General features: G+C 47.4%; 2 protein-coding genes across 5 annotated transcripts; one reads left to right on the plus strand and one right to left on the minus strand.

Moving 5' to 3' along the window:
• The first annotated feature begins 15,019 nt into the window (after positions 1 to 15,019).
• Positions 15,020 to 23,478, plus strand: TAS1R2 (taste 1 receptor member 2). Its single transcript, XM_067566664.1, has 6 exons — positions 15,020 to 15,201; positions 17,280 to 17,580; positions 18,058 to 18,816; positions 19,967 to 20,179; positions 21,068 to 21,188; positions 22,550 to 23,478. The coding sequence occupies exons 1-6, from the start codon at positions 15,020 to 15,022 to the stop codon at positions 23,476 to 23,478; spliced, it is 2,505 nt and encodes an 834-aa protein (XP_067422765.1).
• A 60,939-nt stretch (positions 23,479 to 84,417) lies between these two features.
• On the minus strand, positions 84,418 to 212,989 carry PAX7 (paired box 7). 4 transcript variants are annotated; one of them, XM_067566909.1, is made up of 11 exons: positions 212,905 to 212,989; positions 210,720 to 210,955; positions 209,614 to 209,743; positions 207,879 to 208,007; positions 151,725 to 151,924; positions 131,757 to 131,922; positions 130,708 to 130,914; positions 94,658 to 94,687; positions 93,311 to 93,336; positions 90,469 to 90,715; positions 84,418 to 84,533 (listed from the first exon to the last, which is right to left on the minus strand). In XM_067566909.1, the coding sequence occupies exons 1-11, from the start codon at positions 212,987 to 212,989 to the stop codon at positions 84,418 to 84,420; spliced, it is 1,572 nt and encodes a 523-aa protein (XP_067423010.1). The 4 variants fall into 4 exon arrangements, with proteins under 4 accessions (XP_067423010.1, XP_067423011.1, XP_067423012.1 ...); XM_067566910.1 differs by lacking the exons at positions 93,311 to 93,336; positions 94,658 to 94,687 and having other exon boundaries at positions 130,715 to 130,914; XM_067566911.1 differs by lacking the exons at positions 93,311 to 93,336; positions 94,658 to 94,687 and having other exon boundaries at positions 130,715 to 130,914; positions 207,879 to 208,013.
• Positions 212,990 to 288,358: the final 75,369 nt, after the last annotated feature.

Genomic DNA, 288,358 nt, shown 5'->3' on the forward strand with positions numbered 1-288,358 from the left:
ACTTGGCTTTGTACCTCCTAATAAAAACCCGTGAGCTTTAAAAGACCAAAAGCTTTTAAGCATGGAATGACTCTTGGAATAATAGGTTTTTCCTAGCATAAGGATGATATAAGCAGGACCAATGAGTCCAAAAGAAAGCACTTGGGTTTACTTTTAATTGCAAACTTAGTCTTGTTTCAAGCAACCCTGCCCCATGTTGGAAGCCTGATGAAACTCCTCAGCTTAGCTCGAGTTCCACTTTGCCTTTTTTGGGTTCAAAAGAACCTGCACTCTCAGACTAAAGTGGTGCAAATCCACTGGATCAAAACCAAAGAGGTTGCATGCATAAAATCGTGTGGATGCAAACTGAGCCGTTGCCATCTGCTGTAACAAGCAGCCTGGCTGGGGTGAACAGAGAGCAAGTGTGAAAAATCATGATCCTTTTTTCCCCCCAGGGGGAGGAGGGTATAGTTGTAAACATAAGACAAAGCTCCTAATATCGGGATGGTGCCAATAATCTCGGGACATCTGGTCCCCCCCAAGCCTGTGCTCTGTGTTACTAACTTTGCTACCCAGGGTATTGCTATGGAAGCTAAGTGTGCCAAGAACCATTGTTTTGCTCCTTCCCATCTATAAAAGAACGTCTCTTTCTAATATTAGAAACTGTGGATGAGAGTCCTTTGCCATGTAGTTGTGGAAACTCCTTCACTGGAGGTTTTAAAAAGGAGGCTGGATAGTCTTAGATGGTTTAGCCAGAACAAATCCTGCAGCTTGGCAGAGGATTAGACTAGATGACCCATTCCAAACCTTGTGATTCTATGTCTGCCAGACAACCTGGGAACGTAATAGTTTGTGGGTAAAATCTTGTTTAATCCTACCCTCCAGTTTGCACATTAACTCTTCCTTCCCTCAACAAACACTGGGCTTGCATGACCTGTAATGGCAAATATCCACCTCCAAAAGCTGCAAAGGGAACCAGCATTTTCATACTCTTACTATAAAGGAGCTGGGGCTCTGGTTGATTGATTTCTTCTTACTAATAATTTGACTGCAGCTGTCTATACAAGAATGTGGTGTGTATCCTGTTATTGGCTTGTTAGCAAAATGAGGCTTATCTGAAATGCACTGTACAGACAGCAATGTTAATGGGGCAGAAAGCTGGGGAGGGGGAAGACTACCTTGTTCATAGTGGAAGGACTTCAGTTTTCTAGGTCATTGGTCTGGCTGATCCAAAAAGCTGCGTGTTTGCAAATGATTCATTGGTTGTGAGTGAGTTGGATCAATATTTGCTGCAAATCAACTCAGATTGAACACTGCAAGGTATTTTCAATGTGAAAGGTCACTGCTCCTGTTGTCTCACCTGACTGGGAGAATGTCTAGTATTGATGGATGAGAATACTACTCAGGAGAGGGGAGTTACGGCTAATAAAAAGGGTTCACAAAGCATGGCTGTGTTCTGGAGAATGCTTTCCCTCACTACAAATCTAAGTTCAGCCGGAGGGTTTGGGATTATTTCTGCCTGACCAAACAGATGAAGGGCCATCTTTTCAAACGGGGTTTCAGCAACTAAAGAGGCAGGTGGATTGAAAATCCACCAGGTGCCTCTCTAGATGCTGAAATACCTATGAAAAATCTAGTCCTAAGGGACTGATCCTGTGAAGTACTGAGCTGCCCTCACCCCCAAGTGCTCCCTGAGTTCAAGTGGATTTTGAAAAGGTAATAGGACACCACCCAAATGCTGTAAACCAATAAGCAGTGCACTAACAGATCCGTACGTAGGCTGTGGATGTGGGATGGAATCCCCAATAAGTACTAGTAGGTTCAATTAAACAGCTCCTCACAGCAATCCACCACTTCCCAAAGTGAAGGAAACAGCAGCCTTGATAAATTGCCATGGTTACTTTTGATGACATCATCTGTTGTTTCAGAAGGTTTGAAATCACAGGGAGAAAATCCTAGTGTTATTTACTGGGCGAACACAAGAGGAGATGTATCAGGCCATGCTAATGCTGGATGTTAGCCAAGAACCATCAGGGAGCATCTAACAGCTCCTTCTGGTTTTCATGCTCCTGTCAAATCCTTTCAAGTAGTATCTCACCCTTTTAATTCACACATTAGGATGATCGACATTAATGGCAGTGCAATCTCTGCTAACACCTTCGCGGGATCCGGCAGCGGGTTGCTCCGTACTTACTTACGAGAGAAGCTGATCTGCATACTGACACGTTTCTCATCTGGAGGGCAAATGAAGGCGCAAGGAGAGTGGGGCTAATAAGAGATTTTTTTGATTCACAGGCAAGTCTGAAAGCAGGTCAAAGCAAAAAACCAGAAGCTTTCTGAAATTTTCAGCAAATCAAAAAGTTAAAAAAAGTGTTTTGGCTGGACCAAATGCTTCATATTTATTTTGACCATTTAAAATGTGTGTCAAAATTTCCTTTAATTTTTGTACAAAAAAGTATGACATTTTCAAAACAAAATGTTTTGAAAGTTTGAATTACTCTGGAATTTAAGGCTTTTTTTTAACTGAAACAATTTGGTGGAACTGACAAAAAACACTTTGGGGTTGCTGGATCTAGATTTTTTTGCCAATTTTTTAGTTTAAAAAAAAAAGTCACCCATTTCTAAGTACATGCAGTAATTAGTCTCCCCTTCCCCCACATAGACATCACAATAGATTGGCCTCTTTCTCCTAAAATGAATTTCACTCCTGGTTTAACTCCCCCGGAAGTCTTGTCATCAAAGCAGAGAATTTACACTAGATTTCTAGATATACCATGTGTGCATAGACTGCCTTCTGTCCACCCACATTCCAGATGCTACCTAATTAGATCCCAACACCCCTAGGAGGCAGGTGTATATCAGCACATTTTATAGATGGCAAAATAGGCCCATGTTTTCAAAACGTCTCCAAGTTTGGGGGACTAACTTGCGATACCAAGGGCTTGATTTTCAGAGCTGCTGAGCGCCTGCAGCTCCTGTAGACTTTATTTGGAGTTGAGTGCTCAGTGCTTCTGAAAATCAGATGCAGGGTGCCTCAGAAGGACACCTAAAAAAAACTTCTCAAAGCCATTTTTGAAAATTTTTGGACTAAGTAACTTTCAGGGTCCCATGGCATGTCAGTGCCAGAGCTAGGAGAAGGAACCAGATATTGAGTCCCAATCCAGTGCTTCAATTCCAAGACCACTCTTCCCTTTAAGAACTGAAGGGTATTAATTACATTTAATTTAACCATACAAGAATCTTCCACTGCCCCAGCTCTGCTGTATGGTTAAATTTGAGGTCTCTCCTCAAAGGACTTTTAGGACATGCTTCTTCTTTACAGTACATTTGTTCACATTCACACTGGAATTGTAGTTTATCTGAAAAACAGAACGGCCTTACTTCAGTTTGTGGTGCAAATGTGCCCCCAGCCCAATGACATGTAGGATTTCCTGTCCTGCTGGCAGTCATAGGGGCAGAGCAAGGACTAAACTGTTTTTTTTTGTTGTGTACAGCACCTAGCACAATGGAGTCTTGGTGCAGACTAGGGCTGTAATTCTAATACAACAATGAACTGACAAGATACCGAACTGTCTTTCTTAGCCCTAGAACAGTAGTTCCCAAACTTCTCTGCCATGGTGCACCTTGATACCTCTAATTATTTTGCGGCACACCACCATATAGTTGCTAAATGGCTCATGAATATTCATGAGCCAATTCAGAACTCAAGTAAAAAAAAAAAAAAAAAACCATGGCACACCTGCTCAGGCCTAACAGCACACCAGTCTGCCATGGCACCCCAGTTGGGAAATGCTGCCCTAGAGGTACCTCATCTAGAATAGTGAAGCACTTTAGCAGCGGAGGGTGGGAAAGCTTGCAGAGCTGGCCTGGATGCTGCCCGTGCTCTGCCTGTTCTGCTAGCCAACGGCCTTTGGTCTCCATGGCTGGCGAGCTGGTTTTCTTTCACCTTTCAGAGGAAAAAAGGTTGCATCCGTTTCACGCTCACAGACTCCTTCCAAGCGAGCGTAGGCGAGATGACCCACCACTGGAGCTGCAACACATGGGATGGCAGGGTTACAACTGTGCAGGTAAACCAAAACGGAATGAGATTGCTGGCAGGTAAAATGAGAGGGTGTAGGGGAGTTTTGAAACTAAGGGCTGGGGGAAAGCCGACAGGAGCAGAGAAGCACACGTTCCAGTCAGTGGCATCCTGTGGGGAGGAATTATTAAAGGGGCTACTCTATATTCTAATACAGAGGAGAGGATAGAAGTTGAGCAAAACAATCAAATGAAAGAGTCCCATTCAATTACATCACATGAAAGCAGACAACTAAATATTGACTGATTTTTAAGTGCTTGCATACAAATATTAGGAGCCTAAATATTAAGATGGGTGTATGTGAGGGTCTGGTACTAAATGAGGATGTTGATCTAACAGGTATCACAGAAACTTGGTGGCACAATGATAGTCAATGGGACACGGTAATACCCCAGCACAACATATATAGGAATGACAGTAAGTTTTGCATGTGGGGGTGTGGCACTATGTGAAAGAGCATACAGTCGAATACAATAAAAATCTTAAATGAATCCAACTGTACCATAGAATCTCTATGGATATAAATTCCATGCCAGCGTGATAAAGAGGATAGCACTCGGAGTATATTACCGCCCACCTGAGCAGGAAGGTGAGGGTGACTGTGAAATGCTCAAGGAGACTGGGGAGGCTACAAAAACAGAAAATGCAACAAGAACAGGGGATTTCAACTAGCCCTCTACTGAGTGGGTACTTCATCTCCGGAAGATATGCAGAGATAAAATTTCTAGGTGCATTGAAGGACTATTTCTTGGAGCAGCTAGTCCTGGAACCCACAAATGGCAAGGCAATGCTGGATTTAGTCCAAAGTAGTGCACAACATCTGGTCCAAGAGGTTAATAGAGCTGATTGAATAGGGCACATAATGTAATTTGATTTAACATCCTCACAGGGAGGAATAGCCAAGAAGCCCACCACCGTAAGTAACTTCAAAAAGGGGAACTATACAAAAATAAGGAAACTACTTAAATGGAAATTAAAAGGAACAGTCACAAGAGTGAAATGCCTGGAAGCTGCATGGAAACTATTTAAAAACACAAGACAGGTTCAAACTAAATGATCTCCCAAAGAAAAGAAAAAAACCAACCCCAAAATGCAAAACAAGGAGAGGCCTGAAAAAATACCACTGTGGCTAAACAGCAGAGTAAGCAAGGTGGTCAGAGGCAAAAAGGCAGCTAGTAAAACTGGAAGTCAGAGCCTACTGAGGAAAGTAGAAAGGAGAACAAACTCTGGCAAGCCAAGGCAGAAGTATAATTAGGCCGGCCAATTTGAAGAGCAACTAGCAAGAGTGACAAAAACAAAGAGCAAATTGAAAAAGAAACAGCAAATGTAGGAAGCCTGCCAAACAATCGGGGGGGGGGGGGAGGCTGGACGATTGAAGTGCTAAGGGAGCACTTAAGGAAGACAGTGCTGTTGCAGAGAAGCTAAATGAATTCTTTGCATCTGTCTTCACTGAAGCAGAAGTGAGGGAGATTCCCATACCTGAGCCAGGCTCTTTAGGTGACAAATCTGACAACCTCTCCCAAACTGAGGTGCTATAGAGGAGGTTTTGGAAGCAGTTGATAAGTTAAACAGGACTAGGTCGCCAGGGCCAGATGGGATTCACCCAAGCGTTCTGAAGGCCCACAAATATGAAATTGCAGCACTAACAACTTTGGGATGTGCCTGTCGCTTAAATCAGCCTCTGTACCGCATGACTGGAGGACAGCAAATATAACGCTGGATTTTTAAAATGGCTCCAAAGGCGAGCTTGGCAATTACAGGCTGGTAATCCTAACATCAGTACCAGGCAAACTGGTTATAATTCTAGTAAAGAAGGGAATTATCAGCCATGCAGATGAACGTATGTTGGGGAACCATCAATATGGGTTTTGGTAAAGGGCTATTATGCCTCGCTAATGGATTTGAATTCTGTGTGGGTGTCAACACGCATGTGGCCAGGGTGAGCCAATCAATTCAGTGCATGTGAATTTCAGCAAGTCCTTGGCAAAGGCCCACACCGAAGGCGGTTCAGCAAAGCAGGCATGAGCTAAGGTGGGGCTGCTCATGGCCCAGTAACTAGTTAACAGCTAGGCAGCACCGGTTAAGAAGAAATGGTCAGTTTTCACATGGAGCAAAAATAGCACCTCCCCCCCCCCGCCCACCCTCTCCAGGCTCTGTACGGGGACCAGTGCTGGCCAACGTAGTCATAAGTGAGCTGGAGAAGTGGCTGACCCATGAGGTGGCAGAAATTGCAGATGATAAAAATTACTCAAGTTCGTTAAGTCCAAAGCTGGCTATGATTGGGCAAGAAAATGACAGATGAACTTCAGTGTTGCTAAGAGCATTGACAGACATAATCCCAGCTATAGCCACAAACTGATGGGGGGAGGCACGCTATATTAGTGGTTGTTATGCAAGAAAGAGCTCTTGGCATCAGGGCTAGCGCTCTGCAAACACCTGCTCAATGTGCAGTGGCAGTCAAAAAAAGCTAACAGTGACAGGAACAATTAGTCAATGGTTAGCAAAGCGCCTAGGACAGAAAATATCATCGTGCCTGTGGCTGTGCCACTAGGAGCAGGGGGCAGCATCCAGGCTTCTCCCTCTGGGTCCTTCTCAGAGGGGGACCACCCCGCCCGGCTATCCCCTGCTGGGAGCAGTCTCAAGCCCCTTTTCCTGGGCAGGCAAGCAATCTTTCACCCAGCCCTCAGGCAGGGCTGGCAGAGGAGCAGTATGGAGGGTGAGGCTCTCTCAGGGATGTTGGGGAAGAGGGATGCAGGCCCACCCATCCCTACTGCATCCCAGCCCAGGGCCCTTGCAGTGGCAAAAGGTGTTTGCCACAGGGTCGGTGGGGCTCCTGCCGCAACACACCACCCACATTGCCCCAGACTCAGCCACACACTCATGGCTGCCCCTGGGCTTCTTCCTCCCCAAACCCCCCCATACCTGCCTCCTTCAGGTTTCTGGGGTGTGGTAGTCCTACTAGGCCCTTCTCATCCACAGGTGGCAGCTCTGGCAACTCCATGGGCTCCTCCACAGAGGGCAGCTCATACAGGTCCTCCAGCCCCCAGGTAGGGCCAGTAGGTTCTCCAGGTCCTAGGCCCTGTACTGCTCAGGTCAGCCCTCCTTCAACTCCCAGGTTGGGGATAAGACCAGTCACTCCCTGTCAGCATAGATCATGGGCCTGGCCGGGGGGGGGGGGGGGGGAATCCTTCTCTCTCAGCCATCCTCCCCTGACTGGGCTCACAGGCCTGGGCTTTAAAGACCTGGCTCCGCCCCCCCTGCTTCCAGTCAGGTGGTGTCCCTGGGGCTTTTAAAGGCCTGGACCCACCCACTTGCTTCCAGTTAGAGGGTTTCTTTTGGAGCTCTACCAGCCAGGGTGGATCGGGCTCCCTCTCTAGGTCCCTCTCAGAGGGGAACTACCCTTCCTGGCTACAATGCCATTATAGAAATCTATGCTATGCCTACGCTTTGACTACTGTGCGCAGTTCTGGCTGCCCCAGCTCAAAAAAGCAATCTTAGAATTAGAAAAAGTACAGCAGACCAAAACTATAAAAAAAAGAAAAGTGTTGAGGTATGGAACAGCTTCCCTAGGGAGAGAGATTAAAGAGTCTGAGCCTGTTCAGTTTAGAAAAGAGATACCTAACAGGGGCTGTGAGAGAGGTCTATACAAATCATATCTGGTGTGGAGAACGTGAATAGGGAAATGTTATTTACCCCTTCACATAACACAAGAACTGGGGGTCACCCAGTAAAATTACTAGGCAGCAGGTTTAAAACAAACTGAAGGCAGTATTTCACCACATAATGCACAGTCAACTTGTGGAACTTGTTGCCAAAAGTACAACTGGGTTAAAAAAAGAATTAGCTAATAAGTTCATGGATGACAAGTCCATCAATGGCTATTAGCCAGCATGGTCAGCGATACAGCCCCATGTCCAGGTGGCCCTTATCACTGACTGCCAGCAGCTGGGCCTGGGCGACAGGGACTGGATCACTCAATAGCTGTCCAGTTCTGTTCATTCCCTCTGAATCATCCCAGGTAATTCAGCCACCGCAGGGTTGTGAGCAGTAAATATGCAATCCTAGCTATGTGTGGCTCTGAAGAGGGCTAGTGACTGTTATATAGCCAATGGAGACTTCCCATTTTTCACTGCCTCTGTGCTTGTGGTAACTTGGGAGGAGGGATTCAGAAGCAAAACAACCTGAAGCATTCAGTCATTCTAGTGCAGGGCCATTCACGCAAGCAATTATTCTCTACTGTGGAAGCCCCAGCCTACTCCACTAGATGCAGACTAGTTATCAGTTAATTCAAATCCCTGTCCAAAGGGGTAAAAGACAAGTTTTGGGAGTTGCTTGGTGGATGCATGAAGTCAGTCTCCCAGTTTTAAGGCCTTCTCCGTAAAGAACAGGCGATGCTATAGCAGCAGAGGACTCAGAAATTGCAGTAGTGAGAAGCCAGGAACATTTATGTTCTTCTCAAAATTCTTGGTTCTGTGCCAATGATCAGACCCTGCTGATCAGGAAAATGTATGCAAATAACCCTCATCAGCTGATGTTTATTTCTGGGCTAGCAGAAAATTCTGGTAACACTGGAATAATCTTTGGCTCTTTAGCGTCTGTAGTAAGAGGCTTTTGGTTAAGAACTCCCGCCTCACAAACCAGCACAGGCACTTATTACGTTGATCTTTTTCATAGCAATGCTGTACTTGCTGCCAGCCCGGACTGGGCATGGCAATGTATGTTATGATGCACGTCGTACGTTTCCCAGCCCTGAAGAAGAGCGTGGTGTAGCTCAAAAGCGTCTCTTTCTCAGCTATAGAAGTTGGTCCCTCACCCACCTTGGCGCTCTCATGGTACATGTAGCAATGTGCCTGGGCCTCATGGCAGTTTAAGCCAGGCTGGATTTTGTATGAACCAACCAACCTATACACACATCAGTTCTGCCTGCATTTGAGGGCTGTGACTAGCCACACTGGGAGAGGGGATAAAAGGATAGAGGCAACATAACTGAATGACAATTGGGCCACAAAACACTTCCTTATGGGTATCATACTTCAGTACTGAGTAGATACCAAGCACTGTATTGGTGCAAACAGCCAAACCTACAGCCAGATGGGGAAGCTCTGTGGTTGGGAACATGGATAACATGGCCTCCTGGGGATCGTCCTCCCTAGCGCTGACAAAGTCTTTGGCCCAACCAAAAGAGGAGAAACAGAGCCCCCTTCTCATCCAACCCAGGTTTTACACTGAGCCTGAGGGCTTTACGTTGAACACTGCAGGGCTTTGGAAGGCTGGTCATGGCTACGTGGTTACCAACACTGCCAACTCTTCAGGATTGTCAGGAATTAAAGCTGTCTCTTTAATTAAAGCTTATGTCACGACGAAACCTCCAGGCGTACGTCCAACCAAAACTGACAACCGTAGCGCAGATGTGATCGACGAAACTCCTGGTCATGTACCTCGCTCCTGAGGCTCACGGCCTCGATTTAAGGAGCTCCGCATTAGGTGCAACTACTGGCTGGGGGTTGGGGATGGATGGTGCCACTCTCCCCCCCCCCCCCCAAACACTTCATTTGATCTCCCTCCCTCACACAACGACATTTCACTGCTTGTCCCCATCTCCCACCACGAGAGAGCGAGAGAGAGCGTGTGTGTGTGTGTGTGAGAGAGATAGCACATGCATGCTTGTGTGCACAGACACAGCTGCACAACTCCCAGGCTCTGGCTGGGCCACAGCAGGTCCACATACATCTAGAGCAGCAATCCTGCAACAAGCACGGCAGCATGGCCTGAGCAAACCAAGAGAGCCTTCATTTAGTCCTTGCTCTGCTACGGGCCTCAAACAAGTGGCTTCACTGCTCTGTGACTCTGCAGCCCCTGTCTGTAAGAGAGGAGGGTGTAATACTTCACCATAGCAAGCTGCTGCAAGATGGTGTTCCACATTCCTGAAGTCCTTTTCACCCCTCCGCCACAGGGGTCAGCAAGCTGATCACGTCATTGACTTTCAAATTTCCAGTTACCATAAACAAGCTGTTAGAAATAATGTAACATGGCTCCACCATTTTGGCAGATGCCAGGGATTGCACACTAGGCCTCTGGAGCTAAAAACACACGTCTCTGCAGTTTGACCTAAGATCCAGGCTCTGATGTTGGAAGTGGTAGCCAAGTTGCATCCTTTCTAGATTGGGCACAGTGGTAAAGACACAGAACAATAGGTTACAATCAATCTTGATCTGGGTGAGACCATAGATCCAGGGTCCAATTCTGCCACCCTCCATTACATAGGGTTACTTGTGGAGTAAAGTACTTCTCAGCATGCGTTGGGGTTGCAAAATCAGGTTCTAAATTAGCATCTCCCACTGTTTTAGGACCAGATGTTCAGAAGCTAGCCTCCATTTTGTTTGCCCCTATAATTTAGGACACTTAGAGGCCGAAATTCTTGGTTGCAGTAACAAAGTGGACAGTTTATTATTATTTATCTGTATTATGGTAGCATCTGCAGGCATTAGGTACTGTATAAACTCATACCAAGAGACAAGCGCCTACAATCTAAACAGCCAAGATAAGGAGCGTTAGGGGAAACGGATGCATAAAGAAGCAGCAATTTGCCCAAGATCAGAGGCAGAGCTGGGAATTGAATCCAGGTGTGGTAGCTCCTAGTCCTCTAGTGCCCTATCAGGCAGATCATGCTGCCTCTCTAAACTGAGGGCACAAAACAGTACCCCAACAAAGGACGGTCTGGTTATGTCTGCACTTAAAATGTAGGCTTTAAAACACAACTACTTCCCTGTCCTCATGTCGCTTTCTACCAACAGCAACCGATCCCTTATGGATGTCCCTACATTCAGTCTGTTCCCAGCCTTTGAATTAAAGAACAAATTTTTACCAGCCCGTGTGCCTGTTTAACATGCACACAAACAAAATCGCATGCAAATGTGAGCTTCAAATACATTTCCATGGCGAAGGAAGGCACTGGTGATTTGCATGCAATGGGTAAAAAGGACACAGTTGGGTCAATGTAGGCTGAAGACATTCGATTTTATTATTATTTGTCTTACCGTCGTGTCGAGGAACACCAGGCATGGCCCAGGACCATATCTGTACAAACACAGTACAAAAAGACAGGCCCTAAAGAATTAAAAAAAAAAAACACCCCTAAAAACAAGTGTGTTAAAAAGCATTCTGCCTCAAACCATGCAATTTTGTGTTTGTCTTAGTTTCACTTTTTCCTATTTGGAGGGGGGAAACGAGATCAGGATTTGGGTTTATGTACAGTGGTTTGGGGTAATGGCTTCTACTTATTTGTATTACAATAGCACCCGGAAGTTGCATGGGTCAGAAAACAAATATTTTGTCCTGCAATAAAAAAATCCAAATATTGGCGTTGGGGGGGAAGAAAACATCTTGATGAACAGGGCTGAAACAAAACAACATTTCAACAGTTTCAGTTTTTTGTTCCAAAACAAATGTTTGTCAAAATTGAAAGGATTGTGTGTGGGGGAAAATTGGTTTAATCAAAACAGCTTTTTCTGACCGAAAATTGTTTCAGTGAAAACTTTCTGCCCAGTTCTGCCCAGAAGCCCCAACAGAGATCAGAGCCTCTGGTGCCAGGTACCGTACAGACAGTCCGTGTCCTGAGGAGTCTACAATTTAAATAGCCAGGAAAGACAAAGGGCAGAAGGGGAAAACAGCAGCACAGAGAGGGGAAGTGACTTGCTCACATTCACAGGCACGGCAGTGGTAGAGCCAGGAACAGAAGCCTGCTCTCCTGACGCCCATTGCTGTGTCCTATTCACTAGCCCCACTGCCTTTCTTGGGCTAAATACTAAACTAGATAGAAAGGAACCTCTTCTGTGTTGTAGCTCTTGTTCGTCCAGACTTACAATTGAACAAAAATAAAATGTTTCCAATGCTCTCTTTTTGTGCGTGTTAATTTCAAAGGCGACGCTTTTTAGTTTTAAAAACAATAACCTTCCCCAGCAGCGCTTCCAACCCAAAAGCATCGCAGCAACCTCCTAGTGTTTAAAGCCTCTCCCAACCCTGCAATAAGATCCCCACATCTGAACGAGCCCCACTGGGGTCATTGGGGCACAGCAAGGAGCTCAGTGCAGGGTTGAGGCCTTGGAACCAGAAAGTGATACTCACTTTGGGACAGAGCCCGTCTTTTGGTCTGTGTTTATACACAATGGGGGGCCTGGTCTGTGGCTGGCACTCTGAGGTGCTACGATAACACAAATAACAACGTTGGAGAGGGGTCACATTTTCAAAAGTGTCTCAGTGAAACTCAGTGGGCGTATCATGGGAAAGATTTTTCCAGGCATACTAGTATAATTACATACGGCTACAATGCTCCATGTGGACACCCTTATTCTGGAACAAGGGTGGCTTTTTTTCAGCTCAATTTCAACCGCTGTGGAAGCAACATGCCCTGGAAAAAGGCACTCTTAAGAGTGTCCCCACAGGCAGTTATACAGGTAGAACTACAGTGATTTACATTTACACCACACCAGTATAACTTTCACATCCAGAGAAGCCTGTAGGCCCAGCTCCTGAAAGGTATTTAGGCTCCTAACTTCCCTTGATTTCAAGTGCCTGCGTTACTTGAAAAGGGGACTTGGGTTGCTAAGTTCCATAGACACTTTTGAAACTTTTTACCCAAACTGACTGGTTTATTTTCATTGCCCACGCTGGGAAAATCTGCAGAGAGACTAAACAAACAAAGCATTAGAGGTAGAACATCAATTTGTTTTTTAAAATGCCCTTTTAATTGCCTAAATTGCTCTTAGTAACACAGGCAGTGAATTTAAACCTGATCGTGTCCCTTTAAAATCTCCAGAAAACTTGGCTGTTGCTAAACATAGGTCACCTGCTTATTTCAGGGATTGATTGAAGCCAATGATAGGTGCAGGTATGCAGATAGACAGGCCCTGCAGAACTCAGAGGTGACCCCCTAGCTCATGCTGGAGGGACAGCTTGGATAGAAATGCTTATAATTCCTTGTTGCTGGAAAGGTGCTTGCACCTTTAGCAGTGGGAAGCGATACTGAAGACTTTGTGATAATACGTAGGCGTTTGTGTCTCAAAGCACTGTAGAAAGAAGGTCAGTGTCATCATTATCCTCATTTTACAGGTGGGGGAAACTGAGACAAAGAAAGGGGAAGTGATTTGCCCAAAGTCATACAGCAAGCCAAGGACAGATCTAGGGACAGAATCCTGATCAGGCCCCCCAGGCCCACACTGTGTCCGCTAGACCACACTGCTGCCCATTTCTATCAGGCTAGGTCCCAGGCCCTATTCCCTAGAACATAGGAAATCGCATGCTTTACATAATTATATCCTCACATGTATTTGTCCCAGACCTAGCACAATGGGGCCCTGATCTTAACTGGAGGCCGCTGGGCTCTACCAGCAACACACACTCAGAGACATCACTCTATGGCAGGTGCACAATTATAGAAGTGCCACGGGGGCTTTCTAGTTAAGTGCAAATCTCAACCCAACCTTCCAGCAGGGATTAAGCCTCACCTCTTACTCTTTATGTGCAGGATGAATTTGAATCAATTCCTTTCCACAGAGAATGGGTGGTACAATGTCTATTTCCAGGATGAGTCACCTGTGGGAAGCTGGCAGAGCAAACACTGAGGTTGGCTGGCGCGGTGCCTGTGGAGAGGAAGGATTGGTGTGGGGTGGAGGTGAGAGGACCAGAGAATGGCAAGCTATTGCAGCCTTGGGAAGCCAGATTAGGGAAGGAGAAAAATCATGCCCACCCCCCTTTTTTTTTTGGCTCAGAGAATTCTGCTTTCAGGGAAGAAAAAGAAATCCAGCCCTTGTCCATGTGCCAGATGACCCCAGCCCCACCAGCAATCCCCTGGCATGTTGGCCTGCCGAGAGGCGCCTCTGGCCATTGCTCACAAGTGCAGCTTTCAGGTGCTGTGGTTGACCTGCCCACCCGTTAGTGCTACATATCGGCCTGCGTTTAGAGCAGGATATCATGCGCGCGCACAGGGTCCAGTATGGAGCCACTGAGACCAGAGAACCTCATTTTCAACCAGCCCCACCTGCAGATGGTGCAGGAGAAGCCCCTCCAACAGCGATTTTTAAAGTGATACCATCACAACTCAGCACAAAGCTTTTGAAAATGATTTCAGGTGCCCAAAACAGAGAGCCACCTTTAAGATTTTCGAGAGGCCAGCGCTCAGCACTTTCTGAAAATCAGGCCCCTTTAAACAGTGCTTCTGGTTGTGGTGCCCAGACGTTAAGACACCCAAAAATCACTACTCACTACTGAAAACATAGACCTTAAATAAATAAATGTCATTTTTGGATCCTATGCCTGCTCCTGAAGCTCACTGTAAATTGCGGGGGCTTTGCAACCATGTTTTCCTATTCTAAATTATATATATATTTCTTGAGCACAGAGGAAACTGCCTACACGGGGACAGGGAAAATGACTATAAACGCCGACTTTTTCCAATTTACAAGTCCTAGCCTGTACAGATGTACAGGGGAGTGAAGAGACTTGCCCTGGGTCATAGAGCAGGCCAGTGGCTAAATGAAGATCAGACCCCAGCTCTCCAGACTGCCAGGCCAGTAACCCAATCAACTAGGCCATGCTGCTTCCCACTTGCTCAGGGACTGAAGGATTTCTGCAGAGCACTGGCAAATGCACAGGCAGAGCAGTCCCTTGACAAACATGAGCAATATAATCATTGCCTTCTCAAAGGCATTTCCTTTTCCACGCAAGGAGTGTCCCATCTGATGCACAGCTCTGTTGGCTTTAACTGTCCATCGCAATGCAACAGTCCATGAAAAATGTAAACACACACAAATCCATTCGGGCCGGCTCTTAAAATATATGTAAATACATCAGCAGAAAATTGCGAAAACAAGCACCAGATTGGCAGATCTAGCAACTGGCAGAGCCTGGGCAAGAAACCTACTCTGGATGCTTACCAGCAGCTGGTTCTGGAGGCACCATAGCGCCATGGGGCATGCAGGGGTGTTAGCTGTGTGCGTTTGTGTCTTGCTGACTACAGGAAGCTTGGAGACGCAATCTTCCGATTTCCATCTGGCCGGGGATTACCTCCTTGGGGGACTTTTCTCGCTACACGCTGGAGCTATGGGCAGCCCCAATCTCAGCCACCCAGTGATGCCCACATGTCAAGCGTAAGTAGCAAACAGGGGGTCTCCGCTGCGCGGGGCAATGAAATAGTTTGAGCCTACCTGGGATCCTGGGTACTTCGACAGCTAGCTGAGCGTCACTGCTCTTGGAGATCGTGCTAGCTAGATCATATGCCTACCTATGCTGCAATCAGACCTTCCATGGCAGTGTAGACGTACCTTTAGCATGCAGCCTACTCAGGTGTGCACCTTCCCCTCCGCGGGCTGGTTGCTGATGGCCAGCATTCCTGACTCAGACACGCCTGAAGTTGTTCACCTGGACTTTTGCCCCCTAGGACAAGCAGCACCGCTGAACCGCTGATGTTCTGGGGATGCTTCCTAAGGTCTTTGCTCAGGCCGATGCGATTGCTCTTCCAACTCCAAAGTTTTACCCTTGCACATCATGCCAATGGGGAGCCCCCACCCACCACTGAAATAACTTCAAGGGAAGTTTTGCCTGAGGAAGGGAACCAGGCCAGGCTGTGCTGTTAAGTCACAGGTCCATGCTGGAGGCAGTGGGCAGCTGCTCGGCCCCAGGAAGGGCCCGCACAATGCTTCCCAGAGCTCCGCAAGGTACAGCGGGAGCACACCACCTGTCCCGCTCCTTGGATGGGAGCAGCACGTATCCTTCTCGCAGCCAGCCAGCTCCATTCAGAATCCTTTGCACTCAGTCTTACAGGGTGAAATGCAAGCACAAGTGCTATGCACTGCTACAGGGGGCTGAGCCTGTGTACGGGGCTGTATTTCATTCACATCACACAGTGCCTTTCATCCAAAGGTCTCAGAGCCCTTCCCAGTATTAATAAACCTTCATGAGCCTCCTATGAGAGACCCCTTTTTAGAAGGCGGTGGGAATGAAGGTTAAGTTCTCAGAGTCACACAGTTGCAAAGTCAGCAGCAGGGCCCACCCTAGAATTCAGAAGTCCTGGCGCTCAGTCATGTGATCTTAACCAGAGGATAATCTTGGCCCGGCTGGTGGAAGAAAACACTAGTAGAATCCTGTCTAGCACAGTGTGTGTCATGTTTCACCACTGGTGGGTGGATCACCAGCAGACAACAGCCTGTTACACTAATGAAGGAAGTTACTCCTGTCCTTCCTCGGCTAGAGGCCTGTGCTGAGGGGTAAGGGTTCACACCCTGATCATAACACTCTGTAGCTCTGACAGAGCTTTTCACCAGTGGATCCCACAGCGCTTTCCAAAGGGCTGCAATTCTCATACCCCCGTGTTACAAACAGAGACCTGAGCCACAGAGAGGGGAAGGACTCAGCTAAGGTCACCCAGCAGGCCAGTGCTTGGAATAGAAGAGCGGTTCCCAAACTCTACCACGTTGCATACCACCAGCATAAAACGCCACCACCTGTAGTACCACTGTCCATTTTTTATATGCAGCCTATGTACGAAAACCGTCTTAAAACCTGTGTTGTTAAAACACACTGTATCAAGAGCATAGCTATGCATATAAAAACTGTAGTCTTGCAAAATAGTAATAAAGGCATGATACACTTCCCCCAGCTGAGATTTGCTACTTGGGAGCAGGGCCGGTTGTGGCTCCTGGCCAGCTGCTGTGTGTCTGGGGGAAAGGGGGCAGAATGGCCAGGCCATCCTGGGCACTGGGCTCTGCTGTGCTCTGCCCCTGCATGGCCAAGCGCCACTGGAGGCTCTGCGGCTGGCCCCCCAGCAGCAGGTGGACGCCTACCATTGGGAGGTGGCCTGCGTAGCACAGTTTGGGAAGCACTGGACTAGAACCCGGCTCCCTGAGTCTCACTCCAGGGCGCTGTCCAACAGACCTCATAGCTTCCCACGATGATGGCCCATTGTGCACCTGGCTCCAATCGACTCTGATAGGAGTGCGACCTCGCAGAGCAGAATTGGGGCCCAATCTTGAAGCTACTGAAAGTTATGAGCACTCAGCACAAAGCAGCGTTGGGCCCAGGGTCCTAAGACTGTAGTGCTATGCAACACGAAGGGAGGGGAGGGCCTTTCGGTCCTCTTTGAGATTCACTGCGAAAGCCCAAAGCCAGACGTGTTGTTGCACTGGCTGGGCTCCCGCGCCCACTGCTCATCATCTTACACCCCGCCTAGGTACGGGCTGAAGATTGTCGGTTACAGCTACCTCCGAGCCATGAGGTTCGCCGTGGAGGAGATCAACAATTCCAGTGCCCTGCTCCCTGGTGTCTCCCTGGGCTATGAGATGGTCGACGTCTGTTACCTTGCCAACTCCATCCACCCCGTCTTGTATTTCCTCTCCAACAAGCACTCCGTGGTGCAGCTGCACAAGAACTACACGCACTACCAGCCGCGGGTGCTGGCTGTCATTGGCCCAGACTCCTCAGAAGCGACTGTTATCGTGGCCCACATATTGAGTCTGTTCCTCATTCCACAGGTATGTTGGCGCCCCTATTAGGGCAGGGCAAACCTTCCTGGGCTGGCCTCACTAACGACTTAATGAACGGATCCCCTGTGCTTTGGTTTGAAGTGAATCAGCCCCTGTAGCTTCAGCAGGTTCAAACTTCCTTGTGTAACAGGCTCCCCATGGGGTGGGGAGCAACAGGCGTCCCATGTTTTCATTGGGATAAACGGGGCACTTTATACGTAAACCACACCAGATGTGCAGCGTGCTGCTGCTGGACTCCTCTCTTGAACATCTGGCTTTCTGGAACTCGGATCAACTCAAGTTCTGTAGCGTAAACCAGCCTCTCATTTATGCAGACTTAATGCTGTCATAATGCAATCCATAGAAAGCCAACCCCTAAGTCAACCCACTCTGTACAACTCCAGTGAAGCCAAAGCAGGATGTAAGCCTGGGCTGTATATTCCTTTTCTCTAACTGATTCCTTTCCCTGTTACTCTCTGCCCCTAGGTCTCCTACAGGGCAACCACTGATGCTCTGAACAACCGGGAACACTTCCCCGCTGCTTTCCGCACCATCTCCAGCATGGAGCAGCAGATCGTGGCCATGCTGCTCCTGCTGAAGGAGTTCCAATGGACCTGGGTCAATGTTATGTACAGCGACGATGATTACGGGCGGCAAAACCTGAAGTTTCTGCGGGCCCAAGCAACAGAGATCTGCATGGCATTCCAGGAGATCCTCCCCGTGCCCCGCAGCAGCCAGCTGCTCTCACTCGAGTTTCAGGGGCAGATCGAGGCCATCGTCAGCAAGACCATCCGCAGCACGGCCAAGGTGGTCATCGTCCTGTCCTTGGAGCTGACGCTGCAGTTCTTCTTCCAAGAAGCTGTCCGCCAGAATGCCACGGACTTAGTGTGGATTGCTGCCGAAGCCTGGGCCATTGACCACACCCTGTACAACATCACTGACCTCCGGAGAGTGGGCACCATACTGGGGGTGGCAGCAAAGGAAATCACCATCCCTGGTTTCGATGACTTCAGGACCAGCCTGTCAGGAGGAGCCAATGGGCCGGCGAGTGACCAAAATACATGCAACCAAGTGTGCGACCAGTGCCACAGAGCGGCCCGAGACATTGACCAGGATCTGAGAGTCCAAGGGGAGCGCATAGATTTCAACGTCTACTCTTCTGTCTACATCGTGGCTCACGCTTTGCACAGGCTACTGGACTGCAATGCCACGGGATGCCGCAAGCAGATGGTTTACCCCTGGCAGGTTGGCCACATGTTTGCATTGAGAAATCCAAGCCGTGTTGTAGGGCATGGGACCAGATGGCTTGGGGCATTGGAAAGTGCTGTCGAGCCTTTTGCCTCCAGCCCATGTGGCTAGGAACAGAGGGTTGTTAGTTTCTGATAGCTGCTTGGGGGTCTGCATCAGATGAGTCAGAGGACTCCAGCCCAGTTCCTAGTGGACAGTTGTCGATGCTGCGGAATAGCTTGCCCACATTTCTATATGACTGTCCCAGAAGCACAGTCTCCTTGTTTAGCAGGGACAGAGAGATGGCACCTGCCCTCAGTTCACTTAGTCAAATGAGCTTTTGCAGAATGACAGCAGGTACCGAAACCCAAACCCCCGCTAGGGCTCAGACACAGCAGCATAGAGTCCACCTCCATGCAGGTGTACGTGTTGTTACCCTAGTCTAATCTTAGCCCCCATCCACAAGCCGGCATCTCTATGAGAACAGCGCTTACCTCGTACAAACACTACACTCAGAGGTGTGGCTCAGAGGACTGAGAGGAAGAGCGCCACTACTGCATTTACCATGACCACTTCCTACATCACCTTCTGGAGCACAGCTTTGTTCTGCAAAGTGGGGGTCAAAACGGCACCTTCTTGCTCAACAGACCTGCTCCGTGGTCTTCCGTGAGTCAGATCCACTTCCCACTGACCAGAGCGAGGATGGCAGAATCTGCCACTCTCTCTCCTTACTCAGCCAGCAGTCCCTCTTGTGATCAACAGGATGCAAGATACTGCTCAGCATGAAGAAGGGTAGCAGGATATAGCCCTCAGGGTTTTTAGACCTCTTGCAAAGCCAACCATAGTTCCAGGGGAGCAAGCTGGACCCTCTTCTGACTCACACATCAGACTGGTGGATTGAGTCGCAGTTGCAGACTCTTTGAGGATATGTAAGCCAGAGGAGCCCAGCTTGGCATTCTGATCCCAGGGCAAGTTTGCCATGCTGACTCTTAGAATAATCTGTCTGTTGACCGAGAGCATTTAACCTGGAATAAAAAATCCACGGCTGCTTTTTAGGCAGCCTCACTTTTCAGAGCAGAGCTGCACTTTCAGGAAGCGACCCCCAATCTATAACTCCAGCGCCTAGCAGTACGTGTGCATTGATCCTCTCATCCTTCTCCATTTGCAGCTCGTGCCAGAGGTGAGCCGCGTGAACTTCTCTCTGCTCAATAGGAGGATCGCGTTCAGAGAGAAAGGCAACACTCCAAACAGCTTTGAGATCATCCAGTGGCAGTGGGACCAACCCCATTACCCTTTTAAGAAAATTGCCTCCTACAGTGCCAAGGGCCAGAAGCTGTTGTTCATCACACACAACATCTCTTGGCACACCCCAAACAACACGGCAAGTTTCTTTCACCCATTATCACACACGTAGACAAGTCATAGAACAAAACCCAAGGCGGTACGGCTTAGTGGATAAGGCACAGGGTTAAAATTCAGAAGATCTGGATTCTATTGCCTGTTGTGTGACCTCGGGCAAGTCACTTCCCCTCTTTGTACCTCAGTTTCCCCATCTGTAAAACTGAGATGCTGATAATCAAGTGCTTTGAGCTCTAACGCAAAGCGCTATGTAGGAGCTAGGGTTTACGGTGCCAGATTTACACACACAAATGGGTCTCAATCATGTAAACCCTATTACTTGGGCAGAAAATGGACAGGCGACGGGAAAAGTGGTCAGCGTGGGTTGCTCATGCAAGGTTTGTGCCTAAATAAACGAAGCATGAAAGCCTGACCCTTTGCTTTAAAATTCTGAATTGCCAACTGCCAGAAGAATGTTCCTCCAGCTCTTCGTCTGGTACAACAGTGACATCCAGCGGCCGGTTAGATTATTTCCAGTACATGTTGCCTTTGTGGCTGTGGCTAGCCGCCTTCTCTATTTAAAGGTGATGCAGTGGCTAGATTGATCCCGGGAATACTTTGCTTATGGCCATCCCAAGAAAGCAATTCTTGGTTCTTTGCCATCGGAACACGGTACACTTGCTGGTTAGGTTATAGCAAGTATGTATAACTGACGGCTAAATCCCAAGAGGCGCATAGTCGAAATCCTGTTCCCTGTTTAAAGGTAAAGCATATTATCTGGTTGGCTTTATCCTAGCTGTGTATCCCCTTTCCTGTCTATGCTGTGGCTGAATTGGATAGCAACTATTATGGAGTATTTACAAGTTCTTTTGGCTTACCTTGAAGATGCTTTGAGATCATCATTGTTTTCCTCTAATTCCTTTTTACCTAGGTCCCCATTTCAGTCTGTTCTCAGCAGTGCGAGCCCGGGCAGCGGAGGAAGCCCATGGATTTTTACAGCTGCTGTTTTGAGTGTATCGATTGTGAATCAGGGACTTTCCTCAACAACAGCGGTAAGGAAAATGCAACATGCAAGCCTAAACGCACCTTGTTTTCATATCAGCCTACAGTGTTTGTTCCCAGCAGAACTCAAAGGTCTGTAGTTAAGTTAATGGGCTCTCTACAGGGGTAGCTGAGTGAGACTCTCTGGCCTGTGTTATGTAGGAGGTCATGATCTAATGGCCCCATCTGGCCTTAGAATCTATTAAAGGAATGGACCTCTTACTTGGAAGAGGTGGGTTCAGTTCCTGGCCCTGCCACTTTTCCTGTGTGACCTTGGGCAAGTCACTTAGGTCTCTGTGGGCCTCAGTCCCATGTCTATAATGGGGACAATATATCTTTCCTTTGTCTTTTCCATTGAGATAGTAAACTCTTTGGGGGCAGGGACTGCTTCTCACTATGTGTTTTTACACCCGCTGGCACAATGGGGCCCCAGTCTCATCTGAGATCTCTAGATAATAATCCCAAGGCCATGCTTTCTCTCACTGATTCAAATTCTCTGTGTGTGGTGTGCATGTAGAGAGGGGATGAAGTCAGAAAACCTGACTTCCAGTCTCCACTCTAACAGTGAGTCACCATTTGACTGTAGGCAAGTTACATTTTCTCGCTGTGGCTTAGTTTGGCCTTCATATCGGCGTACCTTATCAGGGAGTTGTGGAGCTTAAATGAATGCTTGCAATGTTCTATGAGATCCTCAAATAGAAGACCTTAGGTCTTCTTTATATCTTAAATGTGCATAGTGCCTTCTATCCTGAAGGATCCCAGGAAGCTTGAAAAACTATATAGTCTGAGAAAAGTTGGCCATCATTGAAGTGCAGTCACTCAAGCATGGAACACAATAGGGTAACAGTCCACAACAAAACGACTCCAGCAGGAAGGGAAAAGGAACTCTGACTCCAGCTCCGAGTGTAGGGGGAATTTTGGGAGGCAGAATGGAATTCCTCAGATTGGAATTTAGCCAAGACACTAGAATTAAAATCCCTACACTTGCAAAACAAAACATTAAACCCATGGAGTCACCAAGGACCATAAGTAGCTTTACCTCTCATGTGAATGACTTCACCTCCAGCAGCACAGTGTACCCCGAAGACCAAGCTTATGGGAGTGGTTCACATATTAAGCAGAAAGAAGAGTTTTAGCTACTTTATAACCCCCACTACTTTGGGTCTCCCAATGGAGGTCTCCCAATCCAACACTGATCAGGGGTGACTCTGCTTAGTTAGCGACAGATGACAAGACTGCAGCCTGGGCTAGTATGGTTGCATAACCTTTAGCATCACTCTCATCAGTTCTACTCTTACCAGACATACTGACTATTTGCAGAAAAGACAGCCCTTGCCAGGGTCTTTCAGAAACACCACATTTTGTTTTGCAGACCTGTACAACTGCCAGCCTTGTCCAGCTGACCAGTGGTCCAGTACCAGAAGTCAAGCTTGCTACCCGAGGCTTGTGAAATATCTGGAATGGCAGCAAGGCACTACTGTGGTATTACTACTAGTCTCAGTGCTGGGCTTCATAGCTGTTCTAGTCATGGCCGTCACATTTGCCATTCATTCTCACACCCCTGTGGTGAAGTCTGCAGGAGGCAGGATGTGCTTCTTCATGATGGCATCTCTGGTCATCGGTTTTCTCAGTGTCCCCATGTACGTCGGAATCCCGACGGAGTTCAAGTGCATGTGCCGGCAAACAGTATTCAGCCTCTGCTTTACTGTGTGCATCTCCTGCATCACCGTCAGGTCCTTCCAGATCATCAGCATTTTCAAGATGGCCACCAGGCTGCCCAAAGCCTACAACTACTGGACGAAGTACAACGGGCAGTACGTTTTCATAGCTGCAGTCTTAACTCTGAAAGTCGCCATCACTGTGGCCAACGTTATCATAAACTTTCCTGCTCCGGTCCAGTTAGAGGTGGAGGATGACCCCTCGATAATGGTGCTGGAATGCAATGACAACTACAAGTTGACCTGGGTGATTAACAGCAGCCTAGATATGTTTCTCTGCATTCTATGCTTCTGTTTTGCCTACATGGGCAAGGAGCTGCCCAAGAACTATAACGAAGCCAAGAATATCACACTATGCATGACCAGCTACTTCATTTCCTGTCTTGCCCTTTTCCTGATCATGTCTACCTACAGCGGGGAGCTGGTGACCATCTTTGACGCTACAGTTGTGGTAACCAATTTGCTTGGGCTCTCCATGGGTTACTTTGGTCCCAAGTGTTATCTGATATTTTTCCGTCCGGAACGCAACACAACTGCTTACTTCCAAACTGTGATCCAGAGCTACACCATGCGGCAGGACTAACCGGGCACCTCATATTTGTATGGAGACAGTCCCCAGCGTGAAAGCAGCCCCAATTCCAGCGCATCTGTGTTGGAGGCCAGTCTTTATCTCCTCAAGAAGTGGATCAGTGCTTTGCAGATTGTGCAACTGTCTGAATCTTGCAAATTTCCCTCCTACCCCTCAAACAAGGCAACGTGTACCACAAGCAGGGTTGGCTGGAAAACAAGAGTTGCACTTGGTGAAAAAACTTGAGGTTTTGACATTTATTTTTATTCTGCATCAGAACAAGAACTGGACCAGATACAAAGAGACTAACTCCATGGTCAGTCTGACTGGACTGACTGGTCGTTATGGCACTGACCTGGGATATAGGACCTAAATTCCAACCTGGACCTGAGAAACCTTCCCGGTGAAACTTTCATCCAGAGCAATACATACCTACAAAGGGTTTTGCTTTGGATGAACTGGCAACGAAAAAGATGTCATGAAGGTCACCCCAGGACAAGACATGAAGGCCCAGAGTTTCCAGAAGTGGCAGGTAATTCTGGGTGCCCCAAGTAGAGACGTGTGGGGCCTTGTGTTCAAAGTTGCTGAGCACCATCAGTTACCACCGACTCTATAGACTTGTGGGTGCTCAGCATTCCTAAAATAAAGCAGCCCCCTAAGAGGTGCTGAACCAAGCACCCAAACTCAATAGCCATGAGTGAAAATTTTGCCTTAAACAACCAAAGCTGGATAGCTGTGTCCACATTTTGAAGAAGTTTCTTCTGGCTGACGAGGCCCAAGTGCATTGCTGCATGATCCTATGCAATTAGAGAGGATATTGTTAGTTGGGAGCTGGTATAAAAGGTTTTTGAAGGCAACCTGGCAAGGTGTAAGAGTAGCAGCTAATTCAAACCAACAAACATAGCTGGAACTTAATGGACACCCTTGTTCCAGGTGCATGAACCTGATGCTGTTGTTTTTTTCTGCTTGTTCCTCTACCATAATAAAGGTTTTAAAAACAGACTTGATTTGCTCTGATAACGCTGAGATTTGGCGGAGGGGCTAATGCTCCCAGATTTAGGATTATGATGGCATTTAAAGCTCCCATCTGAGACTGGAGTGCCATCGTGCTAGGAACTGTGCAGTCCTGGTAAGAGAGAGTCCCCTCTCCAACAATCTGAATAGGTAAGGCAAGCAAGAGGAGAAACTGAGGCACAGAGAGGGGACGTGACTTGCCTATGGTCATCCAGCAGACCAGCCAGATCTCCTAATTCGCAGCCTGATGTCCTACCCATTAAACCACGCTGCCTCTCCTCTTATAACCCTGCAGTCTCCAGCTCTAAGAGAGAGGAGTACACATCACAAACAACCTGGGTCCTGGACCACTGATGCTCCTGTGCTCGCAGAGCTCCTAGACTGGCAGGAGTGCCGGTGCTCAGCACCTCTCAGGACTAGCCCCTGGGGAGAGGAGAACACACTTTCCAGCCCAATTGCCAGACAAAAGCGGTTCAGAAGCAGTCAGGAGAACATCTCAATGTCTGATCAGAACATTGGAAATTCCTACCCCGCCCATTGCAACCCTCCTTCTCTTCTCCCCACCTTCCCCAAACACATGCAGCAGCATTTATCAGCTTCAAAAAGAGACCTGTTTAAATAGCATTAAGGGCCTGATTTAAAGTCACAAAAGCCATGAAATTCAGAGTTAAGGCTAAAAATCCACTTGACACTCTGGCCTTAAGTCATAAAAGGCATGAGTCAAAGGCAGCAGCTGAGTGCTCAGGATTGCCTGGCTTCGGAGCAGGCTGGGGGTGTGTGTCAGATACCTTAATGAGATTTAAACGAGCTGATAGGCCAACCTTAGAAGGTTCAGAGATGCCATTCGGATTAGCTTGGGGATGCTGATCTGAACCGCTTTGGTCTGGCAATTGGGCTTCTAACATTCTGCCCGAGATGGGGGACCAGAAATTCTTATACCCCAGGGAAGGGGAGGGTGCAGGAGAAGGCCAGCAGGGGCTAGTGGTGCTGCTTTACATAATCCCAGTGTATAACACGCACAAAATAAAGAGGAAACAGGTTAAGGCCATCTCCTTAGCACGTGTTCAACGCCACACCTGTATGAAGCAACAGTGGCCACCAGCCCTCCACCAACCTGGGTACTTACTCATGTCCCCGCTTCCCTCCCCAACACCTTTGCATCGGAGCATCTTTAGTTGCTCATCCTCACCCCTGCATATCTACGACCCGCTGCTGTCTGGTGATTTTAGGAAGGGGCATTCAGTCCGGGAAAATGGCAAGTGGCAGATTTTTTCATATGATAAAGTATAGATCCATCTGCTTTTGGTTAGCAGCTTTGACTGCGGCTAATTGGCAGATCAAACTATCTGATGTACCATGCTAGATAAGTAGTTATAAGAGCCCAGATTGAGTATGACACTTCTTGGATAGATCCCAAAGTCATTTCCTCCCAACCACAGATTGCTCAGGGTGCTAATGCAACCCAGATTGAATGCACAGAAGCGGCAGGAATATTAACAAGTGTCAAAACGCTTTGAACTGCTCCTGGCAGAGGGCCATGCTACATTCTTTACACTGAATGGGCCTTCGTGTTAGGTCCCGAGACAAGCAAGTGAAATTTAAAATTCTTCTTCGCGTGATTGCTCGTGTCCATTCCATTCTAGGTGAGTGCACGCCACCGGGCACGGTTCCCGGAACGTTTCTCCCCTTAGCAGATCCCGTAGGGCTGGTTCTGGTGCCCCCTGGAATCCCGCACACATCCCGCGGTATATGAGGTGCTGCCGGCCCTATGCCCTCCGTCCCTTCTTTCCACCCGTGAGGGTTGCTGGAACTAGCCTTGCTCTCTGCGAGTGCCATTCCCCTTGTTTGAACTCTTTGTTATTCAAAGTACTTTAGTTTTAAGTAGGTGTTAAGTGTAGTTAGATAAGAAGTCCCTGAGGGACTTACAGTGGCTGGGCCATGCCCTGGTTGCCCGGATTTAAGCCATGTGCCTCCTGTGGGAAGGCCTTCCCGCTCAGTGACCCCCACGATTGGTGCCTTAAGTGCCTGGGGGAAGGGCACAGGCAAGATAAATGTAAGATCTGCAGGGCTTTTAAACCGCAGACTCAGCAGGACCAAGAGATCCGGTTAAAAGCCCTGCTCATGGAGGCAGCGCTACGCCCAGCGTCCGAGCCGTCCTGCTCCACCTCGGCAGAGATGCACTGGCCAGGGCCCATCAAGTCTTCTCTGGTGCCTGCATCTCCGAGCAGGGAGCCTCCCCCGACTCCTGGGAGTGGCAGAGTGCCCCCGCCAATGCCGTCAACACTGGAGGCTTTTCAGGTGGCAAGAGCCTTGTTGGCCTTGCCCACACCGACTCCGCCAAGGGAGAAGGGGCCGGTGTCCTGGGGCAAGCCTGCGTTGGGTCCCCTCTGAAGGGCGGTGGAGATCCCCGGTATGGGGAGGAAGATCTCCCGCCAGATGGCCATTAGAGATAGAGCGAGGATGCTCCCCCAGCAGTTGCTCCAGGTCGGCGTTGTTGAGCCGGCCTGCTTCGAGTCGGCAGAAAGGAGGGACTGAGGGGGAATGGGGCCGGCGGTGCCTCATATACCACGGCACGTACGTGGGACTCCACGGGGCACCAGAGCCGGCCCTACGGGATCTGCTAAGGGGAAAAAAGTTCTGGGAACTGTGCATGGTGGCATGCACTCACCTATAATGGGATGGACATGAGCAGCACATCTCGAAGAACATCAGTTACTTGCTCAGAAATAGTCTGGAGATCCACGTCCAGGAAACCTCTCAGACCATGTGCAGCTGAATCGGTTCTGCAGGCTATTGCATTGCATTGCACCCACTCCTGCCTTCGGGCCGTAAGCCATAGTGGACAGGGACGCTGTTCTTTTCTGGGCACATTTACCCTCTGCAGGGCCCCACGTACATGTGTCCCAGTATATAAATAACCACAGGCTGTGTGCAGACATATGCTGGACCACGTGCTCTGACCCACTAGAGATGAAGCGTAGCAATTTGCTCCCTTCCCCCTACAGGCAGGGGTAATGGGATCTGCTGTGTCCTTGAGACGCCCTTTTTTCTACAGCGTCCATTGTTGTCACAGAGTGACGTCCCCAATGGCTGCTCTCCCAGGGCCAGGAAGAAGGAGTTCTCCAGTTCCCATGTAGGACAAGGGACCCTTTGCACTCACCCTCCCTACATGCCCCAAACACTTTGGAGCCGGACGTGAATGTGGGTGTGTGGAACTGTTTCTAGATGCACACCAGCCCTTCTGGAGCTGCTGTTCAGTGGTTTCTCCTGGCAGCCAAGACTGGGGGGAACTGCCCATCCCTGGGGTCCTGATGTACTGAGCCCCTTCCCACAGGGAAGCGATGGAGCTAAGTAGGCCCGATGCACTGGTGCATGGTGCTTCCAACTTCGGCACAAGGCATTTGGACACACCCAGCTGTCCCCAGGTGGGTCGTGACACAGCCCCAGGTGGTCCGCCAGCAGGGGCCGAGATTGGGGGGTCAATGTGGGGGCGTTGCCCCCCCCCCAAACTATATACATTGGCAGAGTAGTGGCTGGCGATGCGTGCTGCCCAGGGGTGGAGGAGCCCAGCACCTCCCAGCGAGCGGCAGAGGGCGAAGTGGAGGTGCCGGGGGGCGAGTGGAGGGCGAGGAGAAGGGGCTGGCTCTGTGAGGCAGCGGCTCTCAGGGTGGCTGGAGGGTTTGCGGCTGTTCCTGCTCTGAGCCACCGCATCCCTCGATGATCCGTGGTTGTCAGGCCGCCCGGAATATTGGCCTCCTGGTGGGACCTGGGCTCGGTGGTGCTGCTCTGGGGAGGGGAAGGGGCCTCAGGGAAGGGGCATGGCAGGGGGCAGGACCTTGGGGAAGAGGAGTGGCAGAGGCATCTGCTTTTCAGCAGTTAGAGAGTAGGCAAGTCTACCCTTCATGCTCCCGCCGTCCCTGGATGCTGAGGCTGTGCACGCCCGCGGTGCCCCTCTTCCTGCTGGATGCGTGTGAACAGGGGGCCGCAGCGCCGATGGCAGCTGCACAGCTGGGCCTCAGGGAAGAAAGTCTGGGAACCCCTGTCCCAGCTAAACACTCAGTCTGACTGGCTGAGCCCATGCACAGCGTGGCTTTTCCAGGCGACTCGGGCCAGCCCCCACCTTGAAAACGCACAGGGGAGGGGCACGTATGGGTCCTGCCCTAGCCTGGCTGTCAGGCAGAAGCAATCCGCTGTTGAGGAAGCCTCCTTGGCTGTGCCTACAAGTAATGGGGGGAGGGCAGGGGCCAGGACGAAATCCGTGAACGGAAAGGGAAGCAGGACTGGAAAAGTTTGCACACCACTGCTCTATGGGCATTTAGCACAGCTCAGCTGTGCACCTGCACCGGCTCATGAACACACACTGCTCGCCGCTGGATGGGAGAGGCCAGGCTTGTTCACGTGCAACCAGTTCCTTCTAACAGCCAAACTCTGGGGGCTTAATCTCCTGCTCTCCAAACTGCGCTGTCTCTTCAGTCCTCAACACCTGGACACCTAAATGTGGGGAAGTGTTTTGACACTCAGTGTGGGGAATTGTCAAGGACTCCGGCGCACACGGTGCTAGGATCAGCCAGCAGATGGTGCTCTTTATCCCATTCTCCACCAGATCTGAATCCACCTCTCATTCAGATGGAAACTCGGACACTGGACCTTTACCAGAGAGAGGCTCAAGGTGCAGAATTCGGATCAACTATCCCGAGTCTGAAGGGATTGGGATCTGGGAGTGGCCAGGCGCATTGGACCAGCCCATTAGAGAGAGTTAAGGCAGCCACAAAGGTCTGCTCAGGATCCAAACTTCTGCACAGTTCCCAGGTGTAACAGGGACTGAGGCTGTGACCTGTGGATGCACAAGCTCTGTGAGCAGAAAACTAAGGACCCAGGGTAAGAAAAAGCAAGAAGGGGACAGCGTTTTACTGAGCCAGCCCCACTCCGCCAACAAACAGTGATTCTAATTGCCTGCAGCCCTGACTCTTTCTAAAACGTGTGTCCTGGAGATTGGAGTCTCCTCCTTTATCCACAGGACGGGTATATCCAGAGTAGCAGGTCAGCTTCTTGCACATATCGCCCTGCCAAGACGCCTCTTTGTGACCTAGAGGGAGAGTGTCAGTGGGGGCGGTTTTGGGGATGCAGACACTTGGCGGGAAGAACATTCAGTCCCAACTCGCCTGTGCCGCATTAAAACCCGAGGCAAAAGTCAGCACAACCAGTTAGCAGAGCTCCCAGTCCCCTGCACGCCTAGAACGTTGCTGTCAGAAAGAGTCCTGCTCCCCTTGCCAAGTTGGGTCTCTGCTTGCAAAGATCTTGCTAGATGCTACTGCTGAGCCGCATGGGATAGAGGTGGGGAGAGAGAGCCAGAGACTAACCCCAGAGTGGACTTAGGGAAAGCAGCATGGCAGACACCGGCTATGGGCTCACAGAAACATGGGCTAATTCTGGTCCGACAGACGGGCAGAAGGTACCTAAAGCATATTACATGTGTGCACATCTCCCCCTACTCCAAAGCTGTTTTTGATGGCCCTAGAAATAGAGGGCCAAATTCTCTGCTGGTGTCAACGGGCAAGCTCCATTAAATCCGTGCCACTGATTACACCAGCGGGGTATTGGCCCCCCAGGTTGCATGTTGAGGGGCTGAGTGACTCAAAGGATTGTCTGGGGAGGAACAGCACTTTTCAGCTCCCACTTGAAAGGTTAAATCCAGCGCAGGCTGGTAATGGCTGAATATTGTTAGCATCTGATGGCTTGTTGGTGGCTACCATGAAATAGCTGCAGGGCGTGTGCGTGTCTGTCGGGGTCCGGTTCCCAGATGGCACAATTGATACTAAACTCTTTGTTGACCATGTGTACAGAAAGGCTGGGGGCAAAATGGGCCATGGAGATGGAACATCCCGCTCACGCCTAGGGGAAGCCCCTCCAGATTAGGGTCAAGGAGCACAAGTGGTGACGCTTGAATTACATTGTGGTACCTGTTCCGGGGACAGTCTCCAGGCCTTCCACTAGTGCTAAATTCACTTGGTATTTGCATCAAGGGATTTCTCTTTGGGGATCCGCTGCGCCTTTGTTTGAACATCCGTGGTCTCTAGTCGGAAAGTTCCAGCTTCCCAATCAGCAAGCAGAAAAACGATCAAGTGACTCAGGGCTCCAACCACGCAGCACGAATACTTTGCCCAGCACGTGGTTGAAGTGGCTGGTTTGCAAAGAGCTGCTCAGGCTAAGGTTTGTTCGCACAAATGGCTGTCGCTCGAGTAATTACAAAGACCGACTAGATTTCACAGAGTCAGTGTCTCTTTGCAACACACCCCATCCCTGTTTGCAACCCCAGGGCATCTGATTTCTTGATCACTAGGGAATCCAGAGCATGTGCACAAGGACGTGCAACGTGCAGAACCTGGGCATCTGCTTCCACCGATGCTTAGAGCTCTGAAAAGCTCTGAGTGCCATGGAGAGGCGGGTACTGCTGGCTGGGAACCACCCTCCAGACCAGAGAGCTGAATTTCTCAGAGGCGGCTGCTCTTTGAGCACATAGGTGGGAAGTCTCTGGGTGTGGATTGGGAAAGGGAGCGGGAGAGGAACATACCTACCCCCGTGGTTCTCAGCATGCCCCAGGGAGGCCTGTCTGGATTTCTGATGCCTTGGAGCCAGCCTGCTTGAAAAGAATAACAGGTGAACGCGGTCGGCTCCACGGCCAGCGGCTTCTGTCTCGGAGCCTCTCCTTTTACGGCTCTCTGGGGAAACCCCCCTTGAGATAAATTATTCGTTGTTGTCTAAAGACCTCAAGATTGGTTCACATGGCAAATAAAAAGGCTTCTGACAGCCCGGGAAACCACAGCAAAGTTGGCCCAGGCCGGCTTGGGATTAAGAGCAAACTTCTCCATCTGCCAAGCCTCTGAATTCCCCTCAGTGCCTTCATCTATGCCTTTCCTGCGCCAGCTGCGCAGTGTGTATGGTAGATGGGGCTCCCGGGGTGGGGGGCAGCCAAGGCAAACACTAGGCCAAGCCAAAAGTCTGTAGAAGTGAAGAGTGTTTACTTGGCGCTTCGGAGGCAGCTGTAGAGGAGAGCAGAGCCACGTGGGGCGAGTGTCTTTGGTCATTGAGGGGAAGTGACAGAGTCGGTCGTGGCAGCCGTGAGAAGACGAGGAGCAGTTGAAGTGAAATGCTGAAGAGGCCTAGCTGTCTCCTGCACCCAGTTCTGGGCTGGTAAAAGGTCAAAGCTTAACCACGGGGGAGAAAGAAGTCCTCTGTTAACTCCCAGGATGAGCACAGCCTGGGCAATGGCAGGAAATCGCCCTGTCATGCTGCTCCGACAACGCGCCTCCATCCTGAGTGAGAGGGGCCATGTCGCCATGTACCCTTGGCCTCTGCTATGGTGAAGGCAACATTTGTGACGTGCACGCTGCCCTCTGGGAACTCGACTGAGACCCACCAAATAGTCAACAGATGGCAAATAGCTTTAAGTTCCTCCTAGCCTGGTTACGCACCGGTGACAGGAGGCGTATCCAGGCCTCTTTCTATAAAACCTCCTGAAATGCCCAATGTGAAGCCTTCGCTACGCCTGGGAACAGACCTGTCTCAGCTATCGGTGGAGCTGTGCCGTTGCTCACGTCTACGTGTAAACATGGGAAGAGGAGGATTTGCACTGATTGCAGCAATAGGGATATACCCCAATGACTGGGAGGCGCTCCCTGTAACTCATCCTCCTCCTTCAAACCGCTCCTCACACCTTGCATTTTTGCTGACAAAACTTGACAACAGTTAAGCTGCTGGTGTGCTGAAACCACTGCCTGTACTGTTGTCTCCTCATACTGCTGTCTGTCTGTAGCCCTCTTGGCTTATGTCTAGATTGTAAGATAGTTGGGGCAGGGACTGTCTTTTTGTTCTGGGTTCGTACAGCCCCTAGCACAAAGGTGTCTTGGACCATGACTAGGGCATCTAGGTGCTATGGTAATAATAATTATAAGTTGACCTTGAGTAACTCGGTGCAAGGCTGTGTAAGTCCCTACAACACTTTGATGTAAGCTTCGGTGCAGCTACGCGGATTGCTGGCCACAGATGAGAGCACTGGGGCTTTTCCCAAGTGCACGTGTGGCCTTAGATTAACGGCCTGGCATCAACACCGGCCTTTTATCCCAGCAGCTGGAAGAAACAGCTACTAGCCAAGTTGGAGGGGCGTTTTCATGCCATCTCACACGTAGCGCTGCTGTTTTCACAGCATCCCGTGGGTGGTTCTGGTGTTCTTAATGCTGGCACTGGGGTAGCTTGGCACCCGGCTGGCACTGGCGTCCGGATGTTGGTTTGCACCAGTAAATGAGACTAGCGCAGAGGAGCTTCATTCATAAGGGCCTCGCTCCAGCACCTGCCAGCCTAGCACTGCAGTCACCCCTACCGCACGCACATGCTGGAAGACACAGAACCCTTCTGCCCATCAAGCGCCTGCCACAGTGCTGCTGTTTAACCTAGAGGTGGTCATGTGGCGATCCACGTAGCCATGCTCTCCAGAAGAATCAGGCAGACTATTAGCTCCAAGAGGAAGGATGGCCAGCGGTCAGGATGCCACTCTAGGATTTTGGAGACTTGGGTGCCATTTCCTGCTCCACCCAAGAATGACTCAGGGCTAACTCCCAGGGGAGTTAGGTGCCTAGATATCATCAACAATCTGACCCTTAGTCTCTTTAGGCTTCAGGTTCCCACTGGTAAAATGGAGGTAACAGCACTGACCTGGCTCCTGGGGGTGTTGCAAGGATACACCATTAAAGATTATGAGGTGCTCAGGTATTTGTAAGTACCTTAGTTAAAACAGACAGATAGTTCCTTAGATTGCAAGGGCAGGGATCATCTTTTCATAATGTGTGTACACAGCCCCTAGCGCAATGTGCCCTGATCCTGAACTGGAGCCCCTGGGTGCCACTGTAATAAGAAGAAATGCCGATGATCTTGTTTTCCGAAGGGAATCAGAGGGACCATTCATTCACTCACTTGTTAATCACCGGCCCCTGGCTCTGAGTGGCAAATTATTCATAAATAAACGTAAGGTGAATTGTTCTTTGTGTACCTGATGGTCAGACCGTTCCATAGCCCTTCATGACAAGCTGACCTTTCGCAGTCTCTCTCACTTCTGGCTCCCCTGTGTAGATGATACAGTAACAGTGTTTGAATCATTGAACACAATGATTAGAATGAAAAATACTGACACCTGCATATGCTGCCTCTGGGACAATCTGGGTTCACACTGCAGCTAGGTTCGGAAGTGATGTGAGTTTGATGGTCTCAGGCTAGTTGCTCCATTTCTAAACCACCATGTCATTTGCTGTGACTGGCATCCTTTGGTAATAGCAGGGGACGTTACTGGGCAGGGGCATTGGCTGGGTTGTGTGGAGAACCCAGGATCAGAACAGTAAGGGGATCTTGAGGGCAATACATGGCTAGAATGGAAGGCTTGCCCAGTGGTTAGGGCGCTATTCTAAATCGTGGGGAAAGCCGGGTTCAATTCCCTGCTCTGCCTGTGACTTTGGGAGAGTCATTTAGGGAACGTCTACATTGCAGCTGGGGTGCGTGACTGCCTCAATACCACTGGTCAGTGCAGGCTAGTGCCCTGAGTCATTAGCCAGGGTCCTGGGCAGGCTGGTGCAGCCCACGCTGCTGCAGCGTCGTTGCCGTTGATACCCACGCTAGCTCAGGTACGGTTACGCATGCTGCAGTCACACTGCCCCACGGCGGTGTGGGGATACCCGTAATCTCCTGGCTTCAGTCCCCCCCATCTGTAAAATGGGGATGAGAACTTCCCTGCCTGGCTGAGGTGTTGTGAGGATAAGGAGATGAAAGACAGCGAAGTGCTCCGATACTGCAGAAACAGGGGCGGTAGAAGTACCTAGACTAGATAGAGAAGTGTGGGTGTAGGGAGCCCAGAGCTAGAATAACAGGGGCTCAGCTGGTAAAACCGAGGGTCTGTAGCACAGCTTGGAGAGCGAGGATCTGCAAACCTAGTGCCAGACAGAAGCCAATTCTTTTAATCCCTCACCAGCTCCAAAATGAACTGTTTTTTCCCCAAATTAAAAAAAAAAAACCCCCAACCTTCCCCCTTTCTCTAACCCACCATCCTTAAACTCCCCCTTTGCATGGCTTTGCTGCCTTCACTCCTGGGCCCGAGGCAGCATGACTATCGGCTACAATCTAATGCTTAGTCTCGGTATCCAAATGGAAAAGTGCTTTGCAATACAAACTCTCCCCCCCCCCCCCATCGCTCCTTGCTCCCTCCGCCACCCCCACCTTCATCTGAGTGTTTAAAATGTATCTAAAGTTTCATCTCGGCTGCTATTTTCCATCCTTCAGTGATAAGGCATCTGTATGTGTACACAGCACCCAGAAAATTACTTACAACCGTCCGTCTCCTCCATGGCACTTCTTTTTTTGGTATCAATTATTAATATTATCATCACAGTTTCAAACCTGCTCCAGTGTTGTTTTCATTTAAGAGTTTACCCCCTTCCTTCCTTCCCTCCCCACCAATTTAATTTTTTTTTCCCCTGTGTTGTGGTTGCTGATTTAAGATCACAAACCTGACATTTCAGTGCTTGCTTCACAATGCCAGGAGGGCAATGCTGCCTTGAACAATTGATTCTCTCTGCATAATCTATCAGTACCATCCAAAACATTTAATCAACGCAAGATCAACCCTTCCGGCATCTCTCTCTCCGCTCTTTTTTTCTAGCCCATGAAAATACAAACCAAAAGATACCCCAAAATGAGGCCTGTTGCACAGGATTGAATCGCAGGGCTCCGCATTTTGTGGTTTAAAGGCTGAGAAGGGGACACAGCTGACATATTTCAGAAACTCTGCTGAGGGTTACAGGTCAAATGGATCAACTGATGGGGCCTCATGGGGTCCCCTTAACATCAGTTTGTGGTTTCTTTACCTGGAGCCACTTCCCCTACCACACCCTTCTGTGCAGGAAAGTGGTTCTGTGGATAAATCCAAGCCGTGCTATTGGCCTTAATCTGTCTCAGGTTGGGCTGCCCTGTTTGTGTCAGGAGTGAGAACTGGACTAGGGCAGGATCCAGCTCCTGCAACACTCAGTGGCCACACTCCCATTGACTTCAGTCGGGCAGAATTGAGAGCTTGGTGAGTCTGGTCTGGAGAGCACATCCTCTATCTAAGGTGTTTATCTTAACCCATTACCATAATATCTGAGTACCTCACAATCTTTAATGGATTTATCCTCATAACCCTGTGAGGTGGTGTTCTACCTAAAAGCTGAGTGCTATGATCTCTATTGTACAGATGGGGAACTGAGGCATAGAGAAGCTAAGTGACTTGCCCAAGGTCACACAGGAAGTCTGTGGCAGAGCAGAGACTTAAAGCCAGGTCTCCCAAATCCTTGGTTGGTGCCCTCACCACAAGGAGCATCCTTCCTCATCCTGCGCTGAGCTGGCCATTCCAACCCCTAAAATCAGGACGTGGTTTTTAGTAGAGCTCAACCTTCCTTTTCCTAACCCCAGAACTGAAGTGCACTCACGTGCAGATTTCTCAGCTGCACCCCTCCAAAGATAGCACCGTGCTCTTCCCCCCCTTTGCTGGTCAAATCACCCCAGCCTGCACCCCCAGTTCTCATGCACAGCAGCTCCTCAGGGTGCAGACACAGGTTCTCAGCCAAGGCTGGCTAAGCTCATTTCACAAGTGGCCCCAACCCTCTTTTTTATCTTGGCCGATCCAAACGGGATTGTTTCCTGCACCGCACAGGCTGTTCAGTTAAGAAGCTCCACTGACATGTTTGTCACTTTCAGTCTTTAGTGTACACCTTTTTCTTTAAATGGATAGTAATGAATCAGCAGGGTCTGGTTTACGCTCATCTCAAGTGGCTGATGCTTTTGCAGAACTCACAGCTAAGAGAAGGTGAATACAGGATTTTATTTCTTAGCTGTGGTTGAGTTTCCAGACTTTCATGTGGACAGCTCTGAGCTGCAAGTCTGATGGCTGGTTCAGAAGCGCTGTGGTTACCTGGCTTCCCGTCCAGGCGCCCTATTGATCCTCCACACTCCATGTGAAACTAATTTGAAACATACGCCTCTAAATAAAAACCTGAACTGGATATAGGCTGATCCAGTTATTGTGCCATGATACTCTCAACCTAGACTACCCTTTTCGGCACAAGAGTAATGGGGAGTGCTATTCTAGAGATGCTACATGTCATGCAACATGCAGAGGACATGTGTGTGTCCATGTTTAAAACATAATAAAGCTATTAAAGTCAGCCCATTTCCATTCCCAGCCCATCCCCATGATTCTTAAAATCTATACAGATATGACATGACCGTAATGAATCCATGACTCTGTAGGACATGCTGATTGTCAATATGCAGCACATTATGGCAGGTATGAAATTCTCAGCACTAAAAGGCTCAGTCCCCAACTACTTGTACTAAAGGAGAATCTTCATTAGCCATATAGGGGCTATGACACACAGCAGAGTAGTCTGATTCTACTGCACAGTGACACACACACATACAAGTTCATTACAAATGATATTCCTACTCACTTCCCCACCCCTGGTGGAAGCTGGCAACATCTGAAAGTGGGCAGGTAAAACTGACACAGACTTGGTGCTTTCTGGCACAGGGAACGTCTGTTTGACTATGTCAGTACATGGCCTTGCACAGCGGGGCCCAATCCTTGGCCGAAGGGATTTCTGCAATACAGATGATAAAGGCTCTCAGAGGCAGCTCACAGCAGCAGGTGACAAGCAGATGGTATCTGGCTGCAAACTGAGGAAGAAGAGCCTTGCCTTGCCTGTTCTGAAAAACTTGGGGCTCTTTGCTCCTGATTTTGGTTAGGGACAAGGGTCCAGGAATTAAGACCTGTTGGATCTGCTGCTCAGCCTTCAAGGAGCTCCAGACAATCAGCAATGCAGCCATCGCAGGGCTCTGGAGGAGACAGCTATTTTCCAATTGGAGCTAGCTCTCAAAAGAGATGCCAAATGCCTGCCACGCTGGATTGACGGGGGATTTCCGGAGAGAAGCAAGGGAAAGATGCATTTTATGACGCTTCCAGCCCAGCCTGTGTCTGCCCCTGCTACAACTGCTCTATGAGCGGTCCTGTGAGGGCACTACCCTGTCTGCTCCCTTGTGAGTTTCCACTGAGGGGAAAAGGAGACATTCCTCAGGATGTTTTGCTTCCAGCAAAGCTTGAAGAATAAGACCAGCCCCTTGAGATCTGAGGCTCTGGGTGCCTGGGGGGATGGTGGATGGGCCTTTCCCCACTTGTGGGCTGGTGGCTGGTATGACTCTGGTCCATCTCAGCAGTGCTTGGCGGTTGTTTGGCAGGCTACGTGGCATGAGTTCGGGGGGGGTCTCAGGCTGGTTCCCAGTGCACAAATCTCCATCTACAGAAAATGTCACCATCACAGGTGGCTTCTCGTCTGCAGCGGCTGGGCCAAGGAAACGACGAGGCCAGAGAAACCAAATGAGTCTCTCAGTCCCGGAGGTGGTCCTTGTGAATGCAGTTGGTGATGCAGTAGAGGGGAAACCTCCTGTCTCTGTGCCTGAGCTGCACACAGAGGACTTCAGGGCCTGTCTCGCCACTGAGGGTATGTCCGCACGGCAGCTAGAGGTCCAATTCCCAACTTGAGCAGAGGGACCTGCGCCAGCTCTGAGTGAGCTAGCCTGCTAAAAACACGTGTGTAACCACGCTTGCATAAAATCTGTGATTGGCACCCGTGTAAACAAGGGGAGCACGGGGCCTGCAGCTCCTGGGTTGTCAGGCTGCACCTTTTGCCAGCATTAAATTCTCATGCACGCACCCCCTGTAACCTTCGAATGGGCAAGTCCATGGGCTTGATTTTCCACTGCCTTGCACCTGGTGTCATCATTTACCCCCCAGGCCAAATAAATGCTAGAGGGGTACCGGACACCGCTCAGGAGGGTGGAGCTTTACACCCATTTGGTACACACTGGGCTTGGATCTCCATTGTCTTGCACCTTGCGGAGTCACTGTGCAGAGGAGTGAATGACTACACACCATACAAGGCAGGGGAGGATCAGGCCCCTTGTCCCTTAACACATGTCGCCTTGCCTGATAGCTGGGTCACAAACCCCTCTGCTCTCTGTCTAAGCATGCCTGGCCTTCTGGGGGTCTAACCACCTCCTTCCTTATTTCTGAGGGTTGAAACCAGTTCTGAGCATCTGAGGTCTTTCGGGTTTTTGGCTCTTGATGGGGTTCTCTCAGTAAGAGTTACCTATTTCATATTAGGCAGTGAACCACAGTCCAGAATCTCTCTATCCTGCTTTGATCCTCTGCTGCTTGTTCCAGTGAAGAATCCCATCATGGAGTCACTGGGGGGATTCTAGAAAATAAGGCCTATGGAACACTGGACACCCGAGGACCACTGGATTTTGTGGGCTAGGATGGGTGCCACTCTCACGGAAAGATGGAAAACGTAAGTGATGGTGAAATTTCCGTTTCATGAAGGGAAGCCAGCTTTTGAGATGCCTGACTGCACCAACCCACATTTAAAACTGCTTCTCCGCACCGCCGGGCTGCAGGGTTTCCTGCCCACCTGCAGAGTGCGCTGCTGGCAGGCTAAATGCTCTGCCAGGCGGGGTTCAGCCAGAGAAGGAGCTTGTAAAACAAGAACGATCGATCAGGACTTTGTGATTAGTTACAAATGCATGATTTTGGGAGACATTTACAAAGTGAAATAAGATACAAATAGTGGGAGCATGACATTCCCCCCAGGATACTGATCTCAGGATCAGCACTGTATGTCATGGTAGAATGCACCCCAAAACTCACCCGGCCAGAGTCTGAGATCAAGCTTCCCCAGCATAGCCACTCAGAGAGCCACAAAGCCTCTAGAGGTAAGAATCTAGCCCACTTATACAGCTCCCATTACCACAGTATCTGAGCACCTCAGAGTCTTTAATGCATTCGCAACCTCCCGTGTGGTAGGGAAGTGCTATTTTGTACAGATGAGAAACAGACGCACAGAGAGATTAAGTCCCAGACCTAAAATTGACTTACCTAGCATCACAGGGGAAGTCTGTGTCAGAGCAGGGAACCGAACCAGATCTTGTGGCTAGCACTCTAACCACTAGACCATCCTCCCTCAGGTGGGTCAACCCCTGTATTGCCACTTCTCCCTGGCTGTCTGACCCTAAGGACAAATGCGTATGTTCCAGCATTGCAATGCTTGCCTTGAAATGTCACGATGCTTCCTCAGCGAGTGACATGGTAATGGCGCATGGTGACCACATGGGGGAATGGTACAGCTCCCCAAAAGGGTGTTCTGGGATTTCCTTAATAAGGTATTAGGGGCAGAACTCTCAGGACATGCACTTGGCTTAGCAAAGTGAGGGTGATCCTAGAAATAACAGGGGTAAACCCTGAGCACATCCCCACTGCAGTCAATGGGACTTGGTCTGAGTTAGAGCAGAGTACAATCTGAATAAAGATTTGAACCAAAGTGGTCAGCTTCTGCTAGACCAGGTCTTCAGAGCACTCACAAACTCCACTGCAGTTATTAGGAGCTGTGGCTGCTCAATGCCCTTGAACATCAGACCTTAAAAAAAAAACAGAGGAGAAACTTTAATGACAAGTAGACCAGAGAAGCGACTATACACAAGACATGGGCTGGCACTTGGACTGCCAGTGGTATGGGATGAGACTGAAGAAGGTGGAGGAGGCAGGTTCCTTCTGTTCCCCTTCAGAATGACTCAGTCCCAGAAACTGAGGTACAGTTACATGTCCCTGGATTATTTGTTCACCAATGAGTTACAGTTTGACAGTGCACTCTAGCTACTTAACAAAGCAATAAATGGTGATAGGTGCTAGAGAAGGGCAAAGTACTTTCACGTGAGCATGTCAAAGTGCTTTGCAAACACCGACCTATTAAGCCTCATAATACCTCCCTAAAATAGGTGAGGGGTATATAGTGATTGGTTCCCCCAAGGCAGCCCCCTCTGGGTGAGCTGTTGCACATGTTTAATAGTGCACAGCAATGCTTACTACTACTACTTTGCACTTACTGTATGTAACCCCTTTTCAGTGAAAGATAGCAAAGTGCCTTACAAAGATGGACAAGTGTCGTCAATCCCATTTGACAGATAGGGAAACTGAGGCATAGAGGGGTAGAGTCACGGGCTCAAGGTCACACAGTGAGTCGGTGGGAATAGAAACCAGCCATCTGGATTCCCACTCCCCCGCTCTAACCATTGGACAGTGACACCTTCATACTTCACATAGTCTAAGGCAGGAAGTGAGCAACAATATTTGCAGAGCGAATTCAGGAAGGCAGGATGTGATTAGCTGAGTTGGAATTTGGCCAGGATACCCCTAACTCTTTCATTAATAATTTATGCAGTACATAAAAGCCACAGAACCTACTGAAAGCACCAGGAGTTTTTTAGTGCCCACATGCAGTCAGGATCTGAGTTCTAAGCCTCAGCCGTAAGACCTCACTGCCATTGGCACAACTCTCTCTCAACACCGTGGTGAGTCTCTCAACACAGCATGGTGGTTGAAGGTGGAGGCGGGTTTGGACTCTGGATCTGCACTTCTGCTCCCAGGTGAGCGCTCTCCTGCCTGGACAGATGGCTGCAGGGATTGGGGTATCCAGAGCCATCTGCCCACTTGCATCAGTGCTCCCCCATCAGTGAGGGATACAGGGCTTGAGTCACCTGTTTCTCTGCCTGGGAATAAACTCCTTTCTGCCCTGTTCATGTCTCCGTGCAGAAGCGTGGGATTCTGGAGCATGTGGGGGTGGGGTGGGGAGTGGACAGGAGTTTCGGGGCCAGGTCACATGACTGAATAAAAAACACACCCGCAAATCCCAAGGAAAGGGAAAAAAGTGTCAAAGTGACGTACGTCCCCGAAGAATGTATTCCTAACCCTCCCCTCGGAGCCTCCCCCCCTTTCTCTTAATCCTGCGGTGGCAACAGGATGGCTGGAGACAGCTGTGCTTGTTCCCGTCAGCCCCCTGACATCACTAACCTGCTATGAAGGCTACACTGGCAGAGGGTGCATGTCTCCTATTTTTCCATGGAAGCAGGAGGCCGAGGGGGGATATCGCACACAACAACCCTCTCTGGCCCGCTGGAGTTTCTGTTAGCAAGGCACGTTAACCCCGTGTTTGCCGCTCATGCCCACCAGATGGTATTTAAGCCAAGAGGCTGGAGAATAAAGAAACCCCCCAGCTGGTTTGAAATGTACAAGTCAGGCTGATTCCTGCATGGTAGCCTATTGCAGCTGGAGAGAAAGGCCTCGCTTCGGGTGTGTGTTTGTGTGTATAACAATGGGCCGTGATGCATGCTTGGGGCGTGATGTTTCTAAAATATGGACGTGACTATTCAGGAACATGCACAAGGGATGTTATGGAGAGGCCTGAAATTCCCCAAGGTGTCTGCCCGAGACCAGTGTGGTGATGTCTGTTATGGGAAAACCAGCTCCTGGTGCTCTCTGTCAACCCCAGGGACCGCTGGGTGATGCCTGGAAGCAGTGCTTCATTCTCTGTGGCTAAGTCAGATGGCTTCACAGGGTTCCTCCTGCAAGCCTTAGTGCTAAACTGGTTCAGGAACAAACAAAAAGGGGCACACGACATTTTCTCAGCTGAGTAGTTGCACCAGTTCAACCCCTTAGGGATACATGCTGCCCCTTCCTCTGGCTTCTATATGCCACGCTGGTCGTGTACAGGGGCCTACGGGCAATGTGGCCAGCATAGACTCTAGTACATACTGCTATGGAGATTCTGGGCTGCCCGAGACGGCTGAGCAGCCCATAGGCATCCCTCAGGAGGTTGCCATATATTAGATCCTGGTGACAGCAGTCCTGGGGCTGCTCTAGTTTACACAGCAATCGTATTTGGCCCTGGGCGCAGTCCAGAATCCTGAGCTGGAAAGGTGGCGTACACCTTCTGGAGCTGCAGCACAGAATGTCAGCCCTTGCGTGGATGCGCTGCACTAGTGTAAACAGTGTCTTGAACTAGTACGTCTTACCCTGGTTTCAAAGAGTGCAGCACGGCTGCTGTAGCAACGTGCACCAGTGCAGCTGTATCAGTGCAAAAAACCAAAATCAATCCAGTGTTGATCAACTCAAAGCCTCACACTTCAGGAGGTAAGTAGGAAAATATTGCACCGCTTGGTGAATCCACTGCAAACAGGACCATGATTTAGCTGAGGAGAGAAGAAATCAGAACTCCTGGGTTCTAGTCCCATCGCTGTTGTTGACCTGATATGTGCCATTGGGCAAGTGAGTAATAAATGGCAATAATAGTATTAGGAACATAACATGGGTCTCACCAGCAGTCAGCACTAGATACTTCACAGGAAGGTGGAATAAACCCTCTGATGGATGATTATGGCATAACTTGCTCCTGGGGAAAGTTTCTTTAATCTGTTAGACGTTGATCAACTAATTTATATTTTATACAGTCCCATTTGTACCCGTGCATTGCAAAATGCTTTCGAGATCACATGATAGTTTCATAATTAAATCAGTGATTCATAGACTCCAAGGCCAGGTGGGACCATTCTGATCATCTCCTCTGTCCCCCTGTATAACACAGGCCATAGAACTGCCTCAGAATAATTCCTACAATAGAGCTCTTAAAAAAATAATCATTCTTGATTTTCAAATTGCCAGTGATGGAGAATTGGGACATCACAGAGACATCCACTGGAGTTCAAATGGAATGTCACTCACGGGGAAGGTTAATGACACTCCTGCTTTGTCCAGTCACCTGGAAAAGGGTATTTTAGATGAGCTGTTTCTTCTAGTGAAGGTCACCAATGGCATTTCTTCCCACCCTAGTTAGCATTGTATCACTGACCCCTCCCTTTAATGAAGCAGCCCCGGATATACAATGCACCAGGGAGTTAAAGGAACAATACTTCTATTTTAAGAAAGAAGCTGGAGTTCCTGCTGGTGCTAGTCACACGCATGGGCATTTCTGAAGAGTCCTGGTACATCTGTAAGTCTGGGCTGGAATGCCGCACATTCTGTATTGGTGGGTTATGCAATGCTACATCCAATTGTACGACTGGAAAAATGAAAAGAGGAGCTTGCTGCTCTAACTGGTAAAATAAAAATGCCTGTCATATTGATGGGTCATCTGAAAGCTCCCTGGTAGGAGGTGGTACTGTTGAAATGATTGGAAGCAGGGTGGGGAGTAGAGTTTGGGTTAGACCTGTTCATATTGCCTTCCCCGGATAGCCCCGTAACACAGCGGTTTCTCCTCTGTGGTAACGAACACGCTGGTCGAAGCATGCCCGTACTATAAGCCGAACGGACCGTTTACCCTTTCTGACTCTGTGAGCTGCTCTCCAAGATCTCAATGTGCCTTTGCATTGCTCCTCGGGCCCCTGCCCAAAGCCAGACAGAGCAAGCTAACGGTTTGGATGCGTTGGCGTCATTTCCACCAAAGAGATGATCCTACTGCAGGGGAAGTTTTTCCCCTCCTCTCTTGACCTCCATCCACTCCTGATTCGTTAGTGGTGCAGTGGTGACAAATCCCGGGTTGCCACTGGGCTGCAAGGGGGATAGGATGTCAGCCGTCTGAGCCCTTGAAAATCTGATCTTTCTGGGTCTATCTGCCTGATGTTTACATTGGACCCATCAATCAGTGCATGAGACATGATCATGTTTTATAGCCAGAGTTGCTTGTGAAACCCAACCCTTGCGGTAGCCACAGGTTCTGCTGGCTTGGCAGAGAAAGGCAAAACCTGGACGCTTCTTTAACCCTTTGCGATGGTCCTTCCAGCTGGGATTCTTTGTCAGCCTCAGCTGTTTTCTTTGCATCATTCCTGCCCTCTCCCAACCTCAGCTTTTTCTGAGGGAGGCTGTCTGACGTGAGACAGAGGCATAACATGTATTTGGAAGATGTGGCCTGGAGTATAGCCACACCCGTCCAATGGGCCCACCTGAGACAAAGCCAGAGTATTCCACGCCAGCTGAGATCATTCCGTGTAGAGACTTCACCCTGAGTGCTTCGCTTCATCCTTTCCAGGATATTTAGATTAACTGCTGGAAGCCGTTGCCTGCCTCGGCCACCTCATCTCGATTTCCAGGGGAGCTCTGCTGCCATACAGAGGATTGCAAGCCAGAAGAGGATTCATCTTCTGAAGAAGGAAGTTCTCCTTGTGTCCCCTGTGAACAGACACTTCTTCAGAGTTTCTAATGTGTAACCCTCTGGTGAGTGTGTGGCAGGTCCCCTTTGTGCCTGATGCACAGAGGCCAGAAGTCTGTCACAGACCCAGCTAGGGAGTCTTGGCTCTTTAGCTCTAACAACTCAGTCTTTTAGCACGGGAAGTCCCCCGATCAGTCCCCACTAGATCAGCCATGGTGGCGGCTGTCACACAGGCAGCAGTGCACCCTCCCCAGGCTGCTCAACTACCCAGACACCCACAGTGAAATGCAGAAACTGGTACTAAGATCCACGCTGCCACCCACGGACATACACATGCATGCGGAGACAGACTGCTACGTACAAACATTCAGTTCTGCACACAACTCCCGACGCCATAGGTTGAACTAACACCTAGATTTACACTGCTACCCAGTCAAACGTAGGCGCATATATCGGTTCATTATATACAACAGGGAGGCAGTGTTGGACAGGCACTGGATTGGACTTCAGGAGACCTGCTGTGTGACCTTGGCCAGCTCATTTCCTGTGTGTGTTTCCCTCCTGTCCTTTGTTTGTCTTGTCTATTTGGATGGCAAGATCTTTGGAGAAAGGTCTCTCTGCACCGTAGCTTGAGGTATAGTTTCCGTCTTGGGTAGATGTACACATGCTAGCTTTGCACTAAAAAATAGCAGTGTAGACACAGCGGCATGGGGTACAATCCTGCCCGAGACCCTAGGTATATACTTGGGCAGCTATAGCCCACGACACCACCACTACGTTGCTATTTTTAGCATACTCACTCAATCAGAGCTAGCACATGTATGTATTTGCTAGCGTCAGTATAGATATACCCTATGCTTTTGTAACGCAACAGACACCGTGGGGTCCCAATCTTGATACAGATAATAAATCAAGCAAATAGTCCAACATTGCACAGGATTAGCCTGCACCATCACATGCACCTACGCATCTCCAAATACACATCCTAGAGATGGGATTTGTCTTTGTGAAACGTACATTCAGGATTGATCATTATTCAGCTTCTTTCATGGAAAACCTTTAACAGCCCTGGCCATTTGACCCAGCTCTGGATTCGGAAAGTTTATCCTGATGCTTTCATCGAGTTGTTTTCATTCTCCCCAAGACGCTTGTGCAGTCCAGCCTTTCCCGTACAGGGATAGCGCTCACCCCACTGCGAGATGGCCGTCTCTGGAAATTGTTCTGGTGTCTCTCGTTACAGTTGTCCAGGAACAAAGTGGCGCTCTCCAAGGGGAAAGACTCTTCCTGGCAGGGGGAAGGAGGGCACGTCTTTGAGATGAGGGACACTCAGGAGGCGCCGGTGACATTTTTACAGCCCAGCTGTGCCAGGCTGATGGATTGCTGCTGGGAAATCAATTTTCTGAGGCTTGATACAGCTGTAAGTGTTACTGAGCGAGCACAGTTCATGCAGGGCAATGTACTCCTGGCTGGGAAGGAGTCCGTAGGTGTGGAAAGGGCATGGCAGGGAAGGGAGAATTTTCCAAGGTGTTGGATGTGGGTGCAGTTTGTTTGTTCTTTTTTATACATTTTTTTTGTACATTTCCCAGCTGAGCCTATAGTCAGAGTGTGACTAAACGCAGTGGGTGTGTTGTGGGCACGGTGCACAAACACGGCGCAAACATGTGTGACTAAAAGCGGCGGGTATGTTGCACAAGCATGGGATTTCTGCTCCTCACAGGGGAACACAGCTGGGAGTCAACAATAAGTAACTATGTTGTTTTCACCCACCTCCTCATTTCCAGCAGCTGGCAGGCTCGTGAATCCTCTGCTGGCTGAACATCAGGCTGGGCATCTGCCCCCAGGGATGCCCTCCAGCTGAGCTACCAAACAACTGGGCTGAGAAACCCCTCGTTCCTTCTCATGACTATAACTCTCGGCGACACACGCTCAGGCCCCACCTAGAACTAGCATAAACCCGTGGCCCCGGAAGCCACCTGGTTCATCACTCAGGATTCTAAGCCTGGGAAGGGTCTAACATACCTGAACAGTCTGGAATTTGGTCCTGCCTAATCAGCAAAAAAACCCTTCTATGGCTCAGATTATTGAGGGCTAGATTGTGCCCCAAGGACAAAGCCCATAGAAAGGGGTGGCACAAAGCCACCTGGAGAGAACAATGGGACACAGTTCCACCCCTGCATGGCCGTGGGGGGTGTGTGCTAATTTACTGCAGCAAATTGTGCACCTGCCCTTCCCTTTAACAGTGGAGTTTTTTTCTCTTATTGCAGCCATCTAATGTACTGGCTCTGGGTAGGCTTGTGTGATGCTATCCTCCAGTGGCCCAGGAAGAATAAAGGACCTGCTGATTCCACCAGCCATGGAGGACCAGTTTGGTGGGCTGGGAGACCAGGAATCTATGCCCAGAGTTCCAGCCGTGTGTAATTGTCGGTTGATTCCAGCTCATGGCGTTATTACAGCATGAGATGGTGACTTGGGCAGAAAGTCAGGCGTTCAGAACCCTGCGGCCAAATTGTGTTCGCCTTTACACTGGTGTAAATCTGCAGCAACTCTATTAAAGACAATAGTTATTCTGCATTTACACCAGCATAAATGAACCAAGAACGTGGCCCCCCACGGGCCTCAGTTTCTGCACGTGTGAAATGGGGTAAAGCAATTGTTACCAGCCTGTGGTGAGGATTAAAGAATCATTGATTTGCAGAATTAGTTAATTACTTACAAAGCAGATTGCTGGTGCTGTGGGGTGCCCAGGTGTGCTGCATAATTCTATCCACATGTCTCAAGGGGCTGAAGGTATCAGCTTCCTGCTTCCAGCTTCACAAACTAGCCCACAGAGCACAAGTGCTTTTGTAGACAATCTGTGTATGCCAATCCGTATGACTTCTGTAGTCACAATGAGACCTAGCTGGCAAACGGTAGATTATAAATGAATACATCTATTGAAGGAATAAATTCAATGCATACCAAGGAGATGAGCTGAAGTGGTTTCCATGCTATCAAAAATAGGAACCTGATGATTAAATCAGGCCTGATTTCCACTGGCTTTGCACGAAGCTGACTCTGGCACCTTGTTGAACATTTTGTTTGAAGGTTCTGGGGACTGCAAGAATACAGCTTACCATCCTTTAAGGCCCCCCAGACATGCAATCCCAGAGGCAAAAAAAATCAGCAGAATGTGCCAGGTGAAAAGCATCGTCTAAGATGAAACATGGTCCAAACAACAGCACCAGATTGGCAGTCAGGGACCTGGGTTCTCTTCTTGGCCCCGCCACTTACCTGCTGTGTGACCTCGGGGCACTTATACTTGCTTAAAACCAGTGTAACTCCAATGGAGTTACTCCTGGGGTACCTCACTAAAGTGAGACTTACATGAACTCTGGGTGACTATCATCATTTGGCAGAGAATCTGATCTGAGTTCCTGTACTTACCAAGAATGGATTTAGGACACATCATCCAGGAAGAGATGAATTTTAATGGAGCAGCTAAGGGCTTTAGGGAGTGTTATTAGTGGTTAGCGTAGGAAACTCGGGGTTTCACTCTCCTCTCTTACCCCAGTGAAGTTACTCCCAGTTTACACCAATGTGAGGAGAATGAGTCAGCACTGCTGGCCTCTGCTGCTCTCTCCCAGTGGATAAACGATTTAACCTGTCTCTGTCTCCCTTTACACACCTGGGAGCTGCAGATTGATCTCCCAGGTGTGTTGGGAAGATTTGGGGCCAGATTCTCAGCTGCTGTAAATTAGCAAATTTCCACTACAAGTTGATGGAGCTGTGTTGATTGACACCGGTGAAGATCTGGCCCATGGAGATCAGTGAAGTTGCACTCTTTTGCGTCAGCTAAAGATTTGACCTCTAAACTGCGTCTGGCCACACCGGCTTCTAAGCCTGTTTTTTAACCAGAAATCTCTGCCAGCCTACAATGTCCTTTGCACCAAATGTGGCATCTTAGCAGTACTGATTTACTACCATTCATGCTCCAGGGATGGCGATAATTCCTTGGTAACACCTGTGTTTATGGGCCTTGCGGTAGCTCGGCCTCCCCCGTTCGTCAACTCCTTTTAAGTGCAGCCGATAACTTGTTGGGGCTATGATTCCCCCCCCGCCCCCAGGCTTGGCAATGTGGTGAGCAGCTGCACATGTAGAAAGTCTCATCTTTCTAGTCAAGCCAGGGAGAATCCTTCCCTAGCCTCTCAACCTCTCGTTTTCATTACAAACACTAAGACTTTGGCAGCACTTCAGACTTTCTCTCCTTTCCCGGGCTGGGATGGGAGCCAGCTGCAATGCCTTCTCACAGCCTGGGAAAATACTTCAGGACTCAACTTTTCCCTGAGACCCCTGAAATCTGAGTGGCTGGCTCCTTCTCTCTACCCCCACCCCTACCCCAAACAGTCCCCCCCCTTGTCTCAGATCTTCTCTCTTTCATTTTCCCTTCCTTTTTCTCACCCAATTCTCATCTTGCTTTTCTCTCTCTCTCTCTCTCTTTTTTTTTTAAATTAAGCACCTTGATTTACTCACAGGGGGCCAGATTGTGCCATTCTTACCCATTTCAGACCATGCCATATTCTGCAACTACCCCATCGGTTTCAATGAGGAGTCAGGAACTAAGGTGCATTCTAGCCCAAAGTGTGTGTGAGGTTGCCTAGGGTGTCATTAGAAAATATTAACCCTATCCCCTACACCTAAGACAGTCATTCTCAACTTAACCTGTTCTAGGGACACCCTTTTATTTAGCAAGAGAGGAAAGGCAGGGTGGCCACAACCCTCTGACACCTGTTTGTGATCCCCTTTGAGATGGCAATCCCCAGATCCCTTTCCAAGTTCTGCACAAACTTTAATGACTCAAGTCTATGTAGCTATATTAGGCCTATATCTACATGGCTCCCATCCCTGTAGTAACTGAGCACCTCACACTCTTTTAAGTATTTATCCTCAACACCCCTGTGAAGTAGGACTGTGCTATCATCCTATTGTACAGACAGGGAACTGAGGCACAGAGAGGCTAAGTGACTTGCCCAAGAACACACAGGAAGGCTATGGCAGACCTGAAGCGAAGTCTCCTAAGTGCTAGGTGAGTGCCCTAACCCGTGAACCATCCTTCCAAGCCCTCCTCCAACCGATAGGAAGTATTGTTATTCCTATTTTATTGATGAGGAAACAGAGTCACAGAGCGGTCCCAGTGCATCAGTGGTAGAGAGAGGAAAAGAACCCAGATGTCCTGACCCCCAGTCCTCTGCTGCAGCCACTAGACCATCCAACTTGAAACAAATAGTGAAAAGACACCCAATGATGTCTCACAAAACTTTTTCTCCCGGTGTGTGATTTGTACTGCGCAGTTGCTCCTTGATTGAACTGCCATGACTGCGAGCACAAGTAGAACACAGAGCTTTTGCAACGCACCTTCTGAAAACCATGTGAAACGTGGCCCTTTTGGTGGGGGCTGTATGTGAGAATGGCCCCACCTGAATTTCTGTGACCTATTTCTCAACTCAGATCAAAATGTTTTGCTGCCTCTGGATGGGCAGACATAGTTTGAAACTGAGTTTTGTGGTTTCATGATGAACATCTGGTCACACTCACACGATAGGTATTTTTGAATGAGCAAACCCTTGAATGAGCAAACCTTTGGGAGCCTATACGCCTTGTAAAGCCCTTCGAAGCAGCTGTCCTCAGCTTCATTTGGAGCTTTGCCATCCCCACACTGTGTTAGAAGAGAATGCGGATGCTGTTTAGAAAGCGCTGGGCCTGATTCGCCATTGCCCTGCACAGTGTGTGGTTATTTGCACCAGTGCAAAATGCTACCAGATTGGATCAGCAGAATTTTAACACCCACTTTCCACTGGTGTAAATGCCAACGTGAGGTGAGATGAACTGGAGATTCAGGCCTTCAGGTAGAGAACTCAGATGTCTTGACTCTCTGTCCTCTGCAGCAGCCACTAGACCAAACTTGAAATAAATAGTGAAAAGACACCCAGTTGTGTCTCACAAAGTTCTTCCCCCGGTGCTTGATTTGTCCTGCTCCTTGGTTAAACTGCCATGACTGTGAGCAAAGGTGGAGGGCAAGCACCTTGGTAATAGCTCATTTGAGCAGGCACTCGGATTCCAAGGAGAGGAGCACAGAATAAATGTCTACATTAGCGGTTCTCAATTTTTTCCGTACAGTGACCTCATGCTACAACAGAATTGTAGAAATGTAGGACTGGAAGGGACCTCAGTAGGTCATCTAGTTCAGTCCCCTGCACAGCGGTAGGACTAAATATTATCTAGACCATCCCTGCCAGGTGTTTGTCATTGGAGGTTTTTCAGAACAGGTTAGACAAAGATTCCACAATCTCCCTAGGTAATTTGTTCCAGTGTTTAACTCCCTAATAGTGAGGAAGTTTTTCCTAATGTCTAACCTAAATCTCCCTGGCTGCCATTTAAGCCCATTATTTCTTGGCCTATGCTTAGTGGTTAAAGAGTCCTCTTCCTTCTCCTCTTTATGTACCTGAAGACTAGTATCATGTGTTCCTTCAGTCTTCTCTTCTCCAGTCTGAACAAACACAATTTTTTCAATCCCTCCTCATAGGTCATATTTTCTAGTCCTCTAAATCATTTTTGCTGCTCTTCTCTGGACTTTCTCCATGTAGTGAAGTGACACTGCATTGTCTTATGTGACAGGACAGAAAAATGTTTTGGGAACCACCTTGCCATAAAGAAAGGGGGTCTAGACAGAAGCTATGTGGAGCAGTTTGTGCAAGGATTAAACCCAATCATTAAGCTAGCATCTACCAAGGTAATGGTTTGCCTTCGTTTGCACTGTAGATTCATGATTTTTCACAAATGTTTTTCAGTTTTCCTGCCAAAAGTTTCCCAGATTGCAAGTAGTTCTCTCATTTCCATGTTTCGCAAGCAGCCAAAGTTTAGCCCAACAACTCTGAACAGATCTGTTTCCACCTCTAAGTTGCTACCTTGGAGGTCCTGTCTTCACTGAAATTCCTACCAGAATGGGGAAATTGATTTACAGCATGGTAGTCCCTCAAAATAGTTATGATGCAGTCTGGTAGGGTAGCTGGGACTGGACTGTATTTTAACCATGGCCCTGAACAGTACAACTTTGAACAGGCTAAGGATGCAACAGTTCGAATGCTCTGCAAGACGAAACCATATTTCAGCTGGATCCAGAAACTACTGTTTGTAATTATGATGGGCATCTTACAGATTGAGATCTATCCATATAGAACCATCCTCTTCCCTGTTATCCCCTGTCTGTTCAAAAATATCCTCCTTCCTCCTGGTTTCTCTCTCTCTATCTCTTCTTCCAGCTGAGAAAAATGACTGTTTTAGCCACAGGGAGTTTCAGTGGTAGATGTTTTGAAGGCCCATCTGTGATTTGCATCAAAGTAATAGATGTTGCATGATTTAGATGAGAGAGAGAGAGGCCAAGCCAGCATCTTCAACTTTTAATGGTGGTAAGGCAGCTCAGATGTGAGTCCTTGGACCCTAACCTACCGTTATGGTTTTAATGCCAGGTCTGATCTAAAACCAGAAGGACCTTGATTTTTGATTCTGGTTCAAAAGCAGGACAATAGCCATTATCACAAGATTGTGGCTCAGTATGACAGCTGTCTGGCAAGAAGAACAAATCTGGTGGGGTTTCCAACATTTGGAATCAAAATCTTGTAGGAAGAGCTTGGACATTTTTGGAAGCAATAAATCCAATTCGCAAGGTTCAGCTAAAACTGACTCACTTTTCAGTGAACCTGGTCTGATTTTTCCCTCTTCAGTGAAATCGGATAAGCTTCATGTGGTTTCACATTTTGTACGTCTCTATGTAAAGGAAGGCTGATTTCTTTCCTATTGTACCAAGGACTGTTGAGTTTCCAAAACATACAAGAGCCCTGCGTAGGCATTTATCTTTCCACAGCTGATATGGCCCAACAGGGATTTTCACCTAGTGCGGGCCATTTTTTCTAGGGTACAAGACTCCAAAGAACCTCACCATTCAATGGCCAGCAGCAAATGGAATGCCAAGGGCCAACAAACATGGAACATGTATAAGAATCTCAGCTGGACAAGAGTTAGTTGGTTGAATCTGTTGTATCTCACTCCTACCCCACTTCTTGCTGTTTTCCGTTACTCCGGAACCCTCTTTCTCTTTAATCTCCCTCTGAATATCTTCCAGCATGATCTTTAGCAGGACTGCCGGGGCGCTGAGGAAGGGTGGAGGTGGTACAGCTTTTGTGAGGTTGGCATTCCTCCCTGCCGACCTCCCCCTCACTGTTGGGCCAGAGGAAGTCTCCCCCATGTTCTTGGCAAAGGATGTCGCTCTGATCTAAGCTCCCTCGCATGGGAAAGGCACATCTGGCTGTTGAGAGGAATCCTAACTCCTGGACTCTCTCCGATGACCCCAGCTGGCAGGGCTCAATGGAGTCCTGGCATTGAGACACCAGGGGGATTTACTGTAATGTTTCCTTCCATTCCACTTCTTGCCCCAGCCAGTTGTTTGCCAAGAAGATATCTCAGGAAAGGCGGGGGGAGGGAGGTGAGCAATGGAGACTATATATATATATATATAAACTATATTGTGACCTCAAGGGGCTCCCTCCCTCGGTTCCTGGGAGGGGAGGGTGAATGAGCTGAATGAAGAGAGGAAGAGATGGCAAGGAAAGCTGAGCCCATTTCTGGAGAACACCCTTTGAAAACTAATTCTCTGTCCAGGTAGAGGGACGACATGGGGGGACAGATCCAGCTGCTTGGTCTTGCTGGACTTTGGTGTCCCCAGGTGGGACTACAGAGAGACACCCCCCTTCGCAGGGAGGCAGAGGAGAGCTCCCATCTACTCCGTGACCCTGGCGAGAACTGCCCTGTTCCCAGGGAGGCAGAGGGAAAATGGGTCCCCTGTAGAGCCCAAGAGAGGTTTCTTTCACAGAGGGGAAATGGGGTAGACGAGCGTGGTTTTGGGCTGGTTTTGTGCACCATGGCAGCCCAGCTCGGAGCTATCACACTGGGAAGTGGCAGCAGGGCATGGAAAATGCCACTTTGCCATGTCACGATAGAGCGGTCCCTGGCTGTGCAAACGAATTCCCTCCAACAGGTGGGGTGTCCCTCTGGCCTCTGCCCGCCCTTGGCAAGCTCAGGTGAACGGCAGAGATGGGATCAAGCAACTCCGTCAGATTCAGCTCAGTTCTGAATGCCTCTCTCAGAGCTCTCGGTGTCGGGTTGGCTCATTATAAAGAGAAGGCCAGATGGGTGCTTCGATTTCGACCCCGGCCACCAACAGCATGGGGGCTTGGGATTGTGCTTTGGACCCCCTCTAACAAGTAGAATCTTCTCTTTAAAGAGAACGGTAACAAAGAAACAAAGGATGGGGGGGAAAAAAATAAAAGAAAACCTGTGGGCCCAGTGGAGAGAGAGACAAGACAGCAGTCTCCTCGGACCCCGCCCCGTCCGGCCCAGGCAAGCCCCTGACCCTCTGTAAGGCATCAGGGCCCTGAACCGTCTTGAAAGCTGACAGCGATAATGAAGGCTGATGGCTGAAAGGCCCTTTGTTAATTTGGACCTAATCACAGCAATAGGAGGAGGCAGCTTCTAACAGCTGTGAAATGCTAGAGGGATCAGAGCGGTGGCTCTCTTGCCAGCTTCCGCCTTCATTCCCAGTTTGATTCGTTCACTCCCACAGTCTTTCTGATCCTGGATTTGTGTGTGTGTGTGGGGAGAGGGGTGTAACTTTGTCACTCGAGAGAGCTGCCATGGGGTGTCCTACACCTTGCACAAAAATCCAGCCGGTCCAGTTCATTTCCCCAGCCTCCTGCCCTCCTTTCCCAGCCTTCCTGTTAAGGAGGTGTGAAAAATGTAGCAGGAAGCTGTGCAGGCCAGAGGCCTGGTCTCTGCTCGGGAAAGGTGATTTGGAGAAGGTTTATGTTCCTCTTCACACATGCAGGCTAATTGAATTTACACCCGGGCAGCAGCAGTCGATAACCGGCAGCACGGATGTTTCTCGTGTGCTACTGAACATGACAAGAGCTTCTGAAAAAGTATTACATTTCCCTGGGGTGGGTGGAGAAGAGGAAGGCAGGGCCCGTGGTTTGGGAGTGCAAGGGGAAGGTCAACGGTCGTGAGGCTGCATTCAGAACATACAAAACCACAAAGGGCCCATTTTACGCTGCAGGTTTAGGCCTTGTCTACACTAGGGCCAAGCTTTTCAAAAGTGATTAGTGATTCTGGGTGCCTCCATTTTTCGGCTACACAGCTTGAGACACCTTAAAGGAGTGTGACATTCAGAGAGTGGGTGCTTAGTAAGGAGGGCACCCCAAAATCCCTACCCAGTTTCGAAAATCACGATCCAGACTTATCACCGGTTCATGACACACTCACCACTCAAGACAGAGATCTTGGCGTCGTCCTGGATTGTTCTCTGGAAACATCTGCTCAATTTACAGCGACAGTCATAAAAACGAACAGAATATTAGGAAAGTGATAGATGATAAAGCAGAAAATAGCATAATGCTGCTATGTAAATCCATGGTACACCCACACCTTGAATACTGCATGCTGTTCTGGTCACCCCAGCTCAAAAAAGATATATTAGAATTAGAAAAGGTAAAGGGAAGGGGAACAAAAATGATTAGGGGTATGGAACAACTTCCAGATGAGAGATTAAAAAGACCGAGACTGTTTACCTTAGAAAACAGATGCTGAAGCAGGGATATGGGAGAGGGCTATAAAATCATGACTGGTGTGGAGAAAGTGAATAGTGAAGTGTTATTTACCTCTCCACAGAACACAAAATGAGGGGTCACCCAATGAAATTACGAGGCAGCAAGTTTAAAACAAACATAAGGCAGTATTTCTTCACGCAACGAACAGTCAACCCGTGTAACTCGTTGCCATGGGACCTTGTGAAGGGCAAAAGTATAACTGGGTTAAAAAAAACAACTAGGTAAGTCCATGGAGGATAGGTCCATCAATGGCTATTGGCCAAGATGGCCAGGGATGCAATAGTCAACCCCATGCTCTGGGTGTTCCTCACCCTCTGACTGCCAGAATCTGGTACTGGACAACAGGGGATGGAGCACTAGATAATTGCTCTTTTTTGTTCCTTCCCTCTGATGCATCTGGCACTAGTCACTGTGGGAAGGCAAGATACTGGGCTAAATGGCCCATTGGTCTGATTCAGTATGGCCATTCTTATGACATGGTTGGCTCTGATCACGTTTATGTCCACATGCAACCAGATTAATACTAGGTTAGTAACCACGGCAGCCAGCCGTGTGTCACCACAGCTTAGCACAGGGCTGTCTTCCTGCACCCAAGAACATAGTTGTTTTGCCATGTAGATAGGACCCACCCCCTTAACTGTCCCAGTGTAATCTCTCTGGCTGATATAAACCTTCTTCAACCTGAAATGGGCATCAGGTCAACAATTTCTCTGGAATGCAAGCCCACAGACATCACCCACGTCCACAGGTGTTGAATGAGTTGTATGGCATTGAGGCACATGACCTCATTAATGCCAGTGGGGTTATGGGCTAATGTTATGTGTGACTATCTCCCTTGAAACTTTAGGGACTCTGTTCCTTATTGGGGCAGTCAAGGATCCTGATTTTCCCCTCACTTATTCACATTGGTGTACTCCATTGGCTAGGGTGAAGTCATTCCTGATTTGCACTAGTGTAATAGTATAAAAAAAAGCTTCGAATCAGGTCTTCGATCTGCTCTATTCCCAAGCACAGGGTTTTTGCTATCTTTACATCTTCCTTCAGATAGGGCTGTTATCTAGGCGCTTTCAAAGCTCTGTGCACCTGGTGTGTAGAATATGGACTAGGATGTGATGGGGGAAGATGACAAACAAAGCAGAACAGTGCATCTGACGTCCTGTGAATTAATCAGAGAGCAGGGCCCGCGTGCCGGGCAAACAAGCACTGGAATGGTGTCTCTAACCTTGATTAAATTAGAAAGCTCTCCAACTAAATACAAACACCCCTCAACAAACAACTAGGAACAGGGCTAATGAAGTGGATAACAAGCAGGTTGACAAGTGACGGGGCTTGGCTAGAGAAAGGGAGGAAGGTAGCGGCCGGCACTTAGATTTAAAGGGAGGTACCCAAGAAGGTGGTACACAGAGAAAGGGAGAGAAACACATAGGGATGGGGAGGGAAGTGACAGAGGCAAACGGAGGGGGCGTAAGTGATGAAATATAAACAGAACCTTTCAGAACCTTCCTCCGAATAACCACCACAAATTCACATGTGCCTTTATAGACCCAGGTCTAAGCCACATGCTAAGTTATACATGAATGCATCAGGCAGCTTTAAAATAGCCATAAAAACGTTAGTTGAAAAGGTTTCCCACAGCATTAAAAAGGACACTGGACACTTTCAATTCACCAGTGAAATCCCGGCTAAGACAGTGGACAGCATAATTCAATCCCTTACTGTGCAAGCGTGCATCTAAGGTCAGATAACAGCAACCGAGTTGGAGTCCACTCTCACCCATCTAATTCCATTAACTCCTGATTTACACTAGTTTTAGTGGGATCAGAATCAGGCCCAATATACTACACTTAGCAAAAAGCGCAATAGAGACCTAGCTGCCTACAGTTTTGCATACAAATGTTATGTGTACGCAAGAAGTCTCTGAACACTGGCTGCAGTGAACAATGGAAATTCCTTCTGCTGATCACCATGTAAAAGGAGTAATCCATTTCTGGTACCATCTCAATCAAAGCAACATGCACTCCATCCACCCACAAGGACCAAATTCTGCCCTGATGTTCCTATTTCCATTTCCATTGGCTTCACTGGAGTTGAACCAGTATGGCAACCGAAAGAGAGATCTGGCAGGCACACACTCTGATGTAAACATCACTTCCTGGTTTCAACCGCATTAACATCCTATTTCCCTTGATCCAATCCCCACCTCTTACTGTGTCTCTCTGAGGTATCCTCTGAGATGGTTTGTGCTCAGCTTACACTTCACACAGCCAAAACTGAGCTTCTACTCTTCTCTCCCACCTAGAACACTTGAAAAATGCTAACGATTTTGCATGGGTTTTGGGGTTTTTTTTATACTTTCCTCTGAAAAATTTTCATTTTTCTCCCCATTGAAAGATTGAACCAAATCCCAACATTTTAAATTAAAAAAAAAAAACACTCTCGGTTTGGTAAAGTAATGGTTTAAACAAACAAAAACAAACAGTAAACATTGATCCACAAAATGAAAATTTTATCTAAAAGGTGTGTGTCTTTTTTTGTTTTTGTTTTAAACACTGAAACTCAGACTTTTTTTTTCCTGTAATTATTTTGCTTCCCCCTCACCCCACCCCACCCCGCCACCTCATGGAGAACTGGAAAATTTCAGCTAAAATCTAAAATACAACCAAACAAAAACAAAAACTGTCCAAAAATTCATTTTGGTCAAAAAGTAATTTATCTTTACAAAACAATAAGTTTTTATGAAAATTTTTTTGATCAGCTCCATTGCCAAGCCCTGTCCATTTCCCCATTCTCTGTCTGACACTCTCCGCACTCTCTCTGTCACTCAGACCCATAGCCCAGGAATCATCTTCAGCTCCTCCATCCCCTTCGTACGTCACATCCAAGATCATGTCCAAATCCTACCACTTTTTCTTCCACACCGTCTCCCAGACCGGATCTTTGCTGTGTGCACAGATAGCAGAACCTCTCATCCAGGATCTCATCATCTCCTTTAACTTCTCTGTACCTTCCCTGAAGCCCACATACCTCCCATCCATCAGGCAGAACCCCATCACATGTCAGAATAGCTGGAAACTGACATGCCATCTTTATTAAAATGTGAACCAGTTGAGATTGGAGTACCAGATCCTCAGCTGGTGTAGATCAGTGTCAACAGAACTGTCCTGAATTACACCAATTGATGACGTGGCCTGGAGTTTCCTCTTCTTTCCCACCCATGCTTCTTATTCTCCTCTTCAAACTATTGTCAGCTTTGGGTGACTCTCTGTCTGGAGACCAAGTAGAGCTTCAGTGATCTGGACAATAGAAGTATCGACTGCTCCTGACCTTTGGCACATGGGTCTCATTGTGGTAGCAAGTCACAATTCCACCACCACCACCACCACCTCCTTTCCGTAACTTGTCCACTTCCAAATCTAGGTATCGAATGGGACTGGAAGACTCAAAGGAATGATCATAGAGAGACTGGGGGGATCTCAGCTGTAGGCCACCCCCATCATTACAATTTTATGGCTGCCTGTGTGAAATAAGATGGTGGGTCTCAGCTCACTTCTTGGAGAAATGGTGTCCTCCCTCACCACCTCCAGATCTGGCCCTGTTATTGACAATCTCAGCCCAGGGACCAAGGACATGGAAACTGCTTTATCTGTTCACACTAAATGTCTCTCTGTGGGAGGCACATTGGCAGGGCACTGCTGTGTGCGGGAAACTTACCCCGACATCTGTGCTTTACCCTTTCTCCTGCATGAAAAACGAACTGCGTTTCTCTTTTTGTCCATCTTTTCAGAGGCAGCTTCCGATGTTTAATGACCCAAGCTTCCTGACTGACCTGAGAAAGAGAAGGGGGTTAAAAACAGAAACAAAAACTCCATGTGGCCAAAGGCTCAGAAGCAGATCTCTTGCAGAACCGGATTGGCCCGGTGTCTGCTGCCCCACTTTCCCACCAGCTGGCATTGATGGAAATGTGACCACCAACATTCTTCTGGCCTCCAGATGGTGTCTACTCTAATGGCAGAAGAATATTGCCTGGTCACCAATTGATTCCAACCACTGCCGCTAGAACTACCAGGTTAGTTTCAAGTTGTAGACCTTTTCAGACCGTCCTGCTGCTGCATCAGAAAAAGTAGGAGTTTTCTCTTTCTCTCTTTCTTTCTTTCTTTCGCCAGTGCAAGGCAAACCAGAAGGCAAAGCAAGTAGGTTAACATCCCTCCCCACCTTTGCTATACCAGTGAATTTCCAATTTTCAGCTAATATCAAGGTCATGACTGAAAGCGCAGAGGCCCTGGTAGGACATAATGGCAGAAGAATTGTAAATGTTGCTTTTAGTGAATGCAGAATGAGGAAGGGCCAGGGAGGGGAAATTTTCCATTCAGCTCTGGCCTCTGAATAAGCGAATACATTTTCTCTTCTAGTGTGTCGCATTAGATTTCCAGAGGTGCTCGGCACCAGGTACATGTCATTAGTAACAGTTTGCGTGGTAATGAATCCTTTTATTTCTCTTCCACACAGCTCATGAATACATAAAGAGGCTGGTTTCAGTCGCATCTGGTTCAGCTGCAGGAGCCTCACATAACTTAATTTGGTGTCTTCTCTAATACTGTAGCAGCCCCAGCTGGGGCCAGCATTAAAGGGACAGTGTGGTTTTTTAAATCTAAGTAGAGCGATAGTCAAACACTACATTTTCTTTGAGTTCAGTCTTTAATTTGCTACGCTCCTTTGTGAAGGATCAAACTAGAGATGGGACATGGTGCATTTCAACTCAGAGGAATGGAATACTTTTTGGTTCAACCACAAACGGTTGGTCTGAATGCAAGAATCGATGGGTTAAGTCCTATGACCGGGTCAAGTTGGAGGTCACACTAGATGATCATAATAGTCCCTTCTGGAATCCCTTACCGTGTAGACATGCTACAGCTCAAACAGAAGTTATGGGCTTCTGTATGGGGTCTCACTCGCTTTGAGTGAACTCCCTTGTGGCTAGGTCTGGGAATTAGCTCTCACCGTGTCTGGTGCCTCTTGCCTTTGGTTGCTCATACTGTGGCTAATCCTCTCTCCCTGGGACTCGGGGGTACTCCCTCTGTGACTTGGCCCGCCGGCCAGGTCACTATATAGTCCTCCCCTTCCGGAGTATCCAAGTCTGACCGGACAAGCTATCTGGACAGCATCTCCATTCCATTTCTAGGTCCCTTGCCATTTCCCAGGCCCACCCACTCCTCCATGTTCCAGGCCAGGGACCCAATGACTAGCAATCCAGGTCTGCTCAGTCCCTGTTGCTGTTTCCATGGGCTCCTTCCTACTCTACCTTCCATCTCCAAGTTTACCACTGGAGCTTCCTTCGCTTCCTATGGCTACTTCACCCATCTCGGTCTCTTGATGATCTCCCTAGACCAGGACAGGGCTTACTTTCCCCCTGGACTTCCTCCTTGTCCCTGATCAACTCTCTTCCCTTCTAGAGAGGGACTGCAGGCCCCTTCCCTGCAGCCTCCATCTGCTTTCACTTCCTGGCTTTATACTCCTCTCCTGGCTTCTCTCCCCAGCTAGGCTTCATCTGCCAATAGGCCTTATCAATCCCTTGGTCCCCTCCAGGTGCAGCATATCAGATTAACTGCCCCCTTCTAGCATACATTAACTCTCTCAGGGCTTGTGTGGGCTGGACAACCCAGCACAGCTTGATACAGGAATTACTGGGTGAGGTTCTATGGCCTATGGAAAGCAAGAGGTCAAACTAGATGATCTTAGTGGTCCTTTTGGCCATAAATCCATGAAAACCAAAAGAGGGAATTGATCAAATGAGTTCCAGGCGGAGGAGGTCACTAGGGCCCATTTAAAGGGATGTTGAAAGAACCCTTTTTAGATCCTTCCCTGAGCAAGACATGTAGAGTGGTGTACATTGGTGTGGCTCCACTGGCTTCAGCTGGAACTACGTGGATTTACACCAGCTCAGGATCTGGCCCATGGCTGTGAAACAAAAAGCTAAAGGCATCCCACCTCAGTGACTAGCCCAGGGAAGAGCTAACTTCATGATGCCCCTTTTAAAATAATGTGCGCCGACTTTGAGAAATAGAATACATGGACCCTGGTAAAAGTCAACCAATCAATGGAACATAAACCAGACAATAAATACTATCTTACATGTATACATGCAGTCTTTCTCCTTGGAGGATCCCAGAGAGCTTCAAAAACTCTTCAGCCTGCACTGCAATACAGCCGCTTCAGAGGTCGAATGTAGAGAAACGTTATTTAACAGTTCAGGATGCGTAGGGAAGAAGAATCCCACAGCCAAATGGAACTTCATGGGGAACATATGATAGGGTGAGTTAGGCCCAGATTTTCAGAAGTCCTCAGCACCTACAATCAAGGGCAGATTGACAAAATCAGCTCCAGTTTAAGCACCTAAATAAATGGACATTGGAGCTAACAATCTTTTAAGGAAAAGTGCCATGGGATTTTTAGTGAGCATAAGTGCTCAGGAGTGTGGGTTTTCATCTCATCTGGAAGCCAAGATTTAGGACCACCAAAAAGTGTGATTTGGTACAGAGGGAAGACCATTGCTTCCTGGATGATCACGACCATTTGCAGTAGCACTTGGGCTTCATAGAGGCTTCCTATTCAAGAACTGACCAAGCGCAGCCCTGTTTAGATTGGGAGCAGTGGTAGAATCGCAGATGGGGATGGCATGGCTGCAAGATACACACCCACTGTTCTTGATGCTGCTACTTGGGACTGACACTTTATTCTGTGTAACATAAAATGAGCTTTCAAAAAAACCCCTCTTCTTCCTGTCCTGAGAAGAATAAAAGAGAGAGCTCAGCATCATTATGGCAAATCCCAAAAGGATGTGGTCTCCTTGCGGATTGATCTCTGGCAAGGTGTGGGAGGGGAGCTGATTGTACATTCAGTTTATATCAATCACTGGCAATCTTGTCATGCCACCACAGCTTTAAGTAGCTGTCAACTGCTGGCAAGGAAGCATTTTTTTTTTAAGTAAGTCTTTGATCTGCTGAGTCCCTTATCCTCTATGGCTAGGGTAGGGAAGAAATGAGCGGAGAAGGTGCAGAAGTTCTAACAGGTTCTCATATGCCCGTCTCTTTTCAGCCTACTCCCACCCCCAGTTCTCCTTGTAATGACCTTGGACCACCCTCTAAGGGCTCAGTCCTACTCTCATGGAGACAAGTGGGCATTTTGCCATTGCATTAAATGAGAAAGAATCGTTGTTTAAGCTTTACAGGGAGCTTTCGTACTGTCTGGGTGCTTCAATCCTATTTCCTTCCCTGCCAAGCAGGTGAATTTACAAGCTTGGAACCCTTTACAGTTCTGAAGTGATAAGGGTTACTGTGCACCATTTTGGGTGCTTCTGATGTATCTTTCGAGAACTATCCCCAAGACCTGCTGTTCTGGCCCATTTCTGCAGTACTAGAATTACTGGTTCCTGTCCTCTCCATAAGCCTCTTATGTATTCCTGGGGAACTGCAACATTTAAAACACTCTCCCGATACTTAAGCAAACTGATGCATGACATTTCCATGACACCATTCCATTTGTGTGTGTGTGTGGGAGCATGTTTAATCCTCCCTGTCCATTTCTTTAAAAAGAAAAAAAAAATCACGTGAATTTTGTGCTGATGAAATGTAGGTAGCAGATTGACAGCTCCTGAGAAGGGAAGGCCTCTCTCTTCTCCTCTTCCATCTGCAACATAGCTCCCAGTTAGCCATTACAAAAGCCACATTAGCTGCTGCAACCACCGTGGACATCAAGATCACGGATGCAGTTTGGTCCATTTTCCTTTATTGTTTACTGTCAATCGTATATTGGGGGGCAACCATTTTATTCAAGGTTGCGGCAACTTCCCAGCCTGCTGCACCCATCCAATCAATGCTACCAGGATCGCATTATACACTGGAGACCACTCTGTGATCTGGAGACTGTTCTCCGCTTGGTTGCCGATTTTCCATTCCTGTCCTTGTGCTGTTCCAGTGTTCCACCGAGGCTTCATCACTGCATGTGAAATTACTGTGTCAGATCATGGCTAGCACTGAGTGCAAGGAGGTGCCCAGTGCCCATGGCTATGATAGGTCGCAGCAAAGTGGATACTTTACACTGTAAATTAGATTTTTCCTGTTCAGCAGGAAATCCCATTTCACAATTTTCCTTTTGAATCTGTCAAATTTTTCAAATTTCTCATGGAATGGAAATTCCAAAAAAATTTCCTTTCGGAACCATCTAAAATGTTTTGTTTTCATAAAGCTGAAATGTTACATTACATTTAACATCTACAAATATTGTACAATATTAAATGCAGTATGTATAATTCTATCATCAGCATGTTACAATATTTTAATATAAACACTGAAATGTTAAAGCTGGAACTTAACTTTTACCATATCGAAATGAACCAGAGATGAATCAATTTGTTTAGATAATTTTCCAATGAAAATTTTCTTGAAACTGACACACTCCTTCAAAATGTTGCGATTTTGATCAAACTATATTTTCCAATGGAAAACTGTTCCATCAACTTTTTTTTTTTTTGATCAGCTCTACTGTAAATCCTGAACTGTGGTGAACAGTGACCTTAGTGGGAGGGGTGGCTATTTAGTATTTGTCAGGATCAGACCCTTCCAGAGTATTTGTGACAGGCATAAACTTTTCAGCTGAGTTTTATTTGTCTCCTGTGAAAAGAAGAGATGGGCCAGAATTGGATGATCAGATCTAAGTACCCTGAACCTTTAGGGCTGTGTTCAAAAATCTGACTTTGTGCCTTGGGTACAGTTATCTGTGAATGTGGAGCTTGCTCTGCTGGTCAGATATTCAAATACGGGGATGGTTCTGCAATTTTCAGGAAGGCTGATATGAGATACCTACCCCTTCAGGCCAAGAAGCAGGAGCTTGGTGCATTGCTGCCTTCACAGAATTTCCATTGATGTGAAATATGGCTGTTGGCTGCCACCATCCTCCCCAGCAGTGGCTGCATTTCTTTCTCTATGTAGTTCGCAAAGTATTTTGGCACACTTTAGGATGAAAGGCAAGTGCAAATACATATGTAAACTCTTCTTATGCTTCTTATTACAGGCTCAGGAGATTTGTAGCTTTTGATTCGCCAAGAACTCAACACTCAGGCGACCCATTCATTTGCAGCTTTAGTTAAAAGAATAAACTTCCAGTGCACAAGGCAGGTAAAATGCAGGACTGTGCAAAGCTGATAAAGGAACAAATCTGAGCACTAAGCCAACCCATATTCCATAAAAGGGTTGAACTCTCTTACAGGAATACTTACTCATTCAGGGAATAGAGCCATCAAGAGGAACCATTTGCTTTGTGTGCTAAATAGGCTTCTGCTGGAGATTTTCCTATAACTAATTTCATAATTCCACTCTCTGATAAGAACAGGAAGAGTTCATCTAGCCTTGAATGGCTGATCTTAATCCCACCTTCCTGCTTTTTACATTTTTCCTCTAGACTCCTTCAATCCTCTCCTTCAGGAGAAAAATTGTGTCTCTTGAACTCATTTATGCTCTTTGCTTCAATTGCCTTCTCCGGTAACTTATGCCATATGTTTATTACCTTTTGCATGAAATAGTTTTGCTCAAGTTCCCTCGTTTACTCCTGGCTGATGTTAATCAGTTACAGTCACAGAAACGGGTCAGCAGCAGTGGGTCTGGGCGCAGCAGAATTGGGATAGGAACTGTCCAACATACTCAGTACTGAGGACAGTGGGAATAGATGCTGCTAAGATATAAACTGCACCCCTGCGCTATCCAAACGGAGGCTCAAAAACCTGATGAAGTTGTGAGTATTGACAAGTTTTCCCTCATTTACACCCAGGCAACCTCACTGCAGGCAATGGGATTGCACATGAATAACTGAAGGTTGAATTTTACCATTTGGGTCAGATTGTCATCGGGTATGCCTGTATAAATCCATGGTGTCTCCATTGAGATCACTTGAATTACTCCTGATTTATACTTGTGCACTTTAACTGAGCTCAAAACCTGCTCCTTTCTGTTTTGGCAACAGGTATTCCAGATGACAGTGGAAGTGGCTGATTAAATCAGGTGCAGCTGAGGTATACCAGCTCCTCTGATAAGCTAATTCTGAAGGGTGAAATGAGACCCAGACCCAAGTCTGGATAAATTGGAGATTTCCAATGCAATTCAATTCTGTCTGGTATGGGGAGGTGGGAAGAGAGACTGAGCTGAGGCCATACAAATTTACTTCAATTGTGACCTCAGCGTGAACTCATACTGCATCCAGAGAGGAAACAGTCTAAAGCAGCAGAAAATCAGTTCAAACCTTTGCCCCTTCTGGAAGACCTTATCCAAATGCTACCTCCAGCGCAATTGGTGGCACCATAACGGATTGTACGCCTATGAGTCCCACAGACATTCACATCCTTGAGAGCTGGTCAGATTTGTTTTTTTAAGAACTTTTTTCCTGACAAAAAATGGTTGCTCAACAAAACAATTAAAAAATAAGTCCATTTCCATCAACATTTTGGGCGGTTTCCATAAAAAAACCTCAACCCCCTTTTATTTAAAAAAAACCCATTTTCATCAGCTGAAAAGCAAATCTTTTCAGTAATAAACCTAAAAATTTTGGCTTTGGGGTTTTTGATGAAAAGCTGAAACATTTCAAAGAAAGTTTGGTGAAAATGAAAAAATTTTTTGTAGGGAGGAAAAAAAAATCCTGACCAGTTCTAGTATTCTTTGCTCTAGTAACCATCTGGCAGAGAAGTCAAAATTGAGAATTCTGCACCAAGAAACTAACATTACTCCCCAACACACAGAATGATCATATTGTGCTTTTCTATGGCAGCTTTCCGCTAAAGATCTCAAAGTACTTGATCAAGTTTAACTAATTGAGCTTCACAGAAGCCTACTGAGAGAGGTAAAAGACATAGGGAACACTTAATCTATTGCTGAAATGCAGCCACTTCTGGAGTGGAGTAAGAATACTTCTCCCTCCCCAGTACTCAATTATTTAGAGCAGGAATTGAATAAGACTATTGCATCCAACAGAAACTGCCACAGGAATTTAGATGGGCAAAATGCAGTTCCCCATCTTTCATGGAAGGGCCATTAAATCTTCAATGACCGTTGGTCTGAGCCTCCATTTTACTCATCTGAAAGACAGCACCTCCTAGCAGCACAGAAGGACATGGTTTCTACGCTGACTTAGAAGCATGCCATCCTGCTGAATCACTGTCATTTCTTCCGTCAGCATCACAGTTGTGTTTGAAGGTCTCACATTCACCACCACCCCCCACATGATCCAGCCTACCCCAGCTTAGCGTGTGAGACCTGCTAGAACAGATGCACAAGTGGTTCAGTTTAATATCGAAGACAAACCACCCAAGTGCTAGAGACTAATGCTGCCCGGTCTAACTAGTTCTGTGCCTTTATGCCCCTGGGCAGACCTTAAATACTCACATCCAAGATACGGTCTAGCTCGGATGGGCAACCCGTCAGGATTGTCCTGGAGTCTCCAGGAATGAAAGATTATGTCATGTGATGAAACCTCCAGGAATATGTCCAACCAAAACTGGCAGCCCTCGGTCTAGCCCAATCTCTGTGTAGCTGAGCTCAGCATAGCTAAGGGTGGGTACACATGCAGAGTTCATTTGAGTGATTGGCACTTGGGTTGGAGTGCACAGGTTAGTCTCACCCAGGTGTGAACGGCTACGGTGCAGAGCCCTGCCTGAGTTACTGTGTCCTCACTGGTGCTGCACTTACCTCTGTGTGTTTCTAGGACTTCTGGGGGCACATCCCATCGGTTCTTAGCTCTGTAGGAAGTTGAGCCACTCTACGATTCTTTCCCAGTGAATTGCGGGAGAACTTGTCTGTCCTTCTGGGCACACAGGGGGGAATTGTGGGGCACTGGAGGGTACTTGAGTGATTCAGCCTGCATCCTCACTGCAAAGTGGGTGGATCACCGGCCATACTCAGGTGCTAGCCTATATCCTAGGACTGGCCAGCGAGCCTGGGTGTAAAGCATCACCCCACTTAAGAGGGTTTTTTTATGTGGATGGGAGAGGGTTGGGGGTAACACCCGAGTAAGAGCAATGGTTAACTCTGCAGTAAAGACAAGACGTAGAGGTGTGTGTGTGTGTGTATGAACAGGTATCCACTTCTGAGACACTTGGATCCCAGCTCATCCCTAGTGCAACTCGTCTTCCCTGCAGAATGAATTCCTGTGCACACACAAAACCCTCTCACCCAAGTAAAGTGGTGCTTTGCACCCAGCCTTGCTGGCCCATCCTGGGCTATAAGCTAAAGCCCAAATGCTGTTTACACTCAGGCCTGTAACATGCCCGCTTTGCAGAGAGGATGCAGGCGAAACCACCTGAAAGCAGATAGTCTTCCAGTGCCTTCCCACAATCCACCTTCGTGTGACCAGAAGGACAGACAAGTTCTCCCGCAATTCACTGCAAAAGAATCAAAGCAGCTCAAAGAACCATGGGATGTGCCCTCAGGCCCCCTAGCAACACACACGTGTGAGTGCGGCACCAGTGAGGACCTGGTGTGTCTTTGCAGTGGGGCTGCTGACATCCTGGCGCTGATCTGGTTAACTCCACAGTGAAAACGTACCCTCACAGCAGCCTGCCGGCTAATGTTGGCAGTTCGGGGTTGTTGGTGTACAGTAGCGCTTTGGCCAGATGGGGAGTGATGTGAGGTCACTGCAGCAGCTCTGCATCACCTGGGGATTCCCCTTCCACTGGGGGAATCATCAAACGGGTGGTTAATTGGCTTTCCAGCCACTGTGCACCGATGGAGTGGTGCAAATTAGCCACAGTGTGAGGGCAGATCAAAGGCCATCGTGTTAATACATTAAATATAATAAATCCATAAAATACCTACACTTTAAAAGTAGTTTGTACTACAGATTTTGCTCTACTCTGGAAGTAATTCAGTGCTAATTTGCCTACACTTCTGTTGAAGGGTTTCGTTAACTCTCAGCACTTCTCCTGCTGGCACTCAAAGCTTTTCCTGCTTCCTTTTAGGGTTCGTTTGTAAAGTTCTGAGAGCCAGACAAAGGAAGTTGAAGCTTTCTCTGCTGAGCAGTCCACATTTGAAAAGGTTGAGATTTGGTTAACTAACTGGCTTCACAACCCCACTCCCTGGTTATCCCTTCTTTTCAATTTGTCAGGGGGATCATAGTTCCCACTCTTATATCCAAAGACTTTGTTAGGTTAGAGTTAAAGTTGTTCAATCTCTTTCCCCACAAAACAAACCCTAAAAAGCAGGGAAATCATAATTTACGGCACACTCAATATGAGACCAATGTTCAGGCATTATTCCGCCACCCTCGTGACTCTGCCATTTTACACACTAGCACCTTCTCTAACACACACAGTTTCAATTCAGCAATACTATCACCATCAGTGCATGCACCAAACAACTGAAAAAATCATAGTGCAGGCCACAACCTGACCTCTGACCTGTCAATTTGGTCTTTTGGTGTAGAACACATTGCAAATGTACATATTATAATTATTATTCGATTGTTAAATAGCAGCATTAAAAGTTTGGTGGTAAGGGTGGTTTTTGCAGTGTGATTTTCACTTTGAAACTAAAATGACATGCAGAAAACTTTTACTGTAAGATCCTTTGCATCTGTCATCTAATGATCTCCCGATACTTCACAGGCAACAATTAGACCTCAGCCAAACACCTGTGATGTGGAGAAAGGATTGCTACAAGCCAGCTATAAAATGGATTAATTGAGGAGCAGAGATAAGGCTTGATTCTGTTTGGTGCTGAGCGCTCGAATCCTCACCTAGCAAAGCACTGAAGTCAGTGGGTTTAAATGTTTTCAAGCTTGTGCAGCTAAAATTAGGCACCTAAATCCATAGTTCGGCACCTACTGGTAATCGTTTTCAGACTAGATGAGGAGATTGATTGGGTTTTGGGGAATACTGAACATCAGACTACTTAGATGTCTAAATACAGATTCAGGTGTCTAACTTTAGACATCCAAGTTTGAAAATTTGGCTGAAGTAACTTGCCTAATGTTATACACTGGCAGTGCTGGGAGGCCCAGGCTCCCAGACCCTTGCTCTGACCACTAAACAATGTTTCCTCCAATAAAGAGCATCATCCATAGCTCAGAATAGGTAGGCCAGGTTTAGACAGAATGCAGACAGGCCAGGGAGCAGGCTCAGCTGGCTGCAATCTTCAGTGCTGCTCCCCTCTTGGGATACCCAAACTTGTCACTTTCACATTGCAGAGAGGCAGCAAGTGCTTCTTTCACATTCCTTTCCCCTCCCTGCTCCTCCACCTACTTCTGCAAAGTTTAATTTCTCTTCTTTTTTCTCATGTGCGTGCGTGGATAATAATTTCTCCGATTCGCCTTGTATCACCAGCCATAGAAAGAGGACATAATGGAAAAATAATTAAAAAATAAAAGAGGGAAATAAAAAAAAAATCATTTTAAGGGAGGAGGGGGGCGGGAGGAAAATCTGCAAAGTTAGTAGATAACCAGCAGATGTGATTTTTGCAGATAAGCGTAGTAATTTAGATAAATCTGGAGGCTTTAGAGACTTTCGCTTGCGTTCTCTCTTTCTTTCTGTAAGATTTTTTTTCTTCCAATTTTATCTCACAAGTCAAGGGGAGGGAGAATGAGGAGGAGGGTGGGGGGAAAGCTTAATCTTTGGGTAGTTTTTCTTTTCTGTTTAATGTGTTTTTCCCCAGAAGGTGGGATAATGCGAGCAGCGCTCACACACATACACACACACAGAAGCCGGGGCTATGTTTTTTAAAAGCGGCGGACAAAAATCAAAATATTTGAAAATGTATTTCATGGTAATTATGTCATATTTCATGGACTGATGCCACTACTGAAAGAGAGCCTGAATGCCTTAATTTGTATAGAAATTGTAATCATTTGTTCATTTCAAGGTGAAAATTGCATTTTTTAATTTAAATTGTATCCTGCATGATAGTCTATTATCTAGTAAAATTGTCTCCATGTCTGAATGCCTTATATGCAGCTGCAATGCTTGTTACAAATCCAGTTATATTCATAAAAGCTTGGTTGACGTCTCGGGAAATGTGAACAGTTTCTTGTGGGTTGTTTCTTCTTCTTCTTCTTTTTTTTTTTTTTTCCTTTTTCCCTCCCATCGCTCTCCTCTCCTCTTCCTGTTCCTTCTCCCCCTTATTTTTTATATTTGATTGAAATAAACCCATATTTGCTATTAATGCCAATTGGCCTGAATGGATATGAGAGACAATCAGAAGGGGAAGAGGGTGGGGAACAAGTCAAAAGCTTTCACTGTTTCTGCTTATTATTATTTTTTGTAAGTGAACCATTTTGAGGTTGCGTTGTGTGGGAACAAAAGGCCAAAGAAAAGCAAAAAAAAAAAGGGAAGGCCCCGATTCTGCAGTGAGTTAATGGGCAAAATTCTGTGGAGTGCCTCTTGGGAATAGAACACACACCGTCCCATTTGGATTAGAAGGAAACTGAGCCGAGAAGTTAAGTGTCTTATCCAAGATCCCAAAGTGAGATGGGAACAGCAATGAAAACCAGGTCTCCTGACTCCTTACTCCTTATGTTCTGCTCTAAGCTCTAGACACACTGGCTTGCTGAACCCTGGCTGTTTAGAAGAGAAGTCGAATATAACACCTACGCCAGCAGTTGAGCTTTCGTACTTATTCTCAACAGAGAACCAGTCAGGTCTCCATAGAAAATGGTCCACCTCTTCCTCCTCCTCCTCCTCTTGCACATGGACCTTTCTGAAGCAAGGAGAGATGGGTGGGTCTCTCCTCCTTCTCACACCGCGCATGTCCATAGGGTCACCGTCACAGAGATGCCAGGAAATTCCACCTCTCCAAAAGGCTGTACTCTGCCTCAGCCAGTTCCCAGCCCCACCCTGTCCTGGGAGGTGAGAGACAGTGTCTGGAAACCAAATCAGATTCTCATGTGATTAACCAGGGGGCTACATACTATGGCCTTACTAACAGGGTCCTGTTCCCCTGCTCCACCTTTGTGACCTTGGACAATTCACCCTTCCCGTGTGTGAGTTCAGTAAAGTGGAGCCGAATACCTATATCACGGGAGTGTTGTGGGGATTAAGATTTGCATACTGCTTCGCATTCCTCAGACGGGAATATAGGAATTGCCACACTGGATCAGACCCAAGTATCCAATCTCTGATGGTGACCAGCCCCAGCTGCATTAAAGGAAGTTGCAAGAAATCCTGCACCAACAGCTAAGGGATAAAATGCCTCCAGGAGGCTTTCTCCCTAACCCCCACTAGTTCAAAGTTGGCTTAAGGCTGTTATGAGTTAGAGATAACAGAGTTAGATTCTCCACTGGTGTAAGCTCAACACAGCAAATTGACTTCTTTGGAGCTAAGCTGATTTATACCAGCCAAGAATCTGGTCCATAAAGTACAGAATATTAATTACATTAAACTTCAGAAAATGAGACTCACATGAAAATCCTTTTAAAGTCATTTAATTCTTTTTTCATGTACCTCGCCCTGCTTAGAATGCCCTTATTTTATGCAGGCCCACAGCCTATTGTAATAAACTTTTTATACCTATTCAGAAGAGAAATTGATCATGACATGCTGTAATGTTAGGGACTTCCAAGCGAAATTTGACAGCACAGTGATTGTATGAGATCAGTGACAATAGGACTAAAATACAGGTCATGTGACTGACCTGTTGGGCCAGTGAATGTACCCTGATAGTTAAATTATTGAATGGGGTGTACCAGTCTAGTGTAGTTCATATAGGCAATGCTACAAGATGCATTAAGATTCACTCCAGACATACTTGGATTTTTGTGTGTTAGGAATTCTATTATATGCTCTATGTGGCAATATCTGTCAACTTCCAGGTTCATCAGAGAGGCTCAGCAGATAATAGACAGATAAAATACACATACCTAAACCTACAAACCAAATCCTATATTTAAGAGAAAATTATGGAAGTGATATGCATTGCTCCTGAAAGGGACGTGGTGGAACTGGCTAGAACCAGGTATCATGCAGACAGGCTCTGAGTTAGTTCTCCCATAGCTTTGTCATCACATCTCAATCCTGACCTCCACGCGCCCTGCTGTCCCAGACATAGTTTACTACCTTGTGGTGCTGTGTCCAGCCATCTAAGCTCCCTACTTGTGTGATTTAAGTAGCACTTGAACTCAGCTGTGCTGTGAGGAAAAGGTTCACATTTTCAAAAGTGGCTAGTGATTCTGAATGTCCAGCATGAGACCCTCGAAGGGGCCTGGTTGTCGGAGAGTGGGTGCACAACACTTCCTGGAAAGTCAGGGCCTTTCAGGGTGTCTTAAGTTGGCCACCCCAAAAACCAAAATACTCACAATCACTACTATCACAGATCTGGTCAGGTTCCCCCTGCTGGCACCCCACCAGATTGCTGTGGGGGAATCCCAGCCTCTGGATCCCCATGTGTTTTAAGCCTCGGGAGTCAAAATAGAGTCCATGAACTGTCCTAGTCTTCAGGTCCCTAGGCACACTGTGGTAGTGCAGACCCTCTATCTAATACTCCCTCCTGAGAGTTGCAACACATCCCAGCTCCCAATACCCTCCCAGCCCTAGTACCGACTCCTCAGACTCCTCCTCTCACTTAAACACACCCTCTCCAAGAATCCCACCATAGACCCCCCTTTTGGGTCACAGTTTAACTTTCTCTGGAGGCGGGTGGTATGTAACACAACGCTTACAGACACTTTGCACAGAGTTCTACACAGCTATGGCTCTTTACTTAGTCACATGAGAAACACACAGATCCATGCAAAAATAACAAACCCTACGTATATTTCCCCTCACTCTAACTCGCCCTTCCTTTGGCAGGCCAGTTGTGTACTTCAGGCAGGCTCATTTGGCTCCTGCAGCAGCTTTCCTCATCTTAAGATAGTGGCCAGAGAAGAAAGAATGCAGGAAGAGCATCATCTGCCCTTTCTAACCTCCTGGCTTCCCTGTCAGGTCAAGTGACTGACTCCATATTTAGCCTTAACAGGTGACCACAAATCCTCCCAGGTGATTTCATTGAGAGGCTACTGCTCCAATGACAAACCAGTTCTCCTGGCTGGGAGCCAGTCTATCATCTAGGGTGATTAAATTTCAATGGTCCAGCCCTTAAATCAACTATTCTCTTTTGTTAGTCCTTTGCCACGTCCTTTGGAATTTGAGTCCAACATGGAGGCAAAAAGCACACAAAGCAGGCAAGTAGCTTTCACATTCAAAATGGAGTTTGCTGCTGGGTAAAGCTACATACAGACTGCTTATAATCTCACACAAAACTCATACATTATACAAGGCAAAATCACCACAATGAGTCACTTCCAAAAATCTTGGTGTAATGGTTGTCTAAAATTTATAGCAATGGACTCACAGCAAGACTCCTTTTAAATGTCCCCCTTTGGGGCTTAATCTCAAAATCAGCTATATGCCCATACATTTGGTATCCCCTGAACTTTGTTCTTCAAAATTATACACACATCAGAAATAAAGAATCATGGGATTCACGTTATAGAAAGAGCAATTTAAATAATTTTGGGTCCTGCATGAATAATTTTTGCATTCCTCATTTTGGGTTACTTGAAAGACGTGAACATTTTCATGGGTATATTTCCAATCTTTCTGAATGCTCTTTTAAAAAAAACGAAACAAAAAGAAAATGTTCTTTTTGTTTTGTTTCAGTTGAAAAATGTTTAATTTTCAAAAAGTGAAATATTTTTGGTTTTGGGGTGTTTTTTTCTGTCTCCCCTTCTTCCTCTGCCCCTTACAGTGAGGGACAAAAGGAACAAAACACAAAGCAAGAACCCCTGAAAACATTTCATTTTTCGTTTCATTTTTTCATGAGCAATTTTGCAAAAAAATATTTTCCCTACATTTCTCCCAGCATAGATGTGTGCTACATTTCTGCTTGTTTTGGGCTGTAATCTGCTTTCCTTACTCACATTGCATAATAACGTGTTCCATGAGAAGTTCAGCTGAAATATAATGGGGCATGAAGAGGGCAGATGGCAATAGCCAGGCCAGGAGATAGATTAATATGTACACAGGCTCCCCAATGCACTAAAACTTTAATTGCTAGCCTCTGCCAGCACCTCTACACTGAAGTTGTTGCTCATGCTAGCTACATTAAAGGTATCACAGGTATGCCTACATCTGCTACAATCACACCTTTCCTTGCAGTATAGACCCATCCTCAATAGATTGCAATCACCAACTATTTTATAACCCAGGGTGGTGCTTTTTAGCAATTAAGAAAATGGGGAAGACAAAAAAAAATTGGCTGGAATTATATCTCAGTGAAATATATGGACTGCTCCCCATGTGTAGTGTGTGCGCGTGCGTGTGTGTGTGTGCATGCGTGCGTGTGCGGGGGGGCAATGAGATGATGTTGTGACTATAAAGTGATCCTTGACATGGATCAAAACCCAGTTCCTCCACTGCAGGTACAGTATATTTGCAAAAGTTGGCAGCTGGTGTCAAATTGACTCAAATTTGATTTAGCAAGGGCTTATCAGCAGATGATAGCCAATGGCAGCTCAGAGCCATAATTGACCATTGATACTTGTATAAGGAGCTGTATCAGTCAGAGCAGCTCCCTCATGGGATGGCGTGTGCCCTTGATGTCTTTCAGAGGGTAATGGATCGAACCTCGCACGGTCTGGCAAATATCCTGTTCCACTTAGATAACGGTTTGAATCGTTAGGGGAAAGGAAGAGAAGCACTTGGAACGGTGGGGGGCAGTGTTGAAACACTAGCAACTGCAGGGCCCCAGGCAACAAACGATTCAGTGTGATCATCGTCAGAGCCAAGACTCATCTGCAAGGGGCTGTGTGAAGGCACAAGGACTTCACCTTTCTGCAGCAACACGGGGCAAAGTCTTTGTACTGAAAAAGGGGATGCAATCGGAAGTCATTTTCTCCACTTCTACAATTGCTGTGTACTAATGATCAGCTCCTCGTGTTTATATGGAGCCTTTCACGCAAATGTAGACTCTTAAAGGGCAATCACTTAACTCACCGCTGAAGTGCAGCCAACTCTGGGGTGAAACACAACAGCTGTTAAACAGCACACAGCAGCATCATGTCCCACGTTAGGGCAGGAAGAGAAGACTAATAATGGAAAATTTGCTGAGGCAGGATGTAATTTACCCTGAAACTTGGCAAGGAGGACAAGGGTAATTCCCCTGCTCGTGCATAAACTTCTGGGGGTCGGAAGCTCAATTTTACATCTCATCACAAAACCAGCAGGTCTGACACACAGCACAATGCCCCTGACATTATGGCTGGCCATTGATTTAGAGGGAATTGTGTCGCCGATTAGACCACCACCATTATTTACTGCAGTGCCTGGGTTTCTCTCGGAGATCTCTCATCCAAGCACTGTCTGAGTCCCACCCTGGAGCCAACGGGAATGCAAGATGGCATAGCTGCAACATGTCAGAGCCTCCTGAAAGCTGCCTACCATCGCAAGGCATCTGATCAGGCCGTTAGTGAAAAATTGCACTGTACGGAACGTCGTTTAGAAAAGGCCAAACTCCTCTTGATTCTGCCATTCATCGTAGGAGGTTTTGGAGTATTCTGACCCCAGTGCTCGGTGCCTTCCAATCATCTGATTTATCCTGGTGGGCTGAGGGTGAAACCCTTCATGCAATGTCTGCAGCAGAATGACTTCTGCTGAACTCTCCCCAAGCATGTGATGAATGCAGCAAAAGGCACAACAGGAAGTGAGGTGCCCAACTCCAATTGCCTGTCACCTAACTCCCATTTGTACCTTTGAAACTCTCTCCCTGCGTACCGAGATAGGTGACGGAGAGGTAAAAAGAGTATTCGAATGCTCTCCGCTACGAAGCCCTGCAAATCAGGCTGCTGCGCACCTGGGAAGCTGAGCGACTTAACAAAGTCCAGCTCAGAATGTCAGACAGGAGCTGGACAGTGGATGCCAAGATACGTACTGACGAAAGCTGCTCGCCTGTTAAAGTGAAGCCCCTCTGTAGTGGGTTAGTGGTCACCCCTTCCCCCCTGTCGCAGCGGGAGGCCGCTCTGCCTCTCCACGTCACTGGCGCACTGCACTAATACTGTAGGGGAATTAGCGAATCATGGGCCGGAGGCTGCAATCAGTCTGAACTGCACACGGATGAAAACCAGGAAATGCACTCTTAAAGGTGCTGCTTCCCACACCACAGCCACACAACCTTAACTCTGTCCTCTTTGGGATGCCAGGCAACCCAGCCTACTTAAAGCCTAGTTCACAACAGAAATGCATATTTTTTTGCTGCATATCTGAGCCTGGCGCACCTATAGATGTCAGTAAAGGATTGACTTTGCGTGTTGTGAATGTACAGAATTTCCAAACTGATCAAAATGAAAGTGTGGAAAACAGTAATTTAAAACACACACTTTTTAAAAAAAAACAAACAACCCTTGCTCCTTCTGCTGTGGTTCAGAGGAGATTTTTCTGACTCAGACTAGAAATGCTGGTGGATCTTTCTGAGATGCATCCAGTTTGGGTATCCACGTGATTTGGTTTGGTAGCCAAACACTCCTTCGTGTCAGGACATTGCACCATAAATTAGTCAGCCTGGCATTTACATGTCTGACTCTGACACAGAAAAAATGTTAATTAGTGATTTATTCCAAATGAATGGCTGCCTGGGGGGAACCTTTACCCAGCAAATACTAAGGCCAGTGCCATCAACTAACATTCTTCATCTGGGATGGGACAGTAAGAGAGAAATCGCAGCTTGAGGCAGCTGTCAGAAATGGAGGCTGATTTTGTTGGCAAAACACATTCCCTTGGGGAGATTAGATGGAAATCCCAGGCTGAAGTCTCTGGACCCTAAGCCACCTGGAAGGAATTTTGCCCTGCTCTAAGAATGGGTATAAAATACTAGTGTGTGTAGAGACCAGGTTAAAAATATAGATGATGAAGCACAATTTCTCTATCGCATTGTCTTACTACACCTTCACAAGGGCACGATCAAGTGAGGAGTAATATTTGTAGGATGGGATTTCAAAAAGTGCTTAGTTTTGGCCTAACTCAGCTTCCATTGAAGCCAATGGTCACCATCAATTTCAGTGGGCGCAGAGTTAGGCCAGCACTGAATGGTTTTGAAAAGCCCATCCATATCCCACCATTGTTTCCTGTCTTAAACGTTGTGGGGGTGAAAAGTGCTAGATTGACATAACATTGTCTTCAATCGGTTTACAAAACAGATGCAGATGCCCATCAATGCGTCTTAACCGTGTTGAGACAGGGCCCATCCCATCAGGGCATTTGGAAGCGGCCAACCACAATGCACCAGGTGAGTCTGCCTCAGTTTCCCCTTTGCTATCTCCGGGGCCAATGGAGTTTCCCATTCTTTCCACTGCAGATCTGACCAGCAGCCATCTCACCCACCCAGGTAAGGAATTGGTGTCCTCCTCCAAGTCTAGTTCAAGGCTCGCCTCTGGGCATAGTTTATTAGTACAGCTCTGAAGCGAGACAACTCATAAAACCCCAATTAAAACTAGTTAAAAGGCAGCAGTTCTCCAGTTCCTCTGCCCTTATTCCAGGGCCCATTCTCCAGGCCATCTACCTGAGAGTCAACGAATCCCTGCACCGCTATTCTAGGCCTTCCAAACTGCTGAATGGCTACACAACCCTCACCCCAGGGCTCCTGCGAGTGGGCTCCCCCAGTATTCCACTCCCCAGGCATCTCCACCTGCAAGATCTACCCCTTCTGAGTTCCTCCAGGATCACCCTCTTGGGTTTGGCCTGTGTCTGGATGAGCTGGTTCTTCCCCTTGAACGGAAGGCCTCTGCATGAGCCTTCTTCCTGGCGGGTTCCCCAGTTCTGGTCAATTCTGTCACATCTTGGCTGCACCAATTCTTCTCCCTCAAGTGGCTTCCAACTACTGCTCTCACAGGGTTCTGCTACTACTTCCTGCTGTCCCTTTCTTCTTTCTCTCCCCTGATTGCCACCTGGCTCTTTATAGTGGCCAGATACCCTCCAGTTGGGAGGCATCTAATGAGTCATAGGTGAACTAGACTGGTTCCCTCTTATAGGGGCCAGTCACCCTCTGAAGGACAATTGTCCAAAAGGGACCTCCTCTAGGAATGAGAAGTTAGTTCACCACCCTTTGCACCCATTCACAAACCGTCCTTTCTGCTGAGAGACAACCAACAAAGATGACAATTGTTGTGGTAATTTTTTGATGTTGGCTGGTAGAAATTGGACTAAGATAATCTCATTTCATAGTCATAGCCTAAGAGTCATTGGATGGTAATGATTTTTGACCTCTGTCTTCTGTACTTGATTTTAGAGGTGAAATGCTCCATTCCCAATCCCACGAGCCACTTATTCCATCCTTTGTGATTCTCTCTTAGAAACTTGACAATATTTTTCCTCCCATTGATTTTGTACTTTTCCATTTGGCAAACTCCAGCTGCTCGAATGGCATTGAAATTAAAATGGTGGCTTTTGTTCAACAACATATTCAACTTACATACCACCTCGCCAAGCCAAAACACGTGTGTTTGTGCACAAAACTCATTGATTATGTCTAGAGCTGGTTGGGAAATGATTCTTTTCCTCCCTGTGAAAATTTCAATGAAAATTGTTGATGAAACTTTTCATCTTTTAGATGAAACTTTTAAAATGTGTCAGGTTTGTGCTGAATAACAAACAAACCACCAACCTTGAAAATCAAAATTTAGCTTGTCAACAAAAAATGTATAATTTTCAACAAAAACAATTTTTGGTGAACATTTCTGATTAATCAAAAAGCCATTTTCCATGAAAAAACAAAACAAAACAAAAGACAAAAAAAAAAATCCAAAAAAACCCCCCAAACAAACAACAAAAAACAACTTCCAAAGGAAAATTTGGAAGTGGAAAATCTCCCCCACTTGTTAACTACTTAGGGTCTTATGCTGTGCCCACCACCATGATATCTGAGCACCCGCCGACTAGGGGAAGTGCTTGAGTTAGTGAACCCACTGCTGCAGAGAAGAGTTTAAATCAGTGTGTTGTCGGTCCTATGAAAATAACTACTTTGTGAAAATGCATTTCTTAATGTGTGTCAGTCTGTCAATGTGTGTCATTAGGTATTTAGGGTCTGATACACCCCTCACTTTCAAATGACCCTATTATTAGACTGAGGACCATATAATCCCATGATCTTTGTCATGCAGCTCCCATTTTGTTGTATGTGACACATTGTGAAGTGAATTAAATAAATAATTCCTCCAAAGACACTTTTCATTCTTGTTTTTTTCTCTTTTTAATGTATAACAGTTATGCCTGAGTTACAGAGAGACACCTACAGGCAGCAGGTAGTTAAAGCAAATACCAGTTTCTCTTTCTACTCTACTACTCCATATAGCTGAATAAATTATGGTGCGATTATATATATACACACACACACACGCACGCACGCGCACACACACACACACACGCATACACATGGAGCAAAATGGCTATGAGTCAAACACAGAAGCAACATATCTGCAGTTACTAGGAATAAGGATTGTTCTATAGTGCTATGTAGATATTCCCCAGATGGGTATATGGAGGTGTTAGGATGATGGGTTAGAAGCATTAAATACACAAAGTCTCTGAGCAACAAGAGCTAATCTGCTGAGCTGCAGAACATGGCGAGAGAATGTCCAGCATGGTCTCGGAATGGTGCTGGCGGGTGGGGAGATAAAGGAAATCCATTACTTCTTTTCCCACAAGGATCTTGTTCACAGGCATGGAAAAAAGTCAACTTGAGAGAACGTCCATTGAGTGTGCCCTTCAGTTGGTTTGTTTTGAAGCGCAGAATTTGTTCGGGTTCCCAGGTATCCCTGCGTCCCCGAGATCGGAATGTCTGCTCACGGCCAGTTTAATTTGCTTCAAGTGACTCTGGCCAGGCGTTCTCCAGGCTCCTGCAAGTCTGATGCCTGCCCGTTACCAAGAGCCGCACTTCCACTCTTCCTAGCGCTTCTCCCTGTTTGGCTCCCCCACCCCATTCCCCAAGTTTGTCCTTTTTTCAGCAGAATTGAGGTTGGCAATCCATAAAACAAAACAAAACAAAATCTTTTGACTTTCAGACATTAATGTACCTTAAAAAATTTAAAAAAACAAAAAACACCCCTCCCTCCCCCCCGAAAACAAGCCCATCCCACCCCAAAGATTCTGGAATGTATTTTGAAAACACACGATATGCACATTTTCTACAGTTTGCCCCATTTTTTTTTTAAACTAGCACGGCACTCACTGTTGTTTTTAATATATAAAAAAACTCAACTTTCTATAAACATACAGCACATGACCAAATTTCCAACTAATGTACATAAGTGCGACCTCAGGGAGAGGGTCAGAGAATAGCTATTTGCGCTAGCATGGGGCATTTTTCATATTCCTCTAAGAACTCTATTTACAGCAGCAGCCAGGATGTTTGTGGACTTTCTGGTGAAGTTAATTGGTAAACAGATTTCTATAGTGCTCCCGCTTTTTAAGACTCTTTATCCTGCACGCGGGCTCTTAGCTTAACTGAAGTTGTCTGTTAACAGCATAACCGTTACTAGAACCAGTTGTATGCTGTTGAGGGCCACCTTACACACGGGGTGTTGTTGTGTGTCTGTTGCTTTTGTAGATATCTGCACACTCAAGTGTACAAGAAAACAAGGTGGGGAAAGAGGAAGTACACCTTTTTGTGGGCGGGATCAGTGGCCAAACAACAGTCAGTGTTACCAGCTGGGCCTGTCCTGCTAGGTGTATCATGTAGCAGGTGACAAGAAATCAGTTTGGTCAAAAATGGATGTAATTAGTTGAAGTATAAAATGGCTTTTAGGACTTGGGATATGACTAGAGCTTTTTGATTGGCTGTCAGTGGTAACAATGCTCAGTAAATGCAGGGGACTAACATTTTCCCTCTATACATTCCATTTTATAATAGCACTAAGACATGCCAGGCTGCACGTTTCTAGGGCACCACAGCACTTTTTGGGCGCTTACAGTCACTCAGCCCTCCATATTTTTTGCTGATTAACGCAGCTAATGGCACTCCGTAAAATCATTCCAAAACGCACATTCTATTGCTGCAGCAGTCTGTTCAAAACCCCAGGTAACTATGAGGTACTAGAACAGGTTCAAATGGCTATTTCAGTCACTGACCCCACGGGCTATTTCATGGAAACACCCTAGCATTTGCTCTGAGTTTCCAGATGTTCCCTTGAGTCTCCCATTTAGACGTGGTTGGGGGTTATTATGGTTATGGGAGCAACTTTTAAGACAGCAGTGGGATTCAAACGTTGCTCTTCCTCATTTCAGATCCAAACCAAAATTATGTAACTCTTCATTTTCCTTTTCTATCACACTAGCTTCAGGCAACACCTCCTGTCTATCATATCTCAGCTCTCTAGTAACCTCAAAGAAACAAGTATTCTTGTCCTCATCAAGTCCTGCTCTGAGTGCTATATTTAGTCTTGGAAATAGTATTGTTAATGCAAGTTTCTAGTGCCAGCCTCTATGAAGTTCTGTGATCCAGGGAAATTCTCCCAGAGTCCAAGTGGAGGCTCTGGAATCACAGTTTTATTTGTTGCAGAGTTGGACAAGCAAAGAAGGGATTTGGATTCTCAGTACAAATCATTGCAGAGGATTCTGTGAGTGCAATTGTCAGCATTTCAGTTACTAAATAGCAGTGTGTGTGTGTATAAATAAGAGAGATGAATCTTGTATATTAAAATGCTTTCAGGAGTTCAGAACAACAAATCCCAGTAAAACAGTGTGGGCTGGATGAAAGCCAGGGATGGTGTCTGATGAAATACAGAGCAACACATGAAGCAAAAATCTGCTTTGACTAAGAACTGACAACTTGCCCACGTGGCCTGTCACGTCCACAGGAGCTGGCCACTTTGTGGTTAACAACAAAATGCAGCCAAGGGCAAAGCATCAGAAAGCCTGAAAGTGCCCAGAAGATGGTGCTTCAGCTGTAAAGACAAGGACTGATGTTTGAGAGAAATGCAAAAAGAAGAAGCTGAAGGATGCAGGAACGAAGTCTGCCCTCACACCCTCCCTTTAATCATTTGCCACTGGGAGGCAGAAACTAGGTCCCCCCACTTCTCTCAACTCCACTGAAAGTACATCTAATATAGACACCAGAAAATTACATATGACTGACTTGGCATGCAGCATTTGCTGTCAATCCAGTGAACTTTGGACTTTACAAATTAGTCACTGGCTGGCAAAAGATCTGTGCATCATTTAAAGGAAAGAAGCAGGATGGGTTGTTTCAAAGGCAGCTTTCCCTATCCTCTTCAGAGTGTTGAGTAAACAGTAAATGTGTTTTTGGAGGTGAGCCATTTAAATGCAGTAAGAGGGTGAAGAAAGTCTAAATGGATAGGGACCTGCTGCAGCATTTCATCAGGACCGGTGAGGATTGATAGCATACCATATGTATAAATTGTATAAACCCCATGTGGTTCATGATTCAGATATAACCTGCTATTCCCAGCTGGGTATCTCTGAACATTGAGCTGAGCAGGGTACTGAGGAAAGAGTGCTGTATGCTACAGAAAAGAGGGAGGCGAATCTGGAAAAAAAAAAAAAAATAAAATAAATCTGAGGCCTAGAGAGAATCCACCTCCAAAAAACAACAACTACACCACGGAAATATGAAGCGAAGGGACCAAGAGATCAAGCTGTCTGGAAAAAGATCAGATGATGGTGAAAAGGAAGAGTTACTTAACGTAAGGGACGAGGACTTCTCCTGGTAGGCTGGGAAACAAAGAGTTGTGTGGATAGGTGCACAAGAGTCTTTGCCCCACTGTACAGCACAGCACAAGTAGGTGCATTATGTGGGTTTGTGCCGCCCTCTCTCTCTGGCCAGCTGGAGACAGACTGTCGTGGTCAGACTGTTCCTACAGCCCTCTGTCTTCCCAGTGTGAGGTGCACACTCCAGTTTCACGTGGCACTGTGCAGTAGCTAACGCGCCTCCTCCAGTCCAGTGAGAACTTGTCAGTCAGCCATTCACTTGAGGGGAGACATCCCTGACAGGCGCCTTCAGAACAAGTCTCATTTCATTTCAATCACGTTCTAGCAGCAGAAAGACCCAGTTTTGAAAGCTGAAGTGTATCCAGCTAGGCCAGACGCAGGCTCAGCTACAGTACCGCTGGGCCCTGCGCTTCCCTCCCACGGCATTGCTGACAAACTCAGCCACTCTCCCTCACCACCGGGATCAATCTCACTGAGTGAAAGATGGTCGTTGTTCAGTTCTCACCTGGCCCGGTCAGACAACCCTTGGCCTAAAGACTGTCCGTGCTAGCCCTCCACAAGCAGACGTGCCAACATTTCCTACCGAATCTCCTGCCGATATTGGATGCAAGTGGTTTTCAGTCACCCCCACACCACCCGGTCAGGATCTAGTTGGTCCCTAAGAAGAAAACTGAGCGTTGCTCAGACCTGCCCCCAATGTCTCCCAACCCTGCTCGGCAATTTACATTTACACTTTCCAAAGGTCCCAGGTTGGAAGCATTTATAGCATCCATCGAATCCCACCCATGAAGAGCAACATCCCTGCCTGTTCCTTCCTTACTATGGGATCCCATCAGCAGGGTGGGAGCTGGAGAGGTTTGCTGTAACTTTCTTTTTTTTTTTTTTTAAATGCCTTCTGAAATTTGGTCCAAAGGTCTTTTGGTCCCGAATTATATCACCCTTAGTGATCAGCTTGGTTACTCCTTCCTATACAACGTTCACCAATTTACTACAATAAAAAAGAGGAGGGGGGGAGGAAATTAAAAAAAAATATTTTACAAAGGAAAAAAAATTCAGCTTTGACTGTGCCAACTACCTAGGTCAATGGAAAGTCATTAAGTGTAGGCAGTATGCCAAGCTGACCAGCTGGGCTGGAGGGAGGGCATGAGCAGTAGGGTTAATAAATGTATCCAACCCAATGTCTCTGGCCACAGGAGGAGTCACGGTTAAGGAGGCTGGGTTGGCATCTTAAAAGAGTGCTCAGTGAGGAACTGGATGCATGGAGAGCCCTCCCCCTCTTTCCCATCTCCTTCACGTCTTGAGGTGGTGCAGAGTGGAGGGGATTTGGAAAGGAGCGGGGTCCAGGCAGAGGTGGAACCCGGGAAGGCTGCTGGTGGTGTTTTCTCCGGTGGTACCAGGTTGCTAGAATAGGTTGTTGGCACAGAAGGATTCTTCAGTACGCCTGGCCTGTTTCTACCGGTAGGAGGCCCAGCACAGCTGAATGTTCTCCCAGCTTCATCCTGCGCTGTGTAGACAGGCTCACATTCTTGGCCAAATAGTCAACAGCAGCTGGGGGGAAAAGGGAGGGGAAAAAAAACACAGCATGAGGATTGGGATTTCGGGGGGAATGAGGCATTTTACAGCCAGTTAAAAGAGGATAATAAAGAAGCCCTGCCACAGGGGGAATCGCCAACAGACAGGCCCAGCGTGGAGGGAGTCAGAGACCCATGAGTCTTGGCACACGGGGGGGGAGTTGCAGACAGCTGGGTCCCACTGTGGGGTGGAGGGGGTCGCAGACAGACAGACCCCTGCCATGTGGGGGGCAGTTGCAGACACACATGGCCCGCCACAGGGAGGAGTCACAGACAGACAGACAGACAGACCCCTGCCACGGGGGGAGTCACAGATTCATGGGTAGCATCTCAGAGGGAGTTGGAGATGTGTGCGCCTTGCCACGGAGAAGGCCAAGTTGCAGAGACAAAGCGGTCTTCTATGGTAGGGGGTGGGGAGAGAGACAGGCCCCACCATTAGGTTAGCCACCGACAGACAGGCCCAGCCATTGGGGGAGTCGCAGACAGACGGGCCCTGCCATGGGGAGGAGTCACTGATAGACTGGTCCCACCACAGAGAGAGTTGCAGACAGGCTGGCCCCAGTGCGGGGGGAGGAATCACAGACCCAGGCCATACTAGAGCTGCCTGACACAAGAGAAGGCTGGGCTGGAGCTAAATGCAGCTGTTGCATTCACAGAACTTTGCACTCGTTGCCATAGATTCACTCGTCTTCCCCAAACCGACTGAAAATGTCTGGAAAGCCAAGAATGCCCCTTCTCCCGGAGACAATGGAGTCTCCTGGGCAGCTAGCTAAGGATGAAGGCTGAAGAGGCTGACAGCTGGTAAGAACGCTGGGTGAGCACAGAGATCTCCATGCCCGGCTCCCTGTTACCTCACAGGCACAGAGCCCACTACTGATCCGAGTTATGCTGGCGTAGATTATTCCACTGGTTCCAATGGGGCTAGCCCAGTGCGAGTGAGATTAGAATCTGACCCATACACCGTATGCTGCTACATCTCTGATAGTTTCACTCTCTGCCTCCTTCCTCCCTTTCTGGGAGAAGCCTACGTTGATCATCGTCATCATGGAAGACACACTGGCAACTCCCGAGGTAATCCGGGGACTCCATATCCCAAGTTGTGACCAAGTTCCAGTTCGACAGACTGCCCCACGGACTGAAGGGGAGGAGAGACGGGGCAGGATGGCGACACTGCTCATTAGCACAGCTTCAGTCAGAGTCTCTCCCTCTCACTAGCTATAATGTCTCAAATTAGATTAATAAGGAGCTGGCATGAGATGCACCATCGGTGCCAATGAGTAAACAAATTTCAGCCATCAACTTCTTGTCAGATGCCTGCCCCAAAGGGGGTCCCTTCCAGACACAAATTCTTATTAGACTTGTCATATCTATTAGAATTCCTTTCACGCTTCTGCGTTCCATCACCGGCATCATTAGTGTGGCTCTGGCCTCTGGGAACCGTAAGGACCACGTTAATCTGGCACCCCTGCTCCACACCGGCTGGGACAGAACATGCTGTGCTCTGCCTCTGTGTGAGTGCTCATGGCTTGGTACACATGCAGGGCAAATGGACTCAGACACAAGGTAATGTTACATTGAGGTGTGAAGGGAAGCATGAGGCCTATTAAAGAGTTCAGTCCCTGAGGTGGCCTACCAGCACTGGAGTTTGATGGGACCACAGACAGGGAAATGGGGGGCGGACTGGGGTGTGTGGAAGGACCTGGAAGAATGAGATTCCCATGTCCCTGGTTTGCTTGGTTCTAAGGCTTAGCCCTGTATATTTGTGCTGGGGTGCGTATGTACTAGGTGGGTGTGCACGTGTGAGATGGGCCCGTAGATCACATTCATTCCTGACATATGGCCATATTGCTCATACAGTTAGCAGTACTGTGGGGCGGGGTTATGTGGATATTTGTATCTCTGCCTGTGCTGTTTTTGTGCATCCATCTTTATGTATATCCCCCCCACACACTGGCATTTGTGCCATGCATGGATTCATACTGATACATCCTTGAGAAGGGAGGAAAAGTGGGGCGAGCTGGGAACTTTACTTCTCTTTGGGAATTAGTAGGTTCTGAAGGTTGGTCAAAAATTGCTCTTCCTACTCCGGCATCACTTAGTGATAGAAAAGTGATGGTTTTATTATTAAAAACCAACCAACCAACAAAAGCCACCTTAAAACCCCAGTAACACCTTTCTGTTCCTCTGGGGAGGGATCACGGGAACTGGGACATCCCTTGCCAGAAATCAGAGTTGTGTTATGTTGGTTTAATACAGAGTGGAAATCAAAACAAAAAAATATACAGGTGTGTGTACAGGTGTGTGTGTGGGCGTGTGCCTGGTGCTGAATACCCACAGTTCTCATTGACTGTACCAGGTATTGCATGTGCTCAGCATCTCTTAGGCTATGTCTTCCCTGACGGCAGCAAATTCGCTGCCGTCAGATTGATTTTTCAGGATCGATTGAGTGGAAGTGGAGACCCGCTCAGTTGATCCAGAAATCGACTTAATAAATCCACCCCTGGAAAAAGAATGATGCTGCATTGATGGGAAGGCATTTCCTGTTAGCGCAGCATAGCGGGGACACCGTGCTATTTAGAATTTAGGAAGTCAATGGGAGATCCGCAAGATACTCTATGTAGCTTGTGTATCTCCCATCAACTGCCACCGAATTTCACGGCAAGTGTAGACCAGGCCTTAGACAGACAGATAGATGATGTTCTCTATGGGCCTGATCCAAAATCCATTGAAGTCAATGGGCTTTTGAGCAGGCCCTGTACAGGGCATCATATATACAAGGATTTTGCAGCTTCAGATGCATCCCATCTTAACACACATAACATAGGTTTGCACAGGTGCCATCCAGTATCCCACTGAAAGGCAGGAGTGTCACATGGGAAAGAGTTGGGCTTAGCTGGCCCTTATCTGCAAGATTGTTCATCTCAATGGGCGAGACACCAATTCCCAACAATGGGAAGAAGCGGTGGAGGTTGTGTGTGTGTGTGTTAAAAGCTTCTCACCCTACCTTCACCTCGGCAACAGGAAGGGACCCTTAGTGGCTGGCTACCTGAATGTCTCTGGGGAGCGCGGCACATCTGGTCTAACTCTGTCAATCATACGAGATTTGCTGCTGGGCACAGAACGTTTGGGAGCCCGGGTTCTGATTGAAATAAACCGGAAAACGTTCCCACTGCAAACCGAGCCCAGTGGGTTGAACTGTAAGCTCAAAACCAGACTTTGAAATTGGATGAAAGTCTAAACACTCTGCAGAAAAGAGGGAGACACGAGACAGAAACAAAAAAAGGGGAGACAAATAAAAGAATATCAAGGGATTTGAGCAGATGGTTTCATAAACACAGAGAGCCTCGAATAAGAATCCCTGCAGCAAAACAAGACAAACATTTCTTTCTCTTTTTCTCTCCTTTTTGATCTTTCTCTTGTCTTTTTTCCACTCCTTTTTATTTTAAAATGTTATCCCCCCCCCCTTTTTATTTACACACATGGGGTGTGACTAACGTCCTGCCCGAGGGGATCTTTATTGGAAATACATGGTATTGGAATTTGTTTAAGATTTTTATCAATAGCACGTGTGTCCAGCCGTGCATCCAGAAGTGAGGGGAAGGTCAAAGGGTCACAGATCAAGCTCCCTAAAAACAAAAAAAGGAGCGGCGAGGGGGAAGCTGCTATTGATCCCGTCTGCCGCCACAGCCGGTTCTCATTTAGCTGTAGAAGTTAAAGACATTAAAGGGCTGTGACGGAGGGGGGAATAAAAAGCCATAGCTGAATGGAAGGAAAGGTCACGGAGGACAGGCCATGGGCAAGCTGGAGAGCTAGAGGAGGAAGAGGATGCACCTTTAACCCATTGCAGGTCACTCTCTCACAACACACACTTATTATTAGTTTAACACCGGCAGGTGAGCCTACTGCCAGGGTCTCTAGTATTTCTGTGACCCAGCCATTCCAGAGGCAAAACAGACCCTCCCAACCACTGTTTTCTGGGCCTGATCCAAAGCCCACTGGAAGAGCCCGCTTGATTTCAGTGAGCCTTGACTCAGGTAGAAGACTCTTCACACCAGCCTCACCCCAGAGGCAGGCTAGGATGCTCACAATGTCCTACACAGGCTTTATTGCAGAGAGGAGCCATTTCCCCCAACCCTCAAATATTAGGGACTCAAATAAGTCACAGCTGGGTTTAGCTCCAGATCTAAAGTTCACAGAAGTTTGAGTGTGTTCACACCCAGGATTCTGACGCTGGCCCATCTCTAAGTTTCCTAGAACCAAAACCGGGCTGACGAGGTTTTGCCAAACTAACCAGTCCCCAGAGTCACAGACTCCCATACTAAACCTTCGTGATGGCACCCCTTTGCTCCACACACACACACAAACACACACACACACACACACACACACACCCCTTCCGCATTTTTCTTGACTGAAGCAACAAGTGAGATTTGATGGAGCGGGCACACCTTGTTATGGCTGTCTCAAGGAAAATGGTGGGCTGGAGGCATACAGTGGCTGTGAGGCACTAAAGTTTGGGACTGGCACCAAGCTTGGAATGACCACTTCAATTCCACGAGAGCTGGGACTCCTGGATATGATGTTGCCTATGAAACACACACAGGCCTGGCAATTTTGCCTGGTCAGCATGGATTTCAAAAGTCCTCTGTATCAGCCATTGGGTGGCAATTTCCTATGCTATGCTGAGTCACTATTTCAGGAAGGAGTTCCACAAAGGAGAATCCCAGAAGGGACGTGTCAGCAGCATCTGGGGATGGATAGTGTGGTAGTAACATCAGAACCCTTCTTCCACAGTCAGCAATTTCTGAATGTTGGGAAAGGCATATTCCATCCATTCATCCAATCATCCATCCATGTCCTTGATGTCAAGTTGAGACAATAGCAACAATAATTCCTATGCAAAATTTAAAGGACGTAGTTGCATTCAAAGCCCCCTAGATTCCAGAACCCATCCCCACGACCTGGACCTTCTGACATGATGTGGAATTGATAATGTAAAGGCTAGAGAAGATCTCTGTTTTGTTTGTGTTTCTTTGCTGACTGGATTCTGTTCCCAAGGGGTCTGCAAAGTGGACATGTATTCCCCTTCCGTGTGTTTGGCATGAATCTCCTCTGGTGGAGGAAGCCCCAAAGCTGATTGGATTTGTCACCTGAAGCATCTGTCTGGTGGAACTCTTGATGGTTTAAAGAGATGGTGAAGCTGAAGGATGGTGGTGGCAGCTGGGTCAGGGCAGAATGAAGAGGACTGTGAATTGTTTGAATGGGATGGGTTTGGCCACTTAGGATCTGTGTGCGTGCGTCCACCATTTTTTTCTAATGATGGATTTAAGCTGTGTTGATATCCGCCATATATTTTTACTGACAGGTTGGACTAGTGGCTAATGGCTGTGCAACTGAGCTTGGCCCCTTGGTCAGCCTGACCCCCAGGCCAGCGGCGACTTAAGAGCACACTACACGGAGGGCAGGCGAGAAAGTACAATACATTGTTTTCCATGCCTGAAGGGTGGTGCTGATAGGCCCTAGAGGGAGCCACGTCTAACTCTCCCTGGACAGAAGCAGGGTCTCCATGATGTAGGGCTTTGAGGGTGCAGGACTAGGAGATGGGGAAGCAAAGAGATGCTGGAGGTTCCCCTCCTTCTCCCACCATATAAATATTTCTACTTAAAATCTTTCATTCAGACTTTTCCAATAGATGGCAAGTAAGTGGGGGACCCTGTGGAGAGCACGGATAGAGCAGGATGGTATCTATTTGGTCAGTGCCCAGACAATAATTCTCCGTATAGACGTCCGTGGGAATCCATTCCTGAGAGTAGAGCCAACGCCCCATCTGACAACTGATTCCTCTGCCCCAACTCCCCCAGCGCCTAACTCAGCTTAGCTTCAGCAGACTCTCTGGTGGGATCAATACTCACTTTGGCCGTACTGTCCGTACTGGTAGCTGGCTACGGGGTCCACACTGTAACCGGTGGTGCTGTAGGTGGGAGGGCAGTAGGACTGGGAGGTGGGGAGGCTGTCAACAGACTTGATGGAGTCGCTTCGCTGGCTGCAGCTGGCGGAGATGGAGTTGGTGGTGTCCAAACCGCCGTGGAGGGGCGAGATGGAGAAGTCGGCCTGGGGCTGTGGCGGGACCCCGCTCGGGTTACTCAGGATGCTCATCACCTGGGAAAGTAAAGGAGGAAAACATGTCAATGGACTCACGAAGAGAGCACGCTTAGGTACAGCGAGATCTGCCTCCAAGTCATCTAGCGACAGCCAATATATATGGTGGCTTTTAAGTCAATTTATGTTTGCCAAATGGTGCCAGATTGAAGACCCTGGAGAATAAAGTCAAGTAAAGATAGAATAAAGATCAGTTGTTCTCATGAGATTTCTGCCATCTTGGGCTCCCGTCTGACCCAGATCTGAATCATAGCCTCCTTCTGGGTTTGGATCCAACCTGGAAGAGCAGGTTTTGATCTGAGGATTTGAACTCGACCACCCCTTACCTAAAAGCGGAGGTAAGGGGAAAGGGGTCAAATTGCAGATACCAGTTCAGCCCATCTCAATATTATATTATATTTGGTTGTAAAACATAATTAAGGCTGCACCTAAATGATCTTACCACTTGGGAACCGGAAACACAGTTGGCTCATTTTATAGAGAAAATGCCTGTTAGAAGAGAGCTGTTCGTAAGGCATACAGGACAAGGATGGAGTGAGCCACTTTGCCTACAGGACTGGGAACTGGGGCCCTGATTTTGCAAACACCTGCGCACGTCCTTAACTTTACTACCGCCTGCAGTCCTGTTGAACTCAATGAGGTTACTCGTGGTTGTAAAGTTAAGCATGGGCGTAAGTGTTTGCTGGACGGGAGCCCTGACAAGGAGCAGAAAGGAGGAGAGGCATCTTTGACGCATCTGGGCTGATAACGTCATCTGTCAGAGGGTAAGCGCAGGCTCGCGGTGTTTATGCTGGCAGCGCGCCGGGGGGCCGGCGGTCACCTCAGAAAGCCAGCATGGCGCTCGAAAGCAGAAACGCTGAAAATCTCCACATTTAGCATAACCTTATTGACATCAATTAAAGTGGCAAATTGAAAATATTTGCAACCTGGCAAGTGGCAGAATGAGCCCTTTATCCCCTGCCGATGGCCTGGTGAGCTATTGTGTGCAGGGCTCATTCTTCGGCATGACACAAGAGGGGATTGTATAGACCAGTTATTTCTCTCTCTACTCAACCCCATCGACCTCCTCCCTTTCCCTCCCCCCCTCCTCCCTCACTTTCCTAGCTAAATCGGGAGCTTATCCTGAATGATTGGGGTCGGATTGACATTTGCTTTCTAACCCTCCCCCTCCCCCGGAAGGACTCAGGAGTCCAGCAAAGACCTTTTCCCTTGACGTAGCATCACCTCCTGACTCGGGCAGGCTGAGTCCCTTCTTGGGGATTTGTCTGAGTGTTGGAGTCACAAATCGGCAATGGCTGGACCCCTGTGGAGAAGGAGGTGATGGGGGATTGGAGAGGGTATCAGCTAATCAGCTGGGAAACCAGTGTAACTCCAATCCCTGGAGTCTACTGGGCTGGGAGTTCAGAATACCTCCTCTTCCTCACACCTGAATTCAGCCCCAGGCTGTGTGAGCCAGGGAACTCTCCAGCATCACAAAGCCAGCAGCACTAAGTGCTGTATACACGAAAGCCCTGCATATACTATATGGAGCTGTCCACAATTTAGCCCCAGCTGTGATACGTATCATGGAGATCTTCATCGCCTTTTCCACAACATTTTCTGAAAGGGATGTGAACCCTTCTGCTTCATGGCTTACACCAGCCTCTAACCTTTGGGAGTTAGCAGGGAAATTTCTCTGGTAGCAGGTTATCCAATAACTGCCTACTGCCGAGTTTCTTGCACCTTCCTCTGAACCACTGGTACTGGGGACAGGCTGCTGGACTAGACAGATCACTAATTTAACCCAGGATAGCAATTCCTATATTCGTAGGCCGAGGCGTTCCATCCATCTGCTCCAGACACACACTGCAGTCTCTGATTCCAGGTACGATATAGAAACTGGGGTTCTTCATCCTGGCCTTTAAATGCTAACTAAACTTTTACTTACTATTGGATCCCTCAGGAGAAAAATATGACCCTTTCGGGCCACTACTATTTCTGCCCTTCATTTCTCTTCTTTCCCCACTCTCCTTTCTCTGTTTCTCTCTGTCTTCCTTGTCTTTGTGTCTCTCCTCTGCTCTTCCCTCTACATTTCCTTCTTTGTAGCATCACCTGTTTCCAACCTCCCTGGATTTCTCTCCCAACCCCTTCCACATTCCATCTGCTAAAATGATCGGCTATGCAATAGTTCGTCTTGAGATTAAAGTGACATTAAAGACATTAAACAGTTGATGATCTAATGAGATTAACACAGGACTAGGGAGTTCACACCTCTCTGAGCCATTGTTTCAATCTCTCTGAAGACTCAGGAAGGCAACACTGGTTGGTTTTCCTTCCGTTCACATTTGGAAGTTTTCTTCACAATCATGAGGGTCAGAAACCTGCATTTTTCCTTTAAACAGATGCTGAGATTCTGCTCTAAATGGAATCTGAATAGGTCATGCAAGCTACATAGATACATCAGGTGGGCTGGATCTGGCTGACGGGCTGTCTGTCTGGCGGGCTGTCTGTCTGACACTCCTGGTCCAGTGTAACCTGATTTCATATTGTGCAGCGGGAGCTTCTTGACTAGGTAAATCGGCTCAGAAGGAACTGACCATCAGTGAGGCAAGGGGCTTGGCTGTTTATTATTATACATAGATCTAGCGCACCGGTCCCAACTATATGTGTGGGCCAGACTGAGTTATTTAATTCAATTAATGACTAGGATCAGATGCTTTAAAACTACAAATACCTTACGCAAACTGCTGCTGTTAATTGTTTTTGGAAAGCAACCACTCAGCTAACTGGAGGCTAAGATATCACCTCCTCTCCCTTCTTACATGCCCTAGTGAGCTGTCCAGACCTAGCATGCTGTACGAGTGAAGATTTGGTCAGAGTATAAGGTCAGAGACGTTTCATTGGAAATCCGGTGGAACTGAGTGGTTTTGTTTCACTGTGAGTTTGAGGGATTTTATTAGCCTTCAAAAACTTAAGGTGAAACTCAGGGGCTGATTCTCCACTTGCACTCTGGCAGTGGGCCTCAAAGTGGGTGCCAGTTACATCTATGCTCCCTTCCAGGCGCTGTGACGGAGTGAGGTGAAGTGGCTTTAGTGTGAATGAGAGTCAGGTCCACAGTATCCCAACCTGTGAGAGCTGAAACTGGAGAAAAGCCTGCATGAATCTCTACAAAGAAAAACAGTCAGGTTTTGTGCAGCTTTGGACAGGAGTCCTGCACTCTGTTCCCAGCGCTGCTACCGACTATGAGCCCTTGGGAAAGCCACTTAACTTCTCTAAAGTTTCCCCATTGCAAAATGGGGTTGATACTATCTCACAAGAGTGTTGAGATCCTGGATTAATATATGTCTGTAAAGAGCTTTGAGATCCTAGCACACAAGATGCTATGGTACAGAAGGGCAATTACCGTGTTATTATATTAGAAGCCAAGAGGGTCCTAGAGGAGACAGCAGCATAATTCTACAGCTCTGTGCCTTGTATCACGATGGGGATTCTTGTTCTAGATCCTCATACTCTACATACACAGATACTCTCAGGCAAAAAACATCAGCCAAGAAGACAGCAACGTATTCCAAATGATGCTCCAACATGGATCAAAGGGAAGAAGGGTGCTGGTGAGTTTCAGGTCCTGGCCTGGTGCTCCCTGCTCTATGAGAGACTCACTGAGTGAGCTTGGATAGGTCTCCTGAGCTCTCTGTCCCATGGTTCCCCAACTGCTTTTTTGGTCCGGCTTGTCTACTGAGACTAGGAGCTTGCTGGGGCAGGGATTGTCCCGTATGACGTGTTTGTACAACTGGGGATCCTTAGCTCACCTTTAGATGCTATTGTCATAGAAATAGCAAGAATGGACCCTGGACTCTTAAACCCAGCTGACATCGACCCCCCCAGTGTTGACAACTCTACACAAGAGGGGATGAAGAAGAGGTCTCCAGCTGGGGTGCAGGCTAGCACTATCTGGCATTTCACTCCAACGGGTGCAACTCATTTTCCAGCAACCTTCTGAACTTGGGGAAGTCGAGGTCAGATGGAGTAATCCCCTGCTTAAGAATGCAAAGTCCTTTTACCTTTCCTTTTTTGACCTTGCTTTCCTATAATTTATTACTTCTTGGTGCATTACCATCACTAACTAAAAATCAATACCCACTCCACATCTGTAAGGTTTTATCTGGAGGGAAATCTGTTACCTGTCAATCATGGCAATGGACAGCTTTCCTTTCCCCTCCCTCTCCTCAATTCCCCCCTCCCCCTCTTCTTTTGCTGCTGCCCCAAATCAGTCACAGGCTTGGCGTGAGCTTGCACTTAAGGATAAGTCAATAACAGCCATGGTGCTATGAGCTCTTGGCCTCATTTCCACCCTTTTAGGAGCCTGCTTGTCATGGGGGAGAGAGGGATCTCAGTGTGTTGGGGGGTGGGGGGGAAATGGAGCCTCCTGGATGAAATAATAGGCCCCTCCTTTCCTGCCACTGCCCCCCCATCATCTCTGCCGTCCCCCAGTTCCCCCCCAGGACGTCTCATCACACTCTCCCGTACTTTAAAAGAAGGGGAGTTAAAAAAAAATGTAATTAATTCCCTCCATTTCTGAGCTGGGCCTCGGGGCCTCTGGCCATGGAAACGGTAGCAGGGGAAATGTGCACCCTTTATGATAAACGAATGCGGCTTTGGAAAGTGAAGTGCAATTAGGAGCCTCAATCTCTGCAATCAGGGCTTCAGATTTTTAGGGTTGGAGGTTGTGTCTGGTGGGGGGGGGGGGTGTTGAGTGTGGTGGGGGAGGCGTTTGAGTGGCAGTGGAATGGTGGAGTGATATTTTTTTATACACGAAAGGAAGCGGAGGGAGGGGAGAGAATTTATGTAAGTTTCATGATCAGTAGAAGTGTGAGGAAAGGCAACCCCAAATATCCACTCACTGAACTTAACTTTGGAGGCCCCTGTAGAACCCCGAAGCTGGAGTCACTGTTTTTGGCCCTGTCTTATTTTCAATCACCTGACTCCAGCTGCTCATTTCCAGGATGGGGAAGGGCCAGGTTAACAGGGCCAGAATACTTAGCAATCTACAAATATTTGAAGAGTGCAAACTCCAAAGAAGCAGAAATCTTACATAGGATTGTACGAGAGAGAGAGTAACTTGGCGTAATGGGAAGACATGAAAAAGAGGAAATTTTAGGAAGAACATCCTGTCAGGGAGATGTATTTATTGGGCAGTGGAATCATCTACCAAAAGATGAAGGGGAAAGCCCATCACTTGGAATGGAAACCCTACCACTTGGAACATTTAAACTAGGTTGGCTAAACATTTCCAATTTTGACTTCAATAGTGACAGCTCTAAACCTCTTTCCCTTTAGCTTCACTTATCTCAGCATTTGCAAAAATTGTTTGAAGAGGAAAAGGTTGACAGAGCCCTAGATGTGTTCTGGGAAACATCAGTTTCTCCAGTCCCAGTACCTGCATGGAGCAGGTTCCTCCTCTGTTCTAAATCCCAAGCTGAGGAGTTGATCTTCACCATCATTACAGCTGCCTCAGCTCCTGCATTTGGAAATTCATTCTCTGCTCTCCAAGTCATTTCAGAGATGTTTTATTTGTACCTAACTTAATATTTCCCATTTGTACTTTGAGACCCTTTCACCTCGTATCATCCCTCTCATCTTTGAACAAGCCACTAGTCCTTCTCATAGCAATATCTTTTAGATATCTGTAGTGTCGTAGGAACAAAAGTATAATTGGGTTCAAAAAAGAATTAAATAAGTTTATGGAGGATAGGTCCATAAATGACTAGTAGCCGAGATGGTCAGGTATATAACCCCATGTTCTGGGTGTCCCTGAGCCTCGGACTGCCAGATACTGGGACTGCTCAACAGGGAATAGATAACTCAATGATTGCCCTGGTCTGTTGATTCCCTCTGGAGCATCTGGCATTGGCCACTGTTGGAAGACAGGATACTGGGCTAGATAGACCATTGGCATGACCCAGTATGGTCATTCTTATCTTCTCAGGGGTAGAACAGATTATTTTAAACCTACGTTAAACAGTTGCAGAGCGGAAAGGTACTGGAGGACTGATGAACGACTTGGGAGGAGACAAATAACATTACAAATAATAAATACGATGGAGACCCAAAGGTCTTTGCTTTAGAGGAAGTTCACTATAACCAAATACGCCCATGGGTAGGGAAGTAAGATGCCTATATTGGAATCACTAACACTATACTTACAAAATTAAGCCCTTCATTTTGAACTTCTAAAAATCACTAGACCCAGATGAGTTGTATCCCAGCATGCTGAAGGAACGCTGTGAAGGGTATGGTAACCCATCAGGTGTACAAATTAAATATATCCTTGTAGTCAGGAACAATAGTAGAGAACTGGATATGGGTTTATATTCCTCACAACTTGAGAAAAGTCTGATCAAAGTGATCATAGGCCATTTAGGCTAACTTCAGCACCATGTGAAATTAAGGTGTCTACAGATCTAATTCTCTTTCTTACACTGGATTTTCAACAGTATAACCCCACTGACTTTCAACAGAATTACTCTGGGTCTAGAATCATGAGTCTCTAGCAGTAGCAGACTCAACAACTTTTGTACATGGTGAGACAAAGAGCCATGCTATGTTAGCACAGGTCACCTAAGGGTGATCTCAGTTATGGATTTATTATAACTATTGAGCAAATCAGGAGAAGATGTGGACACACTTTTCCAGGAGATGGAAGAAACCCAGGCTAAGAGATCCAAAAGTGACTAGTGATTTTGGGCACATCAGCTGTTTGTGAAGTATTCTTTTTGACTATTAGTTATTTCTGTTGTGTGGTTGGTTACCTAAGTCACATGGTACATTTTGGGCTCCTTGATTGGATGGCTAAAACATTTTAAACAGCGGAGTAACAAATAAGTAAGGTGAATGGTTCCCAAACTGTGGCTGAGGGAGAACTGACTGGTCACATGGGGCTGGCTCCTCCTCCCCCCCCATTTCCAGCTACTAGATTGCATTGAAAGAAGCTAAACATACCTTAAATGCTTTCCTGATGTTATTTTCCCCCCAAAACAATTTCCATGTAAAATGCCACATGGGTGGAGTGGGAGGGGAGTTGTCCATTGGACAATCTCTTTGTCAAGATATGGTGCAACTCTGAAAAAGTTTGAGGTCCTCTGAGTTAGGCGAATGGGTTAGGCTGTATCTAGAATGCCTGTGTGGCACTTTAGCTACAAAATGATTAGTTATGAATTTAATTATTTCCAGGTTCTGATTGGGAGACAGCTGTCTGGTGAACAGTCTTGCTGACGGGATCGTCTGGGATTCAAAAGCAGAGAGGAGCAACAATGAAAAGCAAAAACTCCCCAACATTTCAGAACCTTCAAAAGGGTTCAGTTTGGGTTTGGCTTTAGAAATGGGCAAAGGTTTGGAAATCTTATTTTTTGCACCTGTTTGTCCATGCTGGAGTGATCTCAGAAATGTTGGTGGGAGAAGGGGCTGGAAAGAAAGGGGTTGGCAAGAGATTTACAATACCAAGAAACAAAAAAGGCTTACCGCTAAATCTGTGGCGGGGCATCTGCCTGATGTGAATAATGGCTGGACGTGGAGCTCAAACAGCATGGCTAAGTCCTAGCAAATTACACCTGTTTTGTAAACTTCTTCCATCATTCAACCCCCAGTACTCTCTCCTATCATCAGCTCCACACCAGAGATTAACAAAACCAAACCAAAATTCACAGAGGTGTCTCCTCTCTCCTTGTCATTTTCTCTCTCTCTCTCTATTTATTTATTTTTTCAATTCTCAGCTAAGCTGATATGTGCTCACTCACTATCACAACCCCCTGCGGACACTGGTAATGGAGTGTGGGTGCTGACTTATTGCTTCCAAACAAGATTTTCTGAGATTCTCTGAGTCCCCTCCCCTCCTCCCCTCTCTGCTTCTCTCTCTCTCTTTTTTTAGGAGTGTGGAGGGAAGCATCTATAAATGTGAAAGGAAGCTGCACTACAAAGAGTCCCCCGAGTGGCATATCCCAGCCTCAGGCAAAGCTGCCTGGTGCACAGATAGTCCTGCGTATCTGCTCTAGAACTCCTCTTTCTCTCCCCTCTGATCAATCAAGGACTGTAATCAGTTAAGGCCCGGCTTAACTGCAGTGTAAGATACACCAGTTAAGTTAAGCCAATGCCTTCAGGGTCCCCATCATAAATACGGAGAGGTCATGGGGAGATGAAATAACCCCGATAAGTTCAGCAACTGCAATGCTAGCTAGACGCAAACCAAACATTTAATAACTCAGACTGGCAAAAGAATGAAAGAAAGGGAAAATTAGCAGCATCTCACATCACTGCCTCTTTGCCTGTCTATTACTTGCTCTCTTGATTTCCAGCTTTCCCAGGGCGTTGGGCCTTTTAAAGCTCTTTTACAGCTCATTCACCCTAATGAACTTATAGCAACTTGAAATTATCGTAGGTTCTTGGGAACCTGAAGTAAGGATGCATGTTAAAGACAAGTGTCTTCCCTCCGCTCCCGCAGCCCCACTATCCCGGGTGTTGTTTTCTATGGTCCTTTCTGCTCCTTGAGACTGAAACAAAGATTTCAGGGAGAGATTTCCAAAGGCATGAAGATGATCTACACCCGCTATCCAAGTCTAAATCAAAAAACACTCTCCGAGCTTGAACATGTTCTCGGAATATTTAAGGCCGGGGAGCTCTGTTGCACCAGCTGCGGATCTGAACCTAGAGTTTCACTGGGATGGAGAAATCACTGCAGGTAAATGGGAGAGAAAAAGCACAAGAGGAGAGTGTTGATTTTAACTGAGATCTTAGTCTTGTATGTCTAGGTTTTTTTTTATCTCATAGTCCCTCTCCCCACCCAATTCCAGTTAAAAAGTGTTTTTCCTTCTCTCTGGCTGGGTGTAGAGTTATTAGAGATAGGCCAGAGAAAAGAACCTTGAAACTGAGTTCCTGTGGATTTATTTATTATTATTTAAGGTGCTCAGCATTGTACCAGGCAGCAAATACAGACAGCTCCAGATCTGAAGAGCTTAAAATCTAATGATGCTTTACATTTTAGGTGGGTTTGGATTCAGCTTTGGATCTTAATCTACCCTTATGGTTTTGGCTCTATGCTAGAAATGGGGGAAGAACTGTTTTTCAGTTCCAGTTCTGATGCGACTGACATCTCATGGGATTTCAGCCCAAGATGGCAGAAATCTAGTAAGAACAGCTGATTTCCACCCTTCAAGATATCAAAAATCTAAAGGGATTTTGACACAGCGGAGTCCAAACTCTACCCAGGACTGGATCTTAATTTCAAATTGCAGTCTAAATGTAATTCAGATCTGGATCGAAACACCATTGCATTGGCTTGTTTCTAATATTTATATTGCAAGATAGGAATGAACATCTACAATATACTAAAATTCCCACGGATTCACAGGCAACACCACAGAGTCCTATTAGCACTTACGATGCGAAAACTCAAAAAGGTTCCAGAGGTTCAGTTTAGATAAGCATCCACAGATTCTCTGAACCATCCGAACCACATGCGTCTAGCTGGGCTGGAAATCTCATGAGAACAGGGTTTGTTTGTTTATTTTTTTAAAAATACGATTACAGTACTAGCTCTTTTTGCCTCAGCCTGAGGTGAGAATACCATAGGGAACTGCCTTCCCTTGGTATTTTGGCCGTTTCACCTGCTGGTGCCCGCTAGGAAAAGGAAGCACAAAATGAAAAGGAGGAGAAATAATAAAATAACACAAGAGTTGAGCAAAGTCTTACAAAATAAAATTCAAACCCAGTTCATTTCGTGTTTTAGGAGAAGCTGAAGCTCAGCTGGCTTTTTATCTGAATTAGTCAGATTTCCCTAATTAGTCCTAAAAATATCACCATAGAATAACAATGCTGTCAGTGGAACAAATCCTGGAGTCCTCACGCAAGTCTTTGGTAATAAAGACTTCATCCCCTACAGCAGCTCGTCCCCATTCAGGAAAGCACTGAAGCACGTGCTTCACTTTAGGCACATTGACGTCAATGGGTTTAAGCCTGTGCTTAAAGTGAAGCACGTGCTTAAATGTTTTTTTTGCTGAATAGAGATGGCCATAAGCATGTGCTGAAATGTTTGGCTGAACTGGAGCTTTGGTTCCATACTATGAAAAAGAGATGCTCAGTTTATCAAAATCACAGTGCCAAATTCTCTAATGGTGCAAATGTGCGTTAACAGAGCTGAGCCAGTTGACACCAGCAAAGCATATAGTCCACACACAGTGAAAACCTCACTAATTTGCACTGATGACCGGCACAGCTGTTGGAAATAGCTGAATTTTGTGAATTAGCAAGTAAAAGAATGAGCACAATAAAAAAAAAAGCCAGGGTAAGACATCACAAAACATACTCTTCTCATTTTTGTCAACTGTGGTTCAGTTTTGATTATTTCAGATGATATTCCATAGTCTATTAGTATTTTAAATGATAATACTGATAGTTCTCCATAGTATCCTGCATTATTTTAAATCTTGAGATCATAGTAATATGAGATCTCACAACTGCAGCTGTTATTAAATCTTTGCAGAGGGATAGGCAGAGACCAGCAATGTTTGTGTGAAGATTATAAAGTGTACATTTAAGAGAATTTCAGACTAGTGAAGCACATTTTTTTTTTTTTTAATTCCCTACCTTTCTCACTAACTTCTCAGATTGTTAAAAATTGAATGATTGGAAGAATTTAATTTGCTGTTTGCCTTTTAGGTGGGTTGCTTACTTTGTGTTTCACTCAGTGTGGATAATGAGTAGCACCCTCATCAGTTTAATTACCTCGGTAGTTTCATCTTCTGGTTTTCATGCACTTAAACCTAGTCTAGCTTGGAGAATTTTACAAAAAAATTCCTATTTGTGTCACCAGTAAATCATTAATCAGAGGTGGTGCTAGCCCCATTGTTGGCCCTAAGTAGGAATATCTCCCCCACACACAACACAACACATACTAAAAAAAGTGATTGGCGGGGAGGCCCTAATTAATTGCTTAGTCTGGTTATGCCTAGCACCAACTCTGTCAGAAATAGCGGTGGTCAGAACCCTAGCACGAAAACACCAGAAGCCCCCTGAAGCCTTGCTGACAGCAGGACTCCCACTGGGGATTTTTTGTTCCTGGAGGCACAGCCTAAAAGTGTTGGGTTGTAAACAGTGCAAGGAATTCAAACAAAACAAAACAAAACCCAGCAACCCAAAACCCCATTTTCATTAAAATGTCTATTTCATTTCTGTGCACCCTTTTCTGTTGTGATTGCTATTATTGCAGCATGTTGAAGTCCCAACCGATCCCACAGCCCAACTAACTGAGTGCCAAAGTTATAGCAGTACAACGCCCCTAGCAGAGATGCAGTTATACCTGTATCAAGGTGCTTATGCTGGTATAGCTAGTCCCATATGGGAGAGGGAATTAACCACAAGACACCTTAATACTGATATACCTGTGTCTACACTGGAGGACTGATACAGCTATTTCACTGAAAAAAAAATCACCTCCCCAAACACTTATATTTGTACAAAATGTGTGTATAAACCAGGCCTTAGTCTGACTTGGATGACACAAACCAAAGCCCCTCACCCAATAAACTCAGCATCAAGGCCATAACTTCTGTCTGAGCTTTTAGAAAGACATCTTGATTTAAAGACCTCAAGGGATGGTGAATCCATCATGTCCCTACATCAGATTGGGGATTGGGCCCACTACCTTTCATCCCCATTCTACTGAGAAGTGAGCTGACTGATATATCACGCCCTGCGTTGCTCCAGCGGAGTTTAAGGCTCCTGGCGCAATGCAGAAGTTTGAAAGCACACAAACCTCTGCTGATCCAGAGATAAATGGAGGAAAGGGGATTAGAGCTACTTAGTGGAGGAGAGGGAAGATTCAGGAAGGGATGATTATTTTAAAGATAAGACTATTTAAAGATAATGATTGCATAAATTTAATTAATGCATTTTCATGCTGCAAATGGCCGTTTTGTAATTAATGTATCTGGCCTCGCTAAGCATGGGAGATCACATCTTCCAATTCCCCCTCCCTTCCGATTCCCTCCTCTGCCTCCCGTTTAATGAAAGACAGAAAGCAGATGACAGAAACAATTTGTCAGCCAGTGCGGGTGTCAGATGCCTAATTGGCCGCGCTGAGTTAGTGGAAAGTAAGGGAGGGGGGTTGTTTCTTCTTGACGACTCTTATGCTTTGGGGTGGGTGCGTGTGTTGGCGGAGGAGAGGGGAGAGTGTTCCTCATTAATTGACGGAGATTAGGACACAGATTGGCTGTGGCAGGGACTGGGCAGTGACAAGCAGGGGACAGGAAAGGCTGATTAACACCCGTGCAAACAAGCTGCCATATCTCACAATACGTTAAGTCCCAGCAACATTGATGTTGATCATCCGTTCTCTTTCTGGTTCCCTCTCACCCACCTGAGCTCTTGTGCCCCTCGTTGCTGCTGTGTGGGGCTGGATGAGGTGGAGGTTGGTGAATGGATAGGGGCTGCGCTGTAGCCAGTGGAGAGTGAGCCAGATTCTGACATCTTATTCAGGGCCAGTCTGCACCCTCTGGGGCTGGGAGTGGCGGCGGCCCTGGCTGTGTAGCAGAGGGGTCAGCTGCCTCTACAGACCACCCCATCCTGCTCTGGATCCCATGGAGGGAGACTTGATTGTGCAGGAGAAAACAGCTGAGGACACGCCAAAGGGCAGAGGTATTGGCCATGTCCCACAGGAATCTGAGGGGAAATCACGATGGCAGCTGTCCTCACTACCCCGAGGGTCACCCCGATTTCTGACCAGCCCCCCCACACAATTCTTGATCCTCCACTTTGCTATGTTTCATTCCCAAATGTTCTTCAAGACCCTTCAATGGAGGCACATCGGGGTTCTCTTACTTGCCTTTTAAACACATTGCAGCCGTACTGTCAACCCCAAGCACTCAACAACCATGTCAGCCCCGTCCCCTGCCCAAATCATGAGACTGGCTTTAAAAATCCTGAGGTTTCTTTTTAAAATAAAAACCCTTGGGATTAATTTTATTTGCTTCCTGGTTTCTGAGCCTCGAGGGTGTCACTAGCCATAAAGCCTTCAGCCGACCACATTAACCCTCACCCTGCTATTACATGGTGAGGAAAGCCATCTCCTGTAGTCTGCCACATTCAAACCAACTGCTTTGAGTGCTTGAAATCTTTCTGAATTACGCCAGAGATTTTTCCAAAGACTCTGAGGGTCTCTAAATCAGATAAATTCATGGAGGATAGGTCCATCAATGGCTATTAGCCAGATGGCAGGGATTGCTGTTTGCCAGAAGCTGGGAATGGGCGACGGGATGGCTCACTTGATGATTACCTCTTCTGTTCATTCCCTCTGAAGCACCTGGCATTGGCCACTCTCGGAAGACAGGCTACTGGGCTAGATGGACCATTGGTCTGACCCAGTATGTCTGTTCTTATACTCTTCTGTATGTTCTAGATGAGTAAGTCCCTCTGGAATTCAATGGGATCTGAGCATCAGAATCCCTTAGACACCATGAAAACTCCACTGACTTCCTTCCAGTCCAAGAATGCCCTTGCATAACAAAGTGCAGTGCACATACACAAACACCACTGCTGTCAGCATGGATAGAAGTCAGAGCTGCAGCACCAAGTACAACTGCCCCTACCACTTGAGGTAAAGATTAACAATTCTGGCTGTAAATGGCCGGTCGTTTTCCTCACCGGAGGCTAGCCTCTGAAATCGATTTACTGACAGAAAAGGGTTTTACTCTGGCCAGTCCACTGGGCACTGCAGCATTTAGGGGACTGATTGCATAACCCACCCAGAATACTAACTCCTAATCTCACAGCTTAGCCTGCATCACAACCAGAACACGTCACAATTCTGCAGTACTTTTCCAGTGGTCCCCATCACCGTGGTATCTGAGCACTTCACAAACTTTAATGGATTTATCCTCACAGCACCCTGTGAAGTAGGGACGTACTAACATGCCCACTTTACAGATGAGGCACAGAGGACTTACCTAAGGTCACACAGGAAATTTGTGGTGCAGCAGGGACTTGATCCTAAGCCCTATCTTAGTGATCTAACCACTGGACCATCCTGCCATTCACCTTTTAAAGAGCATTAAAAAAGCAATGAGGTGAGCCTCACAACAAGCTGTCATATAATAATAAATAAACAAACAAGTAAACAAATAATAATAAATATACTCTTATATAGAGTTTAATAAAGGCTGAGACAGTTTTATTAACTGCCTTTGATAGATGGACAAACTAAAGAACAGAAAGTGGATGGCCATGAGGAAGAATACACCAGGAATAGAAGAGTCCAAGTTTCTGGTTCCCATTCCCTTGCTCTTATCACAGTTAAACATGCACTCAGTGAAAACTAACATGTTACTAAGGTCCAATTTTATATTAAGCGTCCATTTATACATGGTTTATAAGGGGTTAATATGTGATGAATAGATGTTATAAACAGAGATGGTCAACGTTTTCTTTTATATGAAAAAAGGACTTTAAAATGATTTTTTGTGATATATTTTAGTTTCCTTTGAAAGGTTCCATCTTTTTAATGAAACAAAATGAAATGACTGTCGGATTAATTGGTGGGGATTTTTAAAAAGGGAAAAGAGAAGAGAAAAGCAGAGAAAATTAAAATAACAAAGGGAAACGTTTTTGGTTTCTGAAAGCTGAAAGAAAATTACAATTTTCAATTTGAAATGAAACAAAAGCTTTTGATTGGAAACCAAATGAAAAATTTTGTTTCACTAAAGGACAAAAATTGGAAAATTCCTGAAAAACTTCAAATGAAATGAAACTTTTTCATTTTTCTCAAAATTTGTAATGGAAAATAGCTACTTCTTTCAAACCCAGAACAAAAAGATGGTCTCTATTTCAAGGAGTTTACAATCTAAGTTCATCAGCAGAAGGTGTTCTAAGGTTATAAGTCATGGTTATAAACAACCTACTGCTCTAAATCATCTGCTCAACGTTCATTAAAGGAGTGGATCTGAAAATGGATTTTTTCACTGTAAAAAATTTCAGTTTTTAAAAAAGAAATTAAAAATGTGCCACAGAAATCAGACAGTTTCAATACAAATTTTCATTTAATTGAAAACCACCTTTTCTGTTGAAAAAGTTTAGATGGAAATTTTTCAGCTGTCCCTATTTATTAACTCTTTACAAACAATTTATAAATGGAGACTCAATATAAAGTGTGACTGTTATGAATAAGTAGGCTTGGCAGAATTCAATTTTTATTTTATAATTTCAGCAAACAATATCAATGCTTATTTTTAAGCATTTTAATTTATCAATTTTAAATTTCATAGTTGTGCAAAATTATGGGTATTAAGAATTTTTTATTTTTGTTGATTTAAATTTCCATAAAATATGGGGAGATCAGACAATGGGGTGGGGGAATCAGATAATTATTTAATGACAGTAGATGTTGGGATTCAACAAGTTAAAGCTTTATAACCATTAGAACACAAATTTTCAACATCACATGTCAAAATATACGAAGTAAATATCTTTAAATCAATAACTCTAATAATGTTTCAGGCAGCATTTCTCTTACTTTGCCTATCTATAAATTTTGATTATTATTGATGGAAATATATTTTCGACAGTTGGTATGTATACAGTGAAATTGACACTTACCAACATTTAGGGATACAAATCTAATCCTTTAAAGAGGACCGATAACACTTGAAAAACACTTTCAACTTGTCAATTTCACTTTCTGTCTCTTCAATCATGTGGTTTAGTAAGTACCCTTTTCAGATGTTCCTGGGTTTGAGAGACATTGCTCATTCTAGTCCCAAAATCCCCAACATTCCACCCAAATTTGTGGGGTCACTTCAGTTTACTATTGAAAATTATTTCTAGGAGAAATAATCAAACCTCTGAAGCTACAGAAAGAGTTATTTACTCTAGAAGAATGAATCCTACAGCATTTGAAGTTTTCTGGATGAATCTTTTTTTGTGTGCGTGTCCCTTATTTTGGGTCTTCACTATTGTCTCCACCACTTCCATCAAATGAAGGCCCTGGGAGCACAGCTCCAAGAGAACCCAGTCACCTTGGAGGGAAGGGGGCACTAGTGGAAATCTCATTTGAATCCTTCCACTGCTCTCTCTTGGTGTCTGTGGGAAGACCAGCAGCCCAGGAGCCAGCAGGCTGATAGTCTCTGTTACTGTTCCCAAACTGAACGGCCGATGGGAATAAAGTAAGAATCAGTTGAAAATGTATATCTGGAATTTCCATGGTGGGAGTGATTGCCCTTGCCTGTCACGTGTGCCTGAGACACGTAGATCTGGGGAATTTGCCTGTTCCAGTGAAAACCCTCCTCCCCTGCCCTGAGAGTTCAAACCCAGAGGAAACAGAACAGGGGAAAACCCATCAAGTTCCTGTGTCCATCCCTCTGCCAGGGCAAAATAGTCAGAGATAGGAAATCAAACGGATGCTACACTCAGGGCCCAATCCTGCCTTCCTTGCGCACTACTGAGTTCAGTGCAGGTTCAGGGCCAATAAAGCAGAAGAAACCCTCCAAGCCAAGAGTTAAGTTGGGCCCAAATTTTCAAAAGTGGCCTCTGATTTGGAGATCCTCAATTTGTCAACTCCCAGCCCTGAGACGCTGGGAGCTGCTGGTACTTAGGGCCACTGAAAATCAGCCCCACGGTGCCTGAGATAAAAAACGGTTGCACCCAGAATTAGTGGCCGCTTTTAAAAATTTGGGCCCAATTATATAGTTCTATAATAAACACCGATCAAATGCTTCATACATAGACTAAATAAGAATGCAGCAGAACTCTTCCAACACAGATGCTTCAGCAGTGGTATATGCATAAAACACTTCCTTTCCATCTAGCTTATAAACCGTCCCAAAAAGCTATGGGTCAGGCCTGGCTGCAGCTGAATCATGCCAGGGAGGGATATGGCTTGTGTATATAAAATAAATAAGCAGTTGATGACAAGCACTACATTGGCTGAGAACGAAGAAGCCTGTATCTGTCACGTCACTGCTAAGTAAGTTTTAGTGCACAATTGATAGTTATTAGATGGTATACAATAACTGTCTCATTAAATCAGGGTTTGAGTGTGGGTTGGAAGTCTTAATTTTAGGTGCCACTGGTTGCAAGTTATTGAAATCAGACGGACTGGGCTGGGAGGAGGGGAAGGAAATAGGGCATATGGAGGGGTAGGATAGCTACAGGTTATAACCCACACTTCTGAGGATTTTCTTATTTCCATGCCGCCATGGAGCCTGGTGAAAATATTCATTCTCCAACTGCAGTTGCTTTCTGTCTCTTTCTGACCCCTCTCCGCACGCACTTTACATTGCTATCTAATAAATGGCTGGGCACCTTTCTCTGTGTTTTAAATGCAGCGTCGAAAGCAAAGGTTAATGCTGGAGATTGCATTCCAATTGAAAACGCGGCAAGCGGTAAATTTGGTTTGTTTATAGTGGAAATGCTTGAACTGCTGTGGACGGGTGGCGGGGGGCAAGAGCATGGGAGAAAGGGGGCATGGCGCTCTCCAGGCCCGGTGTCTCTCCTGGACAAAATTTAATTCCAAAGTTTAATGAGTTGCGAAGGGCGCTGAATTAGAAAGGCCGACCTGCGTGCTGTCAAAACCGAAGCGCTGTGTTAGCGGCTGCTGCAGCAGAAAAAAAAAAGGGGGGGGCGGGGGGGAGGGAGAGAAAGAAACCAACAACTCTGAAAACGTCAGGGAACAGAGCAAGTGAAAAATGTCAGGGCAAATTGCTCTTGACAGTGTTAATATCTGCACCTCATAGCAATAATTACATGTAAATAAATAGTGAAATAGCTCTCAGCTGGAGTCTGCACTCCCAGTGCAGATGCCGCTAACAGCCAGCTGGGGACCTTTCGCTCTTTGGCTGCTTTTTTTTTTTCTTCTCTTCTTCCCTCCCCCAATCTCATCCATGCTGGAGCTGAGAGTGCAACTGCCTTCAGCCGAAGGATTCTCTTTGCTGCCTCTTTCTCTCCTGCACTAAATTGACCTCATCTTTGTGCTGTCCTCTGCCAGTCTAGAGATGCTTGTTGGTCACCGGGGGGATGGGGGTTACGGTGTTGTTTTCAGTGTTACCGAGTCACAGAGTCCAAGGCCAGCAGAAGGGACCAGCAGATCATCTAGTCCAGTGGTTCTTAACCTTTCCAAACTACTGTATCCCTGAAGCCTGAGTCCCACCCCCACGGGGCTGAGGCATGTAACTTAGTTTCATGGCGCCCCTGTGGCTCCAGGCAATTACCTTTCTTGCCACCCCCAATACCAGCTCTGCACTTGCGACCCCTCTAAAACTCCAGGTTAAGAAACACTGATCTAGTCTGACCTCCTGTATATCACAGGCCACCAACCTCATCCAGCACCCACACATGAAACCCAAACTGAAATGAGACAAAAGTATTACAGCCCATAGGATGCTAAACTATAACATGCCACAGGCAGAGAACAGGAGGGACCGAGATGCACCACTATCAGAGACTGGCAAGTGACCGCACCCATGTGCTGCGGAGGAAAGCGAAAACACTCCAAGGTCGCTGCCAATTTGACCTGCATGCAAATTCCTTCCTGACCCCACCTATGGTGATCGGTTAGATCCTGAGCATGTGAGCAAGAACCAGCCAGCCAAGCATCTGAATGCTCAGTGCAACCTCACAGCCCTCATCCTCCCTGTCCAGTGTCCCGCCCTGGTCACCCCTTCCTTCAATACAAGCTAAGAGAGGGAAGCCCACCTGTGAATGGACCCGAGGGGCAGTTAACTCACTGCCTGGATCTTCCCTTCAGCATTGTGGGACTCTGCAAATTCTAAAGATGCTCCTGATTTCTTCCTGTTGCTGGGTAGAGATGGGAGGTATCTTCACCAAGGATTGGGATTATACCCTTCCTACTACTGAAGTTGCCCATCTTTCAAAAGGGTGCAGGAAAGTGTCCATCTGTGAGGGAGAAGATGCCGCAGCAGGGGATGACTGGGAGAGGGAATTCTCCAGGCTGGTTGTCTAAGCCAACAAAGGCAGGGTTTTTTTCCTGGCTTCCACTGTTCTCAGTAGCGTCATAGTGACTGAGAAACCACACTGCCCGATAAGCCACATTGCCTGTTGCTGCTCTGAGTCAGACTGAGTTTAGGGCTAAACATAGGCAAAACACAGCTCTGCGCAATTCCTTCCACTGGCACCGCTCGGTCTAATGCCAGGTTGGGAGGCAGAAATGCCCGTGGGCAAGGGGGGGACAATTGACATCATACCAGCAGCCTCACAGTTGGTGGATGGCTGGAATCTCTCAGCATCACTCCTTCCCCCTGTTCTGCAGATTTCGGGGAATCCCTTCTCTTTTCAAACCAGTTCCTGCGGCACCCCTCAGCCCTGTACCCTCAGCAGGTCCCGGGACACACAGCTTCCTTCCCGTCCAGACAGGAAGCCTGGGAATTCCAAAGCTACAGCACCGAGTACTCTGCATCAGCCTTAACAAGGAGAATTCAGCTTGCAAGTGGGAGACTAAAATAAAACTAGAGGAATTTCATCTCCTCCCTTAAGCAAGTGGAAGTGGTGGGGGCAGCATCTCCAAGACGTGGGTGCAAGCCTTTCATTTTCCCACTTTACGCCCAACCCACCGTCACCTGTGAAATCCATCATTTCAACAGCAGATGGCTGGACCTGACTGCCCTCGCTGTGTCCCGTAAGTGCTGCATTCTAGAGGCATAGGGGTCACAGCAGAAAGGTACAGAGGTCTCCATGCCCAGAAAGCAACCAGCTCTCCATCGCCAACAAAGGCATCATCTCTGAGACATGGTCTCTCTTGAGTGGCCCATATGAACTGACAGAGATTATATGTTAGGGGTCAGCCCTAAAGGGATGTTGGATGGTGCAGTGGTTCACACACTCGCCTGGGACACAGAAAACCTGGTTTCGACTCCTTGGGTGCAGGACTGCCTGTGTGACCTTGGGCAAGTGTTTCTGTGTAGCAGAATAGGGACACTGAACATTTCTATGTCACCAGGGCTGTTGTGAGGGGACATACATGAAGGATGGTGAGGTGCTCAGATAATGCAGTGATGAGGCCATGTCAGTGCCTTAGACAGAGAGGCATGCTCCAGTTTAGCTTCAACCTACTCCCACTTAGCCACTTTAGCACCATATCCCCTAGGCCAGGGGAGGCAAATATCATACCACTGAGGGCCCGACTGGCAGGTGTCCAGGAGTCCAAGAGCTGCTTGGAACATGCCACAAAGAAATAAACAGGCTTGACCATGATATTTGCTTGTATCTTGCTGGGTGAATAGAATTTGCATGTGGACTGGCACAACCGACGATATGGCCTGCAATTGATATTATTAGCCTGCACAAGGAGCTGTTTAGGTCACCCTCCCCCATATTTAAATTAACAGGGTCTTTCTGAACTACGTCTCCTCCTTCAAATCCAGGAAATGGTCCACACAGCAAAGCATGGCTGCACATGCAGAGATTCCTCACCCTGGCCCTGGAGCAGGGAAAACACAAGCCCTAACCCTTCAGCGAAATGAGCAACACCAGTGGCTGCTGAGTGACGCGCTTATCCTTGCTGGGCTGAGCCACCAGAAGAAGACATGATCTCGCCCACTAGGCCAGTGTATGACACAGACACAGCTCATTAGCTACTTCCTAATCACCATCGCCTCTGGGCTAAACCAGTAGGCTGGGGCGAATAAAAAACCGCAAACCTCTGTGGCAGACAGAAGGAGAGGTTCCTATTGAACTACTGCCTTATGTGAAGGGAAAAGCTGTGAGGCCTTTCCTTTTGGCTAATGAAATTCACAACAACTTCCCACACTGCACCGAGCAGCAAACACAGCTCCATTATTTGGAAAACAAATATGTTCTTTAGAGCTTCCTGGTTGTCAAACACGTTTTTGTTTAGCTCAACAACTAATCCACTTATCAGAGGATAAAGCTGCCAGTGAATCACCAGAATGATAAAAGCATGCACAAAATTAGCAAAAATTTGCCTGTGGCTCCTGCACATTTAACAAACACCAGCTCAGAGAAAAATGATGCCTATTTTTTTTTATAACTGAGATCCCCAGGAGAGATTCTGTCAGATAGTGGCTTTTTATTTTGCTTGCAGATTTTCTCTCTTTCTCTCCATATAACCCAAACATTGACGCTGGAAGATGATGGGAGATATTATCAGATCCACAGTGAAACTGACAGCATTTGAATAAGCAAGAAAATGCAACCAGGGCAAAATTTTAATAAGGGGAAAAAAACCCCCCAAAAAAAGCTCTCACACAAACCAGAAAGAACTAAATGCACTGGGGTGTTGCCTGAGATGCTCAGCTTGCTGGATGTGTCCCTATTTGTGAGGTCACCACACATGCAGGGGTCAGGATATGTCCTTGTCTGTTACCTTTCATCTGAGGATCTCAGAATGTTTTATAAACAGTCATGATTTCAACCTTGCACTGCTCTTGTGAGATAGCTCAGTACTGTTACCCCCATTTTACAGATGGGGAAACTGAGGCACGGATATTTTAAGTGGCTTGCCCAAGGTCATGCAGCCAAGTCAGTGGCGGAGGAGACAGCGCTCATGGCTCTCAGTTCTACGCTACAACCACTAAACTGTATTTCCTCTTTAACTAATCTTGAGTCCATCTACTTAAACCCCCAAAAGGATCTTGCTTCTTTCTAGTGGGTGAATTGGGGTGGGATGCTCTCTGACGCTTATCCAGCTCTGCAAATAGGTTGGCTGGAAATCCTCTGAGAAAAGACTTTTTCATGAGATTTCCAGCATTTCTGGTCCCAGCTAGAAACCCATAGAGAGGGAAAACTCCTCAGAAAGGAGCCCAGGCTACCATGGAGTCCGGATCCAGATCTAGACACCCCAAATGCTGGGAGTGTTAAGAACATAAGAGCTGCCATAGGGGTCAGACCAATGGGCCATCTAGCCCAGTATCCTGTCTCTGCCAATGGTCCAAACCAGAGCTTCAGGGGGAAGGTACAGAAGAGGACAATTATGGAATGATCCACCCCCCCCCCCAGTCTTCCACTCCCAGCCTCTGGTAGTCAGAGGTTTAGAGTTGCCCTGAGCACAGAGTAACCTCCCTGTGGCTAATAGCCATAGATAGACCTGTCCTCCATGAACTTATCCAGTTCTTTTCTGAACCTAGTGCGTTCAGATTTGTGGTTTTGGGTTAGGTTTATTTGCAGAGACAGCTTCTGACCCTGCGACTGGCTATTCATGGATGAGGCCTGTGTCTCTAAGGAGCCCCACTGGTGTCAATGGGACCATGCACTGGCATTAGCATCCCTCAGAAGGGATCCATGATCCATTAGCAGGATCAGGGCCATAGGCCTGGATCTGGAGTCTGGATCTGGTTTTTCTGTCTAACTTTCTCCACATTCATGGGGACTCAGATCACTAAAAGAACCTCTCCACACATTTCAGAATTTGAAAAAAGTTCAGTTGCCGTATAGTTGTAGAAATGGGAAAAGGCTCGAGTTGGGGGGGGTCGAGTGGTGGTGGGGGGAAGGCAAAGCGTACTCAGCAATCCATTCTGTGACTGTTTGGTCCAGGCCAGGGCTTAGGATGGTCCTGTGAGGTGATAACAGGCAGCACAGATTGTGTTAGTTTGGGAGTCAGAGAGAACCAAGGAGTCTGTCTGTGTCCTGCAACCTCATTAAAAAAATCCCCATCACAATCGTTCTATCACAGTCCAGTTTCTTCTCGATCACAAGAGACATGACATGGGGACGGTTATTCTTGCCAGGCTGGTTCTCACCCATCGCTAACAGGCAACCAAGAGAATCCCTCTTCGAACCCTAGCATCAGAGGACAGAAGAAAGGACTCACCAGCAAAGTACGACCCTGTCTTAAAGGTCAATGAATTCATCAGAAGCTTTTTGAACACCTCTCTGTGTCCCATTACTGCAAAGCAATGGTGGTTTACAATGATTCTTTATCGACTGCCAACCGGGGGCCCAGAGGACCATGCACACATAGGAGAAGACACGGTCCCTGTCTTAAGGAGCTTATAAGCCACTGCAGATTCCCATCTCAGAAAAACTTAGCACAGGCTCCTACCAGCCCAAGCAGACAGGATGATTTCTTGATAAAACTGCTGCCCATAGATGATGAGAATCTGGGTTCAAGCCTCAACTGGATGCCTGCACAGCCAGTGGATGGGGAGACTTGATAAAGCCACACCAGTGTCTGGGTGACTAATAAGATAATGGTGTTCCTTTGTCATCTGTTCCACCCCTCACTGATGGGGACGGGTGGGAGGGGCAGACAGGTCAGAGTGGAGACATCTTCACAGGGATGACCTTTGGGGCTTTAAATCCCAGTTTGGACCCATCTCTTTATTGAAATGTAGCCTGAATGGAAGGAGCTCTGTAGGGGAGAATCTGACACTATTTCATTAGTCCAGTGCATTAAGTAGGTGCCATTCCAGGAAGTCAGCTGGATAAAGTCCAGTGCATTCAAATACCACGTCTTTTCTTTCTTTCTTTTTTTTTTTTTTTTTGCCGTGGCTAGGACAGGGCTGGAGCACATGACGATGGGAACATTTAGGGGAGCTGAGAATTAATCAAGAGGCACACACCTGTCAGGCTGGAATCTGGAACTAAAGAGAAACACTTGCTAGTGGGTGACCTTTCGCCCCCCAGACAAGCCTGCAGCTCTTGAGCTGTTTTAGAAGCTATCTGGCCGTGGCTGCGGCTCTGAGACCCCGGATGAAATACAGCGAGAAGGGAAAGCAAGGAAACAGCAGGGAGAGGGGCTGAAACCACTTTCTAAGCAGCAGGATAGGGGGAAAGAGGCCGGGGGCTGGGGAGGTACGAGGGCAGTTCCTCAGGGAGGGCTGGGAGAACCTAGTCTGGAAACTGACCTAATGACATAGAGATGTTGGGGAAAACCACAGCAGACATTTGGTCAGCCAGCCGGGTAAAAGCAAGATGGAGCTGAAGGCTGTAGGTAACGCTGGTTGGGTTTTCAAAAGCACCTACGTGATTTAGGATCCCAAGTCCCATTGACTTTTTATAGTTGTCCTAGGTCACTTAGATCGAAACTCCGCAGCGCCTGAGGTTCAAATGGCAACTGCAAAGGTCATGCTAACCGTGCCCGCCAGCAAGGCCGACCCTGAGGCACTCTAAGGTCTAAATGCCAAGATTAGATGTGGGACACTGGCCCTTTAAAAAGTACGGGATCTATTCTCATTGGGTGTGAATTGCCATAGCCGCGCTGTGGTGCTGACCCCGACTCCGGGCACCCTGGGGACTAGGATGTCACAACGCCCGGGATCGTCAGGTTTTTCAGCTTGGGATTCTTTCAAAGGCTGCCTGAGAGCCTATGAGGGAGGGATGGACAAACGTGTCAGGAGAGGCCAGCACTCATCGACTTCCCCAACAATCAAGGTAGCATACAGGTGCCCACCCATGGAACTAGATCCAGCCAGCAGTACCGTGCATAGAGGCCTGAGTTCCCCAAAAGCTGGTGTCTTTCCCCTACCTGCACCTGGGCGGGAACTCACTGTCTCTTTAAATGAATCAAGAGGTTGTGGGGCTCAGCTTGGCACATGCTGTAAAACTGGGTGGGGGGAAATCAAGTGACCTGATTCTGACTTATTAATGATGGTTTATTATTTGATTATGGGGCACCTGCCACCCCAGACCCGACCGCCTTGCAAACAGATGAAACAAGCTTTGCAAACCTCCGACCCCAGCACGATAAGTGTTTGCTGCTATCACACACAGGAAATCTGAGACATGCAGAGATTAAGGGCATCAGACAAAGATTTCAGATGTGTCTGGTGATTTAGGACCCCAAATCCCATTGACTTTCAACTGGGCTTAGGCTCCTGAGTCAGTTAGATTTTCAGAGGTGCTTAGCAGCCAAGTCTCCCCCAGGCGTCAGTGGGAGTTTGAGTGGTCTCCGTGACTTGCTGAAGGTTGCAGAGACCAGAGTCCAGATCTCCTCATTTCAAGGCTCAGATCCTGAGCTGGTGTAAATGGGTGTAACTCCATGAACTTCAATGGAGCCAGGCCAATTTACACACGCTGGGGCTCTGGCCCTGCAGTACCCAGTGCTTTGTCCATTGGAAACCTTTCAAACTTGGCTATGAACCTGGATTGACTACTATTTGGAGGTTGGATGAATATATGTTCCCATTATTATGCTGCTTCTGGGTCCCATCTGGAAGTGGATGTGACAACATCCCATAATAGAAGCTGAGATGTCCAGCCCAGTTTTGCTAATCCAAGAGATTCAGGGGTTTCGAATAAGCCTCTGGACTCCTGGGTAACTCATCCAAAATCAATCTCTCCATTTTCTGAGGTTCAATCTGGCTTCGAAGGAAGTTGAGGGCATCAAAGACCTACATTCCTTAGGAAACTAAATCCCATTGACTTCCAATGAGATTTAGGTTTCTAAAGTGCTTATGTCATTTTTTAAATGGACTAGATTTTTAAAAGCTAGTGGGATTTTCAACAGCAGCTAGGTAACTAGGCCCAGATTTTTAAGGGATTTAGGGGTTGCTGCACTCAATGCTGCAATGCCTAACTGATTTAGGAGCCTAAATCTAATTTTCAAAAGAGATTTAGGCACTTACTTGTCTAAATGTCACTGACAGTCAATGGCTTCCTGTGTCCCTCTGTGCCTAGTAACCTGACTTCTCAAATGCTCATGGAAAGTGGGTACAAAAGACGTGTGAAGTGGGATGGAGCAAATTTCTTTAAAAACATGATTGTTTGCAGCACTTTTTTTTTTTTTTTTGGCCATATTCACCCAGCTCTAAATAGAACCCAGGTGTCCTGGCTCCTGACCACTTGACCACAGCTGCCCATTGTTGTATTTGTTTCAAGTGAACCAACCCATTCAGGGTAATCTCCTCTACTTGCGAGAGCTTTATAGACACCCTGTGCTGGCTGGCTAGACAGATTTCATTAGCTCTCACTTTTTGCCTATGGCAGTTGCAGGTAAGCTGTGGAGTGGATTTCTTTGTGCCCACCTGGACCAGATCCTGCCACTTCCCCTGGCAAACGCACCAGTTTCGATCAGGGTGTGAAGTTCCTCAGTCAAAGATGCCATCTAATCCTCCTTAGCACAAGCAGTGGCGTGAAAGCGCTATTATCGGCACGCAACGCCGAGAGAGTCATTATAGCCAATGGCCCTGCACTCCCGACTGAGCCGCTGAATCCGTCATTGGCTTTTAGGGTCAGGGAGACCCCATGTGGCTCCTAATTCGGGCCTGGAGTTGTGCTCAGCTGCGCACTTTCATCACTAATTAAAGGTTTGCCATCATCTTCAAGCAGCTGTTAGAGTCCTACAGGTCCATCCCCAAGCACCACTTGGCTGATCCGTAGCAGCATATTGGGAAGTTCCTTGGATGGGCTGCCTCAAACAGGAGCCCCTTCTCATCCCCCCAACACACAAGCTTACTGCTTCCCATCAGAAAGAGTTTGTAAATTCAGGTATTGCTGGCTGACTCTCACTTCTTTTCCCTCCTTTCCCCCCTTCCCGCAATTTAGCCAAAGAAATCTTTCTTTCTTTCTTTCTTTCCTTTTTCTCATTCTTCCCCCTCCCCCCCCCTTTTTTTTTTTGAACGAAAAATGTTATTTTGTGCCTACTGAGCCTCTCTAGCTGGGCTCGGCGTCCGTATCAGCTGGAGGAGCTTAGAGCCTCGTCTCCTCGGATTTAGACTGAAATTTTGATTTTCTGCCGCTCTCAGATAATGTGGAAATCCTGTTCCCCGATATTTACTGTTTATCAGCCAAGTGCAGTGCGGTTCTGGGGGGGAAGGGAAGCTTTCTCTCCCTTTCTGCCGCGCTACCTCCGTGCCCCCTCTCGTGTCCCCTTGCTTCCCTTCTCTCCAGTCACCCCTGCTATTCCCGCATATTAATGGAGTTTGACTTCAGAGCCGCCAGGACAACAATAGCCTAATTATTTCAACCAGAGAAAAAAAGGAGACACTCTTTCCAGAGGCTCCACACCTCCCTCAGTGAGCTCTGATTTCCAGCGCCCATTGTCACCTGCCTCAGCAAACCAGAAGACCACCATCCCTTGCTGTCTAGGCTACCTTCCCATGGCCACGGAGGATGCTCAAAGGAGCACGGCCTCTTCGGGCCCATGGGCCGTGAGATCTCCTCTCTGTTTCGTGGGGTTTACTGCCTGGCTCGCGCAGCCCCAGCTGCAGCGTGGGCCAGCGTAAACCAGCATAATCTGCCCAGGCCAAATAAACAAAGGATTGCCTCTTCTCCCTCCGCCACCCATTATCCTCTCCCCATTTTGTAGCCACAGTAAATTTCTCCTCTGTCCAAGTCAGAGCTGACCGACCTCCAGCCTGGCAACGTCCCATTGTGAAGGTCCAGCTCAGTTCCATCGCACATGGGCCATACCATCTCCTAAAGCCCATTGCTCTGAGTTGCAGGATTGTCGTCACTGGCAGTGAAATTGGATCTGCTCCCACATGCGGGCCTGATCCTGAGAGGAACCGAGCACCTGCCACTCCCATCAGCAGCTTTGGCTGCTTGCTGCTTTGCGAGGCCAGGCCCTGCCTTTGCGTTGGCGCTTGCCTGCACCCTGAATCTGATCAAATTCCCTCCCACGTACCCTGCGGCTTCCTCAACCACGCACAGAGATGGTGGCGTGGCCTCGAAATGCAGATGAGCATCAGCTATGAGCTGAGCTGAGTCCTGCCAAACTCATTGCACTGAGCAGCCTGGAGGAGAGGGAAAAAAGGCTCTTTGGCCTCCTGGGTGAGAAGCATCAACTGTGCCTACAAACACCCGGGACGCCTCAGCAGCAGGGGAACGGCTCTGAGGGCCACTTAGTGCCTGGCAGGGCATCATGCCCTGCTAATAATGTGCAGGCCTGTTGCTTATCCCTAAAAGGATTGGTTATTGTCAGATAATGTAAAGGTTTCCCCCCCTTCCCTTTGAATGCAGGCATTTCCCTGTGGTGAGGATTGAGCAGAATAACCCACTGATGTTATTGCCACCTGCAAATTCGCGGGGCTTTTTTCAGCAGCACGTAATTAAACTCAGCACTGGGGTAACCAACAGCATCCAGAGCAGTGTATTAGAAAGGAAGGGAAGAAAATGGGGGGGGGGGGGGAGGAGGGAGGGAGACGGGAAACATGATAAACCCCAGCCAGGCTCTCTCTGTATCGCTGTTCTCTGTGCAGCTTGGCTACTGCCTGGCTCTTCTGGTTTAAAGTGACTCCGCTTCTTATGGAAACGGAGAAGAGGTATTAAAAAAAAAAAAAAAACCCCACAAGACACAGAGAGCTTCCTTATCTCAGGGAGACAGTTGTCAGGAATCACTTTGACTGAGTCGTTTTGTCTCCATGCTTTTTTTGCTGTCAAGCAGGCCTCAGGACATGGATCAAAGGAGAGGCGCCGAGCGCTCGCTGAAACTTCTGATCCCTTCTCGGTACAGACGCTGGAGTGGCAGACAGCTCTCCTCGACATCAAATGGAAGCGGAGGAGAGGGAGGAAAGAGAGAAGGGAGAGGGAGAATAAAAGCGGGGAGAGAGAGAAGGGCAGAAAGAGGGGCAGGCGGAAAGGAAGGAGAGGAGAAGGGCCGTGTGGGGTTCTCAGTGCTGCAGCAGATCCCCCGGGTGGGGAAGCATCGGCCTGCAACGTCCCCCGGCTGAGCGGCTGGGCTTCCACTCTCTCCATCTCCCCCAACACTGTCTCACTGGGGGCCGGGGCACGTCCGCATGGTTCCTCTGGGAAGCGCTATTGAAAGCCGCCTTGGCAGCCCAGGCCCTTGCAGTGTTAAAGAGGCAGGAGGGGCTTTTTTAACGGAGCTGGAACAAGCCTGACGGTTGGCAGGGAGAGGGGGCAAGCAGAGCTCCTGCCACCTTTGTGGGGCCGATTTCCAGCCAGTGCGGAGGGGGAGCTGTTAGTTCTCGGGGACACGCTGCTTGAGGAGGACTGACAGTGGGAGATAGAGGGTTGTGCTCCCCCCCTCGCGCCCTTTTCCCTGCTCTGAACTGCACCAAGGGGCTGCCACCCTGCCCGGATGGGGGCATATGGTCCATAAGGACCATCTTTTTGTTCTGGGGTTGTACAGCGCCTAGCACAATGGGGCCCTGGTCCGTGACTTGGGCTCTGAGGTGCTACGGGAATACCAAGAATAAATAATAATAGCCATAAAGACGTTTCCGCTTGAGAATCTGGAGGCGAGATTCCCAACCCGACGAGACCTGAACCCTTCTGAGCTTTGCTTCCATTGCTGCATTGCACCAGCTTTCTTATCACTGCACGGGCGTTATCCCAGGCGGTCCTAGAAACACCAGACGCAGGGGGAGCAGGGAGGAGGGTTGCGGACGCCGCTCTGCCTAGGTCACCCCTGGCCACTGAAACGGACTCTGTGGGGAGGGGCGAGCCCCACTCAGGGGAGCCAGCTGTCCACAATCAGGGTGCCAGGATGTCTCAGGAGGGGATTGCCACCGACAGCCAAAGGGGGACCACCTTCTTCACAGCAAACAACAGCTAATCCCTTTGGGCTCCAAGCTGTTCTCTATTTGTTCTCTGGTCTGGGCTTGCCCAGTCTTTCTGGAGCAAACTTTGGCTATGGCCACTCCATGCCAGGAATCAGCCCCTGGCGTCAACCTTGTTTATTTCCTTTCAAATTCCCAGGAGTATCCTGTGAATTTTCCATAGCTGCTGCCGAGTGAGATTAGATCCTCCCTCCACCACTCCTTCCCCACATGGCTTCTGATCCCCTTTCAGGTACTTATTCCCTGCAATAAGATCCCCCTCATCTCCCAACTGGATAGGCTTAAGGACTAACTCCAGCTTATCACGGGAGCTAAGACCAGCCACACCTTTGATCAATTTACTAGTTGCCCACCCCAGGCCCTGCTAGAATTTCTGATCTTCAGCCCCCGCTGTAAATGGATCTCCCGCATGCCGTTCGGGGGAGGAGGGGAGGGGTGGGAGAAAGCATCTTTTAGGAGGCGGCCCCGCCGCCCGCATGCTGCTTCCCGTAGGGCCATCTCTGTGCCAATGTCTACGCAAGGTGGCAAGGTACCGCCCAACCCCCTACCTCCCAATGTACTACAGGGCCAGAAAAGGCTGGTAAAACTGGCCCACAGTGCAGCACCACCTTGCGTAGATCCTGTCTTGTGCGTGTTACAGAGCGGAGGGCACAACACCCCCATCTAATGCTCAAAGAGCTGCCCCGGCACAGCCTCCCTCTAACACGCTCACCCACTGCCCCTCCCATAACGCTCAAAGGGCTGGCGCAACCCTGCCCTTTTATCCCCCCACCCCCAGGGGATGCAGGGCAGGCAACACCCACGCCCCTCTGTAACACTACAAAGGCTGATGACACCCTCAGCCCCTCTGCCCTAGCATCCCCCCACCTGCCCTGCCTCTGCAACTCACTAAACCATCATCCCAAGAGGAGGCGCCCAACAACTAAGAGAGCAGGAAGTTTGAGTGCACGTGGGGTGGGGGGACCTTTCCTGGGAGCTGTTTGCAACCTCTGCTCAAAGACTTTGCATCCCTGGGGCTGGTAATTCCCAGGACTACGCAGCTGCAGGCTGGCAAGGGCTGGGAGGAAGGGGAAGCTGGGACTCACATCAATGACAGATGGACAAAGGATGGACAGTTGTGATGTTCCCAAATGCAGTATGTGTGTGTGGGGGGGGAGGAGGGGCTGGTGCTGCAGCAGAGGGATCCTCTTCCATTATCACCCCTCCCCAAATGCCCTGATTAACTCCGCCAAGGCTGGGCCTTGGTGACACAGCACCCCACTGTGGAAAGCGAAGCTCCGAACCCATTGCACAGCGCGGTTTGTTGCCTGCCTGGGGACAGGAAAGCAGCAGAGCCAGCGCTTTATGAGGCGGGGGAGGTTTGGGGTTGGAGGGAAAGCTACTGACTCACTAACACTTGCAATAAACGGCATAAGCTGCGCCCACCTCTCCTGCCCAACAGGATCACCTCCGGGCCCGGTCTCTTGCCAAAGCAAGAAGGCTGCACCATAGGATTTAGGGCCTGATCCCGAAAGGCGCTGAGCATCTGCAGCACCCACTGAAATTAATGCCCAGTGCAAACACATCTGTGTGTAATCACTCAGCGTCAGGCCCTGTGTGTGCAAATGTAAGGGGCAGAGCTGGGCTTAGGACTGAATCCCCTGGAGGCAAGCTGCCAAGAGATCCTCTCTGTTTTCTCAAGGACTATTGAGAAAGTAGGCAAGCTGCAGCCAGCTTTAAATGTGCACACACGAACGCACGTGTATATGCATGCGTGCCCCCATGTGTGCATACCCTTGCACATGTGCATATGGATGCATGCGTTTGCAACTGAATACATGGACACACCCATGCTCCTCCACACACACACACGTGCACACACACAACAAACACATGGATGCACGCACATATACATGAGCACACTTGCACTACAGCATTTATATTCTAATTATTTATCTCATTGCATTCTTTCTGTTTAAGCTTCTCAGTCTAGGAGTCCTCCTTCCTGGGCAACCTTCTTCGACACTGTGGCCACTGATTCCTTTCACAGCTCAGCACCAGCTCCCAAGTCTCTGGGTTATTGCAGCCCTGCTGTAAAACACTCGCCTCTGAATTCCAAAGGTCGCTTGGCAATGCCTGTCACCCGTCTGAATTCTGTATTAATTGCTAATCTCTCATTTTCTCTCCCTCTATCTGCCCTGCCTGCCTTGTCTCGAGTTCCCTTAATAATCATAAAGAAGGGCAAATCCGGCATTTGAATTCTCCAAGTCCATGTCTACCAGCCAAGTCAGGGGCTCAATCACTCTTAACCACCCCCGTGCAGAGAAGAGACAAAACCCAGAGGACCTGATGAAAAGCTCTGTGCAGCTCGAAAGCTTGTCTCTCTCACCAACAGAAGTTGGTCCAATAATAGATATTCCCTCACCCGCCTTGTCTCTCTGTAACCCAGAGGAGACAGACTTCGAACAAGACAACCTGCAGGGAAAAAAACACAGCTCATGCCTAGATTTAGGCAACTCCAGACCATATAAATGCAATTCTAGCTTTACATATGTGATCATTACTATCTTGGCCCGGCTTCATGTCATACCCAAGATCTACTAGAGGGAGTTATAGTTGAAATGTACTGGGCAGGTCATAGATCTGTATGAGTCAGACATTTGGATATTAAGAACTAGGCTGAGGTATATGATTAAAAGGATCTACAGGAACTAGGAGTAATCATGGGTCGTATGAAGACTGTAATGGGGCCTTTTTCTCTTCTCCCCTTCATCTCTTTTTTCTTCTTCCGTTGTTCCCCTTCCTTTATTTCCTCCCTCTTTCTCTTCTCCTTTTCTCTCTCTCTCTCCTTTTCTTTTGCCTTTTTCTTGCTACTTAGATTTACGTGTGACATGGAAATGATGGGCCTGATCCTGTGCCCATCAAAGTCAATGGCAAAGCACCCATTGCATTCAATGCCTGAGGATCAAGCCTATTTTCTCTGAAACAGTTTGGCGTTCCTAATGCTTGTGTGTCTCAATAGTACCTCAAAACTCTCTCTCTCACTCTGTGTACACATGCACCCCTGTGTGTGTGTGTGTGTGTGTGTGTATACCTGTTCCTCATTTACACTAAGGCATCTTTACTCTGCCAGCGTAACATAACAGAGAATCAGGACATATATATGTATGTGCATAAGTTATATCTATATAATGTTATAGGTCACATTATTCTGAATATATTTAAAGTAATATTTTAGGGTGAGCTTATCAAAGCTATCTACAGGATTTGGGCACGCTGTTTCCAGGTGTTTTTTTTGCATCTAAATCCTTTAGGCAGCTTTTGAAATCTTGGCTGTAGTTTCACACCTAATAATTCTTGGGTATGATAGGAGATGCAGGGCCAGCCTCTGCAAATGCTTTCGCATGCTTCTACTCACACGGTGTCACTTTACTCTTGTTTGGAAGCTTTTTGCAGAATCGGGGCCGCCGTTTGCATGGGTCACATACATAATATATACAGGGGCACTGGAACAATTTTTATAGTGAGAGTGCTGACAGCCATTGAACCAAACTGTAAACCCTGTCTATGATGGAAACCACCTCAAGCCAGGGGTGCGACAGCACCCCTCACACCCCTAGCTCCAGCACCTATGACTATATAGAGAGGCAATAACACTGAATGGATCTATGGGGAATATATCTGGTTTGATCATATGGGAAACATTGAAAGAAAACATGTAAGAGTTGCAACAGCATCTCAGACTCCCCCCACATATGACTCCTTCCCCCACTCCTTTGCCCCTATAAACAAAGTAATTAGAAAGCAGTCAAATAAATATGTGTCTATTTTCACATGAGAAAAATGTTCCGTTCTCCCCTTTTCTCATTGCCTGCAGCTGAGGCGTCTAATTGACAAGAGCAGATGGCTTTGTTTGGTAAAAAACTTTAGTAGAGGGGGGGAAAAAGGCTTTGCAGGGCCACGTAGGTTAAAAATGTACAGAGACAGAGCAGCATTTGATACTGAGCAATGGAAAACGCCAAAGAGATCAGTAAAGCCAGCCTCTCCAAGGGGGCGAAAAGAGGGTTTCAGTTCCCCCCAATCAAAAGGACATTGATTTGATCACACTCACACACTCCACAACATGCAGGGTCCTGATGGGACGTGCACATGCTCCCAGCTCCCACATAAAAAAACCCACAGGACTGGCAGCCGCTTTTGAAGGGGTCTGGTGGATGGTGCCAGGCATGTGATGGCCTGTGCATCAGAGAATCCTCAGCTAGTCCAGGAGAATAATGTTCCCCCAGAGACACAGGAGATAAATACCAGGCATAATAGCTGAGCGGGGGGGCGGGGGCTGCAGCATGAATTCAAAGCTGGATAATGGACAGGAGGGAAGGGAAAGTAGGGGAAAGGAAGAATGGGACAGCGGGTTAAAAGAAAGAAAAGACAGAAAAGGGATGTAGAAGAAACCAGGAGAAAAGTGGGAAAGAAAGAAAAAAGCCTGTGTGGGATGGCACCGAAGAGCATCAGAGGTTAAAGACTATTAAAAGAACATGTTTCTACACTAAGATAAGCCAGAGAAATGAATCCTTATCCTTCCAAAACCAACCCTTTAAAATTCGAGTGAGAGAAGGGTCTCCTTTCAGGGAAACGGGAAATCCTTAATGCTTCCTCCCTCAGCAACTGTAATGCCAGGATGTTCCCAATCTGCTTTGAGGGATGGAAAGATTAAGAATAATAAAAAAATTGCAATAAAATATGTGTGAACGAGGGGGTAATTGTGGACAAATGCAGCATTCAAATTCATTTTTCAGCTCTTTTACACACCATTTCAATCTTATTTTCTGCTTGTTAATGAGATCTTGTTGGTTGGGGTGGGCAAGGCTGCCCAGTAGCGCTTGGGTAATTGCACATAATTTTCTCTCTACTAGTGATTTGCATCAGATTTTTTTTCTAATTCTTTGCTATTTAACCCCCCACCATCCAAATCTTGCCCCCTCCCCTCTTCTCCTCCCCCAGCCCAGCAAGACTAATTTTAAATGCTTATTATAGGCACAGTGTCTCCGACAAAAAGAAAGAAAGAAAGAAAAGGAACCAGACAGAAAGGTTTCATGTCACTGAACGAGCGAGGACTGTCTCTCCGGAGCCAGTCGCTGTGCTGCTAACTCCCCTCGCCAGCCGGCACCATGTCCCTCCCAACCGCCAGGCTTCCCAAAAAGGACTCAGTCAGCTAAACCCATCCTTCCACCAGCATCAGCCCACTTATGGACTGGATGCTTTTGGTCCATGCCTGAGCTGGATTCTGCACCATGGAAACCAATAGAAATGGCATGGTGGACTGCCGTGGGAGCAGGATTGGGCCCTAGATTGGCTCCTCGGGTGATGTAGACAAGAGATCATGATGCCCAGACCTCAAATGCCCCCAAGGATGATGGAGGGCAGGTGGGGGTCAGAGGATCTCAGTCACCTGTCCACTGCCCCCTTCCCTCTCCGCCCACCCACTCCTTGTGCTGGCGGGAGGCTCTGCAGGAGATGGTTATTCTAGCAAACAGGGAGCCTTGACAAAGGCAGGGAATGGAAGAGAAAGTCCTTCCCGTCTGGCTTCTGCTTCTCTTCTCCTTTTCAGGACAGGATGCTGAGTCCATCCTTCAGCAGGCAGTGCAGCGCAGTGGGTGGTGGCGAGGGGCTCGAGGGTGTCTCTCCACCCCCACCCCCCATTCTATGTATTGAAAATGACGGTGCATCTGGGGGAAAACATGCTTAAAAAATGGAGGCTGCTTCTAGAGGGAGGTGGCCACAGGCAGCAGCAGGCAACCCATAGGGGTATGGGTCAGGAGGGCAGAAACCAGAGCCCGGCTTGCTGCCTTCCTAAACGGTGTCAGGGAGATCTCAGGGAGCAGCGCCAGTCCACAGACCGGTCATGGAGAAACCCTGAATTAGGTGTCAGGCCGTCGGACAGATTCAGGCAGGGTACCAGGAGGGGTGTGCGTTTGGGGCTGGGGACAGCACCATGGACTCAGCTGTTTGCAAGGCCTCCCCGTGCTGCTGGGAATGGAGGGCCACGGTAAGTTGGCAGACCTGCTCGGGTTCCCTCCCGGCCTGTACGTGCCATGCTGTGCCCCTTCGAGCTTTCAGCCTGTGGGCTGTCACAGGAGAACCCTTGCACCGGGAGGCCAAAAGAAGGGTCAGCTTCACGAACAGGAAAACAACGTGAAGGAAATACAACTGGCAGGTTGAATTAGCTACATGGCCTGGCGTGATCAGCAAAGGTCACCTTCAGGAACCATGCACTCAAATGCAACGTGGAAAGCCAGACACCTGAGGTGAAATAAGGAGCAGAAGCAGCCCATGCATGAGGGCGACCCTGCCCCCTGCTCGCCCCCTCAGAAAGGGAAGGTGCATGAACCTCAAAATCACTGACAAATGCAACTTCGGTGCGTGAGATCTGGGGCTCAAACCTCTCTCCAGAAACGCCATTAAGGCAGCGCTACACTTCTGCTATGCTGGCCACGGGTGGATCTCAAAGCACATCGGAGATGTTAAGCCCCTCAGAGATTGCTTCCTGGCGTTATCCTCATTTTACTGATGGGGAAACCGAGGCACAAAGTGCTGATGTCACTTTCCCAAGAAATGGTGGCAGAGCCAGGGGGAAACCCGAGTCCCAAGCTTAGCCACGTGAGCACTCTGTGCTGAAGTCAGTGGAGTTCAGTGGCGTACCGAGGGTCTCCAACGCCCGAGGACCAAGCACCCCCCAGGTCTCATGTGCCGCCCCCCCTGCAGGATAGAAAGGTTCCCATCGCCTCCCCCCAGAAGCCCTGGGAAGGGGGGGTCTGTACCTGGGGGTGTGTGTGAGGCCTGGGGGGTGTAAATGCAGGCGTGGCTCCACCCCCCCCCTTCCCCACACTTACTCACTGCGGGGTGCCCACCTCCTGCTCCAGCCCCACAGCTCGGCGCCAGCTTGGACAGGGGTGGCCTCACCCCTGACCTTGGGGGGGGGGTTGAGCTGGCCCTTCACAACACGTGGGGGAGAGGCGCCCCCTCAGAGCCTCCTGTGTCCCCCACCTCCTGTGTGTCATGAAGGGCCAGCCCGGCGGCCCTCCGCAGACCGGTGCCCGGGGCCTGGCCCCCCATACCTCCCTCGGTACACCACTGGTGGAATTGCGCTGGGGATGAATGTGACACACAGAGTGAAAGCCACCCAAAGCCCTGAGAAAACAAAACCAACAAACACAAGGGGGGCGGTGTCTGAGATTCCCCACTACTCCTGATATTTCTGGAGTCGTCTTGATCTCTGCAGGTGGACTTGATGGGTTTGCAGAACACTTCGAAGGACTCAGAAAGAACATTTAGGGCCTCCACAATATCATTACAGGACATGTAAGTTGCCAAGTGCTCAAATGAAACCAATCTAAAGTATCCCCTCGCTCCATATTACACTGGTGAGCACCACTACAAAGAGATAGGTAGGTAGATAGATAGAGCAATTGTCTTGTAAAGGAAAATTAGAGGAGAGGGGTTTTGCTGCGGAAACAATACAAACATTTTAGTTTCATATTTCTGTGAAACAATTAAACATGTCCATTTAGCTGAGTGTCGAATACTTCATATAGCCTTATTCCCTAGATAACCAAGAGATGCTGGCCAAGATCATCACCAAGCTAGGTTGGCCATCTCCCCTGTTTCCCCAGCCTGGCCCCTTTAGCTAGACCAATACAATGACAGATCATTTTCTACCTGCATCATCCAGAGCTAGTTGCGTTGTATCAGAGACAGATAGATGGGAAAGGAAAATGCCCCACTATCCTTACAGACACGATTCCCTAGGAGCTAACAAGCCATCTTGATTATCATTCTTATTGTTCATTCATTGTGGACATAGCAAATAGATATACACTGATCAGAAACATTTGCAATAAATCCAGAATCTCTTATATTTTAATAGCTGCTTCCATCCTAAAAGATCCCAAGTTGCTACACAGGGATGTCTTCACACATCATTGCATAGCACCTACATCTGGGGTGGAAGCCCACCAATGACAGGTTAGAAGGGACATCTAATTAAAACTACAGGGGTATGTAATCAGACAGAATGTAATTACTCGAGTTGCAGTTCAGCTAGTATGCAACATGGCCAAAGCACCACGGGGACTCTTCCATGGTCATGAGTGGTTGGATACTCAGTTTTATGTCTTGTCAAGAAGGCGGAAACATTGTGCTTAGTCATGGACTTCCCTAGGAGCTCTGTCAACCAAGCACTGATCAGACCTCAAATGTAATTGTAATGAACTAGCTAGTGTATATGTGCACTGCTTTCCTGTACTGGGTAGATTCAGAGTTGTGTGTCATAGGCCTTGTACTGGTGACCACTAATGGAGATTCTCAAGTGGCAGAGGTCTGGGTTTCGGAGCAGAAGGATCTGAGTTCTATCCTGAACATTTCAAAATTCTCCATGATGGAAAATTTGGAAAAAAAATATTGTTTTGGATCAATTGAAATATTTTCATTTAGATTTTGGCTTTTTATAAATACATTCTAATATATAATATAATTTAAAAAATGTGAAATGAAAGATTGTTTCAAAACAAAACACCAAGACATTCTGAACAAAAAAAATCAAAACATTTAGTTCCAAAAATGTTGAAAAAGGGGGAAGTTTGCTGATCTGTGTAACACAGAAGGTCAGACTAGATCATCACAGTGGTTCCTTCTGACTTTGGAATCTTGGACTCTAGGAACTGGGACATTTTAGCATTGTTGGAACTTTGTTGTTGTTGCTGTTTTTCTCTTAAATTAAATTTCAGTGAAATCAACAAAATTTTGACAGAGCTGCATTATCCAATGGAAAAGGGTTCAGTCAAAGTTTTTCCAACCAGCCCTATTAATTATGCATTGTGTTAAAAGCTTTTTCCTGTATCAGTTTTAATCGTGTTGCACTGTTTCACTGAACAACCCCTTATTCTTGTACTATATTTACTTTCTCTAGACCAGTAACTGTTTTATAGACCTCTATTATGTCCCTTTTTATTGGCCTCTTCTCTAAACTAAACAGTTCCAGCCTTTTCATTTCAAATGCCTACCAAAAATCTCCCAGTAGTTTCAATTACATTATTCTGCACTTCCTGTCTTAAACAATGTGGCTGAACCCCCTTTTACTGTATGACACGGTACTATGTTAAAACACACTTGGGAGCTTTTAGTGTTCCTCAGCAGGGTCTACACGGACTAGTTAATATGCAACACATTGGTGCATTTTAGACATCACACCTGTAGTGTGTGTTACTCCACTGTGTAGACAAGCTCTTAAATAGCCACATTTTAGCTCCCAGGTCACTGTATTTTAATGGCGGGCAAAAGCAAGACCGCAAAGCGCTTTGGGATCCTTCAGGATAATAGATGCTGCAGGAGTACAAGTCATTATTGTTACCCATTAACATATGATAATTACATATGAACTTATTACAGCGAAAAGTAAATGTGCATTTGGAAGCCAAAGTATGACCAGCAAGAGAAGGAGAGAATTAAATGGTCCACGTGACAAGGCTGAGGGTATGTTGGATTGACAGAAAATTAGAGTTAATATCCCAGGTGATCCAATGTTAGAGGTTGGAGACACTATGAGGGCCAAATTCTCAGCTGGTGTAAATCCTTACAACTCCATTGACGTCAATGGAGCTCACCAGCTGTGGCTCCAGCCCTATGAATTTTTGAACCTTACCACACACTTACTTCCTGCCTTCTGCTGTCTGGGTCCCACAAGCCTGCTGCTGATGCAGCACTTAGTGGCTACACATTGCCCAGGGCTGCTTCTCCATTAGCCACTGCCCTTGAAAGCTGTGTGTGCACACTAACATCCAGGGAGAACCCATGACCGCTGCTTTTAGGAAGGCGGCTTAGTCTAGACTCTCGTGGTCCTAACTGGTTGTCAGGAATCCTACATTGTAGACTGAGCTCAGGCAGGGAGTTTGAAATTGCTGGTGTTGCACCAGGTGTGTGTTTGGCCTGGGAAGTTCAGTACAGATGTGCGCTGTTCTTTTATCTGAACAAATATATGGGGACGGTGTGTTTTCTCTTGTGCGGTTCATGAGGCTCTTCTTATTTATGATGGGGATGGGGTCATAAACAAAACCAATTACATCACGATTAGTTCCTGGTAGAGACTGAACCAAAAGCCCAGGTCCAGACATCCCTAACTTTAAAGGAAGTTCAGACCCTGGTCAGCATGGGAACGTCAGCGCCGGGCCCCCCTCCGTAATGGGTTGGAACAACCTCCCCTGTCTTGTTCCAGCCAACCCTTAACTCAGCGGCTCAAACGAGACTCCCGATATTTGGGAACAGACTGTGACATCTCAAACCCAGGGTCTGAGCCTCGTTACGGGATGCAGATGCTCAGATGCTACGGCAATGAGCTCAAGATGGATGGATGGACAGATAGACAGACAGACAGATCTGGGCTCCCCGAAGCATGCGACAATGACTCTTTCAGTAACAGTGACAGACAGCAATAGCCTAGAACCTGCCCTTTCCCATCGGAGCTGAGCTGGCCCCAGGCTCCTGGCTTGGAGAAGAAGAACGGAAGAGCACCGTGTACCTGTGGAGAGAGGCCGTTGCTGACGGGGTTCATGTGATTGGCGGGAGCTGCCGGGTTCATGAAACTGTCCGAGTAGCTGGAGAAACTGTGTCGGGCCCCATAGGCAGAACTGGTATCAGCGGCGGCGGCAGCTGCCAGCCCTCCCTGGTGCATGGTGGATGGCGGCAGGGGCTGGGGTCTGTGCACGGTGCTGCCCCCGTCTGTGAAGAAAGCATGCACAGGGAAACATTACTGAGAGCTGACCACAGGCCCCATCTGTATCCCCAGCCAGTGGGGCTCAGGATAACAGCCAGGAGAGAGGGAGCTGGCACAAACTAAAGAGGCATTTCAGTATTGTTTCCTCTGTTCCTTATTTTACCCCAAACTGTGACTGAACGTAATGTTCACTGACCAATGAGGATCTGAGAATCCTGGCCAGCACCCGACGTTATGCCAGCGTTCCCTCACCCAGCTCCGGCGATGCACCTCTGTCCTGTCCCACAGCTCCCTCTGCCTTCAGCACTGCCTTTCTACCTCTGCCAAAGCACCTGAGTCCCGCCCGGCACCTCTGCTAATCCAGTCCTTGGCTCCCCACCCAGCTCTGCCGATGCACCTCTGTCCTGCCCCGCCACCAACCCTGCTGTCCCAGGCCTGGGTCACACATGAGCACAAATGGGGAAATTATCTGGCAGGTTTTGAACTTCTCAGAATGCTGTGTGTGCGTCTGAGATGCAACCAGTATAAACTCATTCCCTGCAGTTATGCCAAGCTGGAGCTCTGTTCTCCACCAGGCCCCCTGGCTCCTGATCTCAGGACTGCTCTCTTTTTTACAGTACCAGCCTCCCTCCTGCAGGTAGGTCTCTAGGCCAGATGATTATAGATTTTTCTCCATTTGGATTTCTCAGTCTCCCTAGTTCTGCAGATCGAGTCGCCTGAATAAGCTCCAATAGGAAGATAGTGATGGGAACCCAGAATGTAGGGAGGTCTGGGGGAGGGGATGGAATAACAGATGAGACCAGACCAAGAAATAACTAACCCGTTTACTCTGGTAGTTGGTGCTCACCTTGGGAAATGGTCGTGGTTGGGTAGGTGGAATCTGGCAGCTGATAGGGGGGGAGAGTCGGCATTCCAGTCGGCGGAAAGCCCCCTGGCAACAGGTGATTAAAAGCTGCCAGCTGATTGGCTCCTGCTTGCTTGCGCCACCTGGCTCTTCGGTTACTGAACCACACCTATGATTGCAGAGAGGAAAGAGAAAGGGTGAATTGCACCGAGTTCCATCCTTTGCAGAGACTGGCGTGTTTCACCTTGATTTCCCACGCATTTCCCGGTCAGTATCGATCATAAAACCAGAGGAAGCATAGTGGGAGAGAGAGAGAGAGAGAGAATGGTCCAGTGGCTAATGCTTCCTGTGTGATCTTGGGCAAGTCTGTCTGTGCCTCAGTTCCCCATCTCTAAAATGGGGATAATAGCAGAAGGGTGAGGTGAGAATAAGTACCTTAAACATTGTGACGTGCTCAGATACTATGGTGGGGGGGCCCATACAAGTATCAACGTGAGCGAAAGAATAATTACTAAGCCTGTGTGTTCCAAGAGGCCCCTATAAAGTAGCCGCCCTGCTGCCATCTGCCTCATTATCTGGCACCTATGATTATGCTGTAGGATTAAGTTACCATCATGGCAACATGGCTGCGCTGGAAGAGAGGATAAATAGATGGACTAGCGTCACAGCTCCTATGTTTGACAAGCTAAAAAGACAAAACCAGACCAGAAGGAATACAGAGTTCTCCTAGCTTCTCTGAACTGCAACACATCAGCATGGTCAGCGTCCCAGCACACGGACTCACTGCGACATGCGCTGCAGCCAGTCTAAGTCACTGTGCATTAAAACAAGGCCAGTATTTTTGCATGTGCAAACCTGGGCTTCCAGCGCCCTATCGTCCTGTTTTACCTGTGAGACTCAAGAGAGATTTTCTAAATGCATACATCTGCCCTAAGGTGTTTTATCACACGCAATCTCCCTCCACGACAGTGTGAAGGGCTGCCCGAGCCGTTTCTAGGGGTTGGTTTATTTTATTTAATCGGCAAGGCTCTGAGGACCGATCCCTGTTTGGGGTTGAGAAGTATGTGGATAAGCTTTCAAGCCAGATGAGAATGCAGCTGCTGGACTCTGTGAGGCCTAAAGGGCTAGAAAACATGATTAAATTTCACAGCAACGAGAAAAAATGGAGCAAAAATCAAGAGTGAAAAGCATTCAGGGGGAAAAAAATCTCCTCCATCAGGCTTTCAGGCTGCTCAGTGACAGATTAGGAGCTGGGGTGATGAGGGGAGGGGAGATAGTTCCCAAGAGCACCCTCTGTTTTGGTGAACCAAAGCAAACCTCTCTTTTGTGCCTGTAGTGAAGACTCTGGGTCTGATTCTCCTTTAACGTAGGGCCCGAGTTAGCCCTTTGAAATCAACCGGGGGGGTTTTCCATGAGTTTTGGAACAAGCCCCTGATGAGTACAGTTCCTCATGGGCTACTTTGTGTCACCTCCGATCAGTTGAATTCCTGGGGGGAGGCGGGAAACAAGTTGTCTTTATGCTTTTCCCGTTTTAAGCGTTGCTGGATATCTCCAAGTGCCTGCGCTCTGCTAATGACTGGGGTGTATGCCAGGCCACAGTGGCTTCGGGAGGTTATGGTGACCGTGCAAGATTTTCAACGAAGGCAAGCATATGGACTCATATCTGGGGAGCAAGGCTGAGGCCCAAGGGCAGGGGAGAATTGCTGGCTGCAAAAGGAAGGATATGGGCTTGTTGCAGGAATCCCTGTGGAGATTCCCTGTCCTGTTATGCAGGAGGTCAGTCTAGATGGTCATAATGGACTTTCTGGCTTTAAAATCTATGACTCTGTGAAGGGATGGGGAGGTCCAATGGATGTACAATCAATATGAGCAGTCAAGACAAAGGGAAAAAACTCAGGGGTGTATATGTTTGTAACACGCTGGCAAGCTGTCTATCACATACTCTAGTGGATAACAGCCTACTATTGCTATCCTCTAACAAATCCTGTCGCTCAAGTGGTGTGGCACTGAAGGTTTCAGATTCAAGCCCTGCTGCTGACATATATGGAGGAAAGGTCAGTACAGGTGCACCCTGGATCATCACTGTGAAAAAGAAGGTGTGCCGATCCTCCATCGCCCTGTTCTTCACGCAGTCTTTTGCATCCGTGTAAAGTGGGTGTGCCAAATTATAAATATTTTGCACTTCTGTACACAGCTGGAGGGAAAGCAGTTCCCTGTCCCGCAAACATTTCTGAGATGAAGAAGAGCTGAACAGTCAAAATGTCAAACATTTTCACAAATTGTAAATCCCACACACACTTTGGGTTGGGCCAATCCAAACATTTCATTTCAATCATTTGGAAAGATTTCATTTCAGTTTTGACCGTTTTGTATTTTTGAAACAAAAAGCCATTTTGAGCTAGAAAACTGGAATTTTTCATTTTGAAAATGTCAGACTGCTTTGACGAATTTTAAACTTTATTTTCCAATTTTTTTTTTAGTAAAATAATTCAGAGAAACCCACCCCTTTCGCGCCCACAGCTTCAGTTTTGACCAACTGTCATTTACCAATGAAAATACGTTTTGTCAGAAAATACCCAACCCGCCCTACTCCCAGAGCACCTTTCATCTGAGGATCTCAAAGCACTTTACAAACAATTCAGCTACAACTAACGCTAAGGGCGTATCTCCATGGGGAAGTGTTACCAGTTATACTACAGTCATACTGGTATAAATCTCCATGTTGACACACTTATTCTGGAATAAGAGTGACTTTTTCCAGTTTAGCATAAATGCCTTCCAAAGAGACAAACTAAACTGAAAAAAGGCACTTTTATTCTGGAATAAGAGTGCCCACATGGGAGTTACACTGGTATAACTATAGCTGTTTAAATTCACGCCTTAGTTGATACTGGTATAACTTACCTGTGTAGACAAGCCCCAAGTGACCAACTAAGATTCAGTGTGGTCTAATGGCTAAGGCATTGGACTAGAGCCAGGCAATCTGGGTCTGCTATTCACCTACTGCATGGCACTGGGTAAATGATGTGCCTCCTCCCACCCGTTGTCTGCCTTGTTTAATTAGAGCACAGGTTCTCTATGGCAAAGATTGTCTTTTACTATGTCTGTTCTGTGAGTAGCGGGGAGGCCTGGCTCTCCCTTTGTGGCCGCTAAGTGCTATTGAAATACAAATAATAATAACCCACACTCTGTCATTTATCAAAAGAATTTAATTTCTTTTTCTCTTTGTGGGACATTCATGCGAGCTCGTGATTTTTTGGGCAGTTATTTGTTATTTTAAAATAATCAATGAATTCCCCCCCCCCCCCCCCCATCTCATTTACGGCATGGCTTGCGCTGCTTTGTTGTGATCGGTTATATAAATCAGGTTGTATTTTTTCTGCTTCTTGACTGGATGAGCGTAACTCCGACAGCCAAGGATGCTTGCAGAAAGTGAACTTTAAGTTTGCTTTCTTTGGATGTTGGAGCGTGGAAGATTAACATTAATTTTTGGTGCATATTCACGCTAGTGAGACTTGACTGCAAAGCAGACACAAATGGGGTGCAAACATGGATGAAATTAATTGATTGAGCAACATAGGAATTGCAATAGTGGAACATGGGTCCATCTAGTACAGTATGCTAATTCCAGCAGTGGCCAGCACCAACCTCAGAGGAAGAATCTTTGCAATTGTAGTTAGGAGATAATCTTCTCCCAGTGCAAATTTCTTCCTATATTTAGAGACTGCCTTATGCCCTGAAGCTTGAGGTTTTATAGCTCCTCTAAAGGTCTTGTTTTAAAAAAATATTTACTATTCTAAATCTGGTTATTCTTGTTAGCCATACACATATCTCATTCTTTTCTGAATCCTGCTTCTGAGTGAAATCTTGTGGCAATGAGTTCCACAGTCAGTTGTGCATTGAGTGTTTAATTCATGGGCAAATTTCTGCATTACTTACAACTCCACTATGATATTGTTATTATACCCATATTATAGATCGGTAAACTGAGACACAGAGCTATTATGTGATTTATCCAGTGCAACGCAGTAAGTCAGTGATGGAGCTGAAAACACAACCCAGGAATCTTGACTTCCAATTCCTTGCTTTAATCACAATAATCCACTCTACTTAGATTCCCCATGTACAGTTTTTTGCATCCATTCCCAAGCATGACCTGGTAAATCAAGGACCAAGTTGAGGGTCATGGAGATGAGTTTATAACAAGATTCATAACACTTTGTAAGCTCTTTGGAGCAGGGATTGTCCTTTTTTTCTGTGTTTGTACAGCACCTAGCACAGTGGGGTCCTGGCCCATGACTATGGTAATGCAAATAATAAATAATACTAATAATTTAACATTTAATTTTCCACTGGTCGTACCAAGTAGATGCTCCTATTCTTTTCCCTGGTTGTACTCTCCTCTCCCTCCCTCCCCCCACAAAATCCTAATCATTCATGCTAACAGGGCATCTTTCCTCTGCTTTTGACATCACCTGCTCCTACTGCAACAGTTGATGATGAGCCAAGAAAATTCAGAGTAATTGGTTAGCTGTGTTAGGGGGCAGACAAAGAAGAAGACAAGGTCCCTGACTGGAAGTGCTTCAGTTCAAACCCAGAGCTGGAGCCGGTGAAGAGATGAAGATGATGCAGGAGGAAAGCTGTCTTGGTAAAAATCTAGTCAATCGCTCAAGAACTCAGAATCAGAAGAGAAAGCGAGTTTGCACTCCAAGGGAGCAAAAAGCCACTTCATTGAATTCTGACACTTTTCTGAAGTTGGACAGGGTGGGAAAGTTCCTTTTTATCACTAAGAGCCAGATGCCGGCAAATCCACTCTGGATTAGGAGTTTTAGGAGAAACACATGGAGTGGGATGCGTAAGCAACCTACCCACAAATACTCCGGTTCCCCCTCGGGTGATTTTGTCTGGGGGACTGGCTAACATATGATCAAAATGCAATTTTGGAGAGATTTGCATTGTATTATGTTACATCACGTAAGGTTATTGTCTTCACTCTCATACGCACATGCGTGTGCACACACACACAAGATCAAAATTGAAACACAAGACTCCCTGCTGCAGCAGTGTCGGCGAGTCAACCAGAGAGCTTACAACTGTGCAAATATTGTGAGGGCTTGGGAATCCCATTCAAGTCCTCCCCACCCCCAACCCTTCAAGGCTCTGTTGGCCTAATACTGTACAATCATTGGAAATTCAACCCCTGACGTCAATGCTAGAAGGATCAGGTCTTACCTAAGCGCGCACCTGCTTATGTTTCTACTCTTACTGCTCCTTCCCCCGCTCTCATCTTTGCACATTTCATTCATCTCACCCACCCACACTTGGAAGAATCACTAACCTCCTATCTTGTCACCAAAGACCCTTCCTTTTCTCCCTAAGATCCCTCCTTAGAATCATAGAAGATTAGGGTTGGAAGGGACCTCAGGAGATCATCTAGTCCAACCCTTAGAAGCCTTAAAAACCTCCTCTTCCTCCAGTCCATCCCACACTGATCTGCTCCCCAGTGTTGTCTCTCAACACCCTCTTGCACCCCGTGTTTTGTTTCTGCTGATTTCTGAACAGACCTTGTCTTCTTGATATGGAGACCTGACATAGCCCTTTGCAGTGCAATACAATTGATCAGGGTGGCCAAAGGTTATTTTTTGTTTACTCTGTCTGCTGCATTGTACAGATGCATTTCACATTTCAAACTAGCAAGTGCACGTAGTTGGAGAGGAAGGACAGTCTTGTAGCTAAGGTACTAGACGAGCACTCAAGAGATCAGCTCCGTCCTAGGCTCCCTGTGTGACCTGGGGGAAATCACTTAGCATCTGATCTGCAGTCAGTGGGAGTCTTTAAAATGAGGGTAATATGACTTCCTTTGCCCTGCTCTTTGTTTCATTTATTTAGACTGTAAGCTCTTTGGGGCAGGGGCTGTCTCTTACTGTGTGTATGTACAGCACCTAGCACAATGAGATCCCAGTAGCTGGGGTCTTTAGGCCCTGATGGAAACCAAATAATAAATAGTAATTATAACAAGAAACACATGCGCACCAAAGAAGCTTCACAACTGCACACTGGTGATTCCTAGCTGAGGCTGGCTAGTGAATGATATTAAAGTCTTTAAAACAAAAACAAACAAACAAAACAGCTGAAACCATCCACAAAGGAATTTGTAGGGTTTATCTTCCTTTGCAGAGGAAAGGACATTTCATGGCTGAAACAGGTTGATTCTGCCCTTTATTTATAAGCCACGGAAAAAAAAAAGAAGATACATTCCAGCTAATGACGTTAGCAACTCTTTCCCTCCCCCTCTTAAAGGTGGCTCAAGGCTTTATGCTTAAAAATCATTTTATTGGTAGTTAAAATATACAGGCTGAAGCATCTAACACTTCAAAGGGAACCTGCTTTCACTTCACAACAGTTGAGGTTTTATCAGCCACTAAAGATTCTCCTGCCAGAAGATCCTGTTACCACCATGTTAAGCCCAGGGTGAAGGCCATAGCTGCTAAAATCAGACCATGGTTGGGGGAAAAGAGGAAGCAGTCTTGAAGCTGTCGGTCTGCCTGCTGTGGCATTGTTCCCATCCATAGGTCATCGGGATGGGCTTGGACAGAACTGCTTAACTAGTATCTTCCTTTAGGACAAGCTGTCTGGCACTTAGAAAAGGGGCTGCGCAATGTGCCTGGAAGCAGATGGACATGCATGTCCAGAGTCTGCCTCTTTTATAAAGAGGTAAAAGGTCCCTTGGGTTCATTCATCCATCCACTGCCGGAGGATCCCACACAGTGAATTCCCTTATTTCACTGAAGATGCATAGGACCTGGGAGCAAAATTGAGATCACTGCAGGCAGTATTTTGCATCCGATAAAGACATTTAGGATCTCTACCCTAACACAATGTCATCAGTGTGATATAGAGAAGTGAAAGGTTACAAGGAGTTGATTACTGTTCCAATATCCCTGCATGACGTTTCTTACTCCAAAAATGTATTTAATTTTGGGCAGGGCCTGAGCAGGGTGTTGTCACTTTTCATTTTACAGACAACGCTGATAGGGACTTTGCCTCTTGTATTATTCCGCATTGCCTCTCTTGGATTTATAGTCAGAAAAGCGAGTGGAAATACAGCAGCTCCAACTGGAAAGAAGATTCTTTTAACTGTCTGCAGTACAGGCATCACAAGGAAACCGAGAATCAACCCAACTTCTTTCTTCCTCTTGTATCCCTAACGATACTAGAGATTCCACAACTGCGACTTGGTGGCCAATTTCACTGAATGTGCATGGGACAGATTAGAACCCAGCTTGCTCTCCCATAGCTGCGCTATCTTTGCAGGGATCACCGGTAAGGAAAATAGGCTTGTTTCAATAAAGATAGTTGGTGTGACTTGCAGAGAGCAGATATGTGGAACGAGGAGGTGCCATTTTTACACCGTCCCTTTCTGGTCTAGCAAGCACAAAGAAAACCCACCTCACTGCTCCCCTTCCCGTTTGCCCTCATGGCAGTGATCTTCACGGCCTGTCAGGGAGAACAAGGAGACAGAGTCCCAATGACTCTACGTGAATCACGCCATGGAGCATGTGCTTACACAGGAGCAGGTGGCATGGCATTCCACCCCAGAATGCCCAGCCAATCGCTGTGCGGGAAACTCACAGCTGTGCAGAAAGTCCATGCACAAAGCCTGTGCACCAGGAAGCCTTTACGCCATTCACATCCAACACCTATGGGCCTAATATTTGTGAGGCACTTTGTGAATTACGGTGCTGGGGCCCACATAGCTAGATAGACACAGGGGACCTGCGAAGTGGAAAGTAACTTGAAAAAAAGTTATTATTTGTGTTCCCGTAGCGTCTAGAGGCTGCAGCCAGGATCAGGGCCCCGCTGCACTGGGCAGGTATGTATATATAGTCAGAGACAGTTCCTGCTCTAGGGATATTTCGTTCTAATTAAACAAAGGGTGGGAGAAACAAAGTGTTCTCCTTCTCCTCCCCACTATACAGATGGGGAAATGAGGTACAGAGAAACTAAGAAGCCTCCCCCAGTCATTCAGGGAGGCTGTTGCAGAACCAGGAATTGAATCCAGATTTCCTGCATCCCAGTCCAGCTCCCTACTCCAAAACCACTCACCCCCCATCTTAGCAGTTCGGACAGATTTGGTTTGAGTTTTGGACAAAGGTTAGAGCTGGTTCTTATTTAAACTCATCCCACGCACCCGATCCTGCCAATGCTTGCACTAGATGTTCTAGCCACTTGTTCCCACCCGGTTACAGCAACACTGCAGAGACAGCTGCCTGCCGGGGAGGCTGGACTGAATTATCCCAACAGACATAGAGATCTGGGTCAGCTCCCACAATTTGTCAGACAAGGAGAAGGAAGGGAGGTCAGGAAGAGCCCCTCGTGGGAAAGAAAGGCCGCTGTGTTCCTCCTCAGCATAATGAGGACTTGATGTTGGAGGAAGATGGATAGGAGGAATGAGCGGATAAATGAAAACAGGGATGGAACAGTCAACTCCAGCGCTCATCCTCAGGCAGAAGGGAAAAGGTGCAACATGCGTTTGCTTCCACATGTTCATAGAGTTGCAGGAATCAGGGATGGGAAAGACCTAGTTAGCCATCTCTGGCTGAATCACACGAAGAGTCCACTGAAGTCAACGTGGTGACTTGCAGGCATAACTAGGGGGGGCCAACCCCCCAGGAGTGTCCTGGAGTCTCCGGGAATGAAAGATTAATCTTTACTTAAAGATTATGTCATGCGATGAAACTGCCAGGAATACGTCCACCCCAGGCTCAATAATTGCTCATGTGACTAAGGTTTTGCATGGTCGCGTCCTTAACTCCTAGGGACCAGGGCAGGATTGTATCCTATGGGGCATTTTTGTGTGTATGCTTTGTCCAGTCTAGCTGTAACTGTCCCAAAGGATGGGACTCCCATCACCATCTAGTCAGCTGAGAGGGTTTGAGGGTAGGTTTCCAGAATGGTGGGGACCTGGGGGTGGAAAAGGGCTTTTATAGAGCTGGCTGAGCTGAGTTATTATTCCTGTCTAAATGTTTGCTTTTTAAGGTGGGTGAGAGGAGTACTGTATTGGGAATGTAACTGTCAGGTCTCCTAGAGCCTTTGTATAATTGTCTTTAGTATTATTTACAATCTAATGAACTAACAAATAAATAAATCACCATGGGCCCTTTCCCTGATCACCCATCTAGAGCACTAATTTTGAACTCATACGTCTGAGGAAGGCTTGTCTAGTGGTTAGAGCACTAATTTGGGATCCTGGTTCAAGTCCCTGCTCTGACACAGGCCTTGGGCAAGTCACTTGATCTCTCTGTGCCTCAGTTCCCCATCTGTAAAATGGGGATAAGGCACTGTACTACCTCACAAGGGAGTTGTGGGCATACATGCAGTAAAGCTAGTGAGGTGCACAGATGACGGTGCTGGGGCCATATAACTACCTAGGACAGCTAAATAAAGCTACCCATATGCTTCCTCGGTCAGAAGATGAGAAACGCAGGGAAGACAACAGAGAGGTACAGGCACCAGTCACATTATCATCATCATCACATATTAGATTTTGACAATTCTCTACAGATTTAACAAGTGGTTTATAAATATGTTTAGATATTAAGCATCTACGTTTTAAACAAAGGATTGTATCTACCTGTACAGGTGTTGCTACAGAGCAAAAACTGTGCACGGGCTAGCCTCTGTGAACTAGACTGAATCCAGGAGTAACAATACCAGTAAATACAGCACAGTGCGGGCTTCAGTGCAGGAAGTACATGCCCGCCATAGACCCTGGGTATATACTTGTCTCACTAGCCATTCTGAAGCCATTGTTCCCTGCTACTGTTCCCTGTGCTAGCTGGATTCAAGTTAGCTTGAATGGGCTAGCTATGTCTGTGCAGCACCTAGCACAATAGGGTCCTACCACTTCTGGGCGCCTACACAAGATAAATATGAAATATTCCTATTAGAGCTGATTGAAAGATTCTTTACAAACAAAAGTATGCAGTTAATTTAGCCTATTTTTCTCTCTGAACATCCTAGCATCTTAGCTATTTGTATCTACTGAATGGGTTGGACTGAATAGTATGGACTGTTTGTCGACTGTTTACTTCAGCTAATCATTGTTTCGGATCTTTCACTGGATGCCTGAAATGGTCTTTAAACAAGAGGATAATGAATAGCAAAGAATGAACAACAGATAATAAATACTCTTGTCCATTCATAAATACACTCATTCACATGTAAGTACAAATGCTAATACAACGAATAACCAATTTCCCAAGCACTTATGCAGCCAAAGATTCATCCATCTGCTTATATGGTCCCAATCACCAGTATCTGAGCTTCTTACACTCACTGATGGATTTTATCATCAACACACCTGTGTGGTAGAAAAATATCCCTTCCATTTTAACAGAGGGGAACTGAGGCACAGGAGAAATTAAAAAAATGTGCCTAAGGCAATACAGAGATCTTCCGTCTGAGCCAGGAATTGAACCCTTGGCACTGGAATCCTAGGTCTGAGCACTGCATATTGGTGCATCTTTCCTATGCATCTGATGAAGGATGTTACTAATATTTGTATCTAGCAAATAAAAATGACTATAACAATGGTTGGAATGAACAGCTATTTGGAATATGAATGAATGTCTGCAAACACTGTTTTTGCAGGGTCTTCCAGCTCTAGAATGTATATACAGAACTGCTTAAGGATCATTTCAGAGGTCAAAAGAAATGCTGTTAAATAAATAAAATGAAGAATAAAATCACTATTTTCAGTTATCTATTTATCTCCCGTGCAAACTGTATGTCCTGGGGATAAATGGGGAAGCTGAAAGACACTAGAATAAATTCACTGATGGCATAAAGCAGTTGCATGGCAGCATGGTTGTTTTTTTTTAAAGTGCTTGATCTCCGCCTGAATGCCTGGCCCAATCTTAACAGTGCTACTGTTGCATTTAAGCCTTCCAAAACAGGCTTTGATGTTCACACCTTACCAAGGTGAATACAGTGTTGGAGAGTAGATTTCCCACTGCTATTGTTTGGCTGGAGATAGGCTTTAACAACAGAACAGCAGCACATTGATTTATATTGTGGAGATTTCCTTTGCAACAGGGAAAGCTATGAATCTTTTAGAAAAATAGCTTAGGTGCTGTGGAAAATAGATAAAAGATTAAAATACCTTGGCAAACGCCAGGCTCGATTCTAATAAACATTTTTCATTTTTAACCACAATAAAGTCTACTAAATTGGTGCCCTAATAAATAGTAGGCCTGCTTAATTTGGGCAATTGCCAGGGGAAACAGATTGAATGCCATTCATTTCACTGGCTCTAGGCGATGGATAAATGGCCCACTTATTTGCTTTAAAATGGCACACGGGGTAGTGGCTGAGTTGGAACCAGAGGTTCAGTTTAGAGAAAGTGTATCTCCAAAGCTCACCTGAACCTTTCTGGTCTGATAGTTGGGCTGGAAATCGTGGGATTAAAGTGCTATCTCTTGAGGCCTCTACAATGTCCTTTTTCTTAATACAAAGAGCCAATACCTCAGCTGGGTGTAAATTGGCATAACTTCCCTTACTTTAATGGAAGCAAGGCAGTTTATATCAGCTGAGGATCAGGCCTGATGCTCATCCACCACCCGTTCATCTGGGCATCTATACCATGCTCATGACTGTGGCATCTGAATTCCTCGTAAGAAAATAAAATAAGTAGCACGTTGTTCAGTGGTTTCTTCTCATGCCCCGATGACCATGAAGTTGGTAGCTCTGGGTTCTGACTCAAACCAAAAAATGCAGAAGGGTCTGTGAGACTGAAACAAGCAACCTGAAAGTTTAAACAAACTTTCCTGAACCTCAAAAAAGTTGCCAGGTGGAATTTGAGGTAAAAGCCTGTTCCAGTGCTTATTTCATCTGAACTGGTTCTGCACGCTTACGCTCAGTAGTTAACAAGTGTGAAATGGATCACCCCTTGCTGCTGTAAATTACCTCCTATGTTCATTTCATATGGATCCCCCCGCACTATGAAAACTTCTTATTCAGTTCTGGCTCGCGCTGATTTCAGTAGGGGTTTTGCCTAACCTAGGACTGCAGGATAGGGCCTGTGATGGGCTTTAAAAAGAGGAACCTGCCGTGCACAAGTGGGGAAGCCATGAGAAAGGAGTGACTAGAGTGGCTCCTGAAACTGCAGGAGGAACTTTCATGCCAGAAACTTCCCATTTGCCCTGTGGAGGCCAGCAAACCCCAGGGGTAACCCCGATAGGGAGGGGCTGATTGGGCTACCCAGCCATGAGGTCTCCAATAAAGCTGCTACCAAGCACCTCTGAAGTAAGGCGGCGCCTCGGACATTTTCTTGCCCTGTTGTTGACCCTAGATAAGGGCTTGGTTTCTGTAGAGCTGAACTTTTGCTTTCCCTCCACCCAGAAGCAAAGTCAACAGGTTTACAAAGATAGGGCCACTACCAGGACTAAGAGTCTGCGGCCTATGCTGTGGTGGAAACTTGGGTATGACAAGGGACCCCAGCCCAGCTAGGGAGACACCCTAGAGAGACTTTTTCTACAGGGCCCGCTACGTTTTTTTGGAATGGTTAATACACTTCATGAAATCGGAGTGACTCTCTCCAGTAAAATGCCCTTAACTGGCATGTTTCTGTTTCCATTTGGGGCCGCACCAGTTGCGAGGACTCGACAGTGTATTCCAAAGAGCATGTGCGCAATTCAAAGCCCATCCGCGGGTCTGTGCACAGCCGGGCGGGACAACCTCGCAATTCTTAGACATGATCTTTAACTTTGCAGAATCCAGGTGGAGAAGAATTGCCTCTGTGGTTTGGGTGCCGTGGAGAGCAGAAGCATTTAGCGATAGAGTCAACCTGGAGAGCTGGAGTGTTTTGCTACGTGGTTTATTAAGTGGCTAAGGGACAGATGTGGGGCTTATTTGGAGGGCATGGTTTGGGGCAGGGGAGTTGTGGGCTTTCCTTTTATTTTACCCATATCCATTTCTATTTCAACTCCGTCTGGGGAGGTGGGAATGAACCGCAACAATCCGGTGAGTAATGCAGAGCAGTCCTTACTGCTTTTAGCTCGTGGAAGGCTCTTTTCAACTTGGCTGGGTTAGTGTTCTAACCTCACCCCGACCTCTCCCGGGCAGCTGACTGTTGACTGGCATGCCTGTCTATCTATTTCTTTGTCAGCCTCTCGCAGTGCATGGGCGCACACAGGAAACGCCACTGAATGCCTGCCATAGTGCCAGGGGCTACGCTCTCTGAGTGCCCCCCCCCGCATGTGTGTGAGAGCCATTTAGCGGGCAGCGTGCCACAGAGAATGAGCACGCCAACCTGGCCTCTGCCAGCAAGCGTCCCTGATCCTGAGCACAGTCTCTCACTGCCCCCCGGCCGCTGCCAAAGACACAGGGCAGCTGTTGTGTCATAACCTCATCGCGGCCCCCATGCAAGAAATGCAAACTAGTCGAACCCTGTGGAAGAAAGAAAACATTCTCCACTGGCCTTTGAGAGTGAAGGGATTGCATTAACAGAGGCCGTTTGGAAAAGACTGAAAGAGCTTTGCAATCCAATAGTCAGGCAGGTTGAATTAGATTCAAGCAGCCTCAGATTAACACCCAGATCTGGGGAAGATATTGACCGTCCCCATACAACGCCTCCAAGTGCAGAAGGGCCTCAGACTGACCACTAGCGAGCTCTGCGAGACAAAGGGGGTGAGGGAATATCTTTTATTGGACCAGCTTCTGTTGGTGAGAGAGATGAGCTTTCGAGCTGATGCGGAGCTTTTCTTCAGGTCTGGGAAACTCGCAGCACCTTGCATTTAGCAATGACTCTCTGAGTTAAAACAACCAGAGTCCTGTAGCACTTTAAAGACGAACACATTTAGTTTCTGCAGGCGTAAGCTTTCGTGGGCTGCGACCCACTTCGTCAGATGTCTCTGAGTTCGTTTCCCAGACCTGAAGAAGAGCTCTGCATAAACTCGAAAACTTATTTCTCTCACCATAGAAGTTGGGCCACTAAAAGATATGACCTCCCCCCACCTTGTCTCTCGAATACCCTGGGACTGAGATGATACAACAACACTGCATACAACAGACTCTGCCACAGAGAGACATACAAGCCCCTGACCACAGTGGTTCTTGTCGGACAGACCATTTGGCTCCCCAGCACCCTGACACATCACAGGCTGCTGGCATCCTCTTTTACCTGCTGGGAACTGGACCTCAGCTTAGAGGTCTTTCTATAGCTGGAACGGGAGGGGACCTGGATTCTATGGTCCAGAACCTTAGCTGCTGGAAATTATTATTGTTCCACTGAAGTCAGTGGACACCATTGCAATCAATGAGCTATACCGATTTGAATCACCTTGAGGCACTTGCCCTGCGCTCCTGCATTACTGAATTATGCAGAACATCATCCTGTAGTAAAACTAGTCAACATCTTTTAACCAAAAACAACATTTCCAAGAAAAATGTTGTTTGGAAAATGTTCAATGGAACCGGTGTGATTTCTTTGAATTGTTTTGTTTTTCCAGAATTATCAGAGTATTTCAAACGTTTTTGGCGTTTCTTTTTCAATGGGGCGGAAAAAACCTCCGCTTTCTCTCACTGTCCAACATTTTTCTTACTGAAAAAAGGTGGAATTTTTTAAAGCAAGACAAAGCGAGAGACTACATCCATTTCGTCTCACTTTTCTTTTTTAACGTTCTCCTGGTTAAAAAAGCCAAAAATGTTGTAAAAAATGAGAGTGCATGCGAGAGGGCTTTTCCAAAAAACGGTAAATGAAGAAATCTGAGTTTTGAAACTTTTTCACTGAAAAATGAAAATTTTTGTGAAAAATTTCAAACCAAATTAAATGACAAATTTTTTTTTTTTTGCAACACCCCATTGGCGTTGTTGACCAACTCTAGTGCATAGGTCACTTTATGGCTATTGGTTCAGTACAATATGAAACCACACATAAAATACATGCTTTTACGTGAGCATCCTAGCTGAGTGCAATCTAGGATTATAAACTGCATGGAATACTGAGCTGATCTGAGCTCTCTTTCTATACAGGGCACCCATTTTCTACTGTACAGACCAAATGCAACTGCATCATCCATTAAAAAAAATAAATCCGTAGATTTCCCGCATCGCCCCCTAGTTTTATGTTGTAAGAGAATTAAAGATCTCTTGGGGCATGAAAATTCCTGGGAATTAATAACAGTCATCAGCACCTCTGGGCATCAGCTCCTTCTACTTCCTCTTTCATTCCCAGGAAGTGCCCACTGCTTCAGTTGTTGGGACTAGGATTGATTTACTCACTACGCCCAGCTGGTTGCGGTATGTCAATCTGATTCACTCACAAGCAATGGTGAGTAACAAAGGTTGCTGTGTGTTTTTTAGAATGCTTCCAGCAGGGTTCTGGGAAGGCCTGGTGTGATGATAGTTTGGGACCTCGGGAAACTTAATTGACTTGTTTTAATGGCAGGAGAAATGGAGCCCAGTTGTTTACACTGGGCCCTTTGCATCATTGCCCACTTTTGAAAACGTTTTAATTGCACAAATCTCCAAGTCAACTGAGAGGCCGACGGCCACTGATTCCCCACTTGCTGGAAGGATTTTTGGTACTTTCTGGTGAATTTTAGCTTATTTTCTCTGTCATTTTCTTCAGTTATCAACTAAGAAATCAAGAGTAGCACTTAGACACCACAATGATGTGCGCTTTAGAAATACTGTTAGCTAGATCAGCAAGCAGCAGCATATCAGGGAGGAACCATGGTTCAATGGATTGGGCACAGGACAGAAACTCAGGACAGCTGGGTTCTGTTCTGGGCCCTGCCATGCGTTTCCTGTGTCGCCCTGGGCAAGTCGCTACAAGAGCCGGTCTATTTTTCATGCACTAGGCTGGATCAGAGCTAGCACGGTCTATCTTCTTGAGCATGGAATTACATCCCCATCTTGAAGTGCAGACGTGCTCCAATGAGCAACCCGCACGGCAGTGGCCCCATCTGAATGCCTGACATCTTGCTACAATGATCTTAACTGGAATGGAGATTGAATGCAAACACTTGGTAGGAAGGGTCCCACTTGACACCCAGGGGTTTGCTTGTTTGGGGTGGAAATGGAGCAAACGAGACAAGAGTTACCCAGAAAAAGGAAACCCCCAATGTGTAGAGTTGCTGTAGGAACGCAAATAAGGACATTGTCCTGTTCCCATTCAAGTCAATGGGGATTTTGCTGTTGGTTTCACCGGCAGTAGGAACAGGCCCTAAGAATCTGAGTCAAAGCCCACGGAAGTCAATGGCAGCCCTTCCACTGACTTAACACACCTCTGAATGACTTGTATCTTTGACACTGTTGGTCCCTACGTGCGGGACCCTTGTGGCCTGATTGCATGGATGTTACTATGGCCCTATCGAAAATATTGCTCGCTCTTCAATGATCTTCTTAGCAGATGAGAAATAGGATCTCACCACGGGCCCCGCCTCCCCCGCCCCTCCTTCTTCAGCTTGTAAATTTTATTAGCTGTCAACGTGTCAAACTTCCACTTAGCTGGACAGCTGCATGACCGGCCAAGCTCCAAAGCCCTGTCAGTAAGTTTAACAGACCTACAGGCTTTTCAGGTGGAGGGGAGTGTGTGAGGAAGGGCTCAAGGATCAGAGACAAGGAAGGGAGCTCAAGGAAGGGAGACAGATGAGGGACTGTGTTTGTTCTTTGTTTGTACAGCACCTAGCACAATGCAATCTTGGCCCAGGGCTGGGGCCCCTAGGTGCCACCGTGATACAAACAACAATAATAAGCAGATCCAAAGGATATGCGTTAGCTCCGCCACAAGGCATTGTGCTTGGTGCTGGAATGATTGGGTGAAATTCCACAGCCTTTCTTATGCAGGAGACCAGACTAGCAGCTTTGGGAGGTAAGTGGCCCAACGCATAAGGCACTAGACAGGACTCGGGAGACCTTGGGTCAGCCATGTGACATGGGGCAAATCACTTCACCTCTCCGTACCTCTGTTTTTCCTCCCGCCCTTTGTCTGTTTTGCCTTGTAAGCTCCTAGGGGCACGGACTGTCTCTTACTCTGAGTGTGTGCACACAGCGTCCAGCACAATGAGGCCCCAATCTTGGCTGAGGCCTCTAGGCGTTACTGTAATTACTCATAAACCTCCATTTCTGGCCATCGAATCTGGGAAGAGAGGGGGGGAAAGGGCTGCCGGACTCTTCCGGTTGTGTGTGTGTTTTCCACCAGAACTTGATTGACTACTGTTGGTGGGTCCTGAGAGCCAGTGAAAGATCCGCTCTGATATCCAGAAAATTTTACAAGGGGCGGCAGGCTTAAAAGCGGTGGGAAGAAGCCGAGCCTGCCAGGATATCGGAATGAAAAAGCCATCAGGAATGTGCCTCGGAGAACAGCTGCTGCTAGAACTCTGGCAGGAGCCTCCCCGCCAAGCTGCCTGGGAGCCAGGAGCGGGATTCAGAGATCACAGCTTGAGACGAGGGAAGGGGCTTATTTATTTTTTTGGCTTTGCTTCCCTCCACCCCCTTGTCGCTCTGAGGTCGGAACTCCTCGGAAGGAAGGAACCTGCCACTGGTTCACAGAGCAGCTATTCCAGCTGTGTGGGTGCCTGGATTAGAAGGCTTGGCAGGGGCTGTGGGGAGGATTTTGAGCTCTTTGGCACCACAATACACTGAATGCAGATACAGTTTTCACCCCCCAAAATCCATGCTTAGAGGTCTTTGCCCAAGTGGAATTCCCCCTCTGAGCACCATTCTCTGTGTGGGTTTGGGCCACATGAGCCTTCTTACTTCTCCTTGTTTCTCCACTGGGGTCTTTGCATGTCCGCATCGAGCAAAGTAAATCGGGATGGGGCATGCAAACCCCCTGGGCACAAGTCTCTGTCGTCCATACCGCCCGCACCTGAGCTGGGTAAAGCAGAGCCCGCTGCAGGAGCAGGAGTGGAGAATTTTCTGGAGGGCAGAAGAAGGTCTTGTGGCACAAAGACAACCCCTTCCCTGCTCCTGTATCGTGAAGATGCCTTCTCCTTGCTGGCAAGCAGCTTTCACGGATACTTTTCCCAGCCCACCCCTGACCCAGGGACATGTCTCCATCTCTGCCCCGTGCTTCCTGGCCACTCAGACCACAGCACCCTGGGATCCCAGCAGGGTGCTTTCGCTGGCCTTGCCCAGAAGGAAATAAAGTGGCATTTCAGTGACACAGCTTCTGCGTTTCTGCTCTAGACCAGTTAACTCAGACGGGCTTTCACCACCAAGGTGCTGTAAACCGAGAGGATAAGCAACCCAGTGGAATGCAGAGAGAAAAATAAATTCTTGGAGCAGCGCAGGGCCTGATCCAATGCTCACTGGAGGCAATGGGGTTTTTTCCTGGGTTTCAGTGGGAGTTGGATTGGGCTCATCATGCACAAATGACATTATTATTGCTAAAATCTCAGGAAGACCCTCTTGGCTAAGTTCAAATCTAGTATCGGTCTAATGGCCACGACATGCCCTCTCTGGGGGCACCACAGCCTATATCTGCGGGGAGAAGGATTCCCTCAGACACAGGGCATCTTTTCTAGCTCAAGGGATGATGGGTCAGATCTTCCCTCCACAGGAAAATAATAATGATCCCTAGCTCTTACACAGAGATTTTCATCGGTAGATCTCAAAGCGTTTTACAAAGGAGGTCAATAACATCAACCCCGTTAAATAAAAGGGGAAACTGAAGCACAGAGAGAGACTGGGGGGCTCAAGGAGACACGCTGCAGGCACCGAACCTGCGCTATCCTCAGGTGCTAGGAGTTTGAGCTTTCAAAGAAGGTGCCTTGTGCAGGAAAAGCCAGTGGGAGGCAAAAAAAAAACACCCCCCAGGAAACACTCTGAGCTGTCATGTGGCCAGCTGTAGCATTACCAGAATATCATCTCTTTTGACGAGAGGGGTAGCAGGGACAAGACCACGGACCAGATGGATGTCCTAGATGTGTGAGGCAATGCCCTCCCCTGGCCAATTTGGGGAGGATGCAGCCCTTTGGCTGGGCTGGCCTGTGAGTGATTAGGCTCAGGCCTATTATTATTCTCCCAGACAGAAAAATGCCTGTTTTGCTTCCAAACGACCATTTAACTGAAGAACTATTCCCCTGTCATGAGACCGGGTTGCTTTTTCCCTCTCTCCCGCGTCTGCAATTCAACTCCAGGCTCGGCATACAGAGACCCCGATGCTTAGCCTGAAATCTAATAGCGCTGCCCACACTGACTGCTGGTGTCTCCATTTCACTTCTTTAACCCAGCACAAGCCTCAGCCCCCTCCCTTCTCTTTCCCCAGGGGACTCTATTATATCTACTGATCTGTTCACACTCCTTATCCCTCTGCATGTTTGCACACACTGCTGACCCAGCCTTTATCTGGAAGACATAAGGGTCTGTGTGTGGAGTTCCCACAAGGGCTATTAATTGTGTCGATGTCATAGCTCCCCCACTTCCTCCTCCTCTCCTCTCCCCTTCCCTCCCCCCACTTCACGAACTCTCAGGAGATTTGCAAAAAGGAGGAAAAAAAATGCACATGCAGAATTTGCAACCTTTGCAAAATATGATCCAAAGCCCTGGGCGGGGAGAGGGGAGGCTGGGGTATGGTAGAAACGGCCCCCGCCACTCCTAAGTAAATGGTAGATAGCCACAGGAAAGCAGTAAGCACAGATCTGAGTGCCCTGCCAGCTTTGGGAAAGTTCGGATCGTGAGCTCAGTCTGGACTGAAATTTTGCAGCTATAATGGGTCAAACCAAAATCCTAGCTTGCACATCCTTGGATTCTGGGGAAACTTCGAATCTGGATCCAAACTGTGCATCTCAGGCTCGCATCACCTGGTCTAACAGAAATGGTACATCCACCGTGTCACCCTCCAACTCCTGGCTCCTCCTCATTATGGATAAATGATAGGGCTGCTTCTCCTCGGTAAATGGACTTAGAGAGTCCCTGGGCTGCTGTCTTAACTGTCAGCTATGTCCTGACTCTCATCTTTACCTGTACTCGGGCCTCAGTGAGTTTGGTCCTCTGGGCTAGCTCCTCTCGCGTGTAGATGTCTGGGTAGTGGGTTCTCTCAAAGGCTTTCTCTAGTTCCTCCAGCTGCTCGGCGGTGAAGGTGGTTCGGCTACGGCGCTGCTTGCGCTTCAAGGGTAGGTCTGGTTCAGACTCAACATCCGAGCCTTCATCCAGCCTGTTACCTGACGAGGGAAAGAGAGAAGGATTGAGGTGTAAATGGTGGAAAAGCCGAATGGGAAGCAGGTGCAGAACCACGAATTGAACAGCAACAGGGAGGGAAGGGGAATCCAGTACAGTCATAGAGTTTAAGGCCAGAAGAGACCAGATAATTTAGTCTGACCTCCTATAGATAACAGCCCACTAACACCACCCAGCCACCTGCACAACCAGAATTAGGCCAATTCGTCAGTGATGGTGTCCACCAATCCAAATTCTACTTCTGGACAGAACCAGTCGGGACGTTCTGCCAAAAAATACTCATTTGTCAAAACCGAAACGGTTTGTGGGAAAGGATCAGTTTTGATGAAGCTTCTATTTTAAAATTGTTCGGGGGAAATAAAAGGTTCAAAATGGTAGAAATGTCCAATTTTGATATTTTTGAAACTAAACATTTCATTTTTCAGTCCAAAACCATTTTTCGATGTTCATTTCCCTTTTTTTAAAAAAAAGGTTCCAAAAAAAAAAAAAAAAAAAAAAGGGGGGGGTCACCACTGAAAGGAAACGTCTAAAAATGACCAAACCACTTCAGCTGACACAGTTTGATTATGATGACATTTTTGGGATCATCAGTTGGTCAAAACTGAGGAACTCTTTGTCCTGATTCAGGACATGGAAACAAATGAGAAACCTCAGAAACTCCCCTGGAACATGAAAAGTGTTTCCAGCCGAGCTCTCTTTCTGGCCTGCCCAGTGGATACCGTGCTGCTGGCTTGATGCTGATGGACACGGCACCTCTCCTCAGTGACTGAGGAAAAGTACATCCTCTACAGATGCCCAGAGCTGGGCAGGGGCTATAAGTGGAGGGCAAAGGACCTAGAACCAATAGGAGGCCACAAAGGGGACGTCTACACTCTAATTAGACACCTGTGGCTGACCCGTGCCAGCTGGCTCAGGCGAAGGCGCTGTTTAACTGTGGTGTAGATGTTTGGGCTCAGGCTGGAGCCCGGGTTCTAGGACCCTGCGTGGTGGACGGTTCCAGAGCTCAGGTTGCTGCCCGAGTCCACACGTCTACTCAGCAATTAAACAGCCCTCTCTGCATCTACTCTCTCTTCATTATTAGCTCCCATACCCCACCTGCTACAGTCTTTTATCTGGGAGGGAAAGAAAGAAAGAAAGAAAGAAAGAAAATCATGCTTCAGTGTTTGTTTGAGTTGTACTAACCTCCACCTGCTGCTAGTGTAAAGTCTTTGCTGTGGATAGGACATACCAGCAAACAATGAAACCAAATAGACCATACCAGGTCTAAAAGACTTTGTCTCAAAGTTAGTGGGCCTGATTCTCACATATATAAGTGCAAATCAGGAGTAACTCAACTGATGTCCACAGAGTTACACCAGTGTAAAAAGGAGGCCCAGTGAACCTTACTGGGAGGAGATGGGAGGAAGGTGCTAGGCTGCGTTTCTAGGACGCACACTTCGCAAAACTGTTGTCTCAACAGATGCTGGGTGACCTGTCGCAGGTTAAGTGCCACCTGTGGTGCAAATGCTGATGCAGAGAATGCTTCATCTACGCCAGTGCCTAGACACACGTGTCTCTGTGTGGGAAAGTGAGAAACACTTCCACCTCTCGTGGTACAGGCCCTTGGTCAGCGTGGAAGCAGGAGGGAGAACATGATGTGTAAAGCCTTAGATTTCCTCAGCGAAATCAGAACTCAGATCTCCCTGTCTGTCTCTTTTTCTGTCTCTCATTAATACAGTCAATTGCACTGAAATGCATACTGGTTAACTACTGGGAGCCTGATTCTGATCTCCCTCATGCCAATATAACTCCACTGACTTCAGTGGTGTGACTCCCCATTTACACTGCTGTATTGAGAGCAGAACAGGACCAAAATCTGTTTCAGTGCACAATTCACACAGCCCCAGTCTGCTCCTATTAGGCCAACCCTTTACCAGCTCTGATTAAATGCATAAGTAACAGATGCAGGGCCAAATCCATCTTTGGCATAATCCATATAAAGTCAATGGAGCTTCACCAGGGATGAATTTGTCCCCTCCTCGCCACTGGGCTCTTATGTGGTGATCAGAACTTTCCACCAAAACCTCCTTTTTTCCTTCCAGGGCTGGGAATCCCAGCTGGGGCATTCTCAACAGCTGTTGAACAGCGCAGGCGGCCTGTGGAACATGAGGAAAATGTCCCATTGGGGGCCAATTATTTATAATGAGCCGGTCAAACATGCCATTGGATTCAGCGTGCTGCAATGCTGCATGCTTTCATTTCTTGGTGCTGTGTGAGGAGCACGCAGTGTCTGAATTGAGCTGTTAGATGCAGGCGCGATGGGCCACGTCTGTTTGAGTTAACCTGGACCAGGCATTCCTTGGGCTCTGCTGTAGTTGTTGGGACCACGTGTTCTCAGAGCTATGGGAATCACTGTGTCAGGGGCTCCCACTGCTTCTAACCCGATATTTCCAGCTGTGGGATACCAATATAGAGTGTCCTCATATTTTCGATATCTCAGATGTGTTATTCTCATTGGATCAAATCATGGTTCCAATGAAATCAATAACCATACTGCTGGTGATCACAGTGAGACCAGCAACGGGCCAATATATTTTAGAGGCCTTTAGCATCCTGACTGTAGCACAAATCTGATACATGATCAGCTTAATTGCTTCTTGCATTTTCAGGAAAATCTCTAGATTCTTAAATGGTGCAACATGCACAGCTGGGTCCCAGACAATTCCTGCCAGATATAGGCACATCTGGGTTCTGGATCCAATAACATATTATTAATTTCATGAGTATAAATATAATTGTATATTTCACAAGCAACTGTTGGTTTCATTAGTCGGCATTCTCGATAGAAATAATTTTCAGTGATAAAAGTGGGGGCAGAGGTAAGTTTGGGTCTCAAATGAAGGTTGGTAATAAGGCTGGTAATGAGAGGGCACTTGAGAGTGTTTTGTCCACAGCATACAAACAGAGGAGTTAGATAAAAACATAAAACACTCTTGCTTGAAGGCTGCAGAGTGACACTACTTTTATTCTTGGACTCCAGAAAGACACACAGTGACCCAAAACAGAGAGAGACAAAGCTGGCTGCTCACTAAGGCAATAAGACACAATTCACCGCACTTTACTTTATGCTGGCTCCTTCCAGACTTACTCTGCTCAACACTTTCCTAAGAGCCCCATAGCTTACAAAAAGGATGAGGAAGCTTCCCCACGTCCTGCTCTCAAAGAGATAGCTTGCAATCACAGCACAGTTCTCAATATACCACAGATATTAATTAGATTAAACATTAAATTAATCAGATTAAATGTTATTTCACTCTTCACCAGACTATATTGTTGTATATAGTCAAATACACACACATAGTAGCAATGTTCAGGCTGTTGTGTACGTAACAGCTACCCAGTGCTGCTCTTTTCATTGTGCACTAATTATACGGGGTTTCAGATTTACTGTGTTCTAGGGGTGGGATGGACTTGCTGGCTATTAGAAAACATGCAGGCAATTTAACCACCTGAGAGGACTTCCAGAATCCCTATATACTTAAATCTTCAACTCTTTGGGACAAGGACTGTCTTTTCTTTGTATGTGTTTGGAGGGCACCTAGCACAGTGGAGCCCTAACCCCTGATTGGGGTCCCTAGGTGCTACTGTAGAACAAATAAAATAATATCCCCCCCCAAAAAATGCCTATAGACATTTCATCAAACCCACCTGGCTACATGGGAAGACATTCTAGAACCCTTGCAGCACTGTGATTACTGTGATCACTGATTCCTGCCCCTAAGAATTGCACACACCCAATTATTTACCGTCTCCCCCACCCCTTACACCGGGGCTGTTACTGCTTGTCTTTCAGAATCTAAGTGCTTCAAACCAGAGACTGTAACTGACTACATGTTTGTACAGTGCCTAGTGCAATGAAGCCCCTGATCTGGATATATAATATGCAATATAAATGTTACCTTAAAGAATAATATTTTCATCCAGTTCACCTGCCTACCTGGGAGTGGTGCTAGAATATCTGTGGACAATGCATCCAACCCATCTGGCTACGTGGAGTTACTGCTAGAATACCTGCCACTAATCCATACAGCAGTGCTGCAACACAAAATATTACCGCCCCTGGTGTCGGAGCAGGGAGAAGTACACTGAGGGTGCTTCCCAAACCTGAAATAAGCTTCACCTCTCCCCCTCTTTCCCCCTTTGCTTCTTGTGCATATTTTCCGTGATAGCCTGTCATGGGAAAGAGCCAAACTTCCTTAAGCATTTGCAAATTGGCAGGTTAAAAAAATACCTCCCAGGGAGCCTGGGAGGGAATAGCCAGTTGTCATGACCCCCCAACTCATCATACTCACACTGTCCCTTGTGACTTGCTGGCCATCTACCTGGCTGGAGTGCCAGGTGGGAAAGAGCCAAGCCATCATTATAAAGTAACTGCAATGATACACTGGCCTTCCATTGCACTTTCCCAGCTGATCGCCTTCATAAAGCGTCAGCTGAGAATTATCCTCATTTTTCAAATGGGGCATGGAGAGTAGAAGTCACTTGCCTGAGATCACACAGCAGAGCTGGGAATAGAACTCGAAACTCCTGATGCCAAGTCCTGTGCTTTAGCCACAAGACCATACGGAACAGGCAAGGGAGCAAGAAAAATCCCAGGGCACGTCTGGAACCAGCTGGTCTTAGCAGGATGCAGCTGCCACTGTCAGGCACAGATTTATTAAATAATGCGGGCAGCCTTCTGGCTAAGATTGAATGTAGTATCAGCTTATTATCCAATGCATCCTCTATTATCAGGGGGATGATCTCCCGTAACTACATAAAGATGGACTCAGTGCTCTAACAGGTCTTTTCCAAGCAAGTGGGATCCTATAGGGGGAACCCACTGCTATTATTCTCAGCTAAGTTCATGAACAAAAGATTAACAAAGCTGCAGGAATAACTACTCCCTGCATATAACACACAAATAATTGCCTCCCCCTAACCACTTGGAGACTTCGTCCAAAACTTGAACCAACTATTTTTCCAGTTTGAAAAATATTTGGATGCCTTCCCTGCCTCCTTATTGTTCTTCTCTGGGTGGCTCTGAACAACTGGGCTCCAGCCAGGACAGGAAGCAGAAGAAGCGAAATAGTGCAAGATGGGCTGTTTTGGAGGTATTTTGATCCTGGCTGGAAAAAGAAACCGTGCAAAATACCCAGCCTGATTATTATAGAATCATAGAAATGCAGGGTTAGAAGGGAACTCCAGATGTCATCTAGGCCATTTCCCTGTGCTGAGGCAGGACCCAAATATACCTAGAGCACCTCAGACAGGGTGTGTCCAACCTGTTCTTAAATACCTCCAAGGACACAGAACCCGAGAGACTCGATAGTTTTGAAAAGCATCGGGCCACAGATTTTGTATCAGTATAACTATGTCAATTACAGTGGTGAGTTCTTTACCATAATATTTGTATGAGCACAATTCCTAGTGTCGATACAGTTACACTGTGATAAAGGTGCCTTATACTGTTCTAATTTACTCCCCTTTCCTTATAGGAATACGCCGTATGGGAATAAGCCCTTTTATACAGGTATAATGCAACTGCACCCACACTAGAGCTGTTGTACTGCTTTAACACTACCAGTATAGTTACAGGGGTACAACTTTTGCATGTAGACAAGGCCTCAGAAATATAAAAAGTCCATGAGCCTGATTCTTCCCTCCTTACATACTGTGTAGTCACTTACCCCTGAGGAAAGGAGTGTGAAGTGGGTGTATAATGGTGGCTCTGGTGTGAGAGGGTGGCAAATCCCACTTAGACTGTAAACTCTTTGGGGTGGGGGGCCGTCTCTTTGTTATATGTTTGTACAGCCCCGAGCACAACAGAGCTCAGGCCTCTAGATGCTACTGCAATACAAATAACAGTGAAAATACTGGTGATTGGGGAGTGTTTTACGTCCCCTCTGCACAAGCAAATGGCCACTCTAAACGCAAGGCAGTGGAAAAATCAGGCAGCACCTCTTGCGTGGTTTACTCATCACCACTTGTCATGAGGGAAAGGGAAAGGTTAGCTCACTTACTGCCAACACCTGAAGGATGCCTACGGATTGCCAGTGAAAAGAATACAACAGAGAAGAAGGGAGAAAAAGCCATGGGGGAAAATAGCACAGAGAGGGAAGAGGGATAATTGTGCTGACTCCCCACGCTGTATACTCTATGTAGGGCGCACACTAATTCCAGTCTAATTTCTGAGGGGCGACTCTATCTCCAATACACAGCACAGCTGCCCTGTAGCTAGAAAAACATTTTTCTTTTCTTGAATTGAGTCACCCTTGCAAACAGCGAACACACGCAGGTTTAAATCACAGGGCAAAGTGACGCCAACTTAAACCCTGGCCAGGTTTGCAACACCCCCCACGTATTTAGATTCTAAGCCCTTTGGGGGAAGGACCGTCTTTTACTCTGTGTACAGTGCCCAGCACAACAGGGGCCCGATCTCGGTTGGAGCCCCCAGGCACTACTGTGATGCAAACTCATGTATAAAGATAGCAGTGGGCCAGAACCTCAGCGGGGGTCAATCAGAGCCAGCTCCACTGACGTCAGCGGGTCAGATTCTCAGCTGGTGTCAATCAGCACCGATCCGCTGACAGCAATGGAGCGGGGCCTGTTTGCAGAAGCTAACCATCGGGCTCAGGAAACCCTCGCCGCTAGCAGAGGTGAGCCCAAACTGCAAGATCCCAACGTCCAGCCTTGCTGTAGCATCAACTTTGTACGTCCCTTAACCCGCCCCCATCACATCCTCCGGCCCCCCCTCCCCCCCGGGAATGGAGAGAAGAAGGCGAGGACGGGGGTAACTGGAGATCTGCATGATCCAGCTCTCGCCCCATATTTGAACCGAGGATGAGGAGGGGGCCTAGGAAGATACAAGATGGCTCCTCCCCGATGAAGGTTATGTGGTCAAAGCAGCACAGGCAGGTGTGTTGGGGGGAGGAGGGGCTGGGAGGCGGGAGAGGGCTGGAGGGGAGGGGGGAGCTGGTTTTACAGTCCAGTCTAGCATGAGAAAATGTGTAAATTACGGCCCGCGAAGGGGGCGCATTCCTAGGTAACGATGCCAGCTGAGGGTGGGGCGTGTAATTAGGAGGAGCTGAGTAGAAGGAGTTTGAAAGGGGTGGGAGTGGAATGGAAATGGGGGGGGGGGAGCAGAGGAAGAAGAAAACCCCTCAATAATTAAGGGACATACTTCTCCTTTCTCTCCCTGCCCCCTCCCTTTCCCTCCATTCCTTCTGGGAGCCTCTTAGCCTTGCAGTTAAATTAATCAACAGGATTAGGTGGAATCGGCCGCAGCGAGCCGCTCCAGGCTCAGACTGAGCCCTTGATGCTCTACAAGGGCTCGCTGCCTCGTCTTGAAGCACCTTGGTGCTTTCTGGAAGGATTCGCAGACAGGACTGGACATGAAGACGCATTCATTATAGCGGAGACCAGATTTTGGTGGAGGGGGGAAGAGAGAAAAAGCGGGTTGTGTGTTTTCTCCTTCAATATTCCTCTTCTCCGTCTGCCCCCCGCCTCTCTCCTTTCACTCCATTTCCTCTCTCTTGCTCCCGCCTGCACCAGCCTCAAAAGTGACCAAGGGGAAGAGAGAGGGAAAGGTTCTGTGGGTCGCTGCGAATCTGCCGGGGCCAGTCAGCGGATGGCAAGACACGGCACAAAAGGGGCTGCATGTCCAAGTCGCGCCGAAGTTGCTGCAGCAGTTTGGGGCATCCCGAGAAGACTGCACCGAAGGGGCCCCGGCGCGGCCTCCTCACTAGGAAGCCTCGAATCAACAGCACAAAAGGGGCCCGATCATACACGCACAGGGCCGCCCTGTGACCCCCTTTCTCATGCTGAGCGGTGCCTTACACCATGAGTAGCCCTGCTGAAATCAAAGGGGCTACGCGGGGGATGAGGTCCTACTCAGGGTGAGCAAGGGCATCTCAATCCAGCCCGACATTAGGAAGATTCCCCATATGTATATACAGGCCATATTCCTGCTCTCCATCTGAGCCCTCCTCTCATGGACCAGAGCCTAGGCCTTTGGCTCCAGTACTACCTTGCTTTCTCTTTCACCTGCCTCTGGAAACAGACTGTTGCTGGCACTCGGATACCATGCAATGGGTGGCAGTACAAAACCCTAACGTACAGACCCTCCAGAGATTTCACACGCTGATTTGCATTGACATCAGGCTTTCTTTCCTGCCCAGGATACTTATTTTTATGCAGGCAAATGAGTCTGTCAGGGATAAGAATGGCCCTCGGTTCAGTCCATATCTGCTTAGTTTACTGACCCAGACAAGTTTTGATGCTACAGCCGATACTGCTGCAGGAGAGCAAGGATGTTTCTATTCTGCCTGCTGCATCAGGAGCAGAATTGCTGGCCAGAATGCAGAATCAGTATTGAGAGGGTTGGAGGAGGAGACAGAAAGAACAGGGCTTGATTTCAGGTGCAGGAGGGGAGAGCAGTGCCAGGGTGCAGTGAGTCGGCCATAAAACCCCTGTTTTGATTCACAACACGACCTCAGCTGGACACGGGAGCAACTCAGGGGATAACTAAGGAAGAAGATGCATGTGTTAATTTGTAGAGAGCACACTTTTCTGACCACAGCCGATGGTTCTCTAAGCAAGAGCCGAGCAGCCCTGGAAATAGAGCGTCTGCCTCTCTCTCTGGAGTACGAACAGGCAGAAAACAAACAAAATCCATCAAAATGCAAACAAGACCATCTAAAGAGTGCATTAAGGAGAGAAGCGGCAGCGGCGGCATCGCAGGCACAAAAGCATTATATTTCCATGAGATTTTTTTTTTAAAAATGTGAAAACAAAACTACTTTCCCCAACCGCCGCCATTTCTCTTCTTTGAGACCAATGAAGTGTTGAACCCAAAGATGAGGGGGTGGGTTTCTAACTAAATGAGATTTCGGCAGAATAACACCCCACCCCGAACCTATTTAGCTGCAGGTGTGATCAAAAGAGAGCCCGAGAGATATTCCAACTCCAGATGCATCTTCTCTTCCTACCCCCCACCCCACCACCACAAAGAAACAATAACCAGCACATGCAATCTTGCTTGGATTCTTCATTCTCCCCAACCTGTAAACTCCTGCCTCCCCTATCTCCCCACCCCGCCTCAGCTATATCATAGTTTAACATAGTTTAGGGGCTGGGGTGTGAAGCAATAGCAGAAAAACTGAATCGCATAATAGTTGATATGCGTTTTAATCAAGTAATTCGGTCCAAGCCGAATGATGGTGCGTATTGGTGGGGTGCCCTTGAATACCAAACAGACTGAGGAGCAGGGCTAGGAAAATGAAAAAGTCATTTATGGCTCAGCTGGGGATTGCGGTGTTCAGCAAAGCATTAGTACGGGGCCTTCAGAGACGAGGGATTTTTTTTTTTTTTTTATTCAGGCACTGAACTGGTCAGCTGTAACCAAACCACAGCTCAAGGCAATGTCCATTATGGACTTTACAACTTGGCAATAACACGAACAATGAGGCTGATGCTCCAGAAGGATGGGGAGGGGGCCAGGCATTTTCCCTCGCTGCATCCAGGTCTCCTCTGAAGGCGCAAGATCGTATTGGGGTGTGAGAGAAGGGAGAAGCTACGGAGAAGGGCAAACTGGAGATTAAATAGCCTGAAAAAGAAGTGAATGGAAAATGAAGTGTCATTCTGAGCTCCCTGCTTATATTTGGGTCAGAAGGGTTTGATCAGGCAGCAAACCTAAATGCAGCGGGAGCCGTGCAATACACAGAGATTTTGGTCTGCAGCAAAGGATCTGAATCTCTTTTCCAGTTCTGGGTCCCATGGATTCACACGGCAGTTTAAAATGGAAATGATGACCCTGACGATTCAAAGTGAAAGTGGGACTGGAACCCCATGCTGGGCCTGGTTCAGGCTAAACACATGGCAAAACTGCCCCAGTTCCACCAGAACTCAGGCTCCACCTCACAAACGGGCGGTGGGCTGATAACAAAGGTGGGATTGGGGTGCATTTCATCACAACTGTCAATGATTGAAAGGAAGGAGGGGACCGTGGCTAAGGCCCTCGCTTGGGACTTGGCAGATGGCAGGGCTATTGCCTGCTCTGCCACAGACACCTGAGTGGCCTTAGGCAAGTCCCTTAGTCACTCTGTACTCTGGTTCCCCATCACCAATAGGGACAAATCCAGACCTCAGAGGAGTGAAGATAAATACATTAAAAAGATTGTGGGGCAGTCAGATGCTATGGCACCAGCGGTCAAATAAGCACCTAACATAAATACATGCAGCACAGTTTCAGTCCTATTTTCAGCCTAAACTAAACAGCAGCCATCTGTGCTCGTCTCTTTTATGCTGAGACCCAAAAGACAATAGGAGCCTCTCTCCAGTCCAAGGTTTAGCCATCCATCTATCCATCCATCCCCCCGTCTGTCTATCACCATACGGTCTCCTCTATCTATCCATCCCTCTAGCCTGGTTCAATTGCCTTGAACATTATACGAGCTATAGTAGAGTGAGGTCTCCAAACCACTTGCACATTCATCTGTTACAGAACTGACAGTGATTCATTCAGAAACCTTTACCAGTTAAATGTTGGCTGCTCAGCGAAGAGTGTCTGGGATGCAGGGCAATGAGGAAGGGTGCGGCTTAACGCTTCACCTGGACGTTGCTCGAGCCGCCTCTCCTGCTGGCAGACATCGGTGCAACTCCTGGGATGGCCACGGACCTGCACCCCTACGTCTCAGAAGATGAAAGAAGTCAAAGACATCAGGGACCCACTGAGTCCCACTGGAACGCTGTGCTTCGCGGGGCAGCTGCAATGCCCCCTTAGAAAACCCATGGTCATGACGACAGATTCTGTTACGTGTGAGTGGTGAACAAAACCAAAGCATCCAGAGCATTTGGTGGGAGATGGCAGAAGTGTGTGTGTGTGTGTGTGGGGGGGCGGGGGTCAGAGAGAGAGAGAGGGAGACTATGCCTCCGACAGCCTTTGTTAATTCCCTGCACTAGGCTGAGCATAAACAGATGGAATATCCATCAACTCCAGTCTCTTTTCTTTTCTTTCAACTTTTTTCTAGTTCTCGCCTCCCTCCCCCCTTTCTTCTGGCTTTTGTTCGGCCTTTTAAAGCACCCCGAGGTAAAGGGGCCCTTCCCGACTCCTCAGCACATCTGTGAAGTCCATAAAAGGCCCTTTTCGTTTCAATATTCATAGCTGCATGCTTGTGGCAGGCACAGGAACCAGCTGAGGGCTGCATGAGAGGGGCCGTGGGGCTCGCCTGCTCCTCCGCCTGGTGCCTCTCCAGCTGCGGCATTTTGGTTCAACAGGGCTCCCAAAACCGGGCAGCAAAGGTAGTTCGGCTCGGATGCCGGGGGAGGATGGAGACCAGGGTGTGGGAGGGCATTGGCTATTTAATCTGGGGGTTCCTCTCATGCTCTCGTCCTTGGCCAGCTTCATCTCTTTAGTTCCCTTTAATAATTTTTCATACGCATAGGCCAAGCCGCTGGGCCAGATCCTCAGGTGGTGTCAATCAGGGCAGCTCCACTGCAATCAATAGAGCTGTGCCAACTCAGACCAGCTGAAGGTCTGGTCCTCTGATGCCACCTCGAAGGATCGCAAAAGAGAATTGGTCCAGATACAGAGCTCTCCAGCAACCAGGCAAGGGGATCTGGGTAGGACACAGCAGAGAGGGCATTGCCGTGACTTGGATGTACGTGGGCAGACTCAGGAACAGCCATCTGGCCAGCGAGGCAGGACAACTGGTCCTCGGTACCAGCAGAAAATCCCGACCCATGTGTGGTTACGTTGTTACAGCAGGTGATCGAGAGCAGGGTAACATAGCAGCAGAAGTATTTTATTTTGTCCTACCAGTTTCCCACTGTGTGTTTTGGTTTGACAGCGATCCCTGTGTGCAGGTGCCATCGCTGGCGTGCGCAGTGCACTACTGAGAGTGCACCCCCACAGCCCTGGCCCCCAGGAGCTTACAGCTGTTACCTCCTTCAACTGATCTTAGAGGCTCACCCTTGCGATACCTTCATCCCAAGCCTGCTCCGGTCTGGGCCCATTGCCCTGCATAAGTTAGAGTAACCCGAAGGGCACTCTAAGTTATGCCATTGTTCCAAGGGGCTGAAATATCAACTGGAGATTGGAGGGGGAAGTAGGGAGGTCACAGCCATGCACAATTTGCTCTGGCTACACCTTCTGTGCTCTGTTCACACCCCCTTCCATCAGCAGCAGGGCTGAGTGGCACAGGAGTCTCTACAGCCCAGATTCTCAAAGGTAGTTAGGCTCTTAAATTCTGCAAGCCGAAATATTTTTGAGGATCTGGGCTGATGACTAGGGGATCCCTCTCTATAGGGTAGTGATCCTCCTGCAGCCCCATGTCCCCCATTCCAGAGAGAGTACAGTGCGAAGTGGCCACATCACATCCCACATTCTGGCCCAGTGGTGTCTAACTGCAGCACTAGTCATTATGTGGGGTCAGATCCTGGCCCCTGTGAAATCAATGTGTGTTTTGTAATTGAGTTGACTGGGACTAGATCTGGCTGAGAAACAAGATGCATTTCTTGCAAAAATTGTCAGACCAAAAAACTGTCCCAGTTTTGCCTTGAAAAATGTTAAGATTCATATTTTTTGGCCAGCTCTAAATGGAACCAAGGTTTGGTTTATTAATCGTTATTATTTGTGGTGGGGAAGTGCCTGGGATCAGGACCTCACGGTGCTGCGCTCTGCACAAACGCAACGTGCTTAATCCCAGCCGCGCTTGGGACAGAAGATTACGTAACAACTGCGCCTCGAATGTCATCCCACTGAAGATGCTGGAGTTGCACAAGGGACCAGATTGTTCCTATGAATAAGCTACAGCATATGTCGGGCCGGGGATTGGCCAGCACATATACCCATTTAAAAATGGCCTCCTATGGCTCCACCCCGAGGTTAGGGTCCTCGAGGGTGATCTTTTCTGTTCCTTCCAGTTCCAGCTGGGGTCTGTGCAGATGAGTTTCTGCTCGTTATTCAAGTGCTGGAAAGAGGTGGGTGATTTTCTTTTAGGGTTTTTTGGAAGATTTCAACATTAAGAAAGGATGAAATAATTTTCCAAAGCCTTTACTCCTTTACGGCTTGCAATAATTCAGAGACTCACAGACTTTAAGGTCAGAAGGGACCATCGTCATCATCTAATCTATTCAAAAGCAATTATTAGGGCTCATTGTGAGGTGTCTTAGGTGCCCACACCGGGGACTATGACATAGGGCACCCTCTGAACTCCCTGCCTGGGCTATCTGCATCACCAGTCTGTGCATATTGGCGAGCCACTCTTCTCTTTTCCACACAGGTGAGCAGGGAGAGGGAGTGGGCGGAGCCTTGGCTCCACTTCCCCAAAGCACATGCCAGCACAGGTGGGCTGGAGAGGTGGCAGAAGTAAACTGGTAGTCGGATGGTTCAGCTTACTTCTCCTGGAGCAAGAAGGAGCAGGGACTGAATTGTGACTCTGGGTCACAATCTGAGCCCGGGGTGGTTCCTGGTGCAGTGCAACTGTGTACCGGCCCTTCTCTGGGCTCGTGGTGGTATCTCCACCACCCAGCTCTTGGACAGGTGCAGTTATGACCCTGCAGGATGTAAGGACAGAGAATTGTTCTTTATAAACCTCTTATACTTTTCGCCTTCATTTCTGCAAGTGGGCCCCTTGCATTGGTGTTCTGTATTAGTTTATAGGGCACCTGTCCCATGCAGGGTCCTATGTGCTGAGCTAGCAGGTTCCCTCTGCCTGATCTTGACTAGAAAGAGCCAGGCACAGCTCAGGGCCAAATACAACCACACTGAAATCAATGGGAAGATTCTCAATGGATTGGGCCCGACCCATACTAGGCAGTGAAGCAGATAGCGTAAAGCTGCCTATACCTGCGGAGGGAGGATTCACAGAGCACAGCACTCCATGGTCCAAAACTCAGGGCCCAAGTCCCAGTAGCACCAGCAATCTGGGTTAAATCCACCAGTGGCAGAAAACCAAAAGGTTAAAGACTGTTTACCCTGATGGAGCAGTTGCTGTTCTGTCTGACTCAGAACACACGGTGCAGTCTCTGGTAGGTGATCTAAAACCAGGGCTAGTTGCTTCTGTTGTATAGTATTCCACAACATGACCCACACTTGCCAAATACAGGGGAGAAGGCAAAAGGTCTGAGGGCACAAACAGGCTGTGAACTAGTTATCCTATAGGAAAAAATCTAGCCACACCATTGTGATGTTGCATTGTAATCACGCAGTGTTGTATTGTGACATCATGATTAGAAATGGGCCCAAACCCAAACTCTTTTATTACCGCTTTACCCTGAACTTTGGTATGTTAGAAAGATAGATCTGAACTAGGTGGTTTGGATTTTTCTCTAATAGTGACGCAAATATCACCGTCATAATTCAAAAATATTTATCTAGTGCCATAAATTTACCCCTACACTTTGCAGAATACAGAGAAGTTGTGGCCTCAGCCTTGGAGAGCTAAAATATAATACACACAAGACATCAGGCCTGCCTCCAAACACACACGCAAAGCTCACACATGCAAAAATCCCACATTTGTGTGTTGCCATTGCCCTGGCATGCACACATATTCATCTGAACATGCAAATGCACAAGCGGTTGTGTTGCAAAAAATTGGGAGGTTTTGCACACACACAGAATTGGGCAAAGGGCTTTTCCAGAGGCCTGTTTGAAAAAGTAGCTCTGGGATTTCATGGGTCTGGAGGTATCTTTGCCGCCTTAGAAGTTCCCTACGGCAAACGCAGGAGGAAATGCACCGGGCGATAATCTCCAAAGACCCCTCCTGCTTCTCGGGACTCTATTCCTGGTTCCTGCCACTGACCTGCAGTGTGACCTTGGACAAGTCCCTTACACCGAGGTTTTCAAACGTAGGTGCTTGGAGTTAGGCCCCTACACCCATTTCTAGGCATGTGAATATAAGCGACCTGGTTTTCAGAGGCGTGATTGCCCACAAACCATGCTGACTTCAGTGCGAGCTGCGGTTGCTCAGCACCTTTGAAAAGCAAGTTGCTCTTAGTTAGGGGCTTCAGTATGAACCTAGGCGCCTCGCTGCAGGTGCTCTGGTTTTAAAAGCTTGGCTTAAAGTCGTCTCTCTGTGCCTTAGTCTCCCCTTGTATAAAAGAGGGGTAATAATATGTCCCAGCCTCACAGGGCCTGTTCGGATCTTAACTGAACAATGTGTGCAAAAGCACTTGGGATACATTTAGACTGCAGGCATCTGGAAGCCCCACCCAAGACCGGGATCTTCCGTGTGCTGGGCAGTGCTACAGACAGAGGCTAAGGGACTGTCCCTGTCCCAAAGAGCTTAGAGACAAGACAGCCCGAGAGTGGGAGGGGAAGAAGAAGAGGTCCAGCTGGGGGCAGTGACTTGCCCCAAGGCACACAGCAGGAAATAGACCTCACATCTCCTGGGCCCCAGTCCAGTGCCCTGCCCACTCGACCACACACTGCCTCATGAATGGTGGTGATGATCATGCAAACGACAGGAGCGATTGAAGTGCAAAGCGCTATCACAGGCTCTCCTCACCCTTCACGCCATCCAAGGTAATATCAGAGGAAACCGTTTAGAGGGGCCTCGGTTTGCATCAGTCGTGAGGAGTCCCTATGTCCTGCCCCAGAGGGATATATTGGGAAAATCCCCCCGCCCCCCCACTCCTTCCTAATTACCCAGCCAGCGGCTGGCAAGGCCCCTTCATGGGAGGGATTTCTTCTCCCATCTTGCCTGCCTTAAAAGCGCCCTCTTCAGGAGAAAAGACTCTGCTCTCACCAGATATTTTGGTCCGCCCTCCCCTATCCCGGTGGGGCCTTTTGCCTCTGGAGGCCCTGCCCAGCCGCTCGCAGACAGAGCTCCAGGCGGAGGGCGTACAGAACCCTTTGCTCCAGGGAGCGGCCCAACGGACACTGGCGCCGTCCAGTGGGAAGCCGCAGCGCGGTCACCCCGGCACGCTGTGTCCTTTCGCTACGTCAGGCAACGGGCTGGTGCTGCAGGGATGAGAGGCGAACAGCCCGGCCTCCAGCCAGGCGGCACGTGACTGGCACTGGGCAAGCTCCTTCACGTAGCCCTGCCAATGCACCTCCGCGCTGACTCCAGCCACGCTGCTACTCCAGCCCTGAGCCCCTCACCCTCTCCTGACAATGCACGTCCCTCCCGATTGGCAGCACCCCCGCCACGGCCGTCTTGAATTGCTCCTCCCGCCCCCGATCTGCCGACATCCCCATCCCAAACTGCCCCTATCCCTGCTCTCCTCTGCTGATTTGCCTCAGTCTGGACTTACAGCGTCCCCTGCTATGCCAGTCTGGGGCCCCCCAAAAGCTCTCCCAATACACCTCAGTCCTGACTTTCAGCTGTCCTACTCTGCCCATCCCGGGCTCCCCAAACAGCTCTGTCATCGCATCTTCATCCTGAGCTGCAACACCCTCTTCCTGGTCAGTCCTGAATCCTCTCTACAGCTCTACCAGTGCCCTTCACTCCTGTCCTGCAGCTGCTCTGCTGTTCCAGCCCTGGGCCTCTCTGGCCAGATGCATCAGACTAAAGACCTTTCCGTATAAAATTCCTGCAGCAAAGGCGCACACATTTAAACCTCATCAACCTTTTCCCTTCCTAAAGAACCAGCCAGCAAACACGAGATGCCGGAGACCAATTAACCACATGTTAAAAACAGGTTCCTCCTGCTGCCTGCAGGCCCTGGTTCATTTCTCCGGGCATCATCTGAAGTTTTTTTCCATCTGAAGTTTTTTCTTTGGTTCACCTGGTTTGTCCTTTCTGTGTCCATGGCTCCATTGTGCTGGACAGCAAAGAAAAGCAGCTCAAGTTGATGAAGCGATGGAGGACAAACACGTCTGCCTGTTTTTCTTTCTCCGCCTTCCATCTCCTTTGTCCATGTGTATCTATCCCGCTTTCTCTGCACCTTTTATCTCTCTGCTCCCTCCACTTTCTCTTACCTTTCCTCTCTCCCTCACTCTCTCTGCGATATGGTTCGCCCCCTCCCCTTTCTGCCTCTGCTCCCCTCTGTATCTATCCTTCCCCCCCCTCCTTTGAGCTTCACATTAATTTTAGTTCATTGGAAAAAGCAACAGCTACGTGAGTGTAGAAAAAGGGGCCACTAGCCAGACACCAGGCAGAGGGTGCCCTCAGGAATCCCTCATCACGCTGGCCGACTGCACCTCGGCTGCCGTTACAAACGCCTTGAGAAGCAGGCCTGTGACATGCGCCTGCAATTGAACCCCTCTGCCTGTCTCTGCCACTCTCCTCTCAGCCAAGCCGGGAGAAGAAAGAGAAGAAAGGAAAGGAACAGGAGGAGAGAATGGAAGTGACAGAAAGAAAGATTGAATGAAGGAGTGAAAAGAAAGCAAGATATCCCTGCGTTGCTGGGCCCTTTATCAGCCCTGTCATCTGGTGCAGAGCCCCGATGGCATTGTCTCACCTTGGACAAAACAAAAAGGCGTTTTTGTGCAGATTCCTTTAGAGCTGCCAGAGCCGGCACCTTAGGGGGCCGTTAGGGACTGAATGTGCGGCTGACAGCCTTCGCAGCCCGATGTGATATCAATAAACTCCGACACGTCAACTCTTCAGCACAGCTCATGTGGAAGGTGCGGCTTGAATATTAAAACCCTGCGCGGCATGGAAAGGAGCGTGGGGAGGAGCGGGGGCGGGCGGGGGGGGGAGAGGAGAGGCGGACGAAGTTCAAGAGGGTGCTTAGCAGAGCTTCGGGGGGGGCAAGACGACCCCAAAATGCATTACCTGCTGGCCAGCTAAATGGGTCGATGGGTGTTTGCTTTTATCCTCAGCCACTGGGCCCCCGGACAGCAGGCGCAAAGGAGCTGCCAGACTGGATGAGACTGGGCTCCATCGAGCCCGGGATCCTGTCTCTGACAGTCGCCAGAACCAGATTCTTCTGAGGATGGTGCAGGAACCCTGCAGTGACATGACAGGTCTGCCCAGGGGAGGGAGCCATGGAGCTTAGGGGGTTCCCGGCATCTTCAGTACAAAGGTCAGGATAGCAGATCCCTCTATGGATCCCAGAGCTGGGTTCTCCACCGAGGTCTGAAGAAGGCAGAAGCTTCCAGCCAACCCAAACCAGCAGGAATCTACCTGGTGCAGAAGTGTGTCCATTTACACAATACTACGCACCACCTCGTGCTAGATGTTCATATTTGTGTTCAAGGGACAGGTGCTTTGTCCCCACAAGGAGCACAAGGGCCACCTCTCCCCTAAATTATTATTTATTTTATGGTAGTGCCTTGAGACCCTACAGCGCTAGGCACTGTACACATGCAGAGCAAGAGATAGTCCCTGCGCCAAAGAGCTTTCAGTCTAAGTAGACGAGACAGGCAAAGGGTAAGAGAAAGGAAGAGCTGTGATCCCTATTTTGCTGATGGGGAACTGAGGCAGAGAGATGACTCAGCGCTCTTGGTGTCACTCCCAGCAGATTTTGTCATGTTAAAATCACTCCATTAGACTCTGGAGTCGACATGCCCAACTGAGATGACTAGGGGCAAGTCACACGAGGCAGAACCATTGTGTCAGGCTGTCTGGAGACTCCAGCAGACCTCAGTGCATCCGTTTGCGCTCAGCTCATTTTTGGAAGGTTTACCTTTGTGACTGTAAGAATTGTTGCCTTGAACTGAAAGCTTAGATCCTGGATTGCAAGATGGGGCCCCCTGGGGAAAAGGGACAGGCTCGGTGACCCACCCTAATCGAACTGCTCCTGACTCCTAAGCCAAGCCAGTGCCTGACCTACTGGACCATTCTTCATAGATGTTAAGACCATAAGGAATCATCTAGTCTGACTTCACGCACAACCGAGACCCAGAGCACCTTACCTAGTGAGTCCTGAGTCAAGCCCATAACTTCTGGTTGAGTGAGATCACACCTTTAGAAAGGCATCCAATCTTGATTTCAAGACTTCAGGTGGCAAGGAAGCAAGCACACACATAGGAAAGTTGTTCCAATGGGGTTCCAATTACCCTCACTCTTAAAAATCTGCAACTTTTACTGCACTATTTCCCTGTAGGCTTCGAAAACCTGCAGTGCACAAGATGTAGGGCTGCCCAAGTTTGCTGGAACCTGTCAGCAGCAGTAACAATGCGAGACAAACACCCCTCCCCAACTCTGGAGGTAGCATTAGAATTTCATCTAACAAAGACGGAACCTCGTCAAAGGTTTGGGCTGAGGAATGATCAAAAACGTAAGTTTGGAGGTTTACCTGGAATTTCTGGATGCTCACCAGTCACTTTGGAGAGCAGAAGAAAGCATCTTCTATCAGCAGCTCTTTTCAGCATCTTAATTTAAATGACAAACAGCCTTCCCCATTAACCCAAATAAATGAACCACTCAGAGAAATGATTTGAAGTGCAGTAGCAAACCTAGACAAATAGCCTTAGCTCAGGTCTGGACCACACCCTCTGGGTTTTCATTTTAACCCTAGGAGCTCTGTAGATTCAGAGAGAAACCCCACTGTGATAGTCAGTCCTCAGGATGCGACGCAACGGTGTGAGCTGAGCCCCGTTCAGGGAATGGCAGGGCTGCCGGGGGGTCCCATGGACCCTGTTCAGAATGGCGTTCGTCTTCTCATTTAGAACACTGCCACGGGGCCCGGCACCAGATATTTCCAACTGGCTTTAGTGACACAGTGGGTACTGGGGGAGACTCGTCAGCTCACTGTGATGGTGACGCTCTTCAGTTCAATGCTGCTGGCACCGTCACCCTTAGAAATTCCACTGGACTACAGGATAGTTTTTCCACTCCCTTTTCATCCATATCTCATCTGTCTGTATTGTCCCCACAGGGACAGTTGACACAGAGACAGAACCCCAGGGATTGCAACAAACCCTGCTTTTCCTGGTGGACGCCACTACTGAGGCTCTGTAGGTATGTCTACACTGCACACTGAGCCCAGGGTCTGACTCAGGTTTGAGCCCAAGTCCCTCCTCCGTCCACAAACAAATCAGTCTGAGTTGGGGCAGCAAGCACTCAGGACCTGGGTCTAGGACCCTGCCGTGGAGGGGGTGGGTGTCAGAGCCCAAGTCCTGCTATGACTCAGGTCCAAGCCCTGTCATTTTACAGTGCGGATGAAGCTCAGGGTGCAGATCCACATCAGGAGGGCTGCAAGTGCCGCATGGACGTATTAGAGCCGTTGTGAGACCCGGGTCCAAGAACTGTAAACCCAGCCTTACAATGCAGTGTGGGTGCTCAAGCCCGGGCTTGGAAAAGCCAAGTCCACAAGCCCAGGTCCCACAGACCCAGGTTTACAATGCAACGTAGACATGCCTTAAAAGACACAGTCCACTGCACTGTCTACCTCTGTGATCTACAACACCAATGTTCACAGGGGAGATTTCCAAAGGTACAAAGTGCAGTAAGCACCCAGCTTCCATGGGAAGTCAACTGGAGTTGGGGGACTCCCTCTCATTTGAACCTATGAAAGTCAACCCCTATAAACTATTAATTATTATTACTATTATTAATAAACATTTACACTGCAGTCATTCCCAGAGGGCTCTACTGTGCTAGAAAGATGCTGGAGAAACAGATTAGATGACATAGGACCTGCTCCCAGCAACCTACAATCTAGATTCTAAGATCCCGATTCTTCAAGCAGCTGCACATTGTCAGACCCCTATCCCCACGCAGAGCGCCTTTCGCGGTCAGAGCCAAAGACTTTCACCACTGTCTAATTTAATGAGTTCATAAACATTGCCCCAAGCAGATCTTAGCTAGTGTGTTTGAGCGTGACTGCTCTTTGCTCTTGATTGGATGAAATCAGACCTGCTCGAATGTTTATCAGTTACGGGCATGTAGGTCTGTATGAAACCATAATGTTTTTTCCCCCCTCAAAAAATGTTCACCGTATTATTTTGATTGATTGCATTCCTGGAAAATGTCAAGATTTCTTTCACAAAAATCAGTCTTTGCTTCCAGAAAATTAAAACGGATGTAGGTTTTGGGGCAAAAATTAACCTTCCTCTGAGAAAATTTCAAAAATTAAGAATTTTTAAGCTCAGAAATAGTGATATTCGGACTGAAAACTGCCTCTCTTTTTCTTATTAATCTGAAGCATTCATATTTGCAAGCAAATAGCTACAAAATGTCACTGGATTTTTGCTAAATCTGGCCTTTTCTTTTTCAAAATCTCAACCAATTCAAAATGCCTCAGACGTCAAGGATTTCTGAGTGTGACTATTTCACACAGTTGCACAATGTCTTCCTCTGCTGGCTGGAGGATTGAGACAATACCATTTAGCATTACTGTTGCAGAAAGCTAATGCGTACAGCTCTGATTTGGAACAGAGCAAGATGTATCTGTTTGTCCATACTTATTTGCTGTCCATGCTAGCAAAAGGACCAGGATAAGCATGGATTATGCAAGGCAAGGTAAAGATCACAGTTTATATGCTGGCATCGTAATTAGTAAAGGATATTCCTGTATATTCCATGCAATCATTCTTGCACTTATGCTTGCATAGATGATCTCTCGGGGGCTGCTCAACCTCCATCGGAAACCGAGAGAGACCGCTTGAAGCACTGAAACGTAGTCTAATTGAGTTTCCATTCAGGCTAGTGACACATCTTGGGATCCTGTCCCTGACCTTTTCCTTACAAGCATGAGATAATGCCGGGAGGGAGGTGAGACATCAAGCCATGCTGAAACTCTGGTGGTACATGAGGGAGAGGATGGGAAGGGAAATGGAAGGAGGGACACAGGAAAAGGGGGAATTGAAGAAAGGGCTTGTACTCAGTGCTTAATTTGTGTCTGGTCTTGCCAGGGCTGAGCCCCGGCACCTCTACACTTGGCAGTTCATAGCCCCCGGCACCTGTGGGTGTGACACGTCAGTGATGAAAGTAAAAAAACTGATGGAGCCCCAGCGCCTCTTTCATTACAAATTAAGCACTGCTTGTACTGGTTTCTGAGTGGGGCTTTTCTTCTTGCTGTCTGAGCTCTTAAACACCTCTCAGTGCCAGGTGAGGTGGCATTTACACCACTTCCTTGGTGTCCCGTCATGGCATAGAGACGACTGGTTCTGCACGACAGCGGCTCGTGGGCTGGACCTGCCAGGGCATCTCTTGAGAGTCAATAAAAGCAAAGGTAGGACTGGTCACCGGGAAGCTGTGAAGCCTCAGTCTGAAGCAATGTGCCCAGGTGGGCTGTCAGGCCAGGGAAGGGTGAAGACCGCAGTGGAGAAATGAGATGGTGACTGATGAGTGAATCGTTCAGTGGAGGGGGGAAGGGCTAGGAAGGGTGAGTTTGTTCTTTCACCAGCCGATCTGCCAGCGGCTGGAGGGGAAGAAAGGAGAGGAGAGCGGGGCAATAGAAGGCATGTGGTGTGCTTGCATGGCCGGGCTTGAATCTCAAGGTAAAAACAAGAGGGAAGGATGAAGAAAGGCATTCAGGGCCAGATCCTCAGCTGGTGCAAACAGACATTGCTCCATTGGTCAATGGACCAAATCCTCAGGTGGTGTAAATCAGCATCACTCCATTGAAGTCAAGGGGCCAGATCCCTAGCAGGTGCAAATTTAAGTCCATGGAGTGACATGGAGTTACACCATCAGAGGTATAAATTGGCTTCTGTGCATGGACCACATGCCTGGGGCAAACTGCCTCCCATGGCTCCCTTTCTCTCCCCCTCCCTCCTTCTCCTGAGAGCTAGGTAACCAAGTGATGGAGCTCGACAAGAAACGAGGCCCAGCGGAGTGTTCCCCAACCCCTCGGCTTCCTCTGAAACGAACTCAAGGACAACTCAGCTGGGCCGTTTCTATTATTTTTGTTGGAGAGACTCTCCCGCCCCAGCCCCTCCTTCCCTCCCTCCCTCTGGATCTGCTGCTAATAAGACTCATGTAAGTTTGTTGTAGACCTGCCAAATATTCAGACAGGAGCAGGAGCAGGAGCTGGCTTGTGTGGGGTTTGTTTTTCCTGGAAGAGAATCCTTGGAAAAGGGATGAATACCTCAGTTCTAGCTGTAGTCACTTGAAAATGCTGTAGTAACAAGGAAGCCGGAGCCTTTGCACCCTTGTTACAGGATCCTGTAGTGCTATTTTAATATGCAGGGAGGGAGACAAAGACTGAGAAGGCTACACTTGCATTTGTCTGGAGGAACCCTCGATACTATCCTTTATTGGCTTAGGAATCTGCTCGGACAGCCTGTGTTTATTCCATGCGCACACACAATATTGTCCTGCCAGGTGGATGGGTGTGCATTTGTACTCACTCCTGCCCCCTTTTGGCAGAACGCCACAGCCCAAACTTCTATGGAGACCACATGGCGGTACTTTGGTCCAAGGGCCATGGAAGGGGCAAGTGCTGGGGAAGCAGAAGCAACAGAGTGGGTGCCCTGAGCTTTGTCGCTGGCCTAGAGAAGGACGGTTCTACCCCCCGGCAGCGCCTGTGTATGACTAATTATTTCTAGCTTTGTGCCTCATGTTGCTTCCGCCACTGAAATCAACAGCAAGTCTCCCGTTGACTTCAGGGAAGCAGGACCAGAGAATCTGTATTTGGTCTTGTCCTGAAGCCGTACCTAGCAAGACTAATGGAACATAATCAGTGAGCGGCCCGTGAACCTGGGCCGCAGCATGGGGCAGGCGGAAATATAGGGACAACGGAAAGACAGATGGAGCCAAAACTAGAAAGACACTTAGCTACTATGACGTCTTTTAGAAACGATTTGAATGGGAAATCATCAGCATCTGACATTTCTATTGTGGCAGTGCCAAGTGGCCAGAAAGGCTGAGGACCCACCCTGCTAGGTTTTGCACAGATGGATAGTAAATATACATAGTAAATGGCAGTCCCTGCCCCACACAGCTCAGATGCAAAGTTAAGAGAAAAGTTTGTGCTCCAGTGAGCACAGGTGATGTGGGAGAGAAAGTCAGGACTCCTAGGTTCCATTCCTGACACTTTACACCGACGGCTAACATGAACTTGCTAAGTAACTTTCCTGGTGTGGAGAACGGGGCTAATACTTTGTCTCATAGGCGCGACTTTCATTTAACAAAGTTTTCATTTTAAAAAATAACGATCCTTTGTTTTCAGATTGGTGAGCGCCCTTAGTTATTCATCACTTAGTGAATCATGTAGGGAGGCTGAGCAAGATAAGGTTGCATAATGCTAGGTGCTGCACAAATGTTTGGGTTGACATCCTGGGGCCACTGAAGTCAGATTTCATTCATGGTTCCTGCTCCAAAGACCTTACCAATTGCATGTTTCATTTACAGTGCTGCAAAACTTTCCTTTGCAGAGTGCCGTTCTTAAAAATAGCTGGTTATAATCTCCATCCATCCATCCATCTATGTTGAAATCCAAGGTCTTTTTGGGTATGAATATGAAAAAAATTATTTTTATTTTGCTTAGGAAAATCAGATACATTTACTATATATTTACTAACTCTAGTAAAGTTGTTATTTCACAAAATAACTGTCCTCATAGCAGAGGTTCATTGCAACCAGAATGGCAATTGACAATGGATTGTCATATAATTAGTTATCAGTGAGACCTGATCCACGGGGATGGAACCCTGCATGTGCACAGAGTCCCGTTGACTTCAGTGGGACTCCAGCTACAAGGATCAACTTGCAAGATTGAGGCCTGAGAGGGCACCGTGAATTTACACACAAAAGGCCGAATTCGGATCTCACTGCGCCTCCATTATAATCAGTGTAGTTACCCAGGATTTACTTTGAATCTTTAACTGAGACCAGAATTTGGCCCGTAGAGTAAGACATGTTCCCTGAGTTGCTGATCTTACAATCTAAAGACTCAATCCTGCTAGCATGCAGAAGTGTTTGCAGGATTGGGCCTTATGACACACAAAGCAAACTATAGATAAAATAAGGCACAACCATTCAAGTAAAGAAGGGAGTGGAGGGGACGCTGCAGTGAAGAACACGGTAGGAAGGACTCCTGGAAGAAAGCGTGATCATACTTGCTGAGGAGGTCAGGGAGAATGTTCCAAATGTAGGGGCCAGCATGAAGGATGGGAGAAGAGACGAAAGAAACAGTAAGGAGAGAATATTGGGTGCAGTGAAAGTAGCAAAAGAGAAGGGCAGATGGGAATGGGAATGTGGAGCTAGGGGTAGATCATATCACACCTTGGAGGGGAAGACCAGGAGCTTGAATTTGATGCTGCCAGAGGCAGGGAATCCAGTGAAGGGATCTGAAGTAAGGGGTCATGGAAGAAGAAGATCATTTCAGCAGCAAGGTTCTGGATAGGCTGAAGGCTGGGGAGGGAGAAGGTTAGCACAATTTGGGTAACAATATAGACCTAGTAGGTGATCTAATTCGTATCTCAGTCACCTCCAGATTGTTCCTTGCAGAGAGCTGTCAATAGGAAGTTGTGTTTAGGAAAGGATAGTCCAGTGTACATCCTAGCACTTCGTCCAGTCTTAACACGCCCCAAGAGATGGATCACGGAAGCACTTTGGGTTTTCTAAGTTCACAAACAGCCAACCCCTAAAGTCCTTGCTCCGTCCTTCTTAGTTCTCCTGATTCAGACAAAACTCTCATTGAAGCCCAGTGGGCCGAAGCCCAAGGCATTTACTCAAAGCTATTCTGATCTCACTGGGATGTAAATCTGCCGTAACTCCATAGTTTTCAGTGGGAGTTTGCCTGAGTAAAAAACTCAGCAAAATCTGAGTAAGGACCTCAGAATTTGGCCCTGAAACAGGCATTTCACACTGGGCTACAGTGTACTATCTAGAGAGGAAGGAAGGCCCAGTGGTTAGGACACTAGTCTGGGACTTGGAAGAACGCGGTTCCCTTCCCTGCTCCACCACTGTCTCCCTGTACAGTCACTTAGCCTCTGTGTGCCTCAGTTCCCAGTCTGTAAAATGAGGATCATAAGCTGTTGTGAGGGGTGTTGTGAGGATAAATACATTAAAGCACGTGAAGTGCTCAGATACTAGTAAGTATCACAGATAGATGATTTATAGTGAGTGCTTTGCTCCACAGATCATTCCACGGACATTGTAGGACTCCTCTGTGTAAGTGCATCAGGATCTGGTCCATTGAGTTATTTGTTGGACAACTCTTTACTCACCCTTTATCAAGGCAAAACTCCCACCCATGCACTAGACGCTCAGCTGGTGTAAATCAACAGCATTCCATTGAAATGGGCAGAGCTCTGCTGATTTATGCCAGATGAAGATCTGGCCCAAAGACTTGTAAGGACTGAATGAAGACATCAGGAGTTTGCCCCTGCGGGCAGGACCTATTGTATATTTCTTCCAGTTTAAACATTAAAAAAAAAAAACCCCACCAAATCAAAGCAACCCAACACACAACTTCTCTCTTGACGGTGGGAGAAGAAAAACGCAGATAAAACACAACACCGGCAGCGCAGTCCTTTCTTCCCCCCCCTCAGGTCTGATTCAATCACATCTTTCAAAAGAAACTCCTGTCGCCACAAACTGCCTTTTCATGCCAGATTCCTCGAGCTCCCTCTCTCTGCCCCATCCCAACAACTTCCAAGAGCACCGATTAATCTACATGCGACACCCTGCCCCCTCTCCCAGCTGGCTCCAGCCACCCCTGTTCCCAAGCAAAAGGCAGCTTCACCCAGGAAGGTGGTGGAAAAAATGTGGACAAATTTCTGATTTGCAACACTCTGGGAAGGGGTTTATTGCCATTGTTTGAGTGCAAATGTATAAATAAAGCAAAACGAAGATTCCAGGGTGAGTCCGATGAAAAGCAGAAAACAAGAAATTTTATGGCCATAAGTGGCGTGGGCTAATGGTGATTTTTGAAGCACTGGACCATGGTAGTTACTTAGCTAAATGATTGCTGTGAAACCGGGCAAGAGGCTTATTTCTTAATTACTGTTACATATTATGTCAAGCTGACACTCCGAGGCCTGCTCGTGCAGCGACAAAGTTAGCCAAAAAAAAAAAAGAAGAAGAAAGAAGAAGAAGTAGAGAGCCTGTTTTGAAAGCACGTTACTTGGGGGTCATGGAGATTGGACGACGCTGGGAAGGGGGGGGAGTTAAGCCCCCAAATGGGCTTATTAGGATATCTAAGCCAACAACTAGCTCCAAGCAAGGAACCCAGTATAAAAACTGAACTAACGCTATCCAAGCACGCTGAGAAGACAGCCCCGTGCTTTGGCGAACTTTGTGCTGACTACTGTGTAAAGCAGACTGTGAAGAGGATAATGTGTGTGTTTCTTCTCCCCGCCCCGTGGGAAATTTAGCATATCTGACCCAACCCATACCCAGATTCAAGCTCTGTTAGCTGCGTCTTATATGACGGAACACCGAGGGCCCTGCGTACCTCTAGATCCAAGGATAGTGACAACAGTGCATAAGCCTCTGGGAATCTGGCTCCCTTTCAGCTGGCTCATTTCACAGCTACTGTATCACCCACTACCACTCTGCTTTCCTCTTCCGTGCTCTGAGCGAGGCTAGGGCAGCTACTGCAGTTTGTGAGTGGAGCAAAAATATACCGGAAGGATTGGAAACAGTGAAGAGGACTGGATCCACACAGGACACATGAAAGGGGGTTGTGCTGGGGTAAGGTGGCTCCCCTCCACACAATCATTTCTAATAGATTTACAGCCAAAATCTGCCGTCATCTACTTGGTCCCAAGTCAGTGGAGCTCCCGCCAGCTGAGTGACTGGGAGCCGAATTTGGCCTTTATAGTTAACACAAAGGACCACAGGAGGGCCGGATTACGAAGTGAGGTAAATCAGCATGTCTCCGTTTCACTCAACAGAGCTACTCCAATTTACACCAGCTGAGGATCTGGTCCAATCTATGCACACAGCTCTCCAGAACATAACGTCCTCCAGCCAGACAAACATCCAACCCCATTTGCTTTGTGTCAAAAGATTTGGATTCAGTTTCTCGGAGCCTACTTCTCTCCAGCTCTGCACGGCGTGCAGTCATTGACCAGCCCTGCCATTTGGATTTAGTATCACTCGTATCGCTGCTGTAACAGACTGGATAAGGTGCACCTTTCCTCTGATTTCCTACCCCCAGATTTTTCATTCCACTCTTTTAATTGATTATAGATAAATATATCATTTGTGAGCATGTGTACTGAGGGTATAGATGCATATAATTTCTATGTAGCTATTGTACACACTTACATCTCTGGCAGGGAGGCCAAAGTTCTGTCCTTTGCTACTTTACTATTTCTATTGCGTCAGCACCCAGGAGCCCCAATCATGGACCATTGTGCTAAGTGCTGTACAAACATAGGACAAAAAGGCAGTCCCTGCCCCAAAGAGATTACAATCTAAGCTCTGGTGGTTGTATGGGTGTAGGTGAGGACAGAATTTTGCCAGTGTATTTGGTTCAATGTCAGTAACTGCAGCAGGGCACTTTTCATTTTGAGGACTAGCACCGAAGGAAACCCTGTTTGAAAGAAAAGCACCTACATAGCAAACTATTAATCATGGAGTGCTTTTGCCTCACTAGCTCCCCTATCACTCTCTCTTGTGTGCTCCCTGGGGTAAGAGAAGTAAGCAGTAGCAGCAATAATAAATGCTCTCACCATGATATCATTTCCCCTCATTCCAGACAAGTTTGCTCTTAAACAGAGAGCCCAGCTGCAATGCTTTGAAATAACTGGCACCTTTCTGTCTGCTTCACCACTGGCTAAGGATGGATACGAACAAATCCTTCTGAATGTTGGGCAGGGTGGGAGAGAACTCTGGAACTGGATCTACATTTCCTGAACCATCCATGTCTTTATCATGAGCCAAATCAAAGACCATGGAGTTGTGCACATTTGTGACATTCAAAATCCAGATCAGAATTTTGCAGCTCAATTTCACTCTCAGAGAGTGGATTGCACCTGCATAAAATCTCATTGTACAGGAACAATTAAGGCAAATTCATATTCACCATTTCTTTGCCACCCATATTTGCCTAATAATAATAAAGTTTGTCTTCAGGTTTTTTACTTACGTTTCGTATAACAGAAAATTATTCTCCTTTAAAAAAAAAGTTACGGCAAACTTTATTTATCGGACTTGAGGAATTTCATCCCCTTAGAATTAGATTCTGTTCTCAAAACTCCTCTGCACAAATGTAATTATTTGTAAATTGCAGGGCTCACTTCATGACTAGCTGGCTGAGCTCCTGAAAAGGCATCGGTTGCCCATTGATGTTGGAGAACAAGTAAGGGCACTCTTTCAAAACTTAGGGGAAACACACACACACATACACACACACAAAGTCAGGCTCCTTTTTTTAATTCCTTCTTCTTTCCCTTTCAGCTTTTTGGAATCATTTGCTTTTGTGAGCCCTGGATTTGCTCCAGTATATTTGAGGTAGGAAACATGCAGAGGTTTGATTCTTTATTGACTCCATCAGGTTCAGGTTACATGTTGGAGTATAAAATTATAAACAAATGGACTGCATTTACATTTCTGAAGCATTTCCAGCCCCCCCACTCCTCCGCCTCACTTAAAGGTACATCATCTTAAGTAGTGCCTGATGGGAAAAGGGAGCCAGGTGGCTTATCCAATAATCCTTTATACCCTCTTCTTAAAAATGCCCTGCCTTCTCCCCCAGATTCCTGGCTTGAGTCCAAACTGGAGTCTCACATGCAATGAGTTGGTCAGTCTCAGCTGAGCCCTTAGGAATCAATCTTTCCCCAAATCCATAGGTTTAAGTCATTATAATTTAGAAGTCTCAGTACTGTGAGAGAGGTTGGGCTGAGCAAGCCAGACATTTCCTCTCTTCATGGAATACAGAACCTCGAAGAGACAGGACGGGAATGTTTGCAGTAATCCTCCTTGCAGCTCTACCAGTTTCCAGGAGCGCTGAACACATGGGGCCAGATACTGAGCGAGGGTAAGGCAGTATAGCTCCCCTGACTTCCACGGAGCTATGCTGGTTTATGTCAGCTGGAGAACTGACCCATCTGGTTATTTTCTCATAGAAAAGCCAAACTCGCTATTGGAAACCAAGAATAATTTGTTCTATCATCATTTTTGTGCGTGTAAAGTCATGACACGGAAATTGTGACGTCTCACAGCTCTAAGCGAGGCTCAAGGGCCCAGATCCTCAAAGAAATCAATGGAAGTTAGGAGCCTACAGACATTTTAGGGTCTGGACCAAGGTCCCTGGAGAGAAGACAAAAGGGCATCAGTTCTTGCTCCATCCCTTTTTGTCCCAACACATTTAAAATAGACAATCCTGTCCAACCCAAGGCAAAGATCACACACTTGGGTTCCAAGAATAGGTGGGTAGCGAGAAGGAATTCTGCAAAGCCAACAAGGTCGAGCAGGAGTCACTACCAGTCAGAATTTACCCACAATATGAGGATTGATCCTTATTACTTAGAAGTACAACAAATGGCAATAATAATGTTTAACCTTAACCATGGTGCAGCTCTGGCCTCACCCCATAATTAATACTTACAGCCACCTTGGCAAACACTTTACAAACTTAAAGGATATACAAATTATCCAGAGACATTGCTATACCCATGACTGAAATGCAACCATCTCTGGGATGAAATGCAACCACTGTGTAACCACTAACAGTGGCTTCTCCGGAGGAAGTGAAGCAAAAAGTATCTAATTGTAAACTCCCTACTCTTCCAAATAAAACCATGGGATGTATAATGACCATGGGCTTCTGGGATGTCTTGTTTTGTGCCTCATCCAAAATACAGCAACTCTAGCAAAGACCCAGCTAGGACCATGGTTGCATGTGAATCCTTTGCTGATTCAGGGGGAAGAGTGACACCAATTGAATCACCATCACCACCTCTAGAAGTACCTACATGTTCTTTAGAGATCCTCCATCCACAAGCTGATCAAGACCAGTGCTGAGATGTTTTATTCTTTGTACAATAGAGTCTCCAACCAAGATTGCTGCCCCATTGTGCGAGGCATTGAACAAATACATAGTAAGAGACAGACAGTCCCTGATCCAAAGAGCTTATTAATTAGACACGACAGAGGTAAAACAACTTGCCCATGGTCTCACAACAGAGCCAAGATTAAAACTCATCTCTCCAGACTCCCACTCCAGTTCCTATCCATTGGACCATTTGCCTTTAGAAAGGAGATGGGATCATTGCTCAAGGTATCATGATCACAGGTGAATTGAACTAGTGCGAAAACCCTCACTTTTGCTTTCCGATACTAATAACCACAGCTGGTGTAAATTAGCATAGCTCCCTTCAGTCTATGAAGCTATGCTAATTTACATCAGCCAATGATCTGGCCCTTAAGCCTTGGAATGTATAAAGAACCTGTACGACAAGGGACCCAAAAGTGTAGCCATAAAATCTAGGCACTATCACCTCAATAACTGAACTAATCATCACTCTTTTCACATCTTTAAGGGACATTCTGGCGGAAACACCTTGTTTAATATCGCTTCTGTGTACACCATGCCAGCTGGGACTGCTCATGTGCAAAAAGTTAAGCGTAGGCATAATTAATTGCAAGTTTGGGACCTGAGACGTTAAGGACCCAATTTCCAAGGAGGCCTCAAATTATGGAAAGGCCGTTATAAATGACTACATTTTCACATCTCCCTCCCACCCCGCAACTCAAACGTGGACCTATCAATCATATTTGCATGCACAAAACTGAGTTTTGAGGGAACAAAAATGAGGCCTGCCATTGTGAAAGGGGTACAAATGGCTAAATTCTTCTCGCTGATCCAGAAGATGAATCTCTTGAGATACATTCTACTTTCCCTGCACGTGCAGCATTGCCCTGCTGAGGGCACTATGCATTCCAGAAGAGAGCTGCTCTAGGTGTCAGAATGAACAATATTCGACAGTGAAGTTTGGCAGCCAGTCGAATAATTTTTCAAGCATCAAAGTGCCAGTTCTAGAGGTATTAAAAAATAGGCTAGACAAAGCCTCTAGGGAGAGCGGATCCCAAGAGATATGGACCTGATGATCTGAGATTCCCTTCTCTCTCTAGATTACGGCCTCGCTCCTCAGATGATGTAAATCAACATAGATCTCCTTTGCTAGGCCAACTTATAATAGTTGAGGATCTAGCCCTATGATTGGGATTGGTCCAGCCAAGGAGAATGATTGCTTTATAATCTTGGCATCTAACTGATCTGTGGGTAGGAAGGACATCTATCAGATAGGGCATTGGATTGGGGTGGGGGGGATTCAGGAGACCTGGATTCAATTCCCAGCTCAGACACAGACTCCCTTTGTGACCTTGGATGAGTCACTTAATTTAACCTGTGACATAGTGCCCCATTTGTAAAATGGGGATAATGCTTCCCTACCTCACAGAGGTGCAGTGAAGCTAAAATCCTTTAGTGATCATGAGGTGTTCAGATGCTACAGAGACATGGGCCGTATAAGCACCTAAATTAGCTAGCTGATCATGTTTCTTAGTGCCCTTCTAGGTGGGTTTCACTCTGCGACAAAACGTGGCCCCAGAGTGGAAGGCGCTTTTATTCACCACTCGCTTGCAAAGAACAGAACAACGTTCGGAACAGATACAAGAGCTGGCGGGAGCCTTGAAACATTTCGGTGTTTAACTGTGATGTCGCCTGTAGCTCTGAACGGCACTTTTAAAGCATCAAAGCTCAGATTCGTTATATCGAACCTGGAAAGCTTCAAAAAGTTTGTGCAAATTAAAATTTAAAAAAAAATAAAAAAATTAAGATACTCAAAGCTCTGAAGTGGTATTTTTTTAAGATGGGAATGTGCATTGATTTCAATAGTTAATGAGAATAATACTCCCTTCCCTTCCCCTCCCCCTCTCTCACACACATCACCCCCAACAGAGATTTTAATGGCAGAAGGGGTGGGGGGCAAACAAGACATAAATTGTCTTGGTAAACAAGTAAATAGTGTCATTTAACTCTTCCCCCTATGGCTCTTTTCTGGAGTCCTGAATGAGTTTATGGCAGGTCTCTGCCAAAGGACCCCCTCCCTGGAAACAGAGGTGAAACCTCAAAAGCCTTTGTCTCTTTAGTTAATTAATTGAGGTAATATTGAGTTGAGCTTTGCTTCTAAGTTTGAGGAACCCAGCTGGGGGCAGCAGCCTCTTGTTTGATGCCATGAATACAGTGGAATGAGCTCCAGGCCCTGCATTAAAATCCAGAATCATTTAAAACATTCCTGGGGGAGAAGGGGGAAGAAAGCAAACCCAATGTATGCAGCTTTACAGCCGGTCATGCTGCCCCCAAATAGCTAAAGGGGCTCCCCCTTTGCTTTAGACAGCAAGCCAATACCCCTGTTGCCTGGGCAACGGCCAGGCCCATCCCACATGGCTCGGATTTTAAAGCTCAGATGAGATAAATAGGAGGCAGCTATTTCATTTTCAAAATATGGACCATCCTTTGAGCAAAGTGTAATCATGAAACTTAACCTGCTAAGGAGTCTCATTGCAGAGCTGGGTTAATAACATGCTCTGTGGCAACAAGGGAACACTGGATGACAACGGGAGGCCCCAGTTCAGCAGGCGTGCTTCGTGGGCAGGTTTACTCCCGTGAGGAGACGTTCCAGTGAAACGGATGGAATAACTCGTGTGAATAAAGTTATCACTAAATACAGACACTTGCAGGATTGGGCCTAAAAGGGGCTTGATGTCCCTCTATCGACAGTTCTATTTCTTTAGCTCAAAAAAAATAAATAAATAAAAATAAAAATAAAAAGCCCAAATCCTGAGGTCCTTATTCAGTCCTTCCTTGGGCAAAATTCCCATTGACATCCGTGGAGTTTTGTCCAAGCAAAGAGGCTAAGTAGAGAGGCCGCGTGATCTAGTGCAAAGAGCCTGGCTGGTGCTCAGGAGATGTGGGGGTCTATTTCTGCTCCAGCTTTGCTACTGGCTTGCTATATGACTTGAGCAAGTCACCGTGCCTCAGTTTCCCCTCCCACCCTTTGGCTGTCTTGTTTATTTAGAGTGTAAGCTCTCTGGGGGCAGAGATTGTCTCTTACTGTGTATATGTGCAGTGCCAGGGTTCCCATCATGGCTGGAACTGATCGGCACTATCATAACACAAATAATAAACAATATTTATCACTACCTCTGGGAGCCTAGTTCTGATCCAGCCCCCGTTCTGGAGCCTGTTCCCACATTTTAATATGGTTTTGTCTATTTGTTTTAAATCCAAACAAGTTACACAGAGCAGGATTTGGAGCATGCAGACTGCGTGATCTTCATGGATTTGAACCTATTCTCCCTCCCATATACTGAGTATTATCCTCCATCACTGAGTTAAGTCTAAACTTAGTTTGATTTCTTTTCAAGGCAAGGATCTAGCTTTTTATTTGTCTGCACAACGCCAGGCACAATAATGGTACTGTATAAATAACAGTGATCAGAAAGAGCTAGAAACACCTGCTGGTGTCAAGCTGGCAACAAGTGATAATCTTGTGAGAAGTTAATTAGGATGCTTGGGAGTCTGCAGATTGGCCTGGGTACTCATACGTGAATAGGAGAAGTTGAGGATTTCTGTTCATATTTTTCAGTTGTTTTTTTTTTAATACCTCAGGGAGTGACTTCTGGGGCTGAAATTTCACAAGACTGGTTTTTTCTTGTGGCATTTTTAGTTCCTTATCTTATTTTGGCCCTAGAAATGAGTCGTTCAGGCAAGTGAGCCCTATGAAAAACCTACATACAAGTACCAATAGATCTGCAGATCTTCAAAGTAGATCCTGAGACTCTGGTCCCACAAACACTTATGTGCAATGCTCAGCTCTGCATGTTAGTAGTTACAGTGAGGTCAATGGGTTCACATGTGTAAAGTCAAGCATGTGTGTAGGTGTTTGCAAGATCAGGGTCATAATATCTACTAGCCTGAGTCCAAAACCTGCTTGATTACTCACACAAGCCATTCCTACTGACTTCAGGCAATCAGCATCGGGCACATGCGTAGGTTGGTTTTCAAGCAGCTGAGCTCATTTGAAGCACCAGGTGATAATTGTTGGTGGGGGGTGTGCCTGTGTGCGTGTGTTTTTAACCTGTTGCAAACTCAGGGGTGGAAACCTTTGAGCTCCTAAGTGCTGCTGACACTAATAGTCTGGTTTCAGAGCTGTTGAGCATCCACAAATCCCAGTGAAGTCAGAGGTGAGCGAGGGGGAGGGAATCAGACCACAAAGCTACCAAGACTGTATCTCCTGCAACTTCCAAAGAACTTCACCCTAAGCAGAGGTTTACTATCACTGCAGTTGCAAATTGGGCTTCCTCGATTCATTTCAAACCTCAGCTGGAAGCATTTCTTTTCTCCTTTGTCTATATACCTATTAAAGTCTCTCACTTTCTCTTTATATAGCACCGTTCACCGGAGTTTCTAGGAACAAGTCCCTCTGTTTATGGGTTATTTTAAACTCTTACCTATTCCCTCTGTAAAGCATTTGGGGATACAATTTGTACAAAGTACAATACTATATAAAACAAAGGCCTGCTCCTGCCAGGTGTGGGAAGCGAGGCACCGAGGAATCTCAGCTCCATAATAACTTCACTCGGAGAGAAAGGCATTCAGCACTTTCCAGGATCAGGCCTCTATCTTGTGTTGAACTAATTCAGGACCTTTATTCTACCTTCTAAATAGGTTCCATGTCTATATAAACATGACATAAGACGTTGTGTGTCCTGTTCTGATGGGCCTCCAGGGCCCGTGTGCTGTTCTGGGTTAGTTAATTTGAGCTGGCATCTCTGAACTGGGAAACTCCTCTGGTTTTTCACTCAGGAGTTCTTTTCTTCCCCATCCCTGCTTTTTTATAGTCTTGATTTGCCCTTGTGATTTAGTCTCTGCTCAGGGCATCTCTCTAGGGGTACTTGTCCCTTTTGAAAGTTTTAAGTACAGGTTACAAGGGTCAGAAGTCACAGAACCCCCTTGAGGGAAGTTTAACTTTAGTCAGCCATGAAATAGCAACTGTTCCATGGGGAGGAGAAGGGGGATGTGTGAATTTTTTTTTTCTTTATTATCATTGGTTGACCTTCCAACCTGGCACTCAGAGCTGTCTCTCGTTAGGATTGTGTAAACAGGCATATGGCCTAGCAATCACCACCGTGCAACTGTAGCCATCCATCATGTGAATTATCACTCCGAAACCTTCTCTCCTCCACACCCACTCAGGCAGCTACTGGCTGAGATGTACCCACTGGACCAGACTCTCCTCTCAGTCACATCATTGAAAATGGGGGGAGTTGCTCCAGATGTACACTGGTGGAACTGAGAGCAAAATCTAGCCTACCATCAACATCTGCAATATGGGGGGGCGGGAGAGGAGATGGGAAGGGAGAGAGAATGGAACACCTCTAGCTGACAAAGAAAACTTGGAAGAACTTAAAAAAATAACCAGAGCTGTGCATTCACACGGGGAATCCAGATCAAGACAAAAATGGTGGCATTCTGGTAAACTGAAATGTCTATATCTGGGTTTACGTTTTTCATGGTCTCTTGGTTGTTATGTCTCAAGAAGTTAGTGCGAGCTAAGGCCCAGATCTTCAAAAGGTATCTAGGCTCCTAACTTCTTTATTTAAATACCTTTTGAAGATCTGAGCCTCAGGTAATATGAGAGCTGCTTTCTCTTAGTCTTTCCACCATCCAGGAACTGCGATACCCTAGGATCATAGACACTGAAATGCCATAAAATGTAAATATAAATTAACACACTAGACCCCCTGCACACACTTTTAAAAATTAACCTTCTCTAGACCAGCAGGGGAGATGGGAGAGGAGGGGGTGGTTGTGGAAAAAAAGGCAAAAAATACACCCACACAGCTCAGTCTGATTTCCAAAGAAGAAACCAGGTTATGACCTGTGTAGAAAGCGACAACACTAATAATAATATTTTATTAAAAACCTGTTCATCTCCTCCTCTGAGCTTTCCAGTTCATCCCTGAGCCCTATTGGCAGTGTAGATCATGAGTCACTGGCCAAGTTAATGACACACAAAAAGCAGAGGAGGCAGAAAAAAGCAGACCCTGGATAAAATCCTAGCCACAGTGAAGCTAAGAGTGTCACACTGACTTCAGTAGGGTCAGGATTTTACCCCCTATCTTTGGCTTGCTTAGAGGGGGGGCTGTGAAATTTGGATCTCGCACAGCACCGAGCACATTGTTGTTACTTAACAAGGTGAGAAGCATAAAAATGTGCTTGGATTCGGGGGCATATGCTGAAGGCAGCTTCTCCCACAACTCCTTTGGTTTCAAAGCCCCTCTACTCATCCTCCTCCTGACTCTGATTAAATATTTTTCTTTCCCTTTTGTTTGTTTCATCTCACATCCTTCTCTGATGGGGATCAATTAAAACTTCTCCCCCCCCAAATAACCAATGGACAGAATCTTGCCTAGCACGGGAAGATGAGGGACAAAACATTGTCTTTTAGAGTCATCCGCTCGGCTGTTGACCAGTCCCCCACTGGACCTGTACTGACAACGCCTCGAAAAAGGAAGTTAAAAAATAATTAATCGAAGCCCCTTAGTTCAATTTCTCTGCAGCAACTCAAGCGACCAGGAGTAAACCCTGTAAATGGCAATTTTAACAACAAACAACAAAGTTGGTGCTGGCTGGAGATTGCTTTAGCCCACAGACTTGGTAGAGGTTTGGGGGTCTGCTCTGCAGCATATGGTGCAAAGAAGCATTGCCTGGGGTTGGGGGGAAAAAAAACGGACATACAAAATCCTAAAGAGCTATTTATTCCTCCCCCTGCAGATGTACATTAATGCAAGAGAAGTAGGGGGAACAGATCTTTTGGTTGGAAAAAGAGAAACAGCTCTCCTTCCTTTTAACATGCTGTTGTCTGGCTAGATCTTGTCACTCGAAAGGAGCCCATTGAAAGGTATTCATGCATCTGCCTTAAAGGGACAATGAACCCTAGTTTATAAACTGGCTGTCCAGTTGCCTGCAGCCTTTAGTCCTTTTGTTTTCGCTTCTCTTAATAAACTTTTTGGGGGAGTTCATCAATACGCTTGAATAGCTGATGTTCTCATTCTCAGAGAGGGGGATAACAGAAGGGCTCGGCTTTTTTTTTTTTTTTTTTTTTTTTTTTAAAGGGATGGGTGGATGGGGGGAGGGGTTCTAGGAAGGCAACCAAGACTTGAAAAGCATCAGAAACCCTGATTTTTATTTTTTTTTTAAATCCCAAATCAGCCCAAAACAAAACTCCTATTCAGAGAGACACTGGGGAGGGGGAACAGGCGCCGTTTGTTTGGTGTTTCGCTCTGGAAGGTAACGTTTAGCCAGCCGACGATTCCAGAGATGATTTCAAACTAATTTTAAAGTTCTCAAAATATTGGGGGGAGAGGTGGGGGCTGGGAAAGAATTTCTGAGACCAGGCTCATTGCCACGGGGTTGGAGCCAGTCCTATCTCCCCCCCCCCCCCCCTTCTTCAAGAGATTGCAGCAGCAGCACACACACAGAGCAAACGTCTATGGGAGTATCGCCAAACGAGATGCGTTTCCTCACCTCCTCTTAGGTCGTGGTTTTCCCCCCTCACTCAACTACAGAAATTTCAGCCTCTAGGCTGATTCCAGCCTGGAGCTCGCCACAGGCCAGACACTGCCCAGGCCACGAGCCACAATTAAAGACCAGTCTCTGAGTACTGCCGCCCCTGGGAAACTCCCCGGGCAAGTCACCCCATTGCATCGCTTGGGACCTGCGCTCTGACTTCCTTTCTGCAATGGGCCCGTGCTCCGCGCTGCACGTTCCCCAAGCGGGTGCCTCCCCACCCCCCAACTTTGGCGAAGCAGCGAACTGGTTTCCCCGACTGAAAAGAGCCGAAATCCTCGCTTCTCTGGGCTTTCTCCTGCCTGGATCAGTTTCCAGAGGTCCCCCGTGGCCCCAGTTCAGCGTTTTAAAGCCCTAATGAGTGTTGACAAGTTTAATGAGTTTGTTTTAAAGAGGAAAAAACTGGTCAAGTCGAGATTTCCGAGTCAAACCCATTAGGAGATCCCATCCGAGCCCCGGCTGACAGCTCCGCGGCCCTCACACTTTACCGGGCGTTGGATCAGCCAGGGCTCGCCTGACTTCCCTTCTGCGACCCCCCCAGCAAAGCCAGGTTTGGGCTGGGGTTGGAGGGATCCCCGGCGCCCCTTCCAGCCGGGATCTCTGCTCCAGTAAACAGACCCTGGGTGCAAGCGGCGCGGCGCGGCGCGGCTCGGCTCGGCTCCGCAGTGGGTTGCAAAACCCGGCGGGCGCTAGTCTGCCTCTTGGCTTGCCCCACGGGGGTGGTGATCCGTGCTAGAAATAGCCCGGACCCGAGCCACTCGGTGGCCGGCTCGGCCTGTGGGTTTGGAGGTTAGGGCGGGGAGCGATGGGCGGCGCAGGCCAGCGCAGAGGGGAAAATTGCGCCGGGAAGTTTTCTCCAGGGCCCGATCCGGGAAAGCCGAGTTAATCCCAGGACGTGACAGGGCTCCCGTGGGGGGTCGGGGGGGCGTTTTGCCGCTGGTTTGCAAGGAGGAGCAGCAGCATCGGGCCCTCTGGCGCTGCCGTGGGGCACAAGACCAGCGCACGCCGCTCGCCCCTGCGCCGGTGGCAAAAGAAAACCTGCCTGGGATCGGGCCCCTTCTGCAGAGACAGACTCTTGTCCTGTCTCCCAGCCGCCCCGGGGGAGGGGGAGGGGATTTTGGAGGTGCAACGTTTGCATTTAGGAAGAGGGGCTGTCGGAAAATGGCGGGGGGGGGGGGGCGAAGCAGATTCCCGGCTCTCCACTGTCCCCCAGTCCCAGTCGGTTTTTTGTGGGGGGCCGCTGCCTGCGACCCCCGGCCCTTTCCTACCAGTGACAACTATTCGTGGCGAGCTTTGCTCACTGGTTGGGTCCCCCTCCCCCAGCAAACTGCTCCCCGGAGTTGGGGGCTAATCTCCCCGGAGGCGGAGGAGGACCAGCGAGCCATGGACTCCGTTTGCATCTCCCTTGGGAATTTCATTCAATGCCCCAGAGTTTTTTCTTTCTCTTTTTTTTTTTCTTCCTCCCTCCCGGCCCCCTCCATATAAGTAAACAGCCCTCTGAAGCCGAGGCTGAAGGTCATGTTAAGTCATGCAGTCTGACTTCGTGAACTTTGAGCTGGACTGATTAGAAAAAGGGTTCTCCTTTTTCAATTTCTCCACTTCCTAGGGCTAGCCATTGTTCCCGCTCCAAACAGCTGCTGGTGCTAATCTTTCGGTTCCTCGCAATCAGGGAGGAAGAAATAGGCACACCCTAGAGTGCGCCCCTATTAGCCGGAGCCGGGGAGTAAAGAGACCAGTAGGAGCCGAGGATGTGGGGGGAATGAAACAAAACCAACTTATTGAACTCAGTTTGACTCTGAGCCTGGCGGGTACTTCTCTGTCCCAGCTCCTGGCAGGTAGAAAGCCAGAGAAATTAGACTCACAGGTACCCCCATCACTTAAGGGCAGACCTGATTTTAAAAAGGTTAAACTCCCTCTCGACCTACTGGAAGCCTGGCCGGATTGGGGGCGGAGGCGTGTGTGGAAGAGAATGCCAGCTCCGTGCAAACTGGAATTAAACCCGATTTAATATAGTCCAGCCACAGTTTAAAAGACACCTGGGGAGAGAGGGAGAGAGATGCCAACTGACTGCAGCTGATGCTTGGCTCGTGTTGATTTGTAAGTGACTTTCTGGAAAGGTGAAAGTGACGCAAGGAATCAAGGCGTTAATTGAAAGCCAATCTAGCATTGCCCGTTTAAACCCGATCTAGGGAGACGCCCGCATACATGCACGTGGAGATGCACCTCCCGACACATCTGCTCAGAAATTATTAGTGATTGGAGGTGTCCAACCGGAGGTGTTTTAAAGGGACCTGGTTTTAGTGGCTGCCCTGCACCTTTCCGGGATTTAAAAAAAAAAAAAAAAAGGATCCTAAACTGGACTCCCCAAAATCAGGAGCCACCTTTGAAAACTCTTGGCTACCTCTGTTGTTTGCGAGCAGTAGCTATCCTCTCTGGTCCATATCAGTGTGCTGCCGTAGCTCTGAAGGGGAAGGGGGGACCCACTGGCCCTTGATTTTCTTTTACAAATTCGATCTGGCCTGCAGGCCTGTTACCAGCACCGCAGAGCCTTTATTGGTTTACTTAGGTGTTAATCCCTCCACAATCAAGTTGTCTGACCATGCAGCCCTGCCTCTATTCTTGTGTACATCTAATTACGGCTCTGAAACGCTACTTCCCTTCTACTCCCCTTCAAACACACTTTCATTTCACCCAGTCTGAGCAGGTACAACCGCACCCCCTCCCTCCTCTGCTAAGTTCTCCCAAGGAAGCAATTGAAGATAATTAAAGCAGCCCCAGCTCAGAAGCAGCTCAGGTCACCTTCGCTATGTCCAGGTGGCTAGACAGGAGGGGTGGCGAGGCGGACAGCTGCGCGGCTGCTCCAGAAATGAACCGTGTTCGTAGTCAAAGACAAACATCCGCTTCCGAAGTAGCCCAGCGGTCTGTTTGGAAACCCTCCTTCCAGTTAACGATGCCTCGCTGCCCTTCACAGACCCGCCCAGCGTTGGCTCGACTCCCCTTCCACAGCAAGAACTGGAGGCAACCAATTCTGGGGCTGGTGGGAAGAGACCCAGGCCATGTTGCCTGGACTGCAACGACCTTTTGCAGGCCTGGTCTTATTTGTGCGGCTGGGGAGGGGGAGACGCCCCTCCTGGCTGCATTTCACTTTCCTTCAGATCCTACCTAGAAGTAAAGGGCAAGGGAGAGGCTTGCACTTACTTAATCGGGTCTCGAAGCAGGTCCCGGCTAGAGACCTGTGAAAGGAACCGCTCTCCGCCATGGTACAGGCATGATAGAACTTCACTTAATTCAATGAAGCCTCCGAACTCCAGGAAACCGACCAGGGTCCACGCAACCGAGTCAGCAGCTAATGCTAACAAAGGCGCCTTTATTTACAGGGGGTGGCAAAAAGCCCATGGTGTACAACCCATGTGTCATCCGTGCCACAGACCCCTGACTCTTCGGTGAACAGTTCGGACACCCGTGGGAGCTCTGGGACCGCAGCTTGGCGGAGAGAGTCTCTCTGCCCTGGGGCGATTCTTCTAAATCCATGTCTAAAACAATCAGTTTAGGGGTTTTTTAATTAAGCTTTAAAGCGGGGGTTAAAAATAGCTGGGGTCCTAGTTAGGCGCCAATATCCAAATGAATCAGCGTGGCCAGTCGATTCCCTGCAGGGGGAAATGTTTTTATGTAGATTGAGATTCACAAAGTTACTTTCTTGCGTTCATAGAAGATGAGGGTTGGAAGGGAGCTCAGGAGGACATCTAGTCCCACCCCCTGCTCAAAGCAGGACTAACCTCAGCAAAATCATCCCAGCCAGGGTTTTGTCAGCTTTAGCAACAGCTGCTTTCCCCATGCCCAGTGTTGTGCCGTCCCTGGGTATTCCAGATCCAGAATCGTTTCCATGTCTCTCGCAAGAGCTGTGACTGAAAAGAAGTTGAAGATGGAGAAGACCTTGTTGCATCATCCAGTCAATAGACTGGTTAATGCCGGATTGCTCCCTGCCAGTCCCCACTGCCTTTGCTGTTATTTGTAGCCTCATAGCACGCAGAAGCCCCGGGGTGCTAGGCGCTGCACATAAGTGAAACTTGATTCCTGCCCCCAGGAGTGTACAGGCTCACTCAGACCACAACAGGTTCAAAGACCATTTCTGTGTAAGATGGATACTAATTCCTTATTCTAAGGATGCTAAGGGCTCTGCACTTGCAGAAAGGAAAAAATATTAAACGCCTGGCCAAACTTGAAACGGATGCATTGAGCTTGAAAGAGGCGCCTAGAGACCAGGGTGAGGGGGACACTCTTATCAATGTCCAGAAAGATGCATCTCAGAGCGTCTAAAATACTCCAGTCCCCTCCTTCCAGATCAGATGTAAGGTGCCCTCCTTTCTCCCACCTTTGGCTTCTGGATATAAAGGAGGAACTTCCTAGCAAATGCAGATCTTCTATAGTACACAGCAGGGTGAGGTAAGGATAACCCCTCGCGCCCCGCTTTCCATTTCCATGCTTTTGTAGACTTAGAACAGAGCCTCCGGGTTATTCTGCAGTGTCTCCGCGTTAAAACTCCTGTGATTACAGCAAAAGCGAGGCACGCCGTGCTCCCGTCTGCAATGATAAACTGGACCAGTTCCTTCGCACACAGGAACCTGTCCGAGTGCAGCTGCTTTCATTGAGGTGCTTGCACCAAAGGGAGCTCTTAAAGAGACCACTGGGTTGGGTTGATTGAAGAGTAATTAGAAGCAGTGGGGCTCCTTCAGTGCCGCTTTGGACTATCCCTACCCAGAGGATTTCTCCCTTGGTGACGCAGATAAATGACAGATATGGTCGAACTAACTTTTGTCCCGGATGGGCTGGGCTGGGCTGGGCACCCCCGGAGCCCGTACTGCAAATCCCAGCAGCGAATCAGGCACTCATGCAAAACACAGCGAGTTAACCTGCCAAGGAAGGGCGCGGGGCCCCGTCCCACTGGTAGCTACTGGACCCATGAGGGTTCCGGAATAGTTTACAGCCAGCTCATAGCATATTTCTACTCGTCTCTGGTTTCCAGTTCTTGTCTAATCCCAGAGACAACGGGAAAAGAGAGACTCCCAGCAACTTTCACTAAACTAAAAGACACCCGAACCTCATCAAAACAGGTGTCAATTCGGATTCGCTCCCGCGGAGGCTAGAGAGAGCCTCCTGATAGATTCGGATGTGACTGAAACCAGAATCTGCCCCTCCTCCTCTCTGTCTGTGCTGAGGGAGCCTGGGAAATCTGTGCTTTTCCACCCCTGCAGCCCAGCGGATGGTAGTAGGCTAACGCAAGGGATTGTGAGCGTCCCCTAAGAGATGTCCCTGGGAGGATACTCCACACGCAGGTTTCTTTAAGGTGTCTCAAGTTGGGTAGCCAAAAACGTCGGCCAAAGATGACGTGCTGTTGGGAACTAAAAAGGGACATTTCTTCAGAGCTGGCCACGACTAATTCTGGCCTCTCTGCTCCCCCTGGCTCCCGGGTGGGTTTCCTGAAGAGGGCGAGCAGGGCTCGGGGTCGAAATTCGATTTGGGCCGGGTCTGCGTGGATCCCTTGGAAATGTGCTAACAGAACCAGCGCTCAGTTGGCTTCCGGAGCAAAAAAACTGCTGGGGGCAGCGGGAAAAGGGGAGCTGTTACCAGCCAATTTTCCAAGGGAAAGAGAAATCCAGACGTTCAAGGATAGGCTGGAGGGGGGAAAAATTCGTCCTAAGAATTTATTTTTTGCTTTCCATCTCTACATTTACTTCCATGTGGGTTTCAAGCACATTCTGGCTGCTACTTTCCTCGGCTTCTGCACTAGGTTGTTCCCCCCTCTTTCAAACTGCTTCCCCCCCTTTAGATCTCAGCGTGTTTGCTCTTGACTTCATCCACTAAGTCAATAGTTTGAAGATGCCCTCATCCTCAGAGCCCAGAGCCCCCTTGTCCCCTCCCTGTCTTCTTCGGAGGATAATGGTGCCCTTTTGTTGTGTAATCAGGCTCCTGAGGGGTGGGGAGACAGATATAGATTCTTGGCATTTGTCGGTGAAAATGAAAGCTGGATTAGGCAGAGACGGCTGCACACTCCATGGTAAAGGAGAACAACTATTCCCCCATTGAAAGTCCCATTCTGGTTTGGTTACTTTATCTTTAAAGTTGTTTGTATTTCTAAAGTGACTATTGATGCACTCAGAAAGTGTAGCAAGCTGTAAAGGCTCACTTCAAATGAAAGGAGGACAAAAAAAAAAAAGGAGGTTAAGGGGAGAAAAGAAAGTGAGAAAAAAATACCATGATAGAAAGAGGGGGGAATAGAATTTTTTTTTTAACAAAAAGATCAAATTCAGCCTTGTATAAAGTTTAAAAACTAAGGAGAGCGAGTCATGAAGTCACAGCAGCAGGAAAAAGAGCAGGAGCTCCCGATTAAAGCGTGTTTGGGGTTTTGTTTGGTTATGGGTTTTTTTTAAAGTAGCTTTCCCCCGCCTTCCCTGGCAATTTGAACGCCTCTTTTTTTCAAAAAAATACATTTGAAATATTTGCCCTGCTGCATCATTAGCCTGTTTTTGAGTGGGGAGATTTCTCTCTACCCGGGAAACTTGAGTCTTTGCAATCGAAAAAATCAGAACTGATGCAGATTTTGGTTTTCCAGTGAAGTTATTTTCTTCTTTACAACTGATAATAATAGTGAAAAATTCTCCTGGTCCCAGAATTTGCTCACGGTCTGTTGCCAAGCCTAAATGGGGAAGATGGTTTATCTATGTACTATTAATCTTTAAGCATTTCCCCTTTAGTACGATGGAGCTTGTAACATTGGATGTTTTCCCCAAAACATCAGCGGAATGCATCAATTTCGAAATAATTTAGTTCTTCAGATTCGGTTTAATCCTGGACATTCTCACATATTTGTCTCAGGCAGGGTTTGCTTATTTTTCCTCTTTCCAATCAAAAAGAAGACAGTCCGAGGCTTTTTTAGGAAGAGGGAAAAAAAAATGTAAAGAAAGTTTTCTCCTGTCTTTGCTGGAGTTTGAGGGATGGAAATGGCAGCTGACCCGCTGCCAGGATATTCAGCAGAACGAAAAAGAGAGGGTTTGTGGCTGGAATGAGATTAAGGGGGAAACTCCAGGAAAAAGCAACAAGGTACAAATCAAATATTCGCAACCTGGAGAAAAAAAAAAACCCATCCAACCCAGAATGGGGCTTCAAATAGCGCAATTTGCTGCGTTTTAGCATCAAAGAATCAGCATTTCTAGGGGCTGGGGAGTGGATTTGAAAGAATCCGAAGGCGTTACGTTTCTGCACAGAAATAATGAATGCGAGCAGAAAACTCCAAACATTTCCGCCAGTATCTTTTTGCTCACCAAACCTTTATTAATTGGCAGCTTTCTTGTTTCTACTCCTGATGCATCCGAGAATCTACGGCTCGGATGGATCATTTACAATATAGAAAGGTGGGGTGGTATTATTCCCACCCCTGCATTCCTCGCCATGTCAATGTTTCTCTTTCCTGGCAATCCAATGTGTTGGAAACAATTGCTTAGCGTTTAAACACGAGTGTCTTTTAAAATCGAACTGGCCTTTGTATATCTCACACTCTTTTAAAAAGACCTTTGTCAATAAAAATAATCTGTGCTGTCCACAATTGTGTTTATCTGTCCTGAAAAGCGAGTCACTAAAAATCTAGCTGCATTGATTCGTCTTTATAGCCTGCAAACAAGCGACGCATTTCCTTTCAAAAAGCTGGCTTCAAATACAATTTAAAAATCGACATTTCAAAATCAACTTTAGTCACCTCCTTTCTAGATCTGTTTTAGGACAGTCTAAAATTCCCCAACGTTCCCCCCCCCCCACTTGCTGGAAAGCTGCTGAAAACAGTTTAAATAATCTTGTATCAACTTTTCTTTTCCTCCTTTATTTCCCAATATGTATGCAAATCAATTCGTCCCCATAATAGAAGCCAACACAATTATTGCAATCATCTTCTGACTTTTTTCGCCCACTCCAGATTTGGACTAAAATGTCCATTGCAATAGGTCGGGGGGGGGGGGGGAGGAGAGATTTTCCCTCCAGTTCTTTCGCCAACTGTTCACTGGAGAATAGCAAAATACATTTAAAAAAAAAACCCCAAAGTTTTTGAGTGGAGCATTTTCAGGGGAAGGCACCAGGGGATTGAAACAAACGCATGATTAAAAGGCGTTCTGGCAACACGCGATTTAGGAAGGAGTCTGGGAGCGGAATTTATTAGCATGATTAAACACTGGACCTCATTTCCCATTTCCACCACTTAGTCATGATGACAATTATAAAGGGGAGTTGGGGAGGGGAGGAGGCATCAGATCTGGTAGAAAGCCACAGCCGCTCCACATGGGATGGTGTGCAGAAGAGACCCTCCCTTTACCTCCATGGAGTTTGGAAAGAAATAAGATCTGCCCCAACAGCCGACCTCTTCTGCTTCGTGTTTGCAGAAATCAGCAGCGCCCCGAACTCCCCAGAAGTTCAGCACCCAGCCGGGACAGGAGAACCAAACCCGGAGGAGTTTCAGGCCTAGTTTTCGGCTCCCCTCCCCCCAGCTCTCTCTTTTTAAAGACGCGACCAGGTCACTTTGATCTGCGATCTTTAGGGTCGCCAGACAAAGAAGCCAGTGAAGGCTAAAAGACTCTGAAGTGACCTCCTCCCCCAGCTTCTGTACCTAAACCGAGAAAGGACCCTTGCAAAGAGCTGTGCCCTCAGTTATTATCCTCTAGGGTCAGGCAAAGTGCTTCCTTCCAATTTTAGAAACAGCAACAAAAAACAGAAGAGAGTGAAAATCAAGAAGGGTTTCCTCTCGCGTTCAGAGAGCCCGGGGCAGAGGGACAGCCAACTCCAAGAGGAGTGTGTGTACACACAAATAGTTTGCTCTTCCCTTCCCAGGGATTGCTCCCAGAGTCGCCTCAGCAGCTCGTGGGTAAAGAAAATCTAGGGGCTCCCTTTGCATTCTCCGGGCAGTGGGTCTGGCTGGGAGAGGGGTCTGTCAAAGCAGCTACCACCTCGCACGAGTCAGAGGCCTAGGTGAGACTGGGCTTCCCATCAGAACATCTGGGAACAGGGCGACTGAACGGGGAGGAGGGATCTGACTGATTCCCTTTTCAGGAGCCCTATATTTTTTGAAATGTTAGCTTCTCTCGATGTGCAAAGCCAGCTCCCGTTCCTGCAGCCGCTTGACTGGAAGAGGGACCCAGGAGATACTGCCAAAAAGTTACCTGGCGGCCTGTGGTTTCTGTTTTAAAACGGGGGGGGGGGGGGGGGAGGCTACATTTAAAACGTGACCTTCCCCCCTGGGTTGTCATCTCCCGTGGAAGGAAAAATAACTAGGAATATGGGAGACTTTATAGATTGGATCATTCGTTTATTTTTAAAAGCACTTTCTCTCTTTTTAATCACGAAAAACTGTAACCGAAGCCAGGAGCATGAAGTCCAAGTGGCCGGAGCAGACCCGGCCTGTGTTCTAACTCCTCACCTCTGGAATGAATGAGCAAAGATGCTTCCCCCCCCTGCATATATTTTATGAATGAGCATTAAGACCGCTTCTACCCCCCCCGCCCCCCCAACAAGCTTCTCCGGCTTCTTTGACGATCCCTGCAGAGACTAGAGACAGAAACGTCCCTTTTCAACCAGCCAGCCCCGGCCCCAGAGCCATCCAAGCAAGTAATACGTAGCCTCAGATCTCGCGTGTCCCACAAGACGGAGCGCCGGCTAATTAACAGACAGCGAGTCCTGCGAGCAGCCTAAGGAGTCTGTAATATGATGAACTTTCTTTGTACCGGTGTCACCACAAATGTTTCTGATAAGGAAAAGCATCCAAGGATCAAAGTCTATAAGCTTCTCCATTTCCTCTAGCTGCCTCCACTTTTCCTCACCTACTTTTTCTTTTTGTTGTTTCTTTCTCCCCCTTTCCCACTCTGTGCAAATGCCTCGGCTCCCTTCTGACAACCCCGGCTCTGCTAAGACGCAGAGGGTCAGTCCCGGCGCTTTCCAAACTAATCATGGCCCCGGCCGATTCCTGCTTGAATTCTGGCTTTCCCCCCCCCAGCCCAGGCTCGCACCGCGTCTCCCCAGCTCGGGAAGAGAAACGTCTTTATAAAGTGCCATCAACAGCAGCAACCCTCTCTGCTGTGGAGAAACCTCCACGCCGGATCCGTCCACTCCCCTCGACATGTTCTCTGCCACCGGAGAACCGGGAAGAGAAGAGGAAGGCCAGGCAGACAGGCAGACAGACAGACCCACGTTCAGAGCCGCAACGATCGCTGGGGTGTATACAATAAACACAAAACCGAGCGGCCTTTCGGGCGGCCCCGCACCAGGAAACCTAGCGAGCGCACCTGTCCGCCCTTGGTTAGTGCTAGGTATTTCCCTCTTGGCCAGGCCGGATCTTTTATCGAGCGAGCTCAGAAAATCCCCAGCGCGGGGAGACCCAGGCTTGAAGATCTCTTCGCTGGTCTAGCCAAGTCTTTCAGGTGGACTTTCAAGGAAAGGCCGGGGGCCCCCGTTTTTGGTAGGGATTCGTGGTTACTTTTTCATGCTCGCCCCTCCGGCCCGGCCTGGGGAGGGCACCTAGAATGGAGATGAAAGTCTCCTGGTCCCTTCCCTTCCCACAGCCAGCAGCCTCAGATATCCCCGCCAGCTATCTGCCCAGCTCTGGGAAGCGCCGGCAGCCCTGACCCCCCCCCCCCACACACACACACTGCCACCTCCAGAGAGCCCACATTTGAGTGCAGTTCAGATTAAATGAGAAGGCAAAATCCATTGGGGGGGGGGGTGAGATGTTAATATGTAGCTACTGATTGAAATGGCTTTTTCTTTCTTTCTTTTAATAGAGAGAGAAGAGGGTGTCTGTCTATAATATTGCAAAAGTCCCGGTTTTAAGAGGGCCCCTTATTTGCTTATTTCGTGCCGAACAAAGGTAATTTCTAGAAAGATACCCCCCCCACCCCATTACCCTAACACTCAAGGAAGTTCCTGACAGCTTTCAGGGTAGCGTTATATGTGCTTTCCAATCCTGCCATGTAAATTCCACTGAAAAATTTGGAGCGTTTCTAGGAGGGGAAGGGGGGATGGATGGGGGGGGGGGGAAGGGGAGGTTAATCCGGGTTTAATGCTATGATGCAGTCACAGGACCAGGGCTAGGCTGATTGTGTTATCTCGTCCCAACATTTGGGTCTCCCATATTTCACCCAGCCAAATAGCTGCGAGAGAAAAGTGCGTATGGAGGCACTCCTGACGCCTCAGGAAAATATGTTATTAATATCTAAATAACTTCCCAATACTGTCTCTAAATCTCCCCTTCTCCACTCCAGATGATGAATTCGTTTGAAGTCTTCTCCCGTCTCATCTTTTCAATGTCTCTCTCTCTCTCTCTTTTTTATACCAGGCTTATTTCAAACTGGTAAATATCTAATTCCTTTAACCGCACTGCAGACACAGCTCCACTCTCTTATTTACAGTTCTCATTTAGATTGATCCATATACAGAATAGAGATAATAAATCCCGTCTCAGCCCTAAACTATTTCTTTAAAAAATATTGTGGGTTCAGGGGCTTGCTAACACACACACACAGAGTCCTAGGTCGGACGGATCCGCCTTCTCTTCTTTCTGCCATATAATTGAATTTACACACACACACACACACACACACACCCATACAAACAAAATCTGTGGGTTACAAATATATATATTCCTTCTATTGTCTTGCCTTTCCCTGGTTTACAGCTGAACCTTCCACTCACCTCCCCATCATGGATCATAACTATCTGCTTTATATTTGTCCTGGCATATAATTGAACCCAGCACCCCCCCCCAAAATGCTGGATTTTAAACATCTTCCTTATATCATTCCTTTCCCTGCTGTATAATTGAACCCCCCCCCTTCCCTCTCCCGCATCCTTGTCTTAAGTTTGTTTTTTAAAAGTGTCTTGTATTTTATTCCCCCTCCAACCTTATCTCGCCTCCTCTCTTCTCTCTTTCCCGTCACACTTGATTTAGGAAGGAGTTTATCTTGCAAACATTTGCCTACTTTGTTTATGTAGACCAGGTTCTGCAGCTACTTGTTCCCAAAAGCCACTGTTTGCCTTTGTAATTGTTATCTGTGTTTATTGTTGTACCTCATTTGTCTCAGCTTTTTTTGTGACATGTAAGCTCTGTGTGTGCTCACACATAGTCCCCCCCCCTTCTCTCCCTGGGTTTTTTCCCCCCCCTCTCTCCTCGCTGAAATATGCACAGAATAACTGAGCCTAAAGCCAATGAATTGCCTGACACTATCCTATCTTTTCCCTGCACCCCATTATTAGAGCTGATCCCACTCAGAACAGTCACAAATCCTGCCTGGTCTCTGTTTGATTAGATTGCCAACCTCAGGTAATCCCTTGATTTGATGAAGTGTCTGTTCCCTTTCCCGTCTAAACATACATTTACAGAGAAGGCGGCTTGTTGGTTTTAAATCAATGCAGATTGCTGGCTGATAAACTGCCTGAGACCCGCCCCTCCCCAACTCCGACCCGGGGACACAATTCCGCTTTCCAGGTGTGAAAGCAAAAAAAACGTTGCAGAGAAAGAGGTGGGGGGAAGCGGGGAGAGTCCCCTCTTTCTCCTCATTCATTCACTCCCCCGGAGCCTAATTAAATTTGGCAGGTCCTTGTACACACAATCAAAACCGCTTCCTTCAGTGTCGCAAGCCTCCGAGAACCGCATTAGCTGCCATTGCTGCTGCTAAATTAAATTGTTACCACCTTGCGGTGGAAGCGTTCAAACATCCCTAGCCCTCGTCCGCACCGCCCCCGTCCCCTTGCTCACGTTCACACCTGTCCATGGCTCCTGCTCGTGCTCTTTCTTTTAGAGACACCCTTTGCAATTCTGCTTGTCGCACGACTCCCCCCCCCCCGTCAGCGCCCGTCTCTTTCCCACCTCTTCCCGACGCGATATAGACACGGGAACACCGAGCTTTGTTTCTGGGACTTTCGCAATAGCAAAACGCAGGTATGGCTCCATTTTCTGACACCCCGTGCAATCCACACACGCCATGACAAATACACCGAGCGGGTTACAGCAGGGGGAAACACGCAAAAACACAGCATCTAATCAGCTTTCCCTATAACCTGGTCAATTTCTTAGGCCGTTTAATTGTGTAATTACATATCTCACACCGATCATCTTCCCGTATAGCCTACTGTAGAATACCGTAGTTATTACACACACACACACACACACACCCCTCATATGCCTAACATAGACAAATATCTATTGCTCAGAATTTCAACGTTGATGCATTTCGCTGTTGCAGACGAGGCAGATAAAGCCCTGCGGGCGTGTGAAAGTGAGGAGTTTACAGCCCGGGGAAGATGTGTGCATCGCTTAGAGAGGCAAAGCACACGAGGAATTGATCTTCACCTGGTCAATCCTTGGCACGCATTGCACATGTAAATATTGCACCCAGATCATCTTCCCGCACACACTATAACCTCATCCACGTCTTGAGCGAGCAAGCCCCCCTATGTCCACTGATTGTGGAGCAACCCGATGCCAGCGTCTGGTTGCAATTAATACCATTTGCTCTTCTGCATGAGGCCTTGCCCCTCCTTCCCCCTCCTCATTAAACGCCAGGCCTCTCCCCCACCCCCTCCGCTTGTGGTTGTGTCCACACGTATCCTCTCCACACCCCCGTTGGACCGCACAGCCAACACTCTGCCCAGAGCCAGGTCCGGTTTGGGGGCGAATTTGCAGCGCCACGTGACGCTCCCTAATGCACCCCAATAACAATGATAAATAATAACAACAACATAATAATAACTCGGCTTTTAACAAGGCTAAAAAAAAAAAATAAGTGAAGCCTCATGAATATATGCCTGGGGCTGGCTGGAGTGAGCCGTTTAAAGATGAAAGTGCAGAGAAAATAAAGGCTCAATTTAATCTGCTTTAAAACCCTTCAACTTCACGTTTGTGCTTGGAACTCGGAGAGTGAGCCCTGATTGGGGATAAATACATTTCTTAGCACGCCTTGGGGCTATTACACCCCTCTCCAACACAGCTCGCTATTCAGGAGCCACAGTTTTCATTACCAGCTCTAATAAGTCTTAACATTATTAAATGCCAAGCAGATGATAGAAAGAAACAGGCGCAGGGTGGAATCTTTCTTTGGCGCTTAGAAAGAGAGAGCGTTTAGGGCTGTCTTCCTCCGGCTCCCTGCAAGGAGGGTCCACAAATCGAGCAAAGGCATTTGTCACGAGGAAAAAGCCCCCAAACAAAGTCCCCCCCTTCCCTTTTCGTTAACCCCCCCTCTCCCCTCCGCATTTTTTTTTTTTTTTGAAAATAAAGACCGGAGCTTTTTGGGTTCGCGGTTGGAAAGTAGCGCCAAGGGGTTGTCAGTCCTTGTATTTTATTTTTAAAAAACTTTGCCAATTTCGGCTCAGCGGAGGTGAGATCTCCAAAGATTGCAATTGTTCATGGGGGGGAACTGAGACTCAGACTGGAAATCTGTCTCTGCGGTGTGTTGAACAGGGGCGTTTACCACTTCTTCCTACTGAAATAACACACACACACACACACACAAAGATCGGTAGATTGCGCTGAGATTGTGTTTGTTTAAAAAATTGCCTGCACTCCTCACAAAGCGTGTGGCGAGCAGGTGAATTGTGCTGGAGCAGTTGCTGACAAGAAGCAGGGTTCCCGTGGCACATTTCCCCCGTACACAAACGGCAGTGGCTCTCCCTCGGTATTTCTGCTGCTGTTACTTATTTATTTTAAAGGTCTGGGGAGCCTGGTCTCTTCCCCTGCTCTCTGAGCAAGTCAGGGTCACCCCTGGTGAAAAGAATACAGAAGGTGGTTCATCATGAGGGATGTTCTTCTGCGGGGAAATAATCAGGCAGCAGTGGGACAAACTGCCTCGGAAGTTGTTGTTGTTTGTGTGTGTGTGTGTAACAGTTTGTTTAGCGAGCTTTAAAATCTCCAACTGTTCCAAAAGTCGCCCTCGATTCAAAATGGACTGGGTTTTTTTCCCCAGAACTAAATCGAGGAACATAGTTTTCTTTGATCCATGGACAAATATTTCTTTGCTTATTGGAATTCATCTACTTATCAAGGGGGCAGAAAAAGCGTACAGCTCCTTTCACCCTTTATTGCTATTTTTGGGTGGGCAGACAGGGAGAAAAAAATATTTTTGCAGCTTTCTCAAAAGCTTCTTTATTTATTAAGCAATGAGCTCAAACTAAAATAAGTCTTAAAAAATATCGCAAGGGGAAAAAAAAAAATCTTAGCCACAATAGGACTGATTTGCAAATGAGCATTGGCTATTTCCAAATCACAAGAAACATTTTGCAACGTCTAACGGCTACCCTTTTTCCAACAGACGGTCCTATAATATTACAAAACTATCTAACAGCAGGGAGTTTTGAATAATTTATCTCCTTTTCTTCCTTTCGTTGGCCCTTTGTCCGAACTTTTCCCCCTCCTTGCAGAATTTTGAATGAGAATAGACAACGCTCCCTCCCCCCGCCCTTTTACTCCATTTTTTTTTAAGGCAGCCCAGATTTTTTTTTTAAACTGTTTGCTTTTGTGGTCAGGAATCTTTTGCTTATAAAGCGTCAATAGACTTGAAGGTCTTTGTAAGTGAAGTTCATCTTCAAGGTTGGAGGGGGAAAAAAAAGAGGATCGGATCCTTAAAATACCCCCTTTTGTGCACCTTTATTTAAAACTTAATGTTTGATCGTGACACTTGGAAGCTTTTTCTTTCCTATTTTACCCTCCCCCTTTAAAAACAAAATCACTGGGTTTCAATATTCCAAGTCACTTGCATTGTCTCAGACCGGGGAAATTTTCTAGCTAGTAAAAAACTGAGCAAGAATAATCTTCCCCGCACACACATTTTGGATGCTTCTGTGACAGAAAATAACTATTTTTCTCTAACCCTAAATTCTGTCACTATTATTTTTGCAAATCGTCCAAAGCAACAGCAATCTCCTTAAAACAAACAAGCCAGCAAAAAAACCAAACCAAACCAATTAATTCAAAAGCGAGCAAGCAAACAAAAAACCCATAGTCCTTCAGAAATGGCCATTTCCAGGTTGCATACCTTTCCACTTATTGTACAGAAAATAATCGAAACCCTTTTTTTTAAAATCCCTTTTTCTTAAATGGACACCTTTTCTCTCAGAAAGCTGGTGAGATCCCTGACTCTGAAAAGAGTGAATTTCCCTTGAAATAAATACACAGGGTCGTCCCCCACGCCCCCATTCTCCTGAGTTAGGATCTAGTTATGATTTAGAAGCGATAAATATCCTGATTGGAAAATCCAGAAATGGATCTTTTCCTTTTCTCTTTAGTGAGATCAATCATCTTAGGTGGGAAAGAAACACAAAGATTGACATTTATACACGACATTCCTCTCTCAAACTTTTTATTTACTCAACATCCATTTCATGCTGTGTATTTTACAGCCTTTCTCATGCTTGTTTCAAGATCTTGCATTGCCTTCCCCCCCTCCCCCCGAACGGTTTGAAATCAAAATTTACAAACGTTTTAGTTGCAAACATTTTGTTTCTACAAACGTATCATCCTCCCCCCACCCCTACAATTTCCCTGGACACAAGAACTACGTGGTTTATATAAGTTTAGAGTTCGCTCCAGTATTCTTCTTAACAGAACCCACGAGAGGAAATTGTAGACGGGAGATTTCAACAAATATTTCAAACCCTTCTCACCCCACACACCGGACTGGCTAAAAAGCCTTTCATCAATAACAGCAGATTTTTTGTATTAAGGGAAGATTTCTGACTGTTCTTCACTTGAGCACAAGCACCCCAAACTGGTGCTTTTGCTGGTTCCCCAAAGCAGAACATAGCCCAGTCTCTCTAATTGATATTGATTACCCAAATCGCTCAGCTGTCAGCCTGAGTTTCAGGGGACCACTTAGAAAGCAGGAGAAAAATCTGTTTAACAAATTCATTTAGGAATCTCTGATTCCTCGCCCTCCACCTATAAATAATTGATCTACACTGACTGCAAGCAAAATACCACCAGCTCTTTTTCTGCATCTCAGATGGGTTGTGGAGGGGGCAGGCACCACATTAATGTCCCCCCCCCCCCCCCTCCACCCCACTCTCCTCTTCAAGCGCCCATCAACGTGCAGTTTCATTAAGGCCCTTTCTCTCCAGTTATCTGCTGTCTTCTTAGATCTTTTCGAAAGGGCCCTGGGGACAGCTTGTGTCCTCGCTATTTTGGTTTTTAGACCGGGGTGATGGGAGTAAAAAAAAAAAAAAAAAGAGGAGGAGGAGGAGGGTTCCCTGGCCCAAACGCTCCCGTAAAGCACTTTATTATCTAGCCATTAACTTTTGACAGTGTTGTTGATTTATGAAATGCTTAATCACTAGACAGAAAAGAGGAAAAAGAAAGGCAACGTTTGGCAGAAGGTTGCTACTGTTAGCTCCATCCTGCTGCGCTGCGTTTTGCCCTTAGATCCCAGGACGATAAGATCGGGCCCAGGCCAACCCCAAGACGAGACAGAGTTTTCGGCAGGTGACAACATCACGCGGAGAGAGCAGACTGGCTGCCCCTCGAGTTACCTTTGTCGCCCAGGATGCCGTCTATGCTGTGCTTGGCTTTTTTCTCTCCGTCTTCCTCCTTCTTGTCACAATCCTCCTCTTCCTCTTTCTTCCCGAACTTGATTCGTAGCACCCGGCTAATCGAACTCACTAAACCTCAGACAGTCAAAGACAAAAGAGCAAGTATAAGATGCTTTGGAGGGCGGTGGGAAGCGAGCAAACGCGTCCGAAGTTGAGCAGCAAGAAAAGCAAAAGAATGCAGCCGGCTTGGCAAACACACCCAGCGCACACAAACTACACACACACAGACATAAAGTTACGCACACAAGCCCAGAAACACAAACACAAACTCCGGCCTAAACTTGCAAACGCAACAAAACTAAACTCATAAGCCCAGACAAACACATTGAGGTAACACACACACACAACCGAAGAAATATACACTAGCATAAACACACGCAACATACACACTCACAAATACACACACAAACAAAATCTGCACACCCACTCAGGAATATACACTGGCAAACACACAGACTCAGAAAGACCCACGAATTCCCAGGCATTTCATGCACTCTCATTACACAAACACACAGATCACACACATCAGGTCACACGCTTTGACACCAATGCCCGCATTAACACAAATACACACTTAGCACTCACCAGTAACAATCATCACACTCATGCATACAATTATACACACCTTAATAGGCATTTACCACACGCCCAAATCTCTCTCACCCACACATTTATCACAGGCAGACACAAATGCACATTTATCACCCACACATACACACACGCGCACATTACAGACACAAACATAGGGATATGTACACACAGAAATACACTTAGCCCTCCCACGCCCCCTCCCTCAATAACACAAACACACACAGGGCGTCTCTTTTTCGTTTTGCTTTTAATTGTGACCATCTTAGCACCGCGGGCCCTTTCTCTTTGCTTTCCCTCCTTGAACTCACTGGGAGTTTGGTGGGGGTGGGTGGCAGGAGTTCAGAATCGGGCCCACTGTTGGTTTCTTTTAAACTCTCGCTTTCGAGCTACTTCCAAGCAGGAAAACTTGGGTGTGAGGGAGGGGGTTTGTCCTGCGGAGACGGGAGAGCCACGGACTGAAACCTCGGTGCCCCTCAAACTTTTGTTTATTTTAAACTGAGCTGAAAGACACTTGCCTCCCCCTACTCCTCCTCCGTCAGCTCTGGACATCATGGAGGGGAGCAACCCGTTGTCTTTCCCTGAGCAGCCCAGAAAATCACCCAGGAGTGGCGGAAAGAAACTCCAGGCTGCTGGTGGGTGCTTTTTATCCACCCTCTTTAGACAGGCTGCAGCTCTTTTACTGAGGAATGGAACATGCAAAGTCTAAACAGAGCAATAAATACACTTGGTCGCCTTTAAACCAGGGGTTTGTTTGTCTTGGTCCCTTTATTTTTAAATGCACAGTGAGAATTTAAATACACACTTCTCTGCTTTCTAGGTTCCTTTCTAGGGGACTTTTAGATGGCTCTGGGTTTTGGTTGTTGTTGTTTTGTTTTTACACATCACTCTACTGGCATGTTTAAGAGAGATAAACTTATTTGTTTGGAAGCCGTGTCTGAAAGGATGTTTTGTAGCCTTTGGACATACGCTGGGTGTCAGTCTGTGGTGGCTGCAGATAATCATTTCCCTAGATCTGTTTCTACTGGGTCGTGGTTTTCTTCTTTTCTGTTCTCCGTGTGTATTTCTCGCCAAGATGCCTTCTCACCTGAGGGGACAGTGCTTCTGTCACAGTGCCCATCTTTCAGGAGTCTGTCTCTGATTTCCCAGCTAAACATCCCTGGATTCTCTCTCTTGTATTCCTCGATTTTCTTTTCCACGTCGGGAGTTGCAACCTGCTTTTGTGATCAATGGAGATCAGTGTGTGTGTGTATGTGCAGAGATGGGGAGGGGGAGAGAGAGAGAAAAATCACTTTTAATTTAAAAAAGAACCATAGACTTTCCTAGACTCCGATTTGCCATCGAGGTCACTATTCTGGGCTAGCAAGGAAGATATTTCATTCCAAGTAAAGGGGCGAGAGAAATCTGTCTACATACTCCCGCCCCCCAAAGAGCAACTTGATGCTGAATATTCTGTTGTCACAAAGATCTCTTCGCCTGAAATGTACAAGAGTCGATTTCCGATGTGCCTGGGAGACTGAGCCTCTCCAGGGGGGGCAGGGGATGTATTGAGGAGGGATCTGTACTCACCTCCACCCCGCGATTTACCCCGTGTAAAGCGTCCCTGAAATGCAAACCGGCTCGCCCCTCGCTGCACGGGGAACCGAAGCAAATGCTTCAATGTGCACCACTTGTTGCATGTGGGAAATCATTCTAATTTATTCATAGCCTTCAACTCCGCACCGTTTTCTACCCATTTGATTCTGCAAATTGCAGCTTTATTAGACTCCCCGCTCCCCCTCCTCCCCCTGCGTACTCATTTAATCGAAACAATGCATTTTAATGGGGGGACGGGAGGGGGGGCGACGGCGCCTCTTGGCTTCTGCCTTTACTCTGGAGGCCAACGCCCCGAGGAGAGAGCGGGGGCATAATTTTGGGAGGGCGGGGGAGATCCGTGCCCAGATCGCACTGGAAATCGGAGTGGAGGGGAAGCGCACGGTGAACGCAGCCATGTGTGTTTACACGGATGGGCCCTTCCCAGGACGCTGATCCGCAGCGATGCAGCGTGAGGGAGTGAGGGCTCCGCCTGGGGAGAGCTGAAGAGGCCGGGCCGGATCCTGCTACCACTGGAACCCGTGGGAGGGAGAAAAGGTATTTTCCCACTGGCTTGAAGGTTGCTTGGCTCGCGCGGCCTTTGCTCGGCCGTGCACTCACCCTGGGTTTGCTCCCTCCGATCGCTCCGGGGCGGATGGAGCCGGTCTCCTGGTACCTGCAGAGGATTTTGGAGACGCAGCCGTGGGAGACTCGCAGCTGCCTGGAGATCACGCAGGGCCGGATGCCGTGGTGGGCCATCTCCACGATCTTGTGTCGGATGTGGTTGGGCAGCGGCCTGCCATTGATGAACACCCCCCCGAGCTGGTTTACTCTTCCCTGGCCCAGAGGAGTCGACACTAGAATTCGGGGGGGGGGGGGGGAGAGAGAAGAAAAGTTGAGTCAGGGGCAGTTTGACCATCTCTAGGTCTGCATCACCCGGCCCTGGGCGTATTTATTTCCCCTCGGTCACATATAGCGGCACGTGTAGGTTGTATTCGCCCCCGTAGCTCCATAGAAAAGTACACGTTTTCCTATCGATAACCCCCCCCCCATTCTTCTCCTCCCGAACGACCTCATATTATCAGCTCAGATTCGGCCCCACATTTTAAATGCATATTTTAAACCTCGCTTTGAAATACAAAGATGTTTAAAACGGGGGGTTAAAAAGTTTCCTTGCGCCTTTTCAATGCCCTGTTTCGTGCTGCAAACCGCAGAAAAGCCCATTTAAAACCAAACCCTCTGAAAAACCCTCTGTGTCTTCCTTTGCTTTATGTACAGCAGGGGGAAGGAGAAGGCTGCTTTTGTTAATTTCACGGAAGCGACGCGATGGCAACAGTTTTCATATCTGAACAGCGACCAGCAAACGTTGGTTCCTTGCAATACACCCTCTGCGGCAGAGAACATCGTGCACCGAGCATCGAACACCCTGTCTGCAGAACTGGCCATCGGGGAACGGGCGCGACAGGCTTCCTAATCCCGCTCTGAGCTCCCCAATTTGTTTTAATAGCGTGCAGTGTATATCTTGCAGATTAATACAATTTCACAGTCTCCGAAATATTGAAGAACTCAGCTGCACGATTTGCAAAGAGGCGATGGTGGGGGTTGACGGATAGCTAAGGCGAGGGGGGATGAGTTTCTCTTTGCAAAAGAACAGGCGATCCAGAAATCGCTTCACGATTTAATAAGAATCATGCACTACTAATTCAAAGTCACTCGGCCAGCACTCTCTGGATATGTCATTACCGACAGATAACATTGGAGTGGCCAATTTTACATTCAAGAGGTACTAAAATCAGCGGCCGCTCTCTCTTTTCATTATTCCCAGTCATGTTGTGCAAATATTGTTGTAATCCTTTGATCCTTTCCCTGGCCGTCTGTTTTACTTCATTTGCTACAGAAAAGCACTCCAGCAAATCCCCGGAGCGTGTATGTTTTGCAGCCTGCGTGGTTTTCTATCGGTTTGAGTTTAGCCACTTGATCACGGCTACCCTGAAATGTTCTTGTTTAATAAATGCGGAGAGAGGGGGTCCCACTTTCATTTTGCCTCTGCCACCCCGCCAGCAGGCTGGGCAGAAATAATAATAATAACAATAACAAGAATAATAAAGGTAATGTGCACACACAAAATGCAAACCGAGAATTTAATGCATCACCGCTGCGGGGTGGGGGGGACTGACACTTAATCTGACAGCTTCAGGGGCCTTCCATGAACTCAGAAGGCCCTAAATATTCGACAGTAGCTGGCAGTGGGTCCATTTCAGTCATTCCAAGGTTGTCCCTAGCAGTGACACCCCCCCCCCCCCCCCGCCCCCGAGAAATGCCCCATTCTGCGGTTCTTGGAACGCCAGCTCGACCGCTTCCGAAGTTGGAAGCGATGCGCTCGGAAACCGAGCCCAAAGTTGGGGAGAAACTCCGAATATTTTCCATCTAAAGGGTGTGGAATGTGGAGGGACCAAACCGGCCTGTGTGTTCATTCGTGTGTGTGTGTGGGAGGGGAGGGGGGAAGAAAGAAAAGAAACCCCAAGGCTAGCTAAAGTCAATTCACGGGCAAAGCACGGGCGGCTGTCTCGGAAAATCAAACCGAATCAAAGGCAGCGATCTGCCGGCTGAACTCCACGGCGGCTAAAAGTTAAAGTGGAATTCGCTGAGGATCACACCTTCAACTGAGAGTTTGCCACCCCCCTGGACGCTGTTGCAGCGGGGGAAATGTCCACACACCGCGACCGGCTGTTTAGAAACGAATCGAGCAAGTCGCTAAAAAAATACAATAAAATAAAATACCCCCCCCAACATTTGTCAGACCTACCTTCCAAGGGAAATCCAGTGCGGGGGTAATTCTGACCCGGTGCGGGGCGCATCATTCTGGGCACCGTCCCCGGTAAAGTTGCCATTCCGAAGTCACTCTGGGGCGGCTGGGTTTCAACCAGACACAAATCAAAGGCACAGCACCCCCTTTCTGGGATGAGCGAAGCCAGGTCCAGCGAGCGGCGGAGGTCTCGGGCTCGCCCTCCTTGCAGGCGAAGGACGCTCCCTCCCAGCCCCTGGGCTGCAAAACAATGGAGAAATCTTTGCTCCGACCGGGGAAAGGGGGAGAAAAAAAAACCCCAGCCCCCCCTCCCGAAATTCTTCTGAAAGTTTCAGTGCTGCGGCTCAGCTGGACGGCGGCTCCCGCTCTGCAGGAATGTAGCACACAGACTGGAGGGGGAAGCAGACACACCCCAGGTTGGCTCAGTGCTGGGCTGGGCTTCTGGGGGGACTGATTTCCTCCCCCCCCCTTTCTGTTTTATTTTGTTGTTGTTGTGGTGCTTTTGTGTGTGTGTGTGTGTGTGTGTGTGTGTGTGTGATCGCTGAGGGGCTGGCTGGCTTGGCGGGCGGGGGGGGGGGGGCGGGAATGTCAGCTGGAAGGGTTGGAAGTTGTTAAAACCCCCAACTTTGGGGAGGACGAGGGAAAGCCCCGAGTGAGCCGTGATAGGCTCCGGCGCCTTTCTTTTATTCATGAGCAGGGAAGGGGGCAATGGTGTGGGGTGGAGGGTAGGGACCAATCGCAGGAAGCAGCTTCCCAGCGCCCAGGCATATATAGAGCTGGGGGGGTTCAATCCAGTCCGCGCCGTGGCCTGGTTCGGAGGGGGGGCTGGGCTGTCTACACCGGGGGCCGGGAGGGCGGAGAAAACTTTGGGAAAACTTCTCCCCGGGGTAGCCAAGTTGCAGCCCCAGTGCGAGGGGCTGCCGCCAAAGCAATCCAGGAGCGCTCGGCTTTATCCTCGGGGAGGGCGGCTCAGAGCCCCCGGCTCGCCTCGAGCGATGTCTCCTTCTCTGCCCAAGCGGGCCGGAGTCCCGGCTCTCAGGCAGGCGGCGGGGATTTTGCCATGACAATGTGACCCGAGCAGCCGTTCTCGCCCCCAGCCCCACTGTGCCTGCGGCTCTGGAACTAGGAACTCGTTTGCCGACCAAACTTCTCCCCAAAGCAGGTTTCAAATTAACCCCCCCACCCCCCCGCCCCCCAGATGTGGGGAGCAGAGAGATGAGCCCAGGACGAATGTGCCTCGGGGGAATAAATGATCCAGTGATTGACAAGACCCAAACCTAACCTCTTCTATGTGCGCCTATAAAACATCCTGAATGCCTGCACCCAGCCCAGCCGTGCAACCCCCTCCCCCGTGCTTCTTTACCAGCCTCCAGCTCCACGACTGAAACACCCGCTCAGGTTGGGGGGGGGAGGTTCTCCCGTCTCACACCCCCAGTGCCCGCAGCGTGTGAAGTCCCGACAGCTCCTCTCCAGACAAGTTTCCTTCTTATGAAAACTCCAGAGACTCTCCACACTAATCTGTGGGGGTGTTTTTTTTTGGGGGGGGATGATAATCCAGGAGTCAACTGGGGGTTGGGGGTGGAAAGCAAAGTCGCTAGGCAGCTGGAGTGGGAAGAGGCGAAGGGAGCTGTGTGCAAATTCTCCTGCTGATCTGGGCAAAGACCGCGCCTTGCCCTACTGCTGTAGTAACCCAGGCCCACCTCGCTGGCAGGTCTCGAGTCGCTGCCCCTCTCTTTGGGTTTTGCACGGAGGAAAGGCAGGTTCCGAACAACCCGATTGCTCGGGGCCTTTCCCCTCTGTTAGTTTTTTCTTCCCGCCCCTCGGCACAAACTCCCCATCGACTTCCAGGGGAGAGTTGCCTCCAGCGAAACAATTTTGCAGGATCGGGCCCTTCTTTAAAAGGGGTTGCTGGGCTCCGGGTGCGATTTGCCACAGAGCTCATTGCTCGCCCGCCGCCCCCTTTTCAGGTGCGATCCACTAGCCTGAAGCGGAGCCTCGGCTTCCCAATGGGCGATTGTCCCGCTGACCCAGGACAGTTTGCACAAATAGCAAATGTTCCCCTGGAAGGTGGCTGCCTTGAGACGTGAAGGGAAAAACTCCTTCTCAGCAGGGAATGACGCCAGGGCTTTGCGAACTCCTTTGTTTGCATCTGTAAAAGGACTTTTCCTGGAAATCACGGGAAACTTTTTTTTTAAAAAAAAAAAACAATTTTCTTTCTTTCTTTCTTTCTTTCTTTCTTTCTTTAAAAAAAAACTTTGTGGCAACCAAAATCAGATCTCTAAAACTCCCGTCCACTAAAGAGGACCCCCTCTGCCCCCCAACTAAAAAGAATATTCCTTTCGGAAAGCCAGCCAGAGGAGAGACAAAGTCCCAAGAAAACAGAGGTTTCTGATCACTTTCCCCTCCTTTTTTGTGCTGTAATAATAATAATAACATTCTTATTAATAGTAATGAAAATGCTGCTAGAGAAAATAGTTATGGGGCTCAATCTGTTTTCCAATCATTCCAGGGTACATTAACACCTGGCCCATCCTATGGAGTATTCCTCTCCAACTATTGATCTGTCCTCAAAATATAGAAAGTTCTCCACGCCTGGGCGTTGACAATCTAAAGGTGAAATCTACAATTAAAGGCGAAACTTCCTCCCCCCCCCCTTCTGCTCCACTGTTTCTACCATTCACACATCTCCCCTGCCCAGCCGGATAGATCTGGGACGCTTTGCAAGGCATACAAGAACCACCTTCCCCCTGAAAAGTAGCCTGGAGTTGAACCATTGCGGCTTGTTGGGGTGGGAGGTTTTCCCCGAGATGATCAGCTCTCAGGTACAGTCCTGAACAATTTAGACGACGAGAAGGGACCCAGAGGCGGCTATGTGACTGGCAGTGGTTTTGTACCAGAACATTATTGGTCAGGAAGAAGAGACACAAAAATCGATCGTGTCAATTCCTTTTCGAAGTGTCAAATGACTTCGGATATTTCCGATCTCAGCCTCTCTCTGCCCCTACAGGTGTCAGCGCCGAAACTTTTAGGAGAAACGCACTGGAAAGTGATGGGGGGAAAGAGACAAAACGGAACAGTTTGAGATGCCTTTAAGCCCGGTATTAGCTGCATTCCTTCAGCGCTGCTTTAATTCATCAATTCTTTTCATTTCAATCGGGCACACTTTTTTTTGGGGGGGGGGGGGGAATGAAGTTGAAAATTAAATGGCTCTGATTTTCTAACGCTCCAGTTGGTTTAAAAAAAATGGGAAAAAATCTTGTCCCCATTAGACCTCTTGCTTAGAAGAGCTCTTTAGAGAGACTATATATATGGACATGGTCATTTGAAAAATGTCCTGCCTTCCAAAGTACTCCGAGGTTACTTCTCTGGGATAAAAATCTCAGATAAACGTAGGGTGTGTTTTTTCTTAGTCTGCCTACAGGAGCAGGGAGAACTGAAGAAGATTGGACACTTAAAGCAGAAACTTCAGCTCCCTCCACCCCTCTATTCCCTCATCCCCGGTGTCCAATGTATTTTGAAAATAATCGCCTGCACACACAATGTGGGATCTCGCTTGATGAAGGCATTGGGGCAAAGCAGGCTGAAACAACAGCGGCTCCGTGCCCACCACGCTCAGGGCTGGGGTGCTGGCATTTGCCATTTGGTTTCCAGCTTGAAGCTCAAAGGATTGCATCGAAGACAAAAGCAATAACCCCAAAGCAGGAGTCCAGTGGCCGCTGGACATTTGTCATAGAACCGAGGAGGCTAAGATGGCTATCTGCTTTCTTTTGTGCTGGCATCTGAAGCAGCCCTTAATTTTTTTTAAGTGTGTGTGTGTGTGAGGGGTAGGTTTATAACGGGGGAAGTAGGTTGTCAGCATCCTGGGAACTCCATGCCTTGGAAATGCAGTGTGTGTGTGTGTGTGTGTGTGTGTGTGTAATAAGCGTGCACTGCTCTCCTGGTGGAAAGCAATTTCACAAATAATTTTTCCAACAATTAAGGAGTGTGCAGGGGTGAAATGGCAATTTCACATGCAGATCTGGGGGTGGGGGATGGCTTGTTACCTGAGCGCCCAAGCGGAGAGCTAAGAAAGGGGGGAACCCGGTTTTTTTTCCTTCCCCCAATGCTTTGCTTCATTACCCGTGTGCACAAAGGAGAACCCCCTTCTTTTCTCTCGTGGGAGCGCTAAGCAATAGATTAAAACAAGCATCAATCAAGAAAAGGACCCAAGTAACTGCTTAAAGAAACAGGACAGAATTCCTCTCGTCTTGAAAGAGACTCCTCACTTCTCTGCGTATCTCCATGGTTTCCTAAGGTATGTTTCTGGTTGATAAATGCTGTCTATCAGTCCTCCCTTTGGAGAGCTGGCTTGTAAATCAGCCCTGAAAGACAACTCCTGAGCAGAAGGGAGTAGGGTTGTTATTCCCCCCCCCCGCTCATCTTCCTTTTGCCTCTGGTGGAACTTAGAGCTACCCACCGGAGGGCTGGCAAATGTACCTTTCGGAGGAGCCGGCTAACGCGATGATGTCAGGGGCTGGTTATTAAGTTCTCGACTCGAGGAAGGCGCACAGGTTAAGCTTGCCCAGAAAAATCACTTAAGCAACGAGCCTTCTGCAAAAGCAAAAGCTGCCCACCTCACCCGCCAGCTCATTCACGGGGCATTCGAGAACCAGACGATTCATTCCGGCGGTTTAAAAAGCAATCTTATTTCTGAGGATGCATTTGCATGTCTGTTTATTTCCCCGTTGCTCCCAGAGATGGTTGAAAGGAGAAGTGTTCTCTTCAAAAGAGAGTTCAAGTCAAACGCGGCCAGGGTGCGATTGGAGAATAGTAAAATCTGAGGACTGTGAGGATTATTTTGATATGTAATCTTTTTTTAAAAATAGTCCCGGGAAGAATTATTTGAGGACAAGTTACTCCCTTCCCAAGAAATGTACACGAAGATTGTGAATGGGCTGGTTTTTCACTTGAAATTTCGGTGTAATAAGATTATTTTAGAACGTGATTCTTCAAGAAAGCTCTCTTAAAAAGGCGATAAACACATCCTGAAAACGGGGGATTTACCAAATATATATATATATATCTGCAGGGCTTTGGCGTTTTTTTTAAATGGGAAAAATCGTAAAACACATCGGTTCGGAAAACGAAGAGGGCGGAATATTTGCTGCGAACATCCAAGGCAAAGGGCAGGAAAACGCGTTTGGTATTTAAACGCGTAGTTCAGGTCTGAAACAGCTCCATGTCCTACAAGATCTGGGGAAAAGCAAGCCAGCTAACTAACTAACATCTAGCCCGGCACATGACACAGACCCGAATTACTCCTTGAGTAACACGCAACACGCCCAAACGAAACTGACACGAATATTTTCTTGCAGAAACTAAGGGCTTGATCAAAAGCCTATTGAAATGTCCCAGTGGCTACAATGGGTTTTAAATCAAGGCCCATACGAGGGAAATTACCTTACGATTTGTGTGTGTGTGTGTGTGTGTGTGCATGTAGCTCTATTCCTTTCTACTCTACAGAGATCCTTACATTATCAGACAGTTTATCATCATAGTAGCTACACCTGGATCCGTGCTTCCTGGCCAAAAAGATCTCCCATTTAAGGAGTTCTACATGGCGGATGGAGTGAGAAGGGGGGAAAAACCAGAGAATGAAAACTTCAAATCCTACTTCCGCTGAACTTAATTCCCGGACTTTAATGCCACCCTTCTCGTTGGTATGGGCAGTGCAGTGCTGGTCTTGAACTCTCGGCTTGTGTTCCTGCTTCCTCGGTCTTTTTTTTCCCCCCCTCACTTGCTTTCTTAGGAAAACAAGGCTCTGTTTATTTACAAGAGATGCTCTTAACTTAATTGCTTTAAAAAAAACCTTCCATGTAATTAGACCCTAGTCTCTTTTCAAGCCCCAAGATGGAAGCGAGAAATAGTTTGCTCTCCAAGATTGTATTTAACACACACACACACACACACACACACTGTTTCCAATTTCTTGCATGTCCCCACACTCTGAAGTGTGTGTGTGTGTGAGAGAGAGACTCAGATTCACAAGGAAGCCCAGTTAGTGTTGCTGTTAATTTGTGTGTAATGGGAATTCATTTATTTTCCCAGGGATTTTCTCAAGGGACAGCAAGACACAAACCCCCGCATAAAACTCCTGCAAGCGCCGCTCCCTGACAGGACCCTGAACAAAAGGCGAAGTGTCACAACACTTCTGGGCTGGATTCCACAGGGCAGCTCGGAGCTGGCTTTCCATTGGGCCAGGTTTAATTTGCCCAGTGTACGGCATTAATAGGATGTAAGCTGCGCCCTTGAACAATTACCTTATCCGAGCATAACATCTATGGAATGAGCGAAGTATTTTCATTAAACAAATCAAAATAATAAGGCGCGCACTGGCCTTGTTCAGTCTTTGAACCCATAAGTGGCTTTAGAGATATTCAGCAGCAGCAGCACACTAACTTCTATCCCATTGGTAGTCCCTGCTTAGTTCTTCCAAAGGAGATTAAATACTCCTTGCTCAATGGCTCAGTTCTACTTGTTGTCAGGGTGCACATCGTAATTGGGTTTGCTCTGCCTACAACATGATTTCCCTCTGCTCCTGCTCCCGGTCCCCCACACCCCGGTCCAGATGGCATGCAGGCAGGGGGATGTGCGCTGGGGGTGCTTTTTTCTTTCCCTCTCCGGGCCTGGTTTATTCACAACATTTTCTGGGAAAAGGGTAAATACCAGAATCTGATGGAACAGGGGGAATAACCAGAGTTCTTGCGGTGCCGGTGAGCGGGACAGGCAGGCGCCGGAGAGGGTGTGTGCGGGTTGTATTGTCCATCGCGCTCCTTACGGAGGGTTGTTGCAGGTTGTGTGTGTTTGGGAGGGGCTGGGGGTGTGAAGGGAGGGACCCGGATGTGTCCCAGCTGCCTATCCGCCGAGGCAGTGTGTCTAATAGCGAGAGCAGGGGGCTGGGAGCATGGGCCAAGATTTTCAACGGTGACTGGGGGTGGGGGGGTCTCCATTTTGGGGGTGCACAACGAGCGATCTTAAAGGAGTCTGATTTGCAAAAAGCGCCGAGCACCTGCCCTCGAAAAACCCAGATATCTCCGCTTGGGCGCTCAAAACCACGAACCACTTAGTAGGGGGAAGCTCTGCCCCTGGCTTCGGCCTTGTCTAGCCTCTCGCTTGGCCCCAGTTCAGCAATTAGTGACCAGCAGCTGGTGTAACTGCAATGGGGGCGAGGCCCAGGCTTCGCCCAGGAGCGTTGTGGTTTGCACTTCCTCCAGCTGGAAGCAGGATCTGGCTCCACTTTTGGAGAGGGCAGCTTCCTTTCTCTACACGTGGGCTATGCAGCGGGGCAGCTACTCCGCTCCGCTGGCCGAGTCAACTCTCTTGGGCAAGTCACTTCCCCGCCTGGGTGAAGTGGGGGCAGCCCTCCCTCCACCCCCTTTAGAAAGCGCTTGGAGATCTCAGCTGCGAAGCGGCGGAGTGAAGTGCAGAGCCTAGTTACACTCCGCTGGGTGGGCCAAAGTCAGGAAGACGCTGGTCCCAGCGAGAAGGAGGATGAAAACTCCGAGGGGAATACGGCTGCGGGAAGGCCAGGGGAACGGTCCACGTGAGTCGTCTGGTCTTCACTGAAGTGGAGGGAATTGGAAGCTGCACATTTGTTTAGGTGAATTAAAAGCACAATCCCTGCTTCCCAGAGGGTCCCTTGGTTCATATTTATGCATTTAGTCTTACAGGTGTAAAATAGGTTCCCTTTATGCTTATATAACCCTTTTTTTTTTCCATTTGAATTTCAAGGCTTTATTCCCTTCTTTGGATTCAAGTCTCCTACCTGAACCTGATTCTCCATATTGCCATTAATTCCCTCATCACTGGAATGAATTCCATTTCATTCTCTATAGTGGTTGTTAACATCAAAAAAGTGCATTTGCAAAGGTTCCCCCTACCCTCGCCCTCGCTCTCTCTCAGTTCCCAGCTCACCTGTGTCTTGAAAAGGCTCCGAATAACCTGGTCTTCTTTATTCATGGTGAGTTTTTTCTCTCTCTCCTTTTATAAATGGGGGGCGGGCGGATATGTTAAAAGGGTCTTTGTTTTTAATAGATCCTCAGGCCAGAAGGGACCATTGTGGTCATCTGATGTGACCTGCTGTATAACACAGGCTAGAGAACTTACCCAAAATCATTCCTAGGGCTGATCAGTTAGAAAAACATCCAATCTTGATTTACAAATCCTCCATGATGGAGAATCCACCACCCCTTGGTACATGGTTCCAATGGTTAATTACTCAATGGTTGTTTTCAGCACTTTACAATTGTGTTCCCATTAGGATGGCCATGGGCCAGAGATCCTTTGCTCCTTTAAATAGCATAGCTCTATTGACTTCAATGGAGCTACACTGATTTACACCAGTTGGGGTGTTGGCCCATTATATCCAGGTACCTTTGCCCTCAATTCTTGCCTTCCTCTCCAATCGATCACTTTAATTTGGACCAGGAAGACACATTTGAAAGCCTCTGGGCTAAAAACAGAATCTAGGTTCTTTGGGAAGTTGAGAGTTGAAGACAGAAAAAAGTTATTAAACTTATGTGCAAAAGAAAATCACAGGAATCCTCTTCACCTCACTGGACAGAGCAGTTGTGGTTATTTATCAGAGTGGAGAGCGAAGAGGGGATAGGAGATTTCTCTGTCTCTGGTGGACTTCAGTTTCCCTTCTCTATATGCTAAACCCACCCTACCAAGAAACAACTTTTATCCCTGGCCATAAAGATTTATTTGCTGAGCAGAATTATGGGCCTGATTCTCCACTCAGTCGCACCACTTTCATGCCAGTGTAACTCCAGAGACCAGGTGGGTAAGCTCAAGAGCTTGTCTCTCACCAACAGAAGATGATCCAGTAAAATATATGACCTCCCCCAACTTGTCTCTCTAAGATCCTGGGACCAACAGGGCTACCACAACACTGCATAGTGTAACTCCAGGACAGCCAATGGAGCTGATGTAATACAGTGGGGAATCGGGTCCTTTGTCTTTAAATGCATCAAATTGCAGGTGATTTCAAGAAAACTGCCCTGGATGAGATATTCCAGGATCCTCCCACAAGAACATTTATCCTCCTTGCCCTGACCAGGAATTACCAACCATCCTCAACTCCAATTGACTTCAATAGGCCAACCCTGAGGTCCTTATTCAGAGTCAGGCTGTGCTCTCAGCTACACTGGGTGTAACTCCAGAGTAACTCCGGGGAGGGTAGTGGCGTTACTTGAGATTTCCGCTGTGATGTGAGTGAAAGCAGAATTCAAGCCTCCGTTCTGACTTGTCTGTCCCTAGTGAAAACTCCAGTTGAAGTTTTTCCAGGCAATTCCTTTTGGTAGTTAGGGATGGAGCAACTGACCCATTGGTCTTCTGGGTCCCTGAGCTACTGGCCTTTCAGAGAAACCCGTGGAAGCCAGGTAGGAGTCTGCAGTGACCATCTGAAACTAATAGAGACCAAGCGAAAGATTCTAATTGAATCCCTGTAATTTCTCTTAACCCTTACTTAGACACATTTACATTGACATGGAGTAAGGAATTCAGGATTTGGCCCTGAGACAACAGAAAGCACACAGCAGCCTTCAGGATCAGGCCCCAAACTTTGCTGTGGTTAGGGCACCTATTGGAGTTGTTGGCAACTTATCCCATGCCCCATCCATTTTGAGCAACCCATAGCTCATCTTTTCTGAATCAGTTTCTGAAATCCCAGGGGCAGAGTTTGAATACGTTTCTCTTCTTGCTTTGTCCTCAGATGACTGAGGACAGCTAATATCTTCAAAGACAAAATTAAGGTTGAGAATAAATTGTCCTTTAAAAGCGAGAATAATTAAAAGGTCGTAGTTTAAAAAACAACACTAAACTCAGAGAAGTCAAGTTCAGCGTTTCCTACATTAGCCTTAATTCTGCCCCACTACCTGTAATTCTATCCTCCTTTATCTGGCAGTTACTGGGGAGGGCAGGGATTGTGGGTAAGATGGCCATGACAGGAATGAGTGAAAGCAGTGGGAACATGTGGTTGTAAAAGCGGTGGAAGCGTACGGTTTCTGGGGTCAGTAACTGGTCTGAGGGGTCTCAGCTCCATCTGTGATTATCAGGCGCATATGTTAGGGCAGCCCTAGAATAGTGTTGTTGCGAGCTCTGGAATCAGTGTAAAGATGAATTGGGCTGGCTGTGTGTAGCTTCTCTGACTTAGCACATTTATACCCATGTGAATCCATGGACCAGTAGCATTAGTCCAGTGTAAATGCGAAGAGAATCAGGCCCAATATTTCATAAGAACTGACATAACTGTTATTTAAATGGCAATATTTCGCAGGACTGAAAGGTGAGTGTCTGCGAACACACAGTGCAACAGCAGAAGGCTGGTCTTGTGGTTAAGGCACTGGGCTGGAACTCAGAAATGGGCTCAATTTTCAGCTCTACCACAGCCTCCGTGTAATTTCTGTGTCACCTCTCTGTAAAATGGGGGGAATACTTCGGTTGTCTGTCTGATCTATTGAGCTCTGTGAGGGCAAGCACTGTTTCTCATTCTGCATTTCTACTGCACCTGGCACAATAATAATAATAATTAACAACAGCTAGTCCTCATACAACACTTTTCATCAGTAGCTCTCAAAGTGCTTTACAAAGAGGTCAGGATGGGTATCCCCGTTATACAGATGGGGGAAACTGAGGCACAGAGAGGCGAAGTGACTTGACCAAGATCACCCACCAGGCCACTGGCAGGGCTGGAAATTAAAACCCAGGAGTCAACACTGCCTGACTCACTCCCTGATTTCACCTGTGGCCTCTGGGTTCTACTATGATATTTCATATGGTTTGTGTATAAAATTAACTCATGTTTCCTGAAGCTTGACCCAACACATAATTTGGCTATTGCTTTGTCAGCTGCTCCCCTAAAACACTGGTAATGAACAGTTTTGCTGTTTATTTTTCCTGGTCCTCTCCCAAACCTGTAAAACCTGTACAAGATGCTCCCAATTACAACATCAGCAACTTGAAGAGCCATGGTCCTCTCTTGGTAGGGTCTGTGCTCACGCTAACGTGGCGTTTGTTTTGTTGTCGGTGTTGTCTCCCTGGGATGTCACCTAATCCTGGCAGCGCCTGTTTTAATCCCCGAGAACTGTAATTCTGTCCTTTGCAGACTGTAATTTGCGAGAGGCTGTGAGCCCCTTTTCGAAAGCAAGTTTGAATGTCAGGAACTTCCAGAGCTGGAAAGGAAGCAATAAGAGGGAAAGAGGTTTAAAGCCCCGCAGAGAACGCTTCAGTTCCCTGCTTTTCATTCACACCAGGTAGCTTCTAATTACTCCTAAAGTAAAAGGTCAGAAGGTGGGCGGAGGATGCCACAATAGGAAAGAAAAACATTTTATTAGCTAGTATATTAAAGAAGATTCCGCCCACCGCCCAGTCAAGAAACACTCTGCATACAAACAGCTCTTCTTGTCTCTAGGAGTTGGAGTCCAAAATAAAGCTGAATGATTTTTTTTCCTAGGCTTAATATTTGGGATGGCAAAATATCCTGCACATCAGGTTTATGGGCCTGCTTCATTCAGCTCTTTCTTGTGTGAGTTTTACACCATGATCACCCTATGCTGGTTCTCCTCACACACCAGTTTCACATGGCGCAAGGCCATTAGCTTCAGCAGACTTACTCCTGATTTACATTTTTAGACTGCACGCTTCCAAAGAGATGGTCTTTTCCTGTGTTTGTGTAGTACCCCATGTGGGCCTTTGGGTGTAATATTTATAATGATGACAATAATGGGGCAGCGTGGCTCAATGGGTAGGACTTTGAATGAGGAGCTCACAAACCTGCATTCTGTTTCCAGCTCTGCTGCCGGGCTTGTGGGGGAACATTTGACAAAATGCTTGTCTGTGCCTCAGTTCCCCATCTGTAAAATAGAGAAAGTGACAGCTTTCTCCTCTGTAACGCACTTTGAGATCGGCTGATAAGAGACGGGGGAGCTCAGGATCTGGCTTTTGTATCTGAGATGCAGTTGGTTTTTTTCTTACTTTTAAAATGTTATTTTAACCATTTTATTTATCATGCCATAATAAGTGTGACACCAGCTCACAATGATACAAAACAATAAAGGAGGGGGGAAAAAATCTCGAAACCTTTTGGTCTGAAAGAGAGAAATTCTCCGAAACATTGAAGGAAACTTTCACATGGCTTAGCTTTATAGCGCTTCATCTCACGCAATTATCATTTCTTCTTGGCTTAGCATAAGAATAAAGAAATAGGTATTAACATTCAAATCAGATGCCCCTCGGATCTAATAAAGACCCTGCTATCTCAACATCTGAACCATAATCTAGAGTACAGGCCTGATCCAACGCCCATTGAAGTCAAGGGGAATCTTGCCACTTACTTCACTGGTTTGGAACAGGTTTCCTTGTCTGGCATCTGGGAGACATCTTTTTTGGTTCTGCTTCTTAAAGGGTCCGATTCTGTCACCCTTATTTGAAGTGATGGGGCCCATCCGTATACCCATGGGCTGGGGTGGAAACCTGGAGAATACAAGATTCCAGCCACATAGATTTGTTTGTAAGACTGGGACCTTGCTTTGCCAGCAGTCCCATTGATTTCAGTGGGACTACTTGTTTAGTAAAGTACTACCCAGTGTGTGTAAGGGTGGCAGAATAGGTTTTTATACCAGAGACAGAGGAGTAGATCCCTACCTGGTGTAAATAGCCCTAGCTCCATTGACTTCAATACAACTGTGACAATTTTCACCAAAGGTGAAACTGCTCCTTACGGGCTGTTTCCCTGCTGGAAAACTTTCATCAGTGTAATGATCTGATTTTAAAAAATAAAATAAAACACTGGTGCAGACCCCCTAATGTAGGCACACTCAAACTGGTTTAAACCAGGCTGGTACTGGTTTAGTTAATTCAATAAACTATTAAGTTAAAGCATGATTTAAACCAATTTGAGTGTGTTTACAGTGTGGGTTTGCTCTGGTATAACTAAATCACTTTGTTTACACTGGTGCAAGAAATCCATGTGCAGACAAGCCCAGTGAGACCGATTCTGATCTTAGTTGTGCTGGTGTCAATCAGAAGTAACTCCATTTAAGTGGTGTAAGTGAGAGCAGTATCAGAGCCGAAGGAATTAAGAACAAACCCCACTGACTTTAATGGGCTTTGGATCAGGCTCTGATGTAACAGAACACTGCAGCAAAAGAAACTTTTGCAGTTAAACATGGAGGAAGCAAGTAAACTAGTTGGAGTCGGAGGAGCCCTTAGGTTTGTATTTCTGCAGTGACTGTTCCGTGGGAGCTCTCTTTAATTTGGTGCTGACTTCTGAACAAAGAAATTCTCCTACTTGAGACCAGGTCAGGGCTCTGAGATGGAAGATAATCTAGTTACTAATGCACCATAAAGTTGAATAAATATCTGCTGACAAGCCCAGAGAACAATGCAGAAGGGTATTTTTCAAGAGTCAATTTTCATTTCCTGAATTTTCATTAGAAAAGTAATGGTGAGGTTATTCCTCTCCACTTTATTATTTTTTCTCCACATATCAATTGTTTGTTTAATATCTGGAGTAGCAGGCAATAAATTGATGCAAACACATCATTTAAAGTGGATTATTTGTTTTCATTTGGAGAACTGAATTTTACATGATAATTGAGGGCCTGCTTCCGGTCTCATTGAAGTCCATGGGAATTTTGCCATTGACTTCACCGGGTGCAGGATTGGGCCTGGATACAATAATATATGTTAACATCCAATCCCAAGATTGCTAGATTCTGACTTTAATGAGAGTTGAAGGTGAGTGGTGTCTAACAAGATTGGGCCCCATTTGTTACCAATGTAGAACCTGATTCTGATCTCAGTTATACTGGCAAAAACCCTGAGTAACTCCTATAGACTTTGATGGAATTACTCTGGCTGGATTTATGCCGTTGTAACTGAGATCAGGATTTGGTCCACGTTTTTAAAATCAGTTTCTTAACATTCACAAGGTATTTTATAGTCTCAGAGAAAACATAATTATAACGGCCCTCTTTCGCCCCTCCCCCCCGACAATTAAAAATATGAAATGAGTCACGATTTTTTCTGTCTTCATTTTGAAAAAAAACATTTTTATGTTTCACTGATTAGATTTTGAGACAGCTCCTTATATTAAATGCTTTTCAAAGCCCATGGTTACATTTCTTTTGGATGATGCCATATCTATAAAGGAAAGTTCTTTTGCTTTTAACATTCAGGTTGTATTTGAATGTTTGGTATTGACAGGAGATAGAGAGCGGCATGGAAATTAGCTTTCACAACCCCCAGTATGGAAAGACAAGTTCGCAACTATGCTCAGCATATAAAGTGACCCATTCCCTTATCATAATCCAGAGACCCATTTCCCTAACATCACCTCTGCTATTCAAGGGAAAGGTAGAACTATCTCCCAGGCTGTAGAGCGCTAGATAGTCGATGAGCCATATACTTATCACCAAGCGCAGCGGGCATAATGGGAACTGAAAATTGCTCTAAAATAAAGTTACCAAGGAATTAACTTCTAAAGGGTGGAAATCCTCAGAGGTGGGGAACGAATAGCACTGACCGACTGGGTGCCATACAGAATCAAATTCAAACCTGAGCCCGCTCCGTCTGCAGCTGCCCCTGGCTTTGTTCATTGGAAATCAGTTAAGGCCCCTCAAGTCAGCAAAGCACTTAAACACGGGCTTAATAGGACTTCCAAGTTAAGCGCATGCTTTGCTGAATCAGGGCTTGACAGCATATCTTTAATTAAAGAGGGAAATGGAAGATACAATGAAATGCAGAGCCATATAATAATAATACTGGCTAGCTACACAGCTCTTCTTGGGGCCAGCCTGCCTGCTAAGCCACTTCCTGCAATGACAGCTGGAAGCGTGCAGCACTTGGCATGAGGTGCCTTCCGACAGGCCCTGTCCTTCCTCCTGAAGGATCTGGCTGTCCCACAGCACTGGGGCTTCACCCCTGCAAGCTCATTCATGGGAGCAGACCCCTTAGGCCTGCGTGAATGAACCTGCAGGAGCTGGGGCCTAGGGACTGGATCCTGCATTCAAATGAATAAGCCTCAAGTGAGCGAGGGCCGTAGGACTTAGACCTGGGGCAGGAATGGTGAGGAACCATGCCCTCAGAGGCAGGCAAACTTCCCATTTGTATGTCCTCCCTGCCTGCAGGTCTAGGGGGCACGGTCTGTCCCCAGTGTAATCACCCACACTGGAGCTGGAGCAGATAATCCCCCTAGGTTTTGCAAAAAGCTCCATGGGTTTGATAGGCGCCGATTCTGCCAAGAATGATTAAAGCACTCGAGTGGGCCCCTTGACGTCCGTGGGAGTCCGGCACCCGTGTAACTTTAAGCATGTGTTTGAACACTTTTCACCCATCAGAGCCCAAATGTGCGGCACTCCCAGGCAAGACATAAGGACGTTTCGGCTTGACACCCCCCCCCGTCGCATGCAGAAAGGGAGAGCTGCTGTGCAGTGTGTGTGCGACCCAGAGTGTGTTGTGTGTGCAGGGACTGGCCAGCCTCGGTGAAGAGAGCAAATATAATTCTACTGAAATATTTTGTGAACCTTAGCTTATTGAAACTTATTGAGCCCTGTCTTCGGCTGGAGTCGATCAGGTGATGTTGCATTGAAGTCAGAAGCTGATTGGCACCAGCTGAAGACATGAACCATTTTTTCCCCCTTCAGAAATGACCCTAAAATAAATTAAGGCCCTGATTAGTGTGCGAATGTACCACCCTGTGCTTAAATGCCCTTTTTGAATGAGGACACTCTCCTGAATAACAAAATAGTTGTGGGGGTGGGACAGGAGGTAAAACTCAGCCACTAAAAAGAGCTAGCACTCTGTGTAAAGTATTTTAATTTCAAGGGGAATTCTTATTTTTGGAATATTCTTAGGCACGAGCCATTCCTGCAGTGACCTGCCTACCACTATGACAATCAATAATCCCACATTTTGAATTGTATGGTTGGTTCATTTGGATTATTTTAAAATACAAGTGATTGATTTCTGTAAGTAATACAAGAGGAACTCTGAAACGTCACACGTTTTTCACAACATGCTTAATAAAGTCCCCTAAGCTAGGGAAAAAGATACAATTTTGTAGCCAATCCACTGAGCGGAGTGCAGAATAAATACATGAAATTAAAAACCCAAATAATAATAATAAAAAAGGGCAATGATCAGAATGGGAGTGAAAGTGTTTAAAGGATACAGGATGGGTCACCTGCTGGTTTAAATTGGTGTAGCACTGATTTACACCAAATGGGCATCTCTCCCATGGATTTTAATGGAGCTTCCTTGATTTGCACCGCTTGGGGCTCTGGCCCATTGACTTCAATGGATTGACAGCGATTTACACGAATTTCGGATCTGTCCCAGAATTCATACTTAGCCGTGAAGGTTTCTGACAGGAGCAGAGTGATTGAGCTCAGTGCTCAGATGTCTTCATTAGGTGATTTCCTTTCCAAGTGTCACGTCTCCTTGGGGTGTAAAAAAGTCTCCCGGTTGTGAAGCAAACACGGCATCGTAACCAGCTCTGCCCCTGTCCACCGCTGCAGACTCAGAGCCAGGACTGTGCGATTGCTGAGATGTGTCTGAAAGGGAAGGAAGCCGTCCCTCAACCCCCCCACCCCCCATCCAAACGAGAGGGGCCGTGCCACAGAACAGGCGGGGTTCGCTGGGCTCGACCCTTCTCAGGCTACGGTTCTTCCAGCGCACCGAAGTTACGCCCCGATCCAGCAAATTACTTACAACTTTAAGCACGTGCTTTAGTCTCCTTGAAGCCACCGGGGCTTGAGGTTCAGCATGTTTTTACGTGCTTTGGTGAATCAGGGCCGTAATGTTGCCAGAAGCAAAAGGGACCCAGAAAAGCAGCATGTGGGGGCTGCTCTCCAGGAGTGACAGATACTCTCCTTGCGATAACCTCGCCTGTCTCCATCGGCTTTTAGAAGGTTGCGAGCTGACAGTTCTGAAAAATTGCAAAAAAACACAATTGGTTTTTTTTGGGGGGGGGGGGGGGGGGGGGGGGGGGGGGGGGGGGGGGGGGGGGGGGGGGGGGGGGGGGGGGGGGGGGGGGGGGGGGGCGGGGGGGGGCGATCCAAGAAACCCAACGTTTTTTTTCAGGTTTCCAGTGCAACAAAACATACATTTGTTTGGGGGCAAGTAATTTTGCTTAGATTAAACGTCTTTTAACATTTTGGGATTAAACAAACAAAAAAAGTGAAAGGAAGTTTAGACGCAGGGAGGAGTTTCGCTGAAAACGATCAAAACATTTTGTTTTTAAAAAAGTCAAAACAAAACTTTGATTTTGCTCCGCTTTATTTTGGTCCAGAACGATGTGGTGAAAGTGACACAAATTCATTTATAGTGTTGCCAAATCTTGCCAAAACAAACAAACAAAAGTTTCAGCCAACAAATTTTGCCCAGTTCTACAGGCATCTCCCTTGGGTCTCAGCTGCCATCCTTGAAGGGAGCATTCGATTTGAAACTCCAGGAGATTCGGCTCTACCTCTGACTCTGTGACCTTGGGTGAACGATCTGTAAAATGGGGATAGCTGCACTCACTCCCCTCCTGTCAGTGTAAGAGTCTGGACAAGGCGTTGGATTATTGAGCAATGAGCAGTGTTAGGAGGAATCTCTGGGGCTGGGACGATGCTGCAGTTTTGCATTGTGAGCAGTGTCCCAACCTCTTAAAAGTCCTCAGGCCCAAAACCAAAGGACACCCCAAATGTTCGGAAAATACTCAGAAGGGGCAGGCATTGGGCGTGGGTGAACACAGCCAGCAACGTCCAGGAGAAAGCAAAGATAAAGAGCAGGAAATAAGACACAAGAACATAACACGACGTTTGCAAATGATGACTCAAGATGATGTCAGTGAAGTAATAGTGGAACCTCTTCGGGGCAGGGACTTCCTCATCCCTCTTCTACAAAGCCTGGCGGGTGCTTTCAGCCTCACGCGTAACACGCCGTTCCCATGGCAGTAAAACGAAGCCTGTGCTGCTTAGGATCAGACACAGGTGTTTCTGCAGCTCCACGCCCTGACTGTGGGACCCGGATCCACTACTGTTGTTGTTAGCTTCAGAGAAGATTCGGTTCACATTTGCTCGAATTCTGGATGGCAGTTTGTCTCATTTGCTCTTTTACCCACATTGGTTTGTCACATTAATTTAAATGGTCATTCACGCTTTATTTATGTATTTATGCTTATGCTCCTCAGTCAAGAATAGGTGTTTGCACGAGTTGTAATACAGCAACTCTCTAAAAGAATAAAACTTTTATCAAGAAGGGAAACGCTGTTTCTTCTCCCCAGAGATCCATTTTATAATTTATTTCTACCCCTCCCTGTGGCCTGCCTACAGAAATCTCTCTGAAATCTCCGGCTGGCTGAAGATCCCCTTGTTGAAGAAATGTACCTTCAATAAAACACGTCCATGGCCCCAGGTGAACAGAGCATTTAAAAACGTGCTTAAGTCCATCCCTGCTCAGCTGGGCACCGAAGAGAAGCTGGTTAGAAATCGGATTCTGTCCTGCAAAAGATGGACTTTAAAAACAAAAGTCCTGAGTTGAGACAAAAAGACAAAATGCTGGAATTGTTCCCGAAATGCATTTCATTTCAGGTCCATCGGAACAGTTTGGTTCCATTTTGACCCAGTTTATAGTGTGCGGTACATGACAGTCTGAAACAAAGTCGTTTTCAAACCAAAACCAAACAGACACAACCCACGTTTCATTCGGAACGGTTCAAAGCAGGACACGGCAAAGACATTTCCCCATTTTTGCTTCACAATGACATGGTCGAAATGGATCCCTTTTTAGTCCAAACATTTTTTAAAAGCGGCTTTGACAAGGCGGCGTTTTCCAATGGAAACCGGGTCTGCTGCAAGTTCTCCGACAAGCGCCAGCCGTTTACACACAGACTTGGAGACCAGGGAACTTACGCACATGCCCAAAGTTAAGCACGGGGCTTAAGTGCGGTGCGGGGCACGAACGGGCTGCCTGGAGCCCCGAAGGAATCACTGTGTTCTGGACGCCAGGTGCCTTGAATTGTGTAAGGTCTCAGAGGTTTATAGCACCAGGACTATGACCTCCCACCCTCCCCTTGCTCTGTGGGCAGCTGACTAGCAGACACTGACCTGCAGAGATCTGACTTCCTTATGCCAGGCTCTGCCTTCCCCACTGCACCATCAGAGAGACTTTCTGGGCAGTCAGAGCCACGCAGGAGCTCTCTGAGCCCCCAGCCCCCAGCCCACCCTCTGCAGCAGAGCAATGCATGGGGCACGTACACCCTGCAGGACCTTCCCCAGGCCCGGTGCTGCAAAGGTCCGGTAGGACATCTTCATCTCAGGGAGGCTAGGCTCGTCCCTGGGCCCCCCAGAAACGGGAACCCTTCTCTTTATCCGCACGAAGCTTGGTCTCTGAAACCAGACCCGTCCTGTTGCAACGGCGGAAGGCTGCTGCCACCTACCGGCCAAAGTTAGCAAGTGCTCTTCAGAGACAGGCCGGGCCAGCACAGCGCCAGGCACCGCTCTGCAAGGTTGGAGGTAGGCACCGAAGTTGCATCGGTTTGACACCACCCCTTCGGGCTTGGCTAGGTGGGGACGCAAGATGACTCAACCGAAATCCACACTTCCTAGTCGACAGGGACACCAGCACCAAGGTGGGCACAGCTGTGTAGCTCGCAGCGTAGCTGTGTTGTTTGGGGAGGTGGTGTTACTGGGCCAGCAGAAAAAGCTCATCTGCTGCGTCTACATTCGTGGGCTCTGCCCGTACAGCTGCACCGGCATAACTGTGTCCGCAAAGCCAGTGCTGCAGAGATTAGCCCTTGATCTTCCTCCATTACAGCAAACTCAGGCCGCTTTGACTCCTGGATGAGAACATCCACTCGGGTCTTTTGCATTTTAACTTTACACTGTCAGTTGATTTTGTCTTAACTTTCCTCAGTGTCCCCATGTAGACCTGGCTCCAGATCAGTGGAACTTGGTGTGCAGACCAGCGCTGAGAGAGATCTTCTTGGCAGGCCCTGGTGCCAACCCTTTGGAAGTCAAGGTGATTCATTATATTGAAGGGCTCCATAGAAGACAGTCTGAGACCCACTGCACTAGAAGAGATGAAACAGGGACTAGAAACGCTTTCAATTGTTACTTGTAGCTTGACTTGGGTCCTCTCTGGGCTCTGTCCATGATCCAGATTGCTCCATCCCAGCTCACCTGCAGTGATTCCTCCCAGCTCTGATCCAGATTTCGCCCTCCTCAGGCAGAGCGGATGTTGTCCAGGCTGAGTTGTCACTGGTGTCTGTCAGTTTGCAGTGTCACTCCCATCAGATGGCACTATGGTCTAGAGTCTGGTTTTAGTTTTGTTCTGGAAATCTTTCAAAGTTTACTTCAGATTTACATCAGCATAGCTGAGAGGAGAGTCTGGCCTCATAGCTACCCTCTCCTAAAGTAAAATGATCCCAACACGTGATCACTTACAGATCACTTACTCGCACTGTGGAACCCTAACCCTGACTGGGGGCTTTGGCTACAGATGCTAAATAATATAATAACAAGGGGCCTGATTGTGGTCACATATTGGTTTGATTTCCAGATGTCACTCTCTCAATTTCAGTGGAGTCACTACCAATTTACACCATTGTAAGTGACTGCACAGCCAGCCCCATGGACAATATGTCCAACTGCTTTCTCTTTTCAGGGAGAAGCAGAAGAGGAGATATCGAGGGGGGGGGCTTGTCCTTTATTGAGAGACTGTCACAAGCTGCAAAATCCTGACTGGCGTATGGATGTGTCCTGTGAACCACCTGATGTTCAGAGGCGATTGATCGAGGGTTTTGACTCCGGACCCATTTCTCTTCTAAGTCCCTGATTCAGCAAAGCACGGAAGCATGTGCTTAAGGCCTCATCGTTGTCACAGGTTAAGCACGTGCTTAAGTACTTTGCTGAAGTGGACCCTAAATTCAGAAATGGGGATTGAATATTTTTTAATGAGGTTTCCTGGTTTTACATGGTGGGGGCAGGTGGCAGATTTGTTTTGCTAAACACACCAGACTCCTCAGAAAAAGAATGGCAGGCGATGGGCTATAGCCTCCAGAATTCTGGCATCCGACCCCTCCCTGACACCTCTTCATACGCACCCCAAAAGCTGTGCCGGACCTGGCCGCTGTGCCAGAGCCCCCTTCTGCTATCGCACGTGCTAACCGGCAGGGCAGTCACACTTTCCCCCGTGTTGTCTTGTAAATCAGGCACTGATTGCACAGAGAGTTCTGAAGGAAACAGATGAGCCTCAAGCACAGCTCACATGTCAGGGGAAGTCACTCATTTCCTGCCCGGGGCTCTCCGGGGAGAGAGACTTCTCTTTGACAAGGCTCTTAATTAGCCAGAAAGTTGGGTCATAACCACTGCCATGTCTCCCCTTGTCATAGCTAGACTGTAGGGGGTGTGAAAAATTGAAACAGTACAATGAGCATTTAGAGAGAAGCTCGTGTTAATTTTAGAGAATGAAAGGGAGGAATTTTTTCCCCGTGGTTGATAATGATTTTCAAATTGTGAATACACCCAAGGAAAGGAAGAAGGGTCTCTCGCACCCTAAACAGCTTTAAAAACACATCCCTTCTAAGCACTTGTGGTTTCAGAGGTGGTGCCTGGCTGTGATGGATTCCCACCCAGCTACTGTAACTAAAGTTCGGGGATGTCTGTCAGGTATTTCCACAGAGCTCAGCGTTTGCATGACTCTTCCTCTCTACACGCTAGTGACAGGCAAGGCTCAGAAACTCCAGAATTCGGGTTTGGTCAGCGGGAGAATCCAACGGAGGTGGAAACAGACCACATACGCTGGGAGCTGTAGTTCAGCCTGCCTGCTGGGAAACACCACCTGGGTTGCCAAAGGTGAGAAGGAGTCTGCAGTCATACCTGTTAACTGGGAAAGACCTCATCAGGTGCTTCATAGAGAGGACATGCTTACAAAACGGACTGCAAGGAACAGTAGCAAGGGGAGTTTGAAGTAGATAGGGTTCGAGTAGCTTCTGTTTGTGACCAAAACACATGGACCAGCTCAAACAAGAAATGTATCTTGGAAGGCCTTAAAGACACTGGGCCTGAGCCTCGGCTGGTAGAAACTGACATGGCAGCATTGAAGCTAAATCGAGTTATACCAGCAGAGGACCTGGCCAGCTGTAGGTATTACCCTTATTTAGAGATAGAGGGCTTGATATGGGTGCCACTCAGACCTACTGGAGAAGAGGGGCAGCAGGGAGCCAGTTGTGGCTGCGAGATCCTCAGCCACTCAGCCTTGGCATAAATGAAAGCTGCGAGGCAGCTGCTTTCATTAATACCAGTGACAAATGAAGCATCCACCAACCCATGCCAGGCCCCCAGGACAACCCTGGCATTCCCCTCTCTCTCCTTGCTCAAGAGGAACAGCTTTCTACCGGCAGAGAGTTCTGCACAGGGGGGATTCTGCACAGGCATAAAGTGCCAGCCACTTTAAGGCCTCATTGAAGCCACTTATGAAATGCAAAGTGACCATAGCAGACCAGAGAATCCAGTTCAGAGAATGGCTCAGATAGACAGGAGTGGACTATTATCTCCGAGGTCCTGGATCAGCCCAAAATTTGGTGAGTCTCCCCCATGTCAACCCTATCATCAGCCATCCCCCTCTCCCCCCCAGCAAACTCTTGGATCTTCCGTTTCAAACTTCTTCCAACAGATGAAAAGCTATTTCTGGGAACTTCTGAGTACCTGCTGCCTGGCCAACATGGAGGAAACCCTGGAGTTACTTATGTAGACCCTGATCCTGCAAAGGGCTTCTGCCTCCAGAGGCCCCCATCATGGCAAGGGGGGGGGGCATGCAGGTACCCCACCCTCTGTTCCCTCCTGAGTCTCTCAGTAACTTTCCACAGTCTAAGGTATTTAACCCAAGATTCCCTTTCTGGGAATTGATTCATTGAGTCTCTGCCCAGTTTCCAGGGGTCCTCCAGGCCTCCCCTCTTGGCTAAAGGATTACATAGCCGCCTTTCAAGGCTTGTACGGGGTCAGGCTTCTCCCTGGTCCCTTTTGATTGTCCTCCGCCAGTTCCACCCAGGTTGGCCACAAAGTCTTTCAAAAAGAAAACTCAACCCCAAACCTTCTTCTCTCACTTGACCTTCCTTTTTCCCCACCTGGGGAGGTGAGTTAACTGTGTCACAGGTGGGGGTCCCTGAAAGGGCTTGTTTCCCTGTGACAGGGACTCACATGACCCCTTAAATCCACATAGAGTTCCCCTTTGGCTTTGCTGGGACCCCACAAAGGCATAAGTGTTCACTCACCTGCACGGATATATGCAGGCGTGGAGCAATAATTCTGATATTAGTTCAATAGTCACTGTTAACCAGGGCATGTAGGTTACATACACTAGTGTCTCTCAACCTTTCCAGACTCTTGTACCCCTTTCAGGAGTCTGATTTGTCTTGCGTACCCCCAGGTTTCACCCCACTTAAAAACTACTTGTTCATAAAATCAGACATAAAAATACAAAAGTGTGACTGCACTATTACTGCAAAATTGCTTACTTTCCCATTTTTACCAGATAATTATAAAATAAATCAAGTGGAATACAATATTGTACTTATATTTCAGTGTATAGTATATAGAGCAGTGTAAATACATCACTGTCTGTATGAAATTTTAGTTTGTACTGACTTCGCTAGTTTGGTTCACCAAAGAAAAAAGAAAACAGGCACAAGCTGGCTAGTTAAACTTAAAGTTACTTGAACAGTGCTGTGTAATTTGTAAACTAGTTTAAGGGGGCATTTGGGACGCACATCTTCTGTGTAAGGTGATCTGAACGCACTGCAAGCATTCGCTCCCTGGGCAGAACTGGTGCTGTATTAACGCTTTCTTTCTTATCCTGTATTGCTTTGTCTTTAGACAACACATTTGGCTGAGTTTAGTTATCTGGTGTCTTGGACATTCTTAATGCCGAGCTGCAGGTATAGTCTATTAGGTGGCTATACTTTTAGTCAATGTCTCCCTGGCCTTAGATGCCATTGCGGGCAGTCCTGGTTAACAAGAGAGTGTGGTTTAGTGGTTAGAACAGGGCCTGGGCATCAGGACCCCTAGGTTATAGTCCCAGCTTTGCCACTGATTTGCTGTGTCACATCCTTTGTTTGTGATGTGCCTAACACACAAAACAGAGGCATGTTCCGCGATGCATCCTAAAAGCAGCGAAACTGATTGTCAAGTCACTGTGGTCCTCTGTTCCTCAGTTTCCCCAGCTGTGGCAAGGGGGTGACAATACTGACTTTCTTCTTGGGGTGGTTTGGAAGCTGGCTTAATTTAGTTCATTAATTCATGTCACGTAAAAGCATTTGAGATCTGTGGTGCCACGAAAGTGCTAAGATGCTCTGCAAAAACTATGTGAGTGCCAAAGACTAAGGCCCAGATCCTCACAGGTATTTAGGCACCTAACTCACAGTACCTTTGAGGATCCGGGCCTGAGTGGTTGGTAGTAGGTGAGCTTTGGAACCCAGGATGTGATGTACTTAAGTTCATATCTCTACATCCTCCTCTTCCAGTCAATATTCTGTGCCTCAGTCCATTGTCGTCTGTGATGCTACGTAATCCATCCTACCAGTTCTTAACAGGCCTGCATCTTCCCCCCTTGCCTGCAGATTGTCTGTCCAGCTCTTTAGTTATATCTGCCACCTCCTGCTCACCCTGCAGCCGGATTTCAGTGAGACCAACCAGTTGCTTTGCCATGTCCCTTGTGCTGCACCAGGACATTGCTGCCACATTCACGACAATCTCATGCGCTCCCCTAGCTCTGCAGTGACCTCCAGTGGCAAAAGGTGGTCGAAGAAAAAGCAGCTCAGCTGTTTACCTGGGCGACTGACAGGAATCCATCATCAGCATCATCTCAGATATTTTATGCAGCACCTGTCAGGAAGGAGAAGAACTGGCCCTCAGGGTGCTTTTTCAGATTGTGGGACACAATTCATAGACAGGACCACTTTGCCCACCACTGATAATAAAGGAAGAGGGACCAGTTAGGGTCAAATAAAGTTATTTCACTTCTTTTCCTTATTATGGTTAATTTCCACAATCCTCTTGGCTCTTCTGAGTTTGGATCAGGAGCAGAAACTAACTGGAAATGCAGACTTGATAAATTCAGATAAACTTTGGCTAAGCATCTAATTTAATCTAATCTAATCTAATCTATCTGTTTATTCTTATGCTTATGCCCCATTGAAGTCAATGGGACTGAAGCACGTGCTTATAGTTAAGTGCTGTCTGGAATCAAGGAATCAGAATCTGGGCCTTTTTTTTGGGGTGTTTTTTTGCAGAACTACATCTGTGATATAACCATCTTGGTGCAAGTGGCAGCAACAAGTGTTGATCATTTGTCTTGGCCTTGACACGCAGCTCCAGTGTGTTCCAGAGAGACAGAGGTGAGGCACTTGTCCCGTACCTTGTATTCAGATCCCATAGCAGGAGACCCAAACTGGACAAATGAGATAATCCTCTCCCCTGGGATGGTGAAAGTGTTGGGAAAGAGGCAGAGGGCAGCGGAAAGAGGCAAGGAAGATGTGTCAAAGGAGCAAGCGGCGGCTGAGCAAATGGGTGAGAAAGGGTGGGTGGAGGAGCGTGTCTAATTGCATTTCTGGGAGCCCCCCAGTGGCGTGACATCATCGGCCAGACGCATTGACAAGTAAATCCCTGGCGCCCTGTGCCCGCCCTCCCTTGCAGATTTATAAGGAAGCAGTGGCACCTCTGTCCGTGCTGAAACCATAGCCCGTCTGCCTTTACGTGAAAGCGTGACCGGAGCGGTAAAAGGAAAAGGCCCCAGAAGGTAGCTCTGGTTTTATGGGGGGTGAAGCAGGGGGTTTACTTTACACAGCTGTGGATCAGGGGAAGGAGCTGTTAAACGCCAGCATGATGTCCCGTGGGGATCGGGCACAGCACCTGTTATCAGCTCTGCCTATGGAATTAGCCACACGGGTTGTGTGTGGAGGGGAGTGGGGAATCCTGGCAGAGGATCAGACGTGGGCAGGGAACAATTTCAAAGAGCGCTTTCGCTCTGCCAGTCCCTGCTCCCTCAGGGCCCATCTCTCACTCCATCTCAGGGCCTGAGCTGAGCACACACAACTCCCACAGCATTTGGCAGGAGCTGGGCTTACCCACTCACGGCAGGTCAGTAGCAGACCCAGGACTCCTGCATTGCACGCCAATGTTCTCTTCACTGCTCTAAAGAGCAGCTATTTTACATCTGGCTGAATTATCCCTTTCTTTAAAAAAAACTTTACCCAATTTAACCTGGTTACCTGCTCCTGTGGCCTACAGGTTTATAGCTTTGAATTTGGTATTTGCATTTGTGATCCCCATGGGAAATTTACAGGTAAGATCCTATGTAAGTAAGTTTAAAATAAGCATAGAGGTTTCAGGTGTGGAATTATCACATACAGGTGCTATATAGTTTGTATAAGACTATGCACTGGCACATGGCATGGAGGTGCAATAACTTTATGTGCTGATAAGTTGTCAGATGCTTGTAGAATAGTGAACAGGGGATGGGTTATATAAACCCCACACGAGCAAACAATGTGTTAACAGGAGCCTGAGGGCCCAATTAGTGCAGTGGCTGGCACCTGGCAGGTGGGCCAGGCCCAGTTTAGTATTAGGCCCAGCAGAGGAGGCGCTGGGTGGTTATCAGAGGCAGGCAAGCTGGGGAAGGGAAGGGAAGCGTGCTCCAGGTCTCTCTGGCAGAGGAGTCTGCAGGATCAGGGAGTGACCCACAAGGGAACAGGAAAGCTTACCTGCAGTACAGAAAGCTGGGTGTCAGTAAGTCTGGGAAGCTCTCTGCAGTGGGCCTAAGAGAAGAGGCTGAGAGCGGCTCAGACATCCCCTGAGCCCAGGGAGACAGGAGATAGGGCGAGGCAGGAAGTGGTCCAGGGAGATGCACATTGGCAGCTTGCTACAGGGTCCCTGAACTGGAACCCAGATCAAAGGGAGGGTCTGGGTTCCCCTATGGGCCCACAGTAAGGATGACTGAAACCCTCCCTGAAACAAGTGGTAAGGACTCTCCGGTCCGGAGTCAGGCTGAAGACCCAGAGTGAGGGTGTTGCACTATCATTCTGCTGGACTCTTGGTTTATCCTGGAAAGGTGAGGACAACCGGGAGAGCCAAGTCCCAGGATGAAGTAGACCCATCAGCAGACTCGAACGGCCGGGTGACTGGAGCAAGAGAAAGAAGACCTTGTAACGCCATGTCCTGCCGTGAGGGGGTGTGCTGACTGGTGAGTCACTTTGTCCCAGTGGGTATTTGGTGCAGGTTTTTTACCTTCAGGCAGACGCGTGGCTGCTATTAGTTCAGTCTGGGCCCAGTGCTGCTCCCTTCAGAAGTCACCAACAAGACTCCCCAGGAGCTAGAATGCAGGAGCAGAACGAGTGTGGCGTCATTCTAGGGCTGGGTAACGCAGCGGGATGGAAAAGGCCTGGGCTTTTAACCCAAATTAGAAAACCCTTCCTGTTACAGACAGCGTGCTGCCTCGTCCGGCCCAGCGCTGGGCCATGCGATGCAGCTCAGCTCTCCTGGGGAAGCTCTACGCAGCCTTCCGACATGATCCGTCTTCAGGCCAAGGGTTCCACCGTGTGTACGCCTGGGTTTTCGACGCTTTGCTGCTGGCGCGTGAGTCAGAGAGGCTGGCTGGGAGGAATGGTAAGATAAGCATGGGGCTCAGCAGGCCTGTACTGATTTCAGGCTCTCATTTACGGGCCACACAAAGACTTACTCCAGGTATTGTGCAGCCTGGGGGAGCAAGAGGAACGGTCCCGTCCCTCCCGATCTTCTTCCAGCTTCTAGTGCCTCTTTCTCAGTCACGTTCCAGGATATCCTGCTCCTCAAGCAACCAGGTGCCTGCTGCCCACAGGTTCCTGGGCCCCCCTGGAAGGAATGCTTTGCTCCAGTTAGCAGAGTACAGGGGCTGCTGGTTGTCTGGTAGAGAGGGTTTTAACCTCTTCTGGGCCAGAACTTCTGTGGGGTCTTCACACCTCCTTGTAGTCAGACAGACCCACCCATAAGGTTTGGCTTCTCTCAGTGGTAACATGTTTCTGAGGGGATGGCAGGGTGGGTGTGTATGTGTGTGCGCGTGGGGGGATGTTAACCAATTTATGACACAGCCAATGGTTCTGAACTCAAGAGCATTTATTATCCAGATATATACAGCGGGGCAACGTTCCAGGGATCGTACTGAAAGGAAACAACTGGGTATTCCCCTGTACTGTCCCATAGCGTCCCAGGTTCCTGGCAGCTCAGCTTCTGTAGTCAGCACTAAAACTCAGCAATGAAGTTAATTGACAATCAGCTTCAGCTATACAAATCTTTACTGCGTAGGCAGCTATGTGATGCTAGCAAACTCCCAGAGTTCTATCCCCCATGCACTGGGCCCAGCGTAAAACCCAAGGTAGACTTCATACGAACAAAACTACTTTGAGATCTTATGTGTGTTGGTGTGTGCACCGCCAGTTCCCTCTGGGCCTGATTTGCTACCAAAACGGCTCCTAGGGTTTGTGCCTATGTGTTGAGGCAGTTGTTATTTTCACAAGGCCCCGAAGAGCAGCAAGGTCTAAACACACTAAGTCTTGCTCTGCACCCCTGCCCCCAAGATTTCAGTGAGACGTTTCTGCTGAACGGTCACAAGATGATAAATCAATTAAATCCTTCCTTTCCACTTGGCCTTTCAGCAAAAGCCAAATCATGATTCCTCATGTGAACTCGCTCACATTTCACGCGCACACCCACACCCCCAGCACACAGTTACACTCTTCTACACAAAAGGCCAAGCTTGGATTGAGAGAGCTTTTTGATAAACAGAGGACCACATTTGTCCCTGGCTCAATGCCATTGACTTTGGTGAGATTACACAACAGATGCATTTAACCTGGTGTGTTTAGATTAAGAACCCCTCTTCATGTCTTTGCAAAGTTTCATTTTCTTGCTCCACTAGTTCTGTTGCATTCCCCTTGTTTTCAAATGGATGACCTTAAGAGCATCAAAGAAAGTCACACGTGTAACTAAGCACAGGAAGTGGGACTTGCTACCCTGAAAGAGTACCAACGTAGCAAAATAACCACATGCCCTAGATAGAAGTAATATTTCTATTAAATTAGCCAGCAGAATTAAATGTGGAATGCAAGAGGGGAGGGGTCTGCACTGGCATATGGATAGACGAAGGCACAGCTGCCTCTCCACCCCAAAAGAGAACTCGCACCCAGCTGATTTACCATCCACAAGACAGTCTTTCTGCAAGGGCAGTGGCGGGGTGGAGACCAGAACAGTGATGTGTGAGACTGGGATAAAGGAGATTGTAGTGGCGCCTTGAAGGTGAGTATGAAAGGACCATTTGTAGCAGGTCAGGAGATAAGGCGAGGCGGGTGGGTCAGACCCACATTTGCAATGGGCTGGGAGATGAGATGCCAGTGGGATGCCAATCGCAATGGGCTGTAAGGTGGTGCCGTGGGGGCAGACCCTTCCATAGACAGAGCGTTTGCTACCCCAGATATTCAGTTTTAAGTAGCAATGCCAGGCACAGACATGGCGCCAAGTTACTGTAGCCTGTGGAGAGATGACCAGGAGAGAGATGGATAACGGGCCATCTGTTCTTTCCAGGTGGCCGAAAAGTAACTGAAATACATAAAGCCACAACCGCTCTTCTGTCAGACAGAGAGCTGTAGGTTTTCAGAATCCTGGACAAGCATTTAACTATTCAGCGCACGGTGACCTGGCAGCCTTCGTGTCACTCAGTGCGATGATGCTGTGTGCGTCGGCCGGGTTGGAAGCTTGCTTAACCCCTTCTGTGCTGTGAATTCTAGTTTTAATTAAAATGGCCATTTGGGAGCATCCTGCCAGCTCTGCTGCTGATAAAGTGTGAGGACTTTGAGCCTGGCTGTGTGAGAACCTCACTGTCAGACGGCTAACTGCGCCCCCCCAGCTCTGGATCTGCCTAACTACAATTCAACCTGTAGTTTGAGTTGGCTCCAATACGCTCAGCTCCCTGTCTTTGAACGTCTGTGTAGAGGTGCAAGGCAGGGTTAAAGCAGTTCAACCCTAAGGTGGATGCATTTCAGTGGTGGGCAAACTGATTCCCATGTAGTCCATTGGTGGAGTTTATAAAGTGCTTTGGGATCCTTCTGAATGAAGGGGGATCCATATCTATTACCGTTAATGCCTCCAGGTGCCAATCGTGCAGAGTCTGAGAGGTCTGTGCTTTTGCCCCAGTGACTGAGGTTATATTTATATTAAAGGAGTACACAGAGGCCCCAACTAAAATTATGGGCCTGTGGTGCTAGGCGCTGTATAGACACGTAGGAGACAATCCATGCTCTGAAGAGCCGACAGTCTAAAGAGACAGAGGTTGGAAGGGTAAACAAAGGCACAGAGAGGTGAAGTGTCTTGGCCACGGTCACACAGCGGGTCAGTGGCGGAGCTCAGTTCTCCTGAGTCCCAGTTCAGTGCCCAGCCCCTGGATGACATTGCCTCTCCCCCAGTGTGCACTATCCCCAAATCCCCCACTGAACACTCTGAAGAGGTGGCTGGTAGCGCTCCCTAGATCCCATCAGGTGTGGGAAATTGCAGTGCTGGTGAACGCGCTCTGCCGCCGTTTATCAGTGTCTGGAAGGACGGGGTCTGCAGATGGGTAATGCCAGCTGATGGTGGGGTCCGCTCAGTAGCTGTGACAAATCGGTGAATAATGCAAAGCAGACCCTCTCCCAGCACGCTCACGGGCTCCCTTCCTCCTGCTGCTTTTGTCTTTCCCTCCATTTATCACCGACAACATCTTTAGCGAACGGATCCGAGCAGGGGAAAAAACAGGCTTCTCCTCTTTCCCTCTGTTCTCATTCACCCCAGGAAAATGGGTGCTACCGGGCTGCTCTGCAAACATTTCCTCTCCATCCTTAGCTCGAAGGCTCCTCTCTCTGGGGGGTCGTCATTTGTTTTTCCAGGAGTGCAGACAAGGTCTCCTTGCCAAGATTATGTCAAAGTGGGAGCGTGAGGGGGAATGCGAGATGGAGCCCTCACCTGTGCTCTCATGTTAATGTCAAGAGGCAGAAAATACATTAGTGTGACTAGATATTGAAAGTGCAAAGAACCAGGTGGGGGGGGGGGACATGTAGAAGTTAACCATTCCCACCATTCATCAGACCTGGTGAATGTGCGTGCGCCAACGGATCCCAGATCAGATCCTCATGTGGTGTAAATCAGCATAGCTCCATTGACGTTGGATTGCACCAGCTGAGAATTTGGCCCACAGCTAAATTGCTACCCTTGCAAAGCTCCCAGGCACTGCAGGAAATCACTTTTCACTGCGGTGTGTCACTACCTGTACCCTACATGCACCACCAGTGTAGACAAGATGTACGGGTGGGGGAATTGCAGAATTCCGTCCCAGGTACGAGGCCCTACACCTGGGGTTATGCTTAGAGAGACCAGAAAGGAGAGTGCGGGGCAGATAGCCCTGTAACCACGACATGGTGTTTGGAGGGAATGCACTGCTGGTGCAAAGTTCACTAGTGCAATGGGGGTTGGTGACCCCTGAGGGCAGGCAGGAAAGCCAGGCACAGCGGGATGCTTGGAGCCAGCTTGCACGAGTGTGTAAAGATCCACTGTGACTTCTGAACAGGGTAAGCGCTACCTGCCCCGAGGACAACGTAGGTGAAAGAATCCTTTCATCTGTCCACAGCACAGGCCACCATGGGACAAGTTTCCCTAATTCTCTCCTAACATTATGTCTCAGCTCGAGCACGAGGGATCCCCCCCACCCACTACCCCTCCAGGGAGTGTGGGGAGAGAATCCCATCTGTTGGGGCTTGGTGTCTGAAATACTCAGCACCCAAAGCTCCAGCTGAAGCCAATGGGAGCTGTGGATGCTCAGCACCTTTGAAAATCATTCAGTCCTTGGCCCCCTGCCCAGGCTGTCATCCAGGGGGAGCCATTAGTGATTGACTCCAGCTGGGGTGGCAGCTGACGGCTGCGGGGATAGGTAAGGGTAACTCAGGGCAGAATTTAGCCCAAAGGCCGGATCCTCGGCCAGGGTAAATCAGCATCACTTCACTGCAGTGAATGGGCTGCGATGATCTACGCCAGCTGGCTTGGAGGCTTTAAACATCCTCACAGCCTCTTACTGAGGCCAAGACTTTGTCCACTCGTCCCCTCTCAGGTCAGTGGGGTTTCTTGCACCCATGTCATCGCACCAGTGCAAACCCCTCGTGTGGCCATGCTGCACTGGTGTAAAAATGACTCGTAGTGTTGCAGCTAGCCAGATTGAAAGCACTTTGTATGCTGGCCCAGCACCTCTCACCTAGGGCTTTGTCCTGGGGCTGCTACATCGGGAGAGCTAAACCGGTGCATCGCTCCTCCCCGCCAGCACAGATAAGCCCTCGGTCTCTGTGACGCTGAGGTGTGTATGTGAAATTCTGTCCCCACCGAAGGCAGTGGGAGTTTTGCCACTGACATCCGTGAGGCCAGGATTTTACCCCAGGTCTTGACTCCCTGAAAACATAGGGAAATCCTCTTCCACATGCGCAGATCAGTTACATTCACCCTGAGTGTTTCCTTTGGGTTCCAGCTACCTAAGTGGCTCCACTTGATAGAGCCTGCCTTACCGCTGGGTATTACTCAAGGCTGCTTAACTTCCCTCTCCAGTGCTGCAACCACAACTGTTCTCTCTTCCTCCAGCCTCATCTCCCTTTTCATCTCTCTCTTTCCCTTTCTCCCGCTCTCCTTCTCCCCATCTCGTTTTCATCCCCCTTCTCTTTATTCTCAGCCCTGGATTCTCACCAGATTGCCTGTATACTATTTGCTTACTTCGCTGGTTCCTCCTTCCTTTATGGGCTCCATGCAGATGGAGCGTGCCTCAGTCTATGTAAACTCCGATTTCAGAGTGTGCAGAGCAGATGATTTGGGGAAACTCCTCCTTTGGTTCAACAGCTCCAACAAGCAGAATAAATCCATGAACTGACTATAAAATTGATCAAAACCAAGCTCTTCAGAACTGGCAAGATGTGACAACAGCCATTTGTCACTGGTGTGGTTTTGCCTAGATTAATTTAATGACCGATGACTGAGGCCTTGTGTTCCAGAACCGTACAAATCTGCAGTTTTGGACAAAGTTTATTTCGGCTAGTAGAAACCTCCAGAGATATGAAATGCCGGCATATGCTTATTTAGGCTCTGTAATAAATTGCACACTCCTTCGTTATGGCTGGGTTGATTGTTTTGAGTCGATGACTTGTCTGCGTGACACCTTCTCTGCCGATGTCCATGTTTTTTGTCTGCGCTTGTTCTCACTGGGCATGCCACGGACACAACGTTTTTTTTTTTAAACTGGAGACCTGGCTCAGAAACTTGAGTTGGAAGATGAGTCAGGGAGAGTCAAACTAGCCAATGACAGATACTCCACTACTATAAATATGGCATATTTTTTAATGATCATCAGATGAGCCACTGGATTCAGAATGGCAGCATTTGGAACCTACTCTACTCAGCCATAAATGATCTCACAAAGTGCAAGGGAATGGAGACAATCAGGCCCTTGGACATCTCTGTGTCTTTCTCTCTCTCTTTGTGTCCTGTAAAAGTAGAGATAAGGATGTGGAGGCTGAATATCCTGACAGCAGATTGTCCTGTAACTTGGGGTAAGCAAACTCTGTCCCAAAATCTGGCCCCCGAATACTTGCCTTTTGGATCTCTCAGCTGCTGAGAGCAGCCCAGCCTCCATCTACTTGGGAAGAAAACGTTGGTATCTTCCAGTGGGTTGCTTTGACAGTCAATAGCAGTTGAGAATCCTGGTGGTATTTCCAGACCTAAAAGGAGCAGAGGGACCTAAAATCAGTTGGTGTTAAATATAAACATCAAACACTGGTTCAAAACAGGGCTCAAATAAGTAGGAGGCAGACAGAAGCTGGAACAGGGCAGTTAAACTGGTTGAGACTAGACTGTATACAAAGATCCTGATATTGGCAGTATGTATTTTTTTTTTCTCCCCCGTTTTATTGGATCACAAAAGCCTCTGGCGGGTCCTGATGTCTAATTAGCATGCTGCCCATCGAACAAAGAGCCATTGTGCGCCAGCATGCCTAGATGCTTGAGTGGCAGAACATGAAAAACATGACTCATGGAAGCCAGCGAGTTCCAGACCATCTGAAAAGAGGCCAATTGATAAAAGTGACAGCTCGCTTCACAAATCTTGCATTGCCTCCAGTGGTGTCCAGTCCTTGAGGATGTGGAATTGTGTTTATGTGGATGAGTGTTTATTTCGCTCTGGGGGAAGGAGGGGAAGCAGGAGGGGAAATGCCGTGTGACTGCAGCTTATTTTATAATTGGTGCGTGGCCTAGTTTAACTCCTCAAAACATGGGCATTCTTGGGAAATAATAATAATATGTGGTTCGCCCGTAGCACCTTTCAACTGAGAGTCTCAGTGTGTATTGTAAACATTAACCAGACCCTCTTGGAAAGCAGGCAAGAGTTGTTAGCTCCCTGGAACTGATGGGGAAACCTGGACACAGAGCAGTTAAGAGTCTGGCCTAGGGCTACAGAGAAAATCAACAGCAAAATAGGGAAGAAAACCCAGGTCTCCTGACACGTGCTCAGTCTGTTACCCAACACCTACTGGTAGTGCTTCTCTGCCCCCTCAGACTAGGGTAATAGGCATTTTGCTTTGGTTTCATGAATGGGGGACTTAATTATTCTCCTTTTCTTAGGTGGTGATGAGGAATCTCCTCCTGACCATCACAATATTACTTATTAACTGAATGGATGAAAAGGTTTTCTGTGTTTTGTGATTGTGCAAGGTGATTTCATTTATTAGGGAGTGCAAAACACTTAGCCTGGAAGTGTCACGTTTGTACTCAAACTTTTTGTGAACTCTCCTGTAACTAAGAAAAGGAGCTGAGGATATCCTGACTGCAGTGACCTGCAGACTAGCCCTAGATATACTTGAGCCCCATAGGCAGAGAGCCATGTCTGCCCTTAGTTGAGAGGTTGAGACCTTGTATTCAGGACTAGAGCTGAGTGAATACATGAATTTTATTAGGTGGCTGAACTGAAATTTTTTTAAAAAAATGTTTTGAATCAACCATAAATGTCAAAACAAACAAACAAACAAAAATTCATTTTGGGTTGAATAAAATGTAGTTTGACCCAAAACAATATTCCACCCCCTGTTTTTGTTTTGGGTGTTGCCCTTTTTGTTTTTATGTAAATCTAGCTAACCATAGAAGCCAAACATCGTTTTGAAATGAAAAGTTGAATCGTTGCTTAAAAAAGGTTGAAACAAAATGTTTGGCCTCCTGAATTTTTATTTATTTTTTTTAATATTTTTTTGGGACTGAAACCCAGTTCAGCCAGAATGTGTGAATACTTTGGTCATCCCAAAACTGCATTTTTCATCAAACTGTTTGTCTAAAAAAAATTCACCCATCTCTACTCAGGACTGCAACATTCTGAAGTGTCTGGCTGATAGATGCCAGAATGGTGCATTAATAGACAGGAGAATTTCCATTTCAGTGTTGAAGGTAAGCTCGAGCATTTTCCAGGAATTCCTGGTTAATGACTTAGCACAGAAGAGAAGTCTGTCTCTTGAATGAAGCAATTTTTTCAAGGATATGGCCAATAGGCACTAGATCACTAGCTACAGAAATGCTATTAATTCCTAAAGAATCAATTGCAGAAATTAGTAAACACTGTAAAAAAAAATTAGTCTGTTATATTCTTTTGAATCAATTCACTTATAATATATGCACACTGATGGATATTCTAGCAAATGAGTTTGGCAGAAATATTGGCCGCAATAGTAAATTTTAAATTAAAAAAATTTAAGGAGAAGCAAATTTAAAATTCATCAAGATGAGAATTTACACCAGAAACTGGATTATAAAAGTTACACCCATCCAGTCAAAAAATGGACACGTCATGTGACCAGTAACTTCAATGGAACTATAGCAACTTGCACGAGTTGGGAAATTGATCCTATGCACCCAGCCAGATCAGCTTTAATGTTGAATATTGAATGGTTGCGGCAAACTGACTGTGATCAGTCTACAGACCCAAGGATTAGCCGCAAAAACTTCATCACAAGTAATTTTGAATAACAAATGGATTTTGAAAAAAGCATAGTCTTTTCACGGACGATTTGTGAACAGAAAAATAAAATGTGTTGAATAAATCGATTGTTACGAATTACTTGCCTGGCTTTAATCTGTGGTTACATTGTGGAAATGTAAGGAAAGAAGCTGATTTATCCATTTGTGTTCTTCTTGCTGAGAAGTCCTTAAGTAGGGTTTACATCAGTGAAAATAATGCTACACATAGCTGTCTGTCAAATACATGGTAGCTAGCCTGTCTATTTAAGCCTGGTTCTGGAAATGCTATTGCATGCATTTCCCATATAGTTAAGTGGGACAAGTCATGTGCTTCACTTTACACAGGTGCATAAGTGTTTGCAGGATTGGGGCTTTGAGATTGTAAATTCTTTGGGGTAGGAAATGTATCTGTGACTCTGTTTGTACAGTACCTAGTACACTGGGGCTGTGATCCGGACTGGGCACGACCAGAATACAAATAATAAATGATGGAATTAGAGATACATAATGGAAGCCTAATGATACAACGCTTGTGCTGAGTAACACTTATGCAAGTAGCCCCACTGACATCAGCTTGAGCAAGTGTTCCAGAAAGAGTCTCCGAGTGTCGTAAACCACGTTGGCACTCACAGCTGCTGGGGATTCTTAAGGAACAGTCTCATATAGTGGCTTGTAAGCTTGCAGACTTACCCCTTACTCACTGTAAGACAGACCCTCAACTGGTGCCAATCAGCAAAGCTCCCTGGAACTCAAGATTTGCCCCAGCTGAAGATCGGATCCGTTGTGTGTGTCCGTTACCCTGTCTGCAATAAATCGTATTTTTCATGAGAATGCCCCATGTGGCAAACTAAAATAAATCATGACACACTTTGTGGCAACTTCCCTTACTTTGTGGTTACTCAGGGTAGGTTGCCTTGATGTGAATTCCTCTTGTATTTCTCCTCTAGCCTTTTCTTGGTTTGGGCAATTGCAGCTTAAATACACATCAATGTTTGGCATGCTGCTAGACATCCAAAGATCTATCATGCCCTTCCTCCGCTGCTCCTTTTCCCCCCTCAAGCCATGCATGTGACTTAGTCTCATTACTGGATAGATCCGTTACTGTAGTAGGGTGGTCACAGTGGAGTTTTCTGAAACTGATGAGACACATGATAGAAAGATGTCAGAAAGCACCATGAAAGCCAGCTTTTCACAGGGTGACCTTGTTTGCACAGAGCCCTTTGTGGACTGCAGCATTAAACAAGTCTTATCAGACCAAGGGAGGAAAGTCTTAAACAACCAACATAAATAATAAAAAGAAAGCCCTCTGGCTGTTATCTAACATGACACATTAAAGGCAGCAGGAACTCAGGCCTTCTGGAGGTAACCGGGGTTTTCAGTGACTGACATGCCCAACATGCGGGAATGTAAGGAGATGCAGAGGGGCTGTAAACAGAAACTTCTAGGTAGGCACAAGGTTATCTTCAGTTTCTTCCCCGTGGCTGCTCCAAAATTTCATTCCAAAATGAGCACCAAAAGCGGTTTCAGGTTCTTTCCCTCCTAGAATCTGCATTCCCAACTCATTCCCTGCATGAACTGTCTGGGTACGTATCTCACTGATCTAGCTCCCTAGCTCAAATACATCACCATGGTAACCAAACTCCAAGGGCCTGGGCCAAAGCACACTGAAGTCAGTGGAAGGACTCCCATTGACTTCAATCGGCTTTGGGTCAGGCTCTGACGAAGTGGGTTGCAGCCCATGAAAGCTTATGCCTGCAGAAATTAAATGTGTTAGTCTTTCAAGTGCTACAGGACTCTCGTTGTTTTTGCTGTATACAGACTAACACGGCCACCCCTCTGGAAGGATTATATTGTTATTGTTATAGGTAAATGTTGATTTCACCACACACACAGAAACCAACTCCAAACCATTTCCATCAATAATAATAGACCTCTACAGGTAGACAAAGTAAGAAAAATGCTTCTTGAGAACGTATTAGAGTTTGATTTAAGGATGTTTATTTGTATACATGAGATGTTGACAATTTGGTTTTAAAGGTTATAAAGTTTTCACTTTTTTAATATTAGCAGCTAGTCATTAAATAATTGTCTGACACCCCCCACTGTCTCCACCCCATAATTTAGCATAAGTGTGAATTTAAAAATCTAAAACACAAATGCTTAAAAATAAACATCAGTATGATCCATCAAAATGATAAAAACTAAAAACTGAATTCTGCCAAACCTAATAATGTCACTGAGTTCTACAGACTAGTTATGTTACAATTACAATGTTTTTCAGTGTCTTGTGTCTCAGTTTCACTGGATGTCTTTTTGTTCTTATATTATGAGAAAGGGTAAATAGGAACATCCTATTTACTTATGTGTATCATTCATTGTTATATCCTTTTCATAAGTTAAATTTGTTAATATAATCCTTCCAACTCACCTTTTACTGTCCTGAAGCAAAAGGCTTCAAAAGCAATATGAAAGCATCCACACTTATTTCTGACAGAAAAAAAAATCCATTTATCATTAACATAAGGGGCATAAACTTCATGCTGCAGAACATAAAACAAACACTCTCAGAAGTTAGGAAGAATCTTCTCAGATGGGCCAGTCACTCTGTAATTGTTCACTAGGTGTTGTTTTACTTTTGCTTCAGTCTTCACTAAGAAGTTTAATTGTGATCAGATGCTTAATACCATTATTATTAACAACCAGGGGAAAGACCTTAGGCCAGAGGAGGGAAAGTACAGGTTAAAGAATATCTTTACTATGTCTACACTTGCCGCCAAATTTGGCGGCAGTTGATGGGAGATATGCAAGCTACATAGAATAGCTTGCGTATCTCCCGTCGACTTCCTAACTCCTACTTACTGCATCGTCTTCAGTTTGCTGTGCTGATGGGAAATGCACTTCTGTTGCAGCATTACTCCACATGGCAGAGGTGGATTAATAGCATCAATTTTCGGGTCAATTGAGCGGATCTCCATTTCCGCTCAATCAATCAACCAATCAATCTGGATAAATCGATCTGACGGTGATCAGTTTAGACATAGCCTTAGATAAGATAGATGCTTTCAAGTGAGCAGGGCCTCTTGAAATTTACCTGAGTGCCCTGAAGGAGTTAGCTGAAGCAATTTCTGAACTATTAGCGATTATCTTCGAGAACTCATGGAGGACAGGTAAGGTCCCAGAGGATCAGAGAAGTGCAGATATAATATTTATCTTCAACAAAGGGAAAAAGGAGGACCTGGGGAATTGCGGACCAGTCAGCCTAACTTTGGTACCCAGAAAGATACTGGAACAAATTACTAAACAATCAGTTTGTTCAAACCGAGAGGATAATAAAGTGATAAGGAAAAGCCAGCATGTATTTGCTAAGAACAAATCATGCCAAACCAACCTAATTTTCTTTTTTGACAAAGTAATTGGCCTAGTGGATAGGGGAGAAGCAGTAGGTGTGATATATCTGGATTCAGTGAGACTTCTGACACAGTTTAATATGACAGTCTCAGACGCAAACTAGGGAAATGTGATGTAGGTGTAATTACTATAAGGTGTGGTGCACAACTAGTTGAAAAATCGTACTCAAAGAATAGCTATCAATGGTTTTCCATCACACTGGGAAGACATATCAAATGGGTGTCCTCGGGGGTATGTCCTGAGGCCAGTACTATTCAATATTTTCAGTTGAGAGTTGGATGATGTGGCAGAAACTGTGATTCTAAAATTTGTGGATGACACCAGGCTGGGAGGGGTTGCAAGCATTTGGAGAGCAGGATTAGAATTCAAAATCATCTTGATACATTGGAGAGTTGGTCTGAAATAGCAAGATGAAATTCAATAAGGACAAGTGCAAAAATAAAGGGCTTAGGAAGGAAAAATAAAATACATCAATACAAAAAGGAGAATAACTGGCGAGGTAGTAGTACTGCTGTTAAGGAGCTGGGGATTATAGCAGATCACAAACTGAATATGAACTAAAAGTGTGAAACTGTTGTGCAAAAGGCAATTATCATTCTGGTGTGTATTCACAGGAGTGTCATATATAAAACGTAGAAAGTAAATGTTCTGTTCTATTCAGCATTGGTGAGGCCTCAGCTGTAGTACTGGGTCTAGTTTTGGGCACCATATTTTAAGAAAGATTTGAACAAACTAGAGGAGATCACTAAAAATGACCAGAGGTTTAGAGAAGATGGCCTCTGAGGAGAGATTGAAAGAACTGGGCATGTTTAGAAGAGAAAGCTGGGAGGGGGGGGGGGGAGCAGGGATCTCAGAACAGTCTTCAAATATGTTAAGGGCTGTTATAAAGAGGATGGTGATGAATTGTTCTCCAGGTCTACTGATGGTAAGACAAGAAGTAATGGACTTGATTGCAGCAAGAGAGATTTAGGTTAGATATTGGGTACAAAATCTTTGTAACTCTAAGGACAGGTAAAGACTGAAACAGGCTATCCAGGGAGGCTGTGGAATCGCCGTCACTGTAGGTTATTAGGAACAGGTAGGATAAACATCTGTCAGGGATGGTCTAGGTTTACTTGGTCCAGCCTCAGCATAGTGGGTTGGACTAGATGTTTCTTGCGGTACCTTCCAGCCCTACACTTCTATTGTTCTGTGAAAGGCAGTTGGGCACCTGACTGTCATTTGTGCTTTTGAAAATCTCCCCCAGCGCTTGTTTGTTGCACTTCACAATGATGCATCTAGAACAGGCCCCCGTCAGAGACAGGATATAGGACTCAGAGGACCATTTGTTTGATAAAATGCAGCAATTCCTATGTTTCAAATGCATTTCAGCAGGGGCTGGCTAAAAGTATGTGCCTATTTTCCCCTTCAAATATCTCTATTTATAGTCTGCCAACGTTGGCATCTGCGAGAGAGTGCTGAGGACTTCCCATCATGTCCCTTTCTCCCCCAGAGAGCATTCATGCCTTCTGATGTACGTTTAACGTGCAAATGTTTGAAGACATGAACAAATGCATCATAAGCTAGAAGAGTGAGTCATCAAACAACATTATTTTAAAATAAAGTTATATATTCCGAAGGTCACGGAATCTCGTTACACAAATATAAACCTGAATTTGCATTTTGCTCACCATTCCCATTTGAAAGGAAAGAGCTCTTACACATATTCCTGCCAGTCCCCTCTATCACCACCAGTGCTTTCACCCCAAACTAATTTGCATCTGAATCATCATGATGTCTTGAAATTGGCTAAAATATTTTTCTTTAGAGTTTTTCACAACTGCGTCACATCGGTGACTCAAATTCAATTTGTGATCCACTAATAAGTGCCAGATCCTTTCTGCAATACTACTGCCTAGCCAAGCTGTCCCCATTCTATACTTGTGCATCTGATTTTTCCTTCCTAAGTGCAGTAATATGCACTTGCCATGCAAAATTGTTGGGAAAAAAAAAGTGCCAATCCAGGTATAACATCTACTAGCCAGCCCTCACCCTGGTATTAATGACAAGGAAGAAACATTATAATGAAAAACCCATTTGAAGTCACTGGTAAAGCTCCCATTGACTTCAATGGTTTCAATATTAGGTATCTTGATATTTCACTTGCACATTTTAAAAAAATCACTTCAATTGAGCAGAAATTTGCAAGGCTGGAGCAGACGTGTTCTTTGATGGGACGGAATGATATTGGTTCAGAAAGTTTTGCTAATACTCTGTCCTTCCTAAATTCAGACATTAGGGGCCTAAACCCGCATTGAATTACACCTTGTGTAATCCCATTGAATTTGATTGTCCTGACCTTTGAGCTCAACCTAGAGTGTTGGGGCGAAGGTAGATTGGTGGGGGTTGCCCAGTCACCAAACCAGTCCCCCGAGTAAATCTGAATGTCGCTCTACTTTACATCACTTTTGGTGGCTTGCAAAGGCTATTTTGGCAGCCAGAGATCCCCGGGAATTCCCTGGCCTTGCTTCTTTTCGTCTGCTCCATCCCCATACACACCTAGGTGGGGAAATGGGGGTAGGGATGTAGAAGCTGCTATGGAGACTGCCCACCTCGGCAGGATTTCTCTGTGCTGGGAGAATCCATCATCATTCAGAACTTCTGGGTGTACAGCTGTTTAGTGATGATAGACTGGCACAAAGCAGCTCCAGTGGAGTTGAGAATCTGGGCTGATGGAACTGACTAATTCAGACAAGAAACTGGGCTTCCAGTATTTTGTATCAGATCAGAGCAACATGTCTGTCCATCTTGGACTAGCACAGCCAGTCTCCAAGATGCCTCAGACAAGGGCATACTTGGCTTAGTTTCTGAAAGCTTCTTGTGTTGGGAAGCAGCTGACAAATCTTCCTTAGGGAGAAGGTTCTAAAGGCCCACTCCAGTTCTATAACTTCTGCTCCGACTGGCCCAGAACCCAAAGCACCCAGATTCATAGACTATAAGGCCAGATTCGATCACTGTGATTGTCTAGTCTGACCTCTTGTAGAACTCAAGCCACATCATTTACCTGAATTAATTCCTGTGCTGAACTAGAACATCTCTTTTAGAAAAAATTGCCTGTGATAGAGAATCTACCACAATCACTGGTAAATCGTGCCAGTGACTGATTAATGACGACTATTAAAAATGTTGTGCCTTATTTCCAGTCTGAATTTGTCAAGTTTCAACTTCCAGCCCTTGGATCGTGCTGTAGCTTTGTCAGCTAGATTGACAAGCCCAGTATTAAATTTTCATTCCCCATGCAGGTACTGACTGATCAAGTCACCCGAAAGAGATCAGAGCATGAGATCAGAAGCTTGGACTGGGGTCCTGAGAATACCCCGGACCTGTCTACGTTACAGAATTAAGTCGACATAACTTACATCAGCATACAGCCGCCGCAGTAATTACGTTGCATGTGCATGTCTACACTTTGCCCCTTGTGTCGGCGGGGAACATCCTCTCCAGGCATGCTTGTAGTGATCACACAAGTGTGGGGCATTGTGGGATGGCTTCTGAAAGCCAGTAACAGTCAATGTAAGAAGCGCGGTGTCTACACTGACAGTGTGTCCACCTAACTACATTGACTGTACGCCTCTCCTCCAGGTGTAAACATCGAAATCGTGAAATTGACCCTCTGGCAGTGAAATTGATCATAATAGACTGAATTTGGAAGGGCCTACCAATGGGACTCTTCTACACTGATCATTGCACAGGGGCCAGAGTGTGGGTGAGAATCTCACTCTCTGTCTTGGCCATTCAAAGGATACACCCGCTCTTCCTCCTTGCTCCCTGGATGTGCCAGAAACAATGCCTTCTGATGCTTCTTATGCATCTTTTGCTTCTCCTACATGACCTCAACCCACCTCCATGGAATCAGCTCTGTGGTGATACTTCTGGATAAGGACATACATGCTGTGAATCTTACTCTCCTTCTTTCAAGTGCCCTCCGGAGGATTTAATTTAATCTCTTCCAGGAGAAAGAAACCTCTCCTCTGATACCTTGACTTCTCAGGCATAGGGGTGGAAGAGGAAGGCAGGCAAACAAACAAAGCAGAGTTACAAAGAGAAGAGAAGATCTGTGATGGGGTCTGAATAATTTCCACTATGATCTACTTGTTTTGTCACTAAGATTACCAAGGCTGCTTGGCTGACCATCAGTGATGTCCATTGGTGTGGACAACAGGAAAGCCAGTACCAGTACTTGTCTTCAAAGTGACCAGCTACTTCATATTTGGTGCAGCCCCTAGCCTTGCTGTTAATATGGGGAATATGGTGTGGAGACAGAGCTGTATTAAGAGACTTAAGACAAGATGGGGTGGAGTCCCCTATTCCCTCCACCCTGGTCTCCTCAAGTATGTTGTGTGAATTCCTTTCCAAGTCTCTCGAGTGATATCATCTCTTCTTTTATCTGTCACACGGATGCTCTTTGATTTTTGTCTGCGTGGCTATGCCTCATTGATTTGCTAAGCTACATTTCCTCCGTTCAATCTCCCATTCATTTTATTTCATTTTCTGTTATCTTTCTAGAGAATCAAAGCATCATCTGCAGCAGAAAAGTCAAGTTTGTTTTCCCTGGCCAAGAGCTTCAGAAGAAAAGAACTGCCCCTTATATTCTTGTGACTTTTCAAAATGGAGGGGGAGAGGGGAAGGAGAAGGGTTAGCAGTGTTTGAGTGAGCACTTTTGGGTGAGATCACAACACTGGATGGGGAGACCTGAGTTCTAGATGCAGCTCTGCTACTGATCTGCTGGGTGACCCTGGGCAAGTCACTTCTCTCTGTGCCTCAGTTCCCCATCTGTAAAATGGACATAATGATGCTTCTTGTTTAATTAAATTGATTGTAAGTGTTCCATGAAAAGGACTGTCTCTTCCAATGTGTCTGTACATTCTCTAGCACAATGGGGCTTTGATCTCCAATGGGACCTCCAGGAGCTACAGTTGTAAATACACTCATTCCCTATGATGGGTGAAAAGAGAACATTTTTCCTGGTGAATGCAATCATAATAAGTTACTAAGGAAGACAATGAAAGCAAAGGATATAAACAAGTTCAAGAGACGCAGGGTGAGCTACACTGCAACGTTACCCCACTTGACACTGGTATAACTCCATTGGTTTCAGTGGGGAGCCAGGTCCATAGGCTTGATTCTGAAGGACGGCACTTGGTGAAAATGCAGGAAAATGGGACCAGCTTTAGTCTATAAAAATCAAGTTTTTGAGTTTATTTGGGAGTTTTCCTGTTTCTAAATTTCCTGGGGTGTGTGGAGGAACGGACCATATCACTGGTTCATCTAACCTAGTACCCTGCCTCTGAGTAGGGTGAAACTCACTTCCCCACACAGTATCTGGCTGCTTGGATGATGAGGTTGAAGGGAAATTCCTTCCTGAGCCCACCTAACAGGCGATCACTATCAGATCTGAAGTGTTTGACCGTATCTCTGCTAGCACATAAAACACTGGTCTCCAGGTTTACTGCTGGCCACAGAATGATGCTTTCCCTTTAGCAGTAATGGGAGCTGAGCATCGCGCTGGGATCTTTATTGTCTATTTCAAAGCAACTTTTAAACATCTGTAACGCCACAATATGGACCGGCACATGAGCTGAGCTGGGGTGGGTGTTTCCATCCGTGAAATATTTCGAGAGTTTGAAAAAAAAATTTTTGTTCTGTAGTGGAACCATTTTTTTGGGGCGGGTTCTGTAGCTGCCAGGTGGGAAACAGTTGCCCGACTCTCCAGGGCGTCCCAGCTCCACAGGAGCCTGGCAGGCAATCTTCAAAGGATCCCGGGAGCCAGGACTTGCCCAGTGAGCTGCCCCACAGTCAAAGATACTGGGAGACAAGGCTCCATGGCATTCTGCCCGGTGGACTGCCATGGACCTGGGGGCCATGGAGACCCTAGGAGCCTAGACTGCCAAAGAGCTGTGAACTTGGGATTCAGGGCTCCCAAACTTCCAGGCTCTTTGCTCCCCATCAGCTCACCAGGATGGTTGCCAAGGAGCTGCGAGGGAAAGCGAGAAGGAAACGAGGCAGGAAACCAATGGAAACCAATGGAAATCTGCCTGGCAGGCGGTAGGATTCTGTCAGAACTCTGCCTGGTTTCTATTGGAATTTTGGCAAAATCAGTACGTCCCCATGGCATGTTTCGGTTCCGATGAACTGGCATTTCCAGACAATCGTAGACTCATGGAAATGTAGGGCTGGAAGAGACCTCAAGATTTTCATCTAGTTCAGTGCCCTGTGCTGAGCAGGACCTAGTATCCGTAGACCAGTTTAGCTAACATTTTCTTAAAAACTGCCAGTGATGGGGATTCCACAACCTCCCTGGTCCAGAGCTTAATTATCCCTAGATTTAGCAAGCTTTTCCTAATCTCTAACCTAAATCTCCCTCACTGCGGATTAAGCCCATTAATCTTGTCCTACCTTCAGTGAACATGGAGAATAGCTGATCACCGTCCTCTGAATAACAGACCTTAACAAATCTAAAGTCTGTTTTCAGGTCCCCCCCTCTGTCTTCCGAAGACTAAACCTATCCAATTCTCTTAACTTTTCCTCAGACGTCGGGTTTTCTAAAACCGTTACCATTTTTGTTCCTCTCCTCTGGACCCTCTCCAGTTTTTCCACATCTTTCTTGAGGTGTAACACCCGACACTGGACACACTCCTTCAGCTGAGACCTCACCAGTGCCAAAGAGAGTCGAATGATTACCTCCTTCTCTTCCATACACCACTCCTGTTAAAACACCCCAGAATAATGCAGTCGTGAAAAAGGCAAACATCACATTGTTGGCTCATATTCAATTTGGGATCTGCTATAACCCCCAGATCCTTTTCTGCCGTATGACAGCCGTGCCTGCTATTCTCCGTTTTGTGTTGGTGTATTTACATTTTTTCTTCCTAAGTATAGTACTTTGTACTTGTCTTTATTGAATTTCATCTTGCTGACTTCAGGCGAACTCTCCAATTTATCACGATCGTTTTGTATTCTAATCCTGTGCTGCAAAGGGCTTGCAACCCCTCCCAGCTTGGTAACATTCACAAATGTTATAATCCGACTTTCTGCTCCATCATCCAACTTGTGACTGAAAATATTGAATAGTACTGGACCCAGGACAGGCACGGGCAGGACCCCACTGGGTACGTCCTTCCAGTTCTGTTCCACTGGAAAACTGCCAGCTAGCTCTCACTGTAATGGTAGGTTTATTTGTGGTCTATTATTCAGACACTAGATGTCTCAGTGTGCAGTATAGCGTTTCTAGGCAGGGTATGGACCCTGATAAACAAGAGAGATAAAGCTGGGTCTCAAGCTGTGTGGAAGCCAATTTATTAGTTGTAATAAACACCTCCTATTTAACATGAACTGTGAGTCCCTATGTTATGACATGGACGACACGTTTATTTATTCACAGTGGAAGTTAAACAATGTTGCATTTGTATCAGCCCTTGCTATTATTGTGGTTACTGTAGCAAGTAGAGGCCCCAGCTGAGATTGGAGTCCATCCTGTGGGTGCTGTACATGAACAGAATAAGAGACAGTCCATGCCCTGGCCACCTTTACAGCTAATTAAAAGCTGGGTGGGGAACAGAGAGGTGAAGCCATTTGCCCTAGATCACACAGCAGGTCGGGGGCAGAGGCAGGAACAGAATCCAGGTCTCTAGTGGACCACACTTCTTCTGTGCTCAAGAACAGCCTGTCCACCGGTGATCTTGGGAGAGGCCATGGGTCAGATCCTGTGAGGCACACAGCCCATAGCAAGAGGAGACTATAGAGGGCGTGATTCCACATCCATGAAGTCAAAAGTTGTCTTCCCGTTGACACCAACAAGTACTGGATCGCACACTATAATCCAGCTATTAATAGCTGTTGTGGATATGAATTCATTTAGACCTGGGCAGAATCTTTGGTCACCTAAACCAGATTCAGCTATAGATCTTCACTCCTACATGCCCTTCTCTGTGTGTCTCTCCAAATACAATTCGCCCTGCAGTTTGTCATTCAACAAATAAATTGTTTGCTGCCTTCATTTCTCTGGCGACATCTTTATGATCAATAAATACAATCTGGAGCAATTTATTAACCCATAAAACCAAATTCACTGCACCATAAAACCTCCTGCTACAAATGCCAGAAGGGTCTCCAAAGCCTTCAACAGCAAACTGTCCCCTGCATGGCTTTGGATAATAACCCCACAGCCTCTTGTCTGCCTCCGTGCTCCCTCTACTCGAGACACAGAATGTAAGCAGCCTCTTGGCGCGAGTCAAGTGATCAAGGATTGACAGTGGGTTAAAGCCAGAGAGACCTTGAGGTTGTTCTCCTGGATCCAGCCTTGTTTGGTAGTGGGCGGGAGTTGGAACCATGGGATGGCTCCTTCCATCCCCTGTGTGAATGTGTCCTTGGTCTCAGACCAGCTCTCATGTCACAGACTCTTACACCACATCGGCAGCATCTGGCCGCCTTGCATAGGAACTGCCTACTGGATCAGACCCAAGACTGAGCCGGCGAGGGCTCCATTGCGGCACAGCTGACTGGTGAGAGCACCAATTAAAAGTTCATTGGGATTTTTTTTTCTCTGTGGCTATCACAGGAGAGCAGAAGGACCTTACAGGCAGGTGACACAAAAGGCTGATGCTCCCCTGGGGTGTAAGAGCAACTTCCAGCTAAGAAAGGCTTGGCATGGCACCCGCTAGCTTAGGGAGGAGCAGACTTACCAAGAGGATTTTGATCTGACTCCCAGCTGCACTGGTGTGTCACACATGGAGTGAACTCAGCTACAGGACGGGAAACCCCCGCTGCTTGGTTTACTTCCCTTTGGAGGGTCTGAGCACTGGCTGACAAAGAAGATGTCCTGAAAGAGAAGTTTGATTTGCCAGGTAGATCCATTTTTGTATCATCTCCTAAATTCACAGGAGCCATCAGAATCCCCCTGGTACAATAACACTACTGGGGAAAGGATCAGCAATTGGATCAATTATGTGATATTGTGATGTGATATCCCATCATCCACATAGAAACTGAGCACTGCAAATCATTGATGAATTTATCCTCCCACATCCTTGCGGTAGGATTGCAATCCCCTGTCAGCAGATGGGAAACTGAGGCACAGAGAGATGAAGTGATTTGACAGATGTCCCATAAACGCTCAGGGTCAGAGCCAGGAATTGCACCCTGAGTTTGAGGTTACCTTTGCTACAAAACCATCTTTTCCCTGTGCATATGATGGACCAGTGCCTCAGCGGGCATATATCAACGTATCTCCATTGAAGTCAATGGGCCAAATCTGCAGCTGGTGAAAATCGAGGTAAACAATGAAGCTGGAGGATGGACTCACAGCTGGAACACCTCCTTGTGGCTGGGCATGGCATAGTGGCTCTCTCCCCCTGCTGACAGCCACTTGGTCCTCTGATGGTCCACCTCTGCCTGTGACTCGGCCCTCCGGCCAGGTTATGATTTAAGTCCACCCCTTCCTGGGTAATGAAAAGTCCAACAATTAGAAGTCCAAGATCCTGTGTCAGGTCTTCAGCCCTGATTCTGGGCCTTGCGGTCCTCAGTCCCTTTTGTCTCAGGGCGTGGAGTGTCCTTATCGTCGTCTTGGAGCTGGTGTGGGGTACACGGCTATTTGTAGCCCTTAAACTGCAGCTGTCTCGTGCTTCCCCTCACGGCACGTTATGCACGTGGCTCTGAACCTGCCGGAGACACCCACACAACTCCAAGGATGGATTTCTCCTCCCCTGAACCGTGGTGTGTAACATCTCCCCAGGGCCAGGTGCCTCAGGCTGCTGATGAAAGCCTGAGCCATGCCACTGTGGGCTGCGACCTTGACTGGTGTGAGATGAGAATCGGGCTCAGTGTGTATGGACCTTGCATTGAGAAATCGGCAGGGAAAAGGTTAACTTTCCTTGGACTGGCGTGAAGACCCACAGCTGTGGGCCCTGGGTGCAAGGCAGCAGGGCTGAGTCAGCTGTGCAGAAGTACTGAACACCTCCTTTCCCACTGTATAGGAGGGATGAAGTGTAGGGAGAAGGGGGTGAGCCCGCTAGTGGGAGCTGGGTCTTTAAGAAGGAAGTTGGAGTGGAGAGAAGAACCAGCAGGGTTTCCTCTTCCTCTCTGGAGCTAGGTCAAGTGAAACTCAGGCCTCTCCTTGGCTGTAGCAGGCTGTGCCTTAAATCTGTCCTTTGGCTGAGTCAAGCCATTTGGTTCTTGAGTACATCTACACTGCAATAAAACGCTTTGTTTATACTGCTTGTTTATACTGCTCTATATGCTATACACTGAAATGTAAGTACCATATTTAGACTCCAGTTGATTTATTTTATAGTTATATGGTGAAAATAAGAAAGGTAAGCAATTTTTCAGTAATAGCATGTGTGACACTTCTGTATTTTTATGTCTGATTTTGTAAGCAAGCAGTTTTTAAGTGAAGTGAATCCTGAGGGTATGTAAGACAAATCAGGCTTCTGAAAGGGGTACAATAGTTTGGAAAGGTAGAGCACCACTGGTGTATGTTACCCTACTCTTCTCCTTGACACAGCTTCTGCAGACTTTTGGAACTGGGGTTCGCTTGCCAGGGGATTATCTTTGCTTTCTTGATCATCCCCAGATGGGACATTCTTTAAACATTTATGAAACACTCGTAAAAGGTAAAGAGGAAGTGTGTGTGTGTGGGAGTGTGTGTGTGGGGGGGACGGAAATACAGCTAGTCAAAACCATGTAAAGCTCAGACATGCAAGGAAGTCTTCACTGTCACCAACTCCATCACTCCCCCACCTTTGTATAACCTGTTAATGAGGAAGATCTTATGTCAAATTACATTAAATGTCCATGCATTGGTGGTGGAGGAGTCACTTTTCCACCCAGATCTTGCAAGATGATCCATGCAGATACAGTGTGTCCCTGTGGGTCTGGTTGCAAGGGGTGGGGAGTGGAGAAGAAGGGCGTTTTCAGCCTTTATTGCTAAAAACAGATGCTGTTTCTTAAAAGAGAGGCTGCATCATCGTTCTTTGATGCCTGCAGGTCAGCTGCTGGGGGACCGTGGCTCATGATTCAATTAGTCACTCCTCTGAACTTGGCCTGGAAAACTCTTGGCAAAATTCCTCTTATTTCCTTCTGGCCAGACTGTGGAAGAGACAAAGTTTTGCTAAGATCAGGCTGCTCAGGAATCACTCTTCATTTGTCCCACTGGTTACAACAAAGTGCTGCGAGGTTCGGTTTGCCCTGGTTGGCTAAGATGGATAGAAGGTGAAAGAGAGATGAGCTATAAGAGAGTGGAAGAAGGTGGAAACTGAGACCATAAGGTGGTGGTGGAAAGAATGGGACAAGCCTTAGATGGGAGAGGAATCAGGGGGGATCCGCTCCCTGAGAATGAGGAGATTCAGAATTCACTCGCTTCTGCTCAGAATGAGACAAATGACATGGTGTGCTGAAGGTTAAGGCTCGGATGTCCATTGAATTCCAAAGAGATTTGTTTGGGTGCCTAACTGAAAGCAATAATAACCCTCTAGCTCCCCCCACCCCCTCCTGCACTGACCCAGACTTTGTAATAGAGGGAGAAAAAATAACTTGGTGCCTCAAAGTAGCAAAGAACTCACATTTCAAGTCTAGCTCTATAAAGACTGCCAGGTCATCTGTTTTTAGTCCCCCGATGACACGTAACAAGGATCCAGCAGCCTCACAGTATGACCAGCACTTTTGATTCAGCTTGGGAGATGGGCATTTTGCTGCGACCTCCCAACTTTTTGGCGAGTTCATGCAGAGGCAAAGGAGAAGGAATGCCAGTGAAACTTCAGGAGATGTGAGGACATATAGCCATGTTTGCGACTTGACATGTGAGCCATACACTTTAGATTGGCTCAACTCTTCCAGCTTTCAGCCTGTCAACCCCTGATGTCCCTATAGATTAACCTGGCTAATTCTTTCCCTCTCCTTCCCCTTAGAGTGATTTGGAATGTTATTATTTATTGATTGTCTTGCAGAAGCACCTTCAAACCCCAATCACGGACCAGGCCCCAGCTGTGCTCGCAGCCGTAAAAACCAGAACAAAACAATGGTTCTTGTCCCAAAGAGCTGACAGTCTAAGTCAAAATAATGACAAGTACAGCAGTTATTCAGAAATGAAATAGCGAGGGTCCCGAAAGAGCACACACAACGCTAGTCACCGCATAACAAAACTGTTAAAGAAAAGATCAGTTAGGGAAAGGAAATCTTGTTTGTTCCCTAGTGCAGCCTGCAATTAAACACATACTCACTAGATGGCACGGGTACTCTGTTAGGAGTTGTCCAAGGTTCTCGAAAGATTAGCACTCTATCAGGCTGCATCAGGGAAGCTTTTTTTCTGGCCTGGCCATGGACAGAACTTTGGGATAGCTGTCTCCTGACGGCTTTCCCCTCCTTGATTTTTCTCATGGAATATCTGATCTGAATGCACCCAAAACCTCACAGCGAAACTTAGCGTAGAGCTGCCCCGTTTTGCTGGAGTTCAGTTACGGATGATTTACTCCACTCTCTGCCCAGCCTTCCTCGGAAAATTTGCCAATCTCTGCGACCCTGTCATTTCACCTGGCTCAAGATTCACATAGGGAACAATACCAGGACAGTTCCAGCTCGTACATGCAGCTCTGGTGCAAATGCATTCCCTGAGAGGAGCCGTAAGAGCAACACGTAGGGCCTGCTTTTCAGAAGTGCTGGGCACCCACCACTACAGTTGAAGTCAACGTGGGGTCAGCAGCTTTGGAAAATCACCTGGATCTGAGACGCAGCCTTATCTGGTCCTTTCAGAGCTGCTTCCTCTGCAGTCTGGAGGGTGGGGAAGCTCGTCTCTCCCTCAGATATTGTGATAAACCCTCTACTAGATGCCCTGTTGCTGATGGGTTCCAAAGCCACGAGCAATGGTGTGTGGGATTGTGACACTCTGTATCTCAAAGTAGCACCCTGGAACATCCATATTTACCTGTGTGATATAATTATGGCATGTTTTGTACAAAGTATGCCTTGTGAGGTATCGTTTTAGAAGTCTTGATCAGTTGAACGTTAACATCCTGTTGAATAGTCTGTGTGATCGTTGTATCTGAAGTTATGAAGTTTTGCTATATGTATTACTGAAATATGTTGTGTGGTTGGGAACACCCACAATCATCTTTTCAGTTATACCAAAGGAGTACCCATCAATTGCCGGATGGGTAATTAATGGCTCATCAACACCCAATCCACCATCCCCAGAGACTTATTGGAGAAGGCACGTATGCAGTGGAGACTGCTTGACCAGTGGGGACTGCCTGACCCCCCACGTCACAGCAAAGATCTTTCCAGCAAGCTGAAAGAAAGTATAAAAGAGGGGAAGTGATATCATCACTGGGCTTCTCCACCCCCCCAACACCTGGAAGAACATCTGGAAGACAAAGACTTTGAACTGGGGGAAGGTGATCCCAGCCTGGGTATTGAGGAACAGTAACCTGCTTGTACCATCTGTCACGGTGAGACATTGTTTGATTCAGCTCTTGCTTAGACTAAAAGTTTTGGATTTAGAATGCGTTTACCTTTTATTTTCTTAAGGCATCTATCACTGACCTTTATGTCTACCACTTATAATCATTTAAAATCAATCTTTCTCCTTCCCCCCCACACCAGCTCAGTCTCACCATCACTACCAATGCCCCTGGGGCCACATCTTGCTCCCCCTCTGCTCCCCCTTTACCCTCTTCAGTGGTGCTTCAACCCTTAAAGGGGCAGGGCACAGGTCAATTAACCCTGTCATTCCCCTATGAGTGCTACACAAACACAAGTTATTGGGCTCAATACAGGAGTCACTGGGTGAAATTCGGTGGCCTGGGCTATACAGGAGGCCACATTAGATGGTTTACTGCTCCCTTCGGGCCTTAATATCCATGAATCAGTGAATATGGTTATTCTGTTATTACTTGATTTTCTCAGTGTTATTCTGCTCCAGTTAAAGACACTGGAGTTCTGCTGAAAGGCATGACTGGAGGACTGGATTTACTGGAGACACACATGTTACCACACCTCTATATTTCCATGAACTCTGCCTGCAGCCTGTTACTGAGTGACACATGGGAGTTAGGCACCTAAATACTTTTGAGGGTCTGTTAATAACATAATAATTAATAATCTATGGAGAGAAGTTTTTGAGTCTCCTACTGCCTCTAAGCTAATGGACCAGGTCTTTTAGTTCAGGCCATAGTGGTGCATGCTTTTTGATCCAAAGGTTCCAGCTTTAATGCCTGCAGAGAACTCACCCAGGGGTGTGATTACACTGAGTTTGGTTTGTGATGATTCCTGGGGTATAATAATTGGTTCTCCACAATGACTGCTGGGGACTTGGGAAAGCGTCCAAGAATCCCCAAAGACCCCTGCCTGCGAATGTGAATCTGGAAGTCCTCCCCCTGGAAAGCACATGATGTGTTACTCTCCTGTTTCAAATGGTGCAGTCACCCAGTCAAGAAGCAGAAAAAATGCCATGTGATTTAGATGGCCAACTTCATGACACGAACGAAGTGAAAGCTGCACACAACTCATAGGCTGAACATTAGTCCTTCAAACTCTTTGGCAAAAACTAATTGTGTTTAGGTCTGAAGGGCTTGTGACATATGATGGCCCTATCAGCTGTGCCCACGGTTCTAGATGTGGTTCTCCTCCTCCCCTGCGATGCCACTAGGGCCAGATTCTTAACAGGTGTAATTCAGTGTCATTCCACTGACTACGATGGAGCTGTGCTGATTTACACTAGCTGGGATCTGGCCTCTACTTCGCTTCCTTGTGGTCTTTACAAGGGCCGTGCTTTCATTCCCTTGCCCCCAGCATAACTGATGCTGCCGTCTCACAGCATGTTTCTTGTTGGAAGGAACAATTTCTTGTTCAGAGTGAACCAATAGAGAATTTGCTAAATGGATTGGCGCCAGCGAAGGGCGTGAGATGAATTATGGTCCCAATTCAGTCAGTGGCAATTTGGACACTGACTCCACTAGAAGGAGGGTTTGACCTGATAGGTTTACCCTAGCCCATGTCAGTATAAAGACAGATGGATGTGGCTTAGGAATCTTGTTGAAGTTCTTAACTCAGAGGTTGCATCTAAAATTCACTCCAGGGCACTTTTAGGATTTTCTCAATCCAGGGGGTTGCAACCAAATTCTGGTTCCTTGCAGTGGGATGTGGGGCTTCATTTTGGCTTCTTCTGTACCTAGAGTCCATCCCAAATGAGCACAGGTCACTACTCTTCTCTTCCCGGCAGCCCGACCCCTGGGATGGCAGGAATCCTGAGAAGGAGAGCTTGCTATTTCTTCGTAGGAACTGGGAAGAGCAATTGCATTTTCAGACCGTTCCTCCAGTCGGCACATTCATTTTCGACTAAAGGAAGCGCTGATGTGTGGAAGGGAATGTTGTGGTTTTATGTGTTTATAAACTACTGAAGACATCTCCGATCTGTGCTTTGCGATTTTATTGGCCATAAATCCACACTACAGCAACACTTTATTGCACCATAAGCAGACAGGTGGCTGCCCCTTTTACAACCCTTAAAATGCCGTATTTCTCAGTGTTCGTGCTTTTATGTCCCTTCCAAGAACGGAAATGGGGGTGCTGGACTCTTTTAAGTGCCTTTGGTCAAACAGTTTAAAAATGAAAGGACAGGCGTTACCTCTGTAGACATAGATACAGATCCTGGCTTACATTGCATAGCTAACCTATCCTCCAATTCTTCTCTCTCGGTGCGGGGGAGCCCAGGAGAAGCCCAGGCCTGGGAAAGGAGAGGATACTGCAGATCCGGAGCATAACCGTGTAGGGCCGCAGGACTGGAGGAGGTGGTAGTGCTGCTTCTCAGGACTGAGGAGCAGCAGAAGAGTTGTGTGGGACGGCTCCAGGACTGCAATAACAAGGGAAGGTGCAGAGCAGAAGGGAGGCGCCTTGGAAGAGTTGGGAGTCCTAGGACTGGACTAGCAGGCATGTTACAGGGGAGAGTTTTTGTACAATGGCAGGATCGTTTGGTAGGCCGAGCACTGGAATAAAGGCAGTTAGCCAAGCTGTGGAGGGAATAGCATTGAGCAAACTGTAGTAGATCATGTATTTGGTGACCGGAGCCCTTTATTTTTCTGTTTGCAAATGATCCCCCAAACAAAATTTGTTAAAATGAATTTGCTTGACAGATGCTGCATATGAACTTCAAAGTCTCGTTCTCACCCTACAGGTTGACAGTGCTTTTCATGCCCAGAGCTCAAAGCATTTTGCAAAGGCGGGCATGATCGTTATCCCCATTTTACTGATGGGGAAACCGAGGCACAAAGAGGCGACATCATTTGCCCAAGCTCACCCAGTAGGGCAAGTAACAGAGCCAGGAAAAGAACCCACATCTCCTGAGTCCTAGTCCGCTGGTTTAGCCACTAGGCAACATTGCCTCACCCAATGTCAGTCATTAACTGAGCTTTTGCTGTGGTGGTTTTTAGGGAATGAAAACTCGCCTGGATGTCCGCTTCGGTATCTGTCTATCTTCAGCACTGATCGCCCTGGTATCTAAGTTCTTTGCATGTCAAAACCTACACTCCCATTGAATAGCCCACCAGATATTGAGGATTCTCATACGTCTTGTGGCATTACTCCCAGTGTGGCTCTCTCTTTTGCAGTGTACGTTATTTCTTGCCTCCTTCTTCTGCTTGTCTTGCTGGAGGGGGTGCTGGGAGGAGGAATGGAAGTTATCCTTACGGGAAAACCCGATCGGTATCTGACAAACCCCTCTAGTCTTTTTAGTTTCCAGTCTCTCAGTCATTGGACAAGCAATCCTTTCTTCCCTCTCTCCCGGAAGCCTCTGTGGAGCTGGCCTCCAAGCTGACTTGGGATACTAGTGGCAGAACGTACAGTATTTCATTTCCAAGCCAGTCATTCTCACAAGACGCACCTAGGCTGAAAAAATACTATAGTGTAGGCTGCAGCTTATAGGCAGCGTAGTCCCTGGGTCTGCTGCTTATAGGGGAGGATCTCCCACTTTCAAACTCTCTAGAGCAGAGCAGCGATTAATTTTGCAGTTAATAACAGTGTGTGAGACTGGGAAGGAGAGAGTGTGAAGTGCCTGCACGTGTGTTTGTGCGTGCAAACAGGCCGCAAACCCACTAGGGGTCAGCAGAACCAAAAGATTGGGAAAAGGCCCTGACGGACCAGTTTCGTGGATTGCATGGCTACATGGTACTGCAGGGACTGGCGCTAGGAGAGCGGAGCTGGCTCTTGTCAGGTGGCCATTTATGTCACTGCTTTGTATGACTCTAGCATTTCAAAGAGAAAATTTGTAGGGAACCGGGCGCTGATGCAAGGAACCGGATGGACAGAGCTGAGGTCCCATGGCCTCAGTTTATTCCCAGGGAAGGCACAATGTGGGCAGCAGCAACACCAGTGTCCTGCTGCTGAGGTAGGTCTGTCCCTATAGATGTTAGAGAGAAGTTCATTTTCCAAGTCCATTTGGTCCTTGGCCTTAAAAGCTTAGCTGGTCAACAAAGGTGCTGATTAAGTCAGGGGCCTCTGACCATCCCTAGGTATTTGCTGGTGGGTACCTGACTATAATTGAAAAGGCAAATCAAGGCCACCCAGTGTGCAGATCTTAGAAGACAGGGAGGGCTTGTAACCTCAGGTTCGCGACGACTTGAGCTCTCATGGTTTAGTGTCGGTGGAAGAATAGAGCTTTGTGTAATAATTCCCTGCCTGTCTCGGACACCCTGAAGATCTCCAAGTGCCTTGCAGATGGTTAGGTTGTATCTGCCCTGCCATTGGATCCCACATCCCCGAGCTAGCTTTAATCTAGTTCACACGAGTACCAGTCAGAGGATTCTGCGGCAGCATGGACTTCAGCACAGGCTAGCCGCCTAAGTGCGCAGGGTCCCAGGCAGGATTATCCAGCCCGCGCTGCTGCAGCCTCACTGGTTTTGGTGTCCAGGCTAGCTAGCTCAAAGCAAGCTCTGGTATGTCTACACAGGCTGCCTCTGATTGCAGCATCCACGTACCCAGAGTGAGTTGAGCCTCAGTGAGAGATGGTTTGGGTCAGCCACAGGTGTGGGTAAGTGGCACCTCACACACGGTTCTGTGGCCGAGTCAGGAACAGGGGCCCAAACTCCTGACTTCTAGTCTTGTGCCTCAGCCCCAAGCTCATTCCCCCTGTCTCCAAACCTGTGCTGTATTCCTCAGTCAGTTATTCCTTCTCACTCTTTGCTAGCTTTTAAAGGGGCAGGTGCTTGTCTGCATTGATGTCATGATGCACATAGTCTCGCCCTGTAACCATGGTTCCAACAGCAGCAGCGACTCCGGATCAGCTCTCTTTGCCCTGGCTCTGATCTGGCCTTCTGCTTAGTTGACAGTTTGAACAATGCTTGGCTTGTGAGGGCTGATTTCAAGCACAGAAATTGGACGCCGTGGTGGTAAGTCGGGGGCCCGGAGCAGATGGCATTGCACTTGCCAGACCTTCGCGCTGGCACGGGGTTGTGATTCACTGAGGGAGCAGCACAAACCAGTTGCTAATTAGTAATTAAGCGATGAACTGTGGAAAAGCAGGGGATCAAACCAGCTGACATAGAGACAGGAGGATGGACAAACAGACAGCATCCTAGGGACAGGAAAAGCCCAGGAGGACACAGAGCAGTGCTGGTAATAATATAAATTGGAGATTTGAGAACCCATGTACCCACTTCTAATCCTAGTTCTCCCACGCATTTCCTGAACCGTCGCCATTCAAACTGCTCTAGTTACCAAATGCAACCAGTCAGCTGCACAGAACGTGGACCCTTACCTGCGTGAGCCTCCTTCCAGTTTCCTCAGATGTAAATCTTTGGAAGAGTTGAAGGAGAGTGAGGGGCTGAGAGCACTGGCTTGAGTCTGTATAGAGCAGCCAAGTATTTCTTCAAGCTTCTCCTGCAACAGCTTTGCCAACACATCTCAGTGCTAACCCTGCAGCTCCCCCTGCTACTGCTGGACTGAGCCCCTCCAGGCAGCTCTGCCTGTGCTTCCCACGTCTGACCTGCAGAAACTATGGCTCCGGTGAACCTCTGCTCTGCTCCCCTTCCACCAATGCACACAGTTCTCATCGTCTGTCTGCCTTGCTTCTCCAATACCGACTCCTTGCTTCGTACAGTCCAGCCAAAGCATTTCCATGCTGGCCTGGCGGTGACCCCTAACATCTTCGTCTTGGGCCCTCTCCACCAGCAAACTCCCAGCAGCGCTTGCTCTGGCGTCTCATCATCAAATCATTGGGACAGATCTTCGAGTCCTAGGCCTGGTCTACACTAAAAAGTTAGGGTGACCAGCTCAACATTGCTCAGGGCTGTGAAAAATCCACACCCTTCAGCGACATAGTTAGACCGACCTGGTGTAGACAGTGCTAGGTCCATGGAAGAATGGACCTAGCACTCGGAGAGGTGGATTACTTACGCCGACAGGGGAACTCCTCCCGTCAGCACAGGTAGTGTCTACACAGAAGCACTATAGCAGTGCAGCTGTGCCGATGTAGCATTTCAAGTGTAGACAAACCTCTAGATTCCAAGGGCAGAAGGGATCTCTGTTATCATCTACTCTGCCCACCTGTATAACACAGGCCAGAGAATGTCCCCAGCGTAATTCCTTGAGCGAGGGGCTGAGTGAAAACTCAGTAAAGTCTCTGGACTCAGCCCACTGAAACGAGAAGTAGCTATCAGGTCACGATGTCCTTTCTCTGCCCATGCAGGATTGTTCCTCATGATACATGCTCAGGGCTTTGTGAAGCTGAACTCTAAACCAGCTGAGTGATGGAGATCGCACCACAGCCCTCCCTGTGATGGATGGTCAGCTCACGCTGCAGTCCAGAGCGTGACCGACCCCAGCTAGCTAGCTCCAACAACAGTAGCAGTGAAGCTGCACCAGCATGGGCTGTATAAGCCCATCAGGGACCGGTGTGTACTTAGGTGCTAGTCCACCGCCTGTTGCCACCTGTGCTGATGTGGCTTCTCGGCTATAGTTATTGTAGTTAGCTAGATCAAAGATAACGCAGACATGTCTACATATGTGGCAGTCACAGCTCTGATTGCAGGGTAGACACACCTGTGTGCTAAAGTCCTCCAAGAAGCAGAGTGAAGCTTTCATCTCCCTTGTGTCCTGATGTAACGCCCTTGTAAAGTGCATCTCACATCTCCCTTCAGTGTCTGTTTCACCTAGAGGATAACAATCTACTGGTGTTGGTTGATTTATTCCTTTAGCTCAAATGGTGGAGGCCTGGTCCACAGCGCTGCAAATCCATGGTTCATACCCTGCTAATGTCCGAAGGTGCGGGTTGTTACATAAGGCAGTTTCTATATTTGCACCTAGGTCTGCAGAGATGAAAAGCTAGTTCATTGTTCAGCTTCTTCCTGTCAGTAGTTTTAGAGACTGTTATGCATCGAGGTGGGGCTGAACTGGGATCCTGGCTTGGAACCCCGTACAACTCTGAGACTGTTCAGATTGGAAACCAGATGGCAGTGTCACAGTCTGGGCCTGTCTCTAGTTGCTGATACAGGTTTTAGGAAGAGTAGGGATGGGATAAAATAAAAAAGAAACTCAGTCACCCAAAGCTCAAACCAAATCTCAGCTAATCTTGTGCTGAAGGCTGGAAGAGTTTGAGTCATGCTGTTGACTTGTTTAGTTTTTGTTTTTACACCGTTGCATATAATGGGTGGGATTTTCAGATGTGCTCATCTTGGGCCTGGCTTTGCTCCCATTGGAGTTGGTGATTGAATGTCCATTGATTTCTACCAGAACTTTCAACCCCCGCCCCTCCCAAGAATCCAGCTGGGGCTGGAGGATGAGAGGCCACACTAGGGGTCTGGAATGCCACGGGGGGGCTACCCCTGGATTGCAAAGCTGACACCTCCATGTTGCCATCCAGCAGCAGATGGAACCAGTTTGCTCTCCACTTCCCATGACTTGCTGTGGACACAGACCATGGGCACTGGTAGGTCCACCTCAAAGGCTTGACAGACAGCAGCCCCATGGCTCCTGATTGGCTCCCTGACCTATATAAACCCAAGGGGTGTTCCAGGAAGTTCCCAGGCAACAATGTGGGTTTCCAGTAGCTGCCATGACTGTTCCTGCTCCTTGCTCCTGAATTCCTGACTTTGACTTTGGCTTGATCTGGACTTTGCTTCCTGCCTTGGACCCTGAAACCTGCCTTGGACTCTGATCCTTGGTATTGACCCTGACTATGAACTCCTCCTCTACTCCCAGCCTCAGGTTTGCCCCTGCTCTGACCTGACACTGACTGCCCTGACAGGGAGTGCCGCGGGGAAAGGAAGATGTAGCATTGACAGCGCTCGTGGTTCTTCTTTCAAGAGCCAACAGTCAAGGACAAGGTGTTTTGGGATGGCGTTTTCAAAAGCGATTGAAGTAACTGGGCACCTACCTGCCATTAAAATTCCATGGGACTTGGACACTAAATCCCTTATGCACTTTTGAAAAACGTAACCTTAAAATCTACGTTTCCTCTATAAAATCAGAGAGCGAGGCTGGGATCTTCCAGCGTGAGACAAAGGAAGAAAGGAACAAATGTCATGGAACTCACTGATACTTTGGTTCCAAGTGTCCAACAAAGGAAGGCAAAGATCCCTTGTCTCTAGATGCCACCAGCAATGAGCAGTCCGTAACTTTTCTATCATTTTAATAACATGTTCCTACAAGATCGACAGATGGGGTGGACAACGCTGCCCCGTGGCGGTCCTTGATAGCAAGGCAGATTGGAGTCTAAACACAGAACGTTGGCTAGGATGAGGGGAGAGCAGGAAGATAATAACTCTCTGGCTCCCTGACCTATTTGTATTCTTTCCTGAGCCTTGAAAGACAAATGTTCCAGGAGAATTACTGGCACTGGAGATAGAGACCTTAAAGCTCTAAGGTCTGTTCTCAAGCCGGAGGCACACTGCCATTGACTAAGATGGAGGGAGGAAAATGTTCTCAGTGAGATAAAGAGTGGCAGGCTTGGCAATGCTACCAGTGGAAGGAGATAGTAAATATTCTCTTTGATTAAGGGAATGGAGGAGGTGACTCGTCCAAGTGCCAACAGTTTCCTGTCTTCTGTCCATGCATAATCCATTCCAGGTTCTTCTCTTCCCAGTTGCTAGCTACGTCTGATCTCCATCCAAGTGGGGTCTAGAAATCTGAGTGAAATTTTCCTCCTCCTGTGGGCTGCATGATTTAGAGTGGACACAACTATTTGGTTTAGATTCTAGTCTTCTCTAGGGAGGAGTCCATCTAGTCTATCCCAGAGCCCATTCTAAGCAGGGACAGTAATTCATTTCCTGTTCTCCTCCTCCTGGGGCTGCACTGGAAGTTCATTTTGGGCTGCCACAGAAATCCAGTTCAGGTTCTTGTACCTCGGGGGTTTATGCTAGCTGGACACAGCAATCCCATTGTGGGTTTGCTCTCATTTCCCCTCATGATAAGAGAGTTCTTTGTGGGCTGGATGGTAACGCAGAATTCATTGATACGTTCTACTGGGGACAGTCCCAGGAAAAAGGTCCCATTGCCAGAACTTCTATGGCTAACCGGCAACAGACTCAGCTGTTCTTCCACTGCTTGGCTTTTATGCCTCTGACATCCTGAAAGGGACCGTTGCACCCCCTTCACAGCCCATCTTCTTGTTGGCTCCCTGATGCCAGTAAAGCAAAACAAGAAGACGTGTGTAAAGCGGAAGTGACAAGAGTGCTGAGGCGGCTTTGATTATGTGTTGACGCAGCTAGTGGTGATGGAAGTGAAATGCAATAAGCGCCTAATGGATCTGGACAGTGCAGGGAGTGCTGATGCTTTTCTCACCTACGTAGGCCCGTGCTAAAGCTGAGAGGGAAAACAGCCTGAAACGAGCTTCATGCTCAGTTCCCAGCCAGCAGTTTTAACAAGAATCCTTCTCTTCTCCCTCTCTTCCAGGGTTTTCATAGTTCCTAGCTGGGGGGTGGGAGTTATGTTGTCTGATTAAAATATGACCATGTGTATCATTGTTGCAACCACTGTTATATAATTGCAACAAATCTTAAACAAAGTCTGTCATGTAAGGTATCAAAGGAGGAGTTACAATCTGTCAAATATGATTATCCTGTTTGTATGCATGCATCTTCTTTGTATCTGAAGTCATGGATATTGACTCTTTGCCTGTATTTCAGATGTGTTTGTTCCTGGGGTAGCACCCACAAGGTAGTTTGTATACAATCTAGCCAGCCATTGTGAATGGACTATTCAAGTTGATGGCCCATCAAAGAATACTTAGCTCTCACAATAGGCCATAGCAGAAGCTCATCCCAGCCGGGTGAGCCTTCCTGTGGACATTTTAGCCGGAATATGGGTAATGGCTGCTCCTATGACTCAACAAAGCATGCAAGGACATGTGACTTGCTCATGTGACCAGGGACTCCATCTTGTGCTTGTAATTTTCTACAAGCTGAGACTGAAAGTATCCCATCCACAGGGGAGAAGATATATAAGGCCCTGGAAACATCTCCATTCTTTGTCTTCATTTTCTGCTTCTTTTCTCTGGACTGGATTTCTACCAAGGAAGCTCTAAACAAGGACTGATGGACCCCCAAGCTGTTTGGGTAATCTCCGGAGAAACTCTTCAAGCCAGCAGTCTGTAAGATCATTGCTACAAACCTGATGCAAGAACTTTGCCATGATTGTATGTATATGATTTTCTTAACCATTTTAACTCTCTCTTCTTTCTTTCTTCCCTGTGAATAAACCTTTAGATAGTAGATGCTAAAGGATTGGCAGCAGCGTGATGATTGGATAAGATCTGAGTTATATATTGGCTTGGCTGTGGGACTGATCACTTGGGATTGGAAGAACCTTTTGTTTGATGAAATTGGCTTTCAATAACCACTCATCATAAAGCCTAGAGTCAGGGTGGTGAAACAAGGGCTGGGATATATAGGGAGACTGCATTTCTGACTTCTTGTTAACCAGTGTGGTGAGACAGAAGTTTATTTTTGTTACTGGCTTGGTATATCTTATGGAAAAATAACCACCAGTCTAGGGTGTGTCTGCCTTATTTCTCAGCAGCTTGTCCTGAATCTGGTATCCTCAGCTGTGACCCACTGAAGCATGGTGATGGGGAGGGGCCTAGCAGCAAATGGTCCATGATCCAGTGAATAGAGCACTGGGCTGCTAGTGAGGAGATGGGGTCAATTCCTAACTTAGCCACAGATTTCCTGCAAGACCTTGGGCAAGTCCCTTAGCCTTTTTGGGCATGTCTAGGTTACAAAACCCCCCTGCTCAAAACCTGGACAAATGGGCTAATGACGGTGAGGCGCTCAGGCACTATGGTGATGAGTGTGATATAAATAAGATTAGTCACTGGAACCATCGAGGTTTTCCATTTCTAAATGCCTGTTTCTTCCCCATTCAGCAGAAATGAAAGTTGTAGCTAAACCATACAACTCCCTGCCCTCGCCGGGGCTGTGGGATCCCCAGTTCAGCTGCTTCTCTTGGTGTCTCTTCTGTGCACCGGGGTAGAGTGAAAGGTACCCCTGTGCAGGGCCTATGCACTACATCCGCCTTCCTTTGGGGGCCCATCTGCTGCAAAATCCTTCTCCTGACCCCCTTGGCACAGGCTTGGATTTCATTCTGAGGGATCGCAGGGAGCCAAGACTCCGCTCTGAGCACCTGGCCCAGGCGACAGACTGAATCTAGGCCACCAGGCTTGCATGGTGTGGAAGCCTGTGGCTGACCTTGGTACATAGAAATTGCCTGCTCCCCTCCTGCTCCAATGGCCTCGTTCTGAACCTACTAACGAGCACCCAGGACAGGGCAAAACTGTGCATGACTGTTGAATCCCGCCCGGGTGAGGGTTCACACAAGGTCAGTGACCATCGTCTAGGGTGACTTCTTGTAGCAGTGACCACGCAGCACTGAGCTTCCAGGCCTGCTACAGTCTGAGGCGTATTCTGAGCATCCCGCTCCCTGCCATAGATAGGGGCGTGGGGGGAGGAGGGCACGGTGGAGAACAGGCAGAGGGGTGACAACAGAAATCTGGCCAACCAGGACAAAAATGCACAAATCTGCCTTTTTCTGCTCGGACGCATCCGTCTTGCGCCCACTCTGGTACAGCGTGGGGCAGGGTCCATTTGCAGGGGGTCACTGGTCCGCTTCCACGGTTGGAAAGGGAAAGCAGCTTCCAGTAAAGCAGTTCCCAGGTCAGTGCTGCATTCAGCCGTCCGGGTGTCAGATCTTTGTTGCTGGGGCTCTGGTCTCCACCCCCTTGGGCCAACTGGAGAGCTCTCTTGAAGACAGCGGGCAAGCTCCTGTTGACTTGAATAGGATCAGGACCAGGCCTTTCAGTGCCGAGTGCCTGTGTTGGGCTCCAATGTGAAGCAGCTGCCAACCCCCGCTGCAGCTGTGCATGCCGTAATCCATCACCGAACTCGGCTGCCGCAGCTCAGTGTTATGATCCTACAGCGTTGAAGGTCATGGATGCACATAGATTGAGTGAATTATTGGCGGTGGCGGCTGGTGCTGACTGACCCATGTGAGCTCTTAGTCTGGGGGAAATGGAAGAGAATAATCCAGAAAGCCGTGATCGGCTCAACCCAAGCCTTGGACCCAAAATCTGAACCTGGATTAAAATTTCACCCTTGGCCCCTATTTCTAGAATAGGCTGAACCAAAATCCTGGATTCTGTCTCTCCAGGTGTTTGGATTAAAGTTCATAGCTCAGGTTTATGTCTGTGGCATCTCCAGCATCTGTGGCATCGAAAGGCTAGGGCTTGGCTGTGATGGCTACTGAGGCTGCTGGATGCAGACAGACCCTGGAGTCCTCTCTGGCTCCCAGACCGACTAACCCAGCCTGTCCCTAAAATGGGTCCCCTAAATCCTGGCCTGAACTCAGCACTCGGGAAGGGATTGCACACGTCAAGGTCTCAATCTCCTAACCTGGGAGAGTTGTCTGAGAAGATCGGGAACCCGCTGTTCTAAGTCTTTCTAGGTCCATCCCCCGCCAGCCGGCTGTAAGTGCTTACCCGTGTGCAAACGGAAGAAATCATCCAAGTACTCATTCCCTCCACAAGTAGCTGGACTCTGCAATGCGACGTTTTAGCTCGCTGACCCCTTTTCCAGCTAGATGGGCTTGGGAAGAGGCCCTGACGTGTTGTAAACTGGAGCAGCACCAGTTGTAATCCTCCCAGGCAGTTACTTCCATCCCATATGAAAACATGTGGCTAATTTTAGGGATGTTGTAGCCAAAGTGAATCTGAAACTTCTAACCAGCCAAGAGCATTATCGTAACAAGATTTCATTCTTACTCTGATCTTGCACTAGCTGAATGCTAGCACTCCACCCTTGCCGGGTCACTATGAATACTTTAACTTCACAATACACTGGGGGACTGGTTGGTTACAAAGTGGTAAGCAACTCTGAGTGTTCATTAAGGACTGCTGCAAATCTCTCGACTCTCAGAGTCAGGAGCATGCCAGGTTGGCTTTTGAGTGATCTTAAAGGAACAGTGTCGAGGCTGATAGGAGAAAAATGTGACCCACCTTCTGAAAAATTCTTGCATTGGTTTGCAAACTCCATAATGTTACTCAGGTAGTTGTGTTTCTTCAAAACCAACGCTCTCTGTCTGTTTCTTTTCTGCACATGAGCAACTGCACAATCACGAACCAAAGTGAGCAATCCAGCACTCCTAGGCTACCCTACAATAACAAACCAATATACGCAGTTCAGCACCTGTATTAAGATGACCGTCTCTAGGGCCCAGTTTAAGAATGTTGGGTTCCTTTGCTGAACCACCTTAAGCTCAGATGTTAACACCTGAGTAATCACAGCTGACTTCTGCTTGTTAACTCCAGCCAGGGTGCAGATGATGGTGGAGGCAGGTGGGGGCAGAACACATTGGAGGTGTTGCAAGGAAGTTTTAGGAATGGCTAAGCGTGGACTGAGATTTATGTTTTGTTCCTGGTGTTTGAAGTTGTTATCATTAAAGCCAAACTTCACAAAGGGGGTAAATGTGAACCTTATACACTGGGTATATATAAAGTGTTTGCACTCCCCTACAATAATAGCCAATGTACACAGACCAGCTCTCATGAGTTACCTGTTTAAAAAAAAAAATGAATGCATTCAGTCCAGCACTAATGAGCTACCCTACAATAACAAACCAGTCTGTGAACACAAGAAAACAGACAGTGGGGGGAACCATCCCATGTTTAATAAGGACACAGATTCTGTGTATTAAATGTTATTTTTATTGCCATTTGTTTTTTCAGCCATATAGACCTGCTGTTTCAGCCATCATACATCTTCCCGAATGGGAATGGGAGAAAAAGAGTTAGCTGAAAATGAAATACTTGTAATGGCTGCATTTGAATTACAAATAAAAAGCTCCTCTCCAGATAGGCCTATCCTGCAGAAATAAAACATGTCTGATGCTTGTCTAGGTGCAGATGCTTTTCTTTGTTCACATGGATGTTACCACTTCATCTCTGTTTATTTGTTGAGAGGGGAAAAAAAAAAAAACCCCACCCAACCAGCTGTGTTTCAGCCTTGGAGATCTCTTGTTGCCTTGTACATCTGTCACCAAACTGGCTCTGTCACTGACAAGGCATGTGTGTTGGGAATCGGATACGGTCGCTGAGCTGCTTTTACCGATTGTCAGAGAGGAAGAAACAAGGCTCTTGCAGAAGGCAAGGTGGTCTATTGGGTAGGGGCCCTGAGCTTAAAATTAGGAGACCTGGGTTCTGTGACCAGCTGTGGGAGCTGGGGTAGGTCACATCCCATCTCTGTGCCTGCTTTCCCTCCTGCTTTGTATCTATTTAGATGGCAAGCTCTTCAGGTCAGGGACTTGCTTCTACTATGTGTGTGTACAGCAAGTAGATCTTAGGTGCAGCTGGTAAGCACTGGTGTAAAGCAAATAAAGAATAATTATTATTGTGCTTAGGAAAAAGTCTCCAGTCCATGCCCCTTGGGCTCCACAGCCACCCATGTCTATAAACATGAGCTCATTTAGGTAGGTGCTAAAGATGGTAGTTTCCCTGAGCAAGGCAGGGGGACTCTTTAACCCACATCGCTTCTGCAGCTGTGTTCCAGATGTGCCCATGGGAACACAGCCACCATGCAGCTCAGCATGCCACCTGGGCTGACATGCCCCATTGACTTCAGTGCAATGCAGGGGTAGTGCTCCCGGCAGCATGCAGGTTAAACCCGTGCGACTTGCTGGCTGCATCCTGTGCCTGGAAAATACAGCCAGCCAGGCAGGGTATTAAAAAGCAAAGCAAGCGGAAGTGAGAGGGTGGGAAGCAGGGCTCGCTCCTAACAGCCGTGTGTATTTTATTACGTCGGGTTAAGAATTTTGGGCTCCAGTTCAGATCGCTCACTGAGTAAACATGGCCTGGTTCTGTTAAATATAAATTGATTTCAGTCAGAACAACTGGTCTGGGAAAACCTATCTGCTTCAGCAAACAAACAGCAGCGCTTACAAGGCTGACACTATTATTACTGCACTGCGCGGCTGGAGTTCTTACCTGAAATGCACTCCGCTTGAAAGCTGTGTTGGACAGCGCTGATGGAGCTGGTTTCTGGGTGTTTGTGGACAAGGCAGGGAGGGTGGTTTGTTTAATTGGGGGTGATTTTAGCTCTCATGACGTGGAGGGGTCACTGGCCTGAGGCTGAAGAGGGCAGATGATGAGCAAACTTCCCCCACCCTATAGCTCTGCTAATGCATTTGATTCCTGACTTGAAGCCCTCCCCACTGTTCAGTTCTTGGGGTCCCCTGTGGACCGACCAGTTCAGCTGTATCTTCAGCCGCAACACCCCTGTTGCCCCTCAGCTCTTATTTGCTGTTCCAGGTTCTTTCTCCTGAGCAGATGCTGTTAGTTGTGTGGTGGGTCTAGCGACTGGAGGAATGTCAGGTGCACTGAGACCAGCAAACTCATGTCACTTGTGACCCAAGAGAAAAGGGAACCAGTGATTTTTAGAGGAGGAGAAACCAAGGAGAACGTGGCCAGTGTGCAGAGTGCTTCATCCAGGCGCTGCCTCTGAAACCAACCTGGACATTTATCCTGAAAGCTAGAGCCCTTCTGGAATCCAGGGCCCATTCTCTCAGCCCTCCGGCACTAGCTCTCAACGTGAGCATTCCTGCTGTGCTGGGTTCCCACCCCCGTGCAGGCAGCATCGCCCGCTCTTTGTGGGCAATGGTGGCTCATGCTGGATCTGCTTATCACCATCATTAGGACTAGAGGGATGCGCAAGGATCTTCCCTCTCTTCACATGTGGGGTTAGAAGCGATGCTGCCTCATATGATTCTGCAATGGGTCCAGCTGGGCCTTCCATGGACATTGCCTTCTTGCCGGAATTAGGCAGCCTTCCATGTTATCTCTCCGGGGGGATTTCCGATCACTCCCCCAGTGCCCACTATGGCAGCTCGCTACATTCAAACATGAGCCAGCCCCACCCACAGCTGCACCACCGCTGCCCATGTCTCCATGCTCCACCTTTCTTAGTGGAGCTGAATTCTGGTGCGTGCCCCCTGCCAGGCAGGACTTGGAGCCACAGGTCAGTGGATCTTCCTTGATCTTAGTCCTTAATCTTCCATTGCTCGGAGGGGGCTTCGGTGTCCGGGAGACTCCTGGGAAATTTCCCACTAGGCCAATCCAAGAGTCGAAGTCGTAAGTCGGCAGCTGTCGAGGCCCTCGGTGGTGCTGGAAACGTTACCATCCTCACCTGCATGTAGGTAGTAAATAAGAACAATAATCGTATTTGTGTCAGATTATCTGTTAGCATGGTTTGTTATTTATATTGTGGTAGCACCTAGGACCCCATGGTCTGTTCCAACATGAACACAAGGAGGAGAGTCCCTGCTCCGAGGAACGTCTTACCCAAGCCCAGACACGTAGACTGAGATTAGAGTGGAAGTGAGTATTAACACTCAAGCTCAGATTTAAAAATCCACAGGGTCTGTGCCTTCCATTGCAACCTTAAGTGCAGCAGCAAGTCTAAATGTCAAGTGGTTTCATAATGAAACCATGAATCGTGCGTATCACTTATGGTGTAAGAGCACCATCGCCCCTGCAGTCTGGGTGTCAGGAGCACTTAGTTTCATGGCTCTCACACCTAGACCACTTAGGAGGTGGCGCATTCTTACCCTAGGAGACGCTGGGCCTGACTGTATGCATTAATTTTGAGACACAGCGCGAAAGGCAGCATCCGCTGGAATGCATGTCAGCTGGGTGCCGGTGCGGCATATCTTGTCAGCCACTTGGGTTGCTCCCTCAGGCCTCATCTATACTAGGAAAATTACACCTTGCTGACAACAGGTGTCGGCAATGGGTGCAGCTGAGCGTGGCGCACCCCACTGCTGACATCCGTTGTCAGCAAGGTGCAATTCTCCCAGCACAGACAAGGCTGACATCTACACCTGCCCTCCCTAAGTGACTTTCAGAACAAACATCCCCCACATCAGCCTGGAGTTCCAGACCCCACATTCCTTTATTTCCTCCTGCGATGGCTCATTTTCAGCCACGGGTATCGGCACAAAACCAAAAAGCTGCAGATTTAATCCCATTACCCCCGAGCACACCTGGCTTTGTAGTGCTGAGTGCCAGCTGCGACGTGCACATGAAAAAAGAACAGGCGATCAGTAACAGGGTCCCTCCTATCTCTCCTCATTCCCTAAGTGCCTTCCGTTTCACAGTTCCCTTTAGAAGCAGGCAGCTTTAATTTGGCATTTCAAGTTTCCAGGATTATCATTACATATATTTCTTTTCTGACGCTGTGAAATTACTTTTAACAAGGAAGTGCCAATTAGTGGATTTGCAGCACAGGTGTGAAATTTGCAAGCACTTGGGGGAAGCTGGAAGAGAGATGAAGGCGAGCATTGTCTGCTGTTCCACTCACACAAACACACACACCGGAGCTGGGCATTTGTGTGAAGCCACCTCTCTAAACATGATGAATATGGGGCTGGAATTTCATATTTCCCTCGAGTGATATCTCTGGCCATTAACTGGCCACAACTGGCTTTACTAATTGCTCAGTTCATGGTGGAAGGAGGTGCACAGCTGGTGCTTCTTAAATCAACACCTTCTCTCAGCAGCTTACACCCAAAATGCTTGCAACAGAAAAAGAAAGAGAGAGAACAGTGGGGAATGAAACATGGATCATAGCTAGGATGAGTTATCCAGGGTAATAGGCCCCTGGTGTTCCTTCCAACTAGATCCATCTTCTGCTCCCATCCTCCGAGTGCATTCCAATTAGGCAAAAAGGTCCAGCCTAGGGAGAACTTAAAGTGCACTCAAGAAGCCATCTTTTGGAGATTTTGAGTTTGTTTTAGTTAGCCTGCTACAGGTTAAGAAAAATGATTATGGGACACATCTGCAATGTTCCAGAAGAGATGACAGAGGGGGTCAAAATAAAATCATAATGGAAAAGATCTTCTGCTGGCAGTTATCTTCTCTATAGCTGGTGGCATCTCACCAGCTTATGGCCTCTCTGCCTCCTCTGTCCTCCACAACTTCAGGACAACGGATTAGGGTGACACTGGAAATACCAATGCACCAGAGAGATGAAAAGTGAAGTGCCCTTGCCTTTCTCAAAGCAAAACATGGAAGAGCTCAGAAAAATTAGATCTGTTGGAAACCAGGCTGGATTCTTTTTCTGGCTGGGATGTGAAAGTAGCTGCCCAGTTGCAGATTGTGGAGACAATTGTGATGGAGCAAACAATATTAACTCAGACCGCAGGGGAAAATAATTTTAAGAACAACAGATGACAGTTGATAATCAGATTAGACATCAAACTATCTAAATCCTAGGCGTACCAGCCACAAAAAAGACACCTATTTAATTGTTCCTGTGATTCTGATACATAAAATTCAGGTGGGACTCAATTTACTGTGGCAAGCCCTATTTATACTGTGGAAGATGCAGGCTTTCCCAAGTTTGCCTAGGGAAGGTTCTTTTTATGATCAATGAAAAGATGAGCTGCTGTGACAAAGTGCAAGAAAAACAGGAAATATTTACAGTATGAAAACGGCTTAATTCTTTTTTCAACAGGCCACAGTCCAGCAACTCAAACCAGGCACAGAGAGTTTGCCTTTCTATGCAAGTGACTGGAGACCTTGAGCCAAATTCTTTGCTGATGTAAATTGGTACTTGTCCATTGAAATTAATACATCATTGCCAATTTGCACCAGCAGAAAATTTGGTCCCTGGATTCTATTTTTATTCAAAATCATTTTGGATGAATCCATCATGACTAGATCTGTGCACAGTCAGGAAGGTTATAAGCGAAATCTTGTCACAATTTTGTTTGGGCCACAAATTTTTACTTTTGTTTGTTTGTTTATGCCCATTTGTTTTTCTCACAATGGAGTTTTTGCATTGAAAAGGGAAAACTCATAAATTCACACATTTTAACACCAAATTTGATCTCCAGCCAAATGAAATTTCAAATTTTAAAAATGTGGCATGTTTTGCAGAAAGATAACAGGCCTCTGTGGGAGTGAAAATGAGAGACCAGGATGGTCTTATTTTCTACTGGCAAAAATTTTATTTTAATTATTTTTTTTTGAGTCAGGTTTTTTCCTAAAAAAAAAGAGTCCATTTTCACAAAACGTCAACAAAACACAGATCTCTCCTGTTCTGATGTTTTCAGATTTCACTCTGAATATCTCACTCGGTGCTGAGCTTTCCCCTAATCTGAGCTGTAAAGAGGCCGTACATCTCGGGCCACATTCTGATCTTACATATAAAGGCATAAATCAGGAGGGACGTCATTGAAAGCGATGGAGTTATATCAGTGTGAAACGGGCGTAAGGGGGAGGAGTCTCATGCCTTTATTGTAGGGGATAAAAAAGGATCAGCATTAAGAAGATTCAGGCAGTAGAGAAGTGATGGACTGGACTTGCATGTCAGTGTTACTCAGTGAACATCTATTGTATTTGTTTTCTAATGATCTGCAACCGTCAGAGTAATGGAACATAACTGCTGCCCTGTTTTTCGACACTGAGCACAGAAGGTCTGTTTCTGAGTCAGGTATTACACTGTTGCCACCACAATCAAACACAAACACTGTACTTAAAGTCCTCGTCGTCTATGCTAACAGATGCTATGTGGGGTTGCAGAAAGAAAACCCATGCAGACCTCCAATTAGCGGAGCTGGGCAGGAAACGCTTTTCACTTCCCTTGAAAATTTGCAGGATTTCAAATTTTTCCCCGTTCCACCTCAGAACGAAACAGAAACCTTTTGAAAGTGTTTGTGAAAAAGCAGAAGGCAGGAACCTCCAACACCACCCCAGATTATCCAATAGCCTGGTGGAGCGAGTGATCATGTGGGATGTGAGAGATGCTGGTTAAGTCCCTAGTCTAAATCATACAGAATCTCCTAACCACTGGGCTGTCACATGGTATCTCTGACTGACAATTCCAGCCTGGACCTGAGAACTTCCTAGTGAAAGTTTCATTGAAACTGGACTATTCCCATTAAAAGTTCCAGTTTTGACAAATTGGCATTTTCCGGTGAATCCATCCCCTCCGCAGCTCTAATTATTAGTGCCCTCTACTGACAGCAGTACTGGTCCCTGTCACCCTAGTGTCTGCACACTTCATAATCGTCAATAGATTCAGCCTCACAGCACCTGCCGGGGATAGGACAGGGCTATCTCCACCATTTGACAGCTGGGAAACTGAGTCACAGAGCAGTTAGATGATTTGTCTAAGTCAAGCAGGGAATCAAGCCTGGGTCTCCCAAAACCAAACTAGCACCCTAATCACTGGACCATCACCCTCTTTTACAGGAGGAAGTTGCAACGGAGATCAAGCTCCCTCGTGGCAGGCTCTGTACACAGTAAGAGACAGTCCTTTCCCTGAAGAGTTTATAATCTAAGTCCCTGATTCTAAACCACCTTCCTGCTCCTCTGGTGCTCGGCCTGACCCATGCCCCGGCATAATTATGGCCCCTAGGGACCACACCACCGGCTGAGCATCCCTGAAGCACAGCGTGCTCTGGCTCCACTCTCTCCCATTGCATCCAGGAATGCCCCTACACTGGGGGTCGGGCACTGAGTAGCAAGAGCTGCTATTCCAGCTCTGCGCCACTCAGGGATTCCTGCCAAGCTGACTGCCCAGTTTTCACTATTTTAGGCTGGAGAACACCTACCCCCATGCGCAGAGAGGCCACAAGCGCCAGGAACTGGAGTCCTGATTGCAAGGGATGAATCTCGGGGGAATAACACACCAGAGACAGTGCTGGAGAGAACCACATTTTAATCCTGAGTGTCAGGAGCAGCTCCAGTGGCAAAAAGCTGCGGGTCTGGCTCCGGCCCAACATTTGGATAGTCTGACTCTTGAGTCCCTGTTTAACGAAGGACACTTCAGAAAATATTTGCAGGCTGCTCTGACGCCAGTTGTCCTTTGTGAATGGAAAGGGAGCCAGCAAAGCTCTCCCGCACGTCTATGTCTCCCAGCTTTTAGCTTTCAAGCAGCATCAGCCTGGAGGCTAATTCTCTGCTGTTTCCAGTTGTTCAGCTCCATTAATTGTGCTTGACACTGGGAACGCTCTCTCTATTGATTCTTAGCTCTATTCACTTCCCTCCTATTCTCCATTGACCGGGCACCCAGCATATTCCAGAGGCTTTCTGAGCAGCAATTAGGTATTGATGGTGACAACGTGGTCACCACTGCCTCTGCTTTTCAATTACTGTCATGGTAAATACAACTCACTTGCTTTCTCCACCTCGGGATCTTCTCCTCTGGGAAGGAGGTGAACGGCTCTGAAATTGAACGTTTGCCAGTATCAGCAACTGTCTTGAGAGGGGAAACCTGGGCCCCAGATTAGTCACCACTGATTGACCCTCCACCTAGCTCATAGTTCCATCAGCAAATAAGGCCCCTTATCACTAACGATCCCTTTGATTGGCTGTCGAGTCTGTCATCTGTCCTCAGTCACATTCTCAAGGGTCTCCAGTGGCTTATGACTCTGCTCCAGGTGGTACCCCCCTTCCCCCCCCATGCCTCTCCATTGTTTCTGATTGGCCAGTTTTCACTATTTTAGGCTGTAGCTCACTTGCCTGGATCCTGGGAGAGGCCACCAGTGTCAGGAACTGGAGTTCTGGCAGCAGGGGATGAATCTCGGGGGCAGAATGTACCTGGAGGTAACCACGTTTTGATACTGAGCAGGACTTTGTCTCCAACCTTGGGCTCCTGTACACTGGGTGGGAAGAATGCAGGGCAAAGAGAATGGTTGACCTGGGATCTCAGAGCACTTTTCAAACTGATTTACAAGCTACAGATGCACACGTGTTGCTTTGCCCACTTCTGAAATGCAGCCACCGCTGAAGTGAAACGTGGTCTCTGTGCAAGTGCAGGAGGGTGCACAGTTGCACCCTGTCATCTGCACTGGAGCCTTGTCCTGAATCCTGAATCCCCTCTCAATAAAAGTGTCCCTGGCTGGGCACATCCTAGTTCCTGTAGGTCTGATACAGAAGGTGGAAATGGCTGCAGCATGCAGGGTCTACACAGATAGGCGGAGCAGGGTTTGGTGCTGGCACGGCTCCAAGACAAGCATTTTCCAAACAGATTGCCAAGGGGCACAGGGGGCAGGAGTTGCTGGGTCATCCTATCTGCAGCAGGGAGATTGCATCTGACCCATCAGAAAACTCTTGTTGCTACCAGCGCCGTTCGAGTTCATTGGGAATCTGGCAGGCCCACAATAGGATTTCACTGTCGCTGTTTATTTTCTTTCCATAAAGATTATTATTGGATTTGTTTAAATCTCCAACACGAGGGGGTTTGAATTGGGCCGGATCCAGTTCTCAAGCCTCCTGGTATTTTTCTGTGAGCCTCTATCACTTTTGGCACCGGCTCTAAACCCTTTATCAGCAATGGCCAGTCCAAGTACATTTCTCAGCTCTGCTGCACACTGATGGCCCGGCTGCATTGTCAGTTTACGTTCTGATTGGATTGACACTTCCCTTCTGC

The sequence above is a fragment of the Emydura macquarii genome, unplaced genomic scaffold (genome assembly GCF_026122565.2).
Source record: "Emydura macquarii macquarii isolate MOO-44397 ecotype Brisbane River unplaced genomic scaffold, CSIRO-AGI_Emac_v2 contig_2768, whole genome shotgun sequence".
Lineage (NCBI taxonomy): Eukaryota > Metazoa > Chordata > Testudines > Chelidae > Emydura > Emydura macquarii.

What these genes read in the sequence shown, in the direction of transcription:
- TAS1R2 (XM_067566664.1), top strand. Translation starts at nt 15,020, where the DNA reads ATGGGGCATGCAGGGGTGTTAGCTGTGTGCGTTTGTGTCTTGCTGACT. An exon ending in GTGATGCCCACATGTCAAGC is followed by an intron (nt 15,202 to 17,279) that starts GTAAGTAGCAAA and finishes CACCCCGCCTAG; the next exon opens with GTACGGGCTGAAGATTGTCG. An exon ending in GTCTGTTCCTCATTCCACAG is followed by an intron (nt 17,581 to 18,057) that starts GTATGTTGGCGC and finishes CTCTGCCCCTAG; the next exon opens with GTCTCCTACAGGGCAACCAC.
- PAX7 (XM_067566909.1), bottom strand. Translation starts at nt 212,989, where the DNA reads ATGGCAACTTTACCGGGGACGGTGCCCAGAATGATGCGCCCCGCACCG. An exon ending in TCGGAGGGAGCAAACCCAGG is followed by an intron (nt 209,744 to 210,719) that starts GTGAGTGCACGG and finishes TGATCACAAAAG; the next exon opens with CAGGTTGCAACTCCCGACGT. An exon ending in GTACGGACAGTACGGCCAAA is followed by an intron (nt 84,534 to 90,468) that starts GTGAGTATTGAT and finishes TTTTCCCCCCAG; the next exon opens with CTGCTGTTGACTATTTGGCC.